The following is a 288358-nucleotide window of genomic DNA, read 5'->3' as shown; positions in this document are numbered from 1 at the left end:
GTGTGGCAAACAGCTTGCGAAGGGCTTTAATAACTGCCTCGGCTGTGGTAGAGGGCATTAGAATTATTTCAAGCCATTTCGAAAAGGCATCTACTACAATTAAAAATGTTTGCCCATGGAAGGGACCAGCAAAATCAATATGGATCCTCCCCCATGGCCCTTTTGGTTTCTCCCACTCTCGGATGGGTGCTACCGGGGGATCAGGGCGAGACTCCTGGCAGGGTCTGCACTTTCCCACCCACTCGGAGATAACTTGGTCCATGTTGGGCCACCATACATAACTGCGGGCTAAACTTTTCATTCTGACAATGCCCGGATGCCCTTCGTGCAGCAATTCTAAGACCCTTGTTTGTAGCTTTGTTGGCACTACCACCCTGTCACCCCACAACAAACAACCACCTTGCGTAAACAGTTCGTTTCGTTTGTTTACAAAACCTTGGTAGTCCCCCCCGTCCACCTTGACCGGCCACCCTTTCAGCACCCACCCCATCACAGTACGAATGATCGGGTCCCTGGCTGAGGCTTTTGCCACTTCGGCAGAGGAAATAGGTCCCAAAGTTAATGTGTCCAGTAGAAGGACGGAGGCCTCTGGTGTTGGATTGGTCAATAAGTCAGGCAGGGGACAGCGGCTGAGGGCATCCGCGTGACCCAGGGTCCGTCCGGGTCGATGTACCAGCTGATATGAATAGGCCGAAAGAAAAATAGCCCATCTAGTCAAACGTGGGGAAAGAGCAGCGGGGGTGGGCCTGTCGCCTGCCAAAAGTCCTAGCAAGGGCCGGTGATCAGTCACAAGTTCGAATTGCCGGCCAAAAAGGTATTCGTGGAACTTTTTAACCCCCGCAATTGCAGCCAGAGCCTCTCTGTCCAATTGGCTATAGTTTCGCTCTGCGCTTGACAGAGTGCGAGAGTAAAACGCAATGGGCGCCTCTAGGCCGTTCGGCAGTCTATGGCCCAGGACGGCACCAACTCCTACGGGGGAGGCGTCACAAACCAATACAAGCGGTAGCGCTGCGTTGTATTGGATTAGGAAACTGTCTTCTGATAGAAGTCTCTTTACTGCCTCAAAAGCGGCTGCTTGTGGTTTCCCCCAGACCCATGGTACATTCTTCCCCAATAGTTTGTGAAGGGGATCTGCGACGGTCGCTTTGCCTTTCAGGAACGTTGAGTAAAAATTGAGCAGTCCAAGGAAGGCTTGGAGCTCTGCTTTGGTCGTGGGGGCAGGTGCGCTCTTAATCGCTCTCACCTTGCTTTCGGTAGGGTGGATGCCTGTGCCGTCCACCCTGTACCCCAAAAATTCAACGGAGGGGACAGCAATCATACATTTGTTTTTTTTTAACTTTAGTCCCGCTTCCCTAAATCTAGAAAGGACGTTCCTTACTCTGTCCCCTAACTGACGTTCGTCCTGAGCACTGACTAGAACGTCATCAAAATAGGGCACCACTCCGGGGAGCCCTTGCAAAAGGCGCTCCATGGTGCTTTGAAACAGGCCGGGTGCAACGCTCACCCCAAACTGGAGCCTGGTGCATTTGAATGCACCCCTATGAGTTACAATCGTTTGCGCCTCTGCCGTGGCATCATCAACTGGTAATTGTTGATAGGCTTGAGCCAGGTCTAATTTGGCAAAAAATTTTCCGGGCCCCAGGGAGTGTAGTAGATGATGCACGATCGGCACCGGATAGGCGCTCGGCTGCAAAGCCTTGTTGATCGTGCACTTGTAGTCGGCGCAGATCCTAATTGAGCCGTCAGACTTTACTGGGGTCACTATAGGGGTTTCCCACTTTGCATGGTCAACGGGAATCAACACCCCTTGTTTAATTAGTTTGTCCAGTTCCGCATCGATTTTTGGTTTCAATGCGAAAGGCACCCGTCTGGCCTTGAGTCTTATTTGGGCTACGTTGGGGTCTAAATTAAGGGAGATAGGGGTCCCCACATACTTGCCCAACGTGTCCCCGAAAACGTCCTGGAACTCGGTCAGGAGACTGTCTTTTAACGATGATTTGAGCATCTGGTGGACGCCGGTGAAGCCCATGCCGAGGGCTCGGAACCACCCCATGCCGAGAAGGCTGGGAAGCTGCTTCGTGACGATGGTCAGTGGCAGGTCTCTTTCGTAGTCTCCGTAGGTGACTCGGAACGTGCCCACGCCTTCGAGGGGGACTCGGTTCCCCTGGTAGTCTAGGATGCACAGTCTCTGTTTGGAGAGCTGGTCCTTCTGGAACGATGGCAGGAGGGTCTTTAGGGTCGCCCAAGACATTATGGAGAGAGCCGATCCGGTGTCGATCTCCATCGAGCATGGCTTGCCGTTGATTTCGACCACCGTGCTGACTTTGTCCTCGATTTCCGCGCTGGCCTGGTCTATGTGAATGCTGCGGCCATCTCGAGGTTCAAATTCGCGCCGTTTTTTCGCGCCGCCTTCTCTCGTTGGCTGTTTCTGGCGCGTTAATTCTGGTTGGCTGCGGCGCTCACGTGGTTGGTGTTTTCTGGGCAGAATGGCTCTACAGACTCGCGCCAAGTGCCCTTTTTTCTCGCAACGCCTGCAGATAGCCTCCCTGTACTTGCAGGACAGTCTATCATGGTGCCCTCCACAGCTGGGGCAACTTCGCCGAGGGCTGCCTGTGTCTTTTCTCTGGTGCTCCGTTCGGAAGACGTCCTCATCCGACTCGGACTCCGAGCTGGATCCGGCGTCTTCTCTGTGCACCGGGGCAGACTTGGGGTTGTCTTTGCTGGTCAGCGGACGCTGCAGCGTTTCTGCGGCTTTTGTGGAGGCTTCATGAGCCCTGGCCTCGTCTAGGGCTCCAGCAAGTGTCAGATCAGGCTTGGCGAGCAGGCGCCGTTGCAGCCTAACGTCCCGAACACCACAGATCAGTTGCTCAAGCAACGCATCGTCTAAGTCTCTATAGTCGCAATGGGTTGCGGCTTTTCTCAGGCTGGCCATGTATGTGCTGACCGGTTCTCCCTCTCGCTGAATGCGCTGTCTGAGTTGGTATCGTTGCACGAACTTGGAGGGCACGGGAGCGTAGTGAGCCCAGAGCGTGGCCATCAGGGTGTCCCAGGAGACGGTCTGAACCGGCGTTGGCTCACACAGTGACTCTGCCATCTCGAACACGTCCGGTCCGCAGTGGCTTAGGAAGAGGGCCCTCTTCCGATTAGTGGAGAGCCCTTGCATGTCGCTGGCTTCGAGCGAGCATTCGAACCTCGTGAGGTACGAGACCCATTTTTCGCGGGTCGGATCAAAAGGCTTGGGCGGAACGTAGGCAGACATGTTCGGTATGCCTCCTGTAGTTCGCCTCGTCGCCTAGCTGAAGCTCGTGGTCTCACTGGTTCGCTTCTTGTGACCTCTATCCCACCTTCGTCGCCAATGAAGTGGTTCGGGAATAACGAGAGGCACAACCAAGCAAGTGACAACAGCTCTTTAATTTACAGTGAGACTTCAGCAAAAAACTCAGAGGCTGCAGCCCTCCTTATATACAATCCTGGAGGGACTGTCAGCCAATCAGAAACGTAGGCAGGTTTGAAACTCCCGCTTAAAAGTATCAATACATAACACTAACCACTGCACCACCACAGTAAATAAATGTAATTTTGATAGTTGGCATTTCACTTTGCAATACCTTTTTGAAATCAGATCCAGGTAAGACCCTGAAGTAATCGGTTCCACCCTTGATTTTATTTCAAAGTGATACTAAAAATAATCTGTGTCACTGATAAATGTGCCTAGTTCTTTGTGTACATTGATAAAAACAACTGAATTAGATCTTGCTTTGACATTGTCAGATGTAAATGCCTTATTCTCCAATGTGTAAATAGTATATGAACGGGGTATCAGGGGTTAATTTATTCTTCACTCCTTAATGTATTCATAATTCACCACTCCCACATCTAGCTCCTCCCATTGTATATATAAGGAGCTGTCTACATCTTTTTCATTGCTTCTATCTGAGAATATTCAGTGAATATAGAATGCCTGCTGTAAATAAAAGAAAATATATTCAAACCTCTAACTCTCACTAATCTTATTGAGTCTGATCCTGAAAATATTGCAACAAGCTGGTAGCAGAGGATGGTTAATTGACTCAATAAAAACTTAAAAATGTCTAAGAAAGATAGGCCCAACACCAGGGCATACAGCAAAGAAATGGAAACAGAACAAGAAATATTCAACGAATCCACAAACGCAATTTCGAGAGAATCCGAAGAATACACCACTGAAGACGAAGAAATTATAGATGAAAATGATGACCAGGAGGAAATCGAAATAGAGAATAACGAACTCAGGTCAGAAATATTAAAACTATTAAAGAGCCAGAAGAATGATGAAAGCCTCATCGCGAACCTCCAAGATATGCTGAAGAACAGCGGAGCAGCGAGAGAGAAAAACATCACTAATGAAAAGTCTAAAGACCCAAAAACAGTGAGTGATATGACTGAAGAAAAAAATATTGTGAAGAAGAAAAACGGTGATCCAGCGCGAAATTTTGAATGGCAGCCATCTTGGTTTCAGGCCTCCAAGGTGAGCGAAGCAGAGCCAATCAAAAAGCTCAATTCAAAATTTCTGGCGCGAAAAACGTTATCAGACAACGAAAATGAAAAAGAAGATTCAAACTCCTCAGAAGAATCAGAATCAGAAAGTGAAGGTGATTCAACAAACTACCAAATAAAATCAGCAATGAAAACGCTTTTTGCTGCATTTGGGCCAAAACTAAAAATTACTAAAAAGCTAACGAAGAAACGAGCGAGCAAGCCAATGCCTCAAGACCTGCCCGCTCCCATCCTGACTACGAGCGCCGACGCCCGAACCCAGAGAGCCCTGCCGATACCGCCCCACGCCACAGACCGAAGCAAGCACCAACGCCCTCAGAAGAAAAGGAAGAACAGCCGCCGCCGTCAGGACTCCCAAAATCGAACCAGAGACCGATTCATCTGAGGAGGAGCAGAACGAGCGAGCCGCGGTGAGGAGAACCTTTCACGACGACTTCAAGGAAGAAATGGACAACGCGCATGCACAAGACTACGCAGACGGCCCGGGAAGACATGAACTGGCGAGGAGACCGTGCAGGCTCGTTGCGAGCATCCCCATGCCGTTTTGTAACTTTCTGCATTTACGAGACCACGGACTGCCTCAGGTTGTAAGTAATGGACCTAATAATGTCGGAAATTTACCCAGTGACTTCCCAAAGCTAAGGGTAGATGGCATTAATTTGCAAGAATGGTATCAACAGCTCCAGGTTGTCTTTATGAAGGAAAACTTACTATTTTTTATCACTAGTCCCCCAAAAAGACCTTGGACTCTAAAAATAGATTGTTTACACCATAGAGCATTTTTCTTATTAATATCTAGTGTGTCTCCTGCAATGTATCACAGCATTAAGCCAAATCTGACTGTTTCAGAAATTATTCAATGCATGTTTAATTTGTTTCACAGTGACAGTGTAGCTACCACCACAAGGATGTCTAAAGATTTCTTTTCATCTAGGATAAAACCAGGGGTTTCCATAAGTGAGCACTTAATATCTTTAAACAAAATAAGAGCTGAGCTGCATTTGAGGGGGGAGGTGATTTCAGACCAAACAATGAAAAGTGTTATTATCAACTCACTTGATCCATCATGGGACAATTATATAACACATTTAGACACAATCAATCTAGGATACTTATCCATAGAAAGTCTATCCAATAAATTAATAGCAGAAGACAATTCAAGAAGGAATCGTTCTAACAATCACATAGAACACAAACCATATAGGAAAGTAGCTTTCCAAGAAAAATATAATGAAACATTTAAATGTCATAACTGTGGATCCAGGGAACACAATAGGAGAGATTGCCCCAAAATTTCAAAGGAAAGACATAGGTCAGAATATAGAAACAAATACAATTATAAACAGTCTTCCATAGATAGACATAGATATAGAAGCCCACCAAATTACAAAGAGAATAGAGGGGGCAGAGATAATTCAAAGGATAAAAAATCTGGTTCACTAAATGGATTAAATAAACAAGACAACACTAACATACAGCAAAATGAGAACAATAATTGGCTTATTGATTCTGGAGCAACTAATCACACCACTAATAACAAAAATATATTGTCTTCATTTATAGAAGATAAATTTGTAATAAAGGTAGCTAACCAAGAAAAGGTTCAAGTATTAGGTAGAGGAAATGTAACCCTGCCTGGTCTAGGAAAAATAGAGGGGGTATTGTTAATACCTGAAATACCTCATAACATACTAAGTGCCATAAAACTAAGTAGAGATTCTGACATTAACATTGTTTTTTCTAAAGGAAAAGCGACTTTGGAGAAGAATAAAATAAATATAGGCACTGTGATGATTAAAGGAGGCCTACCTTATCTGATAACAAAGGAAAAATGGTTGCATAACATTGATTCAAATATGGAAGATTGTATTGAAGTAGATAATGAAAATATTAGCAACAGTGACAATGATGAATGTAAAATATCTCATGATCACGTAGATACACACAATGAAAAAAAACCAAAAATAGGTAAGCCAATTCATGATGAGTGTGCTCACATCTTACATAGGAAGTTAGGACATGCCAGTTTTCCTGTAGTACAAAAAATGACTGAACACGCAGAAGGTGTTAAAATAAAAAATTGTGAAAACTATTTGGAATGCTCAGTATGTAAATCTACAAAACTAAAAACTAGTCCCAGACCAAGAAAATCTACTAGATCAACCAACAAAATTTTTGATTTAGTACACATGGACTTAGTTGGTCCATTAACTCCATCAATCACTTATAGAAAACGTTACTTCTTGACAATAGTAGATGATTATAGCCGCTATGGATTTGTTTATACATTAAAACACAAAGATGAAACCTTTCAAAAATTTAAAGAATTTTATAAACGCATAGAAACACAACACAACATCAAAATAAAACAAATTATGACAGATAGGGGATGTGAATTCATGTCTAAAGAATTCTCCCAATGGTTAAAAGACAAAGGAATGTTACATTACACATCTAGCCCATTTTCTGCGTTCCAGAACGGGATTGCGGAGAGGAAGAACTCAACATTACAAACCATGATTAGATGCACATTGGAAGATGCTGGCTTAAGCAAACAATTCTGGTCAGAAGCCTTACATTATTCAAATTACACACAGAATAGAACCTGGTCCAGCATTGTAAATAAGACACCATATGAAGTGATGTATAATAGGAAACCAAAATTAGCACACATGCACATATTTGGAGTCACTGCAGACGTACACATACCTAAGCAATTAAGAAGAAAGGGAGAAAACGTATCCAGAAGACTCAGATTTATGGGTTACGAGACAGGCACTAAAGGATACAGATTCATTGATAATAATAACAAATTTATAGTCTCCAGAACAGCTGTGTTCCACGAACAGGCCAACTGGTCTAAAATACATCTTAATGAAATATTTCCAAATAACAACAAAGATACAAAATCTCATGAGAAAGAGACTATAGAAAAGCAAGATATCAACAAATATAAAAACAAAACCAAAACATGGACAAATAGCCAACACAAAATAAAAACTGATACACTAACAAAAAAGGAAGCAAGATATTTGCATGATAACGATAGTAAACCTAAAAGAACTATTAGAAATACCAGAAATCAAATACCAAATAAATACAAGGATTATATAATGCATATGGATGGTGAGCCAACAACACCTAATACATATGAGGAAGTGTTAAAACTCCCTAGTAAAGAAAAGGAAAAATGGGAATTAGCGATGAAAAAAGAGATGGAAAGTTTACAAGGACTAAATGTATTTACACCTGCAGTTGCACCTAAAGATAAAACAATTATTGGTACCAGGTGGATATATAAAATTAAGAACTTAGAGGGAGGTAATACCCTATACAAAGCTAGACTAGTTGCACAAGGTTATGCACAGAAATATCCGGAGGACTATACTGACACGTATTCCCCCACAGTAAGAACAGAGAGTGTCAAAACAGCTCTAGTGGTAGCATCAGCACTCAATCTTGATGTATTCCAATATGACATACAGACTGCGTATCTACACGCCAAACTAGATAAGGAAATATATGTAAGAGCACCTCACAGTCAATACACAAACAAAAATGAGATTTGGTTGTTAAACAAGAGTTTATACGGATTAAAACAATCTGGTAAACAATGGTATGATTGTTTAGTAAAAGTACTTAAAACCATGGACTTCAATGCTACCACTGCTGATAACTGTTTCTTTGTAAAAAAGGGTGATGATTACATAGAATTTGTATTGATTTATGTGGATGACATTTTATACATAGGAAAACATAAAGAGAGAAGAGAAACTTTTGTATCTAAGCTAAATGAACATTTCTCGTTAAAATCTCTAGGCAAAGTAAACAAATATCTTGGTGTTCAAATTAATAAGACTAAAAGAGGATTCAAACTTACTCAGAGAGATAAGATCATAGAACTTTTAAATAAATGCAATCTAAATAACGCCAAACCTTGTGATACTCCTATGCAAACTGACTTTCTAAGAAATACTGATGAATCTTCTCCCGAATTCAAAGATAACACATTTTATAGATCAATCATAGGTTCACTTCTTTATATATCTAATTGGACAAGACCAGATATCGCTTTACCACTCAATTTATTATCCAGGCATGTCAGCAAGCCAACAATGTATCACTGGGAAGCTGTTAAAAGAATTTTAAGATATCTGAAAAGTACACTAGACTTTTGTTTAATGTTAGAACCTAACGATAATAAAGAACCAAAGCTTACATGTTACGCAGATGCGGACTGGGCTCGAGACACCTCATGTAGAAAAAGCACATCTGGCTATATATTCCTCTTAAATGACTGTCCAGTTTACTGGTACACTGGTAAACAAGAACTAGTGGCCACTTCAACGACAGAAGCAGAATATGTTTGTTTATCCAAAGCTGCAAATAACCTTGTATGGTTTAATGATTTAATTTCAGATGTTTGGAAAAAACCTGCTTTGCCTTTTGTTATGCATGAAGACAACAAAGCAGCCATTGAAATATCTAGATCTGACGCCATTGGACAAAGGTCCAGACACATAGATATAAAATTTAAACATGTAAGACAATTATCTCAAGATGGATTTATTAAAGCAGTGCATTGTGATACTTCAGAACAATTAGCTGACATATTGACAAAACCTTTACCTTCTAAGCAGCACAAATATTTAACTTCTAAATTGTATGTTTTGTATTGTCCTGAATCTGAATGTAATTGGTGTTGCATAACGAATCGGCATTTAGAGGGGGATTTGTCAGATGTAAATGCCTTATTCTCCAATGTGTAAATAGTATATGAACGGGGTATCAGGGGTTAATTTATTCTTCACTCCTTAATGTATTCATAATTCACCACTCCCACATCTAGCTCCTCCCATTGTATATATAAGGAGCTGTCTACATCTTTTTCATTGCTTCTATCTGAGAATATTCAGTGAATATAGAATGCCTGCTGTAAATAAAAGAAAATATATTCAAACCTCTAACTCTCACTAATCTTATTGAGTCTGATCCTGAAAATATTGCAACAGACATAATTCACAGGCATACCTTTAATATCAGCATAAAAGGATTTTTTCGATCTGAAACCCCAAATTTGATAATTTCACCCCAGGACTGATTGTAGAATAGTTGAAAGATAAATTCCTCCACAAAAAGAATATTTTTTTTCCTGGAAACTAATATTTCTATCTCCAATTATGAAATTCATGTGATTCTTCATCAAATGAAAGCCCTAAGAATAATAGTTGTTTAATGGGATAAAAAAAACCCCACCCAACAAGGAATATTCATATTCCCCACCCAACGACAGGATTTTATTTATTAGAAATATTTTGTCTCAACATTTGTATTGAAAAATGTCTCCTTAGAGTAACTTATTAAATGTAACATTAGGAGAATTCATATTACACCAGATATGTAATTAGGAAATAATCTGCATTCAATCCCATAACCTACCCATAGCTATAAAAGTGCTTGATATAAAAAAAGGGTCTGCAGATGCTCTTCAGATGATATTCTAAGAATCCCAGTGTAATATTGTTTCATTGTGATAAATCACAGAAGACCTGGGAAATCTCAATGCTATTGCTAATATTATCCATGGGGGCTTTTTATAGAAAAGCAGACGACTTTCAAATGTGGAGAAATTCTTAAAAAAAAAACCCCAAACATCTGTTTAGGCCAACATGGCTAGATGTTAATATTGGATAGCATCATAAAAGGCCTCTTCCTTTGAGCGATGGTGATATTCAGGCTCGTTGAGAAGATTGGGAGGAGTGGGGGGGGGGAAATAGTGGGAACGAGACTGATGTGGATCATTTCTTTTCCACTGATCTTCAAGGTTAATCTTTTCATTTCCCCCCACACTCCCCAAGAGATTAATATTCTTTATTTCCCCACCTCTCCATTCCCTAGAGATTTATGCTGCCTTCCCATTAACTAGGGCATCTGGCGTGGGGTCTGCTTACGCATGGAGTTGCCTGGGTTAGCTGGCAGCATCGACAGGTGGTGGCCCGCGTTTTTTCTCTCTCTCTCTCACCACACACACACAAGCACACACTAGAAAGAGGGAGAGAGAGAGAGAGAGAGAGAGAGAGAGAAACGACGCACGCACACACACACTTAGTCAAAGCAACATTGTCATTCAAAGCAGCAGGCAGAGCTGCCTGCCTGCTGCTGCTGCTGCAGGCGGAAAGGCGCTGAGGGGAACGGAGACGGTTGGGCTGCCCCATCTCCAGGCAGCGACAGGTTGGACGAGAGCCGCAGTCAGGGGAATAAAAAAGCCCAGCCGTGGCTCAGCGCCTCCTTTGGGTGAGAAAAAACAAACGCCGCTGACGGGCTATCGGCAAAGGTAAGAGCGCCGCAAGGGCCAGGGCCGGCCGGGGGGGGGGGGTGCGCGTGTCAGGTGTCCGCCTTTGAGGGAAAGCAACACTGCGGGGTCCTCTCCTCACTTCGCCTTCGTCAACTGAGGCGCAGTGGCCGCGCGTTGGGTCCTGTAATAGCCAGCCCTCACGGGCAGAGGTGGCTGGGTGGGGGGAAGAGGAGAAAGAAATACCTCGTCGAGGGAAATGTCAGGTGTGTGTGTGTGGGGGGGGGGGGGAGCGGGCAGCGCTCGTTTAGGTCGCAAAGCGCGACCTAAAAGGAAGTGCGCCCGCGCGCGCGTGTTTGTGTGAATCCTTTCTCTCCCCCTCCCCCCCCCCCCCCAAAAAAAAAAAAAAAAAAAGTAACCGGTTGGTTTGTTTGAATCCAGTAAAGAGAGAGAGAGAGAAACAAAATGCCTCCCCATCTGCGCGGGAAACGTGCCTCGGCGGCTGGAACGGCTAGTGCCTTCTCTCCGCCTGAGCTGTCTGGCGAGCGGCAGATTGAAAACTCCTTTCTCGCCTTTTCAGCGAAGCCCCGGCAGGAAGAAGATCTCGGTGAACTTTGAGGCGAGTCGAGGCGGCCACCCCACCTCCCCCATCCCCGCTTTCTCTTCCACGGATCTTCTGAGAAGAGGAAGAGGAGGAGGAGGAGGAGGAAGCTGCCTTTTCAGGCACTGACAGGTGGGACGAAGCGCTTCTTTTATTATTGTTATTAAAGCCGGGGTTGGAAAGGGAAAGGGGTGAAGTTTTACAAACCGGGAACGGAAACAAACTCTTACTGTGGGAAACATTTTTTCAAAAAAAGATTCTACTGGAATGTCAATTTAAAAGTAAACATGAGGGCATTTGATGATGTTCTATCTATGGGAGTGCTATAATTATCTTTTTTTTTTTTTAGAAAAACAAACAACCTGGTGTTTTACCTATATTTTGTGCTGGATAAATGGGGTGCAGATAGCTGGAGAATTGTGACATTGCTAGTTAATATATTTTAGGTTACCATAACAGATGTTGATTTAATTCTGGTTTTACTGTATCCGTATGTATGTATGTATGTATGTATGTATGTATGTATGTATGTATATATATATATATATATGTATGTATATATATATATATATATATATATATATATATATATATATATGTATATATATTATACACAGATGATTGAACTTAGTTTAGACTTTGAGCTGGAGCCAAAATTTATTTATAAGATGGCACAATATATCATGGAATAGATCTTAGTTTTGAGAGTTTCAGTTTTGCATTTATATAATTTGAATACATGGCAATATTCATAATTTCCTCACAATAATGCACTAGGACTTTTTTTTTTGTTTGGTTTGAATAGAACCAGAAAACTATTCAATAGTTAACATCTCTTTTAGCTTTTCTATCCTTCTGCTAATAGAAGTTTATAATAGAAAGATATGACATCGGTTTGAGCATTGCCTTCAGCAATATTTAGGGAATTAGAATATATCTGCTTAGGGAAATAGAATATATTGCCCCGAATTGTTCTCTATTTATATTTATATTGGTTTTCAATTTTTTTTCATTTTATTTTACAATAAATACTGTTTCCCCCATTGTTGGGGATCTTGTTATATAAACAAAGTCTAGTTGACTCTCTCATTTTTTGCACAATGTGAAATATTCTTTGGATGTAGGAAACAGTTGGGGATTTACATCTGCTGATTTATTAGGTGTACAATTTTATATGTATAATTACTTTGTGTGATTGGTTCAAGCTAGGGGCAATCATATATGATACTAGAAGTTTGAATCAATTCAATAGATGTTCTTTTTTTCCCCTAAACAAGAATAATGATCAACTAAATTGCTGACTATGTAATAATAGTTGTACAGATATACATATATAAGTACCCAAAATAAACTCTTTTATTGGATCATTGCTAAAAACTAATTGCTAAAACACCTCAGAATGTTAATGGAACTACAGTAAATTTATACTTTCTAAACTCTTATCACACAAACTCATATACACATCATTTGAAAATCTCCAAATACACCATATCCCAAACTACTAAAGTATAGGAATTATTTGTAGATGACAAATTAGCATAGATTACTCCACTGATTTTTATAAAAAATTCATGTCCTACTGTATATTGTAATTTTTTTTGAAAATGTAATCTGATAAAGAGATAGGAAGGCAGATATGATTTTCCATGACAGATTATGGGAAAATATATTTTCTGAATCTTACCTTAGATTTAGATTGGTCTAATTCTAGATCATTTGTGGAGTTCTGAATTGAATCCTGAGCCCAGTTCTGTGAATGATGTAATTTCATAGGAAGGTCACAAGAAAGAAAAATCTTAATAAAATTAAAATGTCACCCTTAAAGCTAAGTTGAGGTGTTATCTATGTATGTAAACTATTGCATAAAATCTTTGTTTTTAGTTCATTTTTTTATCTTTATGTAGAAATATTGCTTAATCTAAAAGGTAATTTTAGATTAAATTGAACCTGTATTGAAAATTGAACCTGTATTGAAAAATATTATTCAAGTTCTCTTGCTGTTATTGTTGTGCTGTGATTTATGAAATGCTGCATTTCCCCAATATATTGCTTGTAGCATCCAGGGCATCTGCTTCTATAAAATATCTTTTTTTAAAAAACAACAATGCCTTGATATGGTTTCCTTCAAATAAATACTATTCAATTACTGGATTCACAGTGATCTAATCACAAATATTCAAAGCATTTAATTTTGTGCCAATGCATAGATCTCCCTGGATGAAGAGAAGCAAACATTGATGACTCCTCTTCCTCCTCACCACTTTTCATTCCCATTGGAAGGATTCCCTCCTGTGCTCTAGATAAAGATTTTAAGAGATGGTGTTAGTACAGAAGTCAAACTAGCTACTTTATTGTGACTCTAGTCTAATTCCATGCTTCACCCTTCTCCTTTGCCAGCCTGGAGCTTTCCAGCATGGGTATTCCACAAATAGGAGGCATTTAAAAGACTTCTCCCTAGTCCCCAGACTAGCACAAATGGAAAGCTTCTAACGTATTCCTAATCCAAACAGTATGCTCTGAAATAGCATGTATTCTATGGTTAATAATTACGAGTATCAACAAACCATCAATTACTTGATGACAATATGACTTTGAAGCACGGGTGAAATCCAGGTTCTTACAGGTTCTGGAGAACTGGTAGCGGAAATTTTGAGTAGTTTGAAGAACCAGCAAATACCACCTCTGGCTGGGCCCAGAGTGGGGTGGGAATGGAGATTTTGCAGTATCCTTCCCCTGCCACGCCCACCAAGCCATGCCCACCAAGCCACACCCACAGAACCGGTAGTAAAATAATTTGGATTTCACCACTGCTTTGAAGTAAGATATTGCATATATTAAAATATTATGCATGTGTCCTATTTTACTTAGGTTTTTTTAGATGAGTGAATTGATACATTATGCATTTTAATAAATTTCCCCCTGTCCCATTGTAAATGTAGTGAGGATGAGGTTATCTGTAACAAGTATCTCTTTTCAATTTCCTGGTGGTTTCTTTAAGACCTGCCTTATTTTTAAATTTAAAGTACTGTTGAGATTTTTCTTTTCCTTTTCCTGTTGTCTTTTCTTCAGACAATATGCATGTCTACAGGGTGCTGGATTCAGATTTTGTCATGTTTAATATATTGAAATCAATAGGATGAATTGATTATGACTATGTTAAGGCACACTGATTTTTGGAGTCTTTTTGAAACATAATAGAAAGCTTATCCTTACAGAATGGTCAGGTTATTTCAGCAACACTAATAAAGGACTGTATAGAATCTATTAAGGTGGGGAAAAATGGAAACAGGGAAAATGTTATTTTAAAGGAGGTTGTTGTACTGGAGATTGTATGTACATATTGTTGCTTTGTACCTTGTTCATTTAAACGTGTGTGTGTGTGTATTATATATATATCTATATATATCTATATATATATCTATATATGTTTATGTAAGTTTTGTAACACAGTTTGCCCATAAGCACCAAACCGAGAACTTCAGCCAGAAGATGACGAATGTGATTTCGTCGAAACGTCGCTACTACCCTTTTAAGGATATGTTTACAATTACACGGGAAGGAATCCGAAATATTAACTGTACATACATACATACATACATACATACATACATACATACATATATATATATTATCCTTTCGCGGGTGTGCATATGCAAAAAATTAAAATCTAGGGTGTTTTCCTGCGTCATTACAAATAAATTGGTTAAAATATTTAAGCTCGGATTTTAACCAGGATTTTAAATATTTTAACCAACTTATTTGTAATGATGCAGGAAAACACCCGAGATTTTAATTTTTTGCATACACACACACACATACCACACAGACATAGACATGTACACATATATGTATATATATATATATATATATATATATATATATACATATACATCTGTGTGTATTAAACATGTATGTATATGTGCATACACATGTATATATATGTATACACTCACATACATATAAAAGTATATATGTATATTCAGAAAGATCTGCCCACAAGAAGAAAAACAAATGGAAAAGAAATGGGGGAGGACAAAGCAGCAAAGGAATTTTCCAGTGAGACGATAGTAGGCTCTTGTCCAGATTGAATATCTTGCAAGTTATTGCTAAAGTGTCCTAATCTGGATAGTATTTTCTTAAGCTGGCTTTGAGTTAAGATGGCATGAACATAGGACAGAGCAGCTTAAATTGTAAGTGCTTTTACGTCCTAAATCTGATTCAAACTCAGTATGTAAAGGTATTATGTACTTTTATGCATATTTTAGAGTAGATAGTTAAAAGTATAACCTTAAAGTAAGTTCAACACTTGATATTTTCCAGTGGAAATTGCTCACATCTACAGCTGAAAGCCATTCACAGGCTAGTGGTATATATCCAATATTCAGTTTTTCTACTGAAACATATATTCATATTCCAATTAGAATAGGATGGCAAAATGATGATAAACTACAAAAGGAATAAAAATGCATCTTTCATTTTTAACACAGCAAGAGTAAATTATATTTATTTCTAGATATCTTCTTCAATAATATGTTTTGAACAGAAACTTTTATGTATCATTAGAAGCATGACTTCTCCAAATTTGGCTTTTCTTGGGAACCATATTATTATTATTATTATTATTATTATTATTATTATTATTATTATTATTATTATTATTATTATTATTATTTAATTAAGCTTATATGCCGCCCTCTCTCCGGATAGTGATTTGTACCTTCTTCTGGCATATTACTTTGACTTTCTTGTACATACTACAATCTTGAGTTTCCTGATGGCCTGATCCTACTTAGTTACCTAATCTGGTGTGCAAAGGTTTGTTGCCAGAATTAATACTTTACAGAAAGGTAGGCACTTGGAGATGACCTGAATTTTCAGAAAGTTGTAGAGTAAGGAATATGACCTTGACAGAGACATGCAAGCTCCATTGCAAGGATGATGGGGGGTGAAAAATAATTTAAATATGCAACAGATAATATTCAAAAGTGAATCAGACAAGCAGCTTCCTAATTCATTGAACTATAAGCAACAGGAGGAAATACAACATAATCAGACTTGCAAGACTAATATCAGCCTTACTAGGCAGTGCAGACCAAGAAATCAAGTATTCATTTATCATTTGGATAAATGGTCAAATCATTCCTTCTTTGCTGTAGAATTCAATAGTGCTATGAACTCCTACCATAAACTTCTATTTGATCAGTCCTAATAGATCTATTGGTTTCCAGAAGGTGTTTGGGGGTTTTCCTGCAATTATGGTGGACAATTCTGCTAAGAACTTGATAGATTCCTATAGTGATGGTAGCATCCTTGGATATGATTACATCTGGACAATCTCTTCCTGTTTGCTAATATAGAGGGATTCTTGGTTTAATAAGGAACTCTAAGAGATGAAGAGAAAGAGAAAACACCTAAAATGATGCTGACAGAAGACAAGGACCGAATCTGATCAAACATGGAGTTAGATCTGAACCTACAGTGTGGTGAAACAAAAGACAATATGTTCATAACAATGACAGTATGTCATTTTTGGGGAAGAAATCCTGAGGTTGGTTTGGGAATACCCCTAAGAATTTTAGGAGTTGACACATTCAAACAACTCTACCTACTCAGATTCCTTTAATCAACTTGTTTCAGGTTGAAGCTACTTGGATGGGCAGTGAAACATCTCAAACCAACAGGAAAATAAATCCAGTTTCCATGCTTCAATTTAAACATTTCTCTGTTCTTAAAGCAAATGGCCATCACTTATCCTATGCAAGGTGATCCAGACCCATTCTGGGAAGAACAAGTCAGACAAATGGTTATTAGGCCTCTGTGAGAAATTTGCTGAGTATCTGGAGGATAAAATTGCTGGCCTAAACATGAGTTTAGCCCAGGACCATAAACATTGGTCGTGAGGAAGAACACAGGGTTATCCATGACAACAATCCCATCAATTTATGCTCCATATTTCTTGTCCGTTTATCTTTTAGGATCTAAAGAGGGGCTCCTTTTGACCCTACATCTAGGGAATGTCTGGGCATTCTCCTTCACTAGCAATGTTCTATGGCAATAATATTCCTTTAGAAATCAGGTTGTTCTCTACACTTTGGATGTTTTGTAGCACCATCAAAATAATAATAATAATAATAATAATAATAATAATAATAATAATAATAATAATAATGGCCAATACTTGAAAAGTATTGAAGGCAAAGCTGACCAGAAACTAACTTGGAACTGGTTAAGATCAGGAGTACTGAAAAAAGAAACAGAAAGCTTTATTTTTGCAGCTCAAGAACAAGCCCTAGCCACAAACTACATGAAGGCAAAAATTCAACATGTTACCACCAACAGCAAATGCCGCCTCTGCAATGAGAAAGATGAGACAGTCGACCACCTGATCAGTGGGTGCAGCAAAATTTCACAAACTGACTACCTACAACGCCATGACCGTGTTGCTAAGATCATTCACTGGAAATTGTGCCAGAAGTTTGGATTTGAGCACAGCAAAAACCACTGGGAACATCAGGTTGAGAAAGTTTTAGAGAATGAGAAACTCAAGATCTTGTGGGACTTCAGGAGTCAGACTGATAGGCACTTGGTCCACAACACACCTGACATAACAATAGTTGAAAAGAAAAAAGTATGGTTCATTGACATTGCAATACCTGGTGATGCACGGATTGAAGATAAGCAGCAAGAAAAAATCACAAAGTAGCGGTACTTGCAAATTGAAGTTGAGCAACTGTGGAAAAAGAAATCGTGTGTTGTCCCAATTGTAATTGGAGCCCTTGGAGCAATACTCAAAGGGCTACCCCGCTATTTAGAAATTCTAAATTTACCGGATTTGAACATTTTGACTTTACAAAAAATCACCTTACTCGGAACAGTTTACATCCTCCGACGATACCTTAACAGTTCCTAAGTCCTTGGTTAGGACTCGAGCTGCTGAGATATTAACCAGCCTCAAAGGCTGTGAATCTCACTGAATAATAATAATAATAATAATAATAATAATAATAATAATAATAATAATTTTTAAAAATTTATTTAGACTTCTATACTGCTTCATAGTGCTTTACAGCCCTCTCTAAGTGGTTTACAAAGTTAGCATATTGCATATTAGCATATTGCATTAGCATTAGCATATTGCCCCCAACAATCTGGGTCCTCATTTTACCCACCTCGGAAGGATGGAAGGCTGAGTCAACCTTGAGCCATTGAGATTTGATCTGCTGATCTGCTGAACTAGCAGTCAGCTGAAGTAGCTGCAGTACTGCACTCTAACCACTGCGCCACCTTGGCTCCAACAGCTCACTGATGGTGGCCCTTTAGTTCATTGTTGAGTGCAATTATAGCTCTGGGATAAAAACTTCAGAAAACATGTGATCCGAGTTTTAATTGTTCTGTATCTTCTGCCAGAAGGCAACAGTCCAAAAAGATTGTAAGCAGGATGGGAAGAGAATGTTATGCAACTTCCTCAAACAGCGAGATTTGAAGATGTCATCCAGGGCTGGTAGCTGGAGCCCGATAATATTCTGGGCAGTTTTAATGATTCTCTGTAGAGCTTTTTTGTCTGCTGCAGAACTGCTCCCATATCATGCAAGAATGCCATATGTCAGGACACTCTCAATGGTGCTGCGATAGTAGCAGCATCTGTTAGTTTCAGCAAGCATTTGGAGTCTCAAAGATAGGAAGTTTCCTTTCTTAGTGTTCTCAACCTTGGCAACCAGGAGATATGTAGACTTGAAGTGGCTAGGAAATTCAGGGGGTTGAAGTCTACATATCTTCAGGTTGCCAAGGATGAGGAACATTGCTTTTAGGGGAATGATTTTTGCTTATGTAATTCTTCTGGTACTATGGTTTTTTTCTTGTTGAATTGATTATTAATATGTTTTGTCTTTGTTATTATGATTTTGTATTTTTAAAACTTGGTCAATAAATGAGGCATATTAACTTTCAAGTTACTTGCATTGGCCAGTAAATGCTGGTGAGGCTCATTTAGTCACTGCCTTGTACAATGACTATTGTCAATGAAGATGGTGATGGAGAAATAAATTTGTGACCAATTTTCGCATTTATAACCATACACAGAAGAGAAATCCTGGAGCCTACAAGTTTTCAGCTACCGTCAGTTCCCTCCACTGGCTTCCCAATTGATTTTTTGGGGAAGCCAGCAGAGAAAATTACAAATGGTGATCACATGATTGGCAGTTGGCAACGGCTCACAATTACAACCAATTGCAAAGTGCCCCAAATGTAGTCATGTGACCATGGGGTGAGCACAATCTTTTATGACAGTTGGAAGTGCTTTACCAGCAATAAAGTTTGCTTGAAGGTAGATTATCCAATCGTAATTTATGAAGATAACCAAGCTGCTATAAAAATGGTGACCAATTTAGCTGTTAAGACAAGGTCTAAGTATACTGATATTCGTTATTTAAATGTTTGTCGGAATATTCAAAGCGATATGGTCCAGCTGGAATATTGTATGTCTGAAAATAATATTGCCGATAATTTCACCAAAGCGCAGGGTGCATTCAAACATAAGATGTGTTGCGAAAGCTATGGCTGAGAATATGAACTGGTATATATTAGCCTGTCCAAAGGGGAGAATGTTAGGATATGGTGTAAGCCTAACAGGTTGTCCAGGCAATATATGGACAATATATGTGTTCTATGACTTTAACATGAATATGTATTATATGACTTTAAGAAGTACTGCTAAGTTATTGTAATGCTGAGTCATTGTATCCTGATTGGATAAGCTCTGTTGTAACTGTATTTAAGAAGGGAGCTGAAATGTAGTCATTGATGATATGCTACCATCGTGTGTGGAGATGCTATCATCGTGAGTGGATATGTTACCAGCGTGAAGGTGCTGCTATTTATTACCTACTGCTGTTTTGCATGGTAAGAAGACTTTTGTATCACTGGACTGATTTGACTGGCAAAGACTTGGATTGATTAAAGACTATGAGATTGTTTTTCACCACAAAGTAAAAACTTTGATAAACCAGTTTGTATGTATTTTATTCATTGCTCTCAGCATCGTTTCCCTGTGCTCTACGCTCTGCTGGTTGGTTAACACAACAATATCCTTAACAGTGCTTTACCAGCAATAAAGTTTGTCATAATTTTGAACAGTCATTAGATGACTAGTTATAAGTTGAGCACTACATGTATAGAATTGCAACACTTGGTGCTACTCATCTTGCTGTGATGGTGCACACTACACACAAGCTACCAAAGGAAAAATGTGCTCTCCATTTCAAAATTGAACAAAAGCTGATAAGCTTTATTCGTCTTCCGGGGGAGATGGTGAATGGTGAAATGTGGGATATATCACACAAATGCTGTGACTGACTTACTTGAGTCAGACATCAGAATGCATGTACTTAATCACGACATTTACATCATGACATCACTATGTGTGTCATCATTTTGGGGTTTACCTAGGAAGCATCTGGCTGTGTTTTGTCTGTAGATTTGAATAATAAACTTATAGAAAATAAGTGCTATGGTTTCACTGTTTATGGAGGGCTGTATATATTCCCAAGAGTGACAATGTGTGATTGCTTAGCTATTTATATGCATTTATTAATGCCTTCCTGGCATGACTGCTAGGCTACTATCTGCAGCCAGTGTTATGATTTCCAGTATCATTATTGTCAGGGATGATGTGACATATATCTATGGACCTCCTGTTAGCTTTTTCTTTCTTTCTTTATTCTGCTGCTGGCCATGCATAGATTGATTGTCCATAAGGTATAGGCTGTTTTAGCCTAAGATTTTTAATTTACTTATACGTCATACATCATACACATATACATATACACACACAGGTGCGTACGCATACACACACACACACACACACACACACACAGAGAGAGAGAGAGAGAGAGAGAGAGAGAGAGAGAGAGATCCCAAGACTTAGTAATTTATGTGAGTATTATACTGAGATTTTTAGCGGGAGAAAGAAAACAGCAGACACTAAACTAACTTATGTAATGAAAAACTACAATGTAGTTTGTATGAGTAAATTAGTTTCAGGATAGTTTTATCTATCTTTTCTTTTTATACAGCAACTACGAGTAATTTTCAGACTGTCTTGAGCTTTTGCTTCCATTTTAAGCTAAACAAGCTTGATTTCTATCACAAAACCCAATAAGCTATTAAAAATTCAGTTTTAGTTTAAAGAAATAATGAAGATCACTTTCTATGATACTTTTAATGTTAATTGTCTTGTTTATAAATCAGATTTTGAATGTTTTGTAAAAATTCAGTGTTTTAATTTAGTTTTGAATATTGCTCAAACCATTTTTATTACTTTTATTACATTTCATTTTTCTACATGAGAGAAAAGTAGAGATGGACATGAGCGAAACATTCTGATGTGAAAATGGAGAATTTTCATTATTAAAAGCTTATAATAGTTGTGTGCGTTGTGTGAACATTTATAGCAGAGATGTATGATAATTTGCTACACTTTAGAAAACTGTAGAATTCATTGTGCATAAATATAACAATGTTAAAGACCAGAGAGAAATTTCATTGAGCATCTATTACTCATACAAAATGCAATTATTTTTACATTGTGACTAATCTTTATAGCAGATGACAAGTAGAACTGACTAATACATATTTTTTTTAATTAGAGTGATAGAATTGTTCAGAGATCACATTTTCTATATTTCAGCGCACTCCTGGTTTGACAAAAATATATTGATCTTTAAAAATTTGAAGAGAAATTACTAACTTAAAATAATAGAAACTATTCTTAACTCCTCACAAATAAAACAAATTAAAAAGTTATGATATTTATGTAGTTATTTACCAAGCAAATCTAAATTATATTAAAGTAACTAAAATATCTTTATAATCTCCAAGGCATGCCACAACTTTTGAGCACCCTTAATGTTTGGAAATTGACACACCCTAATTATTGTATATTCTAAAATGTGCTAAGTCTATAGCTTTCTCTGTAATTTATAATCAGTTTATACTGTATATTAATGGCTATATATCATATTATATACACACACATGCGCACATATAAATATATAGTATTTATTATAATTTCATTTTGCTTTTTCTTGAGAAAGACTCATTCTTCCTTCCAAACAGCTGAAATAACCAAAGATATTTAATATAAAAATATTAGGTGCTTTTCCTGATAATAACAGAAAGTGATTAATTCATGTAAATACATTTTAAAAGCCATTTGAAAGTTTCCCTGGAATAGATTGCATTTTTCTGTGTTTAATGAATTTGTTTTACATATGAAAAACAAAGAATTAATGGCTTTTAGTCAATTGAATTGCTCTGAACACAGAGAATTATTAATTTCAGTAGCTCATTTTGGACATCTCTAAGTAATTAAATTGTTCGTTTAAGTACTTGAGTAGCTTCCTCTAATTTGTGCCTCCCTAGTAAGTCTCACACTGAGTTATGGATTATTCAGAAGATCATGTAACCTCACTGTGGGATGCACACAATTATTAGAAAGTTAACTTTTAGTTCCATCATATTGTCCATTGAGTTGTCAATGGCTAGTATTACAAATATATAATCAGTTACTTCTCAAATGAAACTTTCTTACGTAAACATGTAACTATAATGGCTGGAATCTTGGCTCTACATCAGTAGATGCATTGGTCATGACGAGGGCATTGTCTTACAATATTAACTGGATTACTTTTGCCCTGTAAACTGCAAGGATGTAAATAAGGTGCTGTCTAGCTTGTCCTTGCTACCTAATGTTTGGATCTCTGCCTGTCCTAGTTACTCTTGGGAGTGGGTAAGGAGGTAGCTACTTGGTTCTGAGATATTGCCAAAGCCTCTATTGGGAAAGGAAATTATGAGCAATTGTGCCTTCTGCTAAAGAGGCCGGTCCTGTCAGAAGACAACCTAGTCAACATCATAACTAGATTACCACCTACTTTGCAGTTCTTTCCCTTTTAGGGGAAGGATGTTGAGACAATGGGGGTGGAGCCAAATTGTAGCATCCTAGAAGAAATGCATTATTTTGACCATTTCCAATCAAGATTCTGTATGGGGCAGAAAGTATTGGTTGCTCTCTTAGTTGACATCTAATGAGCTGGATGGAAGCAATGTTCCTCTTCTTGTGGTTTGGACCTCTTGCAAGTTTTGATACCATTGACCATGCATTGTTCTGCAGTGGTTCTGTTTCATTCTCAGTGAGTAGGAGGTGGGAGGCCATTCTTGTGCCTCCTGATATATTCTCTTTCCTTTGTTTTTTAACATGTATATGACACTGCTAGGAAGAGATCATGTGACGATTCCATGCCGTCACAAGCTGTACGGGAAATGCCATTGATGCCTGTGCTAGTGTCCTGGAGGCTGTAAGGTTCCGGCTGGGAAAGAACAAGCTAAAATTTTGGAATTTATTTTTATTTATTTTTATTTATTTTAATCTAATTTTTATACTGCCCTTCTTCCGAAGGACTCAGGACGGTGTACAGCCAAAGATAAAGCAAGTACATATAAAATTTAAAAACAATTTAAAAAAAACATTAAATAATTTGGCCCCAACGTCATTAAAACAAAAATTAAAATTAATGCTTAGGCCAACCCAGCTTGTTGGAACAATAACGTCTTGAGGGCACGGCGAAAGGTGCGCAAGTCAGGGATCATCCATATCTCCGGGAGCAATTCATTCCAGAGGGTGAGTGCCCCCACAGAGAAGTCTCTCCCCCTGGATGTCACCAGTTGACATTGTTTGACCGACGGTAACCTGAGGAGTCCCTCTCTGTGGGAGCGCACTGGCTGGTGGGAGGCTATCGGTAGCAGAAGGCGATCTCGTAAGTACCCAGGTCCTAAGCCATGGAGTGCTCTAAAGATGGTAACCAACACCTTGAATTGCACCCGGAAGACCACCTGGAGTGCAGCTCGCGCAGGAGTGGTGTTACATGGGAGCGCTGTGTCGCTCCCATAATCACCTGCGCAGCCGCATTCTGGACCAGTTGGAGCCTCTGGGTGCTCTTCAAGGGGAGCCCCATGTAGAGAGTGTTACAGTAGTCCAGACGGGAAGTGACGAGGGCATGAGTGACTGTGCCCAAGGAGTCCCGATCCAGAAAGGGACGCAACTGGTGAATCAGGCGAACCTGATAAAAAGTCTCCCTGGCCACAGCTGTCATATGATCTTCTAGAGACAACCACGCATCCAGGAGGACACCCAAGTTATGAGCCCTCTCTGAGGGGGCTAAGATCTCACCCCCAATAATCAGTGATAGCACCAGCTGGTTATAATGGGACGCCGGAAACCACAGCCACTTGGTCTTGGAGGGTTTGAGTCTGAGCCTGTTTCTCCCCATCCAGATCCGCACAGCCTCCAGGCACCGGGACATCACGTCAAGGGCATCATTGGGGTGGTCCGGGGTAGAGATGTACAGCTGAGTATCATCAGCATACTAATGGAACTTCACCCAAAACCACGGATGATCTCACCCAGCAGCTTCACATAAATGTTGAACAGGAGGGACGAGAGGACCGACCCTTGCGGCACCCCACAAACAAGGCGCCTCGGGGTCGACCTCTGCCCCGCTGCCAACACAGACTGCGTACGGTCAGAGAGGAAGGAGGAGAACCACCGGAACACGGTGCCCCCTATTCCTAACCCCTCCAACCGGCGCAGCATGATACCATGGTCGATGGTATCAAAAGCCGCTGAGAGGTCTAATAGGACCAGGACAGAGGAACAACCCCTGTCCTGAGCCCTTCAGAGATCATCAACCAATGCAACCAATGCCGTTTCTGTGCTGTACCCAGGCCTGAAACCTGACTGGTACGGATTTAGATAAACAGCTTCATCCAGGTACTGGGGAAGTTGTCACGCCACCACACTCTCAACAACCTTCGCCAGAAAGCGAAGGTTGGAGACTGGACAATAGTTCGTTAATATGGCCGGGTCCAGGGAAGGCTTATTGAGAAGCACTCAGAGAAGCGTTAATAATCTCCTGGAGCCAGCCTCGTGTGACTGCCTGGGAGGCCAGCACCAACCAGGAGGGACATGGGTCCAATAAACATGTGGCAGCGCTAAGCCTACCCAGAATCCTGTCCACATTGTCGGGAGTCACAGGGTCAAACTCCTCCCAGATTACACTCTCAAGACCCACCTCCATCACCCCATTTGAACCTACCCAGTCGGAGCCAAAGCCTTCCCGAATCTGAGCGAATTCATTCTGAGCGAATGAATGAGCATGTTGTGGCTCTGTCCTCCGAGCCTATCTTATCGGAGGAAGAAGGCTCCAAACATGAAGGAGAGTAGCCGGCCAGGCCTCCCTCTCCAGGCCCCTCCTCTCTGGCAATGCCTCAGGTGTCTGCTGAGGGAGAGGAGATTGACCAGGAGCCAGGTGTCTCCGATGACAGCGATGGGAGTGATAAGTCGTTCCTGGATCCACGCCAACGAAGGCGAAATAAACATTTGCAGCAGATGAGGAGGCGTGCCAGGGATTAAGCTGAGTCACTGGACCACACCCCACAGGCTATATAAGAGAGTGTGGTGGCCATTTAGACTCTGTGACGGACAAAGCTAACTTCTGGCTAGTCACTTTGTACAACGCCAAATCTGCTGAAGGTTTCATGTTTGAGCTGGACTGTTTTGAAAACTGTGTGTATACATTGGTGTTATCTGGTGGAGGAACACTCCCTCTTCTTGTAGTAAAGCACTTGGCAGGCGGTTATCGTATTGCTGCCAAGTTCCTGATAACGAACCTTGTGTGAGTAATTCTTTAACCCCTGGCTGGCTGTTTGTGTGTGTGTGTGGGGACGGGGACAGAACAGAGCATCCAAACTGGATCAGGATAGTTTCTTCTTGGTCATCAAGAAAATATTGAAAAAGTGTAATTCTAGAGTTTTTTTTGTTGTTACTGTCTTTGCTAGGGGTTTTATGCTATTATTGCTATTTTAACCATATTGTGGCTATTTTAAATTCTGTTACACACTTTGTGGGCAGCCAAAATAATCAAGACTACAGCAGGTTATAAGTTTAATAAACAAAAACCCATATGAAGAAAGAAAATAACCAGCATTATACTAAATATTTGATTTTAGGGATGTCCATTCAGTGGTATTCAGATATATTGGACAAAGTTTTAGTTTAGACTTCCAAATTTTCAAAATTAATTCCATTAATTCTAATATATTACAAATAGATGATATAATCTTTGTCATTTAGAAAAGTTTATATAATTTGCATAGTTGCATAATCAGTATAAATTTCTGTGAAATAATTACATATTTTCTGTAACTAAATGAATAAGTTGATGTTAATGAATTAATTATATATCAGTAGTGTAAAACACATCAATTATATACATTTGGATTTATTGGACATGTGGATTTAAGATATACCTGTCTTCCCTGATAGTTCTGCAAAATCAAAATTTTATTATATTTTAGTAACTGACCTCAATTAGGTAAGATCATTTGAAATCAATGAATGTCATCAGTTAAGACATGCTGTATAAAATAAATATAAAATATAGTTCTAAAATTGAAATACATACATATCTATAGAAAATAGAAAATTTGGTATGACTATGATTCATCTTGGAATAATCTCCAAGTATGTTTCCTATGAGGTGACTCATTGAAGTGGTATGATTAAAATAATTGATTTAAACCAAATTCAGTGAGTGGGGAGAGATTAGGAGTATATTAAATAGGATTAACAGTAGCAATGCTCACAGCATCCATAGGGGTCTCTTGATCTTTTGCCACTGATTCTTTAAAAAGCACATTAGCATGCCTAGGAACTGAAGTGGAATTTTAGAGAAATATAGTTAAGTGACTATAATCTTAAATAGTGCATCAACATTCTTCATGAGAAACATACAGACAAACCAGTGGTGGGTTGCCCCCAGTTCGGACCAGTTCTATAGAACCAGTAGTAAAACTGGTGGGAGGCTCCGCCCATTGACCTTGACATCATCAGAAGTGATCTGCACATGCGTGCGCGAAGCAAGCGCATGCGTGCGATCCCGTTGCGAACTGGTAGTAAAGGTAAGTAGAACCTACCCCTGATACAAACACATTTAAAAGCAACTGTTGTGGAAGATGTATTTTTTTTTAAATGAATATAATTCTACACTAGTTGTTAGTTATGTCAGAATAGGTATAGTATTTTAAAAAAATTAATAAACTACATCGTATTGTTTATTCAAACATGAGAACACTCCAAGGTTAAAATAGATGTAATGGTAAGGTTTAAAATGCATCTTTTGTACAGTTTCTTGAATGTACAGGTAGTCCTTGACTTACAACCTCAATTGAGCTCAAAATTTATATTGCTAAGTGAAACATTTGTTAAGTGACCTTTGCCCCAGTTTCTGACTTTTCTTGCCACTGCTGTTAAGTAAATCATTGCAATCGTTAAGTTAGTAACACTGTTAAGTGAACCTGGCTTTCCCATTGACTTTGCTTGTCAAAAGGTTAAAAAAGTTGATCACATGACCTCAGGACCAACCGTCATAAATATGAATCAGTTAGCAAGCACCTGAATTTTGATCATATGACCATGGGGAATGCTACAACAGTCCTAAGTGTGAAAAATGGTCATAAGTCATTTTTTTCAGTGCCGTTGTAACTTTAAACGGTCACTAAATGAACTGTTGTTAGTCAAGGACTACCTGTATAGGCAAAATATTAACTTATAAGAATGAAGTTTTTGGTGGAGTTAACTATTCCTAAATTCAAGCTTTAAATTTCTATTGATATTTTTTAAAATAAATATTAAGTAATGTCTTGTTATCAAACGTCATCCAGATACTTAAGATAGAAAACATGTAGGTGGAAATTCAAGGACACAGCTCTTGATAAACCAGTTTTATTGCAGATGTTAAAAAATGCATAATCAGAGCAAAAAATGAGCAAGTGCAAACTATAAGCCATTTGCATTCCAGGCCCAAGGATCAAATCTTACGTGTGTCTTTTTTCTTACCTATGTCTCCCAACAGAGCAGAATTAGTTGCATCTTTGGGGGAGGAGGAGCTGTTTAAATTGGTACAGTATTGTTGTTACAGAACTGTCTAGTCTTAGGTAATGTCTGTTTTTGACTGTACCTGTTCTTACCCTCAGACATACATCGTGATAATGCTACATCAAAAATTAATTGAAGCTTGAATTTTAGAATAATTTTAATATGAGATTATAAAGTGGGAAGAGTCATCATGTTCAATTCCCTATTCACTGGAGTAGGTAAACAAAGCACTAACAACAGCTGTTTTGTTTTAATTGAACACATTAAATGAAAGAGTGTTTATCACCAACAATATATTATTTGTTTTAGGACATTCAGTCAAAATTTCAGTAGAAATATGCCTTCTTGTAATTTAAATTCATGATCGTGTGTTCAGTCCTCTAGTTGACAGAATCAATTCTATATCCTGCTCCTTGATTTTTTTAAACAAATAAATTTGAATTTGTAGTCACAAAGTATCCTCATTGGTCTTCTCTGCATCTGTTCTAACTTGTTTGACTCCTTGATGGAGTGCTCCAAATTTGGTACAATACTACAGTAGGTTTGAATAAAATAGAATAAAGTGGAACTATTACTCCTTGCAATTTAGAAACATAATTGTATCAATGCAGCTAAACTGTCATTTTTTATTTTTTGAAGCCACATTGCATTTAGTGACGTATATTTAATATAAATCAAATATTATTTCATTTTTTTTCCAGAAATACAATTGCCATGCTAGGAATTCCTGTATATTTTGTGTCCATACTTTACATTTATTTCTATGAAAGTTCATTTGATTGTTTTCAACCCATTTCTTTCTAACAACAACAACAACAACTACTACTACTATTATTATTATTATTATTATTATTATTATTATTATTATTATTATTATTATTTAATCTTTAGTGAGATTCACAGCCTTTGAGGCTGGTTAATAGCTCAGCAGCTTGAGTCCTAACCAAGGACCTAGGAACTGTTAAGGTATCATCGGAGGATGTAAGCTGTTCCGAGTAAGGTGGTTTTTTGTAGAGTCAAAATGTTCAAGTCTGGCAAATTTAGAATTTCTAAATAGCGGGGTAGCCCTTTGGGTATTGCTCCAAGGGCTCCAATTACAATCGGGACAACACACGATTTTCCACAGTCGCTCAACTTCAATTTGCAAGTACCGCTACTTTGTGATTTTTTCTTGCTGCTTATCTTCAGTCTGTGCATCACCAGGTATTGCAATGTCAATGAACCATACTTTTTTCTTTTCAATTATTGTTATGTCAGGTGTGTTGTGGACCAAGTGCCTGACAGTCTGAATCCTGAAGTCCCACAAGATCTTGAGTTTCTCATTCTCTAAAACTTTCTCAACCTGATGTTCCCAGTGGTTTTTGCTGTACTCAAATCCAAACTTCTGGCACAATTTCCAGTGAATGATCTTAGCAACATGGTCATGGCGTTGTAGGTAGTCAGTTTGTGAAATTATTATTATTATTATTATTATTATTATTATTATTATTATTATTATTATTATTATTATTATTATTATTTATATGCCGCCTTTCTCAGGGTGGTTTACAATGCATTAAAAAAAACCCATTATAAAAACATTTAAAAATTAAAACCCATTCACACCATTCATGGCCAGATCTCACAACAGCGAGATCAAGGGCCCCAGGCCTGCCGGAAAAGCCAGGTCTTCACCGCTTTTCAGAAGTCCAATAGGGTGGGGGTGGTCCGGACCTCATGAGGTAACTGGTTCCAGAGAGCTGGGGCAGCCACAGAGAAGGCCCTCCCCCGTGGGCCCGCCAGCCGGCATTGTTTAGCTGACGGGACCTGGAGGAGACCAACTCTGTGGGATCTTACCGGTCGCTGGGAGCTATGTGGTAGAAGGTGGTCTCGAAGATAAATTGTAAAGACTGAATTTTAATACATTTTATAGTTTATTAGCTATCCCACTTATGTTGTTCTATCTACATATCAGTATATTTTATAAGGGTTTCCTCCACATCCTCACCCAAGTCATGAATAAAAATAATAAAGAATAAGGGCTCAAGACCCCCTCAGAGAGAGCTCGCAACTTGGGTGTTCTCCTGGATGCACGGCTGTCTTTAGAAGACCATATGACGGCTGTGGCCAGGGGAGCTTTTTATCAGGTTCACCTGATTCACCAGTTGCGTCCCTTTCTGGACCGGGACGCCTTGCGCATGGTCACTCTCGTCCCGTCCCGTCTGGACTACTGTAATGCTCTCTACATGGGGCTCCCCTTGAAGAGCACTCGGAGGCTCCAACTGGTCCAGAATGCGGCCGCGCGGGTGATTATGGGGGCAACATGGCACACCCATGTAACACCTCTCCTGCGCGAGCTGCACTGGCTCCCGGTGACCTTCCGGGGGCGATTCAAGGTGTTGGTTACCACCTTTAAAGCGCTCCATGGCTTAGGACCTGGGTATGTACGAGATCGCCTTCTTCTACCGATAGCCTCCCACCAGCCAATACGCTGCCACAGAGAGGGACTCCTCAGGGTGCCGTCGGCCAAACAATGTCGACTGGCGACACCCAGGGGGAGGCCTCCTCTGTGGGGGCATCTGCCCGGAGATTCGCATGATCACAGACCTACGCACCTTTCACTGTGCCCTTAAGACTCTTTTGTTTCAACAGGCCAGTCTGGCTTAGTAAATGAATTTTAACTGGGTGTTTGTAGCTTTTAACATAAGGGCCAAATTTTATATATTTTAAATTTTAAATTGTTTTTAAATTTTATGGGTATATGTTTGTTTTAATATGGCTGTACACCGCCCTGAGTCCTTCGGGAGAAGGGCGGTATAAAACTTTAAATAATAATAATAATAATAATAATAATAATAATAATAATAATAATAATAATAATAATAATAATAATAATGACCAATCATGTAGTACCCTACTTGATATCTCTCTTTAGTTGAATCATTTATGAGCACTCTTTGAATATGATTTCCAAGCCAGCTGTGTCCTGTTATGCATCCACACTTATCTAACTTGATAATTAGAATATTATGAAAATAATTTGCTGAAATAAAAAAACGATGCATCTAGCATCTCCACAATTTGCTAAAGAAATAACGGTTTGCTGCTTGTCCCCGCTGGACGCTCCTTCGGGATCGTCGAACCCACTGCCTGTAAGAGCCGCCTTTTTCAGCGGAATGGCGGCTCGAAAAAACTCCGTTTCCATTAGGAAACGGAGATAGAGCCGGCTGGGGTGGGTAGAGTCCTCTGCCTAATCCCAAAAGTTTTTTATTTACTTTTGGGAGGGAGCGGAAGAGACTCCCCGTATCCCCAGCCGATGCTCCGGGCTCTGGGAAATCTCTGCTACACGCAGAGCTAGGGGGCAAAAGCAAGCCTGTAAATCTGTCAAATAAATTAATTAAAGAAGATATGAGCTGGACCTCTGATCCTGAAGCGCAAGTATTCTTTTTATTTTATTTTGCCTAAGAAGTGAAGTGAAGGGGAAAAAAGTTTTTTAAAATGGCGATTGCTGCTGCGGCTTGAAGAGAGGCTGAAAGGGAAACTCCTTCCGTTTTCAATTACAAAGTAGCGGAATGAATACTTTTGGCTGTAACTGAAGGAACCTCACTCTCACTTCTGTTTTTTTTTTCCTTTTTTTTTTCCTTGGGGATCTGATATTGATCTTGGTTGGAAAAAAGTTTTTTTTTTTTCTCTTTTCCAGTAAATTTTGTCTGCGTGGAAAAATGGCACTGAGACTTATAAAGCTAGACAAACAGGCAGTGGGGGGGGGGGATTCCCCCATTAATAAATTACATCAACAAGTTTTAACTCTCCAGTCTCAGAAACCTGACTTTAATATAATAGAATTTCTTCTTGATGAGATTGTAAGAAGGGATGAGATTGTGAATCAGCAACTTGAAAAATTTAAGTTGGAAATCAAAGAAATTGGTGAATTGGTGAAATCTAAGTTTGGCTTTTTGGATCGAAAGATTTTAAAAACAGCTAATGGCTTAGCAGACTTTGTGATTCAGTTGGAAGCAAATACTAAATTATCAGAGTCTAAAATGAAAGAAACTGAGGAGAATTTGGATGACAAGATCCAAAAAATTAAAAAGGATTTGGCAAACATTCAGGATAATAGTTCAGAAGACAAACTTAAAATGGAGGCTGATCAAAAGACTGGTAATGAAGAAATTGTACAACAGAGGATTGAAAGAGAAGTTTTAATGATCCAACATAATTTTACAGAATATGCAATTAGACTGAGAGGTCTGTAGGAAAATGACAGAGATGATTTAAGGAAGATATCTTCTGAAATTCTGGCTGGGACTTTAAAGGTTCAACCTGATGAAGTGTTTTGCAGGATTGACAGAATTTATAGAATAAACTCCTGGTTGGCAAAACAAAGGCAATTGCCTAGAGATGTGGTGATTTATTTTACAGACAAAGAAATTAGAAATAATATTGTGCAGAATTCTTATAATTCTACTTTGCAACTTCGTGGAAGAAAGATTTGGATTTTTAAGGAACTCCCGCCCAAGATGTTAATGGAGAGGAAGAAATTTGGTTTTCTAGTGAATGAGTTAAAAAAAAGGAATATTCTATTTAGGTGGGACGTCCCAGTTGGTTTAATATTAAGATACCAAGGAGTAAGATACCAACTGAATACTGTCGAAAAAGCGGAAGAATTTTATCAAAAAATTTTAAAAATAAATTTAACATCTTTAGGCATAACACAGGACAAGCAAAAGGAGCTGGAAATAAAGGGAAAACATCAAATTACAGAGGCTGTGGTAGATAAACTGTCTTCGGACTCCTTGGATACCCCAGCTGGACTGTCTACAAATTTGAGAGCAGTGTCATCTGATTCTAATGTGATGAATTATCAAGTTACAGACAAGTGCGTAAATCAACTAGTTGATATACAAGTGATGGAAAAGACATATGAGATAATAAAACAAAACCAACAAGATCAATTTATAAAGCAGAATGACAACCGATCAGCTGATATACAATTGGTAGGAAGGAAATCTGAATGGAAATGCAACCCGCAAAAGAAAAAGAAAAGAAACAGATCTCGTAGAAATAGTAGTTTCTAAACCAAGCAACAGTGAAGCCAGGGATTTTAAAAAATAAATGAATATGTGAAAAGATATTGGAGGCGAATTATCGTTTAATACTATCTTGAGGAAAGTGGCAGATCTCTGCAATGCCGTGATTTTGGGATGTGGAAAGAGCCTTACATTGTTGGATTTGAACTATCTATTTTGGATTTCTTTTACCGATAAATATATTATAACTATTTTGAGTTACAAGGCAAGAGAGTTATGCTGGGGCATGCAGAAGATCTGGCTGCTACCCACTAAGATGATGGGAATTTATAATCCTGATGAAAACCACAATTACAACTATATGGAATATAATTATAATGTCACTCGGGTGGTTGTTTTTACTTTTATATATACATGAGGATATTCATTATTGATGGGGGCAGAAGATGACTGAAGATTTTGAATAAACTGTTGCACCAGGATGCTATGTTACCCTATTATGGATGATGGATTTAACAATCTAGTGGAAAGACATCAAAGAAGATACTAAATGGATTTATAAATTTATGAATTATAAATTTAAAGTTATTGTCTTTTCTCTTTTTATAAAATGGAATGTATATATAGACATATGTATATTTTAGCAGAGTGGGCAGTGGATTATATTTAGAATTGTAGTGTATGGTAATCTTGCAGGAAACTGGGTTGAAATAGGCTAGTTTAGTGATTGATTAGTTTAAGAAAAAGGATTTTTAAGTCATATATTTTGGGGAGTGGAAGAATTGGATAGAACTGAATAAATGTTAAATTTGGAGAAGGCTGCTTTGAAATGTTATATTAATATATATAAAAGATTAAAGGTTATGTTGTTGTAATAATAATAATATTTTATAAGTTTGGGGGAGGAGAAAAAGGGTAGATTATTGCGAAAAGCGGAGAAAAGCGGAGTTATAAGAATATTATGCTAAGGGTCAGTACTTTGAGGAGTGAGTAAGGGCATGGTAAAATATTATGTAATTAATTATGAATTAGCTTATTGTTGTGAAGAAGAAGTCACGGGGGGGATGGGTGGTGAGGGGGGTTAGGGAAGAGGGGGGGAAAGGGGGAAAAACTTGTATTTGAAAACTTTTTCAATAAAAAAAAAAAGAAATAACATAGTTTAAAAAAATGAGATGACTTAGTCTTGTTGAAGTACTGTACTGTTTTCAAGGTGCTTCTAGATCATTGGTTTTATCTGTTTAGAATTTTCCCAGGAATCCATGTCAGAAAGCCAACAGTTCTTTTTCTTATCCTCTTTTGAGGGCAGAGGCCACTTTTCTCTCTTCAGTCAACTGGCAACTAGCCTTTTTCCAGCGTTTCACAAAAATATATATAAAGGTTCAGTCAGATTACAATGTGTTCCTTTTGTGCTATAGGAGGGACATCTTGCCTTACTGTAAGTATATAAGCACAGTCAAGAAAAAATAAATCTCTCAGTATATTTTTATTGGCATCAGGTTTTGATTCTACCCTTTCTGCAATAGTTGAAGAACTGGTGATTACTTGCAGTTGGTCAAATGGATTCAGAATTTATCTGGGATAATAATATGATTTTAGGAATTAGAAGCTTAGAAATGCTGTTTGGCAATAATGTTATAGTGCTTAACATGATATAGACAACTGACATTGAAGTGGATTTGGTGTGCAACATAGTGTGCATGAATGGGTAAAGAGTAATTCATTTGAAAAGGGTTTTAGTAGAGTCAAAATGTTTTCCTTCTTCAACTTTAGAATAACTCAGTTGTTGATCCTTGAACAAGAAAAGATTATCTTCAAATTCTGAAGAGCCTTTGATGAATTAAACTCAGACACAAGCTAAGAAGATATTTCCTGCATTCAATATGCAATTAAAATATTTTGTGTAAATGCCTTCATGTTACCTAAATGATTAGTTTTTCTATATCCAATGCACTATAAGAACTCTGAGAGATGAAAAAAATAAAGGAATCATAAATATTTTGAAACTTTTCTATATAAAAAAGTTTACAAGGCTGTAATTGTAATTAAAACAATGTTTAAAATGGAGTAAAATGTTATTAGATAATTAATTCAACCATTAGGTTATTAGTTTTCACTAAAGTATATATATTTCTTTCTATAGGGTTCAAATTGTGACATTAGATGAGAGATGGAAGCTACAACTTTCTAATATAGATAGTGCATGAGGTAATGTTTTCATTATACTGGACATTCCATTCCATTCCATTCCATTCCATTCCATTTCTTTACTGTGATAAATGTTACTTCAATTAAATGATAGAAATGAGGGAGGAAAAAGAAACATGGATTAATATTAGTGCCCTGTGATTCAGAGGAGATAAACCGGCTTAAATAGAATAATTCAATGAAATTGTATGAAGGGTGTAACTATTATAAGCTAAACAGAATTTTAGCTCTACACAGTAAGGATGTTTGTCTAAGAAAGACTGTGTTCTCTAGCTATTAAAATATTGTTTCAGTACCTTCATTTACTTCACACAATGCTGTTTATTTACAGTCCCTAACAGTAACAGTATAACAGAGTTGGAAGTGACCTTGGATTTCTTCTAGTCCAACCCACTGCTCAAGCAGGTGATCTATTCCATTCTGGACAAATGGTTGTCCAATCTTTCCTTTAAAACCTCCAGTGATGGAGCACCCACAACTTCTGGAAGCAAGGCACTCCACTTATTAATTTTCTCACTCTCAGGAAATTTCTCCTTGGTTCTTCATTGGCTGTCTCCTTGATAAGTTTCCAACTGTTAACTTCTTGTCCCAGTCTCAGGTGCTTTGGAGAATAGTTGACCCCCTCTTCTCTGTAGCAGCCCCTCAAATATTGGAAGACTGCTATCAAGTCATCCATAATTATTTTAGTTCCTGGGTTAGGAATGTCCGACTTAAGGACAACTCCTAGATATGAACTATCTATTAGTAAAAATAGTGGATGACACTGTCCTTCCTTGAGTCAACAAAGTGCCGAACCTGCACAATGCTTTCAGAAAGTACTGAACCTCACATTTCTAATATACAGATGTTTTCTGCAGTTTCTAAAAAGTTTGCATGACTGCAGCACCTCGTCATCTTAAGAAAGGGCAATGCCAACCACCATTTTTAGTAATAGGCACTCTGTTTGTAAGTACAAATTCTGACTTAAATACAAATTTCGGTTAAAGACAGAGTTAGGAAATGAAACTCATTTTTAACCTGCAGACTGCCTGTATTTCTTTTAACAAGGCAAGTGTAATATTTTTATGCATCCCTAGTCTATGCCTAACAACTGTCTCAAGCTATTTGTTTGTTTGTTTGTTTATGAATGGATGGATGGATGACAGAACAGATGATATTGTGATGATATTGTGCCTCAAAAGTGCATGCTGAGGGAATGTTTATCATTACCATAACCATACCCTTAAAAATGGTGATAATCTGCTGTATTTAAGCAAATTTGTTCCCTTGTGTCATAGATATTCAACACTTTCGGCAGCAGCAAATGTATTACTCTTTAAGATGTCAAAGAACAATTATTTTCTCCCTTGCAGAAGATTAAAACAAAAGTGATCTTTTTTTGTTGCTGTTGTTTCTTTCCCTCTTTTTGTTAATCAGCACTCCATTAATGGAAGAAGGCCTGTTTCACTGATTATCCACTTCATTTGAATAGTAAATAAAAGCAATGTTCTCCCAAGTCACATTTACTTAAAGAAAAACATCTTTTTGGAAACACTTTTTAATAATTTGCAATAAACATAGATAGCCAGAAGAACATAACTGTTGGTAATCTACTATGTATGTTTGCAAAAAGAAGAAACCTAAGTGGACTATCTAATATAGGTAATCCTCATTTCATGATTATTTTACTCATAAGCAGAATTGAACTTTCATTTAGCAATCATTCCACTTAATCACAAAGTTGCTAATTCTCATTGTGGTTACTCAATGAGAATCCCTTGTAAGCAACTTGTTATGCACATTATGCTTATTGCTATTTTGCAGATATACTTTCCATTAACCTGTTTGGTCACATGTATATGAGTGGGGATGTGACCAAACAGGATAATGGAAAGCGATTTTGCAAAATAGCAATAAACTTACTGTATTGTATGAATGAGATCCAGTTTGATGCAGTGGTTAAGGCATCATGCTAGAGCCTGGGAAATCATGTGTTTTAATCCTGTCTTAGGTGCAAAACCAGCTGATGGACTTTGAGCCAATTCACCCTCAGCCCTAGGAAGGAAGGAGGCAGGGACAAACCACTTCTGAAATCTTTCCAAGAAAACTGCAGGGACTTGTCCAGGCAGTTGCCAGAAGTCAAGGCTGACTCAAAGACGCATACACAAACACACACAAGTTGTATTGAATGACTCTTTATTGAAATTTAGTAGTATACACTATACTTGTGATGGTGAACCTATGGAACACGTGCCAGAGATGGCATGCAGAGCCCTCTCTGTAGACACGCGCACCGGCCAGCTGCTCTCTTCTGGATTCCAGCGTGCCAACTGTTCACCAGCATGCGTGCACCGGAACATGGCACTTCAGCAAGGATGGCGAGGGCCTAATTTCAAGAGTCTGTTTTTCTGGTGGGTTTGTCTGTCCCTCCTCCAATATCTATCTTGTTGAGATCTCCCAAGTTATGGGAAATAAAGAAATGTGTACAGAATTGACAAAATTCTCCCAGAGAGGAGGAGAGCATCTCAGAATTGTCATTCTTTGTAATCTCTCAAGATTATGCTGATCATGCTCTCGAGAAATTATGCTGTTTCAGATGATGCAATTTTAGGAACTTTACCTAAAACTACAACATTATTCTGTTGTTTTTTTTTCAGCCCTTTATTCAACTTTTTATGTGTTTTTACTGCCATATTTCCATTTTCTGGCTATGATGTCGAACACACAATAGAACAGGGGTCTCAACTCCTGAGCTGCAGCCCATTATCGGGGCTTGGCCTATTCGGAATTGGGTTGTGCAAGTGGCTGGCCAGCGTGTGCACATGCGTGTGTGCAACTCAACTTGTGTGAGTGGTGGGCCAACGGGAATTGTGCACATGTGTGCTAGCCTGCCGCTCGTGCAAGGGCTGCATGTGTGCAGGTGTGTGCGACCAGTTCCCCTCTCCCCCTGTGCCAGGTTGCCAAACTACAAAGGTTGAGGATCAGTGCAATAGAACATAGAATAACAGGTTGGAAGTAATCTTGCAGGTCTTCTAGTCCAACCCCTCTGCTCAAGCAGGGGATGGATACACACACACATACAGAGTACAGGAGGCCCTATATTAAAGCATGACTTTAATATTTTCTGTGTCATTGTGACTTGCAAAGAAGTCTTCAAAGCATTGTGAATGAAGCAGTGGGGAATTGGAGAAGAGGTCTGCTACAGCAGATAAATTATACAGCTTTTAAGGAACATTGTAAAGAAGCAGAGCAAAACTGGCAGCTTTATAGGCAAAGGTATCTTTTAGTGTTCTTATATTTACATCGTTTAAAACATTGTTGATTATGATTAAAGTTACCATCTGGTTTATATGAGATTCAGTACAAAAAAGGAAGAAATACTGTATTAACAATTTATTGCTGAGAAGAATATTTATGGTAGATCAAGATTATTTTTCCTGGATCCAGCTTCTTGAAAGCTTGGCATGTTTTTTAGATAAAAGCTCATGTTATGCACAACATTTTTGATGACACCAGAAACCTTTCAATTATTACACAGAGATATCTGGGCCATTACATAAAATATTGGTTTGTAAGCATTCTAGGGCAGACTGTTCCTGTCTGTAATAAAATCATAATGCTGTCATCTGTCATATTTAATACAAAATGAAAACTGTTCTCCTGTTTTCCAGTAATTGGAGTAGAAAGACATCCACAGCCAACTTACTGTATATATAAATATTGTTATAAATATCAAATTAGACCTTTCATCTTTCTCTGCTTTAATTTTTGTTACTTGACATTGTAGATAATGCTTAGTATTTGGGATATGAGGTTTTAATATAAATTATGTAAATTAGGTATTATTTACTTCTTATATTAGTATAAGGTTTTCTAACTTGTTTGGACCGAGAAGTTTCAATACAGTCTCATATATATATACAACACCTTTCAATTATTTTAGATCATGTTTCAATCAAAACAATCTGGGAAATAATTCTACAGAGTATCAGACTGAGATCTTTCTCATTCTGCTATACAAAATCCTTTGTAATGATGGCATGAAGAATTAGACCTGGCATTTCTTTGCAAGCAGCATGCTTTATATAACTACAAATACCAACCTATCTAACAAAGTTAATCAAATTTTAATATGTATATATTTATTGCAGGTAGTGCTATATTTTCAGGAATGTACTACACTTCCAATATATAATGTCTCCAATGGGATAAAAAGCAGTGGTGGAATCTAAATTTCCTACTGGTTCTGTGGGCATAGCTTGGTGGGTGTGGCTTGGTGGTGGGGGTCATGTGATTGGGTGGGCGTGGCTATGTAAACATGCCCACCCATGGGGGATCAAAAGACAGAAACTCACTAAGAATATCCTGCTGGAGCAAGGTTGGACTAGATGACCTCCAGGTCCCTTCCAGTCCTGAATTATTCTCTGAAGCTGCGTCTAGTGCCAGGTTTGTAGTCCTTCCTTTTTCTTTCCCTCCCTCCCTCCCTCCCTCCCTCCCTCCCTTCCTTCCTTCCTTCCTTTCTCTCTCTTTCTTCAAAAACGGACCCTCATCCCCCATTTTTGCCTCCCCCCCGTTTTTGAAACCTGCTGGGAGCAAAAATGGAACCCCCATCTAACCCTCGTAAAAAAAAATGTTCCGACGATCATGTGCCACAGCTGTGATCCTTGGAGCCTTTTTTTTTACCTTTTAAAAGTGTTTTTTACTACTGGCTTGGGTGAATAGGTAGTAAAAGAATGCTTTAAAAAGTAAAAAAAAAAAAAAAAGTTCCGATGATCAGATGAGCAATGTCAGAACTTTTTTTTTTTTACTTTTTAAAGCATTTTTAACTGCCAGTTCCGGCATGTACCCCTGCATGTGCAGAGAGTACAAAACATTACTTCCTGATTAAAACCAGGCAGTAACAACAACTGGACGGGTGGGCGGAGCCTTATGCCAGGATCACTACCGGTTCTCCAAACCACCTGCCAGGATTGTTACCCGATCGGGTGATCTGGTCCGAACCGGGAGCATTTCACCCCTGATAAAAAGTCTCTTGAATATTTGATGATGAAAACTTGCAAAATTATGCTCTATAATCTTCAAAGGAATTCCACACAATATCTCTCTCTCTCTCTCTCCCTCCCTCCCCCTCCTCGCCCCCTCTCCTTCTCCCTCTCTCCTCCCTCTCCCCCCTCCCCCATCTCTCTCACACACAATCAAACCAACTAATAAAAATGTAGCTGAGTTAAGAATTATTATTATTAAAATTAATACAACTCTTAAAGCAGCAGCAGCCTTTTACAGTCTCCCATAAAAGCACGAAAAAGCAGGCTTGCAAATCTATGTGAGGGCTGAAGCAGTTCTTCCTAATTATTTTCAAACTATACCAAACTATGCTATAGAGTAATAATTTTCCATGAATAATTTCTGTACAGTAACTTTTAGCACTAACAAAGCTCTGTACTGCTATCATATAGAATAACTATAATTACTACTGGTGAATAAAATAGTTGCTATACATTGTGTTGTACATTGGGTGGCATGATGGCTCAGAGGTAAGATGCTGGACTTGTCGGCTGGAAAATCAACAGCCTAGGTTCAAGACCCAGGTGTGATGTGGTAAGCTCCTGTTCTCATCCCAGCTCCTAACAACCTACCAGTTTAGAAGTATGCAGATGTGAATAGATAAATAAGCACCACTTCAATGGATACGTAACAATGCTCCGGAGTGCTCATGGAAATGAGCACTCCTTCAGTGGTCTTGAAATGGAGAGAAGCACCACCCCCTAAAGTCAGCTACTGCTAGCAGAGTAAAATCAGCAGGGATTCCTTTACCTTTTTATACATTGTGTCATCTATACGTTGTTTTGATTTGATCCATGGAATATTTTAAGATTTCTTTGTGTATCCTGAGAAATCTGTTCATGAAATTTCTTAGCTCAGTTTTTGACTGTTAAAGAGATGAATGTATGCTATATCTCTACCTGACTGAAATTCAATCTCTGGCAAAGCAATATGTGTGCATCACATTCATATGCCAAGCAAAATAACTTCAGGGTACATCCTGTACAATGGATTTTTTTATTTCTTTCCTTTGTCTTGAGTAGCTACGGAGCACATTTTTGCAGGAATGAGAGCAAATCTGTTTCCAGAAGTACAGTGTAGAGTAGACTATTCGATATTGCCCATTAATTCTTAGAATTTGTATATCTGCAATTTTGTGCCTTATTACCTGTGACTCAGTCCCCTTGAGTTTAACTTTGCATGCTTTCACTTATAAAACAGATTGTAAAACACATTGAATAGAAATTCTTCAGGCAGTTTTTAGTTTATCAGTATTTCTAATGTTTATTATGAATAATAGAAATAGAATGCTTGTAAATCAGGTTTAGTACCAGAGTGATATGCAGACTATGGACAGTTTTGGTCAATGTCAATGCTGGTTGATAAATATCATACCTTTTTATATGTCTGACTGGCTGATGCTACTGTTTTTGTGAAAACTAATAGTTCTACAGAGGATTATTAGCAATCAGAGCTACAACATAAGATGCGCAGGAAGTTGAGTTTTTTTCTACCTTCTTTATACATTCATTTTACTACCTTTGTAATCTGGTGGGTACATGGGGAGTTAACCATAGATGAAAATCCCAGTCAGATTTACATGACTCAGGGAGCCATGACTGAAATATGTAAATCTTTAACAAACTATGGGTACTCCTTTTCAATTTAAGTTAACTGTTGATCCAAGTTCACACTGTGTGTTATTCATAACCATACCATGATTTCACACTCTGTAAGAAGTAGCTTGCCCTTACCTATTAAAGAAGATCCATTAATTATGCAGAGTTTCTGACTGTTAAATCATTACTACTCCTGGAAAGGGGGGGAACCCTGGAGAACTGCTCTGCCCACCTGTGTATTCAAAAATAACATCAATTGTTCTTCTGTGTCAATGATGTAAGAGCATGAGACATCTTCAACTGTTCTGGTCCTCATTTGGATTACTTCTAGTGTTAACCCATTAGTTAACTTTAGATCAGAAAGTTGCTGTTCAAATTTTATAAAGTTTATGCAGAAGGAATTTGGATTGCTAATGCATGCAGAATGTCTGAGTGATTTAAAACAATTTTGGTTTCCCAATTTGATCTAAATGTATTAGCAGTGACTAATACTCATGAAATATTATCAATTATAAAATATGCTTTTCTTAATTTGAACATTTTTAATGGACAGATAAAAATGTTGCGAATAAAGGAGAATATTTGTAGCTCAGGGTTGACATGAGAGGTCCTTGGTGCTCTCTGAGCTTGCTTGTTTTATTGCAGACATGCTAGCAGTGATGATGTTACCTAGTTTGGGTAATGAAATGTCTGAAAGAAAACAAGCAAGCTTAGAGAGCACCAAGGACCCCTCAGATAAAAATGTTTTCATGTGGATCTTATTTGCAAGAACATTGAAATAAAGTGTTGGAATACACTATATTAAAAAACTACTATGTAAGAAAGGCATATTTCTTACAGTCTTACTGTAATTTAGCATTTTATGTGTAAAATTGTACAGTTCTATATACTTAGTACAATATAGAACTAACATTGCTAAGCTGGAAAATGTGGGAAATTCTTTCGTTTTTCCTTTCTTTACCCCTCATAACTTTAACCTTAGACTGTCTACTGTTGATCTCACCCCATTCCTAAGAGGTCTGTAAGGGGCGTGCATAAGCGCACCTACGTGCCTACTGTCCCTGTCCTACTGTCTCCATTTATTTGTATCCATTTCCTGTATTCATAATCATGTTTATATTTATATCTATTATCTTATACATGCTTGACAAACGAACAAACAAATAAATAAAATCTTATCCTTTCACATGAAACATCCAATGCCACAAGTTAAAGTAGTTTCCTCTTTATTTATGTATCCAGGCAAAACTTCAACATATAATTGTCATGGGCTAATATATGGAATCTGGAAGATTTGATTGAAATTTAAATCTCTTCAGCAGTACAATACTGCCTAATCCAGTTCAGTTTTTCCAACTCACATTATTCTTTAATAGCCATTTGCTATCTATGTGAAGCCTACAAAAAACTACAGTGATTGGATGAGTACCACAATTATTTTAAAGAACAAGAAATATAATAATTTACATAATTATTTAATATAATTTACATAATTATTTAATATAATAATTTACATAATTATTTAATATAATAATTTACATAATTATTTAATATAATAATTTACATAATTATAGAATCATAAAACTAAGATTTGACATGATAATGGGCTTATTTTAGGATGGTGTGGTACAGAATTTTATGTAATTAGTTTTAGATAGAGAGGAGGTTCCATCTTGATGAAGTAAATCTGGTTAAATATCATGTACATAGTACTATTCAGTTTATTTCTAGAAAGTTATTTAAGAATACAAATAAATCCTTCAATACAGTTTGACTTTTCCTTATTAGATATGGAGAATGAGAGTGAATGTCTAAAATGCAATGCTCCTCAAGAAACTGCTGATAAATAGCTTGCTACTATACTCCTTTTAAAAATTAAATTTATATTATATTTATACTAAAATAGTCAAAACTATTTCCTTGAAAAAGTACAAAAAAGTGTGTATGTATTAAAATTGTTAATTGTTAACTGCTTAACAATTTATGTGCGCTCTATCTATTGAAGGTGTGTAAAAGCCCAAGTAAATGAATAAATAAGTAACAATAAAATGAACTGATAATTAAAAGCTAGACTTATTATATACTGAGAGACAGTAGATCCAAGTGAATTTCTTCAAGCAGATCATTTGTGAACATAGTATAACATTCTTTCCTGTATATTTATTTCCTAGATAAATAAGTCTGGCCAGGGTGGATTTGATTTAAATTGAGTCGATTTAAATCATGATTTAAATCATGATTTAAATCACTAGTAAAAAGACTTGATTTAAATCAACTCGATTTAAATCATAATTTTTATGTCATCTGCTACTCCTTTGACCCATTGTTGACTCACCGATAGTCCCAGTGTTGCAGAATATACAGCCTTGTGCTACATAACTAAGCTCCATTTCATGCTGAATAAACTAAATTATTTATGTATCTTAAATAGAAAACTATCTTACGATAGATTTTTACCCCAAAAGTTTTTTATTAAAATAAATTCAATAAAAATAAAAAAAATCCAATTTAAATCAAAAAAATCATTGATTTTTATCCACCCTGAGTCTGGCATTAGATCAGGAACGTGTTCAGAATGACTACTTCTACAGATCTTAAGGCCTACAAAGTTGGTTTTGGAAAACAAGGTCCCTCAATAGTCAAATCATAATCCATTAAAAGCTTTAAAAGTTAATATCAACAACTTAGATTGTGCCTTGTAAGCAACTGACATCCAATGCAGCTCTTCCAGTACAAGCATGAAACAATCCTAGTATGTTGAACAGTTATCAAGTGTAGTTACCATATTTACACCAGTTGCAACTTCTAGACTTTTTTGTCAGGTGCCCTGAGATGCATTACAATGTTCAAGATGGGATAAAATTAATAGAAACCCTAACTGATATATTTGTAAATCTGTATGAATATGGTGGCTCAGCAGTTAAAGACGCTGAGTTTGTCAGTGGGAAAGCTGCCATCTCAGGTTTGAGACCTGAATGCTACACGATGGGGTGAGCTCCTATTACTTGCCTCAGCTCCTACCAGTGGTGGGTTGCTCCCGGTTCGGTCTGGTTCTATAGAACCGGTAGTAAAACCGGCAGGAGGCTCCACCCACCCGCCACAACATCATCATGGGTGATCTGCTCATGCCACAGCAAATCGGTAGTAAAGGTAAGTGGAACCCACCTCTGGCTCCTACCCACCTAGCAGTTTGAAAGCATGCAAATGCAAGAACATAAATAGGTACCACTTCGGTGGGAAGATAATAGCTTTCCATATGTCTTCGTGTATAGTCATGCTGGCCATATGACTACAGAAATGTCTTCGGATGATACTTGCTCCCTCAGGTAATAAACAGAGATGAGCCCCTAGAATTGGAAGTAACTGGATAGGGAAAAACTTTACATTTATGAATAATTTCTCATTAAATCAATTTTAATTACAGTCATAATTCAGCTTAAGGAGGGTAAAATATAGTCAATTATAAAGCATAGAAAATACATCAGTCTAAAACGTTATGAAAAGTTAGAAGGTATTAAAACAAAGTAGTTATAAAAAGAGAAGTCTAAAATAATCTAAAAGGAGTAAGAACATTAAATATAATAAATCCATTCTCCAAAATCAATCTTATCTTCCCAAAAGAGTCCAGATGAAACTAGTTGCCAGTTGAGTATAATAAATCCATTTCTCAATCTTCTTCAGTCTTCTTAAGGGAATCCATTTATCACTCATCCACTCAGTCAGTTCTAAGTCTCTAATATCCATATTTTTTTCAGTCTTCACCGAATCTGCCAATTTCAAACCAAGTTCCTTTTGTAAATCTGGTTTGACTGCAGTTACTTGAATATGAGCATTCTTTGTAGCCATTATTATATTGTCAAACTTTTTATAAATGTTTTCAGATTGGGTTTGTATGTTAAAAAATAGTCTTTGCTTAAATGTCAGCTACAGTGTCTTGTCTGTAAACTGATATATTATTTGCTATCTTGTAAGCTGGCAACCAAAGATAAGACAGCTTTTCAAGGTTGGGAACAAAGAACGTTCATGTAATTTCTTCAGAGTAAAAAAAAAAATGGATCAAGAAACGAGAAAATTTTTGGAGTATTTCGATCCAAAATTAAAAGAAAATTTTAAAAAATAAGCTCCAAACTTTGTAAATTAATAAAATGCAAAATCCCTGTAGTGAAAGTGCAATATACTGTATTTTTCGGAATATAAGACGCACCGGAGTATAAGACGCACCTACTTTTTTTGGTTGTTTTTTTTTAAGTTTTTTTTTTTTTTTTTTTTTAGACAAACACACATACAAACATACAATGTATTTTCTTTGAATAGAGTATTTGGCTGATTCACAAATTTAAACTGATTAGTCATTTCAATTAAATTTACAATTTCTATATTTCCTTTTTGCCATATTTATTCCTCATCTATTTTTTAAAAAAAAACAATATTACCCTTTACCCTTATCTCTAATCTTAATCAAATTCAATTTTTCTCTTCTATATTATAGCCCTTCCCATTGTCATCTATTTTTATATCCATCCTCACATTCGTTAATTATGTAATATTACAATTGTTTAATACAAATTCAACATTTTAATATAAATCAATTAGTTATATAACTATTTTTTTATATATTAATCAATATGAACATGAATATTCCAATTATTTCCATGCAATCCAATTTCTTACAAATCAATTATATTTACCAATAATAATAAATCAAATAATTTTCCCCTCTTATGTTACTCATTTTCACATCTTAAACTCTCCCAATAACCCACATAGTTTTGGCCATATAATCCTCCAAATCACAACTTAATCGTTTCTACTTTCATCACAATATATAATTAAAAATATTTCAATTGTTACAATTTCCCTAATTAAATTTAAAAATGTTCTAGCTGTTATTCAAGCTATAATTTAATCCTTTTTACTTTCACCACCATATACCATTAAAGGTATTTCAATTGTTACAGTTTATACTTATTCATATTACTAAAAAAATAAAAAAATAAAAATTTATCATTGTCTAGATTTCAAAAATACAAAGACAAATATTCCAATTATTATTCATTTCATTTTTACAATCATGATTTCCCATTTATTTCTTACTACTGTTCATATTTCAATTCTAAATATGTATAACATTTTTTTCTTTCATTTCTTTTTCTTTTTCTCCCTTCCCATTTTTATTTTTGCCTTTTTCTTTCTCCTTTTTTTCTTTTGTGTTTAAAATCTTGAACTCTCCTCTTTTGCCCTAAATTTCCCTTTGTTTGCACCTACCTTTTTTAGTGAGGAAAAAGAAGAATAAGTAATCTCCCTCTGCCTCTGCCTAATTTTGCCTCGTTGCAGCAAACAGCCTGCTTTACTTTCAGTTTCGGTTTCACCATAGCTTGATTAACACGAAAAAAAAATCTGCTCCAGTAATCTTTGCAGCAAGCAGCAGAGCCCTGCGCAAAACAGCTGAGACCAAATCAGCTGAGAGTCGGGAGGCCGATCTAATCAACTTGTGCTAATTAGTCTATGCTGAAGCTGAAAGGAGCTGTTTTTTCTTGCTGTTTGCTTGCAAGGAGGTAACTGCTGCGAGGCACAGGCCAAAGGTTGGGGGCCAGTGGGTGGGCAGGACTACACTTGGTGTATAAGACGCACCTAAATTTTCACCCTCTTTTAGGGGGGAAAAGGGTGCGTCTTATACTCCGAAAAATACGGTAAGTGTAAATGAAGTCAAGATACTTTTCATTACCCAAACATGCACTGTGTGTTTAGAGTTATCTGAAAGTTGACTTGGGTCATTCTTAAGTGCTCCTGTTTGAATCCAGGAAGTAGCACTGCCAAAAAAAAAAAAAAAAAAAAACAGCTTTGGCAGCAAAATCAGCAGATTGGCAGGAGAGAAAAATTCTCCTACTGTTCAGCAGCCATCATGGGGGTGGATCTCCGAGGAGTATTTTTCAGTTAGATAATACTTACCTAGTAGGGAAAATATCATGTTAATGAATAATTTGTCAAACATTTCTACCATTTTTGATAATGTACAAGCCAGACCTTGTTTCCATTCCGAAATTTGAAGACAAATACTGAAATATGGTTTTCTTCTTCCTTTTTTGACCAGGTTTATTGGTTAGGCAGAAGCACAATTGAAAAGGGTGCTTATAATTGAAGTGATTTACTATTGCCATCATGAAGAAAAGTAGGAGTGTAATGACTGTCCCTACAGAAGGTGTAAGTATAAACACACATACGTCTGTCCATCTATCTCTTTCAAATAAAACATAACTAATCCTGTATTGCTGTATTACTTACAGGTAGTTCTCGATTTACAACAGTTCACTTAGTGATCGTTTAAAGTCACAACATCACTGAAAGAAGTGATTTATGACCGTTTTTCACACTTATGACCATTATACATCTCCCATGGTCATGTGATTTACATTTAGATGCTTGAAAACTGACTCACATTTATGATGATTGCAGTATCCTGACGTTAGGTGATCACCTTTTGTGACCTTCTGACAAGCAAAGTGAATGAGGAAGCCAGATTCATTTAACAACCGTGTTACTAATTTAACAGCTGCGGAGATTCACTTAACAAATGTGGCAAGAAAAGTCGTAAATTGGGGCAAAACTCACTTTAAAAAATTTTCACTTAACAATGTAAATTTTGGTCTCAATTGTGGTCCTAAGTTAAGGATTACCTGTCTTAAGGCTTTAATGTTGATTATATTAATGGCTTTTAACTTGTATGTAATGTCTTACAGTTTCTGATGCAGAACATTGTTCAAATATATATTCATTGAATTAATGCTTTGGGAAGAAAGCATTAAGGAAGAAATTAATGCTTTGTTATTATAAATTGATGATTGAAGATGATGAAACTTTCAGAGATGGCTAAAGAAACTTTTTTGCATAGAGAGAAAACAATATATTTATGGCTGACTGGAAACACCTTATGTACTGTTGGCATCAAATGGGGAAAATGCATTTATCATTTGTGGTTTTGATGATCAGAAAAATACTGGATAATAGAAAAGAATTAGTTTTCTTTTCTAATCATAAAATAAGAGATAATTGTGTAACTATTTATTTTCCATTGCGCTGCTCCTCCAATCCATGGACGGGTAGTATCTCCTAGTTGCTGGGCAGAAACTGAGTGCTAATTACTTCCCCTTGCTAGGCCACGCCCACCTCGACCAATCAGCTTCTGTCTTTCTCACTCAGTTGCTGTGAGAACTTGGCAATTTGAGTGCTCTCTCTTTGAAATTAGACTTCCCTTCTTATTACTTTCTTATTTTATTTTATTATTTTTGTCATCTTTAAATTTCTATTAAGGAGCTGCTACGTGAAAGAATTTTCTTTACTGCTGCGTGCCTTGGGCGAGCTTGGGGCTCCAAGCCGTCTGGCCTATTTCCCCACCGATTGGGGCTGCAGCACGCCAGATTCTGACCCGGCTGGGCGGATCCGTGTCCCTATTGCCGCTGGCGACGTGCTAGACTACCGGTGAGCCGTTAGAGCTACCGTCGCCTCAGCTCCGACAATCGAGCAGCTCCGGAGTGCCCGTCTTGTCCTCGGGTGGCCTCTGATGATTTCAAGTCAGCTGGAGAGTGCAGGGAGCGTGCGGGCGCTAAAGGAGGCAAGCGCCGGCCGAAGGACAAACTTATGAGCCGTTTCAGGCTGCGTCAAAGCGCCCATCGACCAGAGCACTGTGCTTTGACTTTTGGAGCTGCCTTTCCTGGAGGACCAGGCCCGACGCCTCAGAAGGTACTTGGCTTCAGTGACGGCCGCCATTTTGTTTCGGGGCTTTGCCGGTGTGGCGGCCACCATTTTGGAGGGACAATAAAAAAAAAAAGAAAAAAGGAGGATCAAGAGGATAGTGGCCTGCTAGCGGCGGGGTGACATTTGGGGCCTTATTAGCCACCCTTACTGACTTGTGCCCCTGACTTTTGACCAGGAAGTATCATCTTTGTCCCTCCCTTGCCTGGTTGGGTTGGCTGCCTTTGCATTGGGGCTTGAGCTTAGCAGCTTCTGAGCCTATTTTGCCCCTGCCTAACTGAGTCTTCACTGTGGGCATTTTCCTTGACAGGAGCCTCGGTGCTGATCTCTGGTGGACTTGGCCTGCTGCTGCTTGCCCAGGGCTTCCGCTTTCAACATGGCAGACATAGCCTTATCTTCGGACTCGGAGGGCGCCTGTGATTACCCCGCCACCCAACACAAGTCTGGCAATAAGAAGGCAAAATCCAAGTCTCGAAATTCCAAATTGGCCTCTAAATCTTCCAATACAAATAAGGCAGAGCAGAGGCGCCATGAAGCCTTAGAGAAACAATTTGAGAGGGCCCAACAACAACAGGCGAACCTGTCCAGACAGTTTTCCGCTTCTGAAGACTGGGCTGATCCTTCTGGGAATTTGCAAGCCGGATCCTCCTCTACATCATCAACCAGACTCACTGCTTCCAACTTACAACGCTCCAAAGGAGTATCGATGTCATTGCCTGATGTTTCTAGACAATCTGATGCTTCATTGGGCCGTAGGCGTCTGCCAGAGGCTACATTTACACCTACTGCGGCGGGGCTCCGCCCGGAGGTTCCTGACACGCCTGTGAGTTTTCAATCTATGTTGTCAGATGCGCTGGCAAAGATCTTAGCAGCTGGCATACAGCAAGATGTAGCCCAGCCAGTTAATACCGGTCAGCCTTCTTCGGCTCCGGTCCCTGTCAGTGACGCAGTTCCCAGTACCAGTAGGCACCGCCCTGTCGAATCTTCTTCTGAGGAATCTGAAGAAGGGGAAATTTGTCCGGAGGATGTCGAATTCTCAGAGGATGAGGATCTCCCACCAGAGAAACCCTCTTTCACAAATTTGTTTCGGCCTTCTGTCTTCAAATCTTTACTACATAAAGCCAAGATTGCTACTAAGTTTGGTATTGCAGAAGGGACCGCTGAGAAAACTTCTGACTCTCAGCACCCGCACGATGCTCTATTCCAAGTCTCTAAACAAGACCAGGACGTGATTCCTTGTCCACCTTTGTTTTCCAATGTCATTAAATCGGCTTTTGGCCAACCAGGTTCCCTGACAGCCCCGAGTGGCCTGGACAAGCGTCTTTACTCTGCCGAGTCGCAGTTGGAGAAGCTTCTTGCCATACCTTCAGTTGACACCCCGGTCGCTGCCTTATCTACTTCTTCAATGCTGACTTCAGACGTTGTGGATGGCCTCAAGGCAGAGGACCGCAAGATGGAAATGGGGTTCTGTAAAGCGCATCAAGCCGTAGCTTGGGCTATCAAGGCAGCCACTGCTACCTCGTTTTTCAATAGGGCTTCCCTGATCTGGCTCCACCAACTTCAGGAGAGATTGCCCCCCACTGATACCAGGCTGCACCAGGACATTAATAAACTTGTGGCAGCAACGGAATACTCCGCAGATGCCTCTTTGACGGCGACAAAATTTGCTTCACGAGCTATGGCAGCAACGGTGACCAACAGACGTCTCTTCTGGCTTTGCAATTGGCGCGCAGACAACAAAGCTAAATGGAAATTGGCATCAGCGCCATTTACTGCCCTGTCACTTTTCGGCCCTTGTCTGGAGCCAATCTTGATAGAAGATAAAGACAAACGCAAGGTGTTGCTGTCCTCCTTTCGCCGTTCTGAACGGAGATATGCACCTTACACACAGCGACAGTCCTTTCGGCCCTCCTCAGGGTCGAGCGGCCCGTATTACCAGCGCTCTTATTCCCAGATGTCTGACCAGGCATCCGACAGACAGCCATTTCGTGATAGAGCCAGGAACCAGTCCCAAGCGAAGCGTCCCTTCAGAGGTTCCTCCTACCGGCCTCCACGCAGAGGGAAGTGACTCGTTGCTCCCAGGTCCCATCGGAGGTCGACTCCAGCAATTCTCCCTCCGGTGGGGCCTCTCGACAACCGATGCTTGGATCCACGCGACCATTCAACAGGGTCTGCGCCTAGAATTCCACACACTACCGCCCACCAGTTTTCGCCGCTGCCCCATTCCGCGGTGCAAGGTCCAGAGGGAGCTCATGGAAGCAGAGATCTCACACCTCCTCTCCATCAATGCCGTGGAACCCGTGCCCAAGGACCAGGAGAGAACTGGATTCTACGCTACCTTATTTCTGGTGCCCAAATCATCGGGGGGCCACAGGGGCATCTTGAACCTGAAACGTCTCAATCAATATATACTGTATCGCAGGTTCAAGATGCACTCCCTCAGATCAATTCTGGCGTCCATCAGGCAAGGGGACTATCTTCAATCTGTAGATCTGCGCGAAGCATACCTGCATGTTCCCATCCACCCGCTGCATCATCGCTACCTCCGCTTCGAATACAACAACATGCATTTTCAGTATCGTGCGATGCCTTTCGGACTGTCCTCGGCCCCCAGGACCTTCACGAAACTGGTGACAGTGGTCGCGGCTTCCATCAGATCTCGTTCTGTGCGTCTCAGCTGTTACCTCGACGATCTGCTAGTGATGTCAACGTCACTGTCGCAGGCACGGAAGGACATGGAGATAGTCCTCCAGGTGTTCCAGAATCACGGTTTCTCCATCAACTGGCAAAAGAGCCATCTGACACCTACGACGCGGCTCCAACACCTGGGTGCAGTGATCGATTCCCAATTGGGCCAGGTGTTTCTGTCTCCAGATCGCATTCGCGACATCAGAGCTATGGTGCGGCAAATTCAATCCCAGAAGAAGGTGTCCCTACTCCTGTTGAATCAATTGTTGGGGAAGTTAATATCCTGCATCCACGTTGTTCCGTGGGCACGCAGACATTCCTGTCCTCTTCAGTGGCTGTTGCTCCCGTTCCAAAGAGCGCACCGCAGCACATCGACTCATCAAATTATCTTACCTCCACAAACTCGACTGTCGCTCATGTGGTGGAGGTCCCCCGCTCTACAAAGGGGATGTGTTTTTCTCGAACTGGACCGGGTGGTCCTGATTACCGACGCCAGCCTGTCGGGCTGGGGAGCACATCTGCAGAACACAGTAATTCAAGGTCAGTGGTCTCCGACGGAACAGGCGAACAGCATCAATTGGCTGGAGTTGAGGGCTGTTCGCCTCGCTTTACGCCATTTCGTACACGCCTTGGAGGAACAACACGTGTTAGTCCGGACGGAAAATGTCACCACCAAGGCGCACATAAATCGGGAGGGGGGCACACGCTCCAGGTCCCTGATGATGGAGTCGGAGAATTTGTTAGCTTGGGCGGAGCGGCACACTGCATCTCTAGTGGCGGACCACATCTCGGGGCAGGACAACATCATGGCGGACTGGCTCAGCAGGGAGCACATAGACCCAGCAGAGTGGTCCCTCAATCCTGCCTTCTTCGAGCAGATTGTGAGCCAATTTGGTCGTCCTCAAGTGGACCTCTTCGCCACGCCCCAGAACGCCCAGCTGCCGAGGTTCTACACGCATTACCCGACCAGCGGAGCAGAAGGTTACGACGCCCTGCGCTGTCAGTGGCCTTCCGGGCTTCTCTACGCCTTCCCGCCTCTACCGTTGATTCCAAGCCTGTTTCGGAAAATGCTGTTGGAGGGAGCCGAGTTGCTTCTGATTGCACCCCAGTGGCCTCGCAGACCCTGGTATGCAGACCTAGTGGGCCTGTCTGCAGCTCCACCGTGGACAATACCACTGGAAGAGAAGATGCTCAGCCAGGGGGTCATCTTCCACCCTGATCCAGGGTGGCTCCGATTGGCCGCCTGGCGCTTGAGCGGCTCCAGCTACAGAAGGACAGATTGTCTTCTGATGTCATTAAGGTGATTCAAGCTGCCAGACGCCCTTCCACCCCTAGAATTTATGAAGCTTCTTGGCGTTCGTTTTCTTCCTGGTGTGTTTCCCATCACGTGGACCCAACTTCTGCGGATGTCCCGGATGTACTAGACTTTTTGCATGAGGGTTTAGCCAAAGGTCTTGTTCCTGCCACGCTTCGTCGTCAGGTGGCAGCCTTATCCACCGTCATCTGCTGTGAGAGACATCGTACTCTTTCGCACAACCCTAGGATTAGGAGTTTCCTCCATGGGGCCTCCAACATCTCGCTGCCAGTGATACACAGATACCCGTCCTGGGATCTTCCGTTAGTGCTTCAAGCGCTTACCACCTCCCCATTTGAACCCTTTGCTTCAGTATCTCTAAAATTTCTGACGCTTAAGGTCACTTTTCTATTAGCCATTACGTCTGCTAGACGTGTATCTGACCTCACTGCTCTGTCCGTTCACAAGGACCTTTTCATTTTTCATAGCGACAGAGTGGTTCTGCGCTTGGACCCATCTTTCTTACCAAAGATAAATTCGCAATTCCACCGCGCCCAGGAGTTAGTTCTGCCTAATTTTTGTCCGCACCCTCGCCACCAGACTGAATCCTTATGGCATACTTTGGACGTTAGGCGGGCTCTCAGGCATTATATCAAACGTACTGAGTCCTTTCGACAGACTGAATCCTTGCTCGTGTCTTTCACTCCTTCCTCGATGGGGAAGAAGGTTTCGTCTACTACAATTGCCCGGTGGATTAAGGCTTGCATCACAACGGCCTACGATGTAAGGGCACCTCCTCGTCCGACTGAAATTTACGCACATTCAACACGCAGTGCGGCTGCGTTGGCAGCTTGGTCGACGAATGCCTCAGTGTCTGAGATCTGTAGAGCTGCCTCTTGGGCTTCTGACTCATCTTTTATCCAACACTACAAAATTGACCAGTACGCCTCGTCGGATGCATCCTTTGGACCTAGAGTCTTACAACAAGTGGCCATGCCCCGGAATGAGGACTCCAGTCAGCCTCCCGCCCTGGGCATTTGAACTTGGGTACATCCCGTCCATGGATTGGAGGTGCAGCGCAATGAAAAACGGACGTTGTGTTCCTGAACGTCCATTTTCGGGGCGCTGCAACTCCAATCCATACCCACCCATTCGGCTTCCTGTTGTGTTATTTATGTTGGTTCTTGTTTGTTGGAGTTACCATAGTTGGCCTTGTTCCTGCGCCTTCGTGAGGAAAGACTGAAGCTGATTGGTCAAGGTGGGCGTGGCCTAGCAAGGGGAAGTAATTAGCACTCAGTTTCTGCCCAGCAACTAGGAGATACTACCCGTCCATGGATTGGAGTCGCAGCGCCCCAAAAATGGACGTTCAGGAACACAACGTCCGTTTTTGCTGCAAAGGACATAGGAACCACCTTCATTTTATTTTCTTCTTTCTGCATTTTTGTCTTTTTTCTTTCTTTTTCTTTCTTTTTTGTCTTTTTCTGCTTTTTCTTTTTATTAGTTTGTGCTATTTTTTATGTTCTTTGTAAAACTCTTAATAAACATTTATATAAAAAATGAAACATTGTCTATAAATGTTATTTATATAAATATCTTATTGTGTCAACTAGGATAGTCTTCAACTATAAGCGGCAACCCTAATATGTCTGATGTTGATCAGTGTTCTAATACATTTTTTTAAAAAAAGCCCAAACACTGAATTCTATTAGGGATATTGTTCTATCCTTGATAATTTTAGGTAATTTTGTGGTATATTTTTTTAGTTCTAATATGTTTTAAAGAAGAAGCAGGTGTAGTGTTTGAAATATGGTTATCCCATAAGATCTTGGCATTTTTATTTCCAACATTTTTTCTTAATGACCAATAACAAAGAATTTGGCTTTTAACAGTATCTGTACATAATGTCAACATTTTGGCACCCTATCCAAAGTTTTTTTCTGATTTGTATGTAAGTGAAATTAAAATTTTGTTTTTGCCCAGTGTATATCTCTTTAGATATACTATATTCAATGCTTCCAATTTTGTTGTCTGTTAGCTCAATTTGGGAAAATCTTCTTTGTCTTTTTTCAAGCCTTTTTACTCAACATTACTCTTTTACTATTGTTGAAGGGTTATTGCCTCCATTCCAATGGGACTCTTTACTTATATTTAGCTGAAATACTGTTTCTAATTATTTCAACAATACAACCATATTCAGTTTCAATATCTTGGCCATTTCATGGAAAGAGAGGTGTATGTGTATTTGTAGACACTGATAATTCTTACATCCCATTAGTACAGTTTTCATTTAGTGCCTGAATAGGGTTCAAACCCTAGTTGGGATTTGCAAAAGTTGAAAGGAAATTTTGGGAGGACATGGAATAAATTAATGCTTTGTGAAGAAAGAAAACAATTTATTATAAAATTAACACTATAACCTATTGAGTCATATGTAAGAGTTAATTATGTGCTTAACATATGCATTCAGACTAATGATTGAATTGCAGCACATTTCATTTTTCCTTATTTGTAACTTTTCTCTTTAGTATGAAATTTAATGTTTATTTTAAGAATCTCTTATAGGAACTGTGTGTTCAATTTTGTAATTAAATTGTGCTGCAATTCTAAATTTTTATATTTAGCTTTATGAAATTGCTTCTTATATAATTCAGCTTTCTATTTGTTCTTTTAGATTGCTAAAGATTATTTAGAATGTCGTCTCAGCAAATCTTATAGTGCATCCAGCAACACCCTTGGCATAGATCTCTGGAGAGGAAGAAGGTGCTGCTCTGCTAATTTACTATTACCACCGTTATCTCAACGACAGAGTGAAAAAGCAAGAACACCAGATAACATTTCTAGACCCACAACTTTGCCTTTATTGACGCTTCCTAGTATTGCCATCACTACTTATCAGGATAGGTAAGTTGCATGTTTAAGATTTAATCGTAGAGCTCTCTTCCTGGTACTGAAGTTGTAGACATATTTAATAGGGGCTACTCTACTACACAGATTTATTTTAAACAAAAAAAATCATTTTCCTAATACTGAACTAATCATGATGGGAAATACATTTTTTCAGTGTGGCAAGCATAATTTTTTGACCATGTCATGAGGGTTTTCACAAAATGGCTACCACAAATAAGTTTTGCCTAGCCATGGACCTTAACATTCATTTATCAATCTGTCCATGACATTTTTTATAACCTTCTAGGATGTCTCTATTTTACACTTCTCTTTCTCTTTTGTCTTTCCGGGCTCATTTCCCTTTATTGGGGCTAGAGACATTTAGTAAATAAAGGAGGTTCTAGAGACTATTAATTTATTTTTGCAGCATATTACCTTACAAGTTTTTTAAAACAAAAATAAGATTATTTCTTTTTCATAAAAGTCATGTTGAATAGAGTGTCTAATGTGTACAAAGAGAGGTGGCCACAAGCAGAATATTGATAGGTAAGTTGCTTCTTCTTAGCTCAACAGGTTAGATTTATACTTGGTTCACAAAAGGTGGAAAAATTATTTCTTTTTATCTAGTACCTGTAAATCTTTTTTACTTACAAATGTTGGCAATTTTACTAATTCTTCTACCTGCAGTCCTCTTTTCTACCCCCACCCCAATTGTTCTTCACCTATAAAAACACAGGAGATTGGCAAACAGTAACAAGCACTGCATTGTATGAATGCATATGTGTGCATGAAGAGAAAGAGAAATTATTGCTTCTTTTACACAATAACACTGAAGTTAAAACATTTGCTTGTATGATTTAAGGAAGACTATAAACATATTATGAATGTGTAATTATATAAACTATGCAGAGAAAAAAACAAGAAAGGAAAATAATTAAATAGTATCTCGTGATAAACTATGGCACATTGATTAAATCATTATTTGATTCCAGTGAAATATATAATAATGATTAATAACATTGTGAATGTGAAGAAATCATATGGCAAAAAGTCCCGGTGTTGTGATGGAGATTACTACCTCAACAGATTTTATTCCTTTATTGTGGATCAATTACAATTTCCCAGGACTTTGTGGTGAGATTCCATATTTAATTTTAAATTTATATCCCATGTCATGGTCACCTGAACTCATCAGGAATTAACATATTTTGTGCTGTATCTGATGAGACAGACACAGCCATTCCTGCCTGCAATGCAAAACTGATGGAAAACTGATCTAGAAACATTCCTTCAAATATAAAACATCATAAGAGGACAGCAACATCCACAGCAAACTGCAATTTGCCAAATAACATGATTGTTGATCGAAAGGTCGGCAGTTCAGCGGTTCGAATCCCTAGTGCTGAGTAATGGGGTGAGCTCCTGTTACTTGTCCCAGCTTCTGCCAACCTAACAATTTGAAAGCATGTAAAAAATGCAAGTAGAAAAATAGGGACCACCTTTGGTGGGAAGGTAACAGCGTTCCATGCGCCCTTGGCTTTTAGTCATGCTGGACACATGACACGGAGATGTCTTCGGACAGCCCTGGCTCTTTGGCTTTGAAACGGAGATGAGCACCGCCCCCTAAGAGTCAGGAACAACTAGCACATATACGCTAGGAGATCCTTTACCTTTACCTTAATAACATGATGTTTAATGCAAATACATAAGTCACAGAATGTATGTGATTATGTCCTTGTGCATGTTATTTAACCCAGATGCCCATGTGTGAGGATAATACAAAATGACACATGGGAACATATTTTGACTTCATCATCTTAAGACTGTGCGACAGATTGTGGATAAGAAGTTTAAAATGTTCTTATGGCAGAGATGCACAACCTGCAGCCAGCCAGATGATCAGGCCCTATTGTTTCTTCAACTTCTGTTTTCCACTAGCCACAGGGTTCCAATTTCATATGGTCATATACTTTTTAAGGTGATTCCTTGAGAATGTACCTCTGTGTTAAGTTTTAAGAAGTAAATTCAAGGTAAAAATACACTTTTAGGATCTTGTTATGTAAACGTCTTTGACATGTATCAAAGTGGTTTGTCTGCTTCTTAACTGAATGAAAAGTTTCTCACTCCTACTCAGGAGGAACATTAGCACATTTCCAGGGCAGTGAACTAGTTTGTACAAAAGCAGTCAGTTTGCAATTTTCCTTGAATTTCTTTAGTACACTTTTGACAGGTTTTTTTCATAAAGTTAATAGCATGTAAAGGAGAGTTTTCAATAATCCGGGGAAAAAGCAGAAAGAAAAGATGCTGGATTTAAACTCAAGAGAGTTTGAAATGTAGATACCTTACACCCTCTTCATTTTTTTTATGTTTAATTTCTAGACCACCTTTCAACAGATAAAATGAAAACTTTATTTCAATTTATTATTCCAAGTAATACTCTATATCCTAAAAAAATATCCAAACTTCAGTGTTTTTCTGCTTGGATGTCTTTTACTGTCTATAACCCTGAAAATAAGTTTGTGTCAAAATGTCCATAGTCTATATTATAACTTTGATGGTATGAACTGAAGATTTTTGTTAGATGACTTAAAATAATTTCTATTAAATGAAAGTGATGTCTTATTGCAAAAAAAAATAATAAAATAAAATAAAAAAATCCCATATTTATTTGCTCTTACAACTTCAGAATAAACAATAACAAAATCATGCATTTTAACTTACATTTCCTAACAGATTATGTTTGAACAGCTTGTCTCCATTTTACTCTTTAATCTTTATAGGTTTCTGTTATTCTGTGAAATGGTCTTTAAACACAATACTTCTGTGTACATTTTAAAAACTCAAAACATATTCAATTTAAAGACATATAACATCCAGGCAATAAAAATTAACAAAAGTATTTAACAAAATTCCATATGTCTCATGTGGGTGGATAAATATGCTTTTAACAGCCTCTGTGTTAGAAATACAGATATAATGAATTCTAGGCTAAGTTTTATGATCAATTTATTTTATTTTAACATTTGGTATTAATTTACAGGAATCTTAGGTTACAGGAAATTAGACAAAAAGTTCAGATTTTGATACATTATTGAAAAACACATTATTGTAATAAAAACTGAGCTTTATATATAATTGCTTCATAATCATTATAAACAGGTTTTTGGGGAGATAACCATACGCAAAAAAAAATTCAAGTAGTTTTTAAAATGTATTTTTGTACTTACCTGAAAAAGGAGAAAAGGGAAACCCCCCCCAAATTAAAATATTCATATATAAATCAAAGCTAATATTACATATACTCATTTTACTTAGTTAAACTATTAACGTTTAAGTCATTTATTTAACAATAAGAGAAGAGGAATTTATATGAATGAGATATGCAGTTCAAGTTTTTAAATTGTCTTCAGCTAGGATTATCAATTTGAATTTTTTAGCAATAAAATACTTGTTCAAATGCAAAAGAAATATTTAGATCAAATATAATTGCTGAAGATTAGTAACTGAATGTGCAATATAGTATCCATTTCAATTGTCTTCCTGCTAATTTTAAAACTATTAGTCATTGAAAGTTCATTAACATTTGCCAATTTAATTAATCTTGCAGACCAAAATTAATCTGTACAATAACTACTCAAATGTATCCACGATATCACATAAGCACATTATATGAATCAGTGTGTTGAAGATGATATCTTCAGCAGCTAGCTGAACATTTTTATCTAGATATTCAAAAGACACTAACATGATCATAAAGTTCAAATCTGAATTAGCATGCTATTACACAGCCTATCTGTCTAGTAGCCAATATAAAACATTGAGAATTCCATATTTGCAGAAATAATTGGACTGTAACAGATTTCCACTTTTTAGGGGTGTCAAATATGCCAATTCCAAGATGTTATTTGAAGGCGAATTTCCTACATACAAAATTTCCCATTTAATATTCTGAGAAAGAATATATGCTTTACAAAACATTATGAAACTGTAAAATTATTTTCTGTCTCTAACAGCTTATAATATCTATATCTGCTTTATCTGACCCTATAAGAAAATAATTTGACCTTTAAATTTACTAAGAGAGAGAGAAGGAGGGGATTATGTGTATGTGTGTGTGTGTTGGTAAGAGTTTGGAAGTATTATGCCATTGTCTCCTTCCTAGGGCTTCTTAGGGTTGAGAGAGATTGACTGACCCAAGCTGAAACAAACACCATATGGTTTGCTTATATTCATAGAGTTAGAAGGGATCCATTAGGTCACCAAGCTGAAACCCTTGCTCAGCGCTGGTATACAAAATAACACATCCATAACATGTGGTTCTTTAGTCTCCACTTGAACATATCCAGATAAAGTGATTATTGGCTCTAGTGTCAAACTATTCTCATTTTAGAAAAAGTGTGTGTGGTGTTTATTTTTTCATTTTGAAAATCCATTCAATTGGAAACAGCCATCCTGTAACTGAAATTAATTATACTATATCTTTGCTCTGGAATCATGGACAGCATGTTTTGTCCTTTCCTGTGACATTTTTCATTAGTGCTTTCTTATCTCCTCTCAGGTGTTCTTTTCTAGATAACACATACACATTTTCAACAATATCTGTTCAGAACTTAATTTTTAGATCCCTCCTTCTCTGAAATTATTCTTTAAGAATTTTTGAGTGTGGTGGTCAGAACCCACACAGCATCTCACAATGGATTCTGAGCATAGCACAATAAAATAAAAGTTACTTTCCATAATTTGAAAATTATATTCATCTTAAGGTGATCTAAATTTATATTTGCCTTTTTTATAACCAATTATTCTACTGACTTGCACTTACTTTGCGGCCAACCATTTTTCCAAGATTTATTTTTTACAATTTCTTTCATCAAGTCAGCCAATTCTTATCCTGCAATCAGGTATTCTAGTTTTGCCCCCTAAGTTAAAAATACTGATTTGTCTCTGTTAAATTTATGTTGTTTTCAGCCCTCTTCAGTTTAATGCTAAATATTATTTCTGTCATCCGGAACTAAGCATGCCTTGTATCCCTTTATCCAAATAATTTCTATAATTACTGAAGAGTAGAAAACTGAAAGGAAATACATTTCTCTAGTTAGTAAAGGAAGCATTGATGAGTACTCTTTGAATATGATCTTCGAATCAGCTATATTCTATATAACTGATTCAATTTTAACAAAGTATTTGACCCCAAACTCCTATGACATTCTTATGTGTATGATTGTGAAGTATAAACTAAGTAACGTGGCAATTAAATGAACATAAAGTTGAATTAGTATACTACATGATTTACTTGTCACAATCATATAATAGGAATAAAAACGCCATAGTTTTGTTTGATCAAACACTTTGCTAAAATTAATTTATATTTAAAGCAACCTCATAATCTATAAATGAAGTTACCCAATCAGAAAAGGAGAATCATATTGATAAATACATTTTGAACAGATTGTTTACAAGGTGATTTCATATTAATCTATTCTAGAATTTTCCTAGTTACTGATGTCAAGTCGCCTATTCAGTTTTTTCTTTGCATTTCCTTCTCCTCTTGGGTTCACATGTCCCTTTTAAAACCTTCATGCATTCTTAATGATGAGAAGTGAAGCTACTGCAATTAGCTGGGGCACATCAGAGAGATGCATTTATCTAACTGGCTAGTTGAACTTACGCTGAGGAGGAGTTTAGCTTCTATACTGAGCTTGTCAAGGTAAAAACTATTTGATATTTCAGGAATATGTTCAGAGGACAGTAATACATAAAGCATCTCTAAGCACATATGGACAATCTATTTCTGTTTCCTTCCCCCAAGAATATAAATAACCAGACTGTTTAGCACTAATGGCTTGATGTTTGAATTTCTGATGTGCAGTATCCGAAATGTAAATAAGTGCAGAAATAATAGCATGTCATTCAATGAAATTGCTATGTTGTGATAGTTTGGGGCCTAAGAAAGATATTAGGATATGCTTATTTCTGGGGTAATTTTCATTTGCATCTTTTCAGCACAAGAACTCCGTACTCGGTTGAAAGCAACTATGGTCTTCTGTGATTGTATGATGACAATATGTTCAAGAGCTGTACAATTTATTTTAATGTCTGCTGCAGGGTATTTAAAACTAGAACTATACTCTTTTTTAAAATGCTGAACATCTGTGGCGCTTGTGGGTGGTCAGTTTTCCATTGGCAGAATCTCTGCCTCTGTATACTATGCCTCCTTGCTCCTAGACTTCAGGAGTTAAGACAGCTTGAAACATTCGTAGCTCCTTTTCATAGGAACCGATGGTCATACAATTAGACAAATGCATTCACCCCTAAGTAAGAATATTAGAGTGTGCCTCCCACTGAAAAAGGAACATAAATTTCAAAAAGTTGCATTGAAACTTATGCATTGAAACTGTAGGTGTGCCTGAAGAGGGCCTAAAAAATTGTGGTCACACAATTGAAGCCTTGAACGTTTTCCACATGTTTAAATATCATACAATGAAGCAGTGCTGTATTCATGCAGTTGCAACTGATATTTTTATACTTTGACCTCCCCCAGCCTATGGAGGCTGCTGAGTGAGATGTCAGGACCTGGAGTAGAACGAGTGGGACAGTGATTCTTATTACGTGTTTCAGCAGTTTTGATTACAGACTATCTTCAAACTATTTTGAAGAAGTGGGCAAATAAGAGTAATAACAGTATGAGGCTGTTCTCGGAATATTATGTTTGGTATTAGACCTGTTTCAAGTTCTGTTCCATAATACAGTGTAGGGTCAATCCAAGCTTGAAAAATAGATATCATATAATTTATGTTTATATTAGATTTTGAGGTAGAAAAACATTAATGAATTAGATTAATCTCAAATTCCCATTGAGGTTATATAGACTTAAGAGTATTTATGGTCATTTCCTTAATTAGTTCCACATTTAAAATCTTTTCTGGCCTCTTAATTTATTTCAACTGATCGAAGCCGAAAGATATATCGATAATTGCATCCAGTCATTAACCTTGGACATCCTGGTCAATCTTTCTTTTGTTGCTATCCTGTCAGTAAAATATTCAGTTGCTCCTAGGAGCTTTCTGGAAGATGCAATTATTGACTTTTTAAAAATGACGTTCTTGAACAACAGGTAAATAGTCTATAATTCTCCAGTGTGGTTGTGGCATCGGCCAGACATGGGTTGCTACAATCAGATCTGCCTAGAGACTGAGTCATAGTTTTTTGGCTACGCCGCTTGCTCCTTCCTCTCAGGCCCAGTTTTGACTCAGTCTACCTGAGAGAAACATATCTGGGCAGATTCGGCTATTTTAGCCCATGTCTGTTCAGATTTCTTTGAAAATCAGTTTTTTTGCTTTTAAAATTACTAGCTTGTTCAGAACACACCGGTCTACTGCCTCTTTTCAGATTGCACCAGTCTACTGATTCTTTCGGAGCGTCCTGGTCTACTTACTGAAAAATCTTGACTTGCAGGCAATAGTTCGGTATGCACCAGGCTACTGGCCTGCGATCGGGCACCATTTTTTCAGCCACTTCTGAGTGGCTTTGCTGCAGCTGTCTCGCCCGTGGTGAAGGGTTTGGGGGCAACTACGCCAGCAATGAGGTTTTGGCAGCTCCTGCTCCTTACCACCAACGATCTACGGCCTCCGTAGCAGCTCTGGCACCTCCGGCTAGTAGCTCTGGAGCCTCGCTGTTGCTTCCATGAATGCCTACAGTGCCAATCAGCTGTAGCACGGCCCTTTGAAGTGCCACGGAGAGTCGCCCAGCCATTTTTGTACCGCTTCACTACCAACGAGAGGGAGAAGCCTGGGCCCCACCGACACAGCTCGCCCCGGGGCCTGGACTGGTGACAGCGGAGCACCCACGGAGCCTCTACCTCCATAAGCCTCCACAAGTGGCCAACTGGTCTAGCCTCACTATGACCTCCAGCCATTGGTGCTGGGTGCTGGCATGTCCTAGGTCTAACCTAGGCAAGCCGCCCCTTTAGGCAGAGTAATTCCTGCTTGCGAGTGTACTGGCTAGCCCGGTTTTACCAGCACAGCCGCCACCGCTGGATTGACACGAGGTGCGTCTGAGGCCTGCACTACTACCAGATGCCATTTTGACGCAGTAAGTACATTGTTTTCATTAAAATGTTGGATTAATCCTCAAACACAGAGGTGGCTGGGACTTCTAGGAGAGAAAGGCTTCTTGCAAATCCAAGGGGACTAAAAGCAAAAAGCCTTCCAAGGCAGAACTCAAAGATCTTGAGTGGAGACAAAAAGCCTTAGAAAGGCAAATCTCCAAGGCTGTCCTTCTGCAGGCCTCAATGGCTCAATCTCAGTGAATCTGCTGTCCCACATCTGCCTCAGAGCCACTCCTTGTCTCCTTCAGCACAGGCCTGGTCCCCAGAGGGTGCAAGAGAGTCCTCCACACATCCAGTCCCTCTAGATAGTGGTGATCAAGGCCCCACTAATAACCCCTTCGCTTGCATGCTAGCACCCGGGGTAACTGCAGGCCTTGGAGGCAAAACTGCCTTGGTCAATCAACCAAGCACTTCAGCCTCTACTATCAGGCCTTGTTCAGACCCTTTACAATATCTACCTGAAAGCATCCAATTGCTTATTGACCAAGCCATTGCCAAACGCATAGTGGCAGCCTTTCAATGGCACCATTCTGAATCTGTGGTCTCTGAGTCATTCTCACAGGGTTGGGTCACTACATCTGCACACCTGACAAGCCCTCAACAGCATTCACCTACGGCTTCCAGGGATAGTGACGATTTCACTCTTGAAGGGGAAACTCACTCTGATTTTTCGGAGGATGAAGGCATCTGTCCTGACATCCCTGCCTTCACTGGGCTTTTCCCCCCAAACCAGTTCAAGTGCTTATTGCATAAGGCATGAACCACGACCTCCTTGAAGGAGGATGGAAACCCCACAGGGCCAGAATGAAGGTCTTTTTTCAGAACCAATGCTGGAACAACTTTTCATTCTGCCCCCCCCCCCCCCAATTATTCATGGATGTTGTCCAAAAGCAGTGGTTGAGCCCAGCAGCTATTCCCGCACCCAGTGGGTTGGATTAGAAATATTATTCCATAGCGCCCAAGTTTGCTCAGCTGTTACAGGTTCCCCCTGTAACAGCAGGCCCATTGCGGCTCTTTCTTCTTCCTCTTCTTATTTGGCCAGGTATACATCTGAAGGTCTTTGTCCTGAGGACAAGAAATTTGATCTCTTGTTTAGGAAGAACCACCAAACTGCTGCATGGGCAATCCAGGCGGCTTCCTCCGCTTCCTTCTTCAACCGAACGTCCATTCTATGGCTCCAGCAGCTGCAATCCAGGATACCTCCTACTGAGACCTGGATTCACCAAGACCTCCATAAAATCATCGCCGCAACCCAGTTTTCTGCGGACACAATGTTGAACGCCGCCAAATATGCATCGAGGGCACTGGCTTCCTCACTGTCATCACAAAACTTACTTTGGCTTCGCCAATGGCCAGCGGAATTGCGGACCAAATGGCGGTTGGCATTGGTGCCTTATACGGGATCTAAGCTATTCGGTGAGGCATTGGATCCGCTCCTCATTGAAACCAAGGACAAGTGCAAAATTTTGCCTTCATTAACTAGACAGGCTTACAGGAGATCCACTACCCCTTATAGGAAGCAGTCCTTTTGTGGCTATACGTAAGGGGGCCCTTCCCAACAGTACTTTTCACAAGAACAGACTCGCCAATCAGATCGGCAGTCCTTTTGGGACAGGTCCAGGCAATTCTCCCAGTCTAAACGTCCCTTTCAAGGTTCCGGTTATTGCCAGGCTCGAGGCCGCAAATGACTCGCTGCCCAATCCGCCCATAGGGGGCCGATTGGCACTGTTCGCAAACAGGTGGGTACACTCAACATCGGACAACTGGGTCCTAAATTCGATCAAATTCGGACTTCCCCTAGAATTCCTCTCCAGTCCCCCGAGCCACTTCGTATTCTGCCTGGTCTCCCCAACAATATCAAACAAAGGCTCATGGAACAGGCCATCCAACACCTCCTTGAAATTCAAGCCATAGAGGTGGTTCCAGAAAGCCAGTGGAGACAGGGCTACTATTCAATTTTGTTCATAGTGCCGAAGCGCTTGGCGGGGTGGAGAGCAATTCTAGATTTAAAAAACCTCAATACTCACCTTGTCTATCGAAGATTCAAAATGAGTTCCCTAGCATCTATACTGCAGGGGATTCATCACGGGGATTTTCTGGTCTTGATAAACCTCATGGAGGCCTACCTCCATATTACCATCCTGCTGAACCATCGCAAGTACTTAAGATTCTGCTACATGGGCAGGCACCTCCAATACAGGGCCATGCTATTTGGCCTGGCCTCGGCCCCCCGGTGTTTCACAAATATTTTGGCTGCCATAGTGGCTCACCTGCGGCAGAAACCGGTAAGGTTACAGGCATACCTGGACGACATCTTAGTCCAAGCCCCGTCCTTCAACAACACTCAGACAGATCTCGATCTCACCATTCAGACGCTACTCGACCACAGGTTTCTAGTCAGCTACAAGAAAAGCCACCTGGTCCCAGTCACCAGGATTCTTCATGTGGGCGCCATCATCAACTTCATGATGGGAGAAGACTTCCTCTCACCGGAGCGGAGGATTGACATCAGGGAATTGGCTTCCCACATTCACAAAAACCCCACGGTTCCCATAGCGATCTTGTCCAAATTGTTGGGTAAGATGGTATCCTGCATAAAAACAGACCCCTGGGCGAGACTTCATGTATGGCATCTTCAGTGGTTTATGCTGCCATTCCAACGAGCGTGAACCTCTCACACCTTGACCATGGTCAGAGTCCCACTGCCAGTCAGAAGGTCTGGTGGATTTCACCAGCACTAGACAGAGGGTGCTCCTTCAGGACCTCCAGAGACTCACTCTTACGACAGATGCCAACCTGTTCGGCTGGGGGTCTCACTTCATTACAGGACCTCGTCAACCCAATCAACTGGCTGGAGCTGAAGGTGATTCGCCTGGCCCTCCAGCACTTTCAATTAGCCCTACAAGACCATCATGTGCTTGTCTTGATGGACTATGTTGCTGCAAAAGCATATGTCAACCGCCAGGGAGGAACCCGCTCCAGATGAGTCATGGAAGAGTCTTTTTGTCTGGGCAGGTAGGCAGAGAAAAACATCCCCTCCCTCCGGGTGGAGCACATCGCAGGGACATCAAACGCTCGGGCAGACTATCTGAGCAGGACAACGGTGGAAAACACCAAATGGCAACTCTACCCAGACATATTCCTGGAATTTTGCAACAGGTTCGGAACACCTTCCATAGACCTGTTTGCGTCGTGCCTGAACAATCAACTCCCGTGCTATTTCACGAGGTTCCAGTCTGAGGGAGCGGAAGGGACCGATGCTCTTTGATGCACGTGGCCCCCTGTTCTCCTCTATGCCTTTCCCCCGCTGCCCCTGATACTAGCAGTGGTTCGGAAGGTCATTTCGGATAGGGCAGAGTTGATCCTAGTGGTTTCTCATCGGCCTCGTCAGCCCTGGTTCGCAGACATAGTCGGCCTCTCCATATCGAGGCCCTGGAGAATCCCTTTTGACAGGATTGCCCTCCACCAGGGGGTCCTGCTCCATCCGGAGCCTCAGTGGCTCCAACTGACCACTTGGCACTTGAGGGGGTCCTTCTGAGGCAAGACAATTACTCCGACAGGGTCATTCGTACCATCCAGGCAGCCAGACGACAATCCACAGTCCACATTTACAACGCTACCTGTGCCTCCTTCTCCAAATGGTGCGCTATGCATTGCGTTGAACCTCTCTCAGCTTCTATTCCACAGGTGCTTGAGTTTCTACAGGAGGCCTGGACCAGGGATTGGCTCACAGTACCATTTGGAGGCTTGTGGCGGCCATTTCTACGATATTAACACGCCACCCGGTTATCCTTAGATTTCTGAGAAGAGCCCCGGACTATTCAGATATATCCCACCTGAGGTTTGCCCAAAGTCCTCAGGGCACTTACTCAACCTCCCTTTGACCCCCTCAGGTCCACTAGCCTCAGGCACCTCACCATTAAAGTCACCTTCTTAGTATCTCCGAGCTTGACGTATCTCCGAGCTGGCAGTGCTATCAATCAGAGAAAATCTTTGTGTCTTCCATCCGGAGAAGGTGGTCCTGAGGCTTGACCCAGAGGACGGACATTCAGGTAGGACCAATGTCCATTTTCTCAATAATTTTCTCATGTCAGACTGCCTTTCAGCACATTTCCTTGTATGCTCTTTGTTTATTGTTTTCCATCCAGTTTATTACTTCATAGTGTTATGAATGTTCATCTGGCCAGTAAATGCTCAGTTCCATTCAGTTGCCCTGATTCTACCCCGAATTAAGGGATTACAGGGTTGTAAAAAGGGAATTTTTTTAGTGTTATGAATGTTCATAAACATTCCATCAAATGTTTATGTTTACTTCATAGTTTTCTTTTGTCAAATGTTTGATTGCAGAGTAGGCAAATTGACTAAGGAAACCTGGATTTATATAAGTAATATGTAATTTAATAATAATTTAATCAATTGTATCAAATAGCTATTACTATATAAATAAATGCCTCTTTGTATTATAAAGAAACTAGCCACTGTATTTGTTATTATAATAATAAATATGGTTGCTAGTTTCTTTATAACATTATTATTATTATTATTATTATTATTATTATTATTATTATTATACTACAATTATTATAATAAACATAGATTAAATAATTCAACTATCAAATCATTTTAATTCCCTCCCTTTGTTCAAATATAGTAAGGGGCTTTTTCAGTGTAAATGTAGATAGAAATAAATTTATTGCTGAACACATGGGAATTCTTGCCTCTCAGAAATGATATTACTTAACCATTGCTATTCTTAAAACAACTTTTAACTGAGCAGCCACTTTCACTGGACAGGCCATGTAAACTGAGAATGTTAACTGAGAATTCTGAAAGTTTCAGTCCCAATTGATATGGAAGAGCTGAGATTGCAGACACTTGATCAGGAAGATTGAACATAAAACCTTTTTCCTGCTTGAGTGATTATCTATACAGTATGTAGATAACATAATTTTTAACATTTCTCTTTTCAAAGTTGCAATAGAAAAAAATTCCATATATTTGTATCTTAAAATAGTTTTATTGTGAAATGTAAGATTATTTGAGATAAAAACTTACTGCTTTACAACACAAGAGGGCATTGCTGCTGCTTTTTTCGCTTGTAGTAAGATGGTATTACTTGTTCTTAATAAAATACTTGTTCCATTGATTATAGTCATGAAACCATCTTTTTAAAGCATGTTTGAATTTGACATTAGATGTACTTGGTATAAATGTATATTACTGTATTGCAATGTTTTAATAACAAAACCATTATCCTGATCTATAAGGAAAAAAATAAATGTCATAATTAGACATTACTTGCTTTATGAGATCAATCAAATATACACAATACTGGGAGTTGGGTGTTATAAAAAGTGAAGAAAAGATGGGCGGGGAAATCTGACTTTTGGTTGGATTCAAACAAAGGGATAAAGAATCGATTTAAACCTAAGAACCATAAGGGCTTTCTGAAGTTAAGTCAATTATCTTTTGGTTCAGCTGTGATGCTGCCCAAAATACTTGTTTTATGTTATTAAAACTGGAGTTGCGAGATGGATAGTTTCCTACCAGTTCTCAACTTGTGCTACCTCTAGATCCCCTTTTCTCATCTTGGCAAAATAAAAGGGCTTGACATCTTATCCAATTTCACCTTGTTTTTTAAACTGAATGACTGCTTTGGATAGAGAAACACTAAATGGGAAATGAGGAGAATGAAAGCAGAGATGCTAATCATGATGCTTTCCCGTTGCTGGAGATGGAGTGGTGAAAAGCTCATGGAATATATTAAATATTGTAAGGATGGCAACAATGAGGATAATTGCAGGGCAAAAAGCTTCTGCAGAGACTTTGGGAATTGAATTTGGCAATGTAGAAGTGGTCTTAAACAAATAAGGTTCTCTTAAGTAATGTGCCAGTTTCAAATTACACTTTAGACTGTTGAGACAAATATGCAACAGGTGAGATTCTCTTATGTTTGAACATTTAAATCTCCAATTTTATTTGGAGATTTATTATTTGAAACATGCAGATTTTTTAATAGCAGAACAAAAAGAAAGACAGCAACTTCTTTTAAAATTTACAAAGGAAGGAATTAATTTCAGGTAGTGAAAGTTGTGTAGTTCCTTCATAGTTAAAGAGAAACTTTTTAGTGAAATACGGAGATCAATTTATTATTATTCATATTTTCACTATTTTTTATTTTATGATTATTTTCTATATTTGCTTTTTTGCAAACAAGAATGATTTATTTAAAATTTCCAATAAAAGATAATTAAGATAGGCTGCCCTATTGGGCTGAATCTTGTAATATTCCTCTTAGCTTTTTTAATTGGGGAGGTTTTAGCTCTTTTACCAATAACTTCTCTCTTCAGACAAGGCCTAAAAAATAGAAGGGAAAATGTGCTATATCCGCATATAGATACAATACTTAACAAACCTTATGCCAGTGATGTAACCAAGCATTCAGGTATATGAGAAAGGTTTATATGAGAAATTCCCTTATTAACTCAATGAAGCCTCTGTATGGCAGCAGATTCAGACAGTGAGGAGGTTGGGGAGGATCATGGGCCAGTCCTGGAGTCTGGGGAAGGCTCGGACGAGGGCTCTGAGTCGGAGGCAGAGAAGGGTCCAAGGCCATCTGGTAGTTCTTCACTGCCTCCAGAGTCTGACATCAATGAGGCATAAGAACAGCGTCAGCCTGTTCCCAGTGTGCGCATGCGCAGAGCTGCCAGAAGACAGGAACAATTAAGAAAACAGGATCGACTTGGGAGTAAGACTTGGAGATGATTCGACATAAAAGAGAAGCGAATGGGACGTGAGCTTTTGCAGGAAGCAATTAGTTCATCTGGTCGGTAAAAGCTCTGGAAAAGTTCTGTTTGACTCTGTGCTAAGTTTGACCTTGCTCTGCATTTGGCAATTAATTCTCTGGCAGCATTCCAAGGGAGATAAAATGAGTGTTTGTAAATACTCCCCTGATAGACTGTTTGAGAAGCCTTTTGGACTGGGAATGACCCGCCCCCTGCGCATCCCAAAAATCAGCTGGTCAATGGGAGGTGCACATGTGCATGTGCAGTGGAACTAAGCTGGGCGAAGGCTTGTGTGCCTGCAGAGAGGACTCTGTGTGCCAGCTGTGGCACACGTCCATAGGTTCACCATCACGGATCTAGGGCTAAACCTTCCTTACTTGGTGGAATAATAAAAGCCCAACCTGGTTTTCATCGGAGTAAATGGGATTGCATGGCAGAAGCTTTTAGAGGAAACAAAACTGAATTCCATTTCTTTAGATTTCTCAGCATGGGATTAGTTAATTGGGTGTTTTAGGAACACTGTTGTGCTATTCCAAAACAAAGGGGATGTCACAACATCAATTAATTCTGTCTATATATTTTATTGTAATTGTTCTTCAGTATTTGAGGGGCTGCCACAAACAAGAGGGGATCAACTTATTTTCTAAAGCACTAGAAGGCAAGACAAGAAACAGTGATGGAAACTAATCAAGGAGAGAAGCAACCTGGAATTAAGGAGAAACTTCGTAACAGGGGGGACAATTAACCAGTGGAACAGCTTGCCTTCACAAGTTGTAGGTGGTTCATCATTGGAGGTTTTTAAGAAAAAACTGGACAGATACTTGTCTGAATAGGGTTTCTTTCTTGAGCTGGAGGTTGGACTAGAAGACCTCCAAGGACTCTTTCAGTTCTATTCTGATTGACTGATTTTGGCTCTTCCAATGGACTCAATTACAGTTCGTTATTCAGACCTGTACATAATTGTCTCACACTCTAGTTCTTTCCCTGCTTGCCTCTCCCTTGCCCACCTCCAAGCATACCAGTTCTTAGAACCAGGTGTGCATATTTTTTGTTCTCATTGGTGCATTTTTAAAACACCATTTTTAAAAACAAGGTGGAATTTCTATTGGAATTTCTCAGTCATTGTTTTAGAATAGAAATTGCACCTCGTTTTTAAAAATGGTTTTAGAACAATGACTGAGAAGATAAAAATTGATTATTCTAAAGCACAGGTGTCAAACTCGATTGTGTCACATGGCATCAAGTGACATATTATGATTTTTTTGCCTTTGCAGAGCCAGGGTGGGCGTGGCCTGCGCTTGATGCATCTGGCCCATGGACCGCCAGTTTGACTCCCCTGTTCTAAAGGCTGTAAGTCAAACTTGCAGAATTCCATGGTGAAATAATTCATTTTTAAAATGAAGAACTAAAAATGGGTTCAGTAATTACTTGGTAGAAAAGAAATTAAAGTTGCAGAGCATATTTCAAAATGTTAACCTTGGAATATTTTGCTAATGATAGGCAAAGAAAAAGTGGGCAAGGAGAGCTCATTTAGCTCTTAAAGCCAAACACACAAATGCTGTGGAAGGAAGTTCTACCTTTAACAAATAGTGGCTTAATAGATTAAGGAAAAATGGATGAAAAGGATTATAGGATTCAGTGTGCTGATCTGGGAGATATATGCATTTCTCCTTAATTTGTAATTAAAGAAATACATACCCCCAACTTGTCTCCAGCCTTAGTTGAATTAGAAGTTCTCTGAAAGGATAGGCTCAAGAAAGGTCATCTGCCAAGTTAAGGATGAATTCCACTTTTTTTTTTTAATAAACAGTGCAAAACTTATCCTTTTATAACTCAGAATAAAGTTTTTGTTTTTTTTATAGCACTTGCAATGTAAGGAATAAAGTGAGCAGGTAAAGGAGACAATGATTGTCCTGGATAAAAATTTTGGATATGCAATAGAATTAAATAAATGGCAGAAACTGTGGATAGAAATGTAAAATTGACTATGTCAACTGCATATAAAGAACATTTGTATAAAATATTTTATAGATGGCATTTCGCACTGGCAAGACTGGCAAAAATGTTTAAAGATAGATCCGCTAAATGTTGGAAGTGCAATCAAATACCTGGTTCCTATTACCATATGTGGTGGACATGCCCAAAGTTAAAAAAATATTGAACGAAAATACATACTTGGTTGGAACAAATGATAAAACAACACATAGACTTGAAATTCCTTGAGGGGATAGATGGGGAACTCATCAAATTGGCAGATGACACCAAGCTGGCAGGAACAGCTAACACTCCAGAAGATAGGCTCAAGATACAGAAGGATCTTGACAGACTTGAACATTGGGCGCTATCTAACAAAATGAAATTCAACTGTGAAAAAAGCAAGGTTCTACATTTAGGGAAGAAAAACAAAATGCACAGGTACCGTATATGTGGTACCTTGCTCAATAGTAGTAACTGTGAGAGGGATCTTGGAGTCCTAGTGGACAGCTATTTACATATAAGCCAGCAGTGTGCAGCAGCTGCCAAAAAAGCCAACACAGTTCTGGCCCGCATAAACACAAGGATAGAATCAAGATCACGTGAAGTGTTAATAACACTTTATAATGCCTTGGTAAGGCCACACTTGGAATATTGCATTCAGTTTTGGTTGCCACGATGTAAAAAAGATGTTGAGACTCTAGAAAGAGTGCAGAGAAGAGCAACAAAGGGGATTAGGGGACTGGAGGCTAAAACATGAAGAACGGTTGCAGGAACTGGGTATGTCTAGTTCAATGAAGAGAAGGACCAGGGGAACATGATAGCAGTGTTCCAATATCTCAGGGGTTGCCACAAAGAAGAGGGAGTCAAACTATTCTTCAAAGCACCTGAGGATAGAACAAGAAGCAATGTGTGGAAACTAATCAAGGAGAGAAGCAATTTAAAAATGAGAAATTTCCTGACAGTTAGAATAATTAATAAGTGGAACAACTTGCCTGCAGAAGTTGTGAATGCTCCAACACTGGAAATTTTTAAGAAGATGTTGAATAACCATTTGTGTGAAGTGGTGTAGGGTTTCCTGCCTGACCAGGAGATTGGACTAGAAGACCTCCAAGGTCCCTTCCAACTCTGTTATTCTATTCTATTCTATTCTATTCTATTCTATTCTATTCTATTCTATTCTATTCTATTCTATTCTATTCTATTCTATTCTAGAATACTATATGCCAAATCAGAGATATTTTTATTGGCCTTTTACTGGAAAAATACGATAAAAGGACTATACATTTGATTTTACATATACTAACTGCAGCCAGAATTGTATTTGCACAACAGTGGAAGAATGATGAGATCCTGACAGATAAGAGTGTAATTAAGAAAATATTAGAATATGCAGAAATGGATAGAATAATGCTTACTATTGAGGATCTAGATGAAACTGAATATTTTTTGATATGGGACTTATTTTATCAATGATTAGACAACAGAAATAAGTTAGAAATGGGGAGATATAAAAAGAGGAAATGTTAAAGTGGAGAGTTGTTAAAGTAGATAATGTTAAATATTATTACTATATTAATGTTATTGTGATGAATACTGTAAACATTTGGATTATGACTGCTTAAAAAACCAATTATACCCAGACTACACACTGTTTGATGGAAATTGAATTTTATGTTATATAAATAAAATAAATAAAACATTAAAAAAAAGAAATGTAAGAAATAAAGTGCTATCAGTATAAATGAAATAATTCAGTAAAATAAGAGGGAAAAATTACCATAAAGGAAATGAAAGCCATTATGGCATAAAACTCATTTTCAGTCAGATCTTAAATCCAATATTATTTATCTGATGAGATGTAAAATATATATAGAATTGAGTATATTTGGAGCTTGGTGAGGCACAGAAAAATGCAGTTATATGTTGAAGAGATTTCTGTACAGACTGAACAAATAAATAAATGAATGAAATGAAAATTTCTAGAAAATTTGAATCCAGTTTACCCTATTCCCTCCAATTTTTGATATGTTTGTTTGATTTTTTTATACAAAAAAAAAATCTGCATAATTTGGATCTAAAGTGCTTAAATAATAAGCATACTTTAGATCAGTAAAGGATATTAACTTCCTTTATTGATCTAAAGTATGCTTATTATTTTAGGATCATATAAATATGTTTTGCTCATAAAATATGTGGAAAGTTAGATATTAAAGTGTCATTGTTAAACATATGATTTTGATATGTTATATTCAAAATGCATATTTTTCATACAAATAGTATACCATTATTTCTTTCAGGTACTTTTTTGTTCTATGAATCTAAAGAGCAACAAAAGAAATTAAAGTCCAACATTGTCCAGCTAATTTTTTTAGTAACAATTTTATAATTTCAGCTATTTTTAATCTGATTTTATTTATTATTGGATTTTTATCCCATCTTTATTATTTTTATAAATAACTCAAGGTGGTGAACACACACAATACTCCTTCCTCCTTCTATTTTTCCCCCACAGGGTAATGTTGTGAGGTAATTTGGACTGAGAGAGACTGGCTAAAAGCAACCAGCCAACTTAAATGCCTAAGGCAAGACTAGAACTCAAAGTCTACTGGTTTCTAGGCCAGCATCTTAGCCATTTTACCAAGCTGGATCTTTTTCCTTTTTCTGATTACTGAAGTTACAGATAGACCGTTGTTCATTTTTGTGTACTGCCAAACCTTTGAGGCTTAATCAGCAAGAGAAAAGAATAGATACCCACCACATATTTTTTCCAAATGTAAATAGCATTGTCATCTGAAAACACAGTGCAAATTATATTTGCAGAAATTGTAATTATATAAAGGAAATCTTACATTACATAGTTTTGGAATATCAATTTGAGATAAAAGCAATTATATATATAAATATCTTACCTTAAAAATACTCTAGAAATTTCCATAATTCTTTTTCTACTTTTTAAAATTCTACAATGAAACAATGAAATAAATGATTTAATATTTTTTAAAAGGGTTCCCTCAATTTTTTTCGGATACTTATTTATCTTCTAGACATAGAACATTTTTATTTATTTATCCAATTTTTATATCCATTCATCTCACAAAACAAATGATTCTGAGTAGCATGCAGCAAGAAATTTATATTAACTATTTCATATACTGAATTTACTGGGCTTATACAGTATATGAGAAACAACCTGAATTGACATCTGTAGACACTATTTCTTCATTAATCAATGATTTTAAAAGGAATGTGCATAATTAGCTTTATATATTTTTGCTTTATATCTGATGGAAGTAAGAGAAAAACAGCTCTTGACAAAGCAAGGGAACAGAACTGAACAATTATTTCACAACCAATGCTATTTCATCTTGTGATATTGAGAGATGATGCAGAATGAAATTGACTCGTCTTTCTATAAAATTCAAGAGTGTCAAAAAGAAAATGAAATGTAAAAACCTCTTGCATATGGACTGTAAGAATCATTAACTACTTCTTAAAACTTTTTAATTTCTACTTTTTAAACAGGTAAGGTTTAAAATTTACATCAAAATGACTCATTAATCACTGACATCTTCAGAAACGTACCAATTAGTCATGTTTTGAATTATGACTGTAAGCTTTGAAATGTGACTTCTGACTAAAGTCATGACAGGTCATTTGTTCTCACATCATAATTCTAAAATATGTTTTTCCTTGTCCTTGGAGTTATTTTTGTACTATCATTAGCTCTGGCTAATAAAGATGGGCCGGGGTGGGGAGGGGAAGCAAGATAATCACTAACAGGCAGGAAAGCATTAGAATTTTTCAAGCTTTGCTGCAACTTTATAGTTGCAGTTCAGATCTGGTAGTCCTACAAAATGCACAGATACCGTATATGTGGTACCTTGCTCAATAGTAACTGTGAGAGGGATCTTGGAGTCCTAGTGGATAGCCATTTAGATATAAGCCAGCAGTGTGCAGCAGCTGCCAAAAAAGCCAACACAGTTCTGGGCTACATAAACACAAGGATAGAATCAAGATCACGTGAAGTGTTAATACCACTTTATAATGCCTTGATAAGGCCACACTTGGAATATTGCATTCAGTTTTGGTCGCAACGATGTAAAAAAGATGTTGAGACTCTAGAAAGAGTGCAGAGAAGAGCAACAAAGATGATTAGGGGACTGGAGGCTAAAACATGAAGAACGGTTGCAGGAACTGGGTATGTCTCGTTCAATGAAGAGAAGGACTAGGGGAGACATGATAGCAGTGTTCCAATATCTCAGGGGTTACCACAAGAAGAGGGAGTCAAACTTTTCTTCAAAGCACCTGAGGGTAGAACAAGAAGCAATGGGTGGAACTAATCAAGGAGAGAAGCAATTTAGAACTAAGGAGAAATTTTCTGACAGAACAATTAAAAAGTGGAACAACTTGCCTGCAGAAGTTGTGAATGGAACTTTTTAAGAAGATGTTGGATAACCATTTGTCTGAAGTGGTGTAGGACTTCCTGCCTGGGCAGAGGGTTGGACTAGAAGACCTCCAAGGTCCCTTCCAACTCTGTTATTTTATTATATTCTATTCTAGAAATAAAAACTACAGCAGAATCTTGAAAATAATGGATTAAGTCATAAATTAAATTTTATTACTGAACTTTTATTTATTAGCTTGGGCTACCAGATCCACAAGTAACTGAAAAGTTGGTTTTGCTCTGAGGCCTGAGTTCAGCCCCAGTTTTTTTTTCTCTGGGGTATTTTTGAAGTATTATGGTTGTTCCTTCCATGTGTTCAGGAGTTCTTATAATACTCTTAATTTTTCTGTCTTTTATCTTATTATATAAGACACCCAGAGTTGTCTGGAACTGACCAGCCTCTTGATTTAGTATTATTCTATATTTTTAATATACATGATATGAATTTGCATTGTAACAATATTTCTTAAGGAAAACTGGATAAAAGACCAACACTACAGTAACTGCAGGTATCTCAGATGTCTGATAGGAATTCCCATTGTTTGTTTGTTCACTTTAGGTTTGATAGTTGATACTGTGTTCTTACTTTTGGATAGAGAGCAATTATCTGAAATCCTATGATTTGAAATAGCAACCAGTAGTTTAATGAATCACCCTGCTAAACAGCAAGGAATTTAAGTGTAAAACATGCTTCTAACCATTTACTTAGCATCTGTTTGCGGTCTTCAAAGAAGCTGCATCTTTTTCTCAGAATCAGACAGCTCATTAATTATTGGGATAATTCAGTGATGAAAATAATAATAGCAGTACGTTTTCTTAATAGGGAAAGTATTTCAGATGCATTCTGTGGGGCATGCTGAGTTACATGGGGCAATAAGGAAGCTTGACCAAAGTTTACATCAATTAAACTCAGATTTTTTTTTAATGTTCAGTTTAATTTATAATACATTGGAGTGTAGTAGGAAAAATATATTAGTATATACTGTGTTTCCCCAAAAATAAGACCCTGTCTTATATTTTTTTTAACCCTAAAATAAGCGCTTGGCCTTATTGCCATGCACTCAAAAGCCCAATTGGGCTTATTATCAGGGGATGTCTTATTTTGGGGAAAACAGGATAATTATAGAAAGGCTATACAGGGTAACTACCCTGTAAACAGAGTAGTTACAGTATACCATCCCTGGTCTAAATGTGGCTACCCTTGAAGTGTATTTGGAAGCTACAATTGGTACAGAATGCAGTGATACAAGCCCTTTGGGTGGCACATATGACCTTGCTGTTATGTGAGCTACACTGTCTGCCAGTTTGCTTTCAGGTCCAATTCAAGGTGTTTGTCATCACCTTTAAAGCCCTTTATGGCATGGGTGCATGGTATTCAATATAAATTGAATTAAATTGAAAATTGAAATTGAATCCGAGAAACTGCCTTTCCCTGATGGCATTAACCCACCTCGCTCATTCCAGCAGAAAGGGCCTACTTTGCATCCCATCAACCAAACAATTTCAGGTGGTTCTTAATTTTTAATATTTTTAATTCTAATTTTAATTGTTGTTTAATACTTTTAAACTTTTTATTATATTGTAAGCTGCCCAGAATTGCTGTATGAGTGAGATAGGTGGCATAGAAATGTAATTAATAAAATAACATTTTACTAAAATTGTCTGATCTGTATTGTTTTCATGGACATATTAGAATATTATTAGTCTATATTATATATATGGTATATATTATAAAAGTATAATAACAAAGGGTTAATATTTTGACTTATTCATCAATCTTGTCCTTAATATTTACAACACTTTTCTACAGAGCAAGCATGCATTAAAAAACAAAGGTTAAAAAGAGACCAGAGCTGTTTATAACATCCAATATAGTCTATAGGAAAATAGTTTTAATTACAATCTACTGTTTCTGGGCAATATAAATGATAGCTTAGTTTGGAGAAGAGAATTACTATGATTAAACACAAGTTTCCTTGACAACCAGCTAGATGTCGTGAATGCTGAATTGTTTGGGAGCTGTATATAGTCTTCAAGATTTCATCTAGAAAGTGATCTTTTTGTTTGCTTACATTTTGGTATGATATTACTAACATTTTGTACAAAAGGTTTAGAAGCCTTAAAAGAATTTTAGAGCCCAGCTCACTAAATTACTGAGGATTAACTAACTGCATTATTGTTTTGTTGTTTGTGCATTTATTTAAAGACTGGTTTGTTTGTCCATTGAACCATGAGAATGTGTCAACAATACTGGAAAGGGTTATTTAAGGCCATATGCCTTTTAGATAAGCTTCAAGTACTTCCTTGCAAGAATTTATTACATGCACACATACCCCCGATGTTATTTTCTTTCAGGAGTGGAAAACATTATGCAGAATATAGAAAAGTAATAAGAAATAATAAGCCAGAGGAAGTAAAGACATGAGAATAAGAAAAAGAAAAAGGAAAGGAAACATAGCTAAATCCAGTTTATGCCATACTGTCCACCGTACTTCTCCATTTCTTTCTGTCCTTGCAAACCATTTTTGCTACCGATACATCCATACACTGCTTCATACTTTCATACGGTTATCATTTCTACTATGAAAATGTTCAGAATATTACTGTGTTTCCCCGAAAATAAGACCCTGTCATATTTTTTTGAACCCTGAAATAAACGCTTGGCCTTATTGCCATGCACTCAAAAGCCCAATTGGGCTTATTATCGGGGGATGTCTTATTTTGGGGGAAATAGGTTAATATATATCCTTTGTCATTATTTTGTGATGGAGTGGCAGTCTGACAGTTAAAATCATTATTTTGGACATGAAAGAACATGAGTTTAATAATAGCAGACAGGCAATGAGTTAATTCTAGCATTTGTGCTTGTTCCATATTTTCTGCCTGTTTACAATATATATTTTGTGACTAATGTTAATTTTTATGACAATCACTCAGAGCTTACAGTACATGATAACTGTGAGTTGGGTAACTGTGTAAAGTACAATAAACAAAACTCAAAATGTAAGGCTGCCATATGAGCCAAGGAGAAAAATGTTATAGTAATAACTATAATGACAACAATGGGATATTATAATGAACTTGCCACACTAAGAATATTTATTTTCAAGAACATATCCTGAGCATAATATAGAATCAACAATGATGTGCTTTTCAAATTTCACCATAGAAACATATGACGAGCCTTGTGATCTACAGACTGCAGTGAACATAGATTTAAAGGAGCTGGACTGAAGCTGATTGCTGGAATGAAAAAATGAATTAAATAACAAAAGTCTCTTGACTTATGAGGTAAAGAAAAAAGCAGACAATTTATAAGATCATAATACTCAAAAGTTTGAATTACTGCTATGAAAACAGTCCAATTTTTAAAAAAGATATTCAAAAAGCCAAACAATATTTGATTTTAAAGCTTGGCCTGCCAGATGGAGCACAAGAAGACAAAAAGGAAGGCATCTTCTCTTTTACTGGATGCTTGGTCAGCCCAGTCTTGACAGGACAAGGAAGCATTGATCATCAAAATAATGTTCAGACTGTTATCATTCATAAACAGATGAATATATAGAGAAGCACTCTTACTCAGCAACCTCTAGCTAGGTATAGCATTATTTGGTTGCAATTGTTAAACAAAAGCTGTGATGTGTAATGGTGTTCCTAATGGTAGATTATTTTTTTTGTAATAGTTGTTAATGTGATATCTCACTATATCCATTTAGGTGCAGACCTTAAAAAAATATATTTTAGGAGGAGAATTTTTTTCTAGATGGGTAACCCAAGAATTAGAATATATCTGAATGATTGCTGCTTCTATTCTTCTGCTTTATTTACTGTAATTTTAGTTGTTCTTAGTCTAAAGCAAGGATTGGCAATTAATTTTCCAAGAGGCCACATGAGGAACTGGGTCTGTTGTGGAGGGCCACTGCCATCATTGCTGCTGCTACATACTACTGTCAATTTCTGACATATTACCTTGTTTTCACTAATATGAATAGCTTAAGTAGCAAGCTATGTGTGATGACCAGGGCATAGCACACAAACAGCTAGCAATTCAAACAGCCCCTTTATTGCTCCAAATCTCCTCAAATGCTCCCACATTACTGGCAAGTCCCAAAGCAGAGTGAGAACAAACCCCTGCACAAACCTCAAACAGCCTCGGCTGCAATTAGTCCAGCCTAGTGCTGTCTGCATACAGGCTGCACGGCAATAAATCTCAAATGTATTTGGCAAAACAAGAGCCAAGCAATGAGTTCAGGGAGCAGAAGATCCAGATAATTAGTCCAGAACACCAACAAGGAATGCAAGGACTCCAACAAGGAATACAACTTCAAATGTTGGCCCACAACACTTCAGGAACTCAGCGTTTGTTCCCAACAAATGCCCCTCCCCACAGCGTCTCCTTAAGTCTCATTCTCCAGGTGTTCCTGGTGAAGTTGGGCGAGGCACTCTCCTCATACGTGGCCTTCTCTGCCTGCACTGATCCCATCTTCTCTGCACTCTCCTAGCCCTTGCATCAGGAGGGGGTGGTTCTTGCTCCTCATCTGAGCTCTGTCTTTCCTCCCTGCCTGCAGGCCTTGCTAATTCTGAACAGCCTTGCCTGGACTGACTCTGCCCTTCCCCAATTTCCTCCAAGGCCAATGGAGCTGCCCTCTCACTCACTGTCGGTTCTTGTTCCAGCTCATCTTCCGCTGCAGATTCAGACTCCGACAGGGGCATGACCAGTGGTGGGTTGCCCCCGGTTTGCACCGGTTCTATAGAACCGGTAGTAAAACCGGCGGGAGGCTCTGCCCACTGACCCCGATGTCAGCAGAAGAGCGCACATGCGGTCCCATTGCGAACCGGTAGTAAAGATAAGTAGAACCCACCCCTGGGCATGACACTATGCTCCACATATCAGACTGGAATTCTGGTTGCAGTCATCGCATTACCAACCCAAGGTTTTTTTTTTTTTGTTTTTTTTTTTTACCATTTTTCCCTGCAAATAAATTGCAGTATCTGAATTATCATCACATAACTGGGGAGTGGTACAACAATTGTAACTTCAAGAATGGATCACAAGTCACTTTTCCCAAGGCTGTTGTAACTTTGAACTAGTATATGAATGGTCATAAGTCAAGGGCTGCCTGGACTAGTGCATATGCATATGTATAGTGCAGATGCAAATAAATATGGGCATATATTTAATTTACGATTTATTCTCTGTAATTTAGACTCCCTACCTACATAGAGAGTCTTAATCACATTCCTATCCAAAGGCACTAGAGGTACTCTGGATGCTAGTTCTCAGTTATTCCAGATAATTATCATTTCCTTAAGGATGAGTTCAGCCTGCAACCCTTTCATTATAATTGCCTTAATCACAATGTCTTGGATATACAACTTGGAATTGAAAAGTATCTTCTATATGGGTCTCCTTTTTGTAACTCTCATTTAGGTAGTGATGTAATAGATTTATCAAGTATAAATATACACTGATTGAATGTATATAAAATATTATCAAATTTGACCTTTCATCTGTCATTAGGCTGAAAACTATCGTTAAATGGAATTAAAATTAAATTAATTTGAAATTACAGTAAGACTGAAAACTTTTAGTTCTAGTTCTAGTCCTATTTTAGGTATGAAAGTCAGCTGGGTGGCTTGGGCCAGTCAGAAATGTCATGGGAAAAATAAGAAGAAAGGTGTATTAGGTACATTTGCTGTGTAAAAATTTATAAAAATAAAGTTAGGATAGGAAAAAAAAATGAATTGTAGTGCCTACAGAAAGAGGCATTATCATTACTCTTTGCCTAAAATACTGTTCCTCCAAGTTAACTATGAAGTACTTAATAGGGAAAAAAATAAAGCTTTTGGAATGTTTGCAAGTTCTATATTTAAATATTACTGAAAATCTGTAGGGAGATCTCGAACATAAACACAAAGACATAAGAATGTACTTGAGTTAAAAGACTTTTGCAAGGAACAGAAAGACTTGCAATATGGAAAAATTCTTAGCTAGATATAGGAAATGTTTGAAAGCTGTTATTTCTGCCAAAGGTTTTATAAAGTACTAATTAAAACAGTGTACAAAGCTTTGCACCTACTATAAAAAACATTTTTTAAAATTTTTACTCTATAAAAAACTGCACACAAACAGTAAATATGCATTCAGTTTTCCAGATATCATATTTAAATTTCATACCAGGTTGTGGTTGTGTCAACTTATTTTTAATTAGGGATTCACTGAAACATACAATTTCACCAAGTCTATATTTTTGGATATAACTATCTCAATTTATCTGCATGAAATTTGACACAGACATTTTACACCTGCACTTTTTACAATCTCCCAAATCTTCCTACTTATCAAATGGGTACTTAGAAAAAAATTAAAGCGACAGATTTTTTTAAAAAATCCCGAATCAATATTGCAGAGTTCATTAAGTCATAGAGCTGTAGTTTGTCTACAAACTTTATTTCATTCTGCTGGGGCAAAAAGGCATTAGTCTTTTTTCTATGCTTCAAGTATTGGAAGACTGTTTTCCTGAAATTTATTTTGACTTTGATATCAAATGAATTAGGGTTACTTCCAGAACAGCCCAGAATAGATTGAGTCCAGTGGTGGGTTGTTTCCGATTCTGTCCGGTTCTTGTGAACCGGTAGTAAAAGCGGTGGGAGGCTCAGCCCACCCACTCGGATCGGCGCATGCGCAGAAGTGCGCGCACGCACATGAGTGAAGCAAGCGCGCGCATGCTCCCGTTGTGAACCAGTAGTAAAGGTAAGTAGAACCCACCCCTGATTGAGTCCAAACTGGATTGCAGGGCCTCTATGCACACCTAATAGTGTATGAATAATTTAGTGTATCCTAATTAGCAACTGACAGAATTACATATATTTAGTTGTGTTTCATTCTAATGCAGCGGTCACCAACCGGTGGTCCGTGGACCACTCGTGGTCCACGAGAAAATTTTGGTGGTCCGCAGAAAAATTATTTGAATTTTTTTACATTGCACTAAATCAGGGGGTCCTCAAACAATAGCCCCTGGGCCAGATACATGCAATGAACGTTTGTGTTGCTGCAGAGAGTCTCTCTCTTTTTTTGGTCTTTGTGTGTGGGTTGGAGGGGGGCAGAAATTCCAACTTGGGGTCTGTTTCAGGCTCCTGATGTGTGGCTTTGGGCGAAGGCTGGAGGGAAGCGTCGCTGGTGGCAAGAAGCCAGAAGGCCTTGTTCCAGTGGGACTGTATCATGGCCTGGAACTTGCTGATCATCTCAGCCCACTGAGCCTCCAGGCACCGATACCTGGCCTTGCACTCCTGTAGGTCTTCCCTCTGCTTGGAAAGCCTATGCTCATAGTCCTTAGTGAGGTGCTTCTGCTGAGCCTCCTTCTTGGTCAGATCCAATTTGAACTGAGCCAGCTGTTTTGCCAACTTTTTCTCATGGTGGCTGCTTAGCTCCAACAACTGTTTCCTGTTGGGGCCCTAAGGAGCCCAGGCGGGGAGGCGAGGAGTGGCTGGCAGGGGAGGGGTGAGTAGAGGTCGGTGAGTGACATCGAGTTGGCCATGCCCACCCAGTCACATGACCACCTAGCCACACCCACCCAGCTGGTCATTAGGCAGATCATATTAATGGTCTGTGGGATTTAAAATTATGAATTTAGTGGTCCCTGAGGTCTGAAAGGTTGGGGACACCTGTTCTAATGTATTTGAGTTAGTTTGTAGTGAGATAAACTGACAAGGTTAATTTGTGCTGTTTGTGGTTACCAGTAATGTAATTTCAACTGAAAATATACTGAGCAGTTTGGCTGTTTATATTTAGCTTTCATCTGTTGCTGTTACAGTTTTTAAATATCTTGGATTTCAATTGCACATAATTATTATATTTATGATTCACCTAAGTCCTATACAATGATTATCTTTTGTAATGATTGTAGCTCATCATAGGCAATGCATGTGGATTATTTATTAATAACCCCTGGTTCAAAATATGAATCATTTATATAATGGTCCCTATGTTATGATCTGTGGTTACAACAACAAACTTATTTGATAAATGCAGATATCCTCTGCATTTTGTTTTGGGGAAGATGAGTTCTACTTTTTTGGGGTTTTGCAGATATAAAAATTATTTTTTTAATCTTCAAAATTTTACTGCATTTGCCCTTAAATTTCATTTTATATACCAAATAAATCCATAAGTCTGTAATGGGTATCATAGGCTACCATTTGTTCCTACAATGTTCCAAGACATAGTTTACTTAATCATGATTTTATCAAATAAAGCTGTCAGACGAAGTTTTTCTCAAATACCTGCTGCCCATAGAAGTATGTTACTGTTATATTAGAGCTCTAGCTCTAAGGCCCCCTTTGAAACTGTTCAAACAAAATTTGCATTGTTAGGCACATCCCATTGATTTTCTAATTATCTGTCAGGCTACAGATGGGCCTAATTTTAATTGAGGCATGAAGGTGCCTTTGACACTTAAAATATAATCTTGAATTGGTGTTTTAGGAGAGCCTGTAACTGTCCATTGCAACTCTCTATTCATATAGCTAATTAGAATAAATGTAATTCTAAAAGAGTTTGAAGACTTCTGTTCAATATCTAACCTTGGTTAGAATTAAAGAACCTGTATAGAAGAGAAATGGTAGATGTTTTATATAGATTTTCAGAAGTGTAACCTCTAGCTTAGTGTCTTACCACTTCATATAACTCAATAGACTTCATCTATGCCCAGAACACAAAAAAGACTTTATCCTAGTTGGATATGACACTTGGTCATTAGGCTAATTAGACAATACATTCAATTCTCCTTTGCAGAAACATCTCTGTTTATGTTTCATGGAGAAAATTGAATCTGTAGGCCACATTATTCTCCACTACCCTTTTTACATACCTTGACATAATTATTCAATTATGTTGCTTTTATTGCAGAAACCTAAATGACAAGATTGTTTGTTTCCTGCTCATAGACATGTCAACAAAGATTTCTTAAAATGTCACAACATCTGATGTAATTGCCATATCAATCTAGCACAAGATTATTTAGACTAGGAGAGATTGCATTTATTTTTCCCAATTTTTATAATAGCCAGGTTGGTTATTACCTATGAAATATAATGTATATTGGCAGATTTTACAGATTTTATAGGTTTTTAATTGATTGCTGTGGTATAAGAAGACAATAAAGTCTTATCTATTAAAGTCTTATCCACACTTGGCTTTATTCACACAACAAGTTAAATTCTAAATCAGGGATGTCAAACTGGTGATCCATGGGCTAGATGTGTCACACGCAGCCCACACCCACCCCAGCTCCGTGAAGGGAAAAAATGTGGCAGAACATCACATGATGGCAACATGATGCCGCAAATTTGACACCCATGTTCTAAATGATGCTACAGATGATAGTAACTAGGTTTACACAACAAGTTAAGCTCCATAGATATTACTTGAATATTGGAGTGTAAACAATATGATTTAGTGTTTAGTGTTCCTCATGACTTGTTCAACGTCATAGTCCAGGTTCAATTAGCTGCAAGCATAAATATCTTGGAATGCAGAATCATAAAATTATGATTAATTATAACATGGTCTTGTATATTCAGAAGTAAACCAATGGAAGTTACTCTCATGTAAGTGGCTATAAATAGTTTAAGGTAAGTAACTGTATTACTATTGCATATTCTCTGCTCAAGTAAAGTAGGGCAGCTTGAAAAGTATCTAAAAGTGGGAGAACAGCATCAGCAGTACTAATTAGCAAGAGAATTTGAGGCTGCTGAAAAAAAATGCAATATTTTCAGCCTACAAAATTCTAAAATAGGACTAACCATATTTAGGATTATGATTAAAAAAGAAGAATATTCTGAAAAAATCCTGAGTTAAAATATTTTCCCAGTTTAGAAGAGTGGGGAAATGTTGTATGTTGATATTCCTAGGTTTGAACCAAATGATAGGTTTCTAAGAACCAAGACTTTTAGAACATGCAGCATGAAAAAATTAATTTTAGTAAATAATAGCCTCATCAAAAAAACCCAGTTAAAATGGTTTAATTATGTTATCTAATATAAGAAAATGGTATATCAGTTTAAAGCAAAGTATCTTACTTAGGTGAGAATTGCATTTTAATGCCATTTTCAATGCTAAAAGCTCTGTCAGTGAGAATATTTATAAACAGCAGATGATGGCCAATATTTATCTATCTGGACTATATATAACAGAAATGAAAGAAATATATATTGGTTTTTTCTTACATACTTTAAGAATGCAGCTGAAGATATTTTATGCATTTTTTTTTTGAAGTTTGAAGAATTTGTGCAATTTAGCCTGCTCTGCCTATTAAGTATTATCTTATAATTTAATATTATAGAAGCTGACCTTTCCTCATTTGGCTGCCTAGGCTAGGTTACATATTAGTATCTTAGTCCAATTTTCTAAAAGCTTTATTGATTAAAAACTGAGATCAACACACACTGTTTCATTGCAGTAAAGTATTATACAAGATATTCAGAATTTAAAAGAATAATTTCTTCTGGAACACTGCCTGAAATCTACATGTAGCCAAAATACATAATATCAGAGAGTTGTTTATTGGCAATAACAAATAAGCCGAATCCAATAAATTGTCCATAAGATTCTTAATGTGTGTGTTTGCATTTTGTGCATATGTCAGAGCTGTTTCATTTGTTATTCATTATTGAATAATGATATAATAATAATAATAATAATAATAATAATAATAATAATAATAATAATAATTTTATTTCTATACCGCCCTTCTCCCGAAGGACTCAGGGTGGTGTACAGCCAATTTAAAAACACAAGACACAACAATGATTAAAAATTAAAATAATTAAATAGATTTGGCCAGTTTAAAACCCCAAAAATTTAAAATACCCTAATTTAAAATCATTATGTTGATAGCCCGGCCTGGCGGAACAACAGGGTCTTCAATGCGCAACGAAACACCCGGAGGTCGGAGATCTTACGTATTTCCGGGGGCAGTTCATTCCACAGGGCTGGGGCTCCCACAGAGAAGGCCCTCCCCCTGGGTGTCGCCAGCCGACATAACTTGGCCGATGGCACCCTGAGGAGACCCTCTCTGTGGGAGCGGACTGACCGGTGGGAGGCTACTGGTGGCAGAAGTCGGTCTCGAAGGTACCTGGGTCCTATGTCATGGAGCGCTTTAAAGGTGCTAACCAGCACCTTGAATCGCACCCGGAAGACCATTGGGAGCCAGTGCAGCTCGCGCAGGAGGGGTGTCACACGGGCACAACAAGTTGCGCCCATAACCACCCGCGCGGCCGCATTCTGGACCAGTTGGAGCCTCCGAGTGCTCTTCAAGGAGAGCCCCATGTAGAGAGCATTACAATAGTCCAGCAGGGAGGTGACAAGGGCATGAGTGACCGTGCGCAAGGCATCCCGGTCCAGAAAGAGCTGCAACTGGCGGATCAGGTGAACCTGATAAAAGGCCCCCCTGGCCACGGCCGTCATATGCTCTTCTAAAGACAGCCGTGCGTCCAGGAGGACACCCAGATTGCGAGCCCTCTCTGTGGGGGGCAAAGATTCACCCCCAATAGTCAGCGATGGCACCTGCTGACTATATCGGGACGCCGGCAGCCACAGCCACTCAGTCTTGGACGGGTTGAGTCTGAGCCTGTTCCTCCCCATCCAGACCCGCACGGCCTCCAGGCAGCGAGACATCATATCAAGGGCATTGTTGGGGTGGTCTGGGGTGGAGATGTACAGCTGAGTGTCGTCAGTGTACAGATGACACTTCACCCCAAAACCACGGATGATCTCATCCAGCGGCTTCACATAAATGTTGAACAGAAGGGACGAGAGGACCGACCCTTGTGGCACTCCCCATGCGAGACACCTCGAGGTCGACCTCTGTCCCCCTGTCAACACAAACTGCGAGCGGTCGGAGAGGAAGGAGGAGAACCACCGCAGAACGGTGCCCCCTATTCCTAAACCTCTCAACCGCTGCAGCATGATACCATGGTCGATGGTATCAAAAGCCGCTGAGAGATCTAATAGGACTAGGACAGAGGAGCAACCCCTAATACAAAGTATTAGCCTGAAGTGGTTAAGGATCAATATAACAATAAAAGCTGAATATCAATGAACCGGCTATTTGCCCTTCCTTTTGGTGGAGTAATGGAACTTCCCAATTATTCACGTTTTTCTACATATTTCTCTGTAGAAAGCTTTCTTAGGTTTTGAAGTCATTAATAAAATATCCATCTGCACACTTCAGAAGAATATTCTAAAGCAGTTCACATCTCATTTTGCCAACTGTGATTACCCATGAATAATAGAGCAACTGTTAAATATTTTTAATAAATATTCTAAACTGACTAGATTTAAATGCCGAAGAAGTTCTCAATGAGGAATCAGCTACAATTATTTTAACTACAGCTTGCTTTATAGTTCATAAAATACATCATATTTTATCATTCATTTTATCTAATGTGCTGTACAAGAGTATACTTGATGTAATTAATTAATTGTATATATTATATATATCATTTTTACATAGCCATCCATCTCGGAGATTTGTGACTCTGGGTGGTGTACAATAAAAAGTAATAATAAAAAACTAAGAATTAAAAAAAATCAGCAATTAAAACACAATCAAAGTTACCAATAACAGAGTAGCAGAGAGAGTTGTTTTTTGGGGGAACAAAGCCATCTCACTAATTTACTGCTTTGAGACCCCTGAATCTATTGGCATAGTCATGTTTTAAGGGTTAGGATATGATATCAGGGATAATACCAATATCAGGATAATATTCCATGGAGGTGTCATGAGAGAAAAGACTTGTCTCTTCGGTCCTGCTGTATGTGATGGGACTTGTTATTGGTAAAAGTCTTGTTTTACCAATAATTTATCTGGCATTAAATAGCAGGATTTTCAGGTTTGAAAATTGAATGATTTCAATGATTTACAGAATAAGAGAGTTGGAAGGGCCGTTGGAGGCTTTGCAGTTGAGCCCCCTGCTCAGGCAGGAAGCCCTATAGCATTTCAGTCAAATGGTTGTCCAATCTCTTCTTAAAAACTTCCAGTGTTGTTTGAAAGATTACTAAACATTTCTTTGTCCAAAGTAATGGTTGGAATACAATAACTGTAACAAACTGTGTAGGGTGTGTCCCCAAAAGTATTCGATGATCTTTAAACCAGAGGTGGGTTCTAAATTTTTTTACTACCAGTTCTGTGGGCGTGGCTTATTTTGTGGGTGTGGCTTGGAGGTCATGTGACTAGGTGGGCATGGCTAGCTGGTCAGAGTCATTTCTGGAAGGTCCTCACACTTACGACCTGACTCATTTGTTTGCTTTTAACACTGATCAGCTGTAGGACGGCCCTTTGAAGCCCCGTGACAAGAATTTAAACAGTTTTTTTCCCTCTAGTCATCAGCTGGGACTCAGGAGGCAGCAATAGATTGGGGGTGGGACCAAATAAAAGGTAAGAATAATGTGGGGGGGTGGGAGGGTGGGGGGGGAAGAACTGGTTCGGTGATGTCATATCATCACCGCTACCGGCTCGGCCGAACCGGACCAAACCTGGAGGAACCCACCACTGCTTTAAATCCATTTATGGAGGTCTTGGAAAACAATATGCTGGCTTGAATGTGTTATTTTTGCTTTTTGGAGACCCTGAATTAAAGATCCACCATTAAAGTGAAAATACTTAGAACTGATAATTATTACTACTAGTAAATATAATTTAAATATTTAAATAGTTACCTTTTGCTTAAATATAGTATTTTTTAAAAACATAAGTGTGGAAGAAATACTTTGCATATTTTTTTTCTGAATCAACCTGCTATTCACTAAAGCACCATGATGCCTCCTTATAATTGTTAAACATTTTAGTTTTTGGAAAGACTTCAGAGACATTCAATGCCACATGTGATAATTTACATATAAACAATTTAAAATCCTAATTCCATTGTTTGTTATGGAATATAGTACCGTAATTGAAGGAATTAAAATGCATTTAAAATTTCCATTTGAATATTCAAGTCTTATTTTTACTGAATCATAGAATTTAAATCACATTCTGTGGTTTCTGGTTAATAGAACATCTTACAAATTTCAAGTAAAAGATGAGGACAGTTTCCTTTTTAAAAGAACATCTTAGAGGCTAGCTTCTGGAAGAATTCAGCTGTGAAATAGCTGATGTTACCAACAAACTGGGAAGGGAAGAATGGGATAATTCTTTCTCATAAAATATAAGAAACAGGTGCCACTTGTTCCACAAATAGCCTTCCTCCTTCACCAACAGTGTATTGCATTAGGAACATGTTGTTCACGCCTTTTTTTTCTCTGCATCAATCAACAACATTTTCTTTGTCTGGATCAATGGATTTTTGAGAGGGACTTTATCATTGTCCATTGTAACAAAAAACATCTAGCTTTGGTGGCACAGTGATGCCTTTTAAAGTATCTAGTGACTTGACCCCAAACTGAAACTGAAAATTCAAAACTTAAAAACAAAATAGATTTTTTTTCTTGGGAGTGTTGTTTGCCATTGGAGATGAAGAAACCAGGACATGAGAGAAGGAACCTTAAGCTGTAAATAGAACTAGTCTGAATAATTGTGAGCAGAACACAATTATGAGATACCAGACATCCAACTTCCCAAAACAAACAACATTGATTGCCTATTCACCACATATTAAAAAAAGGTCCATAAAAATTTTGGAATACCTTAGGAATAACATGTGAAATATATTTGCTCTCAAATCACTGTTGGATTTGAGATGGTATACAGAGATTTTGCAGACGGATATAATTAAGAGTATTAGACTTGAACTAAGAAGACCTTGGTCAAGTCCCCAATGAAAAGCTGAGCTTGTTGAAAAAATTTAGTCTGCCTCAGATCTACCTATCCCATAGGAATGAATGGTGATTAAATTAGGAGGCAAACTATGTGGGATGCCTTGAGGTCTCAGAGATGAGACATACAGTAAATGCTATGAATGAATTAAAAAACGAAACTAGTATTTTAATTCATTTACTCAGAGTATAATCACACACACACACACACACACACACACATATATATATATATATATATATATATATATATATATATATATATATATTCTTTTCTTTTCGTAGGCCTGTGTGTGTGTATATATATATATGTCTTTTTTCCTTTTTCGTAGGCTTTTATGTGCATATTCTTTCTAGCCAGGTTTTACCTACGTAAACTTAGTTGTTCTACAGCCCTAGTTCTGTGAAATCCCATTCACATTGTACCTTTACAGGGAGGATATCTGAGAAGTGGGTGTGGCTCACCGAAGATGCCTTAAGAGGCAGAAATAGCTATCTGAGTCTCCCAGAGAGCAACACAGAGTTGCAGTTTGTCAGCAGAAAAAAAGGCCCAGAAACTCAGATCAGATAAAGAGAACTGAGAACATGTTGACTTGCCCAAGGCTATCCAATTAGTGAACCCAGATTTCCCAAACTAAACAGCATTTTACCATATTGGTTGTAAAGAGTTGTTTAAACCAAAATGTGATATTTTTGTACAGAATAGAAACATCTGTTAAATGGAATTTCCCAAAGTTCCATTTTTGTTCTTTTATGTGGAGGTGGGGGAACTAGTGCCAGTTTATCTGTAATTTGTTGAAATCATGCTTTTTAGTTAAGTTGACAGGGTTATCATTATCATTTGACTTTTAAAGTACATTGTGCTAAGAAGATATAGCATCTGTTTATATGAAGTTTTCTTTCTTTTGGTTTGACTCATTGTTGCTAATCCTTTTTATATGGTACAATAACCTAAGTGACAGAAAGAAAAATCTTGTAACTAATTTTATCTAAATAATGTGCTTTCATAGAATGTACCTTCTGGGAGAAGCATCCAATTACTCTGCCATTAGTATTATAAGGAAAGAATCAACCAAACCTCCTATACTTTGTAAGCAAGGAATATAAAGTGCACCAATTCTGTACTATGCCCTGTCATTATACTGACAATTTGACTTCTATAGTGCAGATAGTCCAAAACGTTTTAGTGTTGAAAATCTTAATTAAAATGCATATTTGTTAATAGTAATTCAAAGTGATAGCATACACATCTTAAGAGTTTTTAAAAATAAATCTAGTCTATTCTTAAGGATCACGACCAAAATATAAAGTAAGAATATTATAAATTCTTACCATATAAATTGGTAAGAAAGATTTTCTTTCTTGATTTTTTATTTCAAAATAAAATCACTTTTGTATTGATTCCATAAACTCATTTGGGAGTGTACACATTTAGTATAATTGCTGAGAATAATTAGTGTATTTATCCTTTCTGCATGGTTTATGTTGTACACATGTAATGAGTGATAGTCTGAAGAGTGGGAGATATAACTTGATTCTATATATGTTTAGCTAATTTGGGTTACTACATTAAAACTCAAGTAGTTTGATGGCATTTAGACCCAAAAAAACTAGCCTGTATGTATCCAAATTTACAACCTAAGTGTTGGCGATGTGAGTGTGAAGATGCTACATATTTTCATATATGGTGGACATGTAAAAAAATTAAGGCTTTTTGGATAAAAATATGGTGGATTATTCAAAATATTTTAAGGAAAAAAATTAAATTTACACCACAGTTTTTTTCTGCTGGGAATAGTTACGGATTGTACTGTAATAGAGACTAAGTTGGTTTTGAACTTAATAACAGCTGCCAGGTTACTGGTGGCACAGTATTGGAAGAAGGAAGATCCACCCACCATTGAGGAATGGATACTAAAAGTTGTGCATTTGGCAGAGATGGCAAAAATTTCATCATACCTTAAAGACCATTCAAATGAAAGATATATATCAGAATGGAGAAGATGGATTGACTATATACAAAAAAAGTATCCGAACAAGAAGATACATATAGCTTATAAATGAAATAATTTTTAAGTAGTTTATGTTTATAGTCTTTTGAGTTATAAGGAGTTAAAGACTTAGGAAGAATATAAATGCAATAATTTGTTAGCATATTTTAGCTTTATGCTTGTGAATGTTATACACTGTGCTTGTTCTGGGAAGTCTAGGGAGTTAGTAAAAAAACTCAAGTAGTTTATGGATAAGTCAACACCAGTGTATTGCCTTCTATTTGTATATAGCAGAGTTTAGGCCTTAAACTATTTGTCACGGTATTTTATAAGGAGCTTCCATTATCAGAAGACAGGACATTTTCTAATATGTAATAACTACAGGATTGCAAATCTTCCAATTAGGATTTAGGACAATCTTACAATATTAGCAGTTTAACAAAAAGAACTTTAACTGGATTTATTTTCTCACTTCAGAGAGTGGAACATTTTCCTCAAATTTCTGACTCGCTTAGAAAATAGGTAGTTTTATCTCCTTTTTCTTTTATGTTCTAAAAGATGTTCTAATTATGATTCAGCCTAATCATCTCTCCCTGAGCCTACCTGCATACAATTCAGTTGGTCAGTTTAACCAGTTCCAGGTTTCATCACTGCTCAGCAGACTGAAAGCATTGTGATTAACACCAGCTGTCTGCAATTACTGTAAGTTCGAATCTCACCAGGCTCAAGGTTGACTCAGCCTTCCATCCTTTCTAAGGTAGGTAAAATGAGGACCCAGTTTGTGGGGGTAATAAGCCAACTTTGTATAAATATACAAAAGTATGAAGGCTATTGCTTAACGCATTGTAAGCCGCCCTGAGTCTCCGGAGAAGGGTGGCATATAAATCAAATTTTTTAAAAAAATAAAATTCTGCCTTAATCACTGTCCCCTTCCCCTGTCTGCTTTCTATCTGCCTCTATCTCTCCAGTATTTCTTATATTGACATTCTTCTCTGGTTTTAATTTAAACTTTCTTCCTCTCTTCTGCTTTGATACTATGATTTGCTGTCATAGTTGTCACTACTTTTAAAAACAGCACAAAACAAGCATATATGCAGCCTCCTGGAGCCATTTTGAGTAACACAAAAAAAATATCATTTTAGGATACTTGCTTTTCTCGATTTCTAAAAAACTAACAAGCTGAGATTATAATAACTTTAAGAGGAACTGACATTCTGAGAGATCTAAAAAACCTTGGTCAACACCATAAAATGGAAAAGTAGCAACAAGAACACATCCCCAAAACAAAAATATATAGATTATCAATCAGGTAAATTGTTCTTTTTGACATTCCTGTTTTTTGTTGAAAGGCTTTCATAATCCATGATGTCAACTTGTTTTTGAAACATTGGATTAGAATGATATACAGTTAATTTCCTCTGTTGAAGAATTAGCAGATGAAAGGGGCAATTTGTCTTCTTGAAGACCTATTATATACTTCATGCAGAAGCTTGGGGGAAATTGATAGAGGATAAGGAGGCTCAGGCTGAGAAGGGAAGATCCAGTGTATAATGTTAAATTTTGCATTTAGTAACAATTAAGATAAAGATAAAAGTGAATGGGATTTAAGCCACTCATCAAATTTTGTTGCTATGAAAACAATAGAATTAAATGTAACAAATGCAAAGTCCTCTACTTAGAAAACAGAAATCAAATGCTGAGGTACAGAATGGCTTCAGAACTCTATTTGTAGAAAAGGTGGTGACATCATAATTGAATAGAAATTAAATATAAGTCAGCAAGTGACAGGGTTCCAAAAAGCTACATAAAAAGTATAGTTTTCAGATAATATGAAGTATTATTTCCATTCAGTTTTGACCTTGAATACTGTATCCAAATGGAATTCGGACAAAGTGGAACTGGTTCAGAGAATGGCAAGAATAATAACCAGGAGACTAGAAACCAAGTCATAAAAAGAAAGATAGAAACAACAATGAGTTTAGTTTTGTAAAAAGAAGACTGAGGACAGAGGTATCTCAGGGACAAATGGCAAAAAAAGTCAAGATGGTAGTTATGACTGCATCACCAAAAACCTTTTACATGAACATAAAAAATGAACTGGGCTTCACAGCTGTGGTTTGGATGTTTTGATCTTCCTGTAAATACTCTGATGGAAGGGGAAGAGCATCTTTCAAATAATCTGATATTCATCTACCTAATAAGTTCTCACCTGTGTTTAGATTGCTATACATGTATTTTGTGAGGTATTGGAACTAATAACCTAAAAGGCCTCTTTCTATTTTTCCTTAAATCCTATACATGTTTTAGTACATCTACTTTAATTATAGCCAAGTCTGTTTTTGAAAAAAATAAGTTAATACTGATTATAGTATAGTATAGTATAGTATAGTATAGTATAGTATAGTATAGTATAGTATAGTATAGTATAGTATAGTATAGTATAAATAATAAACAAAGACAGTTGGTCTTTGACTTACTTAAAACTAACTAACTAGTATAAATAATAATATACTAGATTGCTAGTTTTAAGTTAGTCAAAGACCGACTGTCAATATGCATTACAGTCATTCTTTGTTTAGGGGCTACCTTGTAAGTTACACAAATATAATTGTAATACCGGTAGTAATAATAAATCATTTTCTGATCAATGCACAGATTTACAACCAAATTTTATGTTCTTGACAATAAAAGTCTTCAAGGTGAAACAGTTTAAGATCTGGTCAGTTTCAAGATGCAGCCTCAGTTGGCAGGAAGATTCTAAGCAATTAATTAAGGTCACAGATGTTAGCTCTTTTTAGGAAAGCCTTGTACCATGGAGAATAGCAGCTCAAGAAGAGATAGCTTGTTTAGGCAACCTCTCTACTCTGTGAGTACTGTATTTTTTGACGTATAAGACGTACCTACCTTTTTTGGTGAAGAAAAGAAGAAAAAGAAATCTCCCTCTGCCTCTGCCTCTGCCTCTGCCTCTGAGCAATTTTGCCTCGTTACAGCAAACTGCCTGCTTTACTTTCATTTTCGTTTTCAGCATAGCTTGATTAGCACAAGGGGAAAAAAATCTGCTCCAGCAATTTTCTTCCTTGCAGCAAGCAGCAGAATGCAGCCTGCGCCAGAGAGCTGAGGCCAAAATAGCTGAGAGTCAGGAGGCTGATCTAATTAACTTGTGCTAATTAGGATGTGTTGAAGCTGAAAGGAGCTGTTTTTTCTTGCTGTTTGCTGCAAGGAGGTAACTGCTGGGAGGCAGAGGCCAAAGGATGGGGGGCCAATGGGTGGGCGGGGTTACATTTGGTGTATAAGATGCACCTAAATTGTCACCCCCTTTTAGGGGGGGAAAAAGGTGCGTATTATACTCCAAAAAATACGGTAATTCCTTAAGTCTATTTTTCACCTCTACTGTATACTCATCAGGGATATGATTTAGTTCATATCTGAGTGGCCTAGTGCTTTTCCCTACTTTCTTCAATTTAAGCCTAAATTTTGCAACGAGAAGCTCATGATTTGAGCTACAATCAGATCCTGGTCTTGTTTTTACTGACTGTATAGAACTTCTCCATCTTTGGCTGCAGAGAACATAGTCAATCTGATTTCTGTGTTGACTGTCTGGTGATGTCCGTGTGTAGAGTCTTGGGTTGTTGGAAAAGAGTGTTTGCTATGACCATCGTATTCTCTTGACAAAATTCTATCAGCCTGTGCCCTGCTTCATTTTGTACTCCAAGGCCAAACTTGCCTGTTATTCCGGTTATCTTTTGGCTTCCTACTTTAGCATTCCAATCCCCCATGATAAGGACATCATTTTTTGGTGTTAATTCTATAAGGTGCTGTAGAGCTTCATAAAATCGGTCAATTTCATCCTCTTCAGCACCAGTGGTTGGGGCATAGACTTGGACTACTGTGATATTGAATGGTTTGCCTTGAATTCGAACTGAGATCATTCTGTCATTTTGGGGATTGTATCCCAGTATTGCTTTTCCTACTCTTTTATTGACTATGAAGGCTACTCTATTTCTTCTGAGGGATTCTTGCCCACAGTAGTGTACCTGATGGTCATCTGAATTAAATTCACGCATTCCTGTCTATTTTAGTTTGCGGTCATCTCTTGTTTGACCATGTCCAGCTTGCCTTGATTCATGGATCTTACATTCCAGGTTCCTGTGGAGAATAGATCTTTACAGCATCGGACTTTCCTTTCAGCATCAGATACATCCACAGCTGAGCGTCCTTTCGCCTTTGGCCCAGTCGCTTCATTCTTTCTGGCGCTACTCGTACAAGCCCTCTGCTCTTCCCCAGTAGCATATTCGACACCTTCCGACCTGAGGGGCTCATCTTCTAGTGTCATATCTTTTTGCCCCTTTGCCACGACAAGGCAGTAATACATGAAGGGGTTCTCTAGACTAGCCATACCCAATGCCTGCAATCGTTCTTCATATGTTTTTGTCTCCAGGCCTTTAATCATCTTAGTTGCTCCCATTCCATCAAAACTAGCCAAGGCAATTCTGTGGCAAAGAGTTTATTAATTCTACACTCTTAGCATTATAGTATGAGCAGCACAACAAGATATGCATGACAGATTCAGTTTCCCCATTGGGTAGGGTTTTAATCAATCTTGTATAAGGATGTTGTTATATCTCCTTTCACAAGGTCAGATGGGAATACACTGAAGCAGGGAGAAATGGGGCATGTGTGGGTGTTTGATAATAGTTAGCTGGAATGAAATCTTCAAATTTCATAGCTACACAATAAGGATAAATTTTACCACTATTATTCTGGAGCTCAGTGCCTAAGACACATTGCTTCTGTTAGAAATTTTTTCTCATATGTCCAAATGGGATTAAATATTGGTCTGGATGATCCCAGAATCTGGGGTTTTGTTCAGTGCTTCTTATCCATGGTGACTGCAAACTATGCAAAAAGGTGAAAAAAGCCAAATACCTCTCGCTGAAGGTGAGTTTTGATCAGAATTCAAAGTGGAAAAGCTTCATCTGAGCCTTTAAAGGAACTAGTCCAGATTGTAAGAATAATAAAATGTTGGACACACTCTGAAGAACTGAGCAAAGCTTTAAAACATTTGAATTTGACCATTTTAAGGAGTCTTGAATCTTGGTAAATGCAATTTCATGAACCCACAGCAGAAGGCTAATCACCTTAGCTTTTAAAATGTGTATAGCTATGAGCTTATGATTGCTGCCAGCAAAATGCAGAATTTTGTTGGCCGTCCTAGGGGCCCAATAAGTGACATTTCTTATTTTTTTCTTCCAAGGAACATAAAAATGAAAAATAATTCTGAGATATTTTAAAGCCTTGATTTATTTTATATTGATCTAATTTATTTCCACATGATAATTACAGCTACTAAACCTTTTAGTAAAAATTGCTACTTTTGTCTTGAAAGGCTTGATGCAGAGTTTTACTACAGAGTTTTATGTAGACCAAGGAAAAGATTTGGAGGCTCCACTATTAGCCTATTTGCTTGGTGGAAAGATTGGATACATGACATAAAGAAGAATTGAAACAGGAATGCTTGCTGGCTTAGGGGGATGAAATTCATTATTTTTCATTATTTTTAATAGCTTGAGTTAAAGAGTTAATATAAATGTTGAAAATAAGGAATGTTACGAATTGCTGCAGAGAGACAACCTGAGGCAAACAGGACTTGCACTGAAATATTATTATGCAGTTTCGTAATCCAAAGTATTGCACTTTGACTGATACAGAACACTTCACTTCTACTCAAAACCTATTTTTGAGAATTGAATCAAATGCCCCTTTTAGGCTAATAAAGGCAACAATATTTTGATTATTTCAAAAAAAATTATATGTCTGTCATTCTCCTTAATAGCTTTGGGTGGCTTACAAAGAACAATAAAACATGTAACTGATACAAACTGTAAAAGGTAAGCATTAGTATTAAAAGGCCAATGAAAATAAATATGTTTTGAACTCTCCCGTAAATTGTATTAAGGATGGCTGCTGCTTCAAATCCAGTAGCAATTTATTCCATAAAATCCAAGCTGCCGCAGAGAAATATGCAGTGATTGGTGATGTCAATATATCCATAAAAACATGAATGACCTAAGAATCCAAGGAGGCTATTCAGGAGTAGAAAGACCTGTACATAGCTTAGACCTAAAATGTGCAAGGCTTTATGTATCATTGTGTACTTTGACTTTACTTGGACTTTAATTGGTTTTGGAAACCAATGAAACTGAGTCATTTAATTAATGAGGGATGTTATGATTTTTTTTAAAAAAGTAGCAGTTTTACTTGCCAAAGAATGATCTGAGCACATTGGCAGCATAGAATTGTTAGAAATATTTATACTGTAAGTGAAACTAAGGTACAGGAGGGCTTTTTTCACACACATCCCGACTTAATAATTGTGGGGTAAGAAAAATAAAAAAAAGTTTGGATAGTGGACATTACTATGGCTGGAGATAATAGAAAAGAAAGAACAGGAGAACGACAAAATATAAAGATCCGCAAATAGAATTAGAATGACTGAAAGAAAGAAAGCAAAGATAGCAACAATAGCAAAGGCTCTTTGGATGCAATTCCAAAACTTCTGGAGCATCACCTGAACATTACCAGCATTGACAAAATCACTATCAGTCAATTGCAAAAGGCAACTTTACTTGGAACAGTTTACATCCTGTGATGATACATTTAATATTAATCATTATTATCTGCCTATCCTTGGTCCTTGGAAATGACTCAAAGCTAGAAAAAAATGTCAAGTACAGTCTAAATATCTGGTTTACTATGTGACCAGCCATAATTTATTAAACTTGTATGCTACCCAACTCTCAAGGATTCTGGGTGACTCAGGATAGCATATTAAATAGGCAATATGGGATATTAAATTAAGCCAGGGAGAAAGTTCTCTGATACAGTATGCAAGTTGGATTTCACAAATACCTTGCAAAAAAAGTATTCCATTCACTATCTAGCTTGCAGTATCTATGGGTTATGGCAGGATTCTTTCAATATCAAATGGTCAGTGTTTGATTTTTGGCTTTCTTCTATCAAATCCCAGCAACACTACAATATTGACTTGAAATATCACACTTTTGAAAAAAATCTTTCTGTTTCCCCCACTCCCCCAAGGCTGAGATATAATTTTGAAATACTCATGCCAACAAAGGCCAGAAGGGAAAAAGAATCTGATTCTGATTAAGACAGACTTGTCTCTGCCAGAAGGGAAAATGTCTCTAGCCAGTGTTTACCTTCAAGCTTGCACCTCTGAAAACATCATCCTTGTTTCCAGAGATATGGTGCATTCAAAATATATCTAGAAAACTGGAAGATGTCTCTCAAAATAAGCTAAATTGTTCCCTGATAGTGAATATGTATGCTTGAAAGGCACATAGCATATGATTAATTTTCCTTTTAAAGTTCATACAAAAATTGATATACAGTTGTCCTCTCTATTATGCAAAATGTGTTAGGATACACATAAGAGAGTGGCGTGGTGGCCTAGAGATGAAGCCTCTCGTCTCCCACTCGAAAGGTTCAGAGTTCAATCCTAGGCAGAGGCAGAGGTTTCTCTAGCAGGGCGCAAAGAGAAAATATCTGCTGCAAACTCCATGTAGGCATCAGGAAGGGCATCTGGCCAGTAAATCCTCAGCTCCAATCAGTTTCCCGATTCCACCCCAAAACAAATTAAAAAGTTGTAAAAAGAAAAAATTAGGATGCACACCTTTTTATGCCTTTAAACAAATTGGTTTAATTTGTTCCTTCCAAGCTACTAAAATCTAGAAGATAACCAAAGAACTTGGTGTACTTTATGCTATCTGCTGTTGGTATCCACAGCATGCTGGGTTCTGGAAAAACTATGCCATTATTTTTAAATTAAGCATGTTTAATTTACTTCCTTGCAGTATGTTATCAATTTATGCAGGCCCCTGTAAGTAAGTATATAAGGAAGCAAATAAATGGATATTGTGTTTTTATTTCTATAGTATTGGAAATCTGATTAAAGATAACTGGAAAAACTTTATTCAGAAAAATGTTGATGAAGATTCTCAATCATCCAGGTAAAGTCCGAATGTTAAATCACAGAAACTGGACATATTTTTATTTTAAAAACAATTGAATTTTTTTCCAAAAGTGCAATTTTTCGAGTCAGTTTTTTTAGTGTTGCTGGATTTATTCAAAAAAGCATAATTTAAAGCCTCCAATACTGTAGGAATAAAAATCAGCATATATCTTACATATTTTGAAGGCTGGCACGGTTTCTGCTGATTGTGCAAGTTTGTCACCTAATTTCTTTCTCAATGTTGATGCCAAGATTTTGTCAGTGCTCCTAGCACATAAGCTAGAGAAAATATTACTTTTGTGACTTCATCCTATGCAATCTGGTTTTATAAAGGGGAAATAGTCTTGGGTGATGTTAGGTTAGTAATTGGCATTTTTTTTTCATTTTATCATTTCTTTATTAAACTTGTTTGCTGCCCATCTCACCACGAGGTGTCTCTGGGTGGCTTACAACATTAAAGGCAATAAAATCATTAACATACATATAACTAATCACAATAAAAATACAGATTACGACTAAAAGATGGGGAGAGAGGGAGCAGAATGTTTGGGGGGAGAGATGAGATCTGCTATTGATCCAGCCACTACTCCTTTGTGATACATCCCCATTGGGAGCCCAAGCCAACTAGCAGAGTCAGATTTTCAAGCCCTTACAGAAGGTCAGGAGAATGGGAGCCAATCTCACCTCAGTGGGCAAAATGTTCTAAAACCTACCCAGCCACTGCATGCTACATCGGTTGTAGCTTCTGAATGTTCTTCAAGGTAGCCCCATATAGAGTCCATTGTAGTAGTCCAGACTGACAGAGCACAGGAGCTCCTGATCCAGAAGAGGTTGCAACTGGTGCAACCAAAAATGGCCCCTGCAACAAGCAGGAACCTCATACAGCCATAAAAAGCCCAAAAAACCAGCTTTCACACTTTACACACACACAAAATTCCACATACAGCTTTGTGAGATTTTGTGTGTTTGTGTAGTTAGAGTGAAACACTACAGAAACACACTAAATCTCAGAAAGTTGCACAAATATTATTTTATTTTATTTTATTTTTATATAAACAGCTAAATTTAAAACTTCCTAAACTTGAAATGGCTAAGTCTAAAAAAAGAACAACTAAAAAACCCCCCAATTAACTATTTTTTTTAAAGCTCCCAAAGGGGAAAAAAACGTACCCAATAGAACAGGGATCTCCAACCTTGGCAACTTTAAGACTTGAAGACTTCAACTCCCAGAATTCCTCAGCCAGCTTTGCTGGGAGTTGAAGTCCACAAATCTTAAAGTTGCAGATAGAGCTGCTCACCGATTAGTTTGATTGCAGGCAGAGAGATCCAGTTGCTTGCTGATGCATGGATTGCGATCATGCGATCAGCAGCTAAGGTAAGCAAGCTGGAGGAAAAAAAGGCTCTGATGATCGCGGGGCTCAGCTGGGCATGGGGGGCGGGGGCAGGGATTTTTGCTACCGGTTCTCCGAACTGCCCGCCACCATCGCTACCTACTCGCCCGAGCCAGTCCTAACCGGGAGCATTTCACCCCTGTGTTAAATGAATATATATTCAGGAAACAGGAATCAACAGAAGTGATTTTGTGGAAAGCCTTTCATATAGTACAATTCAAATTCATGGAGAAAGTTTTGGCTGAATATGGATTTGTTTGTTAATTGGATTAAAATGTGCTATTCATATTCTCTTGTCAGCCTTTGTACAAATGGAATTATTTCCACATTTATCAAAATGTTTTACTGAAGATTTCTTTATTTCATCTTATGTTTAATACAGGAACAGAGAATCAAAAGGCATTGTGGACATAAAATTCAGGTGGTGCTGATTTTAACTTTTCCTTGTATGCTGAAATACAGGTAGTCCTCGACTTACAACTACAATTGAGCCCAAAATTTCTATTGTTAAGTGAGACATTTGTTAAGTGAGTTTTGCCCCATTTTACGACCTTCTTTGCCACAGTTGTTAAGTGAATCACTGCAGTTGATAAATTAGTAACCTGGTTGTTAAGTAATCTGGCTCCCCCATTGACTTTGCTTATTAGAAGGTCACAAAAAGTGATCACATGACCTTAGGACACAGCAACGGTCATAAGTATGAACCAGTTGTCAAGTGTTTGAATTTTGATCACATGATCATGGGGATGCTACAAAGACTAATTGTGAAAAATGATTATAAGTCACTTTTTTCAGTGCCTTTATAACTTTGAACAGTCAATAAATGAACTGTTATAAGTTGAGGACTACTTGTATAATGACATATAAATAATTATGAATATTCTGTGCCAAAATATATTGATAAAATACCACTGTTTGGTAAAATCTTAGGTAACTCTGCTAATTAGAATAAGCCTCATATGGTTGATAGAGACTAATGTATTTATAAGTATGTATAAAAATGGAGACTTCATTTGGTATTTGAAATCTTTTAAGTATATTGGAATATTTATTCCAAAGGAAAAATATAGTAGTAAATATTTCAAAGTGATATTGAATAAATAAGAAGTTAGAAGCACCAATTAGCTTATGGCAGAAGATAAAAATGGAAATGAATATTAGTTCAAGATGTTTATATGTACCCAGATGAATTCCCATATTAATATCTTTGAAATAATTCTAGCAGATTGACAAATTATTTTTTAAAAAATTATGGGAAGATTAAAACCCTAGATTTATTATATCGGAGATGTAAGATTTATATAATCTGAAGATAAACCAATTACATCTGTTAAATCAGTCACCATGTGATTGTGCTATTAACTTTCTGAATTTTTTGCTTTATTGTTTTTGTATATACATATGTGAAATGTATACATCTCATACATATATGCATAAATATATTTTAACTTCTATTTCTCTATGGAATTCAAGCAATGAACTCCCAAAACAGTTACAGACAAAATTTTAAAAATTGCTGTTTGACACCTATGACATCAGCCTATGGTAGAGACTCATTTAAATGATTTTGGGACGAAAGAAGAATGTTCACCTTTGTTCACATTTTAAATTTATACTTTGGGATAAATCCAGTGTGAAACATGTAGGAGTTTTTTGGAAGAGTGAAATATGTAGGAATTTATGGGCTAATTGTGTTAACCCAGATCAGCTAATTACTGATCAAGTTTCTGAGTTGTTGCAAGAGGAATCTGGATAGTCTAAAACTGTCCCACGTAGCACTTTATCCACTTTAATGGCAACAGTCCACTAAGTACATTCTGATTTCACAATTCTGTTCAGATGCATTAGCAACATCTAAGCCTTCTAAATTATTCTTGGCACTAAAATAAGACATTTCAGTAGGCTATTTCAAATGTGCAACCTTTTTTTAAAAGCACTGTTAGGGTAAATATTAATTATTTGGAATAACTTTGGAATAAATAATGGAGATACACCATATTAAAAATGCATCATTAAAGGCTTTAAAATATATTCAGTACTTTTCTTAGTAAAATGAAATCCATTCAACAAAATGTTCTTTTCTTATATTTATCGGATACTTTGTTGGAAAAGAGTTGGCTGTCACCTTTGTTATATTGGAAGTCAAAATGATGGAGAAAACATGAAATATATATTTGATATGAACTTATCCAACCATCATCTCATTTCAGTTTAATATCTATTTGTTTGTCAATGTGTTGATACAGATATCAAGTCAGTTTAGAGACATGAATATGCTTTCAAATTATATATCCAATTTTGGAATCATGAAGGACTGTAATTGTAGTGCAGGCTCAAATTATGTAAAGACCTAAGTGTTGGAAAAGACTCTAATGCAGGGAAAGGAAAGAGCAGAAGATGAAGACCAGCAACAAGGTCGATATAATACTTAATTACAGTGGCAATGTTAGAAGACACGAAAGACCAGGTTAGGAACAGAACATCATGATGTAGAAAATCTATCTATGTGGTCGCTAAGAATTGAAAACAACTTGACAGCCCATAATAAAGTGCATGTAGAGCATGTGGAACATACCCCAAAGGTGTTTTTTCAAGAGGCAACTGGGCTTTCTTGTTTTCCTTTTTCTTTGAAGACGTTTTGCTTTTCATCAAAGAAGCTTCTTCAGCTCATGTGGGACATAGCAAAACATTTTTCATTTTTTCCAGTTTGTTTTTTCATTTGTATTATTCTTTTTTCTTTGTATTTATATATTAAAGCAAACATATTTTAATAATAAAATAATTTTAATAAATTATCAACACATTTAATAAAATTTAAAAATAAAAATAAAATATTTTAAAAAGTTATTTACATATGGGACACTATAGAGCCTATGTATTTGAACTAGGACTATAGGACTTTTATTTAAGACCTACCACTCATATTTCTTTCCAATATAATCAGAATTTCTCCACTCTTAGCTAAAACCTAACACTAGCCATATTTCACTGATGACTCCATTTTGATTGAGATTTAAATCCAGAAAGGAACCATTTGTTTATTCATTTAAAACATTTACATGGCTACCCATCTTAAAAACTAAACTCTGGATAGCTCACAACCAAACCTTCTCCCACTCTGACTTCATACTATTCCAACATTGGAGAAGCCAGTTCTTTCTGTTTTTCAGAAAGTAAAAAGGCACCTGCTGGATCTCAAGAGGGAGGATGTTTCATAGGACAGGGCTCAAAACACCTATCAGGCCGAAAACCCAAAAATGACACATGGTGATACTTCCAAGCTGAGTTCTTTATTGTTTCCACACCTATAGGCAGAATCTTGCCAGACTAAGCACTCTACTATGCATTGATCTATTCTTGAGAATTATTAGGGAGGGAACTGTCTTCACCCTCTTTCTCTCACACAAAATATCTTGACTGAGTTGCCTCTTATTTCTCTGGAATACACCTCCCCCCTTTCCTGGGAATCCAGCCTACTACATTCCTTCACATCCTGCAGTCGACAAAGGACCCTGTTTAGGTCCCGCAAAATGGAAACATTTAAGGAATGAGATCTGGAACATGCCTATCCTAGCCAATCTGTTGGGAAGAACAGATGTCCTGAGTTCCACAAATAACCTGATCCCATGCTATTGTCTTTCCCTGAAAATAAGACCCTGTCTTATATTTTTTTGAACCCCGAAATAAGTGCTTGGCCTTATTTTTGGGGAGGTCTTATTATTTTGGGGCACAATGGAGCAAGACGGGGCTCCTCGTGCCATCTTACCTGATTTCCAGCTCTGTCTCCCTAGCCCTAACCAGAGGAAATAGTGGGGACCAGCTGCGCATGCGGTTAAACATTTTTGGGTAGGATTTATTTTCAGGGAGGGCTTATTTTCAGGGGGGGTTTATTTTAGCACATGCGCTCAAAAGCCCGATTGGGCTTATTATTGGGGAATGTCCTATTTTCAGGGAAACAGGGTATATAAGACTTTAAAGATGAAGGGGAATAACCATCATTGTAAATTGCCCCTAGGAGCCAAAGTAGCTCTCTTTTGCCACCAAGAAAAATATAAAATTTGATTAGCCACAGCTAGGTGATAGGGCTGAGATTTGCTGATGAGTATCCAAGATGTAAGTTCCAAAATGTAGTATACTAGATAAAACAGTATTCCTATTTCAATTAAAAAGGTTTGATTTAAGAATCATTAGAGCGAGTCAAGCACTAACTCACCATCTTTTTGCATTTCTGATTATAAAGTTTTGAAGTTTTTTGCCTGATTTCAGCAGTTGCTATGTTAATTGTTTCTTTGCAAGATGTTAGCAATCATTTAATTCTTAAATGTGTTTAAGTGCTTTCTGCCTGTCTATCCTACTACTCTTGGTTTTCACCCTAGCATTGACATTTCCCTTCTGGTCTTAAAGTTTTTAGGAAACATAGGATTAGTAAAGCTATAGTTCATTATTGATCTTTTTTTTATTGTTGGTGTAGGGCATATTTCAATTTGCCCTAAATTTCTAACAAGTCTTATTTCACATTCTTATGATAGCCTTTGTATTTGTTCAAAGATTATAAAACTGGTGTCTTGTATACAATCTGTTCTGAAGCTGTCAGACTGATAAAATGTGCTGTTTTAATGTATAGGGAAGGATGAGCACCCAGTTGTCAAAATAATTTGAACCAATCAGCATGTCGTAGGAGGAGCAGTTGCAATCTGAGCTGTGAACAGATAATTCTGAATGAAAACCCTTTCAAACAAAACAAGCTGAATATCAACTAACCATTTTCAATTAGGTCTGATAATGGGAAGGGGAACAGTCATTTCTCAGAGATCAGGGAGAAACAACATCACCATGTTCTATTTCTGTTGATTAGGTATTTTAATCCGAACATTATCTGGCAAATGACTTACGGGGAGTCCTTATGAATTTTTCATGAGCTGCATATGCTGCTGAATGAATTCAGTGAGTGTCACACCATGTAGCTTGCAGACAACCCACATCCACAAGGAGGCTACCGAAACAGAAAGCACTTTGGTGCATTTTCAGAGGCAAAGCCAAGCCTGATAAAGCTCTTTTCTGACAGGATTGATTTATCCATTCTTCGATTATGCTGCCATTTCTTTAGGCAGCCTTTTCATTCAGATCTACATGCGATGAATGATCAGCACAGAGCTTGTCGAGTTATCAGCATTTGAATCCCCAGCAATGTCTTTGGGCTGTGCTATTGTTGTGTTTTCTGTATGGTGAGAGCTAACATAATCTCCAAGCTATGACAGCAAAAGATTCTTCTAGGGAACTTGCTGCTCCGGAGACCGATGTTTATATAAAGACTTTCAAAGAACAAATGCATTTAGAACTTGAGCTGCCCAGAGTGTCCGGGAACAGAACCACTTCTCCGAAAATATCCCCCCGCAGTTCTCCAAGGAACTCTCCATGCTTTTTCAGAAAGTTGCTGGTGAATAAAAGCATCTGTCAACGTCGACGTTTCACAGTGGCACATACATGGTAAGATGACTTTGGTATTGATATTTATTCAGCAGGGGATATGTGGTTTTTTCTTTTACACTTTAAGAAAAAATACATTCTCTCCTCTTACAGAATCAGCTGCAGTAATAAAAGAATGTATAATTGGATCATTTGTGTAGCTCCTGTCCATATATAAACAATTTCTATATTTGTGAATTAAGATTAACCTTTGCTAATTTTTTAATATTATTTCACTGAATTATTCATTTTCTTAGTCTGATGTAATTGATATTATCCTGCTTTGGGGTGTTTTGAGAACCCAAGGCTGCTATATTTTGATTTTCATTTGACTGTAGGGTAAAATAACCCTCTGTGAAGCATCTTGAAGGATGGTCTAGCAGTCAGATAGCTTAGATTGAACATTTTGGGTGTTTCAGCTCCTTGTGTTTTTGATTGAAACTGATCTGATTTGAACTGCATTAATTAAAGTCTATACTAAAGAATGGGTAGGTTTTTCTCTCTTAATTTCTGCTTCTTTTCTATCTGTTCCATAGTTATGCCTTCTATTCCTACATAATCATTTAAAACTTGTAATGTTTTCTGTCTTAATTCATTTTTTAAAAGCTTCAGTTATATCTGCAAATAAAAAACCAAATTGTGAAAGGGAAAGTGTTAGGAGGAGAAACAATCTCAAGTATGTAGATGTTCTACTGTGGTTGAATTAGGATTTTTGTCCTTTGGCATTTTTAGCTATAGAATAGATAAATAATGTAAAAGACTTCATGTTATAAAAAGTTTATTTTTCCACTGAGCAATAACTTTTTTTTAAAAAAGAACTTTATCTTTGCCTGTTTCTATATATATGCTTATAGCACTCTGGAATTGATGGAGTTCTGACCAATAGAAAGACCATTATGAAAAGAAAGTGTCACATGATCACAAACTAAAATAATATTCATCACGGACTGTAGACTATAGCACTATCAAGTTTGTCTAATTTGGGACAATTTTTAAAAATATAAATTATAGTATCTTTGAATTCATTCTTTTGAATAGCTTACCATTCCAAATTGAAATGTGTCATAGTGTTAGAAGTAAGTGCTACTGATCTATTCTCAATATTTCATAGTTTTAAAATTCTTCACACCTATCAGTTATACAGTGTTGCAGTGGCTATTATTTAATTTCATTTCCCATAAATGTGAGCTGATATGATAGTGCCCATGTTTTAAAAAAAGGAACTGGAGAAAGAAATGTGGAAGATATGCATTAAAGTATAGATAAGCATGGGGAAAATATATACTTGTTTTCTTCTGAGATTGTCCAAACATTTCCATTTGGACTAAACAGTTCCATTTCGATGAAAATATAGATAGCAAATTTAATTTTCTACATTATAAAGGGATAATAGAAAAATACAATATTCCAAAAAAAATTTATATGTAATAAGAGATATGAGGAATGTTTTGTTTTAGCAGTGAGAGATAATTACATTATTATATCTGGGGTTGTCTTTGCATATGATTCAGAAACTTCAGTGTAAAATACGTTATTCCCACCTGTTTATTACTTGATGGAAGCATGTGCTTAATTTTACAGATAAAATTTAATGAGATTGGAATGCTTAGTTTCTGCAGAAAATAGTTACAACTTGATTATGAAACATCAATGAATTGGCAAAGTTATCTTGATTTGGCTACTGTTCACTGTTTCCAGAACCTGGTATACTACTCCAATGGCAGATCTGAATTCTTATAGCTGCCTCTAAAACTATTCAGATCCTCCCAAATCAAGCAAACGTTGCACAGTTGGAACTTGGATAATTTGTTATGGAATTCTGGTGATACCATTTGAAAGGGGAGCTTTGCGTTAGCAAACGGGTTGCTAGGGACTATGGTTCAGAAGCTATGAGATGTCCATCTCTTTGCCACAGAAAAAATGGATAATTATTTTTTTATATTCTGGGGAAGCAAGAAGAACACTGTTAAAATCCAGATTTTTTTTAAAAAAACTAAAATTTGATCCTTACTGTTTTCATTAATTGGAAATATTTTTTAAACTTTCCCTTTAGAGCATTTGATCCAGAAAGGGCTAACAAAGTCATTAAAACAACTATTCATTAGAAATTGTAAAGAAAGCAATAATATTAGGTAATCATAAATTAATTAGGGTAGTTGAAAAATATCCTGGAATAAGATAATGGCAAACTATTTTCATATTACTGCCAAGAAATTTTTTTGAAGGAAATTCATCTAAAAAAAATCCATAAGCTAATAAAATAGTAGATTATTTTACTACAATAATTAGTAAACACACAGTACTTCATTACATAGAATGGCCTCCTAGGGCCACTGCCAGAAAAGGGATTGGAAAGAATTCAAGAAATGCTGCTCTGCATGTTTTCCCTGTTTGTTTTAGATCTTCATGTCCCGGTTCTGCTAACAATGGCATTGGAACTAGATAGGCAATCCCTTACTGACAATATTATTTTGTTTGGTTTTTTAAAAAACACATGGAAAAATAAGTGTCAATCTGTTAGATGTAATAAATATATAAACTGCATTTGTGCATACAATTGGTTAATAATACCTATCTCCACTGATTGCAGTGGGAAAGTGGCTCAGAGCATATGATTGGGTTGGATATGCTTGTGTAAGAATGAACTGAGCATACTTCCACTTAATACAAAACCTGAACTCAAAGATGATTGGGACAATTTGAGTCATTTGAAGCAGATCAAATGACACTCATATTTCCTATCTCTTATTCAAAAATTATCTTTGATACATTTTTATTTATTTATTTTGATTTATATGCCGCCCTTCTCCGGAGACTCAGGGCGGCTCACAAGGCGTTAAGCAATTGTAACACATTGCTTTTGATATATATATTTCAGGGATTCTACCACATGTTATATCATACGCTACTTGTTTTCTAAAGCAGTTGGAGCTTGGTCTTACAAAACACCTTGATGGGAAAGAAAAGAAAAGGGGTTATTAAACTCAGTTCACTGACATTCCTGCCCTCAAATCGTAACACCTTGGGACAGGAGAGAATCATTTCCTGGAATGCTAAATGTTTAACCACTTGTTCCTCTCACTATTTCCCTTTTCCCATCCATATAAAAAATAAGTGTTGTTTTATCTACCTGAATGGATTAAAGGCTACATTTTAAAGAAAAAAATATCTTAACAATTTATCCTTGCCCTTACTCTCTGACAATCAGTTTTATCATATCTAAGAAGGGCACTATAATTTGTCACAGGGTCTTCCATTTCCATCTGTGAACACTTTGAAATAGACCACATCAGGAAACACTCTATAGGAAGGCCCGAATATGCTTCATAGAAATAGATTACAAATTTTGCAAGTCTGATTATGCTTCTCCTGCTTTCCTGTTTAAAACCCAGTGAGTCAGGGAGGAGTCATTTTCTTAATACTATCTCCTATCCCAGAGCTTTGGAATACTTCTGTCCTTCTTATTTATGTAACAGTTTCTGAATATTTGTTTCCAGGTCATCTCCCTCACTCTCTACATCTAGCTAGCTAGCTGAAAATTGCCATACATTCTTCATTATAATGTTCAATCTGTGTGGCAAATTTCATTAGGTCTCAAAACAAAAGATTCATGGGCATTTACCTGAAATACTTAATGAAAAGAGTGTTGTTTTAAAATCTTTCCCTAAATCCTAGTTACTCTGAACAGCTATTAGGATTTCTTGTCCCATCTGCTGTGATATAAAATTAAAGGTACTAATTACTAAGGAATTTGGCATGTTTCATCCACTTACATTGTTCCAGAAATGTTATTCCATCCTATGAATAAAATTATAAACTTTTATTATTTATATTTTTCTCAATATTCATAAGGAGAGAGATTTTAGAAAGGTAGACAAGCCAGACGGACTGTTCCCTTAACAGACACAAAATGAGTTGCGTTCCTTTAATATCTGAGGATCTGGATGCAATTGATTGGGAAGTGCTTGTTTTACTCTAGAAATTACTTGTTTTGTTTTATTTCCTTAATTGTGAATATTGTGTCAAAAAAATGACTAGTCTTGGTGAGCAAATATAATATACTTTGAGCATTATCACTACTGCTACTTGAAGCAGTATAGAATTGCATTAAACTGATTTGACAGGCAACCATGACAGAAGACAATGTATTCAGTACTGGCAGTGAAATCCACATAACCACGTCCAATTTTTGTACAAGTCATCATTTATACAAAACAGCTTTCCAGTCTGTTCTATTTTAGCTGTTTACTTTTCTGTTTCAGTTAGATATATACAGGAAGAGTTTCTCCCAATATTATTTTTCCATCACTGAATTGAACACTGAAAATTTAAATTATTATCTCTTTTATTCATTAAACATGAAACTCGGTCAACTGGATATTTAAAAATGGGTCACAAATACCATTGACTGGTGCTAATGGTCGATACAGGTTGCTGCCAGCGTCCTAGGTATCAACCAAGTATCTTCTTAAAATATACAATGTTCGCAGTAGCACAGATTTTTTGCAGTTCCGCTGGTGTTATTGCAGGAAGCTGTAATTTCTTGATGTGTTTTGTAAAGTTCTTGGACATGGTACCAAGTTTGCTTGTTTGTTTGCTTGTTTATTTGATTTATATTCCGCCCGACTCCCGAAGGACTCAGGGCAGTGAACAGCCACAGGATAAAAACACATAAATACAAAATTTAAAACTGACTAAAACTGAATTAAACAATTTGGCCGAAGACAGATTTAAAACACTCCAATAAATTTAAGAACAAATTAAAATTTGCGTTGTAAAAAGGGAAAAAAATTAGGCCAGGCCAGCCTGATGGAATAAAAAGGTCTTGAGAGAGCAGCGGAAGGTGCGTAGATCCGGGATCTTCCGTATCTCCAGGGGGAGCTCATTCCAGATAGTAGGTGCCCCCAAAGAGAAGGCTCTCCCCCTGCGGGCCGCCAGTCGACATTGTTTGGCCGACGGCACCCGGAGGAGCCCCTCTCTATGAGAGTGTACCGGCCGGTGGGAGCTACTGGTGGCAGCAGGCGGTCCCGTAGATAACCAGGTCCTAAGCCATGGAGCGCTCTAAAGGTGGTAACCAAGACCTTGAAGCGCACACGGAAGACCACCGGGAGCCAGTGCAGCTCGCGCAGGAGAGGTGTTACATGGGAACACCATGTTGCTCCCATAACCACCCGCACAGCCGCACTCTGCGCCAGTTGGAGCGTCCGGGTGCTCCTCAAGGGGAGCCCCATGTAGAGAGCGTTGCAGTAGTCCAGGCAGAAAGTGACGAGGGCATGAGTGACTGTGCGTAAGGATCCCGATCCAGAAAGGGACGCAACTGGCGAATCAGGCGAACCTGATGAAAACTCCTCCCGGTCACGGCTGTCAAATGCTCTTCTAAAGAGAGCCGTGAGTCCAGGAGTACGCCCAAGTTGCGAGCCCTCTCCGTGGGGGCCAGTGATTCGCCCCCAATAGTCAGTGATGGCACCAACTGATTATATCGGGACGTCGGAAACCACAGCCACTCGGTCTTGGATGGGTTGAGCCTGAGCCTGTTTCTCCCCATCCAGATCCGCACGGCCTCCAGGCACCCGGGACATCACTTCAAGAGCATCGTTGGGGTGGTCCGGGGTGGAGATGTACAGCTGAGTATCATCAGCGTACTGATGGTACTTCACCCCGAAACCACGGATGATCTTGCCCAGCGGCTTTACATAAATGTTGAACAGAAGGGGTGAGAGGACTGACCCCTGTGGCACCCCACATATGAGGCGACTCGGGGTCGACTTCTGCTCCCCTGCCAACACAGACTGCAACCGGTCGGAGAGAAAGGAGGAGAACCACTGCAACACAGTGCCCCCCACCCCTAACTCTTCCAACCGGTGCAGCATGATACCATGGTCCATGGTATCAAAAGCGCTGAGAGATCTAATAGGACCAGGACAGAGGAGCAACCTCTGTCCCGAGCCCTCCAGAGATCATCAACCAACGCGACCAATGCCGTTTCTGTGCTGTACCCAGGCCTGAAGCCCAACTGGAACGGATCCAGATACACAGTTTCATCCAGGTGCTGGGGGAGCTGTCGCGCAACCACACTCTCAACAACCTTCACCACAAAGCGAAGGTTGGAGACCGGACGATAATTAGACAGCACTGCTGGGTCCAGGGAAGGCTTCTTGTGTCTTTAAATAGGCTGTACACCGCCCTGAGTCCTTCGGGAGAAGGGCGGTATAGAAATAAAATTATTATTATTATTATTATTATTATTATTATTATTATTATTATTATTATTATTATTATTATTATTATTATTATTATTATTATTGAGAGGCCTCACCACCGTCTCTTTCAAGGTGGCGGGGAAGTCACCCTCACTCAATGAAGCATTTATAATCCCCTGGAGCCAGCCTCGCGTCACCTCCCGGGAAGCCAGCACTAACCAGGAGGGACAGAGGTCCAACAAACATGGTCGCGTTCAGTCTACCCAGAATCCTGTCCATGTCGTCAGGAGTCACAGGATCAAACTCATCCCAGATAACATTCTCAAGACCTGCCTCAGTCATCCCCCCTGAAACTACCCAGTCGGAGTTCAGACCTTCCCGAATCTGAGTGATTTTGTCATGCAGATACTGTACATAGTCCTCGGCTCTACCCTCCAAGGGGTCCTCCCGCACTCCCTGGTGGAGCAAGGAGCTCCACCCTAAACAGGGCGGCCGGGCAGTTCTCTGATGACGCAATAAGAGCAGCAAAATAATTACACTTTGCTGCTTTTATCGCCACTAGGTAATTCTTAATATGAGATCTTACCAGTGTTCGGTCGGATTCAGAAAGATTGGCCCTCCAACTGCTCTCCAGGCATCTTTTTCGGCGCTTTATCTCCCTCAGCTCCTTGGTAAACTCAGCCAATTGAGACCGGCGCCGGGTCAGAGGCCACAAAGGCACGACCCGATCCAAAGCTCCAGCAGCCGCCCTGTCCCAGGCGGCCACTAAGTCTCCAGTTGGGGTGTGAGCTAGAGCCTCAGGGAATGGCCCAAGCTCCATCTGGAACCTGTCAGGCTCCATCAGGCGCCTGGGGCAGAACCATCTTACCGGCTCTGCCTCCCTGCGGCGAGGTGCAGCGATTCGAAGGTCAAGGCGAAGGAGAGAGTGATCCAACCATGACAAGGGCTCGGTGACTATATCCCCTATCTCGAGATCACTCAACCACTGTCCAGAGACAAAAACCAAGTCCAGCGTGTTTCCCCCCGTGTGGGTAGGGCCATGAATTAGTTGGGTCAGGTCCATAGCTGTCATGGAAGTCATGAACTCCTGAGCCACCTCAGACGTCTCACCCACGGATGGTAAGTTAAAATCCCCCACGACCATAAGCCTGGGGGTGTCAACTGCCACCACGGCTGTAACGTTGAATAGCTCGGGCAGGGCTGCTGCCACGTGGCAGGGAGCCAAGTACGTGATCAGCAAACCCATCTGTACCCCATGAGCCCACTTCACAAGGAGGGACTCACATCCGGCAGTCTGAGGAACAGTGGCCTTCCTTAGCCTAAGACCTTCTTTAATGACAACCGCCACCCCCCTGTCCCTCCCTTGTGACCTCGGCTGACGGAATGCATGGAAACCTGGTGGGCACATTTCAACGAGGGGGACCCCCCCCTCCTGGCCCTGATGTTACATCACTGTTGCATGTTTCATCCGTAACTGTAGTTTCGATGGCCAGGTCGCGATATTTCATGAGTTTTTCCAGTTCTTTTTCTTCGACTCTGGCATCTACTGGTACAGCAATATCAATAAACTGTACACTTCGGCCCTCAATAACCGTGATATCTGGCATGTTGTGTTCCAAATGACGATCTGTCTGTATTCAAAAGTCCCACAAGATCTTCACCATCTCAGTTTCAACAACTATTATTATTATTATTATTATTATTATTATTATTATTATTATTATTGATTTAATCTTCAATTTGGATTCACAGTCTGCGACTGTAAAAACTTAATATTTCAAGTCCTAACCAAGGACATAAGAGCTGTTAAGTTAGCTTCTGAGTATATAGGCAGTTCTGAGTATAAAGGCAGTTCTGAGTAGAGTGTGTTTTTTGCAAAGTCAGGATATTCAGATCTAATAAGTACAAAATTTCCATGTATCTAGGCAGCCTTTGGGTATTGCTCCAAGGCTCCTTTTACAAGCATTTTCTTCCTCCATAATTGCTCAACTTCAATTTGCAATCACGATACTTCGTTATTTTTTCTAGTTGTGCCAATTTAATGCAATATCTGCATTGATTGCAATATCAACGAACCAGACTTTTTTATTTTCTACAATAGTGATGTCAGGCGTGTTGTCGGCCAGATGTCTGTCTGTTTGGATCCGAAAGTTCCACAGGCTCTTGACTTCCTCATTTTCAAGAACTTTGTCAATTTGTTGTTCCCAGTAACTTTTTCTGCATTCGAACCCAAACTTCTGGCAAAACTCTCAATATATGATTTTGGCAATTCGATCATGACGTAGATAATTAGTCTGTGAGATTTTGCTGCAGACAGTGATAAGGTGATCCACTGTTTCATCTTTCTTGTTGCATAAACAACATTTGTTGCTGTTGCTGTCATGTAGAATTTTTTCTTTCATGGATTTGGTCTGCAAGGCTTGTTTTTCGACAGCCAAAATGAAGCCTTCTGTTTCTTTCTTCAGCACTTCTGATCTCAACCAGATCCATGTTAGCTTTGTATCTGCCTTTCCTTCAATGTCCTTCAGATATTGACTGTGCATAGGCTTCTTTTTCAAGTTAGAAACCCGATGCTCAATTGTTTCCTTTTGATCTCCTGCTTTTAATTTTGTCGTTTTCAAGAGGTTTCCCTTGTTCACCTCTTTCAGCAGAGGCTCCTTTGTCTTTTTTATGTAGTCATTTAAGCCATGCTTTTCCCCTTCCACAGTTCGTTTCAAGACCTCTGCCACCCTGAGATCTTAGCAAATACAATAGATCAACATCACTTTTTGGGTGCAGAGCATGGTGCATTTTGATTAGTTTTCTTGTTTTTCGATCCAAGTTATCAAGTTCTAGCTGAGTCCAATCAATTATTCTAGCTGAGTAACGTATTACAGGCACTGCCCAGGTGTTAATTGCCTTTATGATATTTCCTCAACTCAGCTTTGATCTCAAGATTTTCCAGTCTTGCTTTATATGTTTTGTTGAAGTAGCTTCCTTGACTTAGTTGTGCAACAGGTCTGAAGCTTCCAAAACCCCTAAGTATTTGTACCCCTATTATTATGATCATTTAAATTTATTAGCCAGATATTTTATTACATGGTAACTCCTAAGGCCTTTCTATGTCTTATTGTCTTAGGGTTTTCCAAGAACCAAAGCTAAAATTGCATTAAAATGAAAGATTTAAAGATGAGAACTGTTTTATATGACATGTCAGTTACACAAGCTGAAAGAGGGTGACTGGCCCATAACCTCATTGTCAATTCGGAGTTTGAATAGAGACAAACTTAGACCTTCCTGATACAACTCTAACACCTTAACAACTACATTTCATTGTCAAATGAATTCCCACTATAATTACATTTATTGGTAAGTAGTGGAATTGTTTTTAAATCTGTGGGAACAGAATGAAACTTTCCACACATAGAAATCTGTTTAGTACTCAGTATGGCATCTCTATTTTTTATTCTCCTCAGAAACTATTGTAATGCTATATATATTTTGCTTTTTCCTCAAGGATTAATTTTTAAATATTATTTTGAGTTAGATTTTTTTTAAAAAAAAAATCATTATTTTGAGTTGTTCTTTGCTGAAATGCTGGAGTTGGGTTAAATTAATTGGTTTGCCATGTTTGGACTTTCCGGGATTCACTTGTCCTTGCAGACAGAGATTGTCTCTTAGTATTAAATTTAGATCTTACATAGCTAATTATAGGTTTCTTTGGTGAATGCTGTTTGTTGCCTGCAGTTTGTGTTAATACATGAGTGAAATCAGCATATTATACAAATGGACAGATGTAGCCTTCCCACTCTTTTTTATAGAGTAGTAAGTTTTGAAAATCTTCATGGGAATTTTTAAGTAGAAACAGATTTGTCTCCATAGCTTCCAGGAATGTCAGCTTTTCCTTTTCCTCTACAGATTCCAAAGAGTCAATCCTACAATAGACATCACTTACAGAAAGCATAGTATCAGTATTCAGTATTAGGAAAACTCCAGAGAAGGATAGAAACGAAATCAAAACAATTCACTGATCATGCTTAGTGTCTGTGAAAACTGCAAGATAGAGATGGGAATAAAAAGAAAACTGGTAGGAAATGGTATTGTTTTAAGAAAAGTCATGAATAGATCTCTACCCACTAAACGCCTCACCAAAGCAGGACAACTTAAGGTGATGTGGCACTCATTTCCTTTCAGCTGATATTTTCTGCCACCATCCTTTTTCTTCATCAGAACCAGGATTATAATGATATCAAATGAAAAAAACATTTTCCTTTTTCTTGTAGTTGAAAAACATAAGGCAATTTAAAAGGAATTTAAACCCAGAATCTTGATAGTGAATCTGCAGAGTCCTAAGCTTACTGAAGCATGTTAACTGATGATATTTCCCCCCCAGGCACATATGTTATCACCAAAGGTCAATGTAAAATAGCATTTAGACTTTTTAAATAAATAAGCAGAAAAAGAAAACATGGAAGAGCATCAGATTTGTGGAAAAGGATTAGGCTTCAAAAATGATAAGGTGTCAGCTCCACTAGGTAGACCAGACTAAGGGTGGATTCTACTTACCTTTACTACTGGTTTGCAGTGGGGCTGCACATGTGCACGCTCTTCTGCACAAGCGCAGAAGCATTTTGATGACATCGGGGTTGGTGGGTGGAGCCTTCCACCAGTTTTACTACCGGTTCCATAGAACTGGTGTGAACTGGGGGCAACCCACCACTGGCTCAGACCAAGAGATCTACTCTGCAGGAAAGCTAAAACGTTTGTTGGGATTGGCTATAATAACAGACTCCTGCAAATATGATTGTAGTGAATCTCTTCTTATACTTCAGTAAATTAGTAAGATGTCTATCTGAGTCACTTCTGAATATTATCTCTGTGTTGTAGACTTAAATATGTTTCATCTCATCCCTCTGCCATATATCCATCAATGTCACCTTCCTTATGATATACAGTGAACAAAACAAACAATGGAAAGTGAAACAATGGAAGGCCAAAGTAGATAATAACTTTTAGAGGGAGAAAATGTGACTGAAAAAAATCAGGCAAACTTAGCATATTCAAAAACAAAATAAGAATCCTAACATGCCCTGATTGCCTACTGCATGTGGAAGACTATGTACAAATGTAGATAAAGATTTAACCAATTGGCTTTCATAAATTTTTTGACTTCAGGTAGAAGTGTTTAACCTATAGTTGTGTGTATTTTATGATCAAATGAACATCTCTAACACTTGTATCCTCAGAGTTGCCCATTACATTTATGGGATGGAAAATTCTGAAAAAGCGTTGGCTGACAAGCACAAGCGTAATGTTATTTCACATTACGATTTTTATGGCAACTTTTATTTTTTTTAAATTGCCTTCACATTTTGAAATTTTATAATTTTAATTATATATTCAAAATTTTGTGATATTAATTTTGCCCATTTTAAGAATTTCTGCACAACTATAGTATACAATTTCTCCAGGAAGAAAAAAAAAAAAGTTGAGAGCACAATCTCAGAAATATACACAAAGATTTTATATTAGTTTGCTAAATTTCCTGTGGTTTATCTGCCAAGAATGTATTAATGGTTATTTCTGTATTGCTTCTGAACATTTCAGAAGAAAAAGAGTGTGAGCGGTTATTTATTTAAACTGAAAAATCACATTTGGAAAGTTTTTAATTTATTGTGTGCTTAATTTATAGGGACAGGTGGATAGATAAGTGTCAGATATTTGTCTTCCCAATTTGCATTTGCTCTGAAGACTTCATAGGCCTTTTCGAGTAGAATGGGATGAAAATAAAAGAATCATCAGTAATTAGGTGCCTCTGCCTACCTTGTCAGATATTTCTACTGGATCAAAGAACTTTCTGACACCAAATAAACCAAAGTCATCTTTTTGTTTTGCTTGTGGGTCCCCCCCCCCCAAAAGGACAGAATACAGAATAAATTCATTTTTTTTCCTGTTCAGCCAAACAAGTGCCAATAAAAAATGAATTAACAAAATAATAGTAAGAAAATATTTAGAAATTGTTATATAGCATCTGGTTCTGATAAGACAAATGGCTGCTTATTAATAATAACTTTTATTTAACTTTAGTAGAGAAAATTAATATTGAAAGAAGACTAATTTTTAACAGAACATATGTTATGGAGTCATAAGAGTATTATAAAGAGGAAAATGGGTCCACTGAACAAAACATTTTAGAAAATCCAGATGTCTGTTTTCAAAGATAATTATTTCCATAATTCCTCCCCAAACACATTTCATGCTTTTTGATGTTAGAATAACATTTGTCAGTTGTACCTACCATCAGCCTAGGAAACCTTCTTCAAACTCATTTTTAATAGCAAAGCTACCGGAAGTGAAAATATAAACGATTTAAAAATTGTTCACTCTCTTAGCAAACGAACCATCTCCTTAACCATCTCCTGTTTGAACTTCCCCTTGTTTCTGGAAAACTGAATGCTGCACAGTTTTGGCATCCACTGACACTTGAACATTTTTGTAGGATTCGATAAGAAGGCATGATAAGTAGACATGTGCCTTCCCTGTTGCATTCAAAGCTTCCAAATGTATTCCTTCCAGAATTTTCCATAGTATTTAACCACAGTGCTAACCTATATTATGGACTTACTTCCCTATAGTTTCCTCTAAGTTGCTGGGATCTCTATAGGATTCAAAATTCACTATCTCTTGCTTTTGTGGTGTTTAGATTTTTACTTTTATCTCTTACTAATAGTAGTAAGTAACATAATGTAATACCTTTTGTCTATTATATTTTATCAAAAAGATAAGCAATGCATAAAATCAGCTATTCAATTGAAGTGAGGAAATAAATCCATATATTTCATGTGCCCATATGTATTTTTTTTTATGCACAGGCCGTTTAAATTATTCTTTCCAATATACATATATTACAGATTGTCCTCATTTAGTGATCACATTTGGAATTGACAACTCAGTCATTAAGCAAAGCAGTCACTGAGTGAAACCTTGACTGTGCTTATGATCTGACTTCAGCTTTCCTTTCCTTTATAGACCTGTGAAGGTCATAAATGGAAAGGTTGGTTATTTTTCATCACTGTTGTAACTGAACAGTTATTAAACAAGGCAGTTGTTAAATAAAGACTGAATTCACATTCATCTATCAGATGATAATTATTGAAAGAGTGGAATCTGTTTATAATATGCATCCATTCTCTTCAATACACAGAATGTCTTCCCTTCTTAGCCTGTGTGTAAAAATCAGTTGTCACTAGATTTGGATATTTTGCTAATAAGGAGCTCTTTATGTTTATCTGCAGAGTCTCTGTTGGAAATTTCAGTTGTAACTTTCTACTGTCTGTCCTCCAGGTGGTGTCTATAGAAAGTGGTGGTTTTAAACATTTTGTTGACTGAAACAGAGGACTTAGGGTTAGGGTGAACTAATTCTTAACCAAGTAAAGATAATACCAAAGTAATGAATTAATCTTTGGAAATTCTATAGGACATCTTTTTCCCTAGGTGTAAAATAACACTAATAAAACGATAAATTTCTTCAGAAATTCAGAGATTGTTAACTACATCAAAATGATGGCCACACTAAAACTGTGTGTGTTTTCCCTGCAAAATGAAATTAGTATACAATGGTCTTTTGTTTCTAGAATCCTAAAATGGCTCTCAAAATAGGACAGTAAAAATGTTATAAATTTTGGTTCATATATTGTAATACTTCGGTATGTCTTAATTCATGAAGTAGAGGGTAAATAAGTCTGTCATGTTAATTTTTTCTGACATAGTCTCTTACCTATTCATTAACAATGCCATCAAATAAATTAAAATTAGAGACAAGGTTAAAATATAATCAAGTAGACTTTCTATAATCAAACATGCATTGATCTGTTTTAATTGCCCAGTTGGATAAATCATAGTCTGGAAAAATTATAACCAGTCTTTATTGTGCAAATGGAGCAGCTATTCTGACAAAGTTTGATGCCATGATTTAAATGGGCTTATCCTTCAGTTGGTTATGAGCCAGTGTTTTTGTTAACTTGATAAAAGGTTTTCCTGCATGCTCAAAATGAAGCTGCTGCTGTCAACATTACACTTAACTGGCTGCAAAACACTCAGGATACTGCTTTTCAGGATGTTCCTTCGTCTTTTTTTTCTTGGCAAAGAGGACTATATAAACATTAACAGATGTAGTCACCATTGAACACAGATTGGAATTCCTGTGTTATTACTCAATTAAAGTTCTTGGAGGTACCAAGGTTTTTGAGAGGAGGGAGAAGAAGTCCAACTATTCAGATTCTTGTTTCAAAAATGGCTGTAATATTAAATTGGAAATCAAGTAACATATATTAATCAGAAACCTGTTTACATGACACAATCATGCACAATACAAAATGTAATTGATCAATAGATTTTCCCTTTCTATTCTTGTGTCAGTAATTTGGCTAATATATTTTATTAGTATCTTTTACATCACAGATCTGTCTGTTCATATTAAAGGTAGGGCACGTTGGTAGACTACAGATTTTAATGCAAAGATTAGTTGGTTTAACACTGAATTATTGATATCTAAGAGAATAGATTGGATATGATTTTTCTGCAACTATTCTGGCACCTTATTCTGTAGATTATAATTGGTTCAGTTACAATAGTTTTCTGCTCTGTATAGTTGTTTTCCTTTACTTCTTTACAAGAATGATATATTTTAGTTAATAATCAACTGAGCAAACACAGTAAAGCTTTGATTTGCAATTAAGTCCCTTTAAAAAGTAGCTGTAGTTATGGTTCAAATTACAGTAATAGTTTTGCAGTGTGTTGAACTCTTTCATTCTGTTCCAGGGAAGTTCTTAGGGCAAAAGCCACAAAACCAACAAGTTGAATACATATTAGGAACAGAAAATTCTTCATCTTATCTTGTTTTCTTCATTTTTCTGTTCATTTGCTTCTTTTCACTGAGTTTTTCCTTTATATTACCACTATTAATCAAATTAAATGACTATTCATATAAGCATGTATTTATGCACATAATTCATGAACTTGGTTTTTCTTTCATAAGAAGAAACTTCATTACTTTTTACAGTATATGCCATCTAAACACAAAATTACATGTCACTTTTCTAGTGTAAGTGTCTTCTAAATCTGAGGACAGATGTTCTGCAGCTTGCTTCCTGTAAAGTCTATTGGACTTTTATTATTCATTTATTCATTTCACCTATTTCATCCTTCACACCTGCTTCTTGGCTGATAAGAAAAGAACTATCTCTTACGGTACTCTATTTTTTTATGGAAACGGCCTTCTGAAATTTAATTGGACTTACTAATCATATAGGGAATATGTAATATATCATTTTTAAATGATGGAGGAACTCATACCAACTTTTTTTTCAATATTCTATGTTTACTTAAAATTATATTATCAGAAAAAAGAGAATTATAATACAATGGCAAGAAGAACTTTCTGAAAACCATTCATCAAAAGAAATTTATCCAAGCTGATAGCTGAGATTATGCAGAACCAAATAAAAAATTATGCAAACAAAATGTAATAAAAGGGAATCAGCTCTGTCTCTTCAGTATTATATTATCCTCAAATCTATCACTATAATTTAAGTTCCTTGCTTTCAAATAGTTAAGGTCAGTTTCTTTTATAAGATCAAATTCCACTCTCCCCAAATGACTTCTGCCCAACATGTCTGAGGCTGACTGATGGACTGTGCTATGTTCAGTGAAACTTATTGGACAGTCTCATTACCCCTAAGCAGATATGAAAGAAGGAATGAACACTACACAGAACAGAATATTGTGATTTGTCACAATCTCTACTGATCACAACACATGTCCCAAAACCTTAGGTAAATTAAGCCCATATGTATATATCTGCTCAGGTACTCACTCTTTCTCCAACATCAGGGAAGAGAATGAGCAGTAATCCGGCATTATCCAATGATTAAATGCCAATAGTATAGTCAATTCTCAAAGATGAGCAAAAGTTTATCTAAAATATTGCTTATGTTAAAGATAATCCACAAAGGTTTCTAGGGAACAAACATATTTTTACAAGTAAACGGGGAAAGGCAAGGGAGAGAAGAGAGTGACCAGAGAATTGACAAGGAGCAGTAAGCTATAGGGAGTGAAAAGGTTATCTCCTGAATAGCTGCTGATTGTGAAAGGTTCAGTAACAGTTGCTGATTATCCATTGGGTTTTTTTTTTTCTGCTGTTTTCTGTTGAGTGAGTAAGTAACAGAATTGAAGGGGAAATTAACAGTCCATTGGAAGACAGTCAAACATAAGAACAATTGCAGAAGAAACTATCAGAAGCACATAACACATTTTTCATCACTGAAACTAGATTTTCAGGTCCTTGCAGAAGAAAAAGGGGAAAGAAAAGAGTCAATGTAGAACAGGAAATAGAAGAATGCTTCTCTGAGAGGCAGAGTGGAGATAGTTGTGGCCTGCAAGAAAACAAAGGGATGATTTGTAGTAGCTGGTGACCCATTAATACAAATTGCCAATCAGTTCCACCAATTCATGAAGTGTGATGGCTATGTACAGCAAGAAGGGATATGACATAAAAGCTTTGAAGACTTATCAGGTTCACTGGCAATTATGCCTTTATTCTAATCCGTGAAAGAAGAAATGATACCAAAAAAGAACAACTACAACCATAACACTAGTTACTTTAATGCAGCGGTCCCCAACCTTTCTGGCTCTGTGGCGATAGCAGGAAGGGAGAGGAGATGGTTTTCAACACATGCCCGCTGCATGCGTGGCCCAATTCCTAATGGGCTGTGGCCCGGTATCAGGCAGCAGACCAGGGGTTGGGGACTTCTGTTTCATGGATAAGTTTTGAACAAGGACATTCAAAATTTTGAGGACTAATATGGTGGCATCATCTATTGTTCCAGTCCAGAAAAGGAAATACTATTGTAAGTACTGACTGATTTAGTTTCTGGGATTTTCAATTATGGCTGCTGACACAAAACAAATTACAACTCACAAATTTGAATCAGGTTGTAAAATGAACCCTGTGAGTACTGGTGATGAAAACACTGAAATATATGGATTGTGTGCTATAGGAGAAAGGGGGACAGTAGTTACAGTAAGTTACCTACATTCATGCAGTATCTGTTCTACTTCCTATGTAGGTAATATTATACAGAGTGTGGGAAAGGAATAAAACTGTTAAGACAAAAACATAAGAAGATAGATGAGGGTGCAACAATGGATTTATACCAACACTAATCCCTATAGCTTTTCATATCTTTCTTTTTGAAGATTTCATCAACTATACCCAACCACAGTCTTTTATCTTGATCTATCCAGCTTTCCTTCACCTACTGTGTTTCTCCGAAAATAACACTGGGTCTTATTTTCTTTTGGGTCCCAAAATAGGCACTAGGGCTTATTTTCAGGGATATCTTATTCCCCCCCCCCCATGTACAGAAGGCCTACTTCTGCTTGCTCACGGTGGGGCAGGAGGCTGGCTGTGCTGGCTCTTAAGTAGGGCTTATTTTGGGGGTAAGGCTTATATTAGGCACATATAAAAACCATGCTAGGGCTTATTTTCAGGATAGGTCTTATTTTCAGGGAAACGGTATTTGTTTTGCAAGCTGGTTCTCATTGATTCTCTCTTCACTACAGGACAACATTAATCTATTTTTTTCAAAGTAGTCATTCACTTTTATATTCAACTCACATTCATTCAGACCAATTAGTTTTTAACCCTGTTACTTCTCATTTTGCTGTGAACAATACACTATCCATACTGCATTAATTTTTTTTTATTTCTATAAAATACTAAAATTTGCTGTCTATATTAATGAAGAGGCCAGAAAACTCTTCTTATTATCCAAAGACATTTCTTTCATTGGTCATTTTTTACAACATACCATAAACTATTTATCAATTTTCTATTAGTATTTGCATACCTTAACATTTCTCTATCAATTTCCCCAAATTTATTAAATGATGTAGCAAGATAAATTTGTGTACTTTGTCTAACATTCCACTATTTACGTATAACTTGTAGTCATCCACTTCATTTTCTTTATTAAATACATCTGTTTTGGTATGGTATGTGATATATTACTTTTCAGATCTATATTGTCTGGATCTCCACTGGTAGTCCTGAAGAAAATCTTAGCCATCTATTAGGATTGTTTTAATTTGAATTCCTTCATTGAATAGGTAAAAGGTAAAGGTTTCCCCTGTCCAGTCATATCCAACTCTAGGGGACAGTGCTCATCTCTGTTTCTTAGCAAAGGAGCCAGCATTGTCCGAAGACCTTTTCTGTGGTCATGTGGCCAGCATGACCATACACTGAGGCACACAGAAGATGTTATATTCCCACCTAAGTGGTACCTAGTTATCTACTTGCATTTGAATTACTAAGTGAGCAGAAGCTGGAGCAAGTAACAGAACTTCACCCTGTTGTGCAGTGTTCAGGTCTTGAAACCAGGCTCTTAGTTTTCTACCTGACAAGCATGTTTAACTGCCATCACGCCCCCTCATTGAATAGGAGACTGGACTTAATGGGGTAGAGGTCACTTTTGAATCTTTTAATTCTATATTGTTGTGAATCTGTAAGTGAAAAAAAAATCTTCTTCCTAAGATGGGTTTTAAAGCAAAATTGTAAAATTGATGATTTTTGTGATTAACAATGATAAAAACAAAATCAATCCAATGAGTAATTTCTTTATGGATAAAAACTACTCTTCAAATTTTATCAATGGCTTTACAGCATAATTTTTAGTTCAAACAAATAAATAACTGAATTTGATTATCATGATGATTTTACACACTCTCCAGTTACAAAGGTTTATTATTGTAACTGAGATCTCAAATCTAAAGAAGATATTTTTCCATAACTAGTTAAACTTAATAAAAGATTAAATTTGGATACTCTAAAAGAGAAGAAGGTTTTTAAGGCCATATTATGAGAAGATCATCAGAATTTAATTTCTTCACTTCTAAAAGCATTTTTGAAAACCTTTGGGACTTCTGTATAGACCATGGATATATGGAAATCTTTAATAAGGAATATATTTCAAACAAGAGGTAAAACGAGGCACAAATAAAAAGAGAATGGGACTTCCCTTTTAGATTTAATACATTTTCTATTTTGGAAAGCTAGAATCTTGTTTTCCATCAAGAATTAATTAGTGTTTAAGCTTTCTATAATTGTGAATAGAACAGACTGGTCCAGAAAAAAATAAGGCAGAATTATAGTTTCATTGAATTTGATCTCTTAGCAACAATAGTTTTAATCTTTTCCATTTATATGTCTGTTTTTATCTGACCCAACACCGGATTTTAATTTTTATGAACTAAATTACTACCTCTTTCATTATAAAAATGCCAAAATATGTAAATGAAAAATAATTAGCTAGAAGCCTGACATTCTTGAAGTTCATGCTGTACAAAAGATAACCAGTTTGTTTTTGTTTACTTTGAAATCAAATATCACCCAATTGTTGCTTGAAATACTGTGTACATTAATAAATTATCAAGCATGAATATTGATCACAAGGATTAAAAAGGGTTGCAAACCTATCATTTGAGAAAACTATTAAACATGCTTTAATCCCACTTTACACTTTTAGAAGATAATTAGAATTAATGGTATTCCTGTGCAGAGCGACAGTGATTTAAAATTAATATGAGAGGATTTCATCTTGTGATTGAATTCTATATACATGTTTGAACTATTCAGGTTGCCTAAAGACTAAGAAAGCTTTTTATTCAGGTTCAATAAACATAAGTAATGGGTTAAAATGTACATTTCAAAAACTATAAAAATGAAAACAATCCAGTTTACTGATCTAAATACCATCTGAGCTAACTATTTTACCAATCTGAATATTAAAAAGCAGAGACATCACCCTGCCAATAAAAGTGTGTATAGTCAAGGCTATGGTTTTCCCAGTTACAATGTATGGCTGTGAAAGTTGGACCAATTCTTTCAATTCTGAAAGCTGAGCTCTAAAGAATTGAAGCCTTTGAACTATGGTGCTGGAGAAGACTCCTGCGAGTCCCTTGGACCGGTCAGTCCTAGATGAGATCAACCCAGACTGCTCTTTAGAAGGCCAGATCCTGAAGATGAAACTCAAATACTTTGGCCACCTAATGAGAAGGAGGGACTCACTGGAGAAGAGCCTAATGCTGGGAAAGATTGAGGGCAAAAGAAGAAGGGGATGACAGAGAATGAGGTGGTATAAGCGTGACCTTAAATGTACTCCAGAGGATGGAGTAGGAGGACAGGAAGGCCTGGAGGAATGTTGTCCATGGCGTCGCGATGGGTCAGACATGACTTCGTAACTAACAACAACAATGTATTCAGTTATACATACAGTTACAGTTACAGTTACAATTAGTGCCTAATTCCTTGTCCAAGCATTCATAAATCCAAAGACTCACTGTGTTAAACACAAATATCTACTCTGGAGCACTGCCTAAGTCAGGATCTTGCATGGTTCTCCTGTTTGTAGAAAGTTGATTTCATGTCAGTGGGCAGGGTTTTATCAGAGTGGTCAAATGGAGTAACCATCTTAAACCTATTACCTCAAAAATAAGAATGGAAAAAAACTGGTCTAAAGACCATTGTCACCCAAACCCTTGTTGATGGGTTTGCAGCTAGCTATTATGCAATGCTCATGTGTATGCTTTTATATTAGAGAAGGGCAGAAATTTTAGTTAAAATAAATAAAACACTTATTTAAACAAAAAAAATTAAAAATGACAAAATACAGTATCATAGTGGCTGAGAAGTTACAGTACACAGAAGCGGTCATTTGAATATTAGTTTTTTTTTAAAACCACAACACACAATATTTTTATTTATTTGTTAGCAACATTTCTAATAGTTAACTTGCAGACACTCCCAGCAATTCATATAAAAGCATGAAACATATCCTCACTCTTGCTAAAAAAAAATTAGTTTATCCTGATATTACCAGTAATTCCTTCTTACTCATTAAATGTTCTGGAAAGGAATTCTGTCTTCAAGGCTCAATGGAAAATTGTCAGGGTAGGTATCGTTCTAATCTCTGGAGGTAGAATATTTTATGACAAAGGTACTTATATAGAGAAGTAGCCTATTTTGTTCCTCCTCTTGGAATTGAATTTAGAGTGAGTATTTTACATCTCCATCCCACCAGCACCAAAAGTCATCAGACATTTAATGGCCAAGCCAATAGAGGGCTTGATAGTTTACCTCTAAAACGTTGAAATCTTTTGAAAGCTGATTGTTAATCTATGCAGAATTTGCAAAATCAATGTTTAATTAATGGCACCATCAGGTATCATACATCAGCAGGTTTTCAACAAAATAGAGCTCATAGCAATAGTTGATGAAATTACATGGGAATGGGGTAAAAAGTACTAGTCTTTGCAACTTTTTTATTCTGGTCAAGGTCACTCTAAAATGAAGTGGGAAATATTGGCTGAAATGAAATTATGCTTATTTGTAGAGTTTTCTTTATTCAGAGATAAAGAAAGTTGGATGGGCATTTGGACTTCTCAGACACCTGTCCCTTTTTAGCTATGGGGAGTATATCATAGGCAGCTAAATGAGAAACATTTTCAAGGAAAGAATATTATAGTTTTTATTTCTTTACTGAACTGATTTAAATCCAGTTTTAAGAAATGAATAATTTAATAATTTTATACAATCTTACACTGGAGTATCAATCTGAATTCAATTTCAGAGATAATTATTTTCCTGGAAACCGTAGATTACATACATTTATATAAGATATAATACACACACACACACACACACATATATATAAATCCTTTCAAGATATGTATGTATAGCTGCCAAGCAAAGAGTATTTTTCAGCTTTTTTGTTTTGCTTTGTTTTAAATGTTAAATTGAGAGTGCAGCACTGGAATCATACAACTATACTGGAAAAAAAGATGATCTTTATTTCTGTGGCAATGCATATACCTGTAAATAAGTCTGATTTTAGAAATAATAAGTTGCTGTTGTTTTTCTTTCTAGTGCTTGTTGCAGGATCCACTTCTTTTTGCATTATGCTTACCTAGTTCTTGTCACAGACCCTGATACTGATTAGGACGGAGAGGGAGTGACTGACCCCACTTCACCCAGCTGGCTTCTATGCCTAAGGGAGGATTAAAACCTGGATCTTCCTGTTATTTGGTCAGCACTTAAACCACCATATAATGCTGGCTCTCTCAGAAATACTACATTCACCTATATTCATTGTCTGCCAGTCATATACTTGTGAATTCAGTGGCTGAAGATGAATGTACATTGATTTTCTATGTGGAGCAATGCTAAGGCTAATAATAAAACATGCTTCTCTGCTGATTTTTCTCTGAAAGTTTTAGAATCATATATTTCTATAATGGAAAGATTACCCTTATTTTACAGTTTGGAAATGGATCTCTGAACTCATTGGTGTTTGAAATTATCTCTTATATCAGAGACAAGAAGCATGACTGACATTTTGTACAGCAATGTTGTAACCATGGCACTAATGACGTCATTCAAATCGTTTGTGAAACAAAGCTAGTGCTGCTCTGTTCTTTGTGCTATTGAAGGATCCTTTACTAAATTTTACCGATGAAATGTATACATTTCATTTATGGAGAGGTCAGAAGTTTTATCATCAGTTTTTCCGCATCTATTTTAAATAATTTGGAAATTTAAGATTGCACTTAAAAATATAGTATCAATTTCAAGCATTGTTTATCTTCAGGCCAAAAAGTCCTTTTTTTTTTTTTTTTTTTTAGTAAAAGAGAAAGAGAAGACCTGGGCAGGCTTTTTAATTCAATGCCATCTGATTATTTAGTTGACTTCAACTTGTTTCAAGTGCTGGAGGAAGGAATACTGAAGCTTTCTTTTCAGTAACTTTTCTTGAATTGCAACTTCACTTATTCAAGAGCACTCAGTTTTATCAATTCTTCACTAATTGGGAAGAAGGGAAACTAATGAAAAATCTGCATCAACAATTGTTAATACATGAAAGAAATAATTGAAGCCATTTTCACTGGAAACTTAGAAATTGTATATAAATATAATAGCAAAGCAAGCAAAAAATAAATAAATGTGTGCTCAGAAATGGACGACATAGATATGATAGACTGGTCTAAGTTAAGAAAATCCTGAGAAATAACTAAATTAAAGTTGTTGTTTCTAATGATGTTGCTATTTTGTTAATCTTCATGCATTCTATTATTTTACTGTAATAATTCAACTCCTGCAATTGCTTATTATTATTATTACTCAGAATAGACATTTTATGCTTTATAACTATGATGTTACTCTCTTGCCAGCAGCCTATACTAGAAATTTTTATTTGCTTGGGCCTCTCTGATTTGGGTGTGCAATTAAATCCCAGAAAAATTTTGCCCATCAATCTATGTTCTTCCTACATGAAAATTCTAAAATCTACTCATATAAAAGAAAACACAAAACGGTATTGGTGTAAATTGCTGTATTGAAGAGCAAATGCAATCCGCAATCAACAAAACAGCTCTGTAATAATTTTTAGAATCATCTAATTTTCTCATACAGCTTCTCTGTATGAAAAGCAAACATACATCCCCTGTATGACCAGAATGGCAAAATATTTGTGATAGGAAATTAATCTGTAATAGGTCAGCTGTAGCTAGTTTAATAAAATTACAGAATTGAAAGGTCCATTTGGGCCAAAAAATAATCATCCTGCTCCCTGCAGGAATCCAAATTAAAGTATTACGTGCCTCTATTTTTTTACATACAGTGATATCAAATTGCACTGCAAAAATTAGTTTGTCCTGGCTTTATATAATATTACATATTTTACGTTTTTTATATTTGTCAGTTGATTCTGAATATTAAACAAAGTATATTATGTCACGTACCCTGAGTTCAAAAATTTGTAGTGTGTTAGTTTGTTTTCTCTGTACTCAATAAGTGGTTTACTATTCAACAGAAGAAGCAATCAGCCATTTAATTTCTATTTCAGTTTGGGAAAATTTATGCAGCATGAAGTTTAATAGGAATCTCTAGAAACCGGGATTCCAACTAATATTTGAAGCAATCCATTTCAGTTTATCTAGATTATTTATCTGTTTAATATTTGTTTTACTGGTTTTATGTAAAATGCAATATTAACTTTTCAAGTGGCCATAAAATAATATAATAATGAAAAACAATAGAATTCTGATAATATTGGCCATGCAAGTGAACAAATAGTTCTTTATTTGTTGTAACATTTGGGAAGCACCCGAGCTTGAAAACAATGTTAAATAGTAAGGCTATGTAATTGTGTTTGCTGACTATATAAGGTATTTTCTTAGTGAATAAATAAGGCTTGATTAATTTTATCTCTTTTAGGATAGAATTACTATTACAGTAGACATTGGTTAATTCATAGATAAGTGTGGTATAAGTTGGTTCTTTAGGTCCAGTAGGTTTACAATTGGTTGAACAGCAATACTCATTTATAAGGTGCTTGGTTATTAATGCTGTTACATCCAACTGAAAGGAATTGTGAAACAGGATCATTCAGGATTCTTTCCTTAACTCAAAGCTAATCAACATTTTTATAAAAGATGTAGAAGTTGGAAGGGATCTTACCAAATTAGCAGATGAACTTAAGTTATGGGTATTAAATGATAGTTTAAAGGACAACACTGGACAATAGTTTAGACAGCAAAATTCCAATTAGAAATAAACTTGAAAGCTTCAGCACTTAGCCAATTGGGTATAAACTGATAGCATAAGGTCCTATATCTGGGTAAGGAAAATTAAATGCATACAGTAAATACAGGATTTAGGAATGTTGACATATCTATATAGAGGACCTAGAAGTATTAATGGTCATCACATAAATTTTAGCAGATTGATATTACAGATTAAAATTTAATCTTGGACTTAATTAACAAAAGCATTGTGTCTAGGTCCAGAAGACAAAAAAAAAATCATTTTACTTTGCACTGGTTGGATTCAGTTTTCTGAATCCAGTTTAGGCACCACATTTTTAAAAGGACCTAGAGCCGTCATGGCGAACTTATGGCACGCGTGCCACAGGTGGCATGCAGAGCCATATCGGTGGGCACATGAGCTCAGCTCTGGTGTGCATATGCGCGCTGGCCAGCTTATTTTTGGGCCTTCTGGGCCCACCGGAAGTCGGGAAACAGGTTGTTTCCAGCCTCCAGAGGGCCTCCGGAGAAGTGGGGAAGGCCGTTTTCGCCCTCCCCAGGCTCCTAGAAAGCCTCTGGAGCCTGGGGAGGGTGAAAAACAGGCCTACCAGGCCCACGTGCCATCATGTGTCAAAAGCAGGGGGAGTGCAGGGGGGTCGTGCGCATGCACGGGAGGGCAGGGCACATAGAATTATGGGTGTGGGCATGCGCGTGTCCAACCCACCCACCCTGCACTCTCCCCGCTTTTGGCACACAATGGCAAAAAGGTTAGCCATCACTGACCTAGAGCATCTGGAGTCAGTTCAGAACAAAGCTACAGATTTAGTAACTAAGTTGTATCAGAAAAGAGGAATTGGGCATATTTAACTTACAAAGAGAAGACTAAAGTAATAAACGATAGTGGTCTACAAATATCTAAGACTTTCATGTAAGTGTTCTCTAATAAAACTGGGAAGATATGGTACAATCCCAGTAAGAGATGTAAAGCAGTGGGAGTTTCCACAATACTATAAAGGACTTATCATCTCTGGAGATTTTCAGATATGAGCTGAGTAACCCAGTACTGGAGATGGTTTAATGTATTTCAACAATGGATGGACACCTGATGGGTGATCTATAAGTCCTTTCTTATTCATACATTCCCATTCAAACCTATAGATCCTTTCTCGCATCACAATCTGTGATAAATGTTACACGTAATAATGAAGCAGATGAGAGAGAGTGTGTGTTTTGGAACTCGAGTAGTTATTCAAATGTATAAGATAAATAGTGCAGACAGCGTTAAACATCATGTTTATATTTTTAATTTGCATTCAAATTTGAAGAGACATTTCAGAAGCTTAAATAATTTTTTGCATACATTTAACCTTTCCAGAATTTAGGATATAATTTGGATTCTATTTTTAAAAAATTAATAAGTATTTTCTGATGTGGAATTATGTATAATATCTGCATTTTTTTTTCATTTTAGAGTCAGGTATGTCACATTTAAATATCTACTAATCAGCTTTACTCATTGGCAAACCAGATGCAGTTTGTTTTTTCACTCAAGTAGTTAGGAACTTGAAAATGTAGAAAATACTTTCAAAGTTCTTGCTTTTAGCTTGTGATCTGTGAAGACTGCTTTATATTTCTAAATGTTTTCTGTAGTCCTAAGCAGACGAGAGGTAAAAAAAAAAACAACTAAGATAATTCTACCTCTATTCATCCCAAGATAATACCTGACTGAGGTTGACTTAACAAATTGAATTTTGGCTTAAGTTAAATTACATTCTTGAGCCAACTGGCATCTGTGATAATGAACAAACACATACCATTATCTTACATTTTTTATTCTGTTAAGAACTTTACATTTTATTGTAAAATGTTATTGTTATTGAAAGCTCAGCACCCAGCAAAATAGACAGAGAGTTTTGACTGAAAAGATTCTTGTAAATTTTGGCATATATCACTATCTAAATATGAAACTAAATAAATATGAATATTTCTACCCTAAACTCAGAAGAAAATATATATTAACAAATATATTAAATGTTAAAAAGAAATTGTTTAGTTAAATTATGTATTTTAGAAAAACAATATTTCATATAGTTTTTTATAGCAAGAGATATTTATTTATTAGCATATGTGATTATTTTCAAAATTGGCTTATTTCCACTATGTCTGTTCTTTCCTGTTTAATAAATAGTTTCAGATACTAAACTCTAAGAGACCTGGTATATCAGTCCAAAAGAAATACTAAGTTCCTGATGTTTCCAGAAACATATGATACAAATAAAATTAAGCATAGATATATAATATAGAAGACTAGTGCAATTACATACGTTAAGAGCCTAGACGTTAGTAGCATGAGAAGTGTCATCTTGACTTAAACATATCCGGAGTACTGAAGCATACAATCTTAATGTTATTTCCAAAGTTCAACACCGATATATTTCTATATAGCAGCCTCGAGCAAAATGTTCTGAAGATAATTTGGTGCTTATATCACATGAATCTGCCCTCTTGACAAAAAATATTTTTGATAGATAGACCATGAATAAAAATAACAAGAAAACCAAAATAAGCTGCTTCTTTTGGAGGAAGTGCTTTGAGTCATGGTAACTCCTAACAATTATCTGGACTAATCCCTGCAGTTTGCTGCATAAGATTTTCAGAAGTGATTTTTCATTTCCCTCTTCCTAGGGCTAAAAAAGAATGACCCAGCTGGCTGCATCCCTAAGTCAGAACTAGAACTCATAGCCTCTCGGTTTCTAGCCTGATGCTTTGAATTACTACACCAGACTGAGTAACCTGTAATTAAACTGTTAAATATTAAAAATACTTGGGGTAATTATAATAGCAAAAACATACAGATTAATAATGTGACAAGGATCGCTTCTTTTTTAATCTCACAATAAATATTCTCTTCCCAAATCACCTTGTGCACTTATTTATCACTGAAATTACTTAGCTGTTTTGCTGAATGTTTTTATTGTAAAGAATTTGACTTTGATATGATTTAATACTATTTTTATTGTCGCAGTCTAAAAATAAATTCTGAACTAAGTTAGGTTATAGATTAATTGAGGATGATCATTGAATATAATCATTTTGAGAGCTCTCTCGGGAGTTCTCCTAAATCTCTATCTGTGATGATAGAGATTGTATTGATTTTAGTGGAATTAAATGTTTGGCGAAATACTATTAATTATTGGTTGCCTCATATTATCAAACTATGGTTAAAATAGTAAATGATAAAATCAATACCATATTAAAAATTAGAATGGAACATTTTTCTAAATCTAAATAAAATTATAACTTGATTATTTATGACTTACTTGATAATTTATTTTAAAACCATCAGATTCTTTAAGATATAGTGTCATGCCCCCATTGGAGTTTGAATCTGCAGCGGAAGATGAGCTGGAACAAGAACTGACAGCGAGTGAGGGGGCAGCTCCATTGGCCTTGGAGGAAACTGGGGAAGGGCAGAGTCAGTCCACGCAAGGCTGTTTGGAATTAGTAAGGCCTGCAGGCAGGGAGAAGAGACAGAGTTCAGACGAGGAGCAAGAACCACCTCCTCCTGATGCAAGGGCTCGGAGAGTGCAGAGAAGGCGGGATCAGTGCAGATGGAGCAGGCCATGTGCGAGGAGAGTGCTCCGCCCAGCTTCACCAGGCACACCTGGGGAATGAGACTTAAGAAGATGCCATGGGGAGGGGCATTTGTTGGGAACAAACGCTGAGTTCCTGAAGTGTTGTGTGCCAACGTTTGAACTTGCCAAGAATCCTTGAATTCCTTGTTGGCATTCTGTACTAATTATCTGAAACTTGTACTCCCTGAACTCCTTGCTTGACTCTTGTTTTGCCAAAGACATTTGGGATTTATTGCCGTGCAGCCTTTGTGCAGACAGCGCTGGGCTGGACTACTTGCAGCCAGAGGCTGCTTGAGGTTTGTGTGGGAGTTTGTTCTCACTCTGCTCTGGGACTTGCCAGAAACGTGGGAGCATTTGGGGAGCTTTGGAGCAATAAAGGGCGGTTTGAACTGCCAGCTGTTTGTGTTATCTCTGCTGTACCCTGGGTCATCACATATAGCATGATGACAATTTATGTAGCTTTTAATTGTATGTAGTTGTAATACCGATTGTTGTTGGTTTTTGATTATATAGAATGTAGAAAATCTACTGTCTGTACAGAAAATGAACTTTAATTATAAGCAATTTTTTCAGATTAGGAAGGCATAGAAGTTTTCAAGTTAAGATTTAGGTATAACATCAAATGTTGCATGTTGGGCATTAATGTCCAAGGATTCCTTTCTTTTCAGTATATTAGAACTAAATGAGCTTTTCAAGAAAATGGATATATTTTTCTTAATCTCCTGTTCTTCTCTCAAATGATTATTTAAAGGCTTAATACTAGTTCCCAGTAGCTACATATTGAATGAACTGTGAGTTTCTCAAGGCAGAAAAGCCAAAGCCATCAATAACTAATAACTGGCTGCCACCAAATACAAAAAGGTATCAGTTAAGTTGTGAATAAAGCAGAAGAAAGAAGTTCAAGCCCAGTAAAACAATGTTTACAGTGATTTCAGTCAAGTGTGCAATAAAATTCTTAACTGGTTGTGTCAAGGCTGGGAAGATGCAACCAAGTTGAAGTCAATTAAAGAAGAGAGCCTGCCTTTAGCAGACAAAAACAGTGGAGAAACATTTTTATTAACATAGCATGAAAAAAAAGTGTATGTGTGTTTTCATTCCGTTTTGTAAAAATATTTTTTTTTCTTGCATTCAATTCTGTCCAGAGAGGCTGATTGGACAAATCCCTGCAGTTTTTCAAAAGAAATTTGCCATTGCTTCCTTCCTAGGGCTGAGAGAAAGTGATTGGCCCAAGTTCACCCAGCTGGCTTTGTGCCCAAGTCAAAACTAAAATTCATAGACTCTTAATTCTAGCCTGATACTTTAACCACTACACCAAACTGGCTATCAGCTTATGTTACTTGAAAGGAACTGCTATTTATCATTTAGATTTTGATTAACTGTTAAGATTCTTCCTCTACAACACAATATTACAGTTTAATTATTTTTGGAATATGTAAGAAGTTAATATTAATTTAGAAAAAAATTCAAATTAAACATTAAAAGTAGTAAAAACTAATTAAAACTGTTAAGTGTATATTTGCTGCATTTTCTCATTAAATTAGTATGAAACTATTTGGAACAATAAACCAATTCAAAGTTTACATAGCTTAAGTCTTTTGTACTATTATTATTGAGGATGGGGATTATGATTATAAATCGTTATACACTGGTATGGTATCATTAATATTCATATAATTTTCACAGTTACAAAAAAAAAAAGCTTGATCAGGGACCCATTATTAAATATTAACACAAAGGGGGCAGTAAACAGAACGAAACGGAGCTAATGGTTAACAGAAGGGCATATAGAAAAGAATGAGAAGATTACTCCAAAGCCTTCATACTCAAGGTAGGATTTGAATGAAATAAAAATATTTGCACCTAGGGAAGTGTAGATTAGTATGACTATGTCCAGCCCAAGCCCAAGGATGACACAGTGAAATCTAATTGAGTTCTATTTGCTTACATCTAATAGACAGAATCATGCCAAACTAAAGCTATAACCTTCTAACCTACTAGATACAGTATATCCAGAGTGTGTCTATTCTGAACCTCTTCTCCTCTCCCCCATTTAGCTTGGAACTGGGCAGTCTCTTAATCTGGATATCTCTCTGGGAAAGCTCTACATTGCCTAAAAGATCCACGTTATTCCTCCATGTCTGAAATAATATCCCAATCTATTTTATTTGTATTTATAGATTTAAAAAAAAGATCCATTTGTTTGCACAAATGTTTGTTTTCAAATCTTCCCATTCTACATAACTTTTATCTGCCCCTATTTTATAGTCACTAATGTAAATTTTTTATTTATTTTATTTATTTATTTGTCAAGAACATATTAGGTAATAAGTATAAACATAGATTGGATACATAAAATAGATACAAATAGAGGAAACATTAGGACAGGGACGGTAGGCACGCTGGTGCTCCTATGCACGTCCCTTACAGACCTCTTAGGAAGGGGTGAGGTCAACAGTAGACAGTCTTAGGTTAAAATTTTGAGGGTTTTGGGATGAAACCAGTCAGGTAGTGCATTCCAGGCATTGACCACTCTGTTGCTGAAGTCATATTTTCTGCAATCGAGTTTGGAGCAGTTCACTTTAAGTTTGTATCTATTGTGCGCTTGTGTATTGTTGTGGTTGAAGCTGAAGTAGTCATCGACAGATAGGACATTGTAGCAGATAATTTTATGAGCTACGCTTAGGTCATACCAAAGGTGGCGTAGTTCTAAGTTTTCTAAGCCTAGAATTTAAAGTGGTGGCATAAGGTATTTTGTTGCGAGCAGAGGAGTGGAGGACTCTTCTTGTGAAATATTTCTGGATGCGCTCAATTGTATTAATGTCCAATATGCAGTGTGGGTTCCAGACAGATGAGCTATATTCCAGAATTGGTCTAGCAAATGTTTTGTATGCTTTGGTTAGTAGTGTGATATTACCGGAGAAGAAGCTACGGAAGATTAGGTTTACAACTCTTAATGCCTTTTTGGTAATGTTGTTACTGTGGGCTTTGGAAAGCACTTAGATCATTAAATATGAGTACTCCAAGGTCATGTCCACTCAGTTTGTATTTTGTGTTCTGGTTCTTTTTGCCAATGTGTAAGACAGCATTTGTTGGCTGAGATTTGGCGTTGCCAATTGTTTGACCATTCCGACACAAAGTCAAGGTCTTTTTGAAGGGTAGTAGCATTGTCTGTGGTGTTAAATATTTTTACATCATCGGTGAAGAGAACACAGTTGCTTATATTATGATCGCAAAGATCAATATTATATATTGATGTATACATTTCCCTGAAGTTGATTCATGTTCTTTCCCCCAGGACCCTTCTGTGTATATAAGTATAGTTGTGCAATTCCTTCTGTGTATCAAATTTATTTTAGCCATAGGGGTCACTTGTATTCGTAATAGTGATGTTAGATAATAATAGTTTTCTTACTTTGAATTTATAAGTTCATGATAAATGCAGTGCCTTGCAAGATCGGTTACTTTTAAATAATCTCTTTACTTGGATTGAGTATTAATTTTACTGTATTCTTTTGGTTTACTTTTTTAATATTCCCAAGCACCAATTAGCATGCATAAATAATTAAGTATTTAAACAAATAAACTATCTGAGGTCATCAATAGGAACTGAGGTCATCCAGGTAGGCTGGAACTTTGAACAGGTGAGGATGATTAACTAAATCAACCTAGCATAGACGGATATATTCGGTAGCAAATTTGCTTAAATGTTTAGCAAGATGTTTAGTCTATTTCAAAAAAAATTCCTAAGGCAGTAGAATATTAAATCTCAAGCTAAACTAATACTCTACCTTATAGTTAAGAGCAATGGATTTCCCTAAGATGTTTGATTATAGCTCCTATTAAAATGTTGGATTTTATCTTTGTACATTGTGGTTACATAATGAATTGCTATTGACATTTATCATGAAAACAATTACCTTAAAGTATTGATTTGAAGCAGAATAGATTAGTAAACATAGGAGGACTAAGTTTGTTGCCATAGAAACTTAGATATTTAGAGCAAGAGAATGCCTTAATTCTTGTTATTTAGTCATAGAACAATACAAAATAACTTTGCTCCTTGTCATAACATTTTAAAAAAATTTTTTTACAAAGTGTTAGCTAATCCAATTATTTACTTTTTTAAAAATACCATTATCTCAAACATCATGAAGGAAACTAGTCTTTTAAAGCAGGAGTCCCCAACCCTAGGCCACAGACCGACGCTGGTCCCTGCCTTTTAGGAACCAGGCCGCATATCTGGAAGAGAGCAGCAGGTGAGCAAGCAAAACCGAAACAATCCCGCCCCCGCCCCCCAGTCTGTGGAAAAATTGTCTTCCATGAAACCAGTTCCTGATGCTAAAAAGGTTGGGGTTTACTGTTTTAAAGGAATGATCTTTGGTTGGAAAAGGAGCATGTTTTAAAATTTTAGAAAGTTATGGCTGAAAATTTTGCTAATCTGATAGATTTTTTTCTTCCTCCAAAAGTTCTAAAGAATATTCCTCCAAACACATCTGAAATCTAAATATATTATGCCTAGGCTATTAGATTCATTTTTATTTGCTTTAGTTGGCATTAATTGGAATTCTAATGCTGACAAAAATGTCCTTTTTTAGTCAGAGAATATTCTCCCTGTCTCTGAATTTAAAAAGAATTGGAAAGAAAAATAGTTTTTAATAGCACAAAAAGAAATAGAAAACATTTCTCTGGGATAACTGATTAAGTAAATGTGTTTCCTTTCTTTACTCTATTAAAAACCTTTTTAATTAAATTATCTGTGGAAATCCTTTGTGTCAGCAAACCTCTTTAAACAGAGTTTAAAGTTATTATAGATCTATTAATGTACATTGCTTTAGTTTCTTTAAAAGGATGAAAAGAAGTTTTTCTTTAAAAAATTAACAGCAAGAAATGTTGGAAATGAAGCAACCTGAAGGAACATTTTATCATGCTTGGTTAACAAGTAAAAAAGTTAAAAAATTGTGATACAGAGGATTTTCAAGATCAATATTCAATTGAAACTGGAACCTTTCCTTTTAGGATTAATGGATAAACAAAAAACTCATAGAAGATTATTTCAATATATGATTATCGTGGCAAGATTAATATATGCACAGAGATTGAAAGATTTTACACATGGGCTAGTTTTGCAATGCAACAATTATAGCCTTAGAAAATGTCACTGTCCAAAACATTAAAAAATATTTTTATTTTGTTAAAGACCTTTTAATTGCCCTTCAACTCTTCAAAATGATTTTTGTTAGAAAATCAGAATAGGCAGGTGACTCAACAATTTCCCTCTGATATTTGCCAGATTGTATAAAAATAATACTGCAGCTCATGCATTTAATTGACAGCATGAGATCTATTATTTACGGGGAATATCTTGCTTGCTTTCCTATTTTTCATTTTCATAAATACACCGGTTTCTAAATTTTGCAATCTGGTCTTGACTTTATTTTCGTTAATAATTAGTATGTTTGTGAATTTTGTTATGCCATATGGACAGAACAGAAATAAAACCAATTTGTTGCTTTCATCTAAAAATACAACTGGCATTTATAAAACTAACATTCATAATAATAATTAATCTATGTGTACTAAGCACAATAGTTTTAAAGTAGATGAAAAAAGGTACTGGCAGCAATGGAAATCCACAGTACACCTCTTGTGCATGAGATAAATATTAGTAATCCTCTGGTTAAGAAGTCCTTGCTCTTCCATTTACTGAGTAATTGGTTATAAGCTCAAAGCACAGTTAATAAAAGTGAAACAGTGGTAAATGTCTGGCCTACAGTGACTCATGAGAGCTCTGAGATGGAAATGTTAAATGGTCTAAAAGTTGCTTTTGAGAATTACTGTCCTACTTTAGGGCTAGAAACTAAATATTGACACACAGGTGATAGACTTTACCTTGTGATTTTTCTGGGTGGAATCTAAGGCATAATTATATTTTTGTGAACATTATCCAAGGAAAAGTATAGTTTAAGGCCAAAGAATTATATCTGGAAGTAATGTAATATCAATAAGAGGTGATCTTTAGCTTTATTACAGCACTCTTTTGTCTTGTGTGCTAGCAAGACTTCTAATATGAAAATAATCAAATAATCTTCTCTTAAATTTCTTTAACTTGAAATTAAACTTTCTTCCTGGCCTAGCATATCTCACTAATTGGCAAGTTTCATTTTGTCCACATGGCTCTCACTAAAAACATGCTTCATGCAGGAGAGACCCAAAAAAATAGTTCTCCATTTTGGAGGTGGGGTTGCTGATTTCTGAAGCTTTACATGAGGCAAATCAAGATTGCATACATCTTTTTAATTTCTTCTCCATAATGGCCTGTTGATTTCTGTATGCACCCCTTAGAACGTACTTTCCTGTCTTCCAACTTGTCACTGTAAGAACATACAGCTTTGGACACACCTCTTGGAAATGTGCCAGTTGTCTATTTGACAGTCTGCTAGTGTTTTTCCCTTACAATTTACAGGGTTTTTTAAATATTATTTATTTTATTCAATTTTCTATAGTTGCCCAACTCAACCAGGTGACTCTGGGTGGCTATATAATAATGTGAGAAATGCAAGTGGAAAGATTTGTACAGTGTCAGTAGTTTTGTTTACCTTGTTTACAATCAACTTTTCCTCATGGAGGAATTCTGGTTTTTTTAGATTATTTTTGGTGATTTCCATCTCCACTCTCAATCAAGTACATAGAAGATCATGTATTAAAAGACAATCAGAGGAAATAAATCAGAAATGTATTTACTTTCTGTGAGGAATGGGATTCTTGGATGCGAGGAATAAATTACTTGACATTTTAATGTTCTCTTAGTATATTCAGTTGGAGAGAAAGGTTATTATATACACTGTTTTCTTCATGTTGATTTTCAAAGTCAACAAAACATAATAACCATTTTTGAACTCTTTTGTGAGAAACTGAGGAATGGAGAATTTGGTATGTTGAACCAATGTATCGCCTTTCTTTCATCTTGGACTCCAAGGTAAGATAATTTTCTGTCCCTGAGGCAAAATAGGTCTACCTGAGAATCAGTCTCACTCTTCTATTCCATGATTCTCTTATAAGATAAGTTAACCTCATAAAAGTAAACCTGTAATGAATTTTTATAATATTCTTACTCCATTTAATACATCTGAAATATACTAGTATCTGAATCATACATGAGTTAAATTCTAATTATCTTGAAGCATGGCTCCAGTTGCTCACTTTCAGGTTGTGGAATCGTCTGAGGTTACTAATGGGGGAATTCTATTAGTATTAATGTTCTACATAATAAATATGATACTTCTGCTTTTCTAAGAAGAATTTCTGCAGCTAAGAATGTCTTCTGTTTTTTAATCTTTTATTCTCCTTCTGTTTAGTTTCTTCCCTTGTACTTTGGATGGCTCAACCTGCTAGCCTATTCCATGCATCATGCAGCTGTTACCGCAGAGATCATTGATAGATTTGGCATTGCTCCCATCCTCTAATTAGTTACTGTAATAGCTATCCCTCAAGATGGCTTAATGATTGTTGTCAATTTTCTTGAATAGTGAAAAAGCATCCACACCCACACTATGAGGATCAAACTAAAATCTTAACTATCTCAAAGTGTCTACTTCTGACAGATTCTTAAACCTTGATAATCCTGGTTAGGTAGAGTCCTTGTTCCACAATCACATAACCCTGGGTATATGGTTGGATGATGGTAAGGGGGTACTGATTTTTAGGAAATTTCTAAGATAATAAACTCTTCTAAGCTTAATCTGTCCAAGGAATTGTAAGATTTATTCAGATAGTTGCTAATCTGGTTCATGTGGTAAATTAAGCCATTATATGGCTCTAATTAAATTGGCCTATCCATTACAAAACTGTTCAGTCACCAGTAAATATCCTAGGTTTTAACTTGGTTGAGCAATATTTTCCATAGTCAGGTTTTCTGTGTCTGTGTCTGTGTGTATATATGTTGTTTTTGTAATTTTATGTTATTCTCTTTTGCTCCTAGAATATCATACTTAGATTTTATATAATTTTATCTAGCAGTTGTATTATTCATACCCAGTATATGCCAGGGACCCACAAATAGAAAAAACAATGTACATATGATATTCTATCAGCCATGTATGGCAGAAGCCTTAACCCATTCTTTCTCTACCATTTTCTTGTTGCTATGATTAAGGAAGTATTTTAGTTGCGTACAAAAATACATCTAAAAATCTAGAAGAAGTAAACTAATCAAGCATGTAATTTGAAGAAATTAAATAGTAAATGTCTTCTTCCAAGTAGTTTTTCTAAGAAAACTTTATTTCTGTTACTTACAAAATGGACTGTATTTTGCAAAAAAACAAAACAAAACCCAACCCTTCTGTTTTATAATGCTGAGGAAAATATAAAAAGTATATAAAGATATGAATTGGGAGGCAGTAGATATTTCCTTCAGGCAAAACTCACAGAAAATTAGGTTGTTCAGTTAATTAATACCAACACAAAGTAGAATAAAGGGATATCGCCAGAGTTTAAATATAATTTTGTGGGCCTTCAAATGAAAACATCTGTGCTGCACTTTCCTTAGCAAGTTATTAATATTAATATATATCTAAATGAATATGTAATGAGTATGAGGCAGGAAGATTATACCATCAACTTCATCTCCATGTATTTTGTGCTGATGCAGAAGCAAGTCTTATGATAAGATTATAAAAGTAGTTTACAATAATAATTTTATAACAATAAAGACCCAAACCTATTAAAAAAAGAGGAAAACTTCCCTAATATCACTCCCTACATTCTTATCCCACTTTGACTTCACCCTATCCCAATGCCTGGGGGAAGAGCAAGATCTTAAGTGCTCTCTGGAAGGTTAAAAGGGTGAGGTCTGTTGGATCAGAAAGCTGTTCCTTAGGGCAGAGGCTGCAATAGAGGAGGCATACTTCCAAGGAGCTACAAGATGGCAATGTTTACAGGAATAGACCTGGAGTATGTCTACTCTATCCACTCTGGTGAGACAGGTAGATACCATCAGGGAGGCATAATCCCACAGATAACCTGGTGTCATGCCATTTAGGGTTTTAAAGATGGTAACCTGCACCTTGAATTGCACCTGACAGGAAACTGGAAGCCAATGCAACTCATTCAATAGGGCCATTATATCGGCAAACTTAATTATTTTAAGTTGGAGGCCTTTTTAATTTCTTAAGTAAGCAAAATCAAGTTTGTATTATATAACAACATTCTAAATATTATTAGTATATTTTGATGTATAGAATGAATAATGATGCTGTTGCAGCCATCCATGTATTTTGAGAAGATACTTAATTAATGATTTTTACTAATAGTTTAGAGAGAATGCTTTATACAGTACTTTATCTATAGGAATTCCAATCTCTTAAGTCAAGGATAGTCCCCTTTCTATACCCTTCTGGAAGACTACAAAACTTGGGTGCTTGAAAGGGCTTTTGGGGCATTAGTACTGTAGTTCCCAATATCAGCAATATTAATTATAATTTTTAAGCCATAATATATGTTGTGTTCCTTATATCATTGTACAGCATTGTTGCTTATATCGTTATATTTTATTATTATTACATTGACTACGGATGTTTCTCTTGTATACCACTTATGTTACCTGAAGCACTTTGTAGGTAAGTAGATAGGTGGGTAGGTAGGTAAGTAAGCAGATAGGCAGGCAGGCAGACAAACATACTGTTGAACCTGTTGAAACTCTCTAATGCTGTTTGCCTGATACATTTTTGACTTTGTAGTTTTCTATATGATTTGTAACCCAGCACCTTTGTCATATATTTACCATTTCATTCTGCTAATACAGTTAGAATTAAACTGTTCCATTTATTTTTATTCTGCAGTGGTGTTTAATAACTCATGCTTTCCACAGTCCCACAAAATAGATATCCATTTTTTTTTAATATAAACAGGTTTCTTCCAGAGAACTGATTCATTCATTATATTACTAGCAGAGGAAAATGTGAATATCACTCATGCTTCTATATTCCCTTCAGTAATAAAAGATGAAATTAACTTTCTGTGGGATCAGTGTTCTAACATTTACCATTGATACATATATCCCAGTCTTACGTACTAAAGCCAATTTAAGCCCTCTTTTTTCTTTAGCATTTGCAGTACAATGGCACCGGTCAAATAATTGCCTTCTATTATATTTTTTAAAAATAAGGAAACCAAGCTACAGAATCTTGATTGCTGCATAAATTCCACTGGTTCTAATGGATTTAGATGTGTTTTTCTAGTTTCCTATGGAATCAACTAAGTTATTATGGAATATTTATTTATAAAAGAACATTGACAAACCATCACTAGTATTTTTAAAAAAATATATCCTTTTTTTAAATAGAGCATCTTATTTTATTATATGTTTTTTTAATGAAATATTTGTCAAAAGTCATTTATTTAATTTGAAATATTTCCCAGAAGCAATATACTTCATAAGGGTAGCAAATTATGACTGATAATGACAAACGAGATAATTTTTATGAAACATCTAAAGGTTACAACTGTCTCTTGGGTTTGTAACTGTTAAAATCAATAAACTGTGATGGAAATATTCATTTAAAATTGAAGTCCCATGAACCTTCTCATTGTAGCAAAAATCTAAAGTTTAGCTCTTGGATCTTTTGAAGGAAATCACACCTCTTTAGTATTTGACTGATAAGTCTTTTATTCCAAAAAGATCTTTTGCTTCTTCTGTCAACATGAAAAAAAGGAATCTCCCTGTGGCCCAACTTTTCTCTAGAGAACAATGTGATTAGCTGTCTACTAACCAAACACACTTTAGATTACAAATGTTGTGCAATAATAAATATGTGTCTTTGAGATGGCATGGCCATGTATTGTACAAAACATCCTGTATTATCTTTTAAATACTGCAATCCTTTTTATTAGTAGTATATTTTGATGTGTAGAATGAATAATGACCCTGCTGCATCCATGTATTTTGAGAAAATATTTAATTAATGATATGGAGAGGATGTAAAAGAGAAGTCTATTGTGAAATTTTGTAATATTACAATTCTATTTATCTCAGCTTAACAGTAATATCAAACATTTCTATACTTTAATTGTGCTTTCTTAAAAAAAAAGTTAGACATTGAGCTTATTTTTGGGGGAAAGCTTTGAATTACATAATCAATAATTCATTGAACTGTATGTTTCTATTTGTTGTGTATATCTGAAGTCAGTTAGCATTACTGTTGCCATTTATTGCAGGATATTTAATCAAATAGCTAGAGAAAGGTCTTGCTTAGGTGAATGGAATTATTTCAGAGACAACTTTAGAGTTATTATGATCCCTGAATAGAATAGGGAGGAACTTCTGCTTGAATTAGTTATAGACTATTACAAGTGACTACTGATTACTTATTAAAGGGAACATACTCAAATTAATAGAACCAACTCCCTTTAGAGGTCATCTTCCAGGGTGCTCTTTTCTGGCAAGCTATGTTGCTAATTCTAGTGCCTGATAGTCTTAAATTATTCCCTGATGTTGGAAAAGACGTCACAGAGCAATCTGTAAACATATATTTTCAGCCAGAAAAATATCTCACATTCTCAGTCAGAGAAGCTCTCCGTAAAGCTCAGTAGATAAGCTCCACTATTCATTATCTCTCTTGTAAAATTGGCATATTCCTGTTTGCTCTTGTTCATTCCTTCACTCTGGTCACCATCTCACAGTTTCTTGTCCTATTGCTAAAGAGTACTGGCTATGACTCTTGGCATTTTCTAAAATAATCCTCTGTTGTAATGTAATGTAAACATTACAACTACAGTTATTAAAAAATAAAATACATACTAAAAGAGAGAAGGTACAGAAACAAGAAAGCAGAAAATAAATGGGGGGAAAAAGAATATAGAAAAAAAAAGAAATTTATAAAGATATTACTTCCCCCTTCATCACAATAAGTATAAACAATTTCAGAACTTTATCACCTTCTCTTAAAGGCCAGCAAATGATCTCTTCTTCCCATATCCCATTTCTTATCTATAAACATAGTATTAAAATCTTTGTCATTTCAGTCATGATCAGCAAAAGTCGATTAAGGGTTACCAGAGATAACAACCTACCAGTTTTAACCTTGATCAAATAAACTTTATATTCCTTCCTTTTACTTTTAACAATCTTAATCCCTTCAAATAATGTCCTAGAACTTGATTTATTTTCATTTTCTTCTTCTCATAAAATTATTTAAAGCCTGTTTCCAATATAGGAAAATTATCTAGGTCACTCACCCACTTCCTGTTTCCTCCTTCCTAAGAAACACTTTACTGTAGTCTGTCACATCACCTCCCTCTTCGTAGAAACAATCCATCACACCATCTTCAGTCCATCATTTCTTCTGCAGAAGTGCACACTTGGCATTTTCAAAATGGGAAACAACAAGTAAGGAAAGGCTAGAAACCTATAAACCTTCTCCTTCAAAGGATGTTGTTTTCAAAACAAAACAAATATATCAGAACACTCTTGAATTGCATATCCATTGTTGAAATATTGGCAATATAGTTCTTGGATGTCATGGTAAAAACACATGTTCAAACTATATTGAAGGAGTGGTAATTATAGAAAAACATGCCACATTTTGTTTTTAGCTTGTCCATCCCAAACAATAGTAGCCAAATTTCTACAGATCCTTCTGTGCTAGAATTGGCAAGGAATGTATTCCTCTTTGAGAAGACTTTTTTGTTTTTTTTAAAGGGAAAAAAAGAGGAAAATTCTGGGGGGTTTTCCCATAAGAACCATTTCAAAACTAATGCAAACATTCCCATTCCCATGCCTTGCCTTGTACTTTTTGGATAGAATCTCTGAGCTCATTAGCGGTTTATCAGGCTGAGGAAATTGCAGTGCTAATTATACATATAAATTGCAACTGAACATCAGAGAAAAAAGGAAGGGGGCTTTAAAAAATTAGAAGAAATGTTGAGGAAATAGATGTTTTTAAATGACACTCTGTCTATCCAAACATCAATAATCATTCTTACATTAGAAATAGTAAAGGACAGAACATTACTAAAAAAGGCATTTTAAATTTATCTCTCATGAGTATGGATGAGAACTAATCAGCTACAGTGCAAAGGTGATTTTAAGATAACCTTGTAGTCTCTTTGATCTCATACAGAACTGTATAATCTGCTGCTTTTACAAATGGAACCAGAGGCTTGCATTTTTGTCCCCCCGTTGCTTGATTTAGCAAGATTTAGCACACAAGAAGAACTGTGAGTCATTATTACATTACCTTGAAAACCTTCTCATTATAAGGACTCTAGGACTTCTCTCTTTTTGGTCTGTCGGTGAAAAATGTTACATAAAATCACCATTGTCCCTGTGATGCTGACATTGTTTCTGCAAAATTATTTATTATCTTTCACAAAAATACAAATAAAAACTAGGCAAATGAGTTTTAGATAGTGAAGCATCCATACTTCAGTATAAACATTATTACATAGTTGAAAAATGTGAGAGACATCAAGAGATTTGTTTATGCTGTCATGCATTTTCTATGACATTGTCATAATTCAACTCTCAATAACTGTCAGAGTTTTCCATGAATTATTTTAACTTTAAAAAATGATATCTTAGTAGGAATGAGTTCACATTTTCCAGAAGTATTGATATAATGTCTTGATTTTACTGTTAGGAAAATGTGAATGTTTGTGTTATAATACAGTGCATTGATTTGGAAAAGTGGACCTTTTATTTATATCCAGAAACTCATTAAAAATTTAAAAAACTTTTAAATAATCACATTAACATTAAATTCCAGCAGTACCACTATGTTTTAGCAACTTTGATTTTATTCTCCTTCTGATTATATGTTAGGTATACTAACAGATGTTTATTAGTCATATTGAGTATGGTTTAAGGATAATGTTTCTGTTAATAAGATAGGTCTTGAAAAGTGACTGCACTAAACCATTCATTAATATCTTGATATTTAAGGACATTCTGACAGCCAGCTCTTATTTCTAATGACTACTCTTGCTAAAACTGACTATGATACCAGCTGATGTATTTTCTAATACATTCAAGGCAGGAACTGCAGCTTTAATCACTAATGATCAAAACTTTATTGGCAAAGAATTTGAAAAAAAAAAACTTCTGCTTGCTTCACAACAGTTTTCCCCAACAACCATGCTCAGCCTTTTAAATAAAGCATTTTAAAAGACTAGGTATCTTCTCTTTCAAGAGTAGAGGAGTATAACCTTGAATGCAGAAAGGCATGCAGTATAATGTATAGTATTATTTTTATAGCCAGAGATTTAATCTGTTAAATTAAAAGAAGTAAAATAAATGCATTTTGCAGTGAAATATTTTAATCTGGATTTAAAATTTGAAAAAGTACAAATATAAATGTCATATTCCTTATGTAACAGAATAAAAGTAAACTATATTTTGCTTGCAGGTGGGAAAGACTATATCTGTGTGTGTGAGGGGGGGTATAATTAAGTTACACAATCCTTTCCCACATTGTGATTAATGAACTAGTGCTGGACCATATATTCTTGCTGTTTAGTTACTCTTCCTACTTATAGTTACACCCTCTTGGATAAGTAGGCAAAAATTACTGCTATAATTATATGTATTCAGTATACTGAATGTAGATATTTATCTTTCCAATAATTATCTGTCCAGCCCTGTTGCCTAATTATTTTGTCTTTGCCCCTTCATTTTATAACTTTTAAAAATTATTATCACTGTTATTATTGCTGTTGCATTCAGACAGAAAAAGATAAACTACACAGTACCAAACAAAATAAAAATAAACCAAAGGTGTGAGGGGGCAAAGAGACAATAAAAACCTAAACAAAGGCTCAGTTTAAATATAGGGATAATAGCAGTTATTTCAGATTTTTATATAGACTGTGAGAGCTAATATAAAATGCAAGACAACAATTGTTCATGTGTAGGCAGACAACTTTGTTTAACCATAGTGATAAACAGCAATTATGAAAATACATGCTAATCAAGGGAGGCAATGAATTCTTTCTCTTCCCTCTTTTTTTTATTGTATTAAACAAAAATAATGTAATTAAAGTAAAAATAAAATCAATGTTATAAAAAGCATTTAATTTAGACTTCTGGCTATTAATGAGGATACACAAGGCTTCTGCTCATTTGTGCTCTACTTTGATGTTGTTATATGTCAATGTCAAATGGGAAGTTAAAATATTATTATTAATCTTTTTTAATCTTTCTACCGAGATAGAACTATCACCATATCCATTTTGATTAATGTTAATCTACAGATTGTGCTTTACATTAGCAGAAATGACGTGCAGTTTGTTTCTGAAAAGCTACCTGATTAAATGATGAATGAGCTGAATTTTTAGATATAAATTGTTTTAACTTTTTAAAATCAATTTGTCTTTCTAATATGTTACTTAATTTCAAATGCACTTTTAAATATTATAGCTTCAAGTTTAGAACAGAGTTGAAAATGATAGCTTCTGTTTACTATCAGCAAGACAAATGTGAGCAAATTCACACAAGTACCTATACAAGGATAACCAAATCTCTTACAGGGCTTCAGCCTACATAGACAGAAGGATGTGTGGGGTGGGACTTGCCACCCCCAGCTTAACTTTCTGCTTTTGCAAATGAAACCCATGTACTGTATTTCTAGATCATAATCAGGCCATTTCCCTGGCTCTTCCCGTAAGAATGAGATCTTCTTTCTGGTAATTTTCACTGCATCTGATTCAAATTGATTTCATTCTGATTGATCACTGGTAATTAAAATAGGGAGCCACCCAAGTTTCTTTTATCTAATGAATTAATGATTTCTACACTTTAGAAATTACTATAAATAAATGATTATAAATTGACTATAAACTAGAAATGGTAATAATAAATAAATATCTCATGTTTGCTGATGTTTAAGAAATAAACATCAAGCTGTATTTTTGCTAGTTTCTAACGGCATTTCTGCTTGCTGTGATCTGGATATAGGGACTGATGAGGGATATGCTAAGGACAAAATAAACTGGAAATTATCCAGAGTAATAGTCCAATAAAACCATATAATAAGAACTACTGTATCTTATAGATTTGGTTTTTTTTTTTTTTGCTTGTTTACTATTTTCCTTTGCCATATAGTTGAAGTTCTGTGAGCAGAATGTAAAGTTACTAGTAAAATTTACTAAGGTCCCTCATTATAAAATGAAGCTAATAAGTAGCAAAGTAGGTTTACTAAAATTCTTAAATATGATTTATTGTGAAATTTCAAAATAATTTATCAGATTAGGAAGATAGTTTTTTTTTTTACTAATTTAGTAAAATGCAAACATTTCATATTGATTATTAACACAGGTAAAGTAGGCTACATGTTGGCAACAATATTTTGAATTGTAGAAGCATTTTGAAAAATGTATGTTGTATCATTTCACTAGTTCTGTCACAATAGAAAACTAAACTATAATTCAATTATAGTCATTCAAGCAAATAATATTTTTGTACTCAATAAGTTGTCTTGCTCATTGTCATGAGAAAATTGTTTCAATGAAGATATGATCCTCCTAACACACAAACACATGCACATCAGCATGTGTCTGTTATAAATTAAAATAACATGGCATTATATTATTAATTTCTAGTGATTAAGTTTATTCAATGAAGGTGAAAGGTGCTGTTTCCAAGGAAACAAAATATATTAAGGTTTTTATTGCATATAACATTTTTGTAAGTATATTCCAAAGCTGTACTCAGCTGTATTTTCATGAAGTATAACTGAATATAGTTAATACACTATTCACCCACCATCACTGATGAAGACCTAAACACAATTTCATATACCGTGTTTTCCCGAAAATAAGACCCTGTCTTATATTTTTTGAACCCCGAAATAAGCGTTTGGCCTTATTTTCAGGGAGGTCTTATTATTTTGGGGCAAATATAGTGGGGCAAGACAGGGCTCCTCTTGCCATCTTACCTGATTTCCTGTCTCCCTAACCAGAGGAAATGGCAGGGACTGGCTGCACATGTGTTTAAATTTTTTGGGGGAGGGCTTATTTTCATGGGGGGGGGTATTTTAGTGCATGTGCTCAAAAGCCCGATTGGGCTTATTATCAGGGGATGTCTTATTTTTGGGGAAACGGTATTAAAACTACCTATGGTGTGTCAAAAGATAATTGATCAGACAAATTGGGACAATCAATGTTAGACAGACATATATAAGCACTACAGTTGTATTAGTAGCTCTGGATCAGAGGTGGGTTTCAGCAGGTTCTGACCAGTTCTGGAGAACCAATAGCAGAAATTTTGAGTAGTTCGGAGAACTGGTAAATACCACCTCTGACTGGCCCCGCCCCCATCTATTCTCTGCTTCCTGAGTCCCAGCTGATTGGGAGGAAATGTGGATTTTGCAGTAACTTTCCCCTGGAGTGGGGTGGGAATGGAGATTTTACAGTATCCTTCCCCTGCCATGCCCACCAAGCCATGCCCACAGAACCAGTAGTAAATTTTTTTGAATCCCACTACTGCTCTGGATGTACATATCTGGTACTTATGTTGTGCTTCACCTTGTATCTTGCTTAGTAAGCTTTACAATCTTGTGTACGAAACCATGCAAGGTACAGTGGTTGTGTTCCAGCATTTCCCAGGTGGTTGTGTGTCTGTATCAAGAAACTTCAGGGAGGCCTTTAGTGTGTCTTTGAAATGTTTCTTCTGCCTTCCATTTGAGTTATCAAAAGTTGCTGCTTGGGTATGCATTCATCTTGTATATGAGTGACATGACTTGTCCAATTATTATGTGTCCAAAGTATTGAAGCTTCAGTTTCTCTGTTAATGTTTTTAGTAAATAGCCTAATTTGCTGCATTACAGAATAATCTGTTCTCCTTGTGATTCAAGGTGGTCTCATTTTTTTCCCCTTTGTCCAGCCTTTTTGACAATTTGGAATTCACAGACTGATGTTACAACCAGAATTTAGACTATGAAAAAGAAAGGGTATTCTTCTGAAATATAGCAGGAAACAAAATGTGAAGACCATCTAATTATGGTGAATAACCAGAGTTGTCCTTCATTGAGGAATACATATTTGCATCCCTGATGCAAAATTTCATCTGAATTTCTAAGGTGCAACAGAAATATAGGAAGCTACCTTAATACTTTTTTGTGTACCTGTATGCCAGTGCTGGTGCCAGTTCCAGCAACTGCCTAATTTAATTTACTGACGTATTCTGAGCAGAATCAGAGGTGGTATTCAGCAGGTTCTGCAGTTCTGGAGAACAGAAAAGCGGAAATTTTGAGTAGTTCGGAGAACCAGTAAATATCACATCTGACGGGCCCCGTCTCCATCTATTCTCTGCCTCCCAAGTCCCAGCTGATCGGGAGGAAATGGGGATTTTCCAGTATCCTTTCCCTGCCATGCCCACCAAGCTGTGCCACGCCCACCAAGCCATGCCCACAGAACAGGTAGTAAAAATTTTTGAATTCCACCACTGGGAAGAATGATAATGGTAAACGGAAGTAAATATAATATCAAAAAGAGTGTTGATATGTTTGCCACCTTGAATAAGGCGGGATAGGAAAAAAAAACCCAAATAAATAGGTACCTTGGTGCAATCCAAAACAGCTAGAGCACCACTTGAACACCATAGGATGACGAAAACACCAGTTGATTGCAAAAAACAGCTTTATTTGGAACAACTTACATCCTGTCTCGATACCTTTAACACCATCAAACATTTACCTATTTCAGGTCCTTGGGATCAATAGGTGAATAAAAATGTCAAATCCAAAACAATTGGCTGTGTGATCAATCATAATAATTACAATAATTTGCTGATTTTCATTTTGAATTTTTGTTGATAGGCAGCATGGATGCAGCATCCCCATCCTCGAATTTAATATCAAATATGACTGCAAAATAGGCAGAGTTTTTATCTATACGGTTCAAGAATTAAATAATAACAATTAGTGGTTCCCACCTCCCCTCCCGACGATATGCTTTCCTTCCTAGAACTCAGCACAATATGGCAGACAATCTTAGTATGGAGAAATAGTAGCAGTGCTTCATGGAAGCCATCTGTTGATGCTAACCCAGAAGCCCCAAGAACTAAGCAGGTGGCAAGGTGCTGCCCCTTAGTGCCAAGGAGACAGCTAAGGAGAAGGAGGGCAGACCCCTCACTGTGGAAGCTGAGTATATTGATCCTGATGCTGCCTCTCACTATTTAGCTTGCCCTGGTTCTGAGCTTCGTAGGAACTGGCTGTCTGTTTTAAACAGAATAGCACACTACAGTTTAAAACTGCAGTTTACTTCTGGTTTCCTGAAGTAACTATAACAGGTAAACACAGAGTTTGTTTTGTCAAAAGGCCCCAAAGATGCAAATTGTTGTTTTCTCTTTTGAAATGAAGCTCTTAAGTTTAAGAAACATGCAATATTAGAAGAAGAAAAAAACCCACAGTATTACATAAGGTATACGAGCAATGAGGGGGGGAAAAGGGATATAGGGTTGACCATCCTCAAAATATTAGCATATTTAAAAAAAATAATTTGGGAAAGTTACTGTTTTACAATGGTTTCCGTGTATGTGTGTGTGTGTGTGTGTGTGTGTGTGTGTGTGTGTGTGTGTGTGTTTGAAGTAAGATGTATGAAAGCTGTATGAAAATAGTGATTAAATATTCATACATGGGTTATCTAACTAAACCAAAATAACTCTGAAGTGGAAGAAATGACAATCCTGTGAGTAAACTTCATTTGCATAGTTAAGTGGCAGCAACTTGTTGACCTTGACTAATTGGGAGTGCTTGGATAGAAGAATACAGATAAATGCCAAGCAGTGGTGAAATGTAAAATTTGTTACTACTGGTTTTGGGGTGTGGCTTGGTGGTGGTGGGTGGTAATGTGACTGGGTGGGCGTGGTCAACTTTTTTTTTTTTTACTTTTAAAAACATTTTTTCTACAACCTCTTTGGCTGAAGAGGTTGCAGAAAAAATGCTTTTAAAAGCCTCTGACGATCCCAGCTGAGCCGCGTGATCATCAGAGGCTTTTTTTAATTATTTTTAAAAGCATTGTTTTGGCCGAAGAGGTTGTAGAAAAAATGCTTTCAAAAGTAAAAAAAAAACAGCCTCTGATGATCAGCTGGGCATGGGGGGAGGGGCACAGGGATTTTTGCTACCAGTTCCCCGAATCACCCGCCGCCATCGCTACCGGATCGGGTGATCCAGTCTGAACCGGGAGCATTTCACCCGATGCCAAGCCTATAGACTTGACTGGAAAGTGATCCTGAAATAAGCTGATGGCAAACCACATCACTAGAAAACCCCATTATTGCATCCAGGATATCATCAGGGGTTAGCTATACCTTTACTAAACCCCATTTAACTCAAAATGACTTATTTCAGTGCAGGATTCACATTCTATAGCACTCCGTGTATACTATCATTAGATTTCTTCCAAATTACAACTTTTGTAAATGAAAGAAAATCAAATGTGTCAGAACTTCTTGAGTAAATGTGAAAGTAAAAGAAGATCTTCCCCCAAAAATGGCAACTACATAACTGATAAATGTTATTTCATGTAAAAGGATAAAGTAAGATAGACAGACAAACAGATTTGACTACAATTTATTCCCATTGTAAAGTTTATCTGTTTTGAGACAGTTCTATGGACTATTCTAACAGAAAATATGTAACAAAATATGATCCTGATGGAGATCCTTTAAAATATTCAGTTATGATGATGTTTTAATATTTTGATGTTCTGTCTTCGGTTATGTGTGACATACTATAGTAGTTTGTCATATTTAAAAGAAATCACAATATGCATAAAACTAAATGAAATTAGATTTTGTTTCTAATGCAATTTTTGATTGACAGATACTGAAAACTCTTAATATTTATTGAATATAATTATTTTATAGCTCTTATAAGATTTTCTCCAAATCTGCCTTCTTTCAGTACGTTTAATATTCTCTTTTAGTATTCTATAGAAATTAAATAGTTTTTGTTTTTCAGACTTGTGGTATCTGATATTTTATGCTGGTATAGTACTGGGTCCACTTTTGTCTTTTTTCCCTAGAAAGGTGAAAAAGATAGTTGTATCAAATCCATAAATCCATAAATGCAGTATTCTAACTTAAAGACTTCCCACATCAGGATGTATTTCCAGGGATTTTTAGAAATTATTGCAATACAGTAGCTTGCACCATATATAAATTTAAGCAATTTAAGATTGCAAAGTGGATTTCAGCTCTTTTCCTTTGAATAGTGTTATTTATCAAGCACCGCTTTTAAAATTCCTTTGTTTCAAAGCAGCTTTCCTTAGCAGCCTTCAAAGACAAATTGTAGGAATATATTGTTTGAAAAAGAAAAGTTTAGAGCAGCTTTTGACACACAAAAATAGTCAAACTTTTTTGGGACTAAGCTACTTCTGCACTGCTTTAGGCATGTCATGATGAAAGATGCTCATAAAAACACATTTAGATATTTAAATAAAAGCACGAAAGTATTAAGACATTTATCTTGACTGAGGCAAGGCTGAGTGGGTTTTTTAAAGTAGTTCTTTATTTGTATTACACAAATAAAGATGCATACATGTGCACTAAAACTAGCCGACACGAGTGATTGGACATTATTTTCCTGGAACAAAAGAAAGAGAAAGTGCAGCAACAGGAGAAATGTCCATTGGAGTGATATTTTGCAGCCCGAATACCATGAGAGCTCTCATCATAATCCACACAGCATTTGTTAAAACCAGTTTACCTTTAAATTACCATAAGGGTAGGACAGTAGCAACTTAAATGGGAAGTGCACATATAGTATTAGAATCTGATAAATCTAGTTGCTGAAATAAAGTGTGCAGCAGAAGATTTTATCAGAAACAGTTCACAACAGATTTGCCCTGCTTGAAAAGCTTTCCTTTTCAATTGTTAGCATTGTGGTAGCCATTCAGTTTTGCTGTGATGTTGACTGCAGTGGCAGTAAATTGTTACTGGTGGCATTTCATCAAAGCAAAAAAGCAAAAACAGTAAAAAGAATTCAATGTTTATGATGGGCCTAAGCTTCCCTTTATGCCAACTGAGAAGTCATGATTTAAGTCACAATTATCTATCTGCTCAGTATATAAATGATCTCAGTTAATTGCACTTCAATATATCAAACAATATTTTGCCAGAACGTCTTTGGTTCACAATATAAAATAAGAATTAGCTTAAGTACAACTATGTAGATTGTTCAACTTCACCGTCATATCTTGTCAATGAAATTCTTAATGATTGCTGTGCACAGAAGGACCAAATCTATTAAACCAGATTATGTTTATTTTTTTTATTGGTGTATTTTCTTTCACTCCTATCTTTTTCTCTCTATAAACATTTTAGCTATCAATATTCCCATTTTACTTTTTTTCCCCAGAGGTAAGTTACTGTTGGTTATGACTAAATTCTTTGACTTTGGTTGCTAGGTATCATTTTCAGGATCAATACAGAATACACATGCAATTCCACGAGGAGCATGAGCACTCATTACAAGCTAAGATTAAAATCTTACATATTCTGGAATCCTTTCAGATAATTCACAAATAATTATCAGGAAAAAAGCCAATTAATTGTACCAGCCCACCTGTAAGAACAGGTTAGCAGCTAATAATGTTCAGTGGTTGAACTTCAACATATATGTATATGTAGATATTGTATAGATAGATATGTGAAATTAAATGTTTCCTCCCTTTATTGTTTATTCTGGCAATTTGGACAGATGTCTTTTGTCCTTTCACAAAGCTACAAGAACTGAAAGATAGTATCTTCACAAGTGTTGCGATTTCTGTAACTGTTAAAAGATACAGATGCTCACTTTTAAGTTGCACTATAAGTGCAGATAGTCTTGTTGAGTTCTATATATGAGTAAGTATGCTACATTTTAGCTCACAGTATTCTTTTTTATCCTTTCTTTTTTAAAAAAATGACCATCCAAAAGAGTTCAATGAAAGAAAAGCCAAACAACAACCAACTTAAATCATGGCATTTTTTAAAAAGCTGACTCTTCTGTTTGTCAGGTTATGTTAAGCCAATCATATATCTGCACATTATTAATTGTGACATTTTTTTTATAAAAAAGGAAGCTTTTTTTGACTATACCAAGCTGAATGACTTAATCAAATGGCTAGGTGAATGAATGAATGTACATATGTATATGTTTATATATATATGTATATGTATTACAATTAACCTCAGGAGAGAATAGTTTCATAATCATAATATATATAGATTTCCTTTTGTCTGTTATTCTTTAGCACCTTTTTCTAGTGTTCATTTTCATAATGACACTTCTAGCAATGTCTATAAATATGTATTGTGTTCCTGAAGGAATTAAAAACAAAGTATATTACATGTAGTTAATTCTTTCTCATGTTCATTTTTTATTCTAATTCCTAAAAAGTTTTTTCCTACAAAATTTACTGATGTAGGCTTAAGAAACAAACCAATATATTAATTCACTTTTGGTTGCTGAATAGTAAAAAATATGCATATGTATGTATATGTGAATGAGAAAGAGACACGGAGAGATGGAACCTACCAAGTTTCTGAATTAAAATAAAACTTTTAAAATTAAATTATTGAGTTCCAAGATGTAATACTTCTATTGATAACTGCCCTTTATGTGCTACTTTTACATGTATGTCACATATTTAAATTTACCAATTTTAAAGAAAACAAAAGAGTGAATGGAGATATTAGGAAAACACATTTAAGAGAATGGTGAATATAAATATGGAAAGCATATATGGCAGGCAATAAACAAAAATAATTGCAGAACTGCACTTTTCTGCATGATCTCCATAATATGAACATTAATTATATAGACAAAGAAGTTAATTGTAAGCATTAAAGCAATAAAATATAAATTTGTGGTTCTGTCTAAAAACCTGTCCACAGAAGAAGAGTGTGTTTCTAGAACTATTTTTCTTCAATTATTGTGAAATATTATAATCCATTATGTTTTTGTCATGTAAATAATATTTCCTTTTAAAATGAAGTTGGGGCTACAATAAAAAGTAAAGAACTAAAAAAATGGAAGGAAACAATGGCAAACTACCATATATCTTCTAACAAAAATTCATAAATATGTCTAAAAATCATCAAGAGGTGACCTGAAAATGACTACTGTTTTAGAGCCTCTGTTAAAAAAAAACAACTTAATAAAAAATAGAAAATCTTATCTTCCTTTTTACTCATGCCACTTGAATTCACAGACTTTGTTAGCCAACACTGGATTCAGAAGACAAGGCAACCACAATGATATTTTTCTAGCAGTGACAATGAAATGTTGTTGGCAGTTTACAGTATAACTAGTTGTGCAGTTGATAGCTGGGGTTCTTTCAGTAGCATTGTGCTGTTAATCTATTACAAGTCTGCCTACAGGATGTTCTTTTGTATGGCAGTAGTATAACATCCTATTTTGGAATCTAATGAAGCAAACATATTTTATAATCAAGAGCTTCCTGATATATATTTCCTTATCACTGTCTTCATCTTCTGTTTTGAAATCAGCTGAGGACTGAGCACGTGCAAGTAATTCCTATACTGAAAGTACCTATTTGTATGGATGGATCTGGAATAGGCATTTAAATAGACATTGTTTTAAATATACCTTTTCTTCACAATTAGCAAAATGGTGAATGTTGAATGGATCCTTCCATGTGAAAGTAATCTACTCATTGAAATGCAAATCTTCTTTCACAACATTTTCCCCGGGTTTTACATTCATATCTCAAAGTTTTGAATATCTTAATCGCAATATGATTCCACAGCGCTCAAAGATATTTGTCAATGTATTTTTTTAGGTTCATAATTCCAGGAAAAAAAATAAGCATGGCATGCAATAAATTGCTTGTATTTTATGGAAGCAGCTGGAAGTAATCAGTTGGTAAAAGCTAGCTTGTTTGGCTAGCACCAATTTGAGCAGGATGATCACACAACTTGTTAATATATCCAATGTTATAAAATTGGGCACATGCATAGCTAATCCTACACGCCAGGAATGCTTATTGAAATTCTTATAAATATATTCATGTTAACAAAGTGCTACTGCTAAAAGTCTATAGAGATTCTCAGTTATCCAGGTCATGGTTGTCCCAAAGGTGCTTTTTCAGGAGGCAACTGGAAAACAAGAAAGTCCACTTGTCTCCTGGAAAAACACCTTTGGGACAAAGTGCTACTGCTGAAATCATTTTTTTAAAAAATTTCCCTGGCAATAGCTATTAATAAGGAAAATATAATTTAAACCCTCTGCAGCTTTAGCAGCAATATTCATTAAAGAAATTTGGGACTCTCTGATAGGTTTATAGCTAACAAGCTCAGCATATAGAATCAAAAGGGGGGGGGGGGTGTTACAGCTACATGAATAATACAAAGTAAGGAAAGATGAATGTAAGTAATATGAGGCTTCAGTATATACAGTATATTACACTCTCCATATTTGAACTGCATCATGTGCTTAACTTTGAAGCTGTTGCTGGATTCTGGATAAATTTCCTGCTTATAGTTCTAGTTTTATATTTCATTATAATTGTGGAGATATATGAATGCAAACAGGAAACCTCCATTAAAGCTATTTTGTGGAGGAAATAAACATAACTCTTGAAGAAATCTGAGCAGTTCTGAGTAATATCTTGCTCTTTACAATAAGAAAAATTGGAAGTATTGAAAAATGGAGGCTATCTGCCACAGTAAACTAGTTAGAGAAGAATTTGTCTTACAGAAGATAAAATACAAGATGGCACTAAAACAGAGGCACACACAGAGAGACACACAACCAATATTTTGTCAGGAGGAATCACCAGTTAGTACAGAATTATATTTTAGTTTTTAATGAACAAAGAGTATGTTTTATTGGAGTAAAGGTATGTTTCTTCAGTTTTCAAAGTTTATTATTATTCCTATGATCACAAACATTTAGCTCCTCATTTTACCCATTCTTCCTGATTACAAGAACATCTATCCTTTCAATCTACACTATATTTTTTAACATTTACATATTTTTTTTACATTTATACCAGGAATTCTCAAACTTTATGGTGCCTGGAATCACCTGCATTAATAAACGAATTTCTGTGATTACTCCCTCCTTTGAATAATCTATACAGATATACTAGATACCATACCAGAAATCCCCAGCTGCCAAATTGCTAATAATTAAAAATAATCAGAGAGCAAAAGAGAGAGAGAGAGAGATAGACAGACAGACAGTCAGAGAGAGAGACTAATGCAGTGTCTCCTTTCTATTCCTTATTAACCTTAAGTTGCCAACTCTAACTGAAACCAGTGCGGGAGAAAGTAACACAGGCACATAGACATCTTCCCTCATCTTCTTAAAATAAAATGAAGTGCAAAGCCTAGCCTGCAGTTCTTCGACACCCAGCTTTGGGAAGTTCAAAAAGCTCAAATGACAAAATATAGTTTTGCTGTTTGTAGCAGTAAAACCGGCTTATATGATAAAATAATACCAGTGTTACAGTAGGACACAACCATTTACACAGATACAAAAAATGGTTACCGTTTTCATCGGTGCCATGTAGTGGTAGATGTATGTAAACAATACTAAGTAACCAGCTTCCTTTTTTTGTAGGTTATCTGGGAATAGTTTGAGCCTGTTAATATGAGGGCAGGGTCCTCTGTGACAGCAGCAATGCCACCTAGGATAGAATAGAATAGAATAGAATAGAATAGAATAGAATAGAATAGAATAGAATAGAATAGAATAGAATAGAATAGAATAGAATTCTTTATTGGCCAAGTGTGATTGGACACACAAGGAATTTGTCTTGGTGCTCTCGGAGTACAGGAAAGAAAAGATCCATTCGTCAAGAATCATAAGGTACAACACTTAATGATAGTCATAGGATTAGATAACTGCATCACTTGTTTTGTGAAAGCTGGTAAGGAGATGCCAGAAGACTGGATAAGAGCATTAGGTAATTCTTGGGAAGAGACTATCGTGTCACTCAATTTAGCTATTTTAAGCAACTGTTTCCAACCTTGCCTTTCTGGGAAGTGATGATCCTTTAGTTATAGAGAGCTCTGGTCATAGCAGATTATCTAGAGTTTTTCAACCAGCTTTCAGGCAGTGAGATGACACTGATCACTTTTGTGAATGATCTCTGATAGGATTGGAGTGGATGTGTTCAACCTTTTGGTCTTGCTAGATCTTACAGCTGCCATCAATCATGGTATCTTTTTGAGCTCTCTGTGAAATATCTGTGGGCAATTTTGGCAAACAATTCCATGGTTGCCTCCCCTCTACTTTGGAACAGCATATCCTGTATAATTTTACAGCATACTTTCATATCTTCATGTGAGATGGGCAGCCATATAAATTTGACAAAATAAACATAGCCCCAGAGATAGAGGAAGGATTATTCCTGCTGTTGTTTCAGAAACCAGTTAAGACTTTGTTCTTTGTTCTTTCATAGGACCTTTGGGGATGGTATAAGAAGCTAAATTGTCCTGGAGAATTAGTGCTGGCATTTACTGAGAATTATGATAAGTCCAGTTGTGTTGATGGTTATGATTTATTTTGCTGGTTTTTAATGGCTTTTAATATTTTTGGTTCTAAGTTGCATTTTAATAAGGTATTTAATCATATGTAATAATTATATGTAATAAATCGTATGTAATAAGTAATGTTCTCAACTTCATTTCCTGATTGGAGTGGTATATAAGTTGTAGTACAACAAATTTACATCTAAACTTCCTTCTTCCTGGACATACATTTTGTTGGAATGAAAGCTGGAGAAATAACTATAACAACACAGCAAGTAAGTCCCAGCATCTGTTCTTTTACAAATACTCATTAGTTTTAAATTCTGCTTGGGACCCCAAGGTTTGACCAGAATATGTCCATCCATGAAGTTTACAATGGTATCTGGGTTAACAGCTATATGATGATACAAATATCTTCGCACAGACATGGACTTTCCCATTGATTTTCACGGGTGATACTACCAAGGTTATTTTTAGGCTGTTTCTGTCTCCACTGAGAAGAAATGAAGCAGGAGCCTCAGCAAATAGAATGTGTGATGCCATCTTTACAGGTACAGAAAGAAATGGTGGCTTCATCCAAGAACTAAACAAAGACAAATAATATTTGTATCCTGGCTCTGGCAGCTGCAACTCCTCAAATTGCTCATCATTTCTCAGTGCACTGCAAACACAGTTTAAGAATATGAATTTTAATTTCTATTGTGTGAAACTGGTATTAAATTTTCAGCAAAGCATGGTATAATAGTGTGTATTGACTGATAAGATGAGAATTAAATTAATTAAGGCAGAGTTCTCCAACCTTTTTGGCTTTGTGGATTGACAAGGAGGGAGAGGAGATGGCTCTGCCCATGCGGTAGGCAAGCGCATGTGCGCGGGGCTCCATTTGCATGAATGGCGGGCATACTCGACTGCCGCTCATGCAAATGGAATGTGTATGCATTCACCTGCTCACGCAGGTGGGGAGGTGCGCGCAGGTGTTTGCTCACCACTTCCATGGCCCGGTTCCGAAAAGTTCAAGGCCTAGTAGTGGGCTAAGGCCTGGGTATTGGGGACCCTTGAATTAAGGTATCATTCTTTAAAAAAATTCAATAAGTACAGGTATTCCTCGACTTATTACCACAATTGAGTTGAAAATTTCTGTTGCTAAGTCACACAGTTGTTAAGTGAGTTTTGCCCCACTTTATGACCTTTCTTGTCACAGTTGTTAAGCAAATCACTGCAGCTGTTAAGTTAGAAACAAGGTTGTTAAATGAATCTGGCTTCCCCATTGACTTTGCTGGTCAGAAGGTCACAAAAGATGATTATATGACTCTGGGACACTGCAGCTGTCATAAATATGAACCAGTTGCCAAGCATCTCAGTTTTTATCATGTGACAATGATGATGCTGCAACGGTTGCTAAGTGTGAAAAATGGTCATAAGCAGTGATCGGTTTCAAAAAATTTTGCTACCGGTTCAGTGGGCGTGGCTAGGTGAGGGTATGTGACTGAGTGGGTGGCCAACTTGACATCACTCACTCCCACGTCCACTCAGTCACATGACGCCCCCCCCCCCTTAGCCAAATCCACAGGAAAAGGTAGGAAAATTTTTGGAATTTCCACCTATCTACCTCTGCCCTCCCTTTGCCAGTCTCCCCCATTTCCCCTCCTTTAGTGGCCCTGGCCCTAGCCCCACTTCCTCCCCCACCACAGCCTCTTTGTTTGGGTGCTTGCCTTCCATGGCAGCTGGTCCAGAGTCCAGAAGGCAAGCTGACCAGAGTTTTCGGCGGCCTCCAGCCAGCCACCGCTGTTGGAAAGCGGCTGGCAAAGAAGCCTCCCAGCTGCCGCCTCTTTGAGAGCTGTTTTGTGGCTGTGGCGACTGGCTGCAGGCTGCTGAAAAGTACCGGAGGTTGCAGAAAAAGCTGTTGCCGTCACCACCATGTTCTTCGCGCATGCACATTCCATTGGACTTGTAAGGCAATGGGATGCACATGCGTGAAGAACATGGTGGTGATGAACATGGCAACCGGTAACTGGGAGACCGGTTCAGGGGCGTGGCCAGCTGGCCATTGCTAGCGGTTTGGCGACCTTGGCCAAATTTCCACCAACAGTTTGAGTGAACCGGCTGAAATACCACCTCTGGCCACAAGACACTTTTTTCAGTGCTGTTGTGACTTCAAATGGTCACTAAATGAATGGTTGCAATTCGAGAAGTACTTTTTATCAAGAGGCACGGGAGTATTTTTTCAGCACTGGCAACAGGGCAGCATTGTTCATCACATCTAAGGGCAGCAGACAAATTGGATGGTACAAGGAAGTCTAGATGTTTCTCAAAGGAAATGTTCAGGATATAATCTCGCATTTTCTTTCTCATTATGACTAATGGTACAATCCCCAGTTCATAGTGGATAAGAGCATTGTTTCTGTATATTCATACTGTACGGTTCCTAAATGATTGTAAACAAACATGGGTGATAATTATCTCTATAACAACTTAATATTGATTATCATTAACATCAGGTAAACGGTAATTTGTGCCCTATACATTTGGGACATTGTCTTAATTTTATGCTTAGTATCATAATAGCTAATTAAGAATCCTAACTGAATAATCTCCAAATTCCAGACTCTGAGATTGTGAAATGTGATTAAGTTTTAGCATCGTTGTATTCTGCCTAAACTGTTTATAATTCTAATAATATTTATTATGACTTTAAAGAGAAAATAAATTGTATAAAGCTGCCTTGTTACAGATAGTAGATTAAAGCCTAAAATTCATTAAAATAATTTAAGTTTTGTAATCTTGTTTTCTTCTTTAATACATGCACACAGAGACAGAGAAACAAAGAAAGGCAATTTGTCCTGTGCATAAAATAAATAATAGGGATTTAAATAAATCTAGATGAATACAGAATTAATTGATTAATGCCACAAAGAAGGGGGGAGTCAACCTATTATCCAAAGTACCTGAGGGCAGAACAAGAAGCAATGGATGGAAACTAATCAAGGAGAGAACCAACCTAGAATTAAGGAGAAATTTCCTGATAGTTAGAACAATTAATCAGTGGAATGACTTGTCTCCAGAAGTTCTGTGTGCTCCAACACTGGAGGTTTCTAAGAAAAAAATTGGACAACATTTGTCTGAAATAGTTTAGGTTCTCCTACTCAAACAGGATTAGAAGACCTCCAAGTTCCTTCCAACTCTGTTATTCTGTTATTCAGAAAGCAAATCTTGAACTCTGAGTTTAAATTACACATAAGGTAAATTCTCTACAGAGTTAGATTTGTAATGGGTTTTTAAAAATCAGTTTCATTTTCCTAAAAAAGAAAAATCAATTATTTGGGCTAAGTCTTCTATTCCTTCAATTTCACTCATAATTGGCATATTTGCAAATACACACAAAATAGGATCAGATCTTTTCTCCAAGATCTGTTGCAACTCAGGACACTTAATACAGATGACTGTATTACACTAAGAGATTGTCTTTCCTACATCTCATAAATTAAACTCAATTATTAATATTGGAGATAAAGGTTTTTTTTAAATCAGTTTTATCTCCATGTTTTAGAGAGAGCAAATTATTTATTCTTTTAAGACATCACTAAAAAAAGTCTTCAGTTATTCTCCCCCCTTTTACTTTCTATTTAGGACAGAGAAAGCAGGATCTGAAAATATTTTCATAAACTTAGAATTTACTTTAAATGAAGGCAAAGAATGCATATTTAAATGAAGACAAAGGATGCATGAATTATTGATTTTAATTATGAAAAGCTCATAGAACAAATCAATCCAGATTCTTATTTGGGACACAAAATGACTAAGCTCAAACTTAGCATACTTTGGATACATGTGTGAAGATCTAAGTCTCTTGAGAAGTTTTGATGCTGAGAAAGATGAAGGAAAGAATCTGCCGCAAGGTGAATGGACTCAATTATTGAGTGAGGAAGGCTGCATTATAGGCAGACCTGAAGGACCAGGTTAGGGACAGATAATCCTGGAGATCTAGAGTATCTATGTCATCCCTAAGTAGCAACACTAACTTGATGACACATCATCAAATCAAATTATTATGAAAAGCAACTAGAGAATTTATTTTGAGAAAGCTTCAGTGCTTTTTTTAACGTTCTATAATTTTTTTCAATATAATTGACTTCTACCATCAGTAACAATTTTTACTATTTTGTAGACAATACGTAGCAAATATTGGATACTTTGCCATTCCTATTGTCTTGCCATAATATCAGAAAAAAGAGGAAACAGTATAATTTCTTGAAATGTGTGCAAAATAATTTTCATAAGCATATCAATTAAAGTATTTGATAATGCTAAAATGCAGTTTTTGCTATTTAAGGTGACTCATAGCCTATTGGGAAACATAGAAAGAATGATCTCACTTAAGGTAGTTGAGGTAGGTTTGCAAGACATTTTCCTCACAAAATCATTTGCATTCACTTAGTCAGATACAAGTGGGAGAACTGGAGTCAACTGGAGTGAAGTTATCTGGCATTCTATTGATTGCGTAGAGTTTGAAAATGTGTACATAGTTCTTAATGGCAAGAATTTTGCCAAATGTCGGTTAGGCGCCTGTCCTACCTGGCTCCTTTGAGTAGCTACAACAGAATATGTACAGTTGGATTTGGGATGTGGTAAATATTTCCTTAAGGGGAGGGGTCATATCTCTTGCTTTGAACGATACAGTTATATACAATCTGTGTGAATGCTGGGGGAGATCAAGTGTCCATTTCAGATGACGTATCATCAGTATTTGAGGAAACCCACTTTCCCATGTTCACACTGACTGGACAGCAGATGAAGTGGGTGATGCCAATAAGATGAGACAAAACAAATGATATTGAATCCTAGCAAGAAGAAATTATATCTTGTCAAGTAACCTAAGATAGCTGGCACTTGATGAGGCTTCTGAAGGAGCATGTTCATGATTTAGGTCTTCTAGATTCATGGCTTTTGCTTGATTAGCATGTAGGGGAACTCTTTGCTCATCTTTCGTTGGTATAGACATCCAGTTTGGTGTAGTGGTTAAGGCACCAGGCTAGAAATAATGAAATTGAATTCTAGTGCTATGTGGGGCACAAGACCACCTGGGTGATCTTGGGTGAGTCACTTAAGTCCGAAGAAAGAAGCAATGGCAAAGCACTGCTCAAAAAAATCTTGCCAAAAAAACTAAGGGATTTGTCTAGGAAGTCTCAGAGAATTGGAAACAAGTGAATGGAAGAAAGAAAAAACACACTGGCTTTGATATCAGTCATTCATGCCCTTGTTATCCCAAAATTGGAAGAAACTAGCTAGGACTGCCTCTGCATATAGAAACTTCAACCTTTTTTACAGGCTGGCAGGTCAGAGCCATTTCTGTAATGTTATGTTTATATTGTGAGAGCTGCACTGGCAGCTATTATGTTTCTGAGTACAATTCAAAGGCTGATTTGACTGGGTCTGCGTTACCAAATATCTGTGTGACTGTCTTCTTCAAAATAAGTCTTTTCATCTTGTTCCCAGCCCAGGAAAGAAAGGTAAGAGTTTAGAAATGTTCTTCCCCCCTGCAGTACTCTTTTTATTCTTAAGGACTTAACCTCTAATGTCCAAAACACCTCAGCACTTTTACAATTTAGGAAGGTGGCAAAGTTTTAGGGAGGAAATGCTGGTTTTAATAAGGCTTCTTTTAGGTGGTGTTATTTTTATGGAATTTGTGATATTTTGATTTACAATTTGATTTAATTGCCCAAACTACAAGATGGGTGGCTTATAAATGTAACAAATAAATAAATAAATTTTATACAAGCTGCACAGAATCTGTGAGATTGGGCCAATGAGGCAAATAGGTAATCCTGACTAAATATAAATATGTAAATCGAATATAATTGGTTGTAGCCAACTTCCTAGTATCTCCAACTTCTTCAGTGAAAATAATCCTAAAAATATGTAACTGTTGTTATTTCTCCCCAAATGGGTAGGGAAGGTCTGGCTCCAAAGACTTGAAGATCCTTTCCCTGTTAATTTAAGAATTATATGACTGCCCATTTTGTGACACACAACTTTGGGCAACTCTCACAACAATAATTAAACCAAGGATTTTTTTTTTTTAAGCAAGAAAACCAAAAGAATTGTGAGCCAGTGAAGCTCATGCAGCAGTGGTATGGTATGGACATACTATAATATGCCCATTGCCCACTGCTTGACCTGCAGCTTCCAAATGCTCTTGAAAGGCAACATGAACCAATAGGGAGGTGACAAAGGTCTGAGATCCAGACATCTCTGATGTCTCTGTTTTTCATAAGGTGTTGATGACCAGGTTCTTTCTCCCAGCCATTGAATGAGATTAGGTAAGCCTGTTCTAAGAGTATAATTGTTATGGATGCATCAGTTACCTCAGGTGGAATATGTTTTAATAGTTGTTCCATTCTTTGATTAATGTTTTTAGTTGGGTGTTAACTGCCTAGAGTCACATAGTAGATGGGCAGCCGTATATATTGAATAAATGAATGAATAAATTATGGAAAAGCATATTTAGAAATACACCCATATTTATATGTTGTGAATGGGCAAGAGGCAGGCAGGGTGTTTCTATGTAACCAATATGGAAGCTGTTTACGAAAAACTGGCAAATACTTAGGACTCATAAAAAAATAGTTGCGTATCTCTGCATCGTGGTATTCATTCAAAAAAAAAATCCAATTGATTTCTTTATCGAGTGCTCAGTTTAATGAGTAAACAATAGGACTCAGTTTGGCTGTGTTTGTACTTTAATGATGCTGAACCTCACAGCAATTTATTTGACTGGCAAAACTCGGAATACATCATATCATTGTATTGTCTTGAAGCAAAAAAAAAAAAAAAATAACAACAGTGACCTACAGATGTTTTTCCCTATGGCTGTCAGGGGCTCATATACAATTACTCATTCTGAACATGGGAAAAGCTTTTAACTGCAAACTCAAGAGAGCATGAGGCATATGCAGATAAAAAAACAACAACACATGGGTTTATATTAAATAGTTGCTTGAGGAGAAAATCCAAATGATTATGTTTCGTATGCATGCATATATATGACTACAGAAATATCTGAATGCTACACAAATTGTTTCAGCTGAGATTTCCCCAAGTTTTCCCAAACATGAATTTTGTTAGTCTCAGATCTCTGAAAGCAATTGATTTTGATTCTTTTAAGATGATGTGTGAGCCTGTGGCATTATGGTTCAGGTCTTTGGGGGAATCCGACCATACGGCTTGTTAATTTTTATAAAATCCTGGTTTAGTGTAATATATGAACTAACCTGTTTTGCTATGCTTCCTGAACATTTTTTACATTTTTTATGAAAGAAAAAATGTACAGGCAAAGTCTTAATGATTAGGAAAAATGTGGGAAAAAATGGACCTTCAGGTATCTCAGCTGAAACAGTTTGTGTAGCACTCAGATATTTCTGTAGAAATTGACTTAGTATTATAGCAGTTGATCCGTGCATTGGGCAGGAGGTTGGATTGAATGATCTCCAAGTTCCCTTCTGACCTTCTGAGTTCCTGTTTTATAGATTTAGGTTTTGCAGAGCAGAATCAGCCCCTTCACTAGTGCAAGAAAACGAAGAGAAAACCAGTGAACCAAATTCACAAGTTCCCAAATTTGGAATTGTTCCCAAATTATCTGCATTTACTATTTTGCACTGTACTTTATGAACACTTTTCAAGGACTGCCATACATTCAATAATCCAAATGAGATATAATTAATAAATATGATCAATTATTTTCCCATAAAAGGAACTTAGCTGGAATGGCCAGGCAAAAGGGTCTTGGCCATCTCTGCCAATTAAGTTTCTAAAGCCAGCATTGCATTCAGGAAACTAGAACACGTCTTACTGGCAGTTAACTAACATAGCCAAATACAAAAACTGGACATCAGTTCTAGTTCTCCTTTTAGAGAAGTTCTTCTACAAGAAACAATAGTTGGAAACTAATCAAAGGGAGAAGCAACCTGAAATTAAGGAGAAACTTCCTAACAGTGAGGACAATTAATCAGTGGTTAATTGCCTTCAGAAATCATGGGTGCTCCATCACTGGAGGTTTTTAAGAAGAGAGTAGACAGTCACTTGTCTGAAATGATATAGGTTCTGTTTGAGCAGGGGGCTGGACTAGAAGACCTCCAACGTCCCTTCCAAGTTCTATTCTATTCTATTCTATTCTATTCTATTCTATTCTATTCTATTCTATTCTATTCTATTCTATTCTATTCTATTCTATTCTTCTAGCAAAAAAATCACAACATAACTCCAGGAAATTCAATAGAAGAGACAGTTACAGAATTTCATTTATACATTGTCAAATACTGTATATACCGTAACATACTGTATATGTTGAATTGTACCCTTAAGTGTTCTGTTTAAGTAGAAAAGGGGGAAGAGAAAAGGTAATGGGGGGAGTTAAGTAGAGTTTTTAAATTGTACCTTCCTTTAGATTCATAGGTCTGGAAAGGTTTATAGATAGCAAATACCTATAGCTATCATCCATAGTCCCTTTGTTGGAAGCTACAATTGGAATTTGAATTGAACATCTATACTTCACATATCTATTGTGTCTCTGTCTGTCTGTCTGTCTATCTCAATATATGCATTTATAAGCTTCTTTAACATATAAAAAAAGAGTTTTTTTCAGAGTTGCTGAAGGATTGCAAGTGAGTTTATTTGGTAGGATTAATAATATGGTTACTAATCAAGCTGCAGCTCCCCTCACTTCAAAATGCCTCATGTGTACTTATATTCACTTTTTAACTTTTTATAATTCAATGGGCCACAACTTTTTAATGTCAGTACAATTTTCATTTTATAAGTTGTGGCCCAGTATCAATAGGTGTTCTGTCTTCCTTCCCTCCTTCCATATCAGTCTTGACTCCTGGCAATTGTCTGGACAAATCAATGCAGTTTTCGTGGGAACCTTTTCAGAAATGGGTTGCTGTTGCCTGCTTCTTGAGGCTCAAAGACTCACAATCTCGTGGTTTCCAGCCTGGCATCTTATTTACTACTCCAAACTGGCTGTCACTAATCTAATATAAAGGCATAATTTCCTTTTTCTTTCTTTTCCCTTTCCTTCTTCTTCTTTGGTTGACTTGGAAACTAAACATGTACACAGCCCCAGGGAGTAGAATCTCTGAAGCACCGTCCAATTTCTTACAGAGAAATCCCCTGTTTCAATCATGCATTTTCCTAACCAGAGAGGCAAAGCTGTTTTATTGTTATTTCCTGGTTTGTTTGTTCATATTTTTCCTTCCTGTAATAAGACAATAAACAAGCTAGTATTACAACTGAATGATAAAGTCATCTGATGCCATTGTAACATTATGTGAATCAGGGGCTGTGACTGCATATTAAAAACTTTTCTTGGAATAATCCTTGGTCATGAGTTGGAAAAGGTTAGGAAAAAAAAGGGGGGGGCGCACAGGAATTGTGTGTTGGCCGCTTGCTAAATTCTCTGTCCATAGTCTGAATTTTCTTTCACCTTGTATGGCCTTAAAATCAGCAGCTGCGTCCATTAGATACCATGGTGATGAACACTCTTCCATGTGGAAGGAACTTGGGATAGCTTTTCTTAATAGTCCATCTGAAGAAGGAGCAAATCTCTCCTACATCTCATGATGGCATGTAATTTAATAAGAGATACAAATCCTCACTCCTATTTTTTATACTATCTTATGTAATATTTTCTAATTATTTCCCTAAAGTCAAGTTTAGTACGTAATGCAAGGCAGGATTCCACTAGGAAAAAAAATGTAACCAGAAAATATTGTAAAATCAATATAAGCTGCAATAAAGCAAAAAGAAATAACTAAGAATACTTGAGTGGGATCAATTTGCTTTACACATATAGAGTTAGTGCTATTTTTAGTAGCCAGAGAAGCTAGAATGCTTCGTAGGAATGTGTGAATTACTGTATATACGGTGTATAATTGGTCCATAATTTATTGGTGTGTGTGTGTGTGCGTGTGTGCATGTGAGAGAGAGAGAGAGAGAGAGACAGAGAGAGAGAGAGAGAGAGAGAGAGAGGGAGAGAGAATTTGTATTCAAGATCTTCTTTTTAAAGGTATGTTTTCTTGAACCATGCTACTTACTTATTGGGCTTTTAAGTTAACGCCACAAAAGAACAAAGGTACATGTTATGGAAAGAGAAGTAAATGAAAACCATCACTTTTGTTTTCTCTATAAAACAACGCTTGCCCTCTTGAAAAAAAAATGTTGGAGATCAGTAATAAGCTTTTGCAGTGAATGTCTGTGCAGCTTTATTAAAGCAACTATTTCTTTTGTTATTAATAATCACAATGTGCAACAGAATTTCAGAGATTCTCTGACCTGTTCTAATTGCATCCATTTCCAGATACTGAATGTGGAAACACTGTCATTTTGGTGCTGTTCCAGGAGTGTCTGGTGGATAATATCTGTCTTGGGTGTCACCATGAGAGAAAAGAATAAAGCCTCTGTAGATTCAGTGCACTGCAGCTGTCTAGCTTAGCTCTAATTTCTCTGGCCCATTGACGTCATTAGGTGGTTTCAAACCAATCCAAGACGTCTAGTAAACTTGCTCATAAATGAAATGAAGGAATAAAAATGCACTGATTGTATAACCCGCTGCTCAGGAAAAGCTAAGGATTTTGTTTTCTCATTCCAGTGTGCTAATTCCTATAGTAATTATTTTCTCTTTTAAAATCAAAATATTTTAGAGCTACAGCTAGAAAAAAGGGAAATGCATTTAAAAAAAACAAAAAATAAAACCCCAGTGTAAAAATAACTGTAAAGGGATGTGAAATAGCACTTTATAAGGGAAGCTTTGCACATAAGTCTAAAAGAACATGAGAAAAATACATCAATTAAAACATTAAAAATAATAGGATGCTGGCTTTATGTTTCAAGAACTACAAGGTTTAGATTTAATCTGCTTTGCTTGTATGGTATTTTAATTTTATAGAAAATCATCTTGGTAGCCGTAATGTGCCCTCTGGTTTATCTATATGTTATTTTAAAAATTAGAAATATTCACAGTTCATAATTGATATTTTGTTTACTAACTGGGGAAACTGTTTTGTTTCTAAAAATATATATTTGTCGTAAGCACAATGTTTTCAGTAATAATGAATGCTTATAGACCTGACGATATTAAAATAATGTGGGTTTATTCCTAATCATTTATAATGTGGGTTTATTCCTAATCATTTATAATGCATTATTACTGAAAATAATACATAATAAAATCAGTGTTTCATCGAACTATTTAGAATATAGGTGATATCAAATTAGCTGTCTGTATTGATTTCTTCTAAATAGCACTCTTTGGTATAGAATAGTATATGAGTTTGTGTACATGTGTGGAGACAGAGAGAGTCTCTCTTTCTTTCTCTCTCTCTCTCTCTCTCTCTCTCTCTCTCTCTCTCTCTCTCTCTCTCTCTCCCCTTTCCATCCCTAAGCCATATAAGCAATTGATAGAAAAATATAAAAACCATGTAAAAGAGTTAAAACGAGAAATGCATGAAACATTTTATCCTAGAACATTCTGTTCTTTAAAAGAGTCATTATGATTCATTCTGGATGTGGTCTAACCTCAAAATGGGCCATTTCCAGAACAATTGGCAGTTCTGGAACATCTGTTTCAGAGTTGCAATGTTCTAGGATGGAACATTTTGCACAATTCTAGTTAAAGCCATCTTATAAAAACTAGACCACATAAGAGCTAAAGTTATCATGAATTAAATCAAAGATAATTTAAGAAAATGGGAAAAAATGGGAACTAAACATGATTCCTATAGAAATGCGTTCCATAGCTTCAGAAACACACACACACATACTTCCTTTAGAATCCAGAATATCTTTAAATTTCACAGGTTCATACAAAATATGAAAAGGAATAATTTCTAATCAATTTAAGAATCGAATAAAATCAGCAGCCTTGAATATGTTTTCTCCCAAGCCATTTACAATAAGAAGGCATGTGAGATTAAAATCAACAGATGCCAGTAAAACAGATAACAAAATAACAAAAATAATTAAAGCTAACTGTAAGGCAGTTTGACATAATTCTGTTATGGTTCAGGCTTTGTTTGTTTTCATTTTTTAATTGAAATCACATGTAAAAAAAAAACATACATTTTTTTAGCCTCCTCATCTCTTTTCTCCATAAACTTTCTTGGAAAAGTTAGCTAGTTACATAATAGAGTTGGAAGAGACCTTGGAGGTCTTCTAGTCCAATCCCCTGCTTCTTAAAAACCTCCAGTGATGAAGCACCCACAACTTCTGAAGGCAATCTGTTCCACTGGTTAATTGTTCTCACTGTTAGGAAGTTCTCTTTGATTCTAGGTTGCTTCTCTCCTTGATTAGTTTCTATCCATCATTTCTTGTCTTGCCTTCTGGTGCTTTGGAAAATAAGTTGACCCTCTCTTTTTTGTGACAGCCCCTCAAATATTGAAATATTGCTATCATGTCACCATAGACTAGTCATCACCATAATTGCTCTTTTCTGTACTTTTACCAAAGTTTCAACATCTTTTTTTCTAACGTGGTGACCAAAACTGGATGCAATATTCTAGATGTGGTCTTACTAATATTTTATAAAGCGGTTCTGATACTTCAGGTGATCTTGACTCTATGCCTCTGTTTATGCAACCAAGGACTTCATTAGCTTTTTTGGCTGCTGCCGCACACTGCTGCCAAAAAAACTAATGCAATCCTTGCATTCCTGTATTCTGTACTCTTGTATAGTCCTCTTTTGTGGTTAACAATATGGCATCATACTGTCCTTCTACCATACTCTTTTTCCAGGCCACTTTCATACTCCCAGATCACACAGCAAAAGGATAATAAACTTCTGGTGATGCTGCATTGTGCTTCCACATGGGACAGGGTGCCTATTTTATATCTCTGTGTGACCCTGCAGGGTAAATCAAGTTTGAGGTTTATATGGATAAAATTTAAGGTGGACTTTAAAGATACCTGAAATACAAGCAAATGGAAATTAGTTTTGTTATTCCAACAATGAGTTGTATATTTATTACCAGATTAATCCAGATGTTCCATGCTATCTTCTAGTTACTTGATCAAGAAAAATGTGAGATCAACAAATATTGCATATAGGTAATATCTTGTTTATTTAAAATTTAGTCCAAGGGACAAGAACTCAGACAAAAGCATAGACATAATGTTTCTTTATTTCAGTCCAGCCTATCATAAAGAATTGTATATATTTCATTTTTATGCTTAAAGGCTAATAACAATTAGGATGAAGCTCTGTATCATCCTTTTTGTAATAAATTGGAAGAATTATTACAATTCCCTAATCTTTTGGAATGTGTTGGCACCCACCAAAACAGATTGCTCTAAATTGCTTCAGCAGAGATAAAATCAATACCAAGTGCCTTATCTGATTTAAATATCTTGGATAGGCCTGCAGTAGCAGGAGTTGTGACAGGGACACACATAAATGACAGTTCAAGTGCAGTTGAAATTCAAGGTCTAGAGAAGGCTCCCTGCCTTTCTGTTTGATATATAATTTACAAGAGTAGTCTTCCTACACAACTGGGAAGATGTGACAATTTTGATAGGAAGATTACCAGGAAGGTAGCTGTCAACTTCTTACTGGAATAAGAAAGAGTTATTTGAGCATGGAACAAAAATACAGAGGTTGTCTTCTCTTTTTACTTTTGAAAAACTGATTGTAAGATTTCTTTTGCTGTAGCAACTCAAAAACTGTGATCAATACTTAGTCAATTTTATATTTCTAAAAGGCTTTAGTAAGGTCTTTTGGGGCATTCAAACAATCATAATCAAAAGGTACCACATACATTTGAAGAAGGATCTTTTTAAACCATATTTAATGTAACATAGCCTAAGTTTGTTTAACAGAATAAGATAATAATAGAGTTGGATGGGACCTTGGAGATCTTTTATTTCGATGCCCTGTTCAAGCAGGAGACCCTATACCAGAAGTGTATTCAGCAGATTCTGACCAGTTCTGGAGAACCAGTAGTGGAAATTTTGAGTAGTTCGGAGAAGCAGTAAATACCACCTCTGACTGGCCCTGCCCCCATCTATTCTCTGCCTCCCGAGTCCCAGCTGATCGGGAGGAAATGGGGATTTTGCAGTAACCTTCACCTGGAGTGGGGAGGGAATGGAGATTTTACAGTATCCTTCCCCTGCCACTCCCACCAAGCCATGCCCACAGAACTGGTAGTAAAAATTGTTGAATCCCACCACTGCCCTAAACCATTTCAGATAAATGCCAAAGACTATTTGTTTGAATGTTTCTTAACTGTCAGATCTGTTTGAAATGGAACTGAATGGAAAATCCCTATCATGACATTGTTTTTATGATTCAAATAAAACTTGCAAGAGGACTTATTGAAAATCTGCTCCTTAAAGCATGGACGTTTGTGGAGCCTCGCGCCCCCTTTTCTGTGCTGCGGTGGCCCGGATCTGTGGGCTTATATATCAAACCTTGTGGAGCTTCGCGCCCCCTCTTCGTGTGCTGCAGCAGCCCAGCTCTGCGCTGGTCATCGTTTGAGGTTGGTGGAGTTTCGCGCCCCCCCCTTGTTTGTGCTACATCGGCTGCAGGACTGTAACTTTGCTTGATTGACGGCTTCCTTCTTCACCAGCGCTCTGCGGTCTCTGGGCCTCACCCTGATCCACCCACCAGCTTGTGGAGTTTTTTATGCTCCCTACCCGCAATTGTCTGGCCCTTGCCTGGTGGCCCTTCATAATCAGCTGCTCTCTATCCGCCCCTCTGTGGAGTTTCTCATGCTCCCTTTACGTCTCTCAGAGCCATTTTATTGGGGCGTGAGTTTATTCGAGGGGTCTATTACTACCGCCTGGGTCGGCCTAATTGGCTGTGAAGTGTCCTGCAATGCCGAAGGCACTTTCTAAGTCCAAGCACGGCCTTAGGGCTAGTGCCGGTGAAGTGGCCAATCAGACTCCACATCTGTTACCCAACAATCTGCCCAAGAGGGCCCCAGGGCTCCACCTGCGCCCTCGCATCCCTCGCATTCTCGCCACAAGTCAACCAGGCATGGCTTGTCTTCCTCTTCTAAAGTGGAAAAACGGAGGGACAAACTTTTAACAAAATTATGTGACAAGGCGTGCGCCCAGTTGCCTTCTTCTACTCTTCAACCGCCTTCTGGTTCGTCCGATTCGGCTCCTTCTGCTGTACCCTGCCCTCCTTCGCCTGACCAGCTGTCCCTACAGGACTGCCTGGTTACTATTTCTAACGATAATTTGTGGGGCTCCGATCCAGCGACTCAACGGGCTACTCCGGATCCAGCGACGGTACAGGCTGCTCCCCCTGCGGCAGCTCCCCCTGCCCCTCCTTCAGATTCGGTGGTTTGTCCGCTTCCTCCAGCTCAACTTCAGCAAATGATTGAGGCTGCGGTACAACGGTCCTTGGCTGCCCGTTCCTGCTCTTCAAGTCGACAGGGATCGGTGAGGGCTACTTCTCCTGTTTCGTCTGGACTCAGAGACCAGGACTGTTCTCACTCTGTTCGGTCCTCCTCTCCTGCCTGTTCTCATTCCAGCCATCCTTCGGCCTTGACTGATGTGGAATTTCCTGATTCTGACTTGTCAGAGGATGAGAACCTTTCCCCGGATCAACCAACCTTCACAGGACTTTTCCCGCAGGCCTTGTTCAAATCATTACTGTTCAAGGCCGTTAACACAGCCCGTTTGTCTTCACCTACCGCTGATCCTGCTCCTGCGCCGCCTTCCTCTGGCTCCTTAGATCCCATGTTCGCGGAACCTCCTCGTCCTATTACATCTATACCTATGCCTCCTCTCTTTTTGGACGTGGTGAAACGTCAATGGGAGTCTCCGGCGTCTGCTCCTCTCCCCTCGTCAAACGACAAGAGGAATTTCCACGTCTCCTCGGATCTTGATGCTCTTCTTCAAGTTCCTTCAATTGACGCCCCCGTTGCTGCGCTACTCCCTAACGCTAATGTCCCGGGCAAGCCTGACGAGGGTCTTCGCCCTGAGGAACGTCGCTTGGATCAGGTGCTTCAGAAGACCTTTCAGAGTTCTGCCTGGGCGATTAGGGCGGCCACCACGGCCTCCTTCTTCAATCGGACGACCTTGCTTTGGTTGCGTCAATTACAAGAGACGTTAACCCCGGGTGATGCCCGTATCAGGCAGGACTTGAACAAAATCATTGCGGCCCTACAGTTTTCCGCTGACTCTACCCTGAATGCTGCCAGATTCGCTGCTAAGTCTTTGGCTTCTTCTGTCACGGCTCGTCGCTTGGTCTGGCTCCGGCACTGGCAGGCGGATGCCAGGCATAAGTGGCGATTGGCGTCGGTTCCCTTTCGGGGAACTAAGTTGTTTGGGGAGGCTCTAGATCCGTTCCTCACAGAAACCAGGGACAAAAAGAAAGTGCTGGTGGCTACCTACCGTAGAGGGGACTCCCATTTTTCACCATACCCCTCTCGTCCAATGTCTCGAGGTGCTGAAGGGGCGGGCTCTTCCTCTTCTTCCTTTCCCCTTTCTAGATGGGAGGGTCCATTTCATAGGCAACGAGGTTCTAACGATAGGTCAGCCAGGGGATGTCCCTTCCTTTCCAAACGGCCCTTTCGAGGGGGAGGAGGTCGTTTCATCCGTCGCCGTCGCTGATTGCATTCTGGATCCTCCCATTGGCGGCAGGTTGGGCCTTTTTGCAGCCATTTGGGAGAGGTCCACCTCAGACAAGTGGGTCCAGGCCACCTTGAGATCTGGGCTGGCCATTGAATTCGGTTCTACTCCCCCTAACACCTTTGTCTGCTGTCCGATTTCTCATAACCCAGGACGCAGGTCCCTTATGGACGCATCTGTTCAGCATCTCCTGACTATTAAGGCAATCCAACTTGTGACTCCGGGTCAGGAAGGATCAGGATTCTATTCACGGGTGTTTCTTGTCCCTAAGTCATCGGGTGGGTGGCGCCTTATTCTGGACCTAAAACATTTGAACAGGTACGTCGTGTACCGGAAATTTAAAATGCAATCCTAAAGACCGGTGTCCGGAGGGGCGATCTCCTCTCTTCCATTGATCTGACTGAGGCCTATCTACATATCCCTATCCTCCCTTCCCATAGACGGTTTTTAAGGTTTTGTTATGGCGGAGTACATTATCAGTATAGGGCCCTGCCCTTTGGCCTCTCTTCTGCCCCCCGCACCTTTACGAAGGTGCTGGTTGCTTTGGCTGCCTGTCTCCACCTCTGTTCCGTCCGTCTGTTATGTTATCTTGATGATATTCTCCTTCTGTCCCCCTCTGTCCAGAAAGCTGCCTTAGATGTCCGTTTGACGGTTGAGACGTTAGCGGCTCACGGTTTCTCCATTCATTTGGAAAAGAGCCATCTCTCTCCCTCCACTAGTCTGGTGCATTTGGGTGCCCTGATTGACACTCTTCAGGGCAAGGTTTTTCTCTCTCCCGACAGGCAGAACAGCCTGCGGCAGTGAGTCTCCCAGGTGGAGGGGTGTCGAGTCGTTTCTCCCTATGTCCTGTCCCAGCTATTAGGGAAAATGATATCTGCTATAGCCATAGTTCCCTGGACTCAACTGCATGTCAGGGAACTACAATGGTTTCTCTTGCCGTTGCAGAAAGAGGGCAGAGGCACCTCGTCGAGGCCGGTTCCGCTCCCTCCTCCGGTACGCCAATCTCTCTGGTGGTGGCGCTCCCCTGCTCTCGCTGCGGGTTGCTACTTCCTCGAGCCCCCGAGGGTGGTAGTGACGACAGATGCCAGCCTCCTAGGCTGGGGGGCCCACTGCCAGGGCCAACTGGCTCAGGGGACTTGGACCCCCTCAGAATCTCATCGGCCCATCAATTGGCTGGAACTGCAAGCAGTCTTCCTCGCCCTGAAGGCGTTCCGTCATCTGGTCACCGGAGCTCACGTCCTCGTCCTGACCTACAATGTCGCCGCCAAAGTGCAGCTGAACAAGTTGGGGGGCACCAGATCGAAATCCCTCCTCACGGTGGCACTCAAAGTGGGACTCTGGTCAGAGCGCCACCTCTGTTCCCTTCGGGCGGAGCACATTTCCGGGGAGCAGAACGTTCAAGCAGATTGGCTGAGTCGCCGCCGGATAGACAACGCGGAATGGCACCTTCACCCGAACATTTTCAGGGACCTATCGCTTAGCTTTGGGTCTCCGATAGTCGACCTGTTCACGACTCACGAGAATGCTCAGCTTCCGCTGTTCTTCTCCCAATACCCGGACCCTCGGTCGGCCGGTGTCGATGCTCTTTGGATTCCATGGCCCTCAGGCCTTCTTTATGCCTTTCCCCCGACATCTCTCCTTCCCAGGGTCATCCGCAAGATTCTCTCCGAGCGGGCGGAAGTGATCCTTGTGGCTCCTCATTGGCCTCGGAGACCCTGGTTTGCCGACCGCGTGTCCCTATCGGTGGCTCCATCGTGACGCATTCCCCTCGAGGACGATACTCTTTCGCAGGGCGCTCTGACACACCCAGACTTAGCCTGGCTCAACCTGACCGCTTGGAGGTTGAGCGGAGCACGTTGAGGGCCGTGCATATCCCGGCGGATGTCATTCGGACATTACAATCCTCCCGACATCCTTCTACGGACCGCATTTATTCTGCCACATGGCGGATTTTCTGCAACTGGTATGACCAGGTCGGCGTTTCACCTCTACAGCCGTCTATTGTACATATTCTGATGTTTTTGCAGAGGGGCCTTGCCCAAGGTCTCACTCCCAACACTCTGCGTTGGCAAGTTGCCGCCTTATCCTCAGTGCTTACCTGCGGTACCTTGTCGTCTCTAGCCCAGCACCCCTTGATCCGCCGGTTTCTCCAGGGCGCCAAGAACTTGTGCCCTCCTGTGCTTCATCGCTACCCTACCTAGGATCTTCCCCTGGTCTTGGAGTCACTTACGGGCTCTCCATATGAGCCGCTGCGGACCACCAGTCTCAGACTTCTCACCTGCAAGGTTGCCTTCTTGGTTGCCATAACTTCGGCCCGCCGCATCTCTGAACTCGCTGCCTTATTCACACGTTCAGATCTTTGTGTTTTCCATGCAGACCGGGTGGTCCTCCGCTTGGACCCTACCTTTGTGCCGAAGGTAAATTCAGTGTTTCACTGTTCGCAGGAACTTGTATTACCTACTTTCTGCCCCCGGCCTTCTCACCCATGGGAGCAACGTTGGCATGCCCTGGATGTCAGGTGGGCATTGCGAATCTACCTGAAGAGGATGGCTCCCTTCTGCCGATCGGAATCACTTTTTGTCTCCTTCCTACCTACCTCTCAGGGATGTAAAGTCTCATCTTCTACCATTGGTCGTTGGATTAGGCAGACTATCGCCTCGGCCTACGATATTCGTTCTCTCCCACGTCCTTTGAGATTGACGGCTCACTCTACCCGCAGCACGGCTACGACGGCAGCATGGGCGACGCAGGCCCCCTTGCTTGAAATTTGTAGGGCGGCTACGTGGACTTCGCCCGGTCCTTTCATACGTCACTATAAGCTGGACCAGTTTGCGTCGGCTGAAGCCGCATTTGGACGCCGGGTCCTTCAAAGGATGGTTGCCGGGGAGGGCACTGCGGTCCAGCATGATCCCATCCTGACTCCGGGACAGTGAACTTGGGTATGTCCCACACTGCCTGCTGTCTCCACTCTCAATGGAGAAGGAGCGTTGGTCCTACCTGATACGTTCCTTCTCGTTGAGTGGAGACAGCAGCCAAGCCCTCCCTTTCTTGAGCTGGACCTTGCTGGTATGTCTGTCCTATCTGTCTTCTGGTGTTTTTTTCTTATCCCACACGCCGAGTCTGTCTTCCAGTCTTCGCCAAAAGCTGGCCTGCCCGGCAACAAGGGCAGGACTAAGAATAATTGACAGACTCAGTCCTTCAGTCTGATTGGATGAGCACTACCCACACTGGCTGCTGTCTCCACTCAACGAGAAGGAACGTATCAGGTAGGACCAACGCTCCTTCTCTTCATGTAGATAAAGATTTTTCCCCTGCTTAGCTACACAGCTGTTTGCAAGCACTTTGTATTAACCAAAAGTTCATCTATTTATTAATGTAGCCACTGTAGAAAGAAAGAGTCAGACCAATAAGGCAATGCAGGCAGATAGATAGGTGCAGTAGTTGAGTCAGCTGCCTGCCTGTTCAACTTGTTATTTCTACCATTATTAACATAAAGATATTGGGTTAATCATACACAGAAGATACACACGTATGCACACAAACACACCTCAAAGCTTTTGGATTAATTTCCAATAAATGTTACTTCTTGATATTATTAGAGCAAGTTCTACTAATAACTGGATAGGCTCTATGCAACCTTAATATAACCTCTATATATTGAGAAGCATATAGCAAAATCAAAATACAAATTTCTATCTTTTTGTGTAGCCAAGTCTATAACTCCTTGGTTATAAGTACAATGTACTTTGTACATTGTACTTAAGATAGTGAGCCCATCCAATATTTTATGTACCAAAACATTGTAAATGGAAGAGTTCTTAGTTTTTCATTTTTTTTTTCTTGGATTTTATCTGAGTAGAGAAACTTAAAGCCTAAATGACTCATTCAAACCTTAAAGGCAGGAGCCCTTAAACTTTTCCTAGAAACTAAATTGATTAAGTGCTGTAAAAATGCAGTCCATGTTGCTTTCTTTCCCAAAAGTGGATAACTTTCCATTCTTGGTTTTCAAATGTATTTGGTTTTGAAACAGTAGTTAGGCACATGCTGTAGTTACACAAAGTAACACTCAGCTGGTTGGGGCTAATGGTTTTCCATCACAATGCACCACCAACAGATAATGGCATGCATTTATTCTTTTTTTTTTGCAGTAGTCATTTTAAACTATTATTTAGAACTACCTACGGTTAAGAAATAATCTTTTTACATTTTATTATTTTCAATAGTTCACCATAGTGGATGAATAAAAAATTATTTGAAGAGCAACTTTTATGATTGTATGAAATGGTTTTATTGAAAAAGGCTACATTTTTATGTACTTGTCTGAACCTTTTGAAAGATTAACTGGATTCTGCTGTATTTAGATATTTCAGAATCAGACTAGAACTGGAAGGAACCTCGCAGGCTTTCTAGTCCAGATCCCTGCTCCAGCAGGAGACCCTATACCCATGATGGCGAACCTATGGCACGCGTGCCACAGGTGGCACACGGAGCCATATTGGTGGGTACGCGAGCGTTGCCCTAGCTCAGGTCCGGCACGCATGCGCGCACTGGCCAGTTGATTTTCGGGCCTTCCAAGCCCACCGGAAGTCGGGAAACAGGCTGTTTCTGGCCTCCAGAGGGCCTCCAGGGGGGGTAGGGATGGCCGTTTTCGCCCTCCCCAGGCTCCTAGAAAGACTCTAGAGACTGGGGAGAGTGAAAAACAGGCTTACCGGGCCCACCGTGCCATCATGTGCTAAAAGTGGGGGGAGTTCAGGGGGATGGGACGCATTGAATTATGGGTGTGGGCACGCATGCACACGACCCCCTGCGCACCCCCTGCTTTTGGCACGCGATGACAAAAAGGTTAGCCATCACTGCCCTATACCATTTCAGTGACTGTCCAGTCTCTTAAAAACCTCCAGTGGTGAATCACCCACAATTCCTGAAGGCAAGGTGTTCTACTGGAACAACTTTGTCCAAGAACTGACCATTTATTTTATCATTCAGTTCACATCATTTAATTTTAACTGGATATTATTTTGCTGCAATCCTATTAACAAGGCTGTGAGTCTTAAGGAGATGTTTATTTTATGCTGTTTATATACTGCTGAAGGGTATATAGGGTGATGTTTATATACTGCTGAAGAATAGACATATAACATGGGGTGGGAGGAAGCAAAACAAGTTTCCAGCTTGAATGGGATTCATGTACGCTGGTTTTATGCCAATTTCCAAACAGTTATTTCTCCGGATAGGAGGAAAATGGCAGTCAGGCTGGGAATGACTCCTCTATGCAGCATGCGACCGAATCTGCTAAATTTGCATGGCTCCGCCCTCCTGGCCCAGTGTTTCGACTCGGTCTATGCTGGACAGACGTGTCTTCTCAGCCTGACTGTGTTTTCTTTCCTACAAGTAAATTTGAGAGAATTTTTTCTGTTCTTTGGCTTTTTTTTTCCTGATTGCTGACAATCGGCTTGGACTCTGTCGGCTGACAGACTTCAGCGAAGGCGGGCAAACTTGCCTAATTGAAGCTTCCCCAGGGGAAGCGTTGCTGCGTTTTAACGGCCTTCGCCTAGCAGCCTTATTCACCGCAAGCCAAAGCCTCTCCTTCTCAGCGATCACATTTATAGCCGGCCGAATAGCGATCTGGAAGGGTATCGTCTGACAGCAGAGGACTGCACCACCATTGTCGACCGCTTCGACTGGACGGCTAGCAGTCTGGTGCCTTCGCCTGTCAGTGCAGAATGCGCTCCCGCCTTTGCCGACATTGCTGATCGTTTTAATAGCCGGACGGCTAGCGATCTTACTAAACTGCCGCCTGAGACGAGCTCGTGCCGAGCTGCCTGTCCGGAGGATCGCTCACGGCACTTAACGATCAGAGGAGATTACGATTTGGACGGCTCTGCAAGCAGTGAGTTTTGCCTCCATCACCTTCTAAGCTAAGCGGGCGGCCATCTTAACAGCTATTGGACCTGCTCAAAATGGCGGACGCCATGCGGTCCAAGGCTTCGATGAGCTCCAGAGGATCGGGGAAGCGGCGCCCTCTTGACGACCCACTGGAGGGCTCTTCGGGTCTCCCTCCCCCTTCTAAACAGGCCAAGAAGTCCAAGTCAGCCCCTTCAGCCTCCCTAGCCTCTTCCTCCAAGGAGGATCAGCGACGCCACAGGGCAATCGAGTAGGCTTTCCTTAAGGCCCAATCGGAGGCTGGGCTCCAGGTTCAGCAACCCAGGCCAGACGGGGCCTCGAGGGCTCACTCACCAGCTCCTTCTCAAGATGGTCGCTCTATTAGAGAGCTATCTCTGGATCTCCCACAATCTGCGGGTCCGGCGCCCACCCGAGGGAATGAGCCCCTTTTTCAATCATTGCCAACTCATGAGGCCCCCCCTCAGCGACCTTGAGGCTCCACAGGTTCCATCGCCTCAACCCCAGGGTCCTCTGCCTCCATTGCCAGAGACCTTTGAGGTCATCATAGCAAGGGCTATTAGACAAGGCCTGGCCCAATGCATGCAACAGGGCAGTTTCCTGCCTGAGCCATCCCCCTGTGTTCAACCTCACCAGACCTGCCACATGGAGGACTCCAGGTCTTGCTCTGACTCCTTGCTGTTGGAGCAAGACCTGGCTGACTCTCCGGTGTTAGCTGATCAGGCTTCCTTTTCGGAGGCAACAGAGGCCCGGGAATCTGCTCTCTCGGATAATGAGGGGTTGGCTCCTGACCATCCGCCTTTCATCGGTCTCTTTCGACCTCAAGTATTCCGCTCTTTGCTTCATAAAGCCATCTCGATTACATGCCTGGGGGTAGTTCCCTCCGCCTCTACCACTACCACTTCTTCTGATCCGGGGTCGGCACTTTTCGCAGAGCCTACAGTTGATCCAGAGACTGTTCTGGCTCCGAAGTTATTTTTGGATGTCCTTCACCGTCAATGGTCTCTTCCGGGGGCTGGGCCCAGCCCCAACAGACTTGACAAATGGCTTTATAATTCCGCTTCTGCTCTCTCCGATCTCTTGCTGCCACCAGCTGTGGATCCACCCGTTGTGGCTCTTTGCAACACTTCCCATCCAATTGGACCGTCAGAGGATTCACTACGACCTGAGGACAGATGCGCGGAGAAGACGCTGCTCAAAGGGCATCAAGCAGCTGCTTGGTCTATCAGAGCCTCAACCTCAGCCTCTTTCCTCAATAGGGCCGCCCTCCTTTGGCTCAAACAGCTTCGAGAGCGTTTTCCTCCATCCGACACTAGGTCTCATCAAGACCTTAACAAGATATCGGCAGCTCTCAAATACTCCGCGGATGCGACCCTGAATGCCACCAGATTCACTGCCAAGGCACTGGGCTCTTCAGTGACATCGCGTCACCTCCTGTGGCTCAGGAACTGGAACGCGGACATGAGAAGTAAATGGCAGCTGGCATCCGCGCCTTACTCCTCAGGATCCCTATTTTGTCCTCCTCTGGAACCTCTCCTCGTAGAGATGAGAGCAGACGCAAGATACTTCCCTCTGCGTCCAGACGGTCGGACTCTCACTACTCCTCCCTTCCTCGATTCCAGTCCTTTCGGACCTCCGAGTCTTCATTTTACCAGTCCCGTTATCAATGGTCCTTTCCAGCAAGTTCCCAGCAACTGGACTCCCAGGTCAGACAGGGGGGCAAATTCCTGCCCAAACGTTCCTTTGGTGGGGGGAGGGGGTGCGCTTCCCTAGATGAACCAGATAGGTCCATCTCGGAACCTCCCATTGGGAGTCATTTGTCTCTCTTCTTTCATCAATGGGAGGCTTCGACTTCGGACGCCTGGGTCCTATCAACTATCAAATCGGGTCTTTTTCTGGAATTCCACTCTCTTTCCCCGACCATTTTCCTTACGTGTCCAGTCTCCCGGGACAGGGCTAAGCTTGATCTGGTCCGTTTAGCCATTTCTCACCTTTTGGCTATCAGGGCCATTCAGCGGGTTCCCCAGTGTCAACGGGGTCACGGGTTCTATTCCCGGTTATTCATCGTAAGGAAATCTTTGGGGGGATGGCGTGCAATCCTAGACCTTGAGGTACCTTGAACCGGTACATAATTTATCGCCGGTTCAAGATGCACACTCTTTTTTCCATCCTCGAGAGTGTCAGGCCCGGAGACTTTCTGTCCTCCATTGACCTAACGGAGGCCTATCTCCACATCCCTATTGCTCGACCCCACCGTCAATATCTCAGATTTCATTTCCTGGGTGAGCATTACCAATACCGGGCCCTTCCATTCGGCCTCTCCTCGGCTCTGAGGGTATTTACAAAGATCATGGCCGCTCTGATTGGACGCATTCGTACCATTCCCATCCGCCTTCAGTTTTATTTAGATGACATTTTAGTTATGTCACCCTCCCTCCCAGCCGCTCACCAGGACCTGTCTACGGTTCTATCCCTCCTATGAAGTCATGGGTTCTCCATAAATTGGGCCAAGAGTCACCTCTCCCCTGGTCTTCATATCCTGCATTTGGGAGCGGTCATTGATACCAGGTCTTCCGTGGTATCTCTCTCTCCTGACCGCCAGGATAGCCTCCGAGCCCTTGCCAATCAGTGTAGTTCAGAAGGCTCGGTCACAATTCTCAAACTATCCCGCCTATTGGGGAAGATGGTGTCCACGTTCGGAATAGTACCTTGGTCTCGCTTGCATAGCAGGGAGCTCCAGAGGTTCCTCCTGCCGCATCAAAGGACCGATCACAGAACCTCGCTTGCCCGTCTTCGGTTGATTCCCCAAGTCAGATCCTCCCTACGGTGGTGGACATCGCCTGCCATATCAAAGGGAACTTATTACAGAGAGCCTCTCGCTTGTTACCGACGCCAGCCTCCCTGGATGGGAGGCCCACCTGCAACATCACATGGCTCAGGGTCAGTGGTCCGCTTGCGAGAGTCAGCACAACATCAATTTCCTGGAACTGAGGGCTGTCCGACTGGCTCTTCTTCACTTCCAGGACCTAGTGGAAGGCAAGGACATTCTAGTCCTCACAGACAACATGCCCACATCAACAAGATGGGGGGCACACACTCGCGCCTTCTCCTAGCAGAAACCCTTTGCCTGGGACGCTGGGCTGAGCTCCATCTCAGCTCAATCAGGGCGGACTACATATCCAGGGTGACGAACATTCAGGTGGATGCCCTCAGCCAGCATTGGATAGACCAGGGAGAATTGAGCATTCCACAATCCCTCTTTCAGGAAGTTGAGAACCGGTTCGGGACCCCTCTGGTCGATTTGTTCGCTTCGGCATCCAATCACTGGGTCCCAAGGTACTTCTCAAGGTACCCAGATCCTCAGGCGGAAGCCACAAATGCCCTGCGCAGCCCATGTCCATCCAGCCTCCTCTACGCGTTCCCTCCTCTGCCTCTGATCTCCAGGACCATTCAGAGGATGCTGGAGGAGAAAGCAGAACTCATCCTCCTAGCACCGCACTGTCTCAGTCAGCCATGGTACGTGGACTTGAAGTCCCTGTCCGTCGCCAACCATTGGCTCATACCAGCCTCCAAGCTAGTTCTCACTCAGGGTACCCTCTTGCACCTGGATCCCACGGGCCTCCGTCTGACCGCTTGGCAGCTGAACGGCGCCTTTTAGAAGCAGCCTGTATCCCAGCCTGCGTCATTTCCACTATGGAGGCTGCCCGTCGTGGCTCGACTAATCGTATTTATCAAGCCACTTGGGCTTCCTTCTCTTCCTGGTGTCGACAGGCCAACATCGATCCTCTCTCCGCCTCTGTTGTTCAAGTCCTTACATTTCTTCAAGATGGTTTCGAAGAGGGTTTGGCCCCTAACACTCTACGCCGCCAGCTAGCCGCCTTAGCTTCGGTCCTGTCCTGCGGCTCAACGGATTCCCTCTCCAGGCATCCATTTCTTCGCAACTTTCTAAGGGGAGCAACGAACTTGAGACCTCCGGTCGTTCATCGCTTCCTGATCTGGAATTTGAACAAGGTCCTTCAAGCCCTAACAGCGGCTCCATTCGAACCTCTCCGACAGGTATCTTTGCATTTCATGTCCTTCAAGGTGTCCTTCCTCCTTGTCATCACCTCGGTTCGCCGCATATCAGAACTGGCGGCTCTCCATTCGCCAAGACGTATGTATATTACATAGTGACAGAGTCGTCCTTCGCCTCGACCCAGCCTTTCTGCTTAAGGTAAATTCTTTCTTCCACTGGGCACAGGAACTAGTTCTCCCAGATTTCTGCCCCCGTCCAGTCCATAGTCTGGAGCGCTCTTGGCACACCCTCGACGTTCGCAGGGCCCTGAAAATCTACATCTCCAGGACAGCTCCCTTCCGCAAAACGTATCTTCGTATCTTTCCAGACAGACTCGGTGGGCACCCGGGTCAAGGGACCGACTCTAGGTCGATGGATCAGGGCTACAATAACTACTGCTTACCAGCAGTTGAACCTTCAAGTGCCACGACACATCACGGCTCACTCGACCCGGAGCGCGGCCACATCGGCAGCCTGGGCCACCCAGGCATCATTGGAAGAAGTCTGCAGGGCTGCAACTTGGACGACGCTTACTCCTTTCATCCGTCATTACCGGGTAGACTCGTTCGCATCGGCAGATGCGGCCTTCGGCCGTCGAGTCCTGCAGGCGGTACATCGCTGTTAACAGCTACTGGGCCGGAGGTCTCCCTCCCTGGAGGACATTCAGCTTTGGCATGTCCCCAGCCTGACTGCCGTTTCCCTCCTATCTGGAGAATGGACGTTGGTCTTACCTGATATGTCCGTTCTCGATCAGGAGGAAACGGCAGTCAGCCCCACCCTTCTGGGTCCGGCCCGGATGGTCGGGCAGGGTGGGTGGTTATTAACTCTCTCTCGTTGCAGGAAGACACGTCAGTCTGCGTCAGCACCCTCGCCGAAACACTGGGCCAGGAGGGTGGAGCCATGCAAATTTAGCAGACTCAGTCCTATGCTACATAGAGGAGTCATCTCCAGCCTGACTACCATTTCCTCCTGATAGAGAACGGACGTATCAGGTAAGACCAACGTCCATTCTGTAATTTAAAATTGCACAAAAGTCACATTTTGATGTATTTCTGGAATAGAAATTCGCAACAAGCTTTTCTCCTATGACAAGTACTTTTGGGGAAAGTAGAGTGTTGATGCAGAACACAAATTTATGGCCTATCAGGAAGTCCCAGTTATTATCCAGACTGCAACTGATACATTGGGGGAGAGTGATTCAGTTTAAGAAGAGGGATTAGTTAAAACGACAGCAGCAGTTGCAGTAGCAGAACAGACGACAGAGCAAAAGAAAGAAAGAAAATCGGTATAGGAAAGGCAAGTAGATTGAAGAAGATAGAAGTTGAAGGAGAGTCATCAATGTGAGGCAACAAGGGAGGTCCTGAAGGTGGATGATAAGACAAAAAAGAGGCTGTGGCCAAGTAAAACCGAAGACGTGAGAAGAAAAAAAAGGGTGTCAGAATATAAAAGCTAAAGCTATAAAAAAAGCAGAATAAATCTGTGTTACTGGCCCACAGTGGGTCAACCTTATTCAGGGCACTAAGTATTCTCCATTTAGCCAATTGTCCTCAAGGTTATCGTACCAGCCAAGTCTCTTGACCAACACTAGGGCTCCTGACTTTCCCGCAATTGTGATTGCAGAGTCCAATAGACAGCCATCACTCTCCGATTGAATCCATTGTTTGGCAAAGCCAAACACTTTGTTTTTCTGAACTGTGGTAATGTAATTGCAAATAGGAATGTTTTAATTTGGAATTTTAATTCTGCAATGGAATTAATGAATGAGGCAGATTTGTTTTGCCCCTATTTCCAACACAAATCAATTGAAATAATACTCCCAGTTCTTAGATCAATTGGTCTCCCTCTGTATTTCAACAAATTTAGCTTTATATGATTCCAATTCTGCTCTACAATCAATGTCCATTCAACATAATATTCAAGCGTAACATCAAAACATTACTTCTCTTCATGCATATATAATTAAATATGTGTATCACAACTGTCACTCAATAACAGGGCATGGTATTCTTTTTAGGAGATAATCTCATAAAATCTAATCTGTGTTTATTATAAACTAAATTAAGGCTGCCAAGCTAAACCTGCAAACCAGCCATTGAGTGTTACTGCTTGCCCTATAGAATAAATTGAAACTTTAAATATTTCTGAACAGAGAAATGAAATAATAGCCTTCTGTTTTCAGTGTCAGTTATAGGACAAAACAATAGCTTCTCCTATATTATCTAAATTAGAATATCACCAGGCTCGTTTATAGATTTAATTAGCAGGTCATATCTCATTTTTTGATTTCATGCATGCCAGTACTCACTCGAATTCAGTTCATAGAAACAAGGATCTGTCCATGTTCTTGTCCAATATATAGATCTGATAACAGTTGTAACAGAACTGGATACTTTGATAGGCAGCTCTTTAAATATTAATAACCTCAACAAATAGGCTTATGAGAAAAACACATGGTTTATACATATTATAATTTAAAGCATACATATAATATGTATAATTTAAATTATACATATCATAATTTAAAACTTGATTTCTAAAATTTGATCATTTTAAACTTAAATAGAATTTGTCTTCTAGGGAACTTAAATAGAATTTGTCTTCTAGGGAAATGATTAAGATGGTAAAATATACATTAATATTCAGAAGTATACAACTAAAAATAGAGATTTTTCATTAAAATAGCAAAATAATTGCTAAAAATTCATTTTCAAATCTGACTGAAACTGCACAAATCAAATAATTATGCTTACTATATAAAGTAGTCACTATTTTTGTTTTGGCTCTGCTAGAGGAGAAGTGTGTCTTTTCTACAAAGCTGCAAATTGAAGGCCCGAGCAGACTTCTCCGGCACTGTATGAAGGAACATATGCATCTGTTGTTTGGGAACAGTTGCATAGATGTTCCTTTTATATGTTAGTGAATTTCAACGTTCTGGTTAGGGGGTCACTCAAAGCATAGAACAGGAAGTTGGATCAACCAATCAGCACACAGGGCATGCACTTCTGCACAATGTGCTGTGAAGCATAGATATGCAACAATGGCTATGGGCAGTTGTGGGCAATTCTAAATTAGCTTTAAATCTTATGAGTAAGGGAAAAAAGTGTTATGTACATATTAAAATTGTGGCCAGAGTAGGTTGCAACTTTTTCAAAGGTAGTATAACTCTACCTAGTATAACTCTAGTATCAAATAATAATTTCATCAGATTTTGCCAAATGCTCTGAGCAATCAATCTTTCAAGAATTGCTGATGCTTCCAGTTGGCACCGCAGGGATACAGATGGGGAAATGGCGAGCTCTGCGGAGCTTTGCCAAAACCCGATCTGCCAAGCTGCCGCCGACAGGTCTTTGGACCTCCCCTGTCTTGAAGGGACAGGGGGACAAGAAGGGACCCCTTGGGCGGCCGAGAGGAACAGGCAGGTTCCTCGGGGCCGGAGGCTTTCCGTTCATGCTGGCGGCAGTGGAACGAGAGCCATGGCGGCTGTCCCGAAACCGCGGCAACCGGGAACAAATATCGTGCTGGAGGAGAGGAGGAGAAGCGGAGAGCAGAGCAGGGAGTTTGAAAGCCGGGTGAGTTGACTTCTGCCCAGGCGAGAACTGCCCATAAATGCCGGATTTACAAAAAGTGTGCCCCAGCTTTAACAGCGGCTGAGAAACATCGGGGCAAAAAGACTCAAATGAATGGTGGAGAAAAGACCTGTTGATAGACAGCATTAATTATAGACTTTTTGGAAATGACTTTATTACAGATTTGGTTTTCTTTTTTTATTTTTCTGGCTATTTCTTGTGGCTAAACGAGATTGGATTATGTTTGAGAGAGAGGAAGGAGAAGAGGAAATAAATATGCTTTTAAAAGTAAAGATAAAAGACAAACGGAGATGGAAAAGATGGCTTCCAGCTGAAAAATGAAAGTGTAAATTCCAGACTGCTTGTTACTTGAAAGAGAAACTTTAATGAGTGGAATTTATAAAATATTGTTGGAGGAAAAGGAGAGGGAAAATTTAGGAAAGATGGTATGGGAAACCGATTTGAAGATACAAATAGGGCAACAGAGTTGGGACAGAATTTGGCAACAAAGAGTGTTGAGAAATTGTCAGTAAGAATAAAAGAGAATTATTACAAAATGGTATGGAGGTGGTACTTAACTCCGGTTAGATTAAGCAATATGAATCACCACTATTCAGATAACTGTTGGAGAGGTTGTGGGGAAAAAGGAACGTATTTACATATGTGGTGGGATTGTAAATTTGTGCAAAAACTCTGGAAGATGGTGTTTAAGGAGATTGAAGAAATTGTAGGAATAAAGGTAGAAGAGGCACCAAAGGTAGCATTACTCTCACTATTGGAAGATATAAAGTGTAAAAAAGAGACTAAAGAGTTGATAACAAATTTGTTGACCGCAGCAAGGTTAATGATTTCTAGGAACCGGAAGACACGAGGTGATTATTGTTTGGAAGAATGGTATAAGGAAGTATGGGATATTGCCATAAATGATAAATTGACTTGTAATATTAAAATAAAGAGGGGCATAATGAAAGTAAATGAATTCAATGGAATCTGGAAACAGTTCCTAATATATGTGTTTTCTGGAGGAAGGGGGATACCACCACCAGAAAAAGCTTTAAGATTTTGGAAGCAGGAATGATCCCAAGGGGTCGGGAGCACTCGTTGATTGTTTGTATTGTGTATATTGTTATATATTATATATTATGATTCATGTATGTTATGTATGTTAATTTTTTTTAATAATAAAAAAATATGAAAAAAAAAAAGAAAGAAAGAGAAACTTTGTTGCTTGCTACTTAAAGTGGATTATTTTGAGAAAAATTTCAAGAGGCTTGACTTTGGACATATAATCTGTGTATTGGAAGATATTGAAGACCAGAAAGAAGAAATTAAATGGAATAATGAAAACTGATTTATTAAGCGTGGCAACAAGAGAAAAAGGGCGTGGCAACAAAAGAAGAACATGATGATACCATATATGGAACAGTCAATTCAGAATTAACTTTATAGAATTTATAACTTTGAGGACATTGAAATGGAAAATAAATATACTCAGATAGATTGGAGAAGGGGAAAAAATGGAATATAAAGTAACAAGATAACAAAATACCATAGTTTGAATTAAATGGATGTAATGGTGTCTGGGAGTTTGATCTTTGAATAATTTTAGAAGATACTTTCCTTCTTTTCTGGGCTCTCTCTCAATTCTATTTTATTTATTTTTTCTTTCTTTCCTTTTTTTTTTCTTTCCTTTGTCCCTTTCCCCCTCTCAATTTTTTCTAATTCTCTTTTCAATTTCTTTTGTTATATTTCTATTCTCCTTCCTATTTGTATTCTTGTTTTTTTCTTTTGTTTTTCTTTTAACTATTATTAATATTGTTACTATTCTCTCTCTTTTTTCATTATTATTTTTATTTAAGTTGATTTTATGAATATACAACAATTTGATTTGGAAAAAATGAGTATAAATTATTGAAAATTATGATTTTTGGATGTTTTAATACTTTTTAAAATTTGGAATTTTTAAGCTCTATTTAGAGACCTATTAATTTAGAAGAAAATGTTCTCTAAGGTGCTGGATATTAAGAAGAATTAATTACAGATTTAATAATTATAGAAAATTGATTTTAAAGTGATTTAAAATGTTGATATTCACTGGAAATAAATATGGCACGGGAGAAAGCCTAGGAGAGGATAGGAGCTAAGATATTCGTCGACATACTTTTTCATTTTTAATCAGTTAAAAACATGGAGGAGAATGGATTTAAAAATGAATATGAGTAATATATTGTGAATTAATTTAAGGTTAAATAATTGAATAAGAGATGTAGAAATGGAGGAAAACATAAAGCTGGACAATAATTAAAATAAAATGTTATGAATTAGTTAAACAAATGAAGTTAGGAGTGGAGGGAAGCATGATTCTGGAGAACAGTGAAAGTAAACTGTGATCTAGTCTTACAAATAAGGTAGGAGTGGAGGAAAGCATCATACTGGAGAATAGTTAAGGCAAAACTGGGAACCAGTTAAAAATAAAAATAAGAGTTAAGAGTGGAGCAAAGCACGGGCTGGAAAATAGCCAATAAAGCTGTGAACCAGCCATTAGAGTTAGGAGTGGAGGGAAGCATACGCTAGGTAACAGTTAAAGCAAAACTGTGAACTAGCCAAAAAATAAAAAGTTAGGAGTGGAGGAAAATATATCTGGAGAGCAACTGAAATACAGTTGTGAACCAGTTAAAAGTAGAGGTTGGAGCGGAGGAAAGCATTGCTGGGAAGCAACTATTTGAGTTGCGAACCAGTTTCATAATAGATTTAGGAGGATTGAAGGAGATAACGTTGGTATGCAGTTAAATTATACTGTGAACCAGCTCAAATAAGTAAAGTTAGGAGTGGAGGAAAGCATCGCTGGAAAGCAACTGATTAAGTTGCGAACCAGCCAAAAAATAAATTCAGGAGGAAGTGGAGGAGACAATATTGGAGAATAGTTAAGACAAACTGTGAACCAATTAAATAAATAGAGATAGAAGTGACGGAAAACACTGTTGGGAAATAGCTATTTAAATTATGAATCAGTTAAATATTAGACTTTAAAATAAAGTATTTTGGGAGTGACAAATTTTAGATAGAAATGTTGATTGATTTAGAAACAATTAAGAGAGGAGAAAAATATTCTTTGTTAAGATTATGGATATTAGTTGTCATTTAAAAGAGGTACAAACTTGATGTAATGGGTCTTAGAAATGAGGAATATATATGAAATATTGATTGTTAAAATGACAAAGATTTGGAATGATGTCTATTTGGAAATAATTGTTTAGAATTTAGGGTGACATAGTAGAATGTTTAAAATCTAAATGTTTAGAATAAGATTTTCTTTTCTTTTTTTTCTTTTTTCTTTTTTTTTTAAAGAGGTAAATGGATAAAATTTGGAACAAAATTGGTTGAGGGAATGTGAGTAATTGTATTTACTTTATACCGAATCAAATCCTTGCTCTAAAAAGATGTATTTTATGTTTCATGTTTTTAAAAAAAAAAAAACTTTAAAAAAAAATCTTTCAAGAATTGCTCATCACTGTGCTTCTATTGTCTTTCTAAGTCTATGCAGAACAGATTATTTCTAGGGGCATTGTCTTCGAATTCAATTTATCTTTTAGTATAGTTTGTTTTATCAGGTTGGTTTTTATCAAAGATTCTTGTCACCTGATAAAAAAAAAAACCCCAGGCTGAGTACTTAGAAGAGGATCTAAGCCAGGGGTGTCAAACTTGATTTCATTGAAGGCTGCATCACGGTTGTGTTTAACATCGGAGGGTCAGGGGGTGTGGCCATGGTAGACATTTGATACAGGCTCAAGATGCATTTTTTCTCCTTTGCATTCAAAACAGCTATTCCAGACAAAGGGAGATTTACTTTCTGGCACAAAAAGTCTCAATTCCATAATGTAGAGATTAAAGACATGTAGAATCCCCAGCTGCTATGGGGCTTGATTCTTTTGTATAGGAGCAGAGCATAAATGAACTGACAATTTCTCCAGATGTGTCTAAAAACTGTCTATCCAACAGTCTATCAATCTTTGTTTCCCCTCTGACACAGCCCTAGAGGAGGAGTTAATATTAGTAATAATTTACAAAATTGATATACCACCCAATTCTCAATGACCCTGGGTGGCTCACAACAATAAAAAAAATTACAATTAAATCAGTCACAGGTAAAAGATTAAGATAAAAGATGACAAACTCAGTGATATGAGGCAACTCACTCACTCTCATCCAGCAGCCATCCAGATCTTGGAAGGTACCTAATTCTAGTTGGCAGATGCTGTTAAAAGAAGGTGAAGAAGGTGCTGCCTCCTGAAGCACTCTGCTGGCCAAAATGGGCCGTGCCCCCCCCAACCCGTTTTTGGCCGGCAGAGTTCTGCAGGAGGCAGAATGGGCCACAGGGTCTGTGTGAGCCCTCCCACCTCATGGCCTGTTTTGGCCAGCACAGGCAGTGTGGGCTGGTCCTTTGATATTTCCAGGCCTGCCTGGTGGGTCAGATCTAACCAACCCGTGGTGCTGGATCCAGCTCACGGGCCTTGAGTTTGACACCCTTGCAATGGGTCATGACGAATGCGATTTCGTCGAAACGTCGCTACTACCCTTTTAAGGATATGTTTACAATTACACGGGAAGAAACCCGAGATATCAACTGTACACACACACACACACACACACACACACACACACACAGACAGACAGACAGACAGATAGATAGATATAGATTTAATTTCTCATATCTGAAATCTAATTCTCTTTAGTTATTTAACTGACATGTCTTTCTTCCCAGCTGATAAAAAAAATTAAAAAGACATTTCAAAGCATTATTTCTTATGGCTTCCATAAAAGAATATGTTTAGTGATGCAATATGAACTAAATTTTAAAATGTGAATACTTGGCTAGTCAACATCTGCAACCCTAACTCCAAAAATAAACACTGTGACCTAATTAATCCATCAGCCTTACCAAATAAAATGGGGGATCATTTGGGTTAAATAATCATACACATGCTGAGCTAAGGAAGTATCTTTTTAAATTTTTTGATTCTTTAAAATTGGTTGAACTTTCTCAACATCATCTCGTTTTAAAGATGTGCAGTTGCAATACTTTTAAGAAATATAAACTCAAGCAATGGCTTAATGAATAAAACATGACTGCATGTTCTGAATGTGCAGGAAAACAGTATGGAGCTCAAAATAATTATAGGGAAGTATCTAAAACTCAAATCTAACTACTTGCAAGTAGTTAGTTAGTTTGGATTTAATTCTTCCAGATATTTTTCATTTCACAATATAAAAACAAATATAAAAAAGAAAGAAAAAAAAGCAATTTTATTTCAAAAACTAATACGTGCAAAAAATACATGAATACTGGAATATATATATATATATAGTTTTGATTTGAAAGAATCTGTTCACATCTGAACAGTTCTACAAATGAATGTCCATGTACAATTAATTTGAACACCTGAAAAAAGGAGCATTCAGCAGAGGGGAATACCTGCCTCGCAACTTTGCAAATTCCCTTCCTCTTTGAAAAAGGAGAAGTTTTTTTAAAAACCTTATTCTCAGGGTGCTTGAGAATTTCTTTTGATTTTCTCTTGGTGCTGATTCTGAAACCACTTTGTTGTGATGATGGTTACTGCTGCTCATAATTCTGTTTTTTATTGCCTTTCAATTACTGTGAAGTTTCTGGACCTATTTCTAATTCCAATGGAAGAAATTTCATCATTTTATATATAAGGATACTTAATACTTAGCATCATATAGTTTCACAAAGGATTTGTCATGAGAAAGACCACATGAGTGGTCTTACTTGCTCCTTTCCAGGCATTTCCTGAAGCTCAGTTATAGACAGATAATTATTTGATTACCTCATTGTTGATTAGTACTTTGGACAGCACTCAGCCTTAAATGCTAAAATTGTTTCAGAAAGGTCTTTCAGAACTGGTATTTCTGAAGAGCATGAAGATTATTACACATATAGGTAACACAGACACATATTCAAAAGCACTACCTTATATTTCCAGACATTTTAATGTGAAACAGGAGTATCCATGTACAGTGGTTGTTAACTTGGAGGGGTTGTTGTTTGTAAAGCACGTATAATCAATGACACAAGTCATTTCTGAGTCTGTCTGCAAGAATTAGCTTGTGGTCTTCATTTTGGATCTGAAAGGAACTTAGATTCTTTTTTGGAAAGACTGTGATGCTTACCTCAATGAAACTAAGTTTATTTTCCCCCAAAGCAGAGTTTACCCAGTATTTCCATCTTACAATGTGCAGAAATGCAAAAACAGCGTTGATCTAATATAGGATTTATTTCAAAAGGGCTGTAATGAAATTTTAAAAGATTTCACTGATTTATTTTTTGGATCTCTTTAATGCTATGGTTGCTGCTAAATTAGTATTTTGTTATAAGCTTACCATTCCCATGCTGTCATGGTCTCCTTCTTTTCAAAAACTCAGGGAAAATAAGAGGAAACTGTACTGGGAGAATGTCAGGATTTGGGGAGCAATCAGCCACCTTAGGCTGACTCTGAATCATCTGGAAGATACAGGAAGTAACAAATGCTGAAAGTCTTAATTCAAAATGACTACCCAGCCTAAGAACACCTGCCAGCTTAACTTGGTTTGAAAAAAGTCTGAGTAGAGATGCTCTGTTTAGCTTCTCGAGAAACGAAAGAGGTACTAGTTCACATTCGTGCCAACTTATACCAGTGCAATCACCGGACACTGCATCCTTTTCGGGAAAAGCCACTTCAACCTCAACCTCAATCATGTCCATGATTCCTGTGCACTGCTTGAACCTTGTATATTTTTTTTATCTCAGACCATCTGACTATCATTCTGTAATGTCTAAACTCCTTGATTGCTTATGGACTATGCTACTCATAAGTCTATTGTGGTTTGGACTATGGAGAAGGATCTGGAAAAATCATTTTGTTCTCTGTAGTTCACTCCAAAGATCGTGTTTGCCCAAGATAAATACAAGATACGTAGAGCATAAAAACTTCACCACAATAGGTCTGGATTTTTGCATCGGATGGAAATGGAAATCCATACAAAAAGCACTTTCAGTTTTCACTTTGTCTTCCATCTTCATTGCAAAGATCTCGTGAAATTCTCCATAAACACTGCTAAAAATTTATTTTACTCATTAATGTAAGGAATAGTTTAAAGTCATTAATTATTTTTACAAAGTGGACACTGTAAATGGATAGTTTCATCTTGAACATTTTTATATTTAATACTGTTTCAACTTCTATCAGAATTGCAAGATTTATCAGAATTCCCAAGTTGGGCAATGCCTTTCGTGTGTTTCAGTCATTAAGGTTTTTAATTTCACCATTTTTCTGATCAATCAAATTTATGTTACATTTCCAGCTGAGGTTATTTTTGAGGTTTCACCTACTCATTGAGGTTATTATTTGCATGAAATATGTTTTTCTAAAAAGATTATAAATCACGTAAAGCTTTTAAAAAGATAAGGAAACAACTTTCTTTCTGCATTACTACATTCCCTTTCTGGCCTGGAATAAATTCAGGTTTTTAGAGTTCAGCTGAGGAAAGGTAATTTCTTTATCTTCTCAACTTCAGACCCATAATTTATTACCCTATATCAGTAATTAAAATGATGAAAAAAGGCTGCTCTGTTTATGAATTTAGCAATCAAGATATGAAGAGGCAGCATTTTAATTCAGTAGAGGACCAAGTTTGCAAATTCACATCAGTCCTTTTCTTCCTTTTGTTTTTATCAGTAAAAATCACATCATAAAGGAAAATCAGCTTTGTGCTTTCTGAAATCAATGGCTTAAATGATTGAGTTTGATGCAAATTAATTATCAATTTCTGTTGATAATTCTGTTTAGTGGCTTTATAACATATCATGTATCTGGTGGTTAAATGATTACTGCTTGTGTTGTGTTTTTTTCCTTTCTTTCTTCTGCTGAATAGCTGAAAGTTGCTCAAAGTAAGCCAGCACTAATGTGGGTGGTTAACAGATTCCATTGTTCATTTCTCCGTTAGCCAATCTCATTATATAGCTAAGTCATGGATCGGATAGAGCCTTTTTTGTTATTCAGCTTTTCCCATTTGGAATAAAGATGTCCATATCGGTTGCCAATATGATTGATATTTCGTTTTACAATTTGTTTTTGTTTTTGATATTGTAAGTATACCCTATGTATCTTTTGGCATGGAATCATGTGATCTGAAATCAGGTCATTAAATTGGAATATGATTTCCTCTTTGGATGACAAGGTATACGATGTGTAAGTTTTTCTGCCACTTAAATACTCCTTCAGTTCTTTTCTTCAACATTTTTCCGCATAAAACATTTGTTTAAATATCTCCTAGGGTCAGATTCATTTGGTGCTTTATTCCAGTGCCCATTAGTTAAGTCTTCACTTTCAAATGGCCAAAATGATCATCTCAATTTTGGAATGTAAGCTTTCCATAGGATAGGGAGTGACAGAAAGCACAAGAGTTACACTTTAAAAAATGAGATTATCCAGTTCCGATTATTCCAGGTTATCCCAAATTTGGAATCAGAAGTACAACAATATGAAACTGGAGAGAACTTTATTGCTATTAAGAAACTAGAGAATTTGTAAACTGTATCCTGCTGATTATTGTTTTCAATATTTTTTTTTTCTACAAAAGCTTCATAGACATTCACAACCTCAAATATTTCCGTGTAACCAGGAATTGCATCTCTGTTTTGTAGTAGATTGCCCTGGATATTTTTTTTTATATTGAGGTATGTTTTCTCAAAAAAGCTATGATCATTTTTCTTAGCACCTGGACAGTTAAAGTTACAGAAATATAACATGTTTTACATTATATAATGCCTAGAAAATGTGGTGGTGGTATATTTTTAAACCCAAGCACTTTGAATGAAAGAATATATGAGACTTAATTAGTGCATATTTATCTTGACACTGCATCTTATTTGTCTATTTTCTAAAACGTATTTCTTAAACTTCCTTCCTTCCTTCCTTCCTTCCTCTCTCCCTTCCTCCCTCCCTCCCTCCCTCCCTCCCTCCTCCATGTATGTTATTTACCATACAGACAAGCAATGCTACAGAGCCACCTACTGCCTTCGCTTTGATTAACAACCAAATAATGGAAAAATAACTAGCATGCTGGTTTTATTAATTTTACTTTAGCAGTAATGAACATAAGCACCAGCTGATCAATGTTATTCTGCAGTGATAGTTTTTAGCTTTGGTTTCTTACGTAAGCAGTTTTATTAAATGTGAGTTCTAGCTTTTAAACAGTCTCATTTTATAGGTGCTACTGGCAGAAGTAGGATTAGATCTTCAGTTCTGAAAATAAAACCCAGAAGCACAACTTTGGTTCAAATCTTTATTTATTTATCTATTTTATTTTATTTTATTTTATTTTATTTTATTTTATTTTATTTTATTTTATTTTATTTATTTATTTATTTATTTATTTATTTATTTATTTATTTATTTATTTATTTATTTTCATCAAGCATGTATTAGATAACAGATATAAGTATAAACCTGATTATGAATACATGAAATGGATACAAATAAAAGAGAAAATTAGGACAGGGATGGTAGGCACGCTGCTGCACAAAATCCCGTTTATTGTTCAAGGCAAATACTCCCTAGTATACTAATGTAAAGCAAAAAAAAAAGAAAAAAAGATTTTATTAACTTTTGAAAAGTGGGAGCAGTGGTTGACATTTTGTCAATACAGTACAGTATAGAATTCTAATCTATTATCCTATATTATTATCTCTTCTTTTTTCTTGTTCTTTCAACATTGAAATCAGATTTTGTACCTCCCAGTCCTGCTGATTCTAATGTAAAATGCCACTGAAGCTAATGCCAGTTGTTTTTACTTTGTACATCATTCCTTATTTTCTCTCCCTTGCAGCTCCTTCCCTGTAGCCCAAAATAAGTGAGTAGGAGGACACTTGACCTAAATTAATTAGCGTTAGACCAGGTATTAGCAAACTATGGGCTGACTGAGGTTTATGGGCCCTCATCTGTAGAAATAATGGGGATCTCTTGAGTTTTTAGGTCATTGTGATTTCCTGTGGCTGGATTAAGTCAGAATTAAGACTGCCCCTTTGTCTACCATTCTACATGCAATTATGCATAGAGCGCACAAAGTGGCATTATGGAATCAATAGTAACTTTGCACCTGTTTTGGAGTCAGGATGGAGAAAGCAAGAGAGTAAAAAGGTGTTTATATTATGTTTTTCTGCTACTAATTTCACATTGGCCTGTGTTACAGTTATAAAATAACAACTGTATCTATAATCATGGAGTATTATTGATGTACTGCAAACTCATTGCAACAAAAAGAGCAATTTTTTAAAAAAATCAGTAGTGATTGGGAGTAGGCCATTAAGAGGAACAAAGCCTTTAAAAAATGTTCAGCCATACTGCTCATCTGATACTTCAATTGTCCTTTTAGATTAACTGACAAGTTTTTACATGTTTAAAGTAGGCTTTACATTAATGTGCTGGAGTGATGTAGATTCAGTTACCAAGCTAAAACACTTTCAAAAAGTTTACAGACTATCAATGAAACTTGATCTCGGCTCTTCTGATCCGTGGCTGGGCGGCACTTCAGATGAATCACCAAATGGGAAAACAGAGTTTAGCCAAACAATCTTTAATCCGCAACAGTTGGATATCAAGGAAAAGCCAAGTATGGATGTAACAAAGTCAGCGCTGAATGTTAGGTTTCGTCAGCGCTTTTTAAAAGCAGCACGCCAACCGCACCCACACCCCACCCACATACATTTGTCTTTCACAGCTGCTCCTCATTTCCTCTTTTCCGAGCCGCCAGTACTTCCGCATTTTGAGAGTTGCAGACGGCGTTGCAGATGACGATTTCTTTACAGGCAGCCCTGACCCGCATCCTATGCACAAGTATTAGCAATCACCACCACCAGAACCCATCGAACCCGTCACCACTCCTAACCCGAATGCCTAACAACAATCCCCACTGCCCTTCTGTGGTTTCGCTAGTCGGCCTTGGATGCGTCTCTCGCCGACAAATGTGTCAAGCTGATGTTGGGCTCGACACTTGATCATAATTAGTCTTTCTCTGCCTTAGAAAAGGGACAGTTACATATTAAGAATTAGACTAGATGACCCCTGAGGTCCATTTCAACTTTATGATTCTATGATAAATATTTAACGGCAATAAAAACTATCTATCTATCTATGCACACAATTTAACTGTATTCTTAACAGCTGGTTAAAGATAAGATTGCCAGTACATACCTGAAACTAGAAACATACAATGATGTCATTACTGAATAACTATGTATACCGGGGTGTCAAACTTGCAGCCCACAAACCAGATGCATCACGCCCTGGCCATGCCCACTTCCATTTTAGCGAAGGGGGGGGAAGTCACGATATGTCATGTGACGACGTGACGATGTGAGTTTGACACCCTTGTTGTACACTATTTGAATAACATGATCTGATCTTATGTTATTCTGTATAATAATACAATGTTTTCATTGTATTATTTGCAAATAATACAATAAAGACATTTCTTAAAACAAGGATGACTGAAAATGACATTTTCTAGAGTGAATCATCTAAGGAAGCTGTAAATTTGATAGATCAATGATTAAGGCTAAGGTAGGGATATAATAGAACTGCAGCTGGAAGCATTCACTCAGGCAACCAAGAATTTCAAGGGAAACTATCTGAATGCTTGAAAGGCCAGCTATGGCTGAGAAGTGTTATTTCAGTAGATGGCACTACGTTACTTCAGTAGCTTCTTGGTATCCAGCTTGTTTCATTCTTGTCAATATGACATTAGTTTGCCTGTTGATCTTAAAATGTTTTTCTACTTGTCACTTTTCAGCTGGCTTTTTCAGTTAAAATTTCAAAATACATGACTGTTTTTAACCCCAGGCCTATGGCTGATGCATTATTATTCATCTAGGGCCCCTTGTTTGTTTTGTTTGTGGTCTACGAGATTATTTCAATCTGGGCTGTCTGCTTGGTTTAATGGTTTTATTTTTTTAAATAGTTTTTCTAGTTTTGTACACCATCCTTTGGAGTTGGGTGTCTGATAAATTCAAAGTAATATGGAAATAAACATAGACATCAACTTGATTCCTTTAAACATGGTCCTTTACCTGTGTCCTTATGATGAACAGGTAGAAGGGAGGAGGCAAGACGGAAAAGAGCAGTATACGTTTATAAAAGCTGCAGCAATTCCTTTATTTTTTATTTATTTATTAGATTTTCATTCTGCCTTTATAAGTAACTCAAAGCAGCAAATATACATCCTACTCCTTCCTCCTTCTGTATTCCTCACAACAACAACCCTGTGAGGTAGGCTGGGCTGAGAGAGAATGACTGGCCCAAGCTGACCCAGCTGGCTTTCACGCGTAACACAGGACTAGAACTCACAGGCTCCTGGTTTCCAGGCTTTAGATTTTTCTGTTTGTTTCCTATTTCTTAACTGGCGGCAAAAGCTAAGACTTTCTTAATTATTGTTCAAATCCAAACTCCCCTGCCAATGAATGTCAGATACGTAACAGCTTTAACAACATATTTCTCCAAAGAGGCAATAGTAGAGATAAAAAGGAGGGTAAACCTAACTGCCCCAAAATGGCAAAAACATTCTGGGTTAAGAAAGAATGCTGCTTCTAATCAACTTACAATTGAAAACTTTCTACCCGTCAATACCTGTGTAGGTGAGTCAAATTCTTGTTTCACCATCCAACACTTTGTTATATTGGGAAAGCAAGGAACTTATGCTCCTCCAGGAAAGAGAGCAATTTGAGACTGCAGAAGAAAAAAGATCTGAAACCCCCTCCACCGAAACCGATGTGGAGCTGCTAGCTAAGATCTGTCTGTTAACAGCTCAGATGGTAATCTCAATCTGTGACAAGCTGCTGACAGCTAGTAACAAGATGAATGAGCTAAAATGTCTTCTGGACCAGTAACTCTTGGACCAGAGAACCTGGTCACATGAAGACCAAGACTGGCTGACAGCACTAAGACCCAGCTATATGAGAATTGGGGGTGGGGGGCTGGGAGGCGGAGAAGCAATGCTGCTGTAGATCAATCCTTTGCCATTTAAGTTTTCACTGTTACCAGCTCAAACAACTCACGTTTCTTACAACCACACAGACTCAGGCTTTTGATTGCTAATAACCAAATTAATTTTGGCAAATGTCAGACAAAGAAGGCTGCAATGCACTCCATCTCACAGATTCTTCACTGCCCAATGCTCCAATGGGAGCATTATTAGATTTGGACTGGCTCCCCTCTTCACCCCCCAATATATTAGATTAGTGCCTTACCATTAAATCCATCCTCTATACTTTCGTATTAATCCGAATTAAGGACTTTAGAAGCCAGCTCACAAAACTCCAGCACTAACTCCTGGCAACTGAGGAGGAGGATTGATCAGCTGGACTGCAGTCAGACTCTCTTTTCTGACTCAGAAGGCAGATGAGGTATCTACTCCCTCCTTATCTGAGAATGAATTCATTTCCCCTTTAAATGAAGTCCAAAGCTCTTCAACATCTTCCAGGTCCTCACCAAGGACCCTTTTGTTCTGGCTTCTGGCAGGGAGGCTCAGCCAACTGATTTATTCATCTCTGGGATTAGCTTTACATAAACAAAATTTCAGTTCTTTCACCCAGCCAGATACCTCAGTTCCATAAAGGTAAAGGTAAAGGTTCCCCTAGCACATATGTGCTAGTCATTTCCGACTCTAGGGGGCGGTCCTCATCTCCGTTTCAAAGCCGAAGAGCCAGCACTGTCCAAAGATGTCTCCATGGTCAAGTGGCCGGCATGACTAAATGCCAAAGGCACACGGAACGCTGTTACCTTCCCACCAAAGGTGGTCCCTATTTTTCTACTTGCATTTTTATGGGCTTTTGAACTGCTAGGTTGCCAGAAGCTGGGACAAGTAACTGAAGCTCACCCCGTTACGTGGCACTTGGGATTCGAGCCACTGAACTGCTGACCTTTCGATCGACAAGCTCAGCGTCTTAGTCACTGACCCCTAAATTTGAAGGACTTTGTCCTTGGCTAGATTCAATGCCCACCCAACAGCAGATATTGAAGGAAGATTCTGGAACATCACTTTTGAGTGGAGATTTGTGTTCATGCAGTGAAGAATATTGCTCCCTCTATGCTGATGCGTACCGGAAGTTAGTATTTCTACTCATGATAAAACATCGGGGCCACACAGATTCTTTCTAATTTAAATTGCTACTATTAGTCTATCTCAGTGGTCTGCAACCCCTGGGGAACTGCAATGTCATCACTGGGGGTCACGGAGGCTTAAAGAAATGATAGGATTTAAATCTTGAGTTAAGTCTGGACAGATGCTGTAATTTCTCTTTAAACATCTCCTAAATATTTTCTGTTTGGAAACATTTCAAATGTAGCATTAGTTTCTACTTTTTATCAATCATCTATTTATTTATTTGTTTGTTTGTTTGTTTGTTTGTTTATTTATTTATTTATTTATTTATTTATTTATTTATTTATTTATTTATTGGTTCGATTTATATGCCGCCCTTTTCCAGAGACTCAGGGCGGTTTACAATGCATTAAGCAATAGCCTTCATACTTTTGTATATACCTGCTTAGTAGGGCTTTCGCGCACCCCCCCCCCCCCCGTGTTCTTTTTTTTTTTATACAAAGTCACAAACCGGGTCCTCATTTTACCTACCTCGAAAGGATGGAAGGCTGAGTCAACCTTGAGCCTGGTAAGATTTGAACTTGCAGTAATTGCAGGCAGCTGGTGTTACTTAACAGTGCTTTAGTCTGCTGTGCCACCTATCTCCTTATTCTCAGCTGAAACCTATTTTCCATTAATTTCATTAGCTGTCAATGTCATTTTAACAATATAGATAATCATTATAAGTTGCATCACTACATACATTTTCTCTAGACATAATAATAATTTGTCCATTGCATTCAATATTATGATGGTTATATATATTTCAAATTGGTAATTCTTCTATTCTGTTATTCTAGACAATCATTTAATTTCCTTACATAAATTGTATTATACTTTATATGTTAATTTTTGTATCCTAAATTCTTAAACCTCAACTTACAATTTTGCATGTATTGTTATATGTGTCAGCTTTGGAAGCCATATTAGCACCAGAAGCGTCCACACTGTCAATTCCATGCGCCTGGGAAAGTAGGAGGAGGGATTTAGGAGAGTGGATATAGTTAGACATAATAGCATTCTTCCCTTCGGTCAAAGTCATGGTGTCTATGCATCTAGAGGAGGAGTGGTTGCAGGGATGGCTCAAGTTGGGACAGATGATGATTGGGACATGTGACAGACTGATGGGTGAAGGGGCTGGATTTGGGGTTTTAATTTACTGAGGGGAAACCCGGAGCCCTCAGATTTGGGAAAACCCTCATGTTTTCCCAGATGTGCCAGTATACCTACTCTAATAAAATGGAACTTTGAGAAATGCCTGCCTTGGAGTTTTTACTTGGAGTTGGGGACTTTCTGGAATGCTGACAATATGGTTTTATAGCATTTTTTTACCCTAATCAAAATAAAATGACTAAGATAAACATTTTTCTGTGTAACTTCATTTGCTCATATTTACTCAGTCATAAAATTTCTATTATCCGTTCTCTTAAACTCTGTTAATCATTTATTGTAGATAGTCTGTGAGAAAATTATACAGCTTTTAAAAAATGTATTTTAAAGTTCACAATTGTGGATCTTCCTGCCACATCATTTAATAAAGATCCCACACACAATGCAGTGTGAAGCAATATTGATTCAGTTATAAAAATCCTATTAATAGCAATATTTCTAACATATTCTTAAGCAATAAAATCAATAAAAACTCACAAATAAGCAACAAACAAAATGGAATGTTGCTATAGTCAATAAAACTTAAGTGGCTGATAGACCTATCATGTTTCAACTTTTATTTTGTTTGTTTTTAGTTACTGTAAACCTCTGAAAATCTAATTGAGTGGAGTGGGTATAGTTGAGATAGATGAATGAATGTCTGGGCTATAGAACTCCAAAATTAAAGTTTTCTCTACTTCTTTGTTGCTTATTTTTAGTTGTCCAAATTTTTGCATCCCAGACATAGTAGACCTATGCTAATAATTAGGTCTTAACTTGGCAATGAAATAAAACCGGGCAACTGCTGTTAAGAACATATTCCAAAATAAACTCGCTCAAAGAAAAGTAGTAGCTCCGTTTCCCTCACTTCGCTGTGCCACTAATTCCAAATCAATTTATTTATTTATTTTATTTATTTGATTTGATTTGATTTGATTTCTATACCACCCTACTCCCGAAGGACTCAGGGCGGTGCACAGCCAAACAATAAAACACATACATACAAAATTTAAAAGTAGAATTAAAATCAAATTAAATAATTTTGGCCCAGACAAATTTAAAACCCCAAACTATTTAAAACCAATTTTAAAATTGAATATATAAAATACTAAAAGATATTTAAAAATTAAAAATCTTTTATAAAAGAGGGAGAAAATTAGGCCAGGCCCGCCTGGTGAAATAATAAGGTCTTTAAAGCACGGCAGAAGGTGCGCAGATCCGGGATCCTCCTCTCTATGGGAGCGTACCGGCCGGTGGGAGGCTATTGGTGGTAGTAGGCGGTCCCGCAAGTACCCAGGTCCTAAGCCATGGAGCGCTTTAAAGGTGGTAACCAAAACCTTGAAGCGCACCCGGAAGATCACTGGGAGCCAGTGCAGCTCGCGCAGGAGGGGTGTTACATGGGAACGCCATGTCGCTCCCATTACCACCCGCGCGGCCGCACTCTGCGCCAGTTGGAGCCTCCGGGTGCTCCTCAAGGGGAGCCCCATGTAGAGAGCGTTGCAATAGTCCAGGCGGGAGGTGACAAGGGCATGAGTGACCGTGCGTAACGAGTCCCGATCCAGAAAGGGTCTACAGACTTTTTCCTCTAAAGGGCCTGCTCAGGGATTATCTTTCTAAGCAAGGAGCTATATGCATATTTTGTAATTGTTTATTCACTCATATACTGCCCACTTCCAAGGACTCGGAAAAGTTTACAAACAAATAAAATACAGTTTAAAAATAAAATAGAATAGAATTGGCCAAGTATGATTGGACACACAAGGAATTTGTCTTTGGTGCATATGCTCTCAGTGTACATAAAAAGAAAAGATACATTCGTCAAGAATCATAAAGTACAACACTTAATGATAGTCATACGGTACAAATAAGCAATCGAATCATACTAGGAAACAATCAATATAAATTGTAAGGATTCAAGCAACAAGTTACAGTCATACAGTCATAAGTGGGAGGAGATGGGTGATAGGAACGATGAGAAGATTAATAGTAATAGTAATGCAGACTTAGTGAATAGTTTGACAGTGTTGAGGGAATTATTTGTTTAGCAGAGTGATGGCGTTCGGGGGAAAAACTGTTCTTGTGTCTAGTTGTTCTGGTGTGCAGTGCTCTATAGCGTCGTTTTGAGAGTAGGAGTTGAAACAGTTTATGTCCAGGATGCGAGGGGTCTGTAAATATTTTCACAGCCCTCTTTTTGACTCATATAGTATACAGGTCCTCAATGGAAGACAGGTTGATCGTAATCGTTTTTTCTGCAATTCTAATTATCCTCTGAAGTCTGTGTCTGTCTTGTTGGGTTGCAGAACCAAACCAGACAGTTATAGAGGTGCAGATGACAGACTCAATAATTCCTCTGTAGAACTGAATCAGCAGCTCCTTGGGCAGTTTGAGCTTTCTCAGTTGGCGCAGAAAGAACATTCTTTGTTGTGCTTTTTTGATGACGTTTTTGATGTTGGGTGTCCATTTTAGGTCTTGAGATATGATAGAACCTAGAAATATGAAGGTCTCTATTGTTGATACTGTGTTGTCTAGTATTGTATAAATACTACATAAAGCAATAAGCTTACAAAAACAAAACAAAACAATAAGTTAACAATAGTTCTACAAGTCATCCATATCAAAATTCATTGGAAGAATGTAGTTTTCAAAAACCTTAAAAATAACCAGAATGGGGTCTATAATATGGGCCTTCCACTCAGAAAGGAAGGCCCATATTATACAGAGACCTAAGACAAGTCTGTATGTCCCTACTTTTCTCTCCTCCTGAAGAGTGAGAATTTTAAGTAGCTCCTCAGTGGATGAATGCATGAACATTGAGCTAAATTTGGGTAGGAAAGGAGATTAGTTAAGTCTCATGGTGCCAAGACAAGTAAGACTTCAATAAGTGATATCCTTCATTTTGAACTGGACCTGAAAATCATTAGCAGTTAATGCAGCAACTAAAAAACAGGCGTAACACAACTAAATCCAAACCTCCCTATTAGTAGCCAAGCCAATTGGAACAATTGCAGTTTTCAAGTTGTTTTCAAGGGCACATTACAAGTGTAGCACATTATTAGTGTAAGGTGATCATGATGTGAATTGCATGTGATGTATCACGACTTTCCCCCCCTTCGTTAACCGGGCATGGGTGTGGCCGGTACATGACACATCCGGCCTGTGGGCCGCGAATTTGACACCCCTGATCTAACCCCTCATAGGCTCCAGATATTGAACCAGAAAATACCACAGCATCTTCAGTCCAGGCTAGAATGATATATAATTGAGCATCATCATCATGATACATTCTTTTTTTTTTTCTGAAATCACTTCTACATATCCCTTTTATTTTGCACCTATCAGGTTGAATCTCTTTTTTTTCCCCCTGATATTCTTTCTCTGAAGATAAATGTAAATTACTAGGTTTATAAAATAACTTTATTTTCTTTCATAATAAAGAAAAAGTAGTATTTTTATTAGAAAAATGATCACAAATATCTAGCCAGGCATCAGAAGAACTTGATGACTAACTTAAAAGATGGAAATTTTTATCTGAATGATAATGGAAATTATCGCTTGGAAAACATGGCTGAGTTCATTCTAACTGAATGACTAATGAAAGCTTGGTCAATAATTACTTGCTGTTTCAAGTGAAGAAAGAACTGTAACAATAGCTGAGGTTGGCCATAAAAATACATTATTCAATTTGTTATCAGTCATTTCAATACATTCTTTCTGAGACTTGAAAGAGGAAAATAATTCCAAACAAATGCATTGGGATTAATGAGATGTACAATATGGCTGTATGTTTATGCTCAAAACAAAAAGGAAAGCAATTTATTTTGCACTAATCAAATTATTTGCCATACAAATTAATCTCTTCCAAAATAAATGTTTGTGGAAGCTTCAAAGACTCTTTTTAAGTACTCTGAAGTTCTTTCAAAATCAGCTATTAAGAATCATAACAAAAATCGTAAGGAGTTTTGTACTCATACTGTGTGGTCATATATAAAGATAAATTTTCCCACACCCTCTGCAAATAATATTACTACAGAATTGGCTGCAATGAGAGCAGTGTAACAGAAAAGCAAAGTGCGTTGATGTAGCATATGAATCATGTATGTACCGTATTTTCCGGCGTATAAGATGACCCCCAACTTTTCCTGTTAAAATATAGGGTTTGGGCTATACTCGCCATATAAGACTACCCCTCTTCCAATGCACACCAAATAAAAATTAAAAAACATCAACTGGCTCACCTACAATGTAAAAGCAGCTGTGCTAGTCCCAAAATGGCCCCTGAAACAAGCAGGAACCTCACACAGCCACAAAAAGCCCCCCAAAAATCTTTCACACTCTACACACACACAACACAACTGGCTCACCCACAATGTAAAAGCAGCTGTGCTAGACCCAAAATGGCCCCTGCAACAAGCAGGAACCTCACACAGCCACAAAAAGTCCAAAAAAACAACTTTCACACTTTACACACACAAAATTCCACATACAGCTTTGTGAGATTTTGTGTGTTTGTGTAGTTAGAGTGAATCACTACAGAAACACACTAAATCTCAGAAAGCTGCACAAATATTATTTTATTTTATTTTATTTTTATTTTTATATGAAAGCTAAATTTAAAACTTCCTGAACTTTAAATGGCTAGGTCTAAAAAAGAACAACTAAAAAAACCCCAATTGACTATTTTTTTTAAAGCTCCCAAAGGGGAAAAAAACTTACCCAATAGAACAGGGGTCTCCAACCTTGGCAACTTTAAGACTTGTAGACTTCAACTCCCAGAATTCCTCAGCCAGCTTTGCTTTGCTAGCTGAGGAATTCTGGGAGTTGAAGTCCACAACTCCCTGCTTGCTTGATTGCAGGCAGGGAGTTGCTTGCTGATGGAATAGATTCAGGCAAGCGAAGCAAGGCAAGCGTTGCGACTAGCAGCTGAGGTAAGCAAGCTGGAGGGGGAAAACTTTTTCCCTTTTACATGGCTCTGGCCATCCCAGCTGAGTTGCAGGGAACTCAGCTGGGATGGGATTGACCGTCAGAGCCATGGTTCTGGCGATCCCAGCTGAGTTGCAGGGAACTCAGCTGGGATCGTCAGAGCTGGGATCGTCAGAGTAAAAGGGAAAAAACTTTTTTCCTTTTACATGGTTTCTGGCGATCCCAGCTGAGTTGCAGGGAACTCAGCTGGGATCGTCAGAGCTGGGATCGACCGTCAGAGCTGGGATCGTCAGAGCTGGGATCGACAGAGCCATTTAAGGCTCGTCAGAGCCTTTCGGGCTGGTCTGCCTGGTTACAGGAGAACGACACCCGGCGTATAAGACGACTCCCGACTTGAGAAGATTTTCATGTGTTAAAAAGTCATCTTATACGCCGGAAAATATGGTATGTATGATATAGAAACTTCAGTTTTAAATAAACATACTTCTACTTATAGAAAAAGCTGAAGCTGGATAAATCATAAGCTTTATTAGAAAACCATGGATATAAATCCTTATACTCAAGAGGATTTCTAAAATTCTGAGGAGAAAGCTAGATAATGAATAATTTTTCACACTTTCTACTGCCTTAAAGATTACAGTCAAACCCAGTTTCTACCCTATGTCTCAAGAAATGTTATGGAGATAGTTTTGGAAAAACTTCATTCTCTAACACAATGTTTCTCAACCTTGGAAGCTTGAAGCGCTGCTGGCTGGGGGATTCTGGGAGTTGAAGTCCACCCATCTTCAAGCTACTAAGGTTGAGAAATACTGCTCTAACATCTCTTGGGAGATGAAGTGGAAGCTAAGTTCAAAGTTCTTCAACTGTGAAAACATTCTCTGTTTGGCTCATATTAGAATTCAGATCTCGTTCACCCATTCTCTGGACAAAGTAGATTCAGATTTCTCAAGTCAGGAATGAATTTTGTGAAGATTGACATGAAATATAGTTGAGGTTCTTAAAACATTATAATTATAGTAATTAAATATGAATAATAGTTAAAATTAATCATCTGCAAGCATTATCATATAGTTGACATCTTGTAACTTAATGTGATGTTGAATGAAGAATAATGGCCAGCAAAGAACAACTAAATTTGAAACTGGCAAAACCAGCTATGTAAAGAAGCATCATTGACAACAGAATAAATAAATAAGTAAACAAACACACCTTCTCGGACCTTATTATATAAGCAGTAAAAAGATAGATGTTATTAAGAAGTCAAGCATTAGCAATTTCAGTTCAGTTCAGAGTCATTGTTATTATTTAAATTTCTAGTTTCGATCTGATTTTGATATGGAATAAATTATAGTCCTGGGAGTAGGGAGGAAGGGAGACAAATAACTCTGTGTCTGAAACAGATTATATAATTCATGACCTTTGTGAGTTGACTTCATGGTACATGTGGAATCATTGTGGAGTATTGTGATTTTAACAAGAAAAAAAAAAGAAAATAGAATTCTTATCTCTTGAGTGTAAGGATTTATTATATTACTTCAGAACATCTGTTTTACATAGTGTGTTTTGAATGTATGAATGCATTCATATATGAATGCAAGTATAATAGCTGTTTTTCCCGCCTTGATAAATCTGCTGAATTCTTAAATTGTTCAGATTACCAGAATTTAGCTACTCATCGCCATGTTGAATAATCAATGACAAATGTAGTGCTCACAACAAACTCATTGGAATGAGTTCCAAGTAATCAACCGTACTCCAGATGAACTGTAATTCCAAACATCCCCAGCTGCACAGATGCTGGGAATCATAACTCAGCACCATCTGGAATGTGACAGCTTCTGTACTGTATCTCTGTTCTAAGTGAGTGCTGAGCTGAGTTAATAACATTGTTAGTGTATGTCAGCCTTCCTATACTGGTACCCTCCAGGTGTTTTGTTACTTCAGTGCCCAGAAGTTTTCAGAATGGCAAACTTTTAAAACATGATTTAGTGGCTATTTTGTTCGTATTTTTAGAGGTATTAGAAAAGTTTCTTTTTCTCAGTGGTTTATGGACATCTAATGCTTTTCCATCAATGTAGAGCATGGGTGTCAAACTCACCACATCACATTGCCGTCACATGACATATCACGACATTTTTCCCTTCGTGGAGCTGGGGTGGGCGTGGCCTATGCATGATGCATCTGGCCCATGGGCCACCAGTTTGACACCCCTGATGTAGAGTCAATAAGCCATAAATGAAATCTGGCTTCATCATGATGGATATGTTTAATGTCAAAAATTGCAGATTTGCACAGTATTGACTAAATCATGGACACTGAAAAACGTTATTGTTCAGTGAACGTTATATATTATGTGCATATAAGGTCTTAAATTTTCATTTCAGGATCTGAAAACACCATAGGTGATTTATAAAAGATTTGTTAATATGATAGAAATCTAAGATAATGTTGAGGACAGAATGATGGATTTAATCTAAAGACATGCAATCTGATTTCTGCTAACTTTTTATATATTTATAATGATATAGGGCCAGATGAATATAATTAGATTGCAAGATGGGTGTCATCAAGTCAACTCTTGGGAGCTGCCCAGAAAAAAACTGCACCTCATCTTGTTCTTTTCTCTTGCAAATTTCCAAGGGCATTCTAGTAACCTTTTTGATCCAGTCCATCCACCTTGTCCATTTTCTTCTACTTCTATCCTAGAGTGATCAATTTTTCTAATCCATTGTCTGGTCACACTACATGTTCAAGATATGTAATTTTTTGGTTTGTTCATTGTGCCAAGGCAGCAAGTCAGACTTCATTTGGATGAGAATTGATTGATTGGTTCTTCTTACAGTTTATAGTCCTGTCCAAATCTATAATTCAGAGGCATCTATTTTCTTTGTCTTTCAGGTTCAGGGCCTTTCACAAGCACACATTAATATTTAAAGGACCAAATTATCCTTTTATAAATTATATTTTAATGCATCTATGGCCAACTTTTCTATAGAAAATTTAACTCAGGAGGGGTGGAATTAAAGATGAGAAATTAGAGAAGAGGAGGATAACTATGCAAAATGCTGTTTGATGAAATTCCAAAGATAAATATTCAATCCAGCTAGAAAGATGCGAGAGAGCCATCTCGAATGGGAAAAATGGTTGGGAGAGAAAGGACAATGTACTGTTCCTCCATAGGCTGCTAAAGTGAATTTCCTTCCATAATTTATTTAATTCATCCTTCATTTTAAATGTAGCAGCTCCTGGTATTTTCATGAATACACATGAAGCAAGTATAGTATAACAAGAATCTATGACCAATGGAAAAACTATTACATAGGAATGTGAAGATTATGGATGATGGCCTCCAGATGAAGCACTTGTGGATGTGTATTGCTAATTGAGTTGAGGCTGGCTTACTTTGATTAACAGATACAACCTGCTGACTGAGCTTTTTTGCCTACACAGAAGCAGTATTACTGAGTGAAGTGAAGCAGCTGCTCCACTGCATTGCATAGAAACGGGAGTACCTATTTGCTTTTTGGAATAGTTTCAAAGAAATGCTACACTTGAATCAACAAAGTAGGAATTCCTTCAAAGATCTGGAAGGCCCTACTGATTTGCATTGTATTTGACTCAGCAGGAAGGATATGAGTATGAGAGGCACATACTTAGGTAATGTTCTGCATTCTAAATCTAAACTGCAGGGAGTATTTCATTCCCTAGGTGGGAACTGATGTAACTATTTCATAAATAAAATCCTTCCTATTAAAAAAAATAAGTTGGAAAGAGGATTCTAGATTCATTTTTTCCCCAAAATTCCCTAATCTATCATCATATACAATTTGTAAGAGAAGATAATAAATACTACATATTGTTCAGTTGGGCAATTTATCTGTAGAAATATTTATTTTAACAATGAATGGAAGAAAGCTGCTGAGCCATATGTTTGCTATTGCAATTATAAAAGTTGCTGGAGGTTATTCTTGGTGATAAAATCTATGAAATATAAAACCTGAATTACTTACTTATTGATAATTTTTCAGACTTGCAAAATTGATGTCAGCCTTGCAAGGCAGTCCAGACAAGAAGCACACCTAGAGTATTAGTCTATCTGTACTGTAAAATTAACGGAACGTAAATCTCTTCCCTCCCTCCCACTTTTAGTCCAAGAAACTAGAGATGGTTCCTTCTGAGACTTTTGCCATCCCCCCCCCCCGCATTTCTTTTGCATGCTCAGTTGATTTTTGTCCAATCTGCAGCTCTTCCCCCTGTCTCCAAAAGTCATTTCCGCAAACCATTAGAGTAAGATGGAGAAAAACTGAAAAGAGTACAGTTCCTTAACTACAATACTTTTTGTACAACCCCTTTGTTCTTACAGATTCAGTTGTTTCAATAGCTTCATCTTCATTATAAGATTCTTGAGGAAAATAAATAAAGTTTTCTGTATACCTGTTAGTTTTAACATGGTTTATATTCTGCTATGACCTACACGATGAAAGGTTTTGACTGTTGTCAGTGAAGCAAAAATAAAACTCCTTTTATTCTCTTCCTTTTTTGTTATCCACTTTATATTAGCTACCTGATTTCATTACTCTTTGTCTTTTCAGAAATTTCCCTGTTCCTCTGGCTTGCCTTTCTATATGTATGGATCAGTCTTTGTAAAATGTTAAACAAATATTTTCTGGTTTAAGAAATTAATGGGTTTTTTCCTATTTGCACCACTTTTTTCAGTATAAATCCGTATTCTGATTTTTTTCCAATTTCTAGCCATATAGTCTTGTTCCATATTTCTAGACAAAGAACTGGTAGCATTTTATGAGATTGTTTGTAAATATCCTATCAATAGTTCAGTAACTTTAAATTACTTGAAAACAGGGTTCTTGCAACTAAGAGCCAAAAATAGACATGCGTTTATTTTTTTAACAACTGTTTTAAAAAATAAATTTTCACATCCATAGTTTTCTTTGTACTGTAGATCTCTATAACACGATTTGATATCTTGTTTCTTTTTTCCCACACTGTAATCAATACTTTTAAGAAATACTCAAAGCTGACTTTAATTTCACAGATAGATGCCTATATTTCTCAGTATCTCTTAGGATAGAAGGATCCTTGGAAAATGAATTCTGGGAATCACTAAAGATTCAAGCTGCGGGGAAACAAAAACTAAACAATAGCAAAGTTAGAAATGCCTTCAAGAATATAAAGGCAGTCAGCTTTCAAAAAACATTATTTTCACACTGTTTTCCAGTTGTGATAAGATGTATGAGATTGTAATTTTTAGCTTTGAAAATGTAAAATGAAGTCATAATTAAGATGATAAATATGCAATGTCAGTCATATTCATGAATTTCTTGTTCACAGCTTTGATGTCGAAAATGGCCCTTCACCTGGTCGTAGCCCACTTGATCCTCAGGCTGGCTCTTCTTCAGGGCTTGTGCTTCACACCACATTTCCAGGGCATAGCCAGCGTAGAGAGTCATTTCTTTATCGATCAGACAGTGACTATGACCTGTCACCAAAGACCATGTCACGGAATTCTTCGGTTCCAAGTGAACAGTAAGTAGATCTATTATATTCTAGAATTTCTACTGAGAAGACTGGAATTCTAAATTCAACAGATCTGAAGGCAACAAATTGGAAAATGTTGATCTAGAATAATCCTGGGGCAACTTCTTAAAGGAAGAATTTTCTCAGAAAAGTGAAACCAGTTTGCAAGCTGATAATATCAGAAAAGTATGTGTATCTAATCATCATGTGGGTAGTTGTTGCTATCAGCTCCATGAATATCATCATCAGGCAAAGAGCAATAACCTCTTTCTAATACAAAAATTCAGTACCTCCATATCATCAGGTCTGAAGCGTAACAACAGAGAGAACAGAATATGCCGACTTGAAAAAGAAAAGAAAGATGTTTGTATATTCTGTGGAATCCAAGGGAACATTCTCCTTCTACTTGCCAAAACCACAACCCAATAAAGAATGAGTTTTTAGTGATCATCAGGACTTGGGAGAACAAGGAGTGGAATGACTGGGAAGCTGGAATTCTGGACAACTTAGAAACTAAGAATATAGAACATTATTCTGTTACACCCCAGCTTCTGGAACAACAGTGGTAATGGTGGGCTTGAATAATCACAGTTTACATGAGGAACACCTGTTTATTTTTATTTCTTGCATACTTATTATCTAATTTTCCATATTGAAAATCCAGACAAATTGTCTGTATTTAAATAGATTAAAAGCCGGGTATGTCAACAAAAGCCAGGAAATCCAAAACTGGCCTTTTTTTCATAATGTTATGCCCTTTTTCCGACTGAGAGTTAGTATATAAACCTAACTGGAATTTCCTAGTCTTTATTTTTTTAATTTCTCATTGGATTATTTCATTTCTTTGGATATACATTCTGATTAGAGAACCATTTAAATTAGCAGCAATTATTCATGGCCAAATAAAATAGAAAATTATCAGAGTGATTTAAACAAAAAGGTTTTTAACAAGGCTGTTGTTATTCCAAAAGTTTGTGCCACGTGATTACTGGGTCTGCTCATTTTGTACTGCATTCATTGTAATTCTTAGAGCAATATCATCAATGCATGATTCAATTAGGTGTTTTATTTTTCAATGACTTGTTATATAGACTAATATTGGTATGAACTGAGAGGAACAACTTGTCTAAGGTCACCTAGCTGCCTTATGTGCCTATGGGGAGTTTGAACCTGGGTTTAGACTATCACTTTATTATAATAACATATTTTTTTTAAAGTAAGAAACATTTCAAATCAGCAACATATATTAAAATGATTCACTGGACTCACTTTGTAATTAAGTAGGGCATTTAGACAGAAAATATTTCAATAATTAAACACAAACAACTCCAACACTTCATTATTTAACTTGATAAACAGTTTATCCATGCATTTTAAATACTAGGACTCTGCATGATTAAAATTTTTTTGCAAGGGGTACTTTAAAATGCACAGAAATTGCAACCTGTCAGCCCAAAACCAAGAATGACATGTGGCAATTCTTCCAAGCCGAGTTCTTTATTGCTATAGACAAAATCTTACCAAACTCTACTATCTGCATATACAATATAGTCTGTAAACTATTAGGAAGGGGCTGTTTCATCCACTTTGTCTCACACATAATATCTGGGCTAAGGTGAGTTGCCTCTTACTTTTGTGGAAATCACTCCTTCCTCCTGGGAATCAAGTTCCTCACTACATTCCATCATAGAACCCAGCATCTCTTTAAAGCAGCCGTGTCTTTTTCAGGCCTCATACAAGCTTGAATAAAGACATGGCTGCTTTAAGGACTCACTTGAAAGAGGCAGCTGCTATAATCAATCAGTTCATTAAAGTAGCCATGGCTTTTTCATATGGAAAGCTGAAAAAAGAAATGCCTACATAAAAGAGGCACTGAATGCCCATTCTCATACTTTCTGAGGTATCTCTTAAAATCATTTTTGTGCATAGATCTACTACTAAAATGCATAAAATGCTAAATATTTTTTTAATTTTTAAAAATAGAAAGGCATCTCTAACCTGTACATTGAAAGTTGTCATTTCTAATACATATGCTGTGGAAAATGTATATAGGATCAAATGAAGAAACTCTTTTGAATCAATTATAAAAATAAGTCAGAAAGCAAAAGGTAGAATCCTGAACAACTCCAATTCTGGAGAGAAAAAAAACTATACAGCAAAAAAATTCCCATTCTAATTTAAAATCACTATTCACAAGTTTGGTTGTATATAATCTTAATTTGTGCATTGGCCATGAAATTTACAGCCATTAAACTTAAAGTTAGTCAACGTTTTAGAACAAGATATTGTGATGATTGTTAGTTATACAGTTATTTTTCAAAATTTTCTAAAACACATTATCCTTTTTGTTTTCATTTTTTATTAGACATGGAGATGACCTGATAGTGACACCATTTGCACAGGTATGTTCCAAATATTGTAATACAATTTCTAACACTAACAAGATTGGATGAAAACATTTGAGAACCAAACTGAAGGTGTAAATACTGTTTGTTTTTCACTTAGACAGGGCCTCAGGATCCCTACACTCATCACACCTGCCCACATTGTCCTTCTCAGTTCCCCTAGGCACATTAGACCTCAAAGTCTTTAAATTCTCCACTCGTTTTCTAAAACCCTTTCTGAAAACTTATCTGATAATCTGAACAGTTGTTTTATGCCTTTAACAGCAACTAATTCAGTTGTCAGATTATCTCATAATGTCACAAGGAAAGATCTGGTAAAAAGCATTCAAAATATTCAAAAAGACAACTTTCTTATGACCTCACAATAAAAGACCTGGACATTCCTATTTCAGTTCTGTATTTACTACAGATTAGCATTACATTTATTTTAGTGTAAATCGTTGCTTCCTTAATCTTGCCAGCTATGTTATGCTAAATTTACTTCCATTTTGCTGCTCACAGTATGCTTTTCCTCTAGAAGTACTGTACTAAAAGCCTAAATATGGCTTTTAAAATTTTATTTTATTTACTTATTTGTATCTTACCTTTATTGTTTTTACAAATAACTCAGGGCGGTGAACATAACCAACTCAACTTCTTCCTCTATTTTCCCCATAACAACAACTTTATGAAGTGAATTGGCCGAGAGAGGGACTGGCCCAAAGTCACCCAGCTGGCTTTCATGCCTAAGGTGGGACTAGAACTCACAGTCTTCCTGTATCTAGCCTGGTGCCTTAACCACTAAACCAAACTGGCCCTCTTTACCTCTTTAATGTGACTAACATTCCCAATAACAATGCACAATTTATAAATGCCAGACTTGGAAATAGAAAAACTAATTTATTTCAGAAGAAAAAAATACAAGCAATAGATTATATTTGTGATGTTGCCAAAGTAATTAAGTTTCTTTGCGTTTTGCGGCATTGCTACTTTTTTCAAGATTTCAGTAATTCCAGGGCCTATAGCCCTGTTTTAACTGTTAAGCTATTAACAACTTTTTATAGTCACACAATAAACTTTTATTCTCTTTTCCAGTTATTGTCTATTGTATACCTTCAAACTATTATTGATAATAAATAGACTGTAATTTTTTATTTTCAAACATATGAATATAAAACTCAATTAAATATGTATTATATAAATCTGGGCTGCAAAAAATCTATATGGACATTAAGCGGAAGCAAAGAATTAGAATTTTTATTATCTCTTTGCTGCCATCTGGTGATTTTCCAGATTTTTGCAACATATATCTAGTATTAGAGATATAGCAGTGGCCAAAATTGTGGAAACCTTTTGGGGAAAGTGTATTCTTGAAGTTTCATGGTTAATAACACTACTTTTTTTATAGTAGTACCATAAAATTATATATCAATGGAAATAATTTAATCAAGAATTTAATGCTTTTCAACCTTTGTTTGAGAAATAAAAGTGGCTTTTTTTGTCGAATTCTAGATTTTAGGCCAAATTCCTGCAGTCTGCGCCGAACAGTCCTTGCAGTCAACTTCACACTGCATTGCGCAATTTCATCTTGTATGCACCCAGATGATTTTCTTCTGTCACGTTGGCACAGTCTCTTAATTCTTCTATCATCACTTGCTGCTGTGCACCTTTTCCTGCCTTTACCAGTGTGGTTTTGTAGTGACTGAGTCTCCTTATACCTCTTCAAAAACTTAAAAATGCCACCTTTGCTTAAGTTTCCACCATTTTTTCTTCTAATTTTTTATAACTGTAGCCTTGTTCACTTAATAATACTATTTTACATCACTTTCTGGGTAACCAGTTAACTCTTTGCACCATTACTTTAATTTTATTAGGTTTTACAAGCTCACTAAATGAAAGAACACAAAAACCCCCAACCAACTTGATAGTAATCACATAACACACTGACAAATGTCCTCCTCTCAGCTTCAATACATGACATTAATAACTGAATCCTACTGTGATCTGATTGGCCAAAACAAGATGACACCTGATTGGCTCTCTAAACACTCATGCTCATTCGCTACAATCAGATGAAGGAAAGTTACCTGATATCAATCTGAGCAAGTTGTGCTTCCTTTTTCTGGTTATTTGGCTATAATTTTTCATCGAATACAGATAATTGAACAACCTTTGTTGCATTACATTCTTAACTAAATTATATTTCCATTGATAGATAATTTTATGGTACTGCTGCAAAAAAAAAGTTGTGTTATTAGCCATTAAACCTCAAAAATACACTTTCCCCAAAAGATTTCCACAATTTTGGCCACTACTGTATATGATGTGAGCTATAATATTGTTTAATCGATTAGAATAATATAAGTCCTTGTTATTTTATGGCTTTAAACATAATTTTAAAAGCTGAAACCAATTTGTTTTAATAAAAATATTTTTGCTTAATTCTCTTCAGACATTTGTGGGACTTCAAAGAACACCTGCATATTTATATAATTCTACATTTTGAGTTCTTCCAATGTATTATGTTATTCAGTGTACTCTTACATTTTAATAGGTCTTGGCAAGTTTGAGAAGTGTAAGAAATAATTTTACAATACTAACTAATCTGCAGGGAACGTCAAACAAGTAAGCTGCTTTTTTTCATTTTTATTTTTAATTAACTGTTGTAATCATACCTTAAGGTTGTAAAACTATGAATTATCTATTTAGAAGTACGTCCTGTTTAAAATCAGTGGAAGTTTCAATCCAAATATTGGTTGGATTGAAATACAAGCTAATCCCCAAAGCAGTTATTTGGAGTTTAGATTTGAATTGCAGAAACATAATTATGGCTTTGGTCTTCATGTAGGAATGTCAGTTTGGTTCATCTTGGTTTTTCATTTTTTCTATTGTTAGTTTATTCTATCTCTTAGGTGCAACAACTTCTGGTTTCTTTAAAATGACAAATTCTTAATGAAAAATCATATGTATATCATTCACATTTTTCCTAATATATTTATTGTGTTTAAGGTGTATTTTAAAAATAGATTTCTCCTAATATATTTTGTTTGTGTGTATGTCCTATTTTTGAAAATCACATTAAATTTAGTTTACCGTATTGGAATGAATTATGAAAAAAATTAAATTGTTCAATAATGACACCATTTGTACTGAAATTTTCACTATCTGTTAATTGGCAGATTTTGAAAATGTCCTGTCAATGTTCAAATATAACAGAAATTGTGGTACAGCATTTGGAGAAACCTGTTTAAGATTTACAGTTATCCTCATGTGACTGGACCCAATTTTACAGCATTTTTTGCAGCAGTTGTTAAATGAGCCACTGTGTTCATTAACCGAATCTGCAGTCATTAAGCAAATGCCACAGTTGTAAGTGCAAATTCATTCTTCTGAATGGGCATTTTCCCCAGAAAATTACAAATTGCAGTCACATGAAGGCAAAGTGGTTGCCAAGCACCTAAAATGTGGTCACGTGATTGGGGGGAAGTTGGGGCGATGGCCAGGAGTGCTTTACGGCCTGTAAAAGCACCTGTTCCAAGCCTGGCATAATTTTAAATGGAAGTATTTGTAAAATATTTATTACTTTTCATTGTCCATTGTTCAGATCCGTTATTTAGCTGTTTGGGTTACTTAATGTTTATTTGAGGAAACTAGGTTTTTCTTCCCTGTGGAATCTCATGAAGGCAAAATCAGAAGGATGATACTTACATGTTTAAAAGTATTATCATCAGTTTGTGTCGACTGATCAGAGTACTCTAATGCAGATGCACCCATGCTCTTCACATTTCTTCTCAGTCATGAGAACATGCAGTATGATTTCACTTTACATTCCTAAACAAGCAGTATGGAAGCCCTTGACACTGAATCTGGGTGACAGCTGCTTTTTGAGGCAAGCAGTTTGTAGGCATTGACTTGCCAGGTGGATAGGCCAATGTTTGAAGGTTCCTCCACATGAAAAGATGCACTTAGCTGTTTTAGACTGCATGCAGAAGCATTTCTCAACTTTAAGAGACGTGGACTTCAATTCCCAGAATTCCCCCATACTGTATTGCTGACTGTGGCTTTCCCGGAGTCAAAGTCCACACCTCTTAAAATTGCCAAAGTTGGGAAACATTAGCATGGATGGATCACCTCACTGGCAGCTGATGTTAAACTTACAAATGTTTACAAATTTGAAGGGAAGATACTATGTGGCGTATCCTCCATTCAAATTTGGGTTTAGCTGGCATCTCTAGCCTTCAGCTACCCATTACTCCTATAGAGTGAACCCTTAATCTATATTAATAGGGAGGAAAACTGCATTGTATTCACAGGCATCTCTGAATCCCAGTGCAGCCATATAATAAACTTCAATTCATTCCTCTACAGGAGGTCTCCAGCAGCAAGTCAGCTACCCATCTCCAAAGTAAACATTCAAGGTATGTGTTCTGTTGGGGGGCGGGGGAATATTGCTTTGTTCAATTACAGGGCCTGTCCTGTACATTTACAGCATCAAGCAGAGAGGTATCATTATGCATTTTTATAATGGATGTTTGCTGGTCGAGCATAGCTTACTCAAGCTGTTTTGTCATTAGTTGTGTTTTGCAGCACAACTGAGTAGCAGAGATGAGAAAGAACCTTTGTGAGGAGAACAGAAACAGATGGTATGCACACACAAAAAATGCCTAAAAGAAGAGTGGTATAGGGGCAGACAGGAAGAGGATGGAGGAAATGATTCATTGTTGAAATGCAAAGGGTTCACTGTTGAAGACTTTACAGTAAAGGGGACACAAAAAAACAATTGTGAGCAATCATTTCATTTAACAAAGGGATGGATTTCATTGCTCAATATGCTCTTTACAAAAACAGTATGCCTAACTATTAATGGTATGTGTCAACTGAAATGCAACAATTCTTCATGCATAAACATTCTAGGTCACTGCAACAATTCCATGAATAAATCTTCCCTTTTTTGGAAATAATTTTATTAAAGGTTATATTTACACATAGAACTAATACACGTTACATAGAATTGCATAAGAAAGAAGAAACCTTCCTAATCACCTCTTTATGCCATACCCATCCATTCTCTATATACAAATCTTTAAAATTTCTTCACTCCATCTTAATCAGAAAAAGTCAATTAAGGATGATAACATATTATTATTACAAATTACATTAATAAACCCACTTTGAATCTTTCCTTTTTCTATTTAAACAAATTTCTCCATCTCGTTTTTAAATAAACATTTTAAAACATTGTCATACAACCCTAATTTTAAAATGCATTAAACTTCATCAGAGATAAGATCTGATTTATTCTAACCCTAATCAAATAAACCAATTTTATCTTCTTTCCTTTTTTCTCCCAGCAATCTTTAATCCTCTCAAATAATATTTTAGTATCTGCTTTTTTTACAAGCCCTCTTCATCTTTTCTCCCAGACTTATTAAGACTTCTATCAACCCTTGTTGTAAATCCAATATAAAATGGTTATCTAGATCATATTTTCACTATTTGTCACAAAACTGTTAACAACTTCAATAAGTTCCTTTTGTAACTCCATTGGAAAGAAGTTATCCAAACTACACTTGTGGTTTAGTATTTTTGAGTGTTTTTTATCTATGGAGGTTCTCAGTCATCCAGGTCATGATTGTCCCAAAGGTGCTTTTTCAAGAGGCAACTGGACTTTCTATTTTTTCTTTGAAGACATTTCACTTCTCATTCAAGAAGCTTCTTCAGTTCTGTGTGTTTTGTAGTTGTTTGGTTTTTACATCAGTTAGTTTGGTTTTTACATCCAATATATCATATTTTTATATATCCTTTATTTCATCTTTTTCCTTGCAGGGTACCATTTTTTAAGTCACATTCATATCACTTTCAGTTTTATTCAATGGAGGTAGTTCTTTAAAGGCATAGTAAAGTTTTCCTATTATAGAAGATAACTTTAAAATTATTTTGGGTATGCATGCAATAATTACAAATTTCTCTTAAAGAAATCCACTGATCTATTTATCTCTTTATGCCCTCTAAAAACCAACCTTCAAAGTCATCTTATTACTTATTTTGTTTCCAGATGTAAATATAAAAAAGATTATCACAAGAAAGGATTGTTACAATTAATTTCAGAGTTCTGATCCAAATCCATCTGAACCCTTAATCCATTTAAAACTTTCTGAAATCTAGACTTATTATCCCTCTTTGGCTGTATATTCGGAAAATAAATTTTCAATATAAAAAATACCTTTGTTAAATGATTGTGGAAAAATTCACCTGGTGATCAAATTTGCAGTTTTGAAGGATAAAAAGAGCAATAGAAAAAAATAAAAATAAAATTCAACATGATTCTGAGGTTCAGCCAGAACTTTTAAGTTCTTAAAGGCTACATTGACAGCTGTGAGCTCAATGTAATCCTGTGACCTCTAGCTGCCTACAAGCCAACCACAAAAATGCAGTTTATGCCATCTACTCTCTCACACAGAGAGAGACGAAGACCACCTGTCTGGAGTACTTAAAGCTGATCTCAGTATGTCTCCTTACTCCAGAAAGATTTTAATAGTCAGAATCCAGCATTCAGCTGCTGTTTTTAGCTGTAATGTCTCCTACTGGCAATGGGATGTCAGTTATAATTCCTCACCAGAAGCAACTCCTGCAGACATAAATCTTCCTGAAATTCATGCTTAGCCTTATTTCTAAGCATGGTAGTACAACTGAGATTACTGGGAACACTGATTCAGATGTTTGCTCTCTAGAATAGAGGAATACAATGGGATCAAATATATTGCCACAATTTTTAAAAGTTTCCTTTTAACATTTGCAAAAGCGAATTCAAATTTTCTCCAATACCCCTTTGTTACTTTAAATAGGCCAATTTTCTGTTCAGTAGCGGCCCCTATCCACCACTGATGATCTCAGAAAGCTAGGCAAGATCATAACTGATCTATGCTTAGATGGGAAGTTGGAAAGTTTTTAGATGAAATTGAAAAGTTGAAAAAGCAAATTCTCTAATGTTGCCAATAAAATAACATGGATGTCGAATCAAATTAAATGAAGGTTTACTTTTTTAAGCATTTATTTCAATATTCCCAGGACTCGGAATAAGGTAACCATTCTGAGTTATCTTTCTTTAGCTGTATGATTGTTAACTCATATAATTTGATTATTTAGTTTTTTACTATATGACGCTGAATTATCTGTATCTATCTATCTATCTATCTATCTATCTATCTATCTATCTATCTATCTATCTCTATTTTTAAAATATTTATAAATTTATAAATATTTAGAAACTACCTATCTTTTATCCAGAGGGGCTCTGCCCTAGGTACAATGAAAATAGTAAAATGTTAAAAATATAACAACTGAATATAAAAAAATTAAAATTAGGGACAAGGATAATAAAATTTAAATTCTGTTGGAATTTGGAGAACATTGGTAACTAGGGCAATATATGTTTTTCATTGTAATAATAAAGCCAGATGGAACTAGAATATTAGATTTTTTTTTAAAAAAATGGTTTCCTCTATTACACAGATTTGGAAGAAAATAATATCCAAATTTAGTAAGCATAATTGATTTGGAAACAGTTGGCCACTAGAATGCCAGCCAGTATTCCTGACGTTCAGAAAGACAGCTTCCATTCTTTTTGAGAAATGGGTCATGTTTTCTTTATTTCATCTGCATTAAATAAGGACTAAAGTAAAATTAATTCTTAGCTCTATCATCAATGTGTTCTACTTCTTTTCATTATTTGTATAGTATTAAATGGATTTTTATTCAACAAAAGGCAGGTACCTTGTATCAAGAGTCACTTGATACAATTGAATCTTTGAGCAGATATATTCCATTTGAAGTGTATTCTATCAGCCTGCAATTTTGTTGTGAGGGTATAGTATTATTCTGAAATAAGCCTACCATATTTTGGCATTAGAAAATGTTGATCATTCTTCAAAGGTTATGCACTGTTTTTCTAAAATCTCAAATACTACCTGGGTTAGTCATTGGTATAGGTTATGCATATGAGTATTAGTATATCACTACTTCAAAAGTGCACAATTCAGTTTTCCTTCTGTAATGCTTCCTATTCTTTGGTTTTCTTTATTTTTAGAAGAATACAAATGGTCCTGTGCTTAATTGCAACATCAGTTTTCTTGCCCCTTTTTGTCTCTGCTTTCTTTTAAAGTGGAAACTAGTTTTCAGATATCTGCCCCAAACCCAACAAGATTTCTCTAGAAAATGTACGCTTGATCTAAACTACAGCAACAAATGATAAATTAGATGTTGGGAAATATTTAATTGACACCACCACTTAGATGACTCACTCTGTACAGAGAAAGGAGTAAATGAATTTGCTAACTAATGTGGTGGCAAAATTCCCTTTTCTTGTATGCTAGATTAGATGCCTTGAATCTTGCCAAGGCTTAAACAGACTTAATGTACCTATACAGGTTATAGACCACAGGTTATAGACTTATGATCACAATTGAACCCAAAATTTCTCTTGTTAAGTGAGACATCTGTTAAGTGAATTTTGCAGTTTTTATGACCTTTCTTTCAGTTGATAATTTAGCAACCCAGTTTTTAAGTGAATATGGCTGCTCCATTAACTTTGCTTATCAGAAGGTCACAAAAGGTGATCACATGATCTTGGGGCACAGCAACGGTCATAAATATGAACCACTTGCCAAGCATTTTTATGACATGAGCATGTGGATGCTGCAAAGGTTATAACCGAAAAACAGTCAAAAGTCTGTTTTTTCAGTGCCATTATAACCTTGAACTGTTGTAAATCGAGGAGTACCTGTATTATCCCTTTGTTTCTACACAGACACACACACCACATTTTAAAAATTATACCGGTACTTCAGAAATTAATAATTTATACCAATGAATTTTTCCCATACACTCTTTAGACTGTGGCTGTGATTGTAGGTTTCGATTCCTAATTCAGGAAGACTTAAGAATTTTGATCATTACAGAATAATTAGATTGGCATTAGATTTGGTATAGCTGAGGGAGATGGAAAACGAGCAAATATCATTTCTCTTTTAGGCTGCCATATTTCTTTTGCCACCCTTGTTCTATTAAGTTTAACTAGAAAATAGATCTTGGTCTAAATTATTTTGAAGAAAACTTCTGAGTAAGTGTAAATCAAGCTGCAGTTAGTCAAAATATTGAATAACAGTGATGATGAGTCTTTAGTTTATATTCAGCCTTCCAGGAGTTTGTGGTGTTCAGATCACTCTTTCCTCTACTTTTTCTCCCAAAGTGGTGTAAATTGGAGTGAGAGTGACTGGCCCACAGTCACCCAGTGAGTTTCCATGGTTGAAGGTGGACTTCTTGGTCCTTAACAACTCCACCAAATTGGCATAATTAATATGCCAATAACAGAAGCAATGTTATGCCTAACTGAACAGTACACATTGATTCAATGTCAATGCAACCTGAGTGATGCTTGAACATAAAAGAACAAGTTGTAATAAGTGATCTTTTAAAATATTTCTCTAGTTATAATAATAAGATTTAGTCCCAACATGAAATGTAAAGACAAAAGTAATCATCATATGCTGCTTAAGTAGCAGTTTCAGTATTTGGCATACATTATATCTTACCTATTATATCTTATTAGCTCAATGTGAATTATTGTTCTTAAGTCTTATTATTTTAAGAATAATATACTTTTTTACTAATTTGAAACATGATCCTTTATTGTGTGCACATTTATCCAGTATAGAGATTGAAATATATTTTGATGTAATATATGGAATGTGGTTTCCCATTTCTTAGTAACAAGGCTTGTGCTCCATTTACTACACTATTATATTTTGATTCATAGCACTGACACAGTAAATTAATGTATTCATTCTGCGATCATTTTCTTTGCTTTAAAAATCTGATTTAGTTTCTGTAAGGAGACATGCAAAACTCCTAAAATTAAAATAGAAAAATATGCAACAGATTTCATTCAACATTTTCAGTGTAAGTTAAGGGAATATATCTGATTCTAAGAGTCAATTTAGCATGGTAAATAAATGGCATTCAGTCAGCACTATCTTAAACAATTATCTAGAATTACCGGTACTTTTGCCCACAGAGAACTTCTGACATTGAAGGACTACATTTTTAGAGTTGAAAAGACTTCACTTTCACTGTCTTTTATGAGACTGAGCCCTTTATGTTACATTAATATTATGGGCACCATTTTGTCACTGTGGGCTATGAGAAATTTGGCTTTCTTGTCTATACATTGAAATTGAGTTTGAAGCCAACCTACAACCTTTTCCACTGCTACACCAGTTGCTGAACTAAATTTTCTTGAAGCATCTATTCAGTCTTATTGTAACATAGTGTACTTGCTTCATCCTTAAACCTACAAGAGTACAAAACTATTACATATACAGACGGGGGAGGGGGGGCGCATACACACACACACACACACACACACACACACACACACACTTCTAGTAATACATCCTGTGTTTTTTTTTTTAAACTGCTGAAATTGTTCCCTTTTATTTTGTTTCAATTACAGACCATAGGAAAATACAGAAATGTGTTCATTAATTTAAAAGGTTCTTGTGGGATAATAAAGGAAAGTATTGTACAAATAAACAAATAGAGTGTTGGAACACGAATTCTGCAATTGCATAATAAACAGTATTCAAGTGGAGTACTGTGTGCTGTTAAGTTGAGCTGAGGTTAAGAAGGCCAGGTTGAAACCCTTATAGTATTTCTTTGTGAATGGCTTCTCTGAATGACATCCAGCTGTTATCTCTCAATAAAGTTGTTAAGAGATTAGGGGTTGGGGGATAAAATGGAATAGAAGATGCCCGTGTCTATGCGCGTGTGTGTCTTTTCACATCCGGATGTATTTATTAACCCAGTTTGTTGAACTGATACATTTTGAAATTCAAAACAGGATGAAGTATTACACTCTTCCACAGGAGATTCTTCTGAAGGTAGCTTTAAAAACAAACAAAATATTACACATTTATGAAAACAAAAACATTTCTTGGTAGTGAATTATGTTTTACATTCAAATGGCATCAACCCAGAAGTCTTAGAAAGTGGCAAATCACTTGCATGAATATTGTCATGAAAACTGCATCATTTGAAGGCATCTTCACCTTATTGTAGATAAAACAATAACTTTATTTTTATTTTTAAGAGAGAGAATCCAGTATTAGCTAGAAACTGAATCACAACTTTGGATAACAAGCTACCCAAAAAAAGTGTTATTTACCCTATTATTTATAGAAAACCAACATTGAAAGGATATATTTGATTTTAGATAAAATAGAAGAAGACTTTGAAAAGTTGGTTATTAGGAAAATTTGGGAGTAGGCAGACAGGAAAGAAGTGCCATGGTGGGACATAAGCAGTAGTGTCAATTGAAGGGAAGGATGTTTTAGTAGATTAAAGGCAGATAGGAAATGCCTTCAGGTTTGGATTGTATGTGCTGACTGAAAATAGTTTAGAAACTTTGGGGTTGCAACTATCTTACTTACATCTTGAAACTAAGCATTTTCTGTTCTGGGTATATTCTGACATGTTTTGTCTCACTTTACCATTATTTAAGTTCTTTGAATGACTTTACATGAAAAATATGTATAGATTCATGTTTTAGATCATTGTGTTTTTGTGTACGAATTACCCAAAAAGTGAATTGTTAGATTATCAATTAGCTACCATAATTATTCATTCAGACTCTGTAAGGCATTCTCAAGATTGTCCCAAAGGTGCTTATTTCAAGAGGCAACTGGACTTTCTGGTTTTTCTTTGAAGACATTTCACTTCTCATCTAAGAAGCTTCTTCAGCTTTGACTGGATGATGGGAAATGGAAAGATTTATACTCCTTGCAGACAGCTGGACATTTGCATTCTTTTAGCATGTCATTAAGGTCATCTGGAGGTTTATCTGCGTCATCAGAGTCACCCATGTGGTGCAAATTGGTGTGAAGCCTTCTTGGAACTGTTGAAAGGACTGTGTTGTAGATTGGAGATAGATGATGTTGTCTCCCTCCCCCTCTGTTGCGAGAGGGCTATTCAATTTCGACATAGATGGCCTCTTTAACCCCAACCATGACCTGGATGACTGAGAATCTCCATAGACATTTTCAAAATTGCTATGAGATGTATAGCTTTGGCACTAAACCTCCTATTTACAATAGATAGATTAAATAAATTAACCATGAGACACTAGTACCATTGCCCATAATCTCATGAAAACCCTGAAAATTTTCTGACCTGGCTCAGGGAGTAAGTACTTGTGTTTCCCCAAAAATAAGATATTTTTTTTGAACCCTGAAACAAGTACTTGGCCTTATTGCCATGTGCTCAAAAGCCCAATTGGGCTTATTTTTAGGGGATGCCTTATTTTGGGGGAAACAGGGTAATAATGCTTTATGTAGATAAATTGTGGTACTTCCACATAAGCAATTTATTTGGTTTTGGAATATGGTCAGAAGCTGTTTTATCTCACGACATCTCTCACAGTTTTGAGAGCTGCTTTTCTTTGTATTGCATTAACTATTTTCTCATTGGTGGAGAGTCATCTGCTTTCATCTGCCTCCTGGATTGGAACAGTCAGTCTTGTCTCTTAGCAAGATTCAGCATCCTATTCCTGAATTATTTAGAATTTCACTTACCTCTCTACCATTTCAGCACCTTAGCAATATGAAAGTCTGATTACTAGTATCGAGGAGAAAAACTGATTGCAAAATTGCCAGCATGTTATGATTTCACTTTCACAACTAACCATGAATTTGAAAAGCAACATAGGGATGGTGGTTTGATTGTTGGGATAGCTTTGCAGAATTTCAATCATTTCGTTCATTTTCTTTTTTTTTACAACAAGCTTCTCTGTTTGTTTTTTTCAGAGTATCAGTGAAATATACACAAAGGCATGTTCTGAAAAATGTGGGTTGGTGATTGCTAGCAATTTATTTCTTTTTTGGTGTTATGGAAAGAGAGAGAATTCAGGGTTGCTGTCAAAAGTGCTTTACAGGGTATGGGGGAATGAAAACATTGGAAGTATGGAAGTGTTCTTGGTCCTGTCAATACCATTATCAATAAAGGGCTGCCAAACACCTTTCAGCAATCACTAGAAAAGGAAGCCAACCCAGATGGGAATTCCAGGGTGCAGATTTTTGCTTTGTAGGTTTAGCATATGGTTAAAAACTAATTGGGCCATTAGTATAGAATTCCTGTGGCTACTAATGAAATCAGGTTTAAACCCTTGCATCTTTTTTTAAAAAAATTAGTTTATTTTATTTAGTTTGTCAAACATGTACGAGAAAACAGATTCTAAGTATAAACATGAACATGAACACAAGAAATGAATATGAATAAATGGGGACAGTAGGACAGGGACAGTAGGCACACTGGTGCCCTTATGCCCGCCCCCTTACAGACCTCTTAGGAATGGGGTGAGGTCCACAGTAGACAGTTTATGGTTGAAGTTTGAGGAGTTTGAAGATGTAACCACAGAATCAAGTAGTGCATTCCAGGCATTGACCACTCTGTTGCTGAAGTCGTATTTTCTGCAATCAAGTTTGGAGCAATTTACCTTGAGTTTATATCTATTGTTTGCCTGTGTATTATTGCGGTTGAAGCTGAAGTAGTCATTGACAGGTAGGACGTTGTAGCAGACAATTTTGTATACTACGCTTAGGTCAGACCGAAGTTGGTTTTCTGGTGTCATGCTCAGGTTTTACTTCTGATCTTGCTAGAACTAATTCTCACAAAGACTTTTGCTTTTCATGCACAATGATGTCATGAGATATACACCAAATCCTTTCAGGCAGTTGTTTAGATGCAAGTACATCTTTCAGTGCTAGTCAAGTCTCAAATCACATGATGAGCTTTCAGGTCAATGTGAGCAAATCAAATCAATGTGAGTGTATTTCACATTCAGAGGGACAAAGAAGAGCTCTGTATACACCACCTCTGTTTTTTTAAACTGTGAGCTCTTCATGTGTTAATGTGGACCCTGAAAAGAGAAGTGTAATTGAGGCAGAAGGGACTATTCTGTCACCAACAAAGAATAACAAGCGCCATATTTTGCTATCTAGCCCTATTTTTTTCTTAATACAAATGTAATGTTTGTATTATTATTTGTAATGAAACTGGATGATGCAGACAGCTGGAACCAGCAGATATGTTAGCTATCGTTCTGTGCCAGAAGTCAGTAAGAGGACTCTTTATAATGCAACAAAGTATTATTGAGAAAAATAAATTAATTGTTCTAAAATCGGCAGAGATCAAAGAGTTACTTGGTTTATGCCAGTGCATCTTCAGATTCTGTCCTGCCACACGGCTAAGAGTGAATTGACTAGTGTTTGAAAGATACTGCTTACAACCTAAATGTTATTTCCTGCATTGCAGATGTAGTTCATTCCCACAGCGAATCCACTTCTCATTTTCCTATTGCTTAGAAACAAGCTTCCCCCTGAAAGTTGGAATCATGCATCTTAGTAAGTATTTCAGTTATGCTATTGACGTCAATGCAGTCATTAAATAGATTGTCTGCCCTCCTGACAGTAAGCTTATGCCGAAGACCTAGAGGCAGACACATTTTAAAAGAAGAACATCAGGTTTTCTTTCAGCAGATTGAGAGAATAAGGAGGGGGGATTCTTTCTTAGTATTTCTGTACAATTTCCCTGCATGTCAAAATTGCATTGCTGAGAATCACTAGTAGACTCAGATGTTGCTGTTCAGTTCCTAGGTTCACCAACAATTTTAAATGAGTAACTCAAAAATTACTTCTTATGATCAGCTTCAATTGGGAAATGCCACAAATTTTACGTCTTGGTTCATTTATCTTGCATGCATCATGTAACTTTAATCAACTAAACCTTTTTAGCCGTTGACTCCAAACCTTCTGGGATTGATTTCATGAGCCTATTAAAAAATAGCTGCCGTGTCTCCTGTGGGCTCTGAAGACATGTCAGCCAATCATGTATCCATAGCAACCGATGTAAACTGTTCCCCCTCAGCCACACCTGTGAACTTTCATGTTAGACATTCCACACGTGCTACACTCATCATGCGCTCTGCCATTCCATCCAGTCCAAATGCCATCTATGGCAGCTGAGCAAGTTATGATGATGTCAGTGGGACTCCCCAAGTGTAGTCAAGGAACCCTTCTGAGGTTCCAGGAGGAGGGAGGGGACTTTTTCCGGGTGAATTACTGACAGATTCATTCATTATCCTGACCAGTTGCAGTCTAGAGCTTCCCATCTTCTGTCATGCACAGTAAAGGATATGCAGCTGTCCGAAACTGACAGATAAGATTTTTCTTTAAAAAGGCTATTAAAGATTCACAGCTGAGGATATATGGCAGCTATAAATATGTGGCAGACAACTTTGCCCTTTGATGGAACAATCAGGTATGTTTAAGAGAAAATTAGATAATTTTCCAGTGTTTTCTTATTGGTTGCTTTTCGTTAGGTTTAGAAATGTTCTTCCTACCTTGTTATCATAGCTTTTTTCAATCTTCACTTATTAACCTGAAGCACTCTAAATATTTCTCTATAATCCATAATTTAGGTTCATAAAACTGATATTTGACCTGCTTTACAGGGGAAAAAAAGTTTATGTTTAAACTCAGCTTGAACGACAATTGCAATTTTAACTAATGGTGCTTTATTACATTTTAAATAGTACAGTTCTGGTTTGGGGATGATTTTTATCATTTTTATTTTCATTTCTTCATCCAATTTCATTTGAATCTGTTGTTTATTAAAATATTGTTTAAAACATCATGGTCCTACCTTGAATCATTCCAGCAAGCTCTCTTGATTTCATAGATTTACGTCAACTGAGAATGGGAAAGATAAAACCTAAATCTCCATAAGGTAGTGGATACATTTTATATAATGAAGATATGCACATATTGAAGAATTCATAAATCAAAATTTTAACTGTGTGCAACTTCAAAAGATCATATTTATATAGTATTTTGCAGTTGAGCTTTGGAAAATGTGTTGCCACTAAAAAATAATTCAGGAATCAAGAAAGCATATGGCAACAATTACTTGTAAGTCTTTTATTAACTCTTGTTCTTATGGAATCCATGCCATGTCTTATGCTAATGTCAGTGATTGTAAGAAATGTCCAGGAAAAGACTAGGAACCATAACATGAAACAATTATGGAAACATTAAAACATTCTGAGGCAAGTCAAACTCAAAAAAGTGAAAGTTAATACTGTTTTCCATACTGTAGTGCTTTCCAGTACATTCCTTAATAGGAAAAATAGTTTTTCATTTGCCTTCCTTAGTTGTTTGATAAGAACTTTTATTTTAATTTTTTACTAAGTGTATAAATTACATACAATTTTTTTTTTTTTTGCCAAGTGTATAAATTACATGCTAATCCTACAAGGAATCTTAAGGTAATTCAGATAACTACAAGGGAAATGAATTAAAGTCAGGTCAATAATAAGAATAAAAATATAGTCATAAACATAAGTGAAATGGTTATAGTTAGAATTACCAGCACCTCTTAATCATATATTTTGTTAACACTTAAAAAACACAAATTATACTGTTAATTGATATTTCACTATATCATACTTAAAGTTTTCAAAACAAAGTATTTTAATATTTAATGATATTGACTTTTGTTTTACTCAAAATATACTCATGTATGTTTTATACAAATGGAAATATTTTCAGTGTATAGAAAACATAGCCATAAATATTAATTCCTCACTAACGTTAGAATTCTAATCAAGTGTCTCAATAATGTCTATTCTGAAGATGTTATTAAATTTAAAATAGTTATCTTTCCTTAATTTGTTCAGTTGGGAGCTCTTGGGATGTTTACTCAGAAACAGGTTTTATTCTGTCAATTGGTATTTAGTTTCAAGTCTGCTTAGAAAGTGACCTTAAATATAGAAAAATAACCTTTAATCATCTTTCATGTTTTGGATTAAATTTTCCATGTTTTAATTAAATTGAAGGGTTTAGTATTGAAATAAATTCCATCATTCTCCTGCAAAAATGCTTCATCTCTGCTATTTTTGCCTACAAAAAAATAAAAATAAAACCTGAGATGCACTTAAACACATTTTATTGGGAGAAGTTGCTGTAAGAAATATTTAAAAATCGGAAGTATCAAAGCTTTTTTATTAATGTATTAATAAAAGTAATGATAAAAAAAGCGAAACCCTGGAACAAAAAATAGGAACAGATCTTTTTTTTCTTTTTGTCAATATTTATTCTTGTTATGATGAATAACGACCCTTCCCTTATTTTGAATATAAGCATATTTCTAAATATTAGACTGTAGGAAAATACTTAAAGTAGTTCCCAACTCATGATTCTAAGGACATCTTCACTATCCTCACTTTCAAATTCTTGAAGTAGTCTGAAGGTGATCAATGATGGCTGATTCTGGCCAACTTGAAATCTTGAAAATAAGGAATGAACATAATTGCTCCACTCCAAGCTGTTATAGATACAGCAAAAATATTGGGTCGTCCCCCCCACCCCATTTCACTGAAAATAGAAAGGGACATAACTGTGTTCTTTGTGGGCTTTTGACCCCTGCAGAAAAGAAAGGAGAATCAAATGCTTCATCTCTGCTCACAAATGCTTCATCTCTGGTTGTTTTGCCTGGTATGCTAAGTAGATGCAAAGCTATTGAGTTAACGTTTTCTCTACAGGATCTTAAACTCAAAAACCAGAAAGAAAAGGGAGGTATAAGTTCTTTCCAACAGGGAAACTGAGCCACATAGCGTCCCAAAGAATATTTCATCTTTATTTAAGATGAAAATAAATCGAGTTCGTTCTCTAATACCTTGAAGATTGACGGGGCTCAGCCCAGAGGTTTAGAGTGCTTTCCAAGTGGCTTAGAATCCTTATTTCAAAGTGCTTAGTAAACTAGAAAATTGCTACCTGGTCAAGAGTCTAAAATAGATGTACAATTAACATCATATTTTTCATAAAAAGAAATAACCCTGCATAAGTCTTAAATAGCTGTGATTCTTAAGTAATAACAACTATTTGTTATTATCCCTGTGGAACGAACTGCCCCCGGAAATTCGTAAGATCTCCGACCTCCGGGCGTTTCGCTGCGCACTGAAGACCCTATTATTCCGCCAGGCCGGACTAACAATACAATAGCTTTTAAATTGGGATATTTAAATTTATTGGGGTTTTAAATCTGAGCCACTTTATTTAATTATTTTAAATTTTATATTGTTGTTTTGTTTGTGTTTTTAAACAGGCTGTACACCGCCCTGAGTCCTTCGGGAGAAGGGCGGTATAGAAATAAAATTATTATTATTATTATTATTATTATTTAGAAAATTGGTCGTCGTCATCGTCCCCCAAATATTATAGTACAAGAAACAATTTAACAATTATGGCTAAATAAGCTAGAAATCCTCAGAATGATATACCTTTACTATTAACCTTACACTGAGTTACATTTTTTCCTTCTTAACTCTTTCAGGTAGGGTGGGAAACATTTGTGGGCTACGTGGGCTTTTATGAACGGAAACATAATTTAGCTAACGCTGAACTCTTGTTGATAGATGATTCAGGTAGCTATGGAAATACTACTTCAGGTAGTATTTGATCTCTTCTAGATTGACAATGGTCCCGTTCATATTGGGACACACTTTAGATTTATAATGCTTGTATTTTATTCAACAGGGTTATATTCTGTGTCCCAAATAAGTTGTTGGGTATATTAAGATTACCATGTCAAGAAATAGCTCTGTGTTTACATAAAAAGAGAATGGCAAATAGATGCAAGTCTGTACTACATTTTGCTTCCGATTCTGACTGGCCTTATAGGACTAGTGTATACAACTAAATAGCAAAAGAACAATGCTAACATTGGGTTTTTAGAAGCCATTAGCCATGCTTTGGGTTCCCATTCTGAGTCAGGCATTGGTAGAGCGTATCTGCTACCATTTCTGACCGCTGGTCTTATCGGTTGGTCATTATGATTATGAATACTAAATTCAAACAACATTTAGGGACCGTTGTTTTAACAGGATATAGTACATTGTCTTTTACATTGTCTTTATTACCTACCTGTTATAATAGTGTTGAAGGTGGTGAACAATACACAGATCAGACAAGAGTCCAAAGGTGTGCAAAGAAACAGTTTCATGTTGCAAGAAACAGTTTGCCAAAATATTAGGCATAAAGTATTTCAATGGACAGAAATTAGGTACCAGAAAAATAGTTGAACTGAGAATAGTCTTTGATTTAGCCATGGCTAAGTGAAGCATTTATGTTCCTCTATTCAGTATTTTACTTCAATCCAAGGGCCAACAAGTAAATGGTACTGTACAGAAGGGGAGACATAGTCCTGATAGAGGTCAATTCAACACTCCACAGATACCAGTCATTTTGCAGACCAAATAGATAGCCTTAAATACCTTGTCTCTATAGGACTCTGAAGTGTATTTGTGAACATATAGAGGATATAGGGAGGAAAAGACAAGGGAAAACACTCTTATAAACACACTTCTGTAGTATATGATCTCTATAATATGTAAAAATGAATAGTCTTTCATATAATCATAGGCATACTAAGCTTGGCTGAAAATATCCAGATATTAAATGTTCTGTATCTTGTTGCTGTCATCTCATGGTCCTCTCAAATTTTGTAGGCCATATATGCAATGCCTACATACAAGCATGTATGCATATACCTCTTCTGTTATTCCCTATTTTGAGTGACATATATAAACCACACAAAACGAGAACAAGCCAAAGCTATGATAAAATAAAAACTATATTTCTCTCATCCTCATTTTTTGGGCAATCATTTTCACACATGCATTCTTTTTCACATCCAAAGCCATTTCATCCTCCCACCAAACTTCTTTTTCATACTTTTCTCAGGCATAACTGAACTTACTTTCCTGGCACTCTGTAATATAATTTTTTCACTGTATACCAAGCAGTTTCCATGTCCTTCTTCCTTATGTCCCTTTTGAATTCATTCTGTTGGGAGATTAATCTAGAATAGAATAGAATAGAATAGAATAGAATAGAATAGAATAGAATAGAATAGAATAGAATAGAATAGAATAGAATAGAATAGAATAGAATAGAATAGAATAGAATAGAATAGAATAGAATTCTTTATTGGCCAAGTGTGTTTGGACACACAAGGAATTTGTCTTCAGTGTACATAAAATAAAAGATACATTCGTCAAGAATCATAAGGTACAACACTTAATGATAGTCATAGGGAACAGATAAGCAATCAAATCATATTAGGAAATAGTCAATATAAATTGTAAGGATACCAGCAAGAAGGTTACAGTCATGAACTCATAAGTGGGAGGAGATAGGAACGATGAGAAGATTAGTGGTAATGCAGACTTATTTGACAATGTTGAGGGAATTATTTGTTTAGCATAATGATGGTGTTCAGGGAAAAAACTGTTCTTGTGTCTAGTTGTTCTGGTGTGCAGTGCTCTATAGCGTCGTTTTGAAGGTAGGAGTTGAAACAGTTTATGTCCAGGATGCGAGGGGTCAGTATACAGGTCCTCAATGGAAGGCAGGTTGGTAGTAATTGTTTTTTCTGCAGTTCTAATTATCCTCTGAAGTCTGTGTCTATCTTGTTGGTTGCAGAACCAAACCAGACAGTTATAGAGGTGCAGATGACGGACTCAATAATTCCTCTGTAGAACTGTATCAGCAGCTCCTTGGACAGTTTGAGCTTTCTGAGTTAGCGCAGAAAGAACATTCTTTGTTGTGCTTTTTTGATGACGTTTTTGATGTTAGGTGTCTATTTTAAGTCTTGAGATATAACCTAAAAATTTGAAGGTCTCTACTGTTGATACTGTGTTGTCTAGTATTGTAAGAGGTGGTAGTATGGGAGGGTTTATCCTAAAGTTCACCACTATTTCTATGGTTTTGAGTGTGTGTTCAGTTCCAGATTGAGGCTAATAGTTCAACCTCCCGTCTGTATGCAGATTCATCATTGTCTCGAATGAGACCGATCACTGTTGTGTCATCTGCGAACTTCAATAGTTTAACAGTTGGATCGTTTGAGATTCAGTCATTGGTATATAGAGAGAAGTGGAGAGAGCACACAGCCTTGTGAGGCTCCTGTGCTAATTGTACAGGTATCTGATGTGATTCTGCTTAGCTTTACCTGCTGCTTTTTCATCCAAAGCCATTTCATCCTCCCACCAAACTTCTTTTTCATACTTTTCTCAGGCGTAACTGAACTTACTTTTCTGGCACTCTGCAATATAATTTTTTCACTGTATACTAAGTAGTTTCCATGTCCTTCTTCCTTATGTCCCTTTTGAATTCATTCTATTGGGAGATTAATCTAACTTCTAGTACTTCTTCTGAAGTAGTTTACTTTCTCTTCCAGCAGTTTTCCACTTTCACTGTTCTTTCAACATTTTTTTCCTTCAGGTCCATTTCTCCCTGCAGTTCACTGTTGAAACAAACAACAACAACAACTAATCCATACATTTGAAATAAACAAGACTTTTCTAAGCAGGTAGAAAAAACTTCATTCTTGTTAATTTTGGGGTCTCTGAATGGCTCAATTATTTTTTTTCTGAATTCTCATTTTATTCCCAGTCATTCATTTGTGTTATGTACCAAAATAATTTCTCCTTTAGACTGCACTCTTTCAGAATGTAGCACACTTATTCCAGACAACTATTCTTTCATTATTATTGTGGAGTGTAAAATTCACCTATCACTAGGCTGTGGATTTCTATATTCATATGCATCTACAACAATGTTTTGTCATGCATTTTAGTTCTTTGATTCAGAATTCCATGTATTCATTTTCTACTCAGGATTAAGTGACTGTCTACCAGTCATGACTTTGGTCAATAGAAACTTTCATATAATACTTTATATATTTTACTCTGAGAAGGAAAAAGTGGATTAGTCTACCATTTTTAGTTATGCCCATTCCAAGAGATAAGGATGTACTATTCAGTTTTGGCATATTCTGTTCATTAAAGCACGAGCACAGTCAAAGCACAGTTTTACCCGAGGCATGTTCAGTCTATTTTATGCAAATTCAGCTTCAAATCTAGAGACAACCTTGGAAGCCATCATACTATTTATTTATTCAATTTCTATAGTCACCCATCTCAACCAATGATTCTAGGTGGCCTACAATTCAAAAACATATACTACAAATAAAAGAATAAAAACATTTTAAAGCAAATAGCAATAGCACTTAGATTTATATACCACTCCATGGTGCATTACAGCAAACTCTGAACAATTTGCAATGTCAGCAAGGTCAGACTCCAACCATCTGGGTCCTTTTACCGACCTCAGAAGAATGGAGGGCTCAGTCAATCTTGAGCCAGTCAGGATCGAACTCCTGGCAGTGGGCAGAGTTAGCTTATAATATTGCATTCTAACCACTGTGCCATCATGACTCCTGACAATAAAATAAAACAAAACAATAAAAACTATTTTAAAAAACCATCCAAAATAAATATACCCAGTAGTCAAGATACTTGGCATACTGTTGACTGCTTCCACCCAATTAAAACAGAAATATACAATGTACTGAGATACACGCCTAGTAATTGGCCAATCAAATTGACAAGACTTGGATATGACTGAATGGATATCATCATCATCAATTATTAATTACAGCCAAATACCAATCCTAAAAGGAAATTTGGGTTGTGTATAATGCTTTACATTACATTTCATTCTGCCTACAAAGCAGTATTAGTGCAGAGCATTTCATATTCTGACAGAATTATATTTCCCAGAACTGCACAAAACAAACAGTATGTACTAAAACTACCTCAAATCATTTCAAAAAAATAATAATAATCGTAATTGAATGGCACCTGGTAGAAATCACAAAATGCAGGAAATATATCAAATGTCATTTCACATTAATATGTTAGGAAACCTTAAAAATGAAATTTACCTACATACTTAGAAGTATTCTGATCACTGAATAAGCAGGAATAGCAAGAAAAAAAGAAACTTATCTTGGAGCATGGACTGGAAGGAAATCTACACAGATCTGGTTCGTTGAGGAAATGATGATTTCACATATAATCATTTTATTGACTAACCTTAGTTCTCCATTGCCCAGTGGAATTTTTGCAAGCATTCATGAATCAGTGAGGAAATTACCATTTGCCTGCAAATTCTATTAAGTTGGAGCATTGTGAGAAGTCCCTAACAGTCAACAAGTGCATCTTTCAGGAAAATATTTTAAATGAGGTAATTAGCTTCAGAAGACAATATTCACAGAGACAATATTACACAATAAAAATACATTACGTTTGCATAATTCCATGTGAGAAACAGCATCAATCAGTTCAAATGTTTGTCCTCCAAAAAAGTCTCATAACATTCTGAATTATGTTGATTATATATTTTTATAATATCTATGTGAAACACATCCTTATGTAAATTTCTTCAAATTAAGGGCTTCACTAAAGACACTGCGATCGCCACAATGGATGAATGGCTGCAAAAGTTGATGGAGTTAGCAGAGATAGCTAAACTGACTGCTTTAATAAAAGAAAAAGATACAGTTACTTTGTTTCTACTTGGAAACCGCTTCTGGACTTTGTGCTTGAGGTGGAAAAAAATAAAACTTTGATTTTGGGTTTTACCAATTCAATAGTTTTGTTGTTATAGAAATGACTAGTTTATACTATTATGTAAAAGTAAAAAGTTGAGGTTTGGTATTATTATCTTATTCTACTGCATCAAAGGGAGTCATTTTATCCTAAAATCATTCAAATAACAGCTGCATAGCTTTCAGACTAACTTCTAATACATTTCAGGTTGATATATTTATTTTTTATATCTGAATGTAAGTATTATTTAATGGAAGTACAAACTCTTAGATATGCATTCAATGCTGAAAACCCAGAACTGATGTCGGCTATTTCATATACTGTAATTGTATTTCATGTTTTGGCATGTCAAAATAATAAGATGCAGCTCTTTTGGCTTTGAAAGTTAAATGAAGGGTGTTTCTCATATACATGTTTTAATTTGGGATTATTGAATGATCACCTGAACCCTGCCCAAATGTCTGCCGTCAGCTGCTGTAGATTATTTTTCTCCTTCTCTATTACGTCTCTAAACGCCAGCGTGACTTTCATGCACATGGCTAGTGCTCTGTAAACTTATAGACACATTTTTCCTTGGATTGGGGCTAACTTTGATTTAATTTTGTTCTTTTATAACAGTTATCTGCAAAAGAAAAAGCCGTAGTTAAAGAGTAATGATAGGAAATACTCATTTAGCCTTTTCTCATATTTATACATAGCTAAAGAAGGGGCCACACAAATAACTTCTTCCCACTGGAGAATCAGTCAAATCAATTAATACCCTTATTTCAGTTTTTAATTTTCATGACATAAAAAATACAGCATATGGAACAATCCACATGCAGGTGCTTTAAGCATAGTAATTACAGACTTTAAAAGATTGTAAGACAAAAACTGTAAGGTAGAATGAAGCCGAATATACCTGTCCCAGGATAATGTTGCTGGATCCAATCTGTACTTAGCAATTGTCAATAAGAAAGACAAAAAAGTGTGGGTAGTGGATGTGGCAGTGCCTGGAGACAGCAGAAGAGAAGTAAAAGAACTGGAGATGATAACAGAATACAAAGACCTACAAACAGAAATAGAACGACTGTGGCACAGGCAAGCAAGGGTAGTACCAATAGTAATAAGTACCTTGGGTCCAATCCCAAAACAACTGGAGCACCACTTGAACACCATTGGCATTGTCAAATTCGCCATCAATTTTGCAATGTAGTCAATTGCAAAAAGCGGCTTTACTTGGAACAGTTTCCATCCTGCAACAATATCTAACACAATCAAACATTCAGATCTGCCTATCCCAGATCCTTTGTAAGTACTCAATAACTAGGCAAAAATGCCAAATCCAGTCTGAACATCTGGCTGACTGTGCTATGAATACTAATATTAATAATACTAATAATAATAATACTAATAATAGATAAATTAAAAAATAAAAGAACTGGAAAAAATCACAAAATATTGCAAACTCGCTGTTAAGGATATTGTTGTTGTGTTACCAACCAGCAGAGTGTAGAGCATAGAGAAACGTTGCTGAGAGCAATGAATAAGAGATGTGCAAACTGGTTTATCAAAAGTTTACTTTATAGTGAAAAAACAATCTCATAGTCTTTAAATCAATCCAAGTCTTTGCCAGTTAAATCAGTCCAGTGATATAAGAATCTTCTTACCACACAAACAGTAGTTGGTTACAATAACAAACTCACTCTGGTAACAAACCATGATGGTAGCAGATCCATCCAACTGATGATAACACAATGGTTGCAACTCCACACACAATGGTAGCTTATCATCAACTGAATATGTTACAGTACCTTTCTTAAATACGTTCACAAGTAATTACAGCATGACTCAGCATTACGATGAATCAGCAGGAAAACTTTAAAGTCACACAATACATATTCATATTAAAGTCACAGAACACATATATTGCCTGGACAACTTGTTAGGCTCAAACCATATCCTAACACTCGCTATCGAAACTACGTGATTATAGACGAAACTTGTAACAGTGATACCCATTGTCATAGGGGCACTGGTACCATGTCCAAGAATTATACAAAATACATCAAGAAATTGCAGCTTCCTGCAATAACACCAGCGGAACTACAAAAAAACTGTGCTACTCAGAACATCGTACATTTTAAGAAGATACTTGGTTGATACCTAGGATGCTGATATCAACCATCAACAAGAGGCAAAATAGCTGCATAAAGCCTCTGATGCACATAAGCTACCCCAAGAGTCTGTAGAGTCATCTCAGTCACAGATAAACCTCCAAGTGAAGGAAGTATTGTGTGTGCATGCCATTAGTTATTTATAAAAAATAATAAAAGTGGGATAAAAATAAATGAAATGTATCTAAAAATTAGCTAGCTGGCTAAAGGCATTTGGGCTCCCAAATGAAGTGTTATTTTAATGGTTATATTATCTTGAAGATTTTTTTAAAAAAAAAAAATTTTCCTTGATTTGTAGAAAGAAAAAAGAGTGACAGTACTAACAATAAATATATAATTAAATTTAAACAAGTAAAGAAATAATTGCACAACAGCATCTGATGAACATGTATATAAAAAAGGAACATTAGCAACTGCTTAAAGCACCATCCCTGTTTGTGTACACCACGGGTGTCAAACGCGCAGCATCACATATTGCAATGGTTTTTTCTTAAGAAAAGAACTTTTCCTTAAGAAATCTGCAGTGCTATGGTAGAAATAGTGGAAGGAGAGAAAAAAAGGAGACAACAGCAGCAAAGTGGATAGATTCAATTACAGTGGTAATGGGTATACCATTAGAAAACCTGAGGGACTAGGCTAAGAACAAATCACCCTGGAGAAATTTTGGTTGCTAAGAGTTTATGCTGACTTGATGGCACATTGTGATCATTATCAGGAACAGGAACCTTAAGCTCATTTGTGTGGGTGGGTGTCAGGTGTTCTATCTTTTTTCAAAATTATATTAAATAAAAGGTGGTTTCATTTCGCTTGTTTCAATAAGATCTATATAAACTATTGCTTTACACCCAGAGTTTGATCATTGAAACTCCTTATTCAGACATAATGAGAAACCAACCCTTTTTTGATGATTGAATTTTACTCCACCCTAAGCTTTCAACTTACTTAGTTTTACTTCAACCAGTAAAGGGGAATGGATGAGGAATGCCATGCTTTCTCATAATAAGATGGGAGCCTCCATGCTGTTTAAGTGAGATTCCCCCTTTAATTATGATATGCTAAAACTGCTGCCAACAATCTCAGAACCATCAAGAGCTCAGCACAGCAAAAACATTCATGTATCAAATAGCTAGAGGTCAAGTTAAAACTTTTTCTTTCATTGTTGATGAAAGATTCACATAATTATTGGTTTGAAATTGATTTGACCCAAGTGTGGTCAATATGGCTTCAGTAAAAGGTTAAAAAAAGTATGCTTTCATAGGGTTGGGATCATAAGTTTGTGGGGGCAATAAGCTGACTTTGTATAAATATACAAAAGTATGAAGGCTATTGCTTAACGCACTGTAAGCCGCCCTGAGTCTCCGGAGAAGGGCGGCATATAAATCAAATTAAAAAAAAAAAAAAATTGGAACAGGAGCTAAATCCTTGCTATAGTAGATTTTTGATAATACATCTCTGTTGAGTGTGAAACCGCTACTGTTAAAAAAAAAAATCTTGGAGAGGCATGTCATATAACCCCTGGTTTTGTAAGAGGTGGTTTCTCAGATTTGCCAAATTTCTTCTTGCTCAATTTATAAGGAATGTTTAAGTGAAATAGCTCAAGTTTAAAAGAACATCCTCTTTTCCAGACTAAGATATCTAATATTTTCAGGAAACACTACTGAACTCTAACTTTACTTCCCCAGAATGCATACTTTGTGATTGCAGTAAGAGTGAACAGTAATTTACCTCAGACCAGGAGCATCTCTGTAGTCCTTTCTAGGCTTTTAGCCTGCACGTAGTTGATTAGCTATCAGATTGAAAAGAAACTGTAGAAAAGATGAGAGTACATTGGCTAGTATCAATTTTTTTATTACAAGGGAGCTGATGACGAAGCTGGACCAAGAATGGGGAGGCCCGGGTTCAAGTCCATTCTTATCTATGAAACTCCTTGAGTTATTTAGGGCCAATCATTCTCTCTCAGCCTAACCTACCTCACAAGGTTCCTGGGGACATAACAAATGCACCATATAAATTACCTTCTGCTCTTGGATGAAAAGCAAGTTACAAATCCAGCAAATGTACAAAATAAATTTATTCAAAAAAACATATTAAAGACTGCCAAGAGTTGCAAATATTCCCAACCAAACCTGCTGAAAACAGTGATCACAATCATATGATTTCAGCCAAATGTACTTACAACCCTCCTGAAGACACTAATAGCTATTAACATAATTGTAGATGAGCAAACCTATGCGTGCCTAGAATGTATTATGAGCATTGTTAGGATTGCTGGTCCTGGGGTATTATGAAGTTCCAGATCTTAAAGAAGACTAAGGAATATTCTGGCCTTACACTCTAGACAGAAAATCTAAAATCCAGACAGAAAATCTAAAATCCGGACATATGTACAATAAGTCTACCTTACTGCTGTCCTTATCAACAGGCATTCTCCTGGTTGTACCATATTTGTGGATGTTCATTTGGTATTAATAAAAAAGGGTGTTTTTCCCAGCTTTGGCATCATTCTGTAGGGCAGTCTCTTACTAGACATAAGTTTTTACCGTTTTTTTTATACGTGCATGGTGGAAACAGCATGGTAGGGCTCAGCTATCGTAACTGAAATAGTGATAGCAAGAAAAAAAAAATCTTTGAAATTTGTCATCTTTGCCATTACTTTAAATCTATTGGATCTGGGTTGCAAAAGTCTGAATGTCCACTAGATAGTAGCAAAGGGGGTCTAGAAGTTTGGGATTTTATAGCCCAGCTTTGGTAGCTTTCCCAAGGCTCTCAAGCAGCTTCCCTAAACATTTCTTCCAAAAGGGATTTGGTAATCAATCCGAGCTTTATAGACATAGCTAGTTCTAAAGTTAAGACTACAACTTTAGAATATCTTTTGAAAAATTCTGTTTCAAAAGGGAAGAACAACCGACAGAAAGAGTAAATGTTTTGGAAATCCCTTGTAGAAATTCAGTCTAAAATTTCTTTGTGACTTCGGCATGAACAAAATGGAAATTTAATAATTTAAGAAAAGCCATACTTTCTATTTGTTTCCTAATTGTTAGATACTTCAAAAATGTAATGAACTAAACCTTAATTAATGGATGGGGGGGTTGTAGCACCTACGAAAATACTCTGAAACAGATAATCAAACTTGAACAAGTTTAAAAACTTGAACACGTTTATTTTGAATTATTTCTGCATTTCTTTTTTCAGAAAAATCTGAATCTGTTTTCTAACAAGGGAAAAAAGACGAGTAACACTGATGGCCTAATCTCCCTTGATGATATTTTAAATGTCTTATAAAAATGTCATCACTTTAATAGTAGAAATGGTGAGATGAGTAATGTTTAAGTGGAGGGGAAAATTTTTTTGCTTTTCCTCTGCTCTTCTGTGAGTGCACACATATGCAGATGAGCCTGTCAGAGAGTATCCCTCCTCCTACACCACTTCGTAGAAGAAGTTTGTTGATATATTACAGAAACTGATTCTTCAAAGCCTGCGAGGAAGGACAAAAAAGAAAGCAAGGAACACTCCTCCCCACACACACACATACACAAAACCACAACGACCATTCAAAAGCTTGGACGTGCATTGATTTGTTCTACTAGAGAGTGGAACAGCAGCCTGAAGAACTTATGATGAAAGAGCACTGCAGTCCCTACAGCAGTGTTGGACCAAGTCGGATCAGCAATTCCACCATGGAAAGCCTGCCGTCACTCAAGCCTAACTACATGTCTGTATGTTTATTTGCAGAAGAATCTTACCAAAAATTAGCAATGGAAACTTTGGAGGAATTGGACTGGTGTTTAGACCAACTTGAAACTATTCAGACCTATCGATCTGTTAGTGAGATGGCATCCAATAAGGTAAGAGAGAAAAATTACATGCAAACAAATGTATTTTAAGAACAAAGTGAAAAGTTATGAATTTTTCTGCCTTCCCTTGATAGGTCAGATTGCTGACCTATTGTAAAAAATTAAAGCAATATAAACAAAGGAGTCCAAATTTTCAAAATCCTTACCAGAATGCTATTGAAGTTAATCAAGTATTGCTACTTTTAATGTTATAAAATTAAATATAACATTGCTATTATTAATAAAAACAGCAATTTAGAAAGCTGGAAAACAAATTATAGCATATACCGTAACTGTAATGCCAAAAGTAATTCTAGAAATATTCTAATATTATTTCTACAATGTATACCAGCAGTAGCAATCATCAGCAAATCAACTGAAAGGAATGATATAGATAAAAAGTACAACTATCCTTATGAAACTTTTGCTAGGTTTTTTTTTCCCTTCAATAAATTAAATGGCTTATAATGGTGCACATTTCAACCTACAATCTTTAGTTACCATGGATTGTATATGTGGAGCTTGTTTTAATTTTAGTTATATATTTTATATATATTTTTGCATATGGTAACGTTACCTGCATGTATCTTGTATATGTTTGGAACAGCTAATCAGTTAAGCTTGACAATAATATGCTTAAACTCATAAATGCCAAACAAGAAACTTAAAAGTAGCAATACATATAAAATACTGCTTCATCAGTGGAGATATTTCTAAACTCTGTAAGAAGGTATAATGGGAAGGTGATTTTTAGACTTGAGATATCTAAAATATTTGATTCTTATTATAATTTAGTATTTATGCGTTTGCATTCTAAAGTGTTTATTTTTTTTCTAAAGACAAATACACTTACCTCTTTTAATATCTAAGAGTTGGATATTATTTAAAATTGAAACCACTCCTTAGTTGGCTAGCCAAACCTTTGGTTAACAGAAGGCCAATGTATTCTCTGATGGCATGGATATCACCTCAACCATAATCTTAGGCATTTTTGAGAGAAAACATGGCTTGTGTCTGACTGAAGGACTTAATAAATTTTTGCCCAGGGTTAAAGCAAAGACTTTACACTCTGGTCTGATTAGTGAATAACATGTATAACTTTCTTCAGAGGCTTTCAACTCCCAATTTACTTAGAACTCTATTGTTAACTCTCTTTTATCAGTCTCATTCAAAGTGTGCATTCATATATATTTATAAGTATAGTCTAGAAGTCATTTACAATGGTCATTATAGGATGGTCACTAGGCCGGAGCCTTATGCAGATACTTTGTAGTTTGTTTCTATTATTAAGTAAAGAATAATCAACTTCAATGAGATGAAGATGATACAACTGTTCTCTATAGGAAAAAAGCTATTCAAGCAAATACTATATCAATTTTTGAGTACAAATAAAATTAAAACTAGATTTTTTCTAAATAAACCACATAAATAAAATTGCATGTCCCAATTTTACTTCTCTTAGAAGTAAAATTATATCCTACATATATACTGTATATGAAATGGGTTTACATTGCCCTTCTCATTTTGTCTCTACTATGTCATATTTATTCTGTGTTGCAATTTTTGAAAAACCATTTGAAAATTGAATGCTTACAGCTGAAAATAGAGCAAATTGAACTTTTCAGAACCCAAGAAGCCTTTTGAAATATGCTGAGTTATTGTCAAATTTCCCACATCTGTGAAGTATCTGAATAATCTGTCTTCCTTCCGTCAAAGACTTCTGCATAGAAATTTGCTAATTGCAAAACAATCAAATGTTTTGAAAACAGGATGTTTCTAGCTCCCCATAGTAAAGAGCAGAAAAACAGAAGAGAAAGGAAGGCAGCAAGTAGATCCTGCAGGATTCCAAGTGTGAGGGCTGTAAAAACAGTGACCTATCTTCCTGACCTCTGCTATTGCTAAGTTCCTGGCTCCGTGCCACTGAAGCCCAAACTACGTCATTTCAGAATGATAGTGGGCATGGCACAGCTGTTGTAAGTGTGACTCGAATTTCCTGTCTCCTTCCTGACAGACGTAGTTTTAAAAGTACAGCATTGCAAAAACAGGAGACAACAGAGGAAAGATTGGTTTTGAATCGCTTTTCAGAATTGCTTCCCAAAAGATGATTCTTGATATTGATAAACACCAAGAGATCCTACGTGAAAATATTCAGGGTTTTTTCTTTCTTTCAGTAAACAAGCTGGAAATGTTTAAGTACTTAGAATACGAGGAATTTATTCCCTGCTATTCAGGAGAGAGATTCAGAAACTTTTAAAAACAATTGTGAAGATGCAAAAAACAAACACCCTCAGCAACCACTCCCTCATACAGCACATCAATATGTGTGGTTTGGCATATATATTTTATTAAAATGATAAACAAATATTTTCAGTTCTATTCAATCACTGATATCAATTACTGCTGCTAGCCCTACAGCTTCATGATGTTTTTCTGATGTAGTTTCTACATTGCCAAAGTTTCCAATCTCTAATTTGAATTAACATTCATTATGCTCATTTCTGAATCCTATCCATAGTCTTAGTCATCTATTACCATAGGTGTAGATCAAATAATAATGTTATTGTATTCATTGGGCAGATGGGTCTGCTTTTAATATAACCAAGGTCTCTAAAAGCAGGCAGAGATTGAGCGCGTCCTCATGTTATATGATTATTGGTATTTCTAGTAAGCATTAATCTATATGATCATTGTATTAATGAATAATAATTGGTATTTATGACTTGCAACTTTGTGATTATATAGCATGGCCTCTTAATTAGACAAAACACTGGACCAAATAATATTCCCAACATATTTATCTGTCTGCTAATATGAAGGGTTTGTAATTCTATGTTTTAATATGACTTTATATACAACTGAGATTAGTGAATTTAAAATATTATGTTCCTATTAAACATTTTATGTTATACAATTAGGACTTCAATTTGCCAGGACAGTGTATTTTTAGTTCTCCTAGACAATAATTTTTATAATGTTGAAGACTTGAATATCAGTTTTCAAGTCTTTTACTTAGGTAATTATATTGCATATTATATTTATGACTGAAGAATTTACCAAGCTTCTTTTCCCACATTTGAGTCTAGCTATTTTATATATGGCGTGACTGATGTAAGGAGAACAGCAGCAGTCACAGAATCAGACAGGCTGAGATTTTTAGAGTCACTCAAATGACCCCAAGGGAGATGCATCCTTCCATCACGTAGGCACTTTCTGAAATGTCTCATTATACCTCCTCTCCTTTGTTAGCAATGTCACATATTAGACCATTGTCCTCCTTATCTGTAAACTAAAATCTATTGATGTATACAAAACTTTTGCTACACTCCTTCTAAAGGGTTTTCAGGCACATAGGACACTCACGTCTTGGTTTTAGGAGGCTAAATAAACTAAACATGAGTACTCTAATGTAAACTTTGGAGGTAATTCCTGGCTGCTTGCCCCTTGCCTATGTGCTTCATTGCACAATGTCCATATTGAGAAATGGGGGGGACCTGATGTGAATTTGCCAGGACTGAATCTAGCTCACTTGGTACGTGATGTTTTGCTTAAGGTGTGCCAAGCTGTTCTTGCTTTTGAGTTTACTGTAATTTCCTTTGTTTAATCTGCATTACAAAATAGTCATACATCTCTAAAAGATTTACTTGGATTAACTGCTGGCAGTGAACTAGAAAACCTGCTACTTCCATTTTCTTTGTTTCTTACGAGGGGGCTTTAGCAGCTGTGAATCATAGAATTCTTTGGGATTCCCTTTTTGTTGATTGCCATTTGTCCTTAGGAACTGTGGCCTAAGCAAAGAAATGTTTCTAGAAATGAAAGACTAATAAGCCATAAGAGTGGACTCAGAATTACCCATGGTTTTATAAAAAGCATAATAAACATATGATAAATCTCAAATGAACTCAAGCTAGAGAAAGTAAATGCTTGCAAGTATGAGGTTGTTCAAATATAATTATTTAATTTAATTAATTTTAAATTTAATGTTACAATGTAAAGACTTGTTTCTTATTGAGCCTGGGGAATATTTAATATGATAACCTCTGAACCTCATCACTTATTTCAGGTGGAATAAGAAACCATGTTGTTTCTTATTCAAAGAAGTGAATTGTGCAAATATTTGGGTCTATTTGAGGTCATGTTTCTCAATCTCAGCCTCTTTAAAATATGTAATCTTCAACTCAATAAAAAAAGAACACAACTAAACAATTGCTATTGGTATGATTAAATGACTGCCTGCCACTAAAAAAACAAACTAAGGAAGTGTCAGAAAAAGAATTGCTAGTATTTCATTAGTTGCTTTGCTTGTAACCCACTCTGATATTTGCTGGATTCAATAGTTATATACTGTATATTGAAGAAATAGAGCATTTTTATAGAATCCATAAATATTGCTTTACTACTGTTATTTAATTGTTTATATTGTATGTTTTTAACTTTGGCTGTGCACCGCCCCGAGTCCTTCGGGAGAGGGGGCGGTATAAAAATCTAATAAATAAATAAAATAAATAAATAAATAAATAAATTTACTTATAGGTCCAAAGGCCTTTATTACTGGGCTTTATTCTTTATGAATAAAGATCTTAGATCTCATCAAAATGCATCCTTTCAATTTTCTGGTTTTGTCCTTATCCTTAAGGCCTTTATCCTTTTTGTCACTGGATACCTTTCAGAATATTCTTTTCATGTGTCACTTACCAGAATGGAACTTCTCTTACCTCATTTAACAGTAACCCCACTGTTCATTTTAATATCCTAGAATATGGATGATGGAGGATATCTTCCATCACTGTGAAATAATGGTTGCCTGATAAAATGTATACATAGCCTACAAGATGTTAGTTGGTTATTTTAAGCTATTTTCTAAAAGACAAAATAACCATTAAACATGTCTTTGAAATCGGATGCAGAAAGATCAAATTGTGTCATAAAATTTCCTCCAGCCAACCAAACTCAGGGTTTTATCAAAGAGTGTTGTAAATTAGCACAATAAACATGGGAAAGTATAGTCAAGAAAGTCAGAATGATGACACTTCTGGAATGGATATGGTTGAACAAATTAACCATTTGTATTCTTGCCCAGTGTATTTAGATACCATTCCTCCTCTTCATAAATAGATTAAAGGAGTTTTGTCATGATTCATTTGTTTCATAGATAACCACATGTTTAATATGACTTTTGTTTGTCTGCATGTAAAGTACCATATTTTCAACAGGTCACCTTTTCCACATGATGAGGGGGAGGTGTTAAAGATGGTTTTAATAGGTGGGAACACCTGGTTGATTTTTCCTGGGCAGCAACCTAAGCAGAGTTGGACATGGTAGATGGGAAACCCAGAGGGAATACCAGGGCTGTGGTTCAGACTGGGAAGCAAAACAAAAAGGAAATCTTGGAAGAAGGCAATAGCAAACTATTTCACTTGTCAAGAAAACCAAATGGATATTATGCATATAGTGTACAAGAATCAAGTTTGATTCAGAGGAGACCTATTTTTCATGATATATGAATAGAACAATTCAGGACAACAGAAAGAGAAAAATGTTATGTGAGCTGGGAAGTAACTAGTGATTTAATTATGGCCCATTATTGATGATTTAATTAATATGGATAATTATTATGGCACATTATTAGTGTTTCCTTGTATAAAATGTGCACATACTGATTGTCTGAAAATCATTTGAAAAATATTAGCAACAGAAAACACACTTTTGGCCCTTGTTGCCAAAATGATTTTTCAGAGGAGAGGGAAGGATTACTTGTTAGATTGGAAGGTGATATTCAAGGAAATGTGTGCTTTTAAAATATTTTTGGTCTTGAGCCAGAATTTAGTGATGTGCATTCGTGCATAACTTGTCTCTAGCTCTGTACTATTTATTATCCTTTGTTTAAACTGGATTATAGAGCCAAATAAAGCATTTAGTAGAACTGAGATTTCCCAAACATACCATCAGCTGATGCCAACTTCTCCTGCACATTTTCCTGCATTGTGTTTTCACATCATATGAATACAGGTCTTTGTACCTGTATCTCTTTTTATAAGACATATATTTAAAGGCAGGTGCTAAATTAAAAGAGTGCTAAGTTCTTCCTTTGTTTTTAGAGAAGCAAACTCATCCTGGAAAAGAGAGGTTTTATTCTGACAAGATTCCTAATGCTATTACACTTGACATTGGCCCAAACATCCATACAATATAGTAAATTCTATCTAAAAATATTCTACTTTTCTTCTAAAGCAATAATGGAAGAAAAATGTGTACAAGAGCTAAAATAGGTTGCATGTAACTACATACTATTTTGTTATATTTTGTTAAAGTGGCATGAAACAAAGCACTAGTATATATACATGTTGATACTCGGAAGGAACATAGTGGCTCAGTGGCTAAGATGCTGAGCTTGTCGATCGAAAGGTTGGCAGTTCAGCGGTTTGAAACCCTAGTCCCACGTAATGGGGTGAGATCCTATTACTTGTCCCAGCTTCTGCCAACCTAGCAGTTCGAAAGCATGTAAAAAATGCAAGTAGAAAATTAGAGACCACCTTTGATGGGAAGGTAACAGCATTCCGTGTGCCTTTGGCATTTAGTCATGCCGGCTACATGACCACGGAGACGTCTTCAGACAGTGCTGGCTCTTCCGCTTTGAAATGAAAATGAGCACCGCCCCCTAGATTCGGGAACGACTAGCACATATGTGCGAGGGGAACCTTTACCTTTACCTACCTACTCCACTTTAATCTCTATGCATGATATTATGCTTTTTCACCCTAGAATTGACCATAAAGGGATGAGGTCAGGGAAGAAATTTTGCTCCTTTTCTTTTAAATATCTTACTGCCTAAAGTTAATTTAATAAACCCATGCCTTTCCATCTTGGTCTAGCTCCTGGAAATTATTATAAGGGGGAAATTATCTTATTTTAATTTAGTTTATGATGATAAATTCAAAAAGTTAAATAAGTTCAAGAGACAACAGAAATACATCTTACTTCCATATTATTTGTACAGTGACAAGACAAAAGGTATGTGTTGTTGATAAAGGCTAAACAGTATTAAGACCAAGAGAAGTAAATTAAAATAATTTTTAAAAGTTTAACTTCACTGAAATCAGTAAGGCTTCATCTTGACTGGAACATATCCAAAATCTGGTACAAAATGGGCATTGTGTTTTTATTTCAGAACTATATGCACAATCTTGATATTTAGGAAACAAGCATTCTGCCAAAGTTATAACTATAGCATAATTAGCTAATCTATCTAAGCTCAAAAGTGCTTTTCCTTCCAGTCTTGTGTTTACATAAGTAATAAAGGAATTACTATAATGTTTTCAAAGAGAAACATAACATTTAGATTTCTGCCTGCAATGCTCACACAGAAATCCTGGCTAATTAAATCAGAGTAAGTATTAGTTCTTCTCGCAAAACAAGGGAATAACCAGAACATTTTTACTATCTGTTATTTTCTGAGAGGCCTTGAAGCTACGTTCATCATAAGCCAGTTTCAAACCATGGACCGAAAGTAGCTTATTCATCCTAAGGGAGCAATTAACCATAATTCAAACATACATGTAATGGGAAGCTCCTGTGAAGTACAGATTTCCAGATAGTTTCCAAATCTATGGAAAAGAAAAAACTGAGAACAAAGAACTTTTATGTAATTAAAGCTGCTTGTGCATATTCTGGCTTTGTTAGGATAGTATTTTCTTAATTTTATTACATGTGAACATGAACCAGCAATGAGCCATAAGATAAATACAAAAAATGGAAACACCAGAACAGAGACTACGGTATGTACATTACATACATTTACATTTTCATATGGGCAGTCATATTATCTATTTCATCTGTAGATGCGCTCGTGCTATAAACTACACTAATATTATTTTCCTTTGTTAGATTTATATATTAGCTTTTGTCAAGGAGTTTAGAACAGAGGAAACGTCAGTCCCTCTGTCTGTTGTTCTCATAAATACCATCCTATGTTGCTTGGGGTGAGAAATAGCAACTGGTGTAAGTGGCTTCCATGGAAGAGCCTGGATTTACTGACTCTTCATGGAAAACGGGGAAATCTTTACTTAACCCTTCTGTCACAAATGCCTCCAACCCAAGACATATTTTTTGGTTTGCAAGTTATTTTGATGCAATTGCAAATTACTGAATAGGGCTTGACAAACCTGTACTGAAAAGGAAAAGTGCTATTTTGAAATAAATGTGTATTGTGTAAATAGGTATTGGCTTTTGTCTGTAAAGAAATGCAATCAGTGGTGCACTAAGACTTGTTTAATAGGGAAACTCTTCAAATTGAGATTTGCTCCTGGTGAGACATCCATGCATAGAAGATCCAGTGGAATTTTTCTCTGTACTAATCAACCACACCAAGTAGATTGTGAATCTTTCTCTTTCATTCATAAATTCCTCCATTTTTTTGGCAGATATCTTTGCCCCTGAGAATGTTTAGACATAACAGATGCAGCCAAGTTTAATTTCTTCGAAAAGAACCAAAACCATCTGGAAATTAGATTATAGGGGATATACACTCTATATAAACTAGGCAAGGAATATGAATTCTAGAAATGCTTCCTAACAACAGATACTATTTTAAGACTATGAAGAAAAGAAGTCCTTTCTTTTATTTGGAGAATCTTATTGGATAGATTTTTATTTTTTTTTTACATCTGAACCAATTATTTCTCACACATGTGCAAAAATGAGCAAGAGAGGGGATAGGCATGATATAAACATCACTTTCATACCTACTGTACATGCAATGTGCAACAGAAATATAGAAAGGCAAAGTTTTTGATATTTCAATGTACATTGCATCATTTTGGCATCACTGTGTCAGCAAATATTGCCTATAGTGGATAAGAATATATTATATATTGCCATCACCATCGCGCAATTGTTTATCTATAATCTATTTCAGTTTACTGTATTCACTCATTATCAAACTTGTCAGTTTGAATCATAAAAATACATATCAGTTCTTTCCTATAAAATTAGCTTCCCCCAATGGCTGCTTCCCTGACATATTGTATCTGTACCTTTAATCATTCCTAGCAAATCACTGACTGTGTTGGCTGATTTAATGAAAGTTGCAGTCTATCGTGTGGATAGCTTGGAGAAGGCAAAATCGTCAACAAGGCTGCAAAAATGAAAAATGAAACTTTACCTAGCTTTAGTGTAAATCTAAAATAGTAACACCCAAAGATTTGAGAGTAAAAATGTCACAATGTTTTTAAAACAAAGCAAGGCCTCCATCACACTTAATCACTGTTACAATAGGCAGATCAATTTGCTGAATGACTGAATGTCAGGAAAACTTAATCAGGTAACCATTATTTTATAGTAATTTCAAAACTTGAATAACAGGAAACTGACACAACTAGAATCTGTTTTTCACAACTTTATGTATACTTCAACCATTGTTTAAAGGTTTTAGAATTTTAGAATAAATGTCTAATCAGATGTGAGACATGATGTGTAATCTTGCAATACATCATATGTGCAGCATTGTTGATTAAAAATATAAAATGTAATTTGATTTTAAATGAAGAATACCATTTAAACCTACATATTCTTTTAAACACATGGTGCTGCATTTATATGAGTCAATGCAAACTACTTAATCCAAAGTATTTATTTTCTTTGCTTTATTACCAATTTTACAAAAGAATACACTTCAGAGCATTCTTTTTTTTTTTTTTTTTTAAATTTGATTTATATGCCGCCCTTCTCCGGAGACTCAGGGCGGCTTACAGTGCGTTAAGCAATAGCCTTCATATTTTTGTATATTTATACAAAGTCAGCTTATTGCCCCCACAAACTGGGTCCTCATTTAACCTACCTTAGAAAGGATGGAAGGCTGAGTCAACCTTGAGCCTTGGAGAGATTCGAACCAGCAGTAAATTGCAGGCAGCTGTGTTAATAACAGGGTGCTTTAAACCACTGTAGTACCAAGGCTCTTCATGGATTTATGTGATAAAAAGACATTGTTCAATGTATAGGCATTTATCAGGATTATCACCTGATAATCAAAAATAGGTAGCTGTTGATTGTTTTTTTCTATTCCATAGAACTATATAATGACAGTGAAATATGGTCCTTTCCTGAAAAAAAATTACTGGAAACAGAAATTATTTATCTAAAATGCTTGTATACTACTTCCCATTAAATAAAGTTTAAATAATTAGTTTTTTAAATTAAATTATTGATAAAAATAGGCACTCAGTATGCTATAAAATGTACAAAATAAACAATAAATTAATATATAGTATGAGAGAAGTTAATAATGCATTCCTGGGCAAGAAAAAATAGAATGAAACTGTATTTGCTTGCTTTACAAAAATATAACTAAACCAGTGCCAGACATTTATCACTGAACAGAACCATTCACAAGGAGGTAGCTACCACTGCTCAGCAGACTCCTGTGAATCTGCTCGAGCAGGTCCCCCCTTTAGATTCTCTTAAAATATGGTCAGGAATATAGTGGAAGTTGTTCCTTCAAATACTGTGGCACAAGCTGAAAACATTTACCTACATTTTGTAATCAGTGGAACCATGTGTTCAGTTAAGCACTTGTCTGAATTCAATGAGATCCCTAAGCTGTTTTCATTTAGATTGGTTTTCCTTTGAATTGCTACATCCTGAAGGAATCTGTTATTGTCAGGCTCAGTTGTCAAGATAAGAATCTTTACTGCATACTAAAACCACTAAAACAGTTAAATGTTGTCTGTCAGCCTGAAGGTGCAGTTCCCAGCTTTATATGCACTATTGTTTAATTCCAGACCTTATTACTCCCACCCACATTGTTTAATCGTCTTTTCAGGTTGCAGTTCTTGACTATAAAGCTAGATGTGGATATAACTCGCATCTCTACTCTGAGAAATTCAGGGTCTCAACTCTCACTATTATGAATATGGCAAATCAATAAGTACTTGCAACATTCATGCTGTTTTCATAGAAAACTTTGTGCCAGTTTTTATTATCTAAGTCAGGGGTGTCAAACTCGCGTCGTCACGGCATTGTCACGTGACGTATCACAACTTTTTTCCCCTTCGCTAAACCAGGCGTGGGCAGCGCATGACTCATCTAGTCCACGGGCCGCAAGTTTGACAGCCCTGATCTAGGTAAGTAACCAGGCTCTCAAAAAATGAATAAAATAAAAGGAATTCTCCATTATCAAATTTTAACCTAAGAGACAATCTCTTCTTAATAATTTCAGTCTCCTTTTCAGATTTTTAACATTTATATTGCAGCGTTTTATTTTGTGATTACAAGTATGAAACTAAATATATTAAGCTGCATTTTTGTTCCCAATTTCTGGGATACTTTAAGGCTTGCCTACTGATCCTTTGATGTGAGTCTTAAATGAGATTCATCAGCCGAAAGTTATTCTCCCATGTGCCCACACGGCTAGGATTTCTGACCTTCACATTGAGCATCATTTACACCTTGTCCTGTCTATATCTTATGACATTTTCGGCAGTAAACCTCCATGAGCTAGAGGAGAGTGACGCAGATCAGAAGTTACCACTGTTCATGTGACTGCTTCAGTAGTATCTTCTTTGAAGCAGAAATTCAAACAGGCAATTCCAAAGGTTCCTATTCAGTTTATCTATCGTTGTAGGCAGCTGTCCATTTAGCATTTAACTCGCCAGAGGTAATATTTTATAAGCATATTGCAGTTTATATTTCAAAGCCTCAAAGTTATATGTAGCTGTTAAATAAATACAATGACTGCCTGGCCTTTTAGCATTTCAAATTTTGGTTACAGGTGTACTTAAAATTCAAAGCATTCCATATTCAATATTTAAGACACAAATAAAAATAACAGAAACATTATTAACATAGTACACTATTAGCATAAGGTAGCCATGGTAGCCATGTCGCTGTTTCAGAGAGGTGTTTTAGTAGAAAGCATGGGTCATAGCAGAGTTAATAGGAATAATAACCCAAGGGTACTAAACATGGATGTTCTTCTAAATCACATCCTGACACCTTTCACTTTTTTTTTTTTTTGACAAATCATAACTAGGCTGGATGTTCTAGGATTTTTATTCATTCATATTGAGGCCACCTAACTCCCAAAATTTTACATCATTAGAAATATATCAACAATTCCTATTAGCAAGGCAATTTTGGTATTGAAATATTTATTGGCTTGATTTTCCCAACTATTAAAGAGTATGTAATCACTCTACCATATCTTTATATGCCAAAGTAAAATGAGATAAGCATTAGATGGAGGGCGTTGAAGAGTTTGTTCTGATCAGATGGCTACAAACTTTTGTATCTGCAGTCTCTGATGGATATTTCTGAGATCAAAATACTGCCTGATTTTTGATCAGTTGTTTATAGAAACTCCATAAAAACTAAAACTAGTATTAAATTTGACAGACCCCTATTTAGTTCTGTGATTAAGATGAAGCATCACCAACTTTTATGTGTTATGATTCATTGGAATATTGTTTCTGGTGGTTAGGAAGAAGCAAACTTCCAAATAATTTGATAATGAGTGATCATACTTATTTACAATGTACGTTTTTTAGTCAGGTTTCTGCAAGATAATACTAACAATTTTAGGAACACTCTCATACCACAATGAATTTTTAAAAAATCCTAGTCAAGCATCCTAAGTACCTTTTTCAAATTTTAGAAACCAACATTTAGCAAATTGAAATAGTATATTCTCACTTTATATTAGACAATTTGGGTATAATTTGCATGCTATTCATATAACTCGTGACAATACATTGATTTCTGAATGTACTGGTTTCTTATTGGTTTTGAAGACAAGGAACTGGTTGTTTTCCACATCAACATCTACCTTAACAGTGGCTAAAACATCTGCACTTTATTTTTTAATTTTTTATGATAAACACTAATTTTAAAAAGGGGAAGAATCTTTGCTGGGTTTTTTTTTTTTTTAATAATCTGCTCTGCCTTCTCTCTGTCATGGGTTGGATAACAGGAGAGCCTTAAAATGAGAAAGGCAATAAAGATATTGGGGTTGCCAAAAGTCCTTGCTTCAAAGAGTCATTCTCATTCCAGACTCTGAAAGCTGCAGGAAATTGAGTACCACATTTATAAAATGGTTAGAATCCTTTCGGCCCTTCATTTTTTCATAACTTTGTTGTTATTCAAAGCTGAGGTTTCATGGCGCAGAGATGGATAATGTAAAAATAAGCAGGGAGGAGGCCAGGCTTATTCCACAGAGGCAGCAGGCATACAGTTGCTATCATGCTGTTGGCTGCCCTATCACTTGATCTCCCTGAGGTATTCATTCCATTGATTTCTGAAAGGGGAAAGGCATGCTGTTGGGCAAGGCAATGATGCAAGAAACGGGGCTCATCTGTAGCTATGGTTAAAAAAGGGTAGCCTAAGAGCAATTAAGGTAGCAGCTGAATAAGGGGACATATACACATTCAGGATGCAAGATAAGTTAAATATCAGGGTTCTCTAAAATTAACCCAAACTCATTAAACTGTTCAGAGCTCCTAAATTAGGGTGCTGTGTTTATTATTAAGATTTTGAAAACCCTGGTGGCACAGTAGTTAGAATGCAGTACTGCAGGCTACTTCTGCTGACTGCTTGACAGTTCGAATCTCACCAGGCTCAAGGTTGACTCAGCCTTCCATCCTTCCCGCGGTCTGTAAAACGAGGACCCAAGATTGTTGGGGGCAATATGCTGACTCTGTAAACCGCTTAGAGAGGGCTGTGAAGCACTGTGAAGTGGTATATGAGTCTCAGTGTTATTGCTTTATTATTAAGATTTTAACTGGCTTTTCTGTTAAGGAGGAGAAGATGATTTCCTGAAAGCAGCTTTTATAGATCCCGTTCGGATCTGCTAATTAGCTATTTAGCCCTTCCTTTCCCCACCCCACCCCCTTCTCTCTTTTTAACCATAAGAAATTTTATGCCGGGATACTGGGCTCTTTAAGACTGTGAAATTAGCTTCTAATTGGTTTCCACCGCTTGCGGGGTTCTTTCGGCAGAGCCGTCACCGCTGCGACACGGGGATCGGGAGGGAAGCCTTCCAGTAAGAGAGACCGGCGGTCACGTGGCCCTGTTGCCATGGCATTCTCTTGACCCGATGAATGGGAGCCCTTAACAAGGGACACGGGGGGGGAGGGGGGGCAGGAAATCATCACGTTATGAAACAACTCTGGCTGCTAATTAGGAAAAAAAGCATTGTGCCCCCAGTTGTATTCTTAGGAATTTCCTGATGGCTGAAAGGTGGAGAGGGAAAGAGTAATTGGCGTAGGTTTTCATTGGCAATCATTATTTCATCTTGGATTATCTCCCATTTAGTGGTAACGCATCTTGCCTCAAAGGAGCTGGTTCTGTTTGACACTTGGCACACACACACACACACAGGACACACGAAAAATACTCCAAAATATTCCAAAAAATACCGTTTTGGAAAAAGTCAGGCATCTCAAGTTGCATTGTTTAGACTGCAGTCTTTAACAGACGCAAGGGAAGAAATGTCTTATTGAAGGTTGGAAGGCTTGCTTCTCGGAACGGATGTTGTAGCAAGATAATACGTCAATAATCTCAGGTTTCGAGCTGCACGAATAACATGTTGCAGGAATGAACACGATTTGGTATTGCTCGTTCGAACGTGGCTAATACCTTGAGATGCATTCTCCATGATTAAAAAAAAAACCTAAGAAAACATGAAGTACACTAATAATGAGGTAGAAAACATATACAATGTGGATGGAGGGGGATTTAATGCAATCATAAAAGCCCTGATTGTGAGAGGAGCACTGATTGCTCACTTCCTTTTTTTGTTGTTTGCATATAACACAGGGATTCCTCCGTTTTATCTTTAGATGAGTCTGTTGCTAAAGACGGCAATATCTGTGAAAAGCAATTGCTATTCCTCTTTTTTTCTCTCTCTGTGTTCAAGTGCACGGTTCTTTCTGGAAGGGGATACCCCTTCAGCCTGCCAAACATCAAAGCGCTTTAAGATAACTTGCTGCAAACATTTGGATTAGATCTTCTGGTTCCTTCATGCAGCCAATCGTATCATTTGTACGTGTGTGTGTGTGTGTGTGTGTGCTTGTGCTTGTGTGCTTGTGTGTGCTTGTGCCTGCAATTTCCAACACCACAGTCTTCATGCTAGGCTGGAAAGCAATGCTAACTGATGTGTAGTCAGGAGTACCCAGGATTGCTGGAATTTTAGACTTTCACTGACAAAGGCTCCAGGCTGTTCTTGCTATTGAGAGATTCCTCCTCCTGATCTGCAGATTCTGCATAGGAGATTTCTTGTTTTGCTCTGCAAAATCTTCCAAAAATGCCTGAGGCAAACTATTTGTTATCTGTATCTTGGGGATACATCAAGGTGGGTTTAAATAATAAAAAAGAAATAGTCCAGTTTCTCTATATATGTCAGATATAAGTATACTTTGTGTTACTATATATCATAAAGAGAAAAACAGGTTTATCACTAATCAGTAATAAACTCATACTGGATTAAAATCAAATAACTGTAAATGTTAATAGGACGGCATGCAAACTGACAGCATTGTTTTATGTTGAATAGCAATGTATATAAACTATATAAGCATGATTAATGTTCCTGTCAGAAATATCTGCAAGTTGAAATTGCCTTTATATTATAAGTAGAAAAATGACAGACTAATGACAGGTCTTTAAAGGACACCTGAAATCAAAAACTGCTATAAAATCTAAATAGTTTTCCAGAGTTATGTAAAAGTGTAATTACCTTTTGTATTGTTTTTTTAAAAATGACATTTTAAACCTTAAACTTATGTAACAGTGGATGATTGCATGACAACTAGGAAATATTTTTTATTTGTTGTAATGTATTTCTGACTGTCTTGTTTAGTCATGTGGTATATGTTCTAATTAATATGGATTTTAATGCATTGTATATCCACCAATAAGCAGACTCTTAACCTGAATTTTTATGTTCTAATTACCAACAGTTCAAGAGAATGTTAAACCGGGAGCTGACACATCTTTCAGAAATGAGCCGATCAGGGAATCAAGTCTCTGAATATATTTCTAATACTTTCCTAGGTATGTTAAGTTAACATTGGATCTGTTTCTTGTAAAAAAAAAAAAATTGAGCAAAGCCAACCTCAACATTTCAGTATCTTTAAGGAAACAATCTCCATGGTAGTGAAAGGATCTCTTTTCAGAAAAGGAGATTGAGGAAACAGGAAGTTATCTAGGAAGCTATAAAATTAACAGGGCAAAATGTGGTGGAACAAATTCTTTGATAACCTTTCTTCATTTGCATGCTCTCCAGCTGAGAGTAATTTAACTCTCTGACTTTCAAGAATTCTCAGCTCTGGCCATGGAGGCTAAGGAATGCTGGGAATTGAAGTCCTCTCTCAAGAGTACAAAACTGGGGAAGGTTCTCCGATGTCAACATTACAGATGTGCACACCATAACCACATATCCATAAGCTTGGGTAGTAACGTGCAGTATTAATTATAACGTAACATTAGTGCAGGCAAATATTTAATTTGTTGAATTTATATGGCTGCCTATCTCACTTCCATGACTCTGTGGCTTACGGTATTAATAATATTATTGTTAATAACAATAATATTTACAAGTAGAGAAACATTGAGGAAGATTGTTACTTAGCAACCATTAATGCTTTCCAGGATTCTGGAAGGGGTAGAGAAGTGCTTCCTTGGCAAAATATTGTTTTCTCAAGAAATTTTGCTCTAGCTTAGAGCAGATAATCATGGATCGTTTGGGGCTAGTCATGGTCTCTCAACCCATCTTACCTCACAGTTTATTATTGGTCAAAATAAGTCTAGGGGACGGTCACTGTTTTGCTAAGTTTCTGAATAAAAAGCAGGATATAAATCTAATTAAAAAATAACAAAGGAATGAAGGCATTCTTCATTCTGTGTCTGACAATTTTGAAAACAATTCTGAAATTCTATATCTGCCCATTTTCAAAAGCTTGTCAGGTACAAAATAATCTATTTGGATCTAACCCAATGTGTTTAATAAATATTTTAAATTATTTTTTATCCTTTTTTAATACAGACAAGCAGAATGATGTGGAGATTCCTTCTCCTACACAGAAGGACAGAGAGAAAAAGAAGAAGCAACAGGTTATGACACAGATCAGTGGTGTAAAAAAGTTAATGCACAGTTCAAGCTTGAATAACACTAGTATTTCAAGATTTGGTGTGAAAACAGAAAAGGAAGATCATTTAGCTAAGGTCAGTGTGATTCATAATATTTGTATTTTTTAATGAAGACTGCAAATACATGTATAAACTAGACATATTAGTCATACTCCACAAATCCTTTTTACTTTTCCATCTGTTTTGAGGAGACTGCTTTGAAAGACAGAAATGGTAATAGTAACTTCCTCCATGGAATATGTTGCTAATTACTGAAAATAAAACTGTAAAAATTAATTTAGCTAAAGGGAATAGTTTAATCTGCCCCCCACCCCCACCCCCAATGATCTTGGCAATTTTCTGCTGTGTTATGATGTGGAAAAATTTACTCAGAGGTTTAGATACAGCTTTGGAAAATAACAATGCAAGTGGATTAGGACAAATATGTTCTTAAGAAGAAAGTTCTAATCCTAAAGTGTTAGAAACTATTGTTAAGAGGAAAAAATATATTGATACAATTATCTGGAAGACTTCAAATTAATTTCTGAACTATCCCAGCCCTGAAACTGATATAGATCAACTCCCAGTTAAACAGTTTCAATGGGAAGGATAAGGAAAAATGGGAGATAGGGAATGTCGCACTTTCAGAAACTAGTTAATATAATAAATTATTTCTCCTTTCATATGTCATATTTTTGGGATAACTGTAATTCTAACTGTAGTTAGAATTTGTATCCTTAGGATTTAAGGAAAAAGTGATTTGATATCTCTATATAAATGCAATTATAAGCTACATATGTCCTCATTCTCCTTGTGATGCATTATGCATTCATTATTTTATATATACTTTTCTTTAGGAGCTAGAAGATCTGAATAAATGGGGATTGAATATATTTAATGTTGCAAGATACTCACACAGTAGACCTCTCACTTGCATTATGTATGCAATTTTCCAGGTTAGTAATTGTGATATTATTATTATTATCATTATCATTATTATTATCATCATCATCATCTTCCAATTGCTATATCTTTAAAACAGTACTAATTTCATCTTTTCTTAGTAATAAAGGCTTTGGGTTTTTAATCATACTTTGACTACTTGTAATTTCTATTACTCTGTACAGGAAAGAGATCTACTGAAGACATTCAAAATCTCATCAGACACCTTTATAGCTTACACTATGACTTTGGAAGACCACTACCACACAGATGTAGCTTACCATAATAGTCTCCATGCAGCTGATGTAGCCCAGTCTACTCATGTTCTTCTGTCCACACCAGCTTTGGATGTGAGTTGCTTCCCCCCACCCCTGACAAACAATAATTTGCTTACACTTGGTAATTTGTCATAGCCTCGTGCTTTAATTAATAGGCTGAATGTAAAAATAAGTAAAATTTCATGCACCATTCATTAGCTTTGATACCTCTGGCACAGCACGACTGTTCCTACAAGTTCCTTCACACAAGGCAATTGAATTAATTAACCAATTTCCAATCTGTTACATAAAGAAAATAGGTGAGCTTATAGAATTTCACAGTGTAATCTGTCATCTTGATATAGGTCCATGATTGCTTGAAGCGAACAGTACAGTATAGACAATCCCATAATATTTTAGAAGATTACAAAACATGTGATGAGAAGTAGACATCCATTTCTCAAATCTTCTGTTGAACCCAGTGGTGAAATCTAAAATTTGTTACTACTGGTTCTGTGGGCGTGGCTTGGTGGTGGCGGGGTAATGTGACTGGGTGGGCGTGGCCATTTTTTTTTTACTTTTAAAAACATTTTTTACTTTTAAAAACATTTTTTACATGTAAAACCATGTTAAAAAATGCTTTCAAAAGGCTCTGACGATCCCAGCTAAGTTGCCTGATCATCAGAGGGTTTTTTAAAAACCCTCTGCCGATCAGGCAACTCAGCTGGGATCGTCAGAGCTTGGATCATCAGAGCCATTTAAAAGAAAAAAAACTTTTTTTCTTTTAAATGGCTCTGACGATCCCAGCTGAGTTGCCTGATCGGCAGGCAACTCAGCCGGGATCGTCAGAGCTTGGATTGTCAGAGGCATTTAAAAGAAAAAAAGCCTCTGATGATCGCGCGGCTCAGCTGGGCATGGGGGGCGGGGGCAGGGATGTTTGCTACTGGTTCTCCGAACTGCCTGCCGCCATCGCTACCTACTCGCCCGAGCCGGTCCGAACCGGGAGCATTTCACCTCTGGTTGAACCCCATTTAATGTTTCTTTGTTTATTCTCAGCAATCATGCCCTTCTGCAAGCTCACCTCCTTCCCAAATGAATGGAATCTTATACTCCTTAATATGCCTTTATGTCATCTCACTAATGTAAAAGCTAGATTTTCACCAATTAAGGCTTATAGTTTAGTTCAGATTTATTTATTTCAAGTTTATTGCTAAGAATATAAATGTGGGTTTACATTTTTGAGATAAGATCGTATTAATAGCTTCCTATGCAATATTCTGCTTTTTTTGATATTTTAAAAAATTACTTGAACATGAGTTGCAAAACTTACATTTTTACTTTTTTACTGTTTTGTCGAGGATGTATTGGAATTACTGCATCCCCACAAAAAACTGTAGCAAAACACAGATACATAGCCAAATGAATTGGCAGTAGCTAATAATTTTTTTAAAAAAGATTTCAGTTCTTTATGTACAGTTTTACTTGCGCATTTTTTTCCTATGGAGGTTGTAATAAGTTAATAGATACGATGAGCTATATTTATCATTGAAGTCTATGTGTTGATCTTTTCTGTTTCTAGGCTGTATTCACTGATTTAGAAATTTTGGCAGCAATTTTTGCAGCAGCAATTCACGATGTAGATCACCCTGGTGTCTCCAATCAGTTCCTTATTAATACAAGTGAGTTCTGTGTTCATTTAATGTGCGCACATATACGCATACAATGGGTATAATTAATTCTCATGAACTCTCTTATTAAGAATAAAGAAAATCTAGAATACTCATTAAGAAATGAAGTTGAGAATATCAGAGTTTACTTATCAATAGAGGCCACATCTGCACATTACAAAGGTTTTCCAATTTCCATGATACTTAATAATAGTACACAGAAACAATCATAACTAACGAAGTATGTAATCAGTAAAATTATGCTCAATTTACACACTGGGAGTTTATCTGAAGTGAGTTGAGAGTATCTTAATGGATTAATAAACCTGTGGCCTTTTTATTTCGGCTACCATTGAATTCTTTTTAAAATTCTTTAATAATTTTAAAGAATTTTTTAAATTCTTTCATTAATTTTATTTACATTCTCTTTTAAAAATAAATTATTTCAAACATAATGAAGGATGTCGTAGCTATAAAAGCCATTCCTTAGATATAAAATCATATATGGTACTTAAGGATCCTTTTAAATACATGACTTCTCTCTTATTTAGATTCTGAACTTGCTTTAATGTACAATGATGAGTCCGTCTTGGAAAACCACCATCTTGCTGTTGGCTTTAAGCTTCTACAAGAAGAGCATTGTGACATCTTCCACAATCTGACCAAGAAACAACGTCAAAGTCTCAGGAAAATGGTGATAGACATGGTAAGAATGTGATTCTGTATAATATTCTAGCTGTTTGTTAAAACAGAAAATGACGCTTTGCTCCCGAAAACAAAAAATAAAACAATCTTTCTCCTTTCCTGTAGGTCTTGGCAACAGATATGTCCAAGCACATGTCGCTTCTGGCAGATTTAAAGACGATGGTAGAAACTAAAAAAGTTACAAGCTCTGGAGTCCTCCTGCTAGATAACTACACTGATAGAATACAGGTCTGTTTGGGAAGCTATCTTGTTGTCATACCTTCTCTCTCCCTCCCTCCCCCTCACTCAACCCTATGAGCTTCCCATGTAACACATTCTTGCTCTGGTGCAGGGAACTAGTCTTTCTGTAGCACATGTATATTTCTTTTAAGAAAGGCCACTTTTAACATAGCAGTGAATAAGGCAGTGTTTGAAGAAAGAGGATTGAAAAAAATAGTTGGGAGTTTTAGGGGGAGTCATCTGGATACTTCTGAGGCGCTCTCAGTATAAATGTCTGCCTATGTTGTTACTATTGTTAGGGATGGGACTGAACCAATAAGCACTTTTGTGTATTGTAATTAATATAATCACACAAATTATTCCTCAAGTTAAGAATTTAATAGTCTGTAGTGGCTTGCATTCTATTTGGAGGAAAACAGGAATACAATTTACAATTTAGAGTTCCCTTGGATTAATAGTGTGGTAAATGTTGTGCAATTCACACAACATGTTCTTTACATGTTATGGATTAAGTATTTAGCCCCAGGAATGGGGAAATGTTAACAAAGATATTTTACTTAAAAATAGGGAATTCAGTTAAAAATTTTCTCTACTTATTTGCCTATTAAATGGTGATAGACACAGGAACCTCATTATTTTCCTGTATTGAATATCTCTATATATCTTCAGAATAAGATGCATATTAAGATGTCACTTGAGGAAAATATTCAAAAGGATGTTTAAAATCTTCAAAGAGGACACAAAGCAGCGCAAATGTTAGAACAGATTTCTTCACTCTATGAATCTCTTTTATTCTATAGTTATGCAGATTCTAATCCTTTGTGCTTCATATATTCATGTCACAGAATATAATTTCCAGAACAGGAGAAATTAACTTGGTGGCAATATTTAGTGTAGAAGATATTTGTTGCTCTCCTGTTTAATGGTAACTTGACTGATACAGATTTTCCATTTCTAACATGGCAATAGTTAATCATTAAAAGCAAATCCCTTTAGTGTGATAATAGTTACTCTTTTGTTTATAAAAATGTCCTATATAGAAAGAATTAAACTGAAGAAATTTGCACCAGCCTGGAATGACAATCCGACCCAAATATCTTTAAATTATATCTTTTCATTAGTGTGGCAAGTTGTCTTTGGGGCCCTTTTGATGCTTAGTTAATGTGACAGTAATTTGGCTCTTCCATGGTGATTTGGCTCTTATAATACTGTTGTGCAGAAAAACCTACCAGCTTAAAGAAGAAATAAGTACAATGTAAACCCATACCAAACCTCAACACGGAAGCAGAACAGAGATTCTGTCCATACTCAAAACCCCAGAAGTAGAGGGAAGAGAGAGGGACTGAGAGAAATGCTTTCTTTGGCGTTAGTGGCTAAATACTGTGGATCACAGTTCTGGCACTAAAAAAGCTATTTTCTATTGCTTCTCTCCCCTCACTTCTGCCATTGATGGCAAGAGAAGCCAGGGAGAAAAGAGTCCTTTCCCTCAATCCTAGTATTCCCACTACTTTTTGTAACTAAAAGAGAGAGCAAATGGATCTTCTGTATCAGTTCTCCAATCCTACGGCATAATTCCTTGGTGGAATTGAAGAATTGATGGCAATTCTCTGGATGGATGCTCTGAGGAAGTGGGCAGCTATATTTGGAGGTGCTGTTTCCTTATGCATAAGCTTGCCACCAGCTGGTTGCAAAGATGGAATGTCTTTTTGGCTCTGCCAAAAAGCCAATGATTCTGAAAATCAGTAGCCTGCCATAGTCTCGTGTGGTCAATAGGAGCAAAGCAGGCGCTCACCCTAAAGTTTCCTAAGAGTTTACAACTGATTGGACCCTTTAGCATAGCTTCTGCTGGCAGAATTTTATTTTTTTTTTAAAGTCACTTTTGAAGCAAAGGAAGAAAGGTGGAAGCTTTCTTTCAGAGTAGATCTGGAGTGAAGAAGACATGTCTTCATGTCCTCAACAAAAGGCTAGTTGTAGAAGTGTCTTCACACTGCAGCAAGCAGAACATGAGTTCTAAGAATTACTTCAGATAATCCTCCAGTTCAAAAGAGATTTGCCAGGACAAAAGAAACATATCTAGGTAAACACTTTGTACAGACTTCAGTGGACAATCAGATACTATTTTATCTATGCCTAACCTCCTTAAATTTGGACCATGCATTCTTCATCAAAGTCATGAAGGATACATGTACTTATTTTTCATTATATATTTTTATTTTTGTTAATTTTATTATATATTTGTTATATTCCTTATTATAGTTTTGTGAACTATATCTTATGTGAAGATATAGTTTATCTTCACATAAGACTGAGAAATACTGACAGCCCATAAGCATTAAGATGAGATGAGATGAAAGTTACCCTAAACTACCTAGTCATAATCCTAATCATTTGTCGCTAGATTACTCTGATTTTACTGGAGGTGCCAGTGCCCACAATTGAAACAGAGACCTTTAAATCTTCTGTTTATCTCCAGTTCATTAATCTTCTATGTGGACTTGTCCAATAAGATATGAGAAGAATATAACTATTCAAAGCAATTTTCTATTAAAGAAAATGATAGATACTGTACCTTAAATCGGCTTGAAATTATGCTTGGATAATTCAGGTGACCAGTACAATTTGTAACACTTTATTCTGCATATCTACAATTAATCTTCCTTCAAATAATTTAATATGTCTCTTGATGAAAATGTACTTTAGATATGTTTCATACATTTTTCTAAAACAAATCTCTTTAATCAAAAAGTGCATTAATGTGAAACTGCTTTCAAAGTACCAACAAGTACAGGACAAAATGTTGCCCTGTTTTACATGATTACATGAGTCTTCATGTTATCATTTTTGCATTGCAGGTTCTCCGAAATATGGTCCATTGTGCTGATTTAAGTAATCCTACAAAATCTCTTGAACTCTATCGGCAGTGGACAGATAGAATTATGGAGGAGTTTTTCCAGCAAGGGGACAAAGAACGGGAGAGGGGAATGGAAATCAGCCCAATGTGTGACAAGCACACAGCTTCTGTGGAGAAGTCTCAGGTATTTGACTTTTCTCTTTTTGATCTGTCAGGAATGTTCCAATTTAGGATTAATAATGTTGCTCTGTTACCAGTTAAGTCTTGGGGAAACACATCCTTTTAAAAATGTCATGCGAAATTCCCCAGTAGATTTCTCTCTTTAGCGTACCAGATAGATTAATCACATCTTTTCAAATGCCTTTTGCACTTTTGTAAAAACATACCTGCAACATTATACATAATAAATTCCACTGAATGATAGAGGATAATGCAGACATTTTCTAACATCAGCACAAGGATATTTTGTCAATAGAAGGCGATCTGTTTGCCATAAATCCACATTATGCTCCTGGAAAACTCTGAAAGGCTACCTGCAGAGCATTTCAATGATGGTGCTGCTTCACATAAACTGGACCAGTATGTGTTCTTAGCAAGGGCCAAGGTTAGCCAAACATATGCCAGTTTCTGGCTTGGCACCATTGTTTCTTCTCTTGTAATATAGTCAACAAGTAGCAGAGATTTCAAGATTGGAAAGGGTAGGTCCTCTTACTCCAACCACTTACGTTTTGTGAAGAAACAAGATGCAGCACCTTTCCTCTGTTAGCTGATAGGACATGGTTTTCAATTCTCACTTTTTCATTTTCCAAGGAAGTAATCAGTGTTAACTGTGAGCACTTTAGAGCCATTTTCATGCTGTGGTTAAAGTGTCAGGGTTAGGCTGCAGAGGCTTCCTTTGTTTGAGCCACTGTGAGACCTTTCATCAGCCTCTAATGTTCCTTCTATCTATATACTACTAAAACTCTCAGGTCTGTAACCTTTCACTGGGCAAAACATTCATGATACAGCAAAATTTTTTGAACCAAGCCAGTGGTGGGCTGCTGCTGTTTCAGACTGGTTTGGGTGAGCCGGTAGTTGGGATCTGGCCCACCTGCCCCGGCGCTATGCCGTCCTATTTAGCTGCATTTTTAAGCCACGTGCATGTGTGCAAGCCGTGCGCGCGAGCGAAGCACATGCACAGAAGGGCGCGTGCATACACACTCACATTTTCGGTGCTGGGCAAACCGGTTGTTAATTTATGTGCCACCCACCTCTGAACCAAGCTATCTCAAATGGACTAACTTATAAAATACATCCAAAATCCAGGGCTCATGTGGAATTCAAATTTGACAAATTTTATAAAATATTTTATGACATAAAACTTATCATAAAGTATTTTATGACATAATGCAAAATGTCGTAAAAACGTTCCCTGTGGCCAACTCCTCAGGTTTGAATGCTATATATTCAGCATGGGCTACTTTCAAGACAGATACATCTCTGAATATCTCTTGAATTTTAAAGAATTTTTCCAGTACATAAGAAGCTCTGCCATTGTTAAAGGCATTGAGGAATCTGATAAGGAAATACCTCTGAAACAATGACCCGGTTTGTTTGTATGTTTGGGGTTTTTTTGTTTTGTTTTTTGGACCTGAGCTAATACTGTAAAAATTAATTCTCAACTTAGTTCTGGTGGTTTCCTTAAATGGATGTAAAGAGCTAAAGTTCTCCATGTTGTGATAACCAAACAAAGTGATTTTACTAAAAAGTCTCCACTGAATATAGGTTACAGGAACTTTCTGTCACTTTTTGGCTTAAGGTACCTCAGCAGTTACAATAGAATTGTACTGGCTTGTTCAACATCCTGTTGTGTCTGAAGGAGTCAAATGTGATTTCCAAACCAAACATCCTAGCCAGAGATGGGTTCCTTTGAGAACTATTTTCCTGTTCCGCTGAATTGCCACCCAGCGGTTTTTGGAGTTAAGCAAGGAAATCCAGTCAGACAAGAAACTTTTCCATAGCTTTTATTGTTCGTTCACTTTCCTCAATCCAGTTCATCCTGCTTGTCAACTAAGAATTTATGTTATCCTGAGCTTTATTACATAATGGATAATACCAGGAACAGTCATTATTTCCCCTTAATGTCATACATTTCTCCATTGAATGATATTATATTCAAGCATGTTAACCATAAATAAATTCCACAAAACAGCAAGATAACATGAAAGTTCTAAACAGATCCCAGAAAAAGTCAGCTTTTTAATACTAACTCTAAAAATCACACCAATTTCAAAGTTTTAGTGAAGTAAAGATTTTCATCATGTCATAGTGTACCAGCATTTTTATCTACATTGTTTAAGAGATACTTGGAGGAGTAATATTTCTCCTTTTTTAAAAAAATAAGATACCATCAGTTTAGTGAGATGGTAATTTTCATTGAAGTGCATTAATACAGTAACCACATCCAATAAGCATTTCTTTTATAGTTAGACTTCTACATCACACCAAACAATTTAAATGTTAATAGGTCCTTTCATAATACACCGTTTAATGTGACGGGCTGTTAACAGCTTTTTCCCTGAGTCCTGATATCTTAAAAAATAGTTACTAACCAGTTTTAATTTTGGAACAGAAACTTAAGAACTCCTCTGTGTTCTTTTTCCTCGGAGGAGGAAGGCATCCAAGATTCACTTCAGCTCAAGCAGGCAACAGATGCCATGATTTCCATTACGTCTGAATACCCTAATAATTAAAAATAGCTCCCACTGACAGTACCTTGTAGTTTCTTCATATGCAAATACTGCTATACAGATGTTTCTTATATAATTGCCATAAATTATATAGCAACAGCGTGACATGATTAAAAAAATAAAACAAACTTACTGAGCAGATATTTACTGCTATAGTAATGGCAGCTTTTTATTTATGAATTTTGTTAGAAGTGTTTTTTAGGGCAAAGCTAATTATTTGGGCTTTGTCTAACCTAATTATAGGATAGAAAGAGCCTTGATCTTAGCCTACGCTGAGATTTAGACAATGGGTGGAAAAATCAGTGTTAGTTCCACTGGACATTTGATTCTAATGTTAGACTATCATTTTATGATTGAAGGTTGCCAACCCAGAGCTGCATTTGTAGGATGGAAATCTTGGAAATGCAAGTGATCTGGGTACTGATCTGGAAAGAATTGTGGCAATGGGAGTCAGTCAGGAATGCTTTCTTTAAACTTTGCTAATGCAATATCTGCATCCCTTCCTGAAGAAAACAAATCTAAGCCACTCGTGCCTCAGTCACTCCAGGTTGGACGATTTCAATGTACTCTATAATTGCTCTTGAAGAGTACCCAGAAGCCTCATCTGGTACAGTTATCTGCACTCCTAGAACAGAGCATGTTACATCCATGCTCTGCAAGTGCATAGATTGCCAGTTTGCTTCCAAGTCCAATTCAAGGTTCTGGTTTTGACCTTTAAAGCCATTAATGGCCTGGGGCCGGGCTGTCTGAGAGACCATCCCAGCCCCCCCCCCCATTAGATCCTTCAGAAAAGGTGTCCTGCATATCATCAGCTACGGATCTTCATTTGGTGGGTCCCAGGAAATGTGTCTTCCCTGCCTTGGTGCCAGTTTTATGGAACATCCCCCCCACCCCCCGGAATTAGATTAGCTTCATCGCTTTTGATATTCCAGAAGACCTTCAAAATTTAGTTACGTTGTCAGGCCTGAGCCTCCCAAGGAAACCAGGACCATGATTAGATAGCTCCATTGCTATGCTGGCTATTCTTATCCTTTCTTTACCTAGGGTTTGTATTTCTATTTTTATAATATTTACTTTTATCAGTAAGATGAGTAGCTATATAAATTTGAGTAATAAATAAAATAAACAAATCTGGCCATAATGATCCACGCCCAATAAATTTCCCCCAAATACACAGAAAGCAATATTCTTCTTTAATATCAGCATTCTGGTTTTGGCAATTCCCCTCTAAACAGGTTAGATCACTCCTTCTGTAGATATATCATAACAGCAGAGATTATATGATCCCATCTAGTTTTTAATGGTTTTTAGTACTCACTCTGTTTTATCCTTTAAAAAAATTGAGCGGTTTGTTAGATAAATCGCAGCACAAATAAATACTAATGTACCGTAATTTCTAGTTGCTTTAAATGTAAAGCTGAGAGAAAATTCATAAATATTGAAACAACATTTCATTACAAATCGATTGTACTTGCATTGCAGGTGGGATTCATTGATTATATTGTTCATCCACTTTGGGAGACCTGGGCAGACCTAGTACAGCCCGATGCTCAAGATATTTTGGACACCCTGGAAGACAACCGTAATTGGTATCAAAGTATGATCCCTCAGAGCCCTTCCCCTCCCCTCGAAGAACGCAGCCAAGACTGTCAGGGCCTGATGGAGAAGTTCCAGTTTGACCTTACTCTTGAAGAGGAAGACTCTGATGGGCCTGAGAAAGAGAGTGACAGTATCCATTATTACAGCAGTACCAAGACACTTTGTGTCATTGACACAGGAAAAAGGGATTCCCAGCAGGACACTAATATAGAGATTGTGACAAAAGATGCATCGCCGATTGATACTTAACACACTGTATTCGTGATGGTGATTTTATTCACGCACATGCAGATTGTCTCATGTGCTATAGCCTGAAAGTCTGGCTCTTAGGCCAGCACCTGTTATTGGCTAGAAGACTTTCCAATTACTCGAGATTGGAGTCAGGGTTAAAGAGTGTGTAATGACTGCTCAGGAATTAACAGGTGATATCTACTGCAGCTTAAGTTTTATCAGCCAAAAACAAAATAAACCTGGTGATAGGGAGGCAGTATGAGCTGTTACTGAACAAGCCTGCTAGGGAATGACACACAATCATAATATTTTCTATTCTTAATAGATTCTGACATCCAGTTCGGTCCAACAGCTCAAAATACGGTTTCGTAATTTTGCATTTAAAATTTGTGCACCTGTCTCAGACCCGTGTGCCTTTTTTATAAATACTTCCACATCTTTTCGAGACGCCTACTAAATACACAACAAAACTTGTTTGATACCAATATATATTTTATATTATTACTAATCCTGTTTAATGAAGAAAGTCTTCCTCTCTACGGGCAATACTTGTGTTTACCGCAGTTTAATTGTTTTGACTCACTAAATAAAGCAGGGTGCCCTCCTCCTTGCATTACTGCATCACTGGTCACTTTATTAGTCCCACAAAATCTAGGTTTCTCTTGTGTTACTTGCCACACATAAACAAATGGTTTTCCACTCAACTGTTTTTGATTTTTGTTGTACACAGGATGAAGTAACGTTGCATTCTCATTAGACAATGCAGTACGTATAAAAACCAACATGTTGTAATATGATGGACAATCTCCCCTTTAAAAAAACAAAACTCAGTTGAATTTTTGTGTTTGGTCCTACTGTGCTCCCCACCCACCCCCATTCTTCATGTTCGCTAGGCTGAGTCTCCTTTTCTTCTCCTCAACTTGCCTTGAGCTATTACATGTCCAGTACTGTTTATAACAGTGTATTTATTATGTATTGTATATAATGTAATGTTTTGTAAGTATTAATTTATATAAATTAACATTGCCTGTCAGTGGTGATGTTATTTGTGTAGAAGACTCTGAATGAGAGTTGCCTTTCTTGTAATTTTTTGTACTGCGTAAAATGGAAAGAACCTGAGCACAGTGAAAGAGACATATGGAACCCAGAAAGGGCATTCAGACATTGGCTCCCATTGGATTTCATTTTCATTTGGATTCTGGAAATCGGGGTTTGGTAACTGCTGAGGAATTAGGATGGTTTGTTCATCAGAAATGAAACTACTGAAATGTTGAAAAGGACACGCCCAGTAAATGCCACAAAACCACCTGTCATTTTCCAATTTTCAAAGTAGCCAATGTGAGTTTCTATGACAAAATGTGAACTGATACTATAATTGTGCTGTGAAACCTCTTCCAACAAAGCTTGTGAGGCATGTATACAGTGCCGATTTGTAAAGCTATGTTTCAAGCTTTCAGTCCAACTTGTGACTAATTAGTTGATGAAAATAGCACAGCTGTGCATGATACATGGGTTTATATGTCTGTTGAACACTGCATTGTTCCAGGTGGTTATTTTATTGTCTGAAAGTTTCACACAATGTATGTTGTTATAGTATTATATATTGTGTTGAGATGCATTCTGAAGAGATTTTTATATGAAGTGAATAAATGAAAGCATGATTTAGTCTGGGCTTTCCTGGATGATCTTTTCAGGTAAACACACATACACACACAACTTCCTTCAAACTACCTTAGTTTTTATATGCTTTTTCAAATGTAACATATATACATTCACTTGGAACTAAATTACCTATATTCTTATACTATTGATATTAAAATATTAATTAATAGATTTAAAATGAAAAATAAAACTTGGAAATAGATAACTTTAAGGACATTTTTAAAAATAATTTTAGGTTCAAACTGCAAGTAAATGTCCCCATTATAATTGCTTTACTTCTATATTTCTTTGGAAGAAAGTCTTACTTAATCTAATGAGACATAATCTGAATTAAATAGATGGTAGGCCTTATCTTTAACACTCCATGAACCTGATTTACTAGTTTCATTTGCAAGAGCGCCTGATTTTAAATAATTAAAGTTATTTAGGCACAAATAGAGATTATGGTTAACCAAATCAGTTACAAAGAGCAAGTGTTTCATTTGCCTCTGTTCCAAAGTATATGCAATCAGTTATTAGAAAAAGAAATTGCTTCAGGGTATATTTTTTTTTTCTAGATTTTTTAAATTCCACCTTTATTTTTATAAATGATCCAAGGCAATAAATATACCTAATACACCTTCCTCTTAACTTCCACACAAGAACCTGTGAGGTGAAATGGGCTGAAAGGGAGCGACTTCTAAGAACATTACTAATTGCAATTTTGAGGAATCTGAAGTCTTCTGCAGCCCCTATCACTGGCCATTGTAGAAGCAGCAACTTTCTTAATTTATATAACACGGTGTCATGTGCATATGTTAGCTGTAGAGATAGAGATGTGTAAGCCTATAACGTGTTTGCAAGGTAGTAATAGTAGAAGACAAGCACGCAATTGTTGCAGATAAACTGGCAAACCTTTATATCACTTTTTAAAACATATTTGGTAGCTTTTAGTCATCTATTTCATTGATAAGAGTTCTGGACTGCAAAGCTGCAAATAATATAAAATGCCATAGCACAATTAAAGTCACATCCTTATCCCAAAATGGTCATTTTTACAGGTCTCAGAACACTGAGAACACATCCAGACCACCATGAGCCAAACGTTCCCCTCTCTGGCTGAGGAATAAGACAAGGCCATGAATATAATTCAACCAGTACTTCACCCAAAGTTATCCTTGGTTCTGCCACAACGAAAATCCTCTCAGTTTCATTCCACACAAAAGGAATTAAAATAAATTACCAGCACTTTCCACATTTGGCATTTTTAGTCAATATTCTTGTCTGCATTTGATCCTTTGCAAAATTTAAAACAATAATATTAAATATGCACAGTTGCTGTAGGAAAATGCCTTGATTGCAAAGCCTTCCTTCTTCTGCATATAAACACACCTAGTAAGTAGTCAGGGTGAAACAAATGCATGTTGGTACCTTTGAAACCAGATGTTTTTCCCATTACTAGAACCGTGGTTGCACAGAAGGGTTTGGAGACAGCTGCTAATAGCCATCAGAAACCAAGTGACGGTAGTGGTCCCATATCTAAGGAGCTACCACAAAGAATAGGGCCGTGATGGTGAGCCGTATCAGATGGCACGCGTAGCCATATCAGTGGGCACGCCAGCTCAGCTGATTTTTGGCCCTTTCTGGGCCCACCAGAAATAATGAAACAGGCTGTTTCCTGCCTCCGGAGGGCCTGGGGTGGGTGGGGAAGGCCCATTTTTCTTTCTCACCTGGTTCCAGATCCTATCTATGCATCTGGGGAGGGCAAAAACAGCCTTTCCTACTCCCTCGGAGGCCTCTCTAGGAGTCCCTGGAGGCGGGGGGGACAGCAAAAAAAGTACTTCCTGTCCCACCGGGAGTTGGAAAATGGGCTGTTTCAGGCTTCTGGAGGGCCTCCGAGGGAGTACAAAAAGCTGTTTTCGCCCTTCCCAGATGCATAGAGAGGATCTGGAGCCAGGTGAGAAAGAAAAATGGGCCTACCGGGCCATCGCATGCCAGTAGTGGGGGTGGGGGGGGTTGCGCCGCATGCGCAGGGCAGGGCACATAGAATTATGGGTGTGGGCACATACATGCGTGAACCTCCCCTGCCCCCCCCCCGGCACACGATGGCCAAAAGGTTAGCCATCACTGGAATAGGAGGTCAATCTATTCTCCAAAATATCCGAAGGGAGGACAAGAAGCAATGGATGGCAAAAAGCAAATTAATTTCTTAACAGTTCAAACAATTAATCAGTGGAACAGCTTGTCTCCAGAAGTTGTGCTCCATCGCTTTTAAGAAACACTCCAACACATTTATAAAAAGAGATTGGACAATCATCTGTCTGAAATAATATAAGGTTTCCTACCTGAGCAGGGGCTTGGATTAGAAGATCCCTTCCAAGTCTGTTATTCTGAGTGTAGAACAAGCAGAGCCAATAGGTAAAGGTTGCTCTGAGCTAAAGATCCAGGAAGTGATGTGAGGCCAGAGTTCCTATCAGTGAGAAAATATTCACAGGCTCTGCAATGATGTAGCTTTGTAAGGGAAAAAGCCAACTTTGTTGTGGTTTTCAATAAACCAGCATTGAGCTTGAAAGGGTTCAACCCGGACAAATTTGTGTCATAAAACAGATTTCTACAATTACGGTACTTCTGACTTGCTGTACAGTTTAGAGCAGTGGTGGGACTCAAATTTTTTTACTATCGGTTCTGTGAGCATGACTTGGTGGGCATGGCCAGGGGATGTAACAAGTAGCACTCGGCCTCCTGCACCCCCCTGGGCTGAGCAAAATAGGCTGCAGGGGGATGTATCACCCACTCCCCCATGCCTTGTTTTGGGCTTAGTAGGCTTTCCTGAAGCCACCTGGGAACGAAAATGGGGTGCAGGCCACCCCTCGTGCCTGTTTTGGGCCTAAGAGACCTCCCTGAAGCCTTCTGAGAGCAAAAATGGGCCGTGGGGGGTGCACCTTCCTCCCACGCCCTATTATGGGCCTAGGAGGCCTCCCTGCACTTACCTGGGAGCCAAAATGGGGTGCATGGGGACTCCTGGAAGGGCAGGGCAGGAAGGGGTGGGGCCAGCAAGCAGTTTAACTACTGGTTCGCTTGAACTGGCCTGAACCGGCTGAATCCCGTCACTGGTTTAGAGGCACCCAAATAAAGTATCTTCAAAAATCCAGCAATACAAGAAAAACATAGCCTTTCCAGAAATGGAGTAAAGTCCCACTCATTTCTCAGCATCATTCTGACTATTGTGGTCTTTCCCCTTCTCCATAACCAATGTTTGCACAACACTAAATCAACACAAACTGCAATGGCAGCATTCATACAACATGCTAAACCAAAACGAAACCCCATTATGCTTAATCCAAAAAGGTAAATTTATACAACATGGCAAGCCAGCATGTGTTTACTTTTGCAGGAGACATTAAGTGTGATTCTTACCAGCAAAACAGCGTCTACTACTACATGTGTAGTCATGGATAATAAGCTATCATGGCTATTCACACAGGAGGTCAAAAGCAAATTAGATTGTCATTATCCTGGGGGGGGGAGGGATGTTGTGTTGTATAAGAAAGATAACTTTGAATGAGTGTTTAGTCTGAATAAAATGTGAAAAGACCACACCCTGAGCAAGACTAACTTTGAAAGTACAAAATTAATCTGCATTCAAGTAAGCAAATGAACATGTACATAGGGTGTAACTTCACTCATTTAGTAGTAAGTCAGTCTTCCTGAAAATATACCTTTGTAATGGAGTAAATTCACTTATGCTTGTTCTATCATCCTACCAGGCTAGCAAAAAAATGTTTTGTACAGTTACTTTAAAATTTTCACTGAGATGGAAAGAAATTATATCTATTTCATGGAGGTTAATTACAGACATTATACCAACTGCATAAAAATAGGAAGGACAATTCAGATTTCTTTTGCAATTTTTGTTTCCTCCTTGGTTGGAGCAGCTATCATATGAATAGTTACTCCTTAAGAGCAAAGTAAATCATTTTTTACGTGTATATTTTCATCTTTTCAAGATTGGCAAGGTCAAAAAACAGGCACAGCAGGGACCCTAACAATTCTCTTTTTTGCTATAGAGCAGGGCTGTCAAACTCGCAGCCCATGGGCCAGATGTGTCATGCAGTGGCCACACCCATGCCCGGTTTAGGGAAGGGGGGAAATTCCCGATATGTCATGTGATGCTGCCGTGATGGCACGAGTTTGACATCCCTGCTATAGAGTATAATAATAGAATCTTGAATCCAAATTTCTCTCCACTTCCTCTTATAGCAAACAAAATTGAGGCAAAGTTGTTTTGATTTTCTTTCTCACACTTTCCTCTTCCTCAGAACTAAGATTTTTTTTTAAAGTTCCCCTTTAATGATTCGTTCATTTCTTCCTCAGTCAGAGGTCTACATGATCTCTTCACCTCCACTGAACCACATTTTAGTTAACATGCTGTGTGAAGCCAGCTTGTGGTTAGTGGACATGCAGTTTGAAGTAATGGAACATTCTGAGCTTAAGTGACCCTAAGTAAGTGTATCTTTAAACACTATTATTATAAATAGAAACCCAGTTGTACAGTTACAGTAGCACAACTACTGTATAAAACAGGCTTCTCCAAACTAGTATCTTCAAAAGGAATTGGATTTCAACTTGTGGAATCCCCCTATCAATCATAGAGGGTTTGGAATTATGGGAACTGATCCAACACATTTGGAGATCATCAGCTGGTGGAAGCTTATA

At 37.2% G+C, this 288358-nt stretch overlaps 1 protein-coding gene across 2 annotated transcripts; it reads left to right on the top strand.

Annotated features, from left to right (window-relative positions):
* The first annotated feature begins 48430 nt into the window (after nt 1-48430).
* Nucleotides 48431-283079, top strand: PDE4B (phosphodiesterase 4B). Of its 2 annotated transcripts, XM_070939481.1 has the most exons (16): nt 48431-48472; nt 56674-56903; nt 221574-221768; nt 224125-224161; nt 226698-226768; nt 228512-228561; nt 253589-253701; nt 269634-269727; nt 270719-270897; nt 271659-271757; nt 271929-272093; nt 273580-273679; nt 274219-274373; nt 274478-274600; nt 277444-277626; nt 281654-283079. In XM_070939481.1, the coding sequence occupies exons 1-16, from the start codon at nt 48431-48433 to the stop codon at nt 282017-282019; spliced, it is 2202 nt and encodes a 733-aa protein (XP_070795582.1). In that variant the 3' UTR covers nt 282020-283079. The 2 variants fall into 2 exon arrangements, with proteins under 2 accessions (XP_070795582.1, XP_070795583.1); XM_070939482.1 differs by lacking the exons at nt 48431-48472; nt 56674-56903 and adding an exon at nt 109670-109914.
* The last annotated feature ends 5279 nt before the right edge of the window (nt 283080-288358 follow it).

This window comes from Pituophis catenifer, unplaced genomic scaffold (assembly GCF_029215685.1).
Source record: "Pituophis catenifer annectens isolate HBS135680 unplaced genomic scaffold, rPitCat1.0.hap2 SCAF_3, whole genome shotgun sequence".
Taxonomy (NCBI): domain Eukaryota; kingdom Metazoa; phylum Chordata; class Lepidosauria; order Squamata; family Colubridae; genus Pituophis; species Pituophis catenifer.
This window is presented reverse-complemented; position numbering and strand designations above follow the sequence as displayed.

Coding starts and splice junctions, on each gene's coding strand:
- PDE4B (XM_070939481.1), top strand. CDS start 48,431: ATGAAGAAAAGTAGGAGTGTAATGACTGTCCCTACAGAAGGT. Junction 269,728..270,718: donor TATTTCTAATACTTTCCTAG/GTATGTTAAGTT, acceptor TTTTTAATACAG/ACAAGCAGAATGATGTGGAG. Junction 277,627..281,653: donor CTTCTGTGGAGAAGTCTCAG/GTATTTGACTTT, acceptor CTTGCATTGCAG/GTGGGATTCATTGATTATAT.